The sequence below is a fragment of the Schistocerca piceifrons genome, chromosome 8 (assembly GCF_021461385.2).
Source record: "Schistocerca piceifrons isolate TAMUIC-IGC-003096 chromosome 8, iqSchPice1.1, whole genome shotgun sequence".
Lineage (NCBI taxonomy): Eukaryota > Metazoa > Arthropoda > Insecta > Orthoptera > Acrididae > Schistocerca > Schistocerca piceifrons.
Genome location: NC_060145.1, coordinates 292,437,704 through 292,726,061, shown reverse-complemented (window position 1 = coordinate 292,726,061; position 288,358 = coordinate 292,437,704). Strand labels below are relative to the sequence as shown.

Here is a 288,358-nt window from a genome sequence, read left to right as displayed (position 1 = left end):
TTGTCTGGCCACCACAGGCCTGAGTATGTGAAGCGCTGACACGGACAAATCGACGAATGATGCAGATGTAAGGCACACTGGCATACATGTTGTGCTCTAATCGTCTTGCGTTTTCAGTACGTGTGCCGTGCTGAAGTACATCACAATAGTGGAGATTCGATCGAACGAGTGATTGCACGAGTTTGCGCACCGCATCCTGTGGAATTACGTTCCAAAAGTTTTTGAGGACATAGAGGCAAGCGGAAGTCTTTCGGCATATGGCGGCAGTATTTTATACCCAGTTTAAATGCTCACCCAAAATTACACCCTAGTTCTTAACTGCCTTCTGATATGGCATTGCGATGCCGTCTAGTTGAATGGGAGACAACTGTTCAAGGAATTCTGAACTAATTAATTTCTGGTGGGATACTAAGGTTACGAGCGACTTTTTGGCATCTAGTTTTAGCCCCAGGTTTCTCGCCCGTGTTACCACTGAAGATAGACCAACATTCATCTGGACAGTTGCAGTAATTATATCTTCAGGTCTGGCACTTAGATAGAGCACGGTTGTGGTCGGTGTACAGGAAGACAGTGCCGATGAAACATCGATGCTCTTATCTTCTCCCAGTTATGCTTATTTCCCTTTCCCTATGAGTCATGTGCCCTTCTCCTCCCTTACATTCTTTAACTGTGTGTTACCAAATTCATCTTTGCCTTGCCCATTGACGCTGGCACTCGTAATGAAAACCCACCTTATTGTAATCTCTCATTTTCGTTGTACAGGGTGTTTCAAAAATGACCGGTATATTTGAAACGGCAATAAAAACTAAACGAGCAGCGATAGAAATACACCGTTTGTTGCAATGTGCTTGGGACAACAGTACATTTTCAGGCGGACAAACTTTCGAAATTACAGTAGTTACAATTTTCAACAACAGATGGCGCTGCAAGTGATGTGAAAGATATAGAAGACAAATCAGTCTGTGGGTGCGCTATTCTGTACTTCGTCTTTCTGCTGTAAGCGTGTGCTGTTCACAACGTGCAGGTGTGCTGTAGACAACATGGTTTATTCCTTAGAACAGAGGATTTTTCTGGTGTTGGAATTCCACCGCCTAGAACACAGTGTTGTTGCAACAAGACGAAGTTTTCAACAGAAGTTTAATGTAACCAAAGGACCGAAAAGCGATACAATAAAGGATCTGTTTGAAAAATTTCAACGGACTGGGAACGTGACAGATGAACGTGCTGGAAAGGTAGGGCGACTGCGTACGGCAACCACAGAGGGCAACGCGCAGCTAGTGCAGCAGGTGATCCAACAGCGGCCTCGGGTTTCCGTTCGCCGTGTTGCCGCTGCAGTCCAAATGACGCTAACGTCCACGTATCGTCTCATGCGCCAGAGTTTACACCTCTATCCATACAAAATTCAAACGCGGCAACCCCTCAGCGCCGCTACCATTGCTGCACGAGAGACATTCGCTAACGATATAGTGCACAGGATTGATGATGGCGATATGCATGTGGGCAGCATTTGGTTTACTGACGAAGCTTATTTTTACCTGGACGGCTTCGTCAATAGACAGAACTGGCGCATATGGGGAACCGAAAAGCCCCATGTTGCAGTCCCATCGTCCCTGCATCCTCAAAAAGTACTGGTCTGGGCCGCCATTTGTTCCAAAGGAATCATTGGCCCATTTTTCAGATCCGAAACGATTACTGCATCACGCTATCTGGACATTCTTCGTGAATTTGTGGCTGTACAAACTGCCTTAGACGACACTGCGAACACCTCGTGGTTTATGCAAGATGGTGCCCGGCCACATCGCACGGCCGACGTCTTTAATTTCCTGAATGAATATTTCGATGATCGTGTGATTGCTTTGGGCTATCCGAAACATACAGGAGGCGGCGTGGATTGGCCCCCCTATTCGCCAGACATGAACCCCTGTGACTTCTTTCTGTGGGGACACTTGAAAGACCAGGTGTACCGCCAGACTCCAGAAACAATTGAACAGCTGAAGCAGTACATCTCATCTGCATGTGAAGCCATTCCGCCAGACACGTTGTCAAATGTTTCGGGTAATTTCATTCCGAGACTACGCCATATTATTGCTACGCATGGTGGATATGTGGAAAATATCGTACTATAGAGTTTCCCAGACCGCAGCGCCATCTGTTGTTGAAAATTGTAACTACTGTAATTTCGAAAGTTTGTCTGCCTGAAAATGTACTGTTGTCCCAAGCATATTGCAACAAACGGTGTATTTCTATCGCTGCTCGTTTAGTTTTTATTGCCGTTTCAAATATACCGGTCATTTTTGAAACACCCTGTATATACCATGTGCAAATACAAACTGTGTGTTTTTTATTATCTGTTCTATCGTAATTTTTATTTTTCTACGTCTATTCGCATCTACATCTACGTAATTACTCCGCTATTCACAATAAGTGCCTGGCAGAGGGTTCAATGAACCACCGTCACTATCTCTCTACCTCTCCACTCTCGAACGGCAGGCGGGAAAAACGAGCACTTAAATTTTTCTGTCCGAGCCCTGATTTCTCTTTTTTTTATCGTGATGATCATTTCTCCCTTTGTAGGTGGGTGCCGACAGAATGTTTTCGCAATCGGAGGAGAAAACTGGTGATTGAAATTTCATAAGAAGATCCTTTCGCAACGAAAATCGCCTTTGTTTTAATGATTGCCACTCCAATTCACGTATCATGTCTGTGACACTATCTCCCCTATTTCGCGATAATACAAAATGAGCTGCCCTTCTTTGTACTTTTTCGATGTCATCCGTCAGTCCCACCTGATGCGGATCCCACACCGCACAGCAATAGCAATAGGGCGGACAAGCGTAGTGTAAGCAGTCCTTTTGATAGACCTGTTGCACCTTCTAAGTGTTCTGCCAATGAATCGCAGTCTTTGGTTTGCTCTACCCACAATATTATCTATGTGATCGTTCCAGTTTAGGTTATTTGTAACTGTAATCCCTAAGTATATACTTGAATTTACAGCCTTCAGGTTTGTGTGACTTATCGCGTAATCGAAATTTAGCTGATTTCTTTTAGTACTCATGTGAATAACTTCACACTTGTCCTTATTCAGGGTTAATTGCCACTTTTCGCACCATACAGATATCTTATCTAAATCATTTTGCAAGTTTTGATCATCTGATGACTCTACAAGACGGTAAATGACAGCACCATCTGCAAACAATCTACGACGGCTACTCAGATTGTCTCCCAAATCGTTAATATAGATCAGGAACAATAGAGGGCCTATAACACCTCCTTGGGGAACTCCGGCTATTACTTCTGTTTTACTCGATGACTTTCCGTCTATTACTACGAGCTGTGACCTTTCTGACAGGAAATCACGAATCCAGTCGCACAACTGAGGCGATACTCCGTAGGCACGCAGTTTGGTTAGAAGACGCTTGTGAGGAAAGGTGTCGAAAGCCTTCTGGAAATCTAAAAATATGGAGTCAATTTGATGTCCCCTGTCGATAGCACTTATTAGTTCGTGAGTATAAAGAGCTAGGTGTGTTTGAGAAGAACGATATTTTCTGAATCCGTGCTGACTAGATGTCAATAAATCGTTTTCTTCGAGGTACTTCATAATGTTCGAGTACAGTATATGTTGCAAAACCCTACTGCAAATCGACGTTAGTGATATAGGCCTGTGATTCAGTGGATTGCTCTAGGAGCAAACCTATTGCCTAAGTTATGACCGAATTCATTTTGAAGTGTTGCCTATCATCGCGTCGGCGGCGACGTCATTAAAGACGCGCCATAAACTCGATTTTTGCTATTAGCTGCGGCCTCCCGTAGTTCACATTATGATCCAGAGAACTCACGGAGTATCTAAACATGATGGCCAGGCGGGGTTTCGACCGCCTCTTCCTCAGAATGTGAGCCCCATGGACTGGGCAGCGCGTCACTTCGCTCCTCGCCTGTCCCCTAGAGCCTTCAGCGCAATCATCTCGGAGTGGAGCGTAATCTCCAGCTGCTGCCGGCCCACCATGAAGAGCGTATCACCGCAGCCGACACGCGAAATGAAAGCGCAGGTGAGCTACTGCGGCCACGTCGGGCTATTGGTGAACGGATTGGGGACGCCCCGATATCGCCGATATACGAGTTTAATTACGGGCGTAACAGCACCGCCCGCGCTACCTACGCCCTAATTGAACTTGCAAAATGCAGGCTGACTGCCCCATCAATTGCCATAACGGGCGTGGGGGGCCGGCAGGGACCGCATGGCCGTGAGTGATCCTATTGGTCCGGTGGCCGTGATAATGCGAACTCAATAGCTCCCAGAGCGAACACACGGCGAGTGAATCAGTGGCAGCACCTAACTGCAAAACGATGCAGACTTTCACTTTTCAGAACCTGTGTCGGTTAAGCGCTTTATTTACTCTGTGGGAAACAAGACTTACACGTTCATAATGTCTCTTTACAAACCGTAAGAATGAACTCTATACTGTGTCTCGCGTGTATCTATCATTTTTAGGGAAAAATTACACAGCAACTTTGTACATAGTAGCCTTCCATTTTATTTATTTATCAACAGTCTGCTTCGGTGATGATGACGTTAGTCTGTTCGTTTACTCACATTGCACCCCAATATACCTCCAACAAAAAAATACCGAAACACACACATACACAAAAGCCGACACTAGGAAAGTCACACGCTTACGAATACATGTTTTCACAGCTATATACTGTACTGATAATATTTTCTCGAGCTTCCAGTCTCATTAAGTGGTTAAACAGCCTCGAGCCTTCGGCTGAGTGCTTCATGCCCGTGTTCAAGTAGTGACTATCACCACGAGAAGCTGTCAGTCAAAAACTTGCGAGTTTGTAACCGCCTGACACAGCTGGAAGTTTGAAAAGAGGTTTATCGGAGAATCATATACTTTATATGTCTTAAAACTTACGATAAAAAAATGCAATGAAATGAATCAAAACGGTGCATCAGATAGCTGCCACTGGCTGATTGCTGGTATGAAAAGGATGAGCTAAACCCTCTCCAACACGCTAAAATCCCCAGACTGCCTCAAATCTTTCTCCTGAATGCTTAACCTAATTTTTAATTTTACAAGAGAATATTAAAGGCATTTTATTGAGAACAGGATCTGCAACTTAATAATGATTAACAGTTAGTTCAGTTACATATGCTAGTCAAAATATTTAATATGCTTACTTTCGCTTTCTATTTAACTTTTTCAATGAGAAATATTCGCACAGTTCCTTGGTATATTATGTCGTCTCAACAGCAGTGACTGGTGCCAATCTTTCCCGCATCCACTATTGTTCAGTGGCAGACAAAGACTAAGTTAAATCAACTGGCTGCCACCTCGTGAGCACAAAGACATCTGCTACAGAACAGGGCCAACAATGATTATTGCAAAACATGAACGACAGAATAAAAGTTAGCTATAAAGTTTATTTCAGTCAAATGTTCACAGGAATTTGTTAATGGCTTGGACAGTTTTCAGCGACCAGTCGTTATCAGTAGCCCTAATAAGTAAGAAATGCTACACATGCAGTCTTATAACAACATTGCGTTAATAAATGAAACAGACGCCTAACTACACCACATAAAATTTAAAACTGACACCATAAATATTTCAAGTCAGCAATGGCGTGAGAGCGTGGAAATGGTGATTCCTAGCATGCATCCATAGGTCAAGAAGTGTTTAATCTTACGTAGTATAGCTAGGTATGTATTTCATTCTTTTATTAGCTTAATGTTGCTGTGTCTTTTCGCGCATTGTTTCTTATTTTTATGACTATTAAATAAAACTTGGGAGTTGAAACCGGTTTAGCTATTAAAAATTATGTACGAGCATTGATAGAAATAAATTTTGTGGTTAAAAGTATGGTGTTGTCTATTGCTCTTTTCCAGTAATATGGTAAATACGAGCAAGAATAAAAGGCATCTTGCATCATAAATACTAAATTAACACGCAAATTGGGAATAATGTCGTGGCTGTAACATGGAAGGACTGCCACCTATGAGGGGACTGGAATACTGTTACATCACATCCTGCTCGGCTGTAATGGTCAAACTGTTTTTTGTTCTGCAGAGGCAGATCAATTTTCCAAAATAGTAATGTGTCATCATGATGAGAGAGTTAAAGGAGTTAAGCGATTACAGCAGAAACGGATAGTGGTGGGAGCCGAAAGTGCTACGGATGATCAGAAAAAAAACGAAATTTTATGAATAAACGTCTCTTGTGCCTTTGTTACATCATAAGCAGCTTTTAAAGACTGAGCGACAACACAGGGGTATTACAGAGTGATGCTGCTCATCGGTGAAGCAACTGCATTCGTTGCCTAGAGGGCTGGTACTCAAATTCCACCCGACTACCATGATATAGGTTTTCTGTAATTCCCATGGGATGGTTTCCACAAGAAAGTCACGTGCAGGATTCTCCCCATTCTTGACCTCCCTGCTCTGCGTGTAGTGACAAAAACTTTTTTAAAAAATATTAAAATACCCAGATAGTACAATTGTTCTACTAGTATTTATTTCTTACAACTGGAGCGTAGTATACAATAGTAACGCACCCAAAATTTTTGCAACTGTGAAAAAGGAACATGATGTTCCTTGGAGCCAATATCAGGCAGTAAATTTCAGGATGAGCCCAGAAAGCTGTGTGCTGTACTGAAAAACTTACAAATATTGTATAAATCCGCCTCTAAGTAGCAAACTCTACTAATGTATCCTTAAACTAGTTTTCATGGCCTGTAACCGTTAAGCAAACAGAAACATTATGGCCATCCATTCTCCTATAGCACACTATTCTTGAGTGTGGAGATCCTGAAGGTTGCTCAAATTCTCTTTCTGAAAGAGCAATGTGCATGAAAGTTATTTGTACTTCATGCAGTGTAACATAATGCTGACTCCACACACAAGTCATTAAACTGTGGGCAAGCTTTCGCAGGCTTTGTTGAATTTACGGTGCTTCCCCCATTTGACACGTATTTACTTCTGGATAAACCATTGCAATTTCGTTTTTGTATCCATTTTTAAGTGGTTCGTTATTCTTCTTTCTAAATTTATTGTACTGCATGCCTTTGTTCTAGTAAAGAACATCGTGTTTATTATTTGATCGTATACGGATTGTCGTGTTGCACCTTGTATAAAAGGGTCTGCAGCTTACATCATATTTCCACTTCGTATTACTAATTTCGAAAGGACATTGATAAAACAATTGTCAATGCCTACAAAGCCGAAATAGCACGGGCATATTCACAAGAATGTGAAATAACATTTGAATGGCGAAGGCAGTATCGTTTATAGTTCTATTTGTCTGTGACTCTTGCTAATAAGGAAAAGTAGATGTTTTTTATGTCAAAAAACGCACCATAACGCTCTGGAAAGCGTAAAGTTGTCAAATGTGATGGAGATATTCGTGATCGTTGTTTATTAGCAAACATCAGGTGTTGTTTAACTCTAAGCCTTCTTGTTTCCTGTTTATACTGTAAAAAAGATAAGGAGTGTTATTGTTAATGGATCTTTGGCTATTTACGAGAAAAGTGAACTCAGTAGACTAAGGTGTTCTGCAGAATACTCACGCGGATTGAAATTTTCTTTTGTTTGTTCGTGAAACATTATTCATTAGAAAGTTTATTATCTGCGATCAGCAAGTCAAAACCACGTGATTTTTCGCTACGTGCCGGTGATAAACAGGGGAACCTCATAACGAAACAGATCATACGCGAATTTACTAATTTTTAATCGTTTCCCATAATCTGGTATAGTTACCCTCCTCAGAGAATTCTCCAAATCCATATAATATGTGATGCTCTCCCAGGATCATCTGGTAGGAATCTGTTTAAGGAGTTAGGCATTTTGACTGCTGTTCCACGGTATATTTATTCCCTCATAAAGTTTATTTGTAAATACCGATTAGTGTTCAGATGCAAATGTATTTCATTATGGTCCCCGAAGAAAAAATGACACTCATTAGTCCACATTAAGGATAATTTCAGCCCGAAAAGGGCTGCGTAGTGCTGCCAGCCTACCCAATGACTTAAAATGTCTGACAGGTAGGAAAATTAAATCTGAAAAAAAAAGAAAAAGTTCCCCTTGTCAAATCCTTGTATTCCGTAGAAAAATTTCTATTTATGTAATACGTAACTTGTAGTGGGTGGAATTTCCAATTTATATCTGCAAAAAACGTTTGCATGAATATAAAAGGCTCATTCCAAATCATTACGATTCAGTCCACAATTTATTCATGGGATATGAAACTAACTAACAATCTAATGAAGAGAAAAATGATGGAATTATCACATAAATTCAAGTAGCGCCTCCAGAGCCGCCAACACTTGTGTATCAGTAGTATTATCGGTCCAAAAGATCCATTCAGATATCCTTTTTGGCAGCTTTATTTACGCAACCTCAGCCGCGGCTTACACAGTTGTCCCCTGTGGTAGAGAGATTAATTGGAGCAGCCAAACATAGCGAGTGATTCACGACGAGTGTAGGAGATGTTTCAGCGAAAGACCGCGAACAGCTTTGGCGTCATCGCAGCCTTCTGTTTGCCGTTCCCTGGATAGCTTTCCAGGAAGACCAAAAGTTATTTTTAGCAGCTGGTTTGAACGCCCCAATTTCGGAAAAGCTGATTTACTTGTCCCTGAATACAGTGATGACTTATGCTTTTTGAAACCTCGATTACGGCATTTTCAAATGCCGACCTCTTTGCAACCAAAATAATCTTATAAATATTCTTATATATTTTCTTCATCATTTATGGTAGGCTTTCCTAATGATGTACAATCAGTTATCCACGAATTCCCGTTTATTATTTTTTTCTTTAACCATATGACTTTCCTGTCCGCACAAACGTAATTTATACATTTAAAAAATCTTATGTCCCATCAGCCGGTTAATCGTGTCAACTTTCTACTGTGTCTGTGCTTGTTCTAACAGTTTGTGTTGTCTTTCTGAGCCAGTAGTGAACTGTCAACACAGTATTCGTCTAGACAAATGTGGAAAACTCGCAAACGAAATGCTGCGTAAACGGAGGGAAGCAATTAGTTTCAAACATTTCAACCATACGTTTACACAGGAATGTGGGGAAGCATTAGTGCAGTGTCTTAAAAAGAATGTGTGGACCACCAGTTTAATTTTCATGCACTTTCATAACACCGATAAATGTTTTGGCCAGTAATTGAATAGGGTCAGGCTGTGGTTCTGCAAACGCAGTTCGCGTTTTTCTGCTCTCTAGCTCGTTCAACAGCATTTCAATCTCAATGAAGGCTGAATAAAGTTCGCTGAATTTAATCTTACAAAGCACCTAATGTTTGCTTAATTGGCTAATTATACATGGGCAAACGGGGATTGTTAGAAGCACGCCGACTCATATCAATACTTAAATATTTGGTTAATCGGACGCTTGCTGCCTCAAACGCACATACATTGAGAGGGAGAGAGAGATAGTGTGTGGTGAGGGGGAGGGGAGGGGGGGAAGAAAAGAGATGGAAAGAGAGAGAGAGAGAGAGAATTTATGAAGCTGGTATCTAGAATTGCGCTCTCCCTAGGTAACTACCCTCCCCTCTCCCCCCCCCCCCCCTGTCAACCACCCGCCCGCCCCTACTACGGTACGATGTTAGTCAAAAACGCTGCGTCCGAGCTTTCTCGGGTACACTGCGCTTTCTGAGCACTCTAAGTAAAAGATAAAGTCCAAACTGTCTGCAATCTGTTGGAAACAGGGTAAATGAAAGCAGTTTCACAATTTCAGAGGAGAAAGGGGTACAAGATTAGTATCATTGAACAGACTGAATATTTTACCTGTGCAGTTATATTTTTTCCTATATCAGGCTGTATTTTTACTTGAAACAAACATTTATTATATACACAATGAGCTAATTACGCCCCCTGGGTATTTTCAAACAAGATAACATTTTAAAAAATGTATCGTGTCGGGCTCCATTTCACAAACAAATGTCATGAGCCGTGGAATGGCTACGGATCCAAGCATAAGAAATACAAGTCGATGTTGGTAGTGTGTTAAGTTTTAATATCTCCTGGAATTCGATGATACGGTCAAAAAAAATTCTGTATTGATATAGCTTAAGGAAATACGATGAAATTTTGTACGCGTATGGTTGTGCTTGTAAATATTCTTTTAATGTTGAAATAACAATTCTTATTACAAAAATATACGATTCCTACTATACACAGCACAGAATTAAAATTTTCATAAAAATTTATTTGCTACATTAACGGTCTAAATTTATGATATTTCATTTAAACATAATATTTCACTTAAAAAGTTATTAAAGAACAATATTTTTGTAAGTTTTCATGAAGACGTAACTCATTTTTTCTTAGAGGTGGGTACACGAAGGAGGATCATGACTGCGCTTATAACAAAGCACTATCGTATTCGCATCATGTCTTAACAGTGAACTGGGAGAAAAGTCACGATGACATTAAAAAGAAACATATATTTTTTTGCAGATATTATCCTGCGACAGTCGTGTTTCCTCTTTTACACGTGGCTCTACTAGTTAGAACATTGCTGGCAAAAATGTTCTGTGCCAAGAGCTGTATTCAAGAAATCTCTTCAAGAATTGTATTTCACGGTACTACTGTGTTGCCACAACGTCATTTGAAATGCTATTTTCTTAAAGTTTTTGTTTCGTTCTTTCGTATTTGTTTGACAGTCATATAGCCATTTCACGTACTACACAGTCATGACTGCTCGATGATGTACCGCATCTTCAAACTGGCGTTAAAATCTGTGGGAAAACTGTCCGCAGCTGAGTGTCTTGTGGCTAGCGTCGCTGCCTCTGGATCACGAGGTCCCGGGATCGATTCCCGGCCGGGTTGGGGTTTTCTCTGCCCGGGGACTGAGTGTTTGTGTTGTCCTCACAGTTTCATCATCATCATCATCCATCACAGTGGCTAGATTGGATTGCGTAAAAAAACTGGACTATGTAAAAATTAGGTCTTTTTACGAGCGCTGATGACAGCGCAGTTGAGCGCCCCACAAACATAACTAGTCATCATCTGGGAAAACCTCATGCTTCACGCAATAAGTATTGTTTACAGCAAATATTCACGCGACCACCTTCTATCCCACGTGTACTGTATTTGATCAACAGTATATGTACACCTATAACCGCTCTTAGCCATTGCGATGGCTGGAACTACTGTGGACGCTTTGAATGAAACGTCTCAATGTCTGTAGAGGAATGGCAACCCTTTCTTCCTCAAGACTCGAAACCAAAGAAGGTAAAGATGTTGGACGTTGGTGTGTGAAACGAAGTATACGTTCTAACTCATCCCAACCGTGTTCCATTGCGTTCATATCGGGACTTCGGGCACCCCAGTCTATTTTTGGAATGCTATTGCCCGCAGACCGCTGCCTCATAGATGCTACTTTATCACAGGCTGCTCCAAACTATTGCTTTAGAACACACAGTACACAACGCCGTAAAATGTGTTCATATGCTTTCGCATTTAGCTTTTTTTTTTTTTAAGTACAATAAGGGGACCGCAGCCTAACCGCTTAAACATTCCCACCATACCGCAAAACTGTCTCCCCCGTACTTCACTGACGTCACTATATAATTATGACGGCAGGTAACATTCTCCAGGTGTTCGCCAAACACAAACCTTTCCAATCAGCGGCTGGAGGCACTGGGTTCAGCTCTATCTCTCTCTGTCCTCAGTGTTGATGTGGAAACATCTTTCTGTGTCACTACCACGCTGACGTCATCGTTCGCCTAGCAGCTAGTCTTTACTCCATGACTTCCCAGCGGCAAGTGCTTTATGTGCGGACGCTCTGCAACTTGGCTGCCTTTTCGCCAGAGCAGGAACTCGCCAGCCAATAGTGGCAAAGATTGCGCGTTCAGTCCAATGACACGCAGGTAAAAATGTAAAACACTCTCTTGGTCTTGTGGGTTTTTGTTATTTTCAGCCAGTTGTGCTCAGAGACGTGGAGAAAGGCAGAAAATCTCTCGCACTACGTGACACAATTTAAGAAAGTGGAGATTCGAGCACAGCACGAAAAAATAATAGTAAGAACCAGCCACAACGTTATTTCGAGGCGTCATAACGAAAATTCACAGCCCGCATCTCGTGGTCGTGTGGTAGCGTTCTCGCTTCCCACGCCCGGGTTGCCGGGTTCGATTCCCGGCGGGGTCAGGGATTTTCTCTGCCTCGTGATGGCTGGGTGTTGTGTGCTGTCCTTAGGTTAGTTAGGTTTAAGTAGTTCTAAGTTCTAGGGGACTGATGACCATAGATGTCAGGTCCCATAGTGCTCAGAGCCATTTGAACCATTTGAAAATTCACACAGTCCTCAGGGAAGCAACACCTAGCTAGACATCTCTCATCTTGCTAAAAGGCTTCTACAAAGAACAATATGTTTTTTTCGTCAGATGGCGACCGCCCCTTCTCCCTGGAGTGCGTGAAATGAGGGAACAGAAAGCTTGTTCGTCTATCTGAGTCTGCGACTTCGCCTCAGGTTCTGAATACTTTTATGGTGGCCACCTCCTCTTAAAATGATTGGTATCTCTCAGTAGAGCTGTAAAACTGCCGTATGCTGCCCTAAGTCAGCGGATTCTGCCGTAGTTTTCCTAGGAGCTTTGATCAGTTAATGTCGTACCCGCCGTAGCTGTACGCTGGGTGTGCTCTGTATCAGTCGGTTGTTACCTCATAACGATCTCTTTCTTTACGTGTGTGGAGAAATGGAAATATTGTTCCTAAAGGATGTATCTACGCACTGTAAAGCTTTCAAACATGTAGAATAAAAGATGGATTTTAAAAAAAGGAAGTTTGCATTTCTATTGCAGTGACCCTCGTACACCCATTTTCATAGTTTGTACGGGTTAAGTAACGTATCGTAGCACCATTTAGTTTGAAGGATATTCCAATACAACATTCAGCCGACCTTCCCCCGTCTCTTTGTTTTTGCTGTAAGTGCATTCTCCGAGAGTGCCGAGTAGACGGAAACCCAGAAACAAAGAAAGTAAAATAATCCAATCCAAACTGCGGGCCACGATCCTGTGATGTGCGCGTTAGAGGACGGTGGGATGCCAAACTCGACATTAGAGACGGCCACACGAGAGGTTGAGTCCAGCAACTGTACTGGACACCAGACGGTCACTGGAGACTGCCACCTCGGTGCCAGACACGGGGGCGGAGGCTCTGGTTGACTGGCTACCTGGCGCCGACCTGTGGCAGTTGGCAGCGGGACCAGGCTGGCGCGCCAGCAGAGTCGCTAATGACGCCCCGGTGCCGGCGGCCGTCCGCATTGCTCAGATCCATGGATGCTGAACACGTCCAGGCTGTAGCTGCCAAACCGCTGTGCGGGAAATGAAGTCAGGTGCAGCACTTCAAATTGGGGCAGTGTCAAGACGCAGATGCGACTGTAAACTGCTAAGATCTAGCCCTACCAGACGACTTGTTACGTCGCCAGGCTTTTCAGTAACTGTTCCAACATACACTACTAGCCATTAAAATTGCTACACCAAGAAGAAATGCAGATGATAAACGGGTATTCATTGGACAAATGTATTATACTAGAAATGACATGTGATTACATTTTCACGCAATTTGGGTGCATAGATCCTGAGAAATCAGTACCCAGAACAATCACCTCTGGCCGTAATAACGGCCTTGATATGCCTGGGCATTGAGTCCAACAGAGCTTGGATGGCGTGTACAGTTACAGCTGCCCAGGCAGCTTCAACACGATACCACAGTTCATCAAGAGTAGTGACTGGGGTATTGTGACAAGCCAGTTCCACGCCCACCATTGACCAGACGTTTTCAGTTGGTGAGAGGTCTGGAGAATGTGCTGGCCAGGGCAGCAGTCGAACATTTTCTGTATCCAGAAAGGCCCGTACAGGACCTGCAACATGCGGTCGTGCATTATCCTGCTGAAATGTAAGGTTTCGCAGGGATCGAATGAAGGCTAGAGCCACGGGTCGTAACACATCTGAAATGTAACGTCCACTGTTCAAAGTGCCGTCAATGGGAACAAGAGGTGACCAAGACGTGTAACCAATGGCACCCCATACCATCACGCCGGGTGATACGCCAGCATGGCGATGACGAATACACGCTTCCAATGAGCGTTCACCGCGATGTCGCCAAACACGGATGCGACCATCATGATGCTGTAAACTGAACCTGGATTCATCCGAAAAAATGACGTTTTGCCATTCGTGCACCCAGGTTCGTCGTTGAGTACACCATCGCAGGCGCTCCTGTCTGTGATGCAGCGTCAATGGTAACCATAGCCGTGATCTCCGAGCTGACAGTCCATGCTGCTGCAAACGTCGTCGAACTGTTCGTGCAGATGGTTGTTGTCTTCCAAATGTCCCCATCTGTTGACTCAGGGATCTAGACGTGGCTGCACGATCCGTTACAGCCATCGGATAAGATGCCTGTCATCTCGACTGCTAGTGATACGAGGCCGTTGGGATCCAGCACGGCGTTCCGTATTACCCTCGTGAACCCACCGATTCCATATTCTGCTAACAGTCATTGGATCTCGACCAACGCGAGCAACACTGTCGCGACACGATAAACCGCAATCGCGATAGGCTACAATCCGACCTTTATCAAAGTCGGAAACATGATGGTACGCATTTCTCCTCCTTACACGAGACATCACAACAACGTTTCACCAAGCAACGCCGGTCAACTGCTGTTTGAGTTTGAGAAATCGGTTGGAAACTTTCCTCATGTCAGCACGTTGTAGGTGTCGCCGCTGGCGCCAACCTTGTGTGAGTGCTCAGAAAAGCTAATCATTTGAACATCACAGCATCTTCTTCGTGTCGGTTAAATTTCGCGTCTGTAGCACGTCATCTTCGTGGTGTAGCAATTTTAAAGGCCAGTAGTGTAGCTCCACCTTTTGACAAAATCCCCTGCTGAGGTGGTGTTTCATACATCGGGCAGACGACTCGTACAGTACATGAAAGATGCACGGAACACCCAAGGTAAACATGGCTGTTAGAGCCCAATAAATTGGCTGTGGCAGAACACTTCACAGACACCTGTCGCTTTATGCGATATGAAAATGCCAAAATTCTAGAGCCAACTTTTGTTTTTGCACTCAGAGGTGAAATAATCAGTGGAAACTCGTTAGAGAAGAATTTAATTAATAGAGATTGAGGTTACAGTATGAACAAACAAAGGAAACCGGTGCTTTCTTTAGTAAACTCGCAAATATATCTCTACAGATGAGCGATTAATGATACACTTATATTCCATCATGGATCGACGGTATACCCAAAGATTCAGTTTGTACATGGTTCTTTGCCGCCGAACACCGTCTCTGGCGCTCGTGTATCTCTGGTCGTATGCGCTGTAAGCAGGTTTAAAAGGACGGAGCGACTGGTATAGCGTCTGTCTGTCAGCTCAGTGAGGACGTCGCCGGAGGGTACACGACCGTTATGTTACGTGAATAAATACGATTCGGCGGTTCCACGCTCGAAACGTAATGGATCAGTAAAAACTCATTCTCAGAATGCTGTTCAACTGTCGCATTCCATTGGCACATAAATTATTATAAGACAACAGCACCACAGTTTCGAACGATTCGTTTGTTGTGGTGCTGCTCGTGTACACAGCTGACGTCGCTAACTTACTTTGATCTGGAACCATTCGACATAGAAGAATTTGATTCGAATGCTGTTGAATGAAATTGAACGTGAGGGGGGAAGGGGGAGGAAAGAGGAGAACTGGAATTGAAATTGCCAGGAATTAATTGATTTGCCAGGGATATCGCACATCCGGTTTTACCTCCGAAGTCTATAGGTTCACAAATCATTATATTAGTTTAAGGTGTTCTCTGTTGAAAACTATAGTACATCTATTTTTTTATAGAGAATGAGTATGCAAGATTAATAATTAAGTTGCTGAATAATGAGCGAAGATTAAGAATATAGCACCAGAAATGAAAAACAGTATTTTGTCCCAAGAAATATCTCATTGTGTTACAAAAGGCTTATTTTCTGAATGTCATATCTCCAACTTCGATGTTTTTTCGGGACACTTTCATCTTGGGTTATTTGGAAGCCATTAACAATACCGAAAGAACAAAATTAATTAAAACACTCTTGGTGATACAATGAAGTGCAGCGTACAAAAAAAACTAAAAAGATAGCGGTGGCTTTCCGTTCTTTCCATGCAGTAAAACATTTTAGTGACATATAAGCTGCGATACTTGCAGCAAACAAGTGAAATTGCCTTACATTTACCTCATAACAGCTTTAAACCAACCTCGTTTCAGATACAGAATGGAGATGACTGAAGTTGCTACTAAACGCGGGTACAAAATACGAGGTACATCTTTGTCGATGTAATGAAGTTCAAAATCTGCCAGGCGCTTGGGCAAAACCTTGCGCCACAGCAGTCTCGTGAATTTCCGAATCGATGTATGTTGACTGTAAAAACCCTGTTTGGCGCATCTGAACGATCACGCCTTTAGATATTTCTACATCTACATCTACATTTATACTCCGTAAGCCACCCAACGGTGTGTGGCGGAGGGCACTTTACGTGCCACGGTCGTTACCTCCCTTTTCTGTTCCCGTCGCGTATGGTTCGCGGGAAGAACGACTGCTGGAAAGCCTCCGTGCGCGCTCGAATCTCTCTAATTTTACATTCGTCATCTCCTCGGGAGGTATAAGTAGGGGGAAGCAATATATTCGATACCTCATCCAGAAACACACTCTCTCGAAACCTGGACAGCAAGCTACACCGCGATGCAGAGCGCCTCTATTGCAGAGTCTGCCACTTGAGTTTGCTAAACATCTCCGTAACGCTATCACGCTTACCAAATAACCCTGTGACGAAACGCGTCGCTCTTCTTTGGATCTTCTCTATCTCCTCTGTCAACCCGACCTGGTACGGATCCCACACTGATAAGCAATACACAAGTATAGGTCGAACGAGTGTTTTGTAAGCCACCTCCTTTGTTGATGGACTACATTTTCTAAGGACTCTCCTAATGAATCTCAACCTGGTACCCGCCTTACCAACTAATTTTATATGATCATTCCACTTCAAATCGTTCCGCACCCACACTCCCAGATATTTTACAGAAGTAACTGCTACCGGTGTTTGTTGCGCTATCATATACTCATACAATAAAGGATCCTTCTTTCTATGTATTCGCAATACATTACATTTGTCTATGTTAAGGGTCAGTTGCCACTCCCTGCACCAAGTGCCTATCCGCTGCAGATCTTCCTGAATTTCGCTACAATTTTCTAATGCTGCAACTTCTCTGTATACTGCAGCATCATACGCGAAAAGCCGCATGGAACTTCCGACACTATCTACTAGGTCATTTATAATTATTGTGAAAAGCAATGGTCCCATAACACTCCCCTATAGCACGGCAGAGGTTACTTTAACGTCTGTAGACGTCTCTCCATTGAGAACAACATGCTATGTTCTGTTTGCTAAAAACTCTTCAATCCAGCCACACAGCTGGTCTAATATCCCGTTGGCTCTTACTTTGTTTATCAGGCGACAGTGCGGAACTGTATCGAAAGCCTTCCGCAAGTCAAGGAAAATAGCATCTACCTGGGAGCCTGTATCTAATATTATCTGGGTCTCATGAACAAATAAAGCAAGTTGGGTCTCACACGATCGCTGTTTCCGGAATCCATGTTGATTCCTACAGAGTAGATTCTGGGTTTCCAGAAATGACATAATACGCGAGCAAAAAACATGTTCTAAAATTCTACAACAGATCGACGTCACAGATATAGGTCTATAGTTTTGCGCATCTGCTCGACGACCCTTCTTGAACACTGGGATTACCTGTGCTCTTTTCCAATCATTTGGAACCTTCCGTTCATGTAGAGACTTGCGGTACACGGCTGTTAGAATGGGGGCAAGTTCTTTCGCGTACTCTGTGTAGAATCGAACTGGTATCCCGTCAGGTCCAGTGGACTTACCTCTGTTGAGTGATTCCAGTTGCTTTTCTATTCCTTGGACACTTATTTCGATGTCAGCCATTTTCTCTTTTGTGCGAGGATTTAGAGAAGGAACTGCAGTGCGGTCTTCCTCTGTGAAACAGCTTTGGAAAAAGGTGTTTATTATTTCAGCTTAACGCGTGTCATCCTCTGTTTCAATGCCATCATCATCCAGGAGTGTCTGGATATGCTGTTTCGAGCCACTTACTGATTTAACGTAAGACCAGAACTTCCTAGGATTTTCTGTCAAGTCGGTACATAGAATTTTACTTTCGAATTCACTGGACGCTTCACGCATAGCCCTCCTTACGCTAACTTTGACATCGTTTAGCTTCTGTTTGTCTGAGAGGTTTTGGCTGCGTTTAAACTTGCAGTGAAGCTCTCTTTGCTTGCGCAGTAGTTTCCTAACTTAGTTGTTGAACCACGGTGGGGTTTTCCCGTCCCCATATTTCTGATCTGGTGTCTTTAGTAACACTGAATGGATTAGGCTGACTTCAAATTATCAAGGAGTAAATGATTTAGACCAACATTCGTGACCAGAAATTCCAGTTGCGCATGGGAGTTGGACTATTCATTACGGCTGTCTCTGTACAAATGGAAGCGCCGGAACACTGTGTTAAAAAGCTGGCGACCCGTTGACAGCGGAAGCGGACGCTCTGGCGGCGCGCTTCGTTCTTGGATGATACCCAATACTGCACACACGCCAAAAGCTGCGGCCTCCTGCTCTTGGCAGCATCGCGCTTTCATGCCAAGGAAATTAATTTGCCGGCAAGCGTCGCTTAAATTCTGCTCATGGGCTTAAAATGGCGCTTCCGCTTAAATTCTTTACGGACTACAAAGTAAGCCTACACGCTGTTAAAAGAACAAGGAAACGGCATCAAAACCTTTGGTAACTCCCATGTAGTCTCCGCAGTACGTAAAGGAATACTGTAAATGAAAAGCAGTAATCATATGAAATGTAGCATTATATAAATTTAGCTTAGCGTCCACTACTTCGCTCGCGTAGATTATATGACCTACACAGATTTTTTGTCTACGGCGTCTTGTAACGGTCCGTGCGGCTGCCCCGGTCGGAGGCTCGAATCCTCCCTCGGGCATGGGTGTGTGTGTTGTCCATAGCGTAAGTTAGTTTAAGTTAGTAGTGTGTAGGCTTAGGGACCAATGACCTCAGGAGTTCGGTCCCATAAGACCTTACCACAAAATCTTAATTCACAATTTACAATACCTTCTGAACTTTTCATGCTAATTAAGGCCATAGACGCATGGTCTTCTTCGAATGTGTTCGTGACCAAAAAGCAATTTCAGTAACTGGAGTCCAAAATTTTTGTTCATCATGCCTTTTTCTTTCATGTGGAGATACTTCCGTAGAAGCTTTCATCCCCTGACAAATATTTCTGTGTATCTAACCGAGAAGTGAAATACTAATTTTCGTAAATTAAACTTTAAAATTTTTTGTATAAATAAATATTTCCATGAAAATTTTCATCTCCTATTTCATTCCCTTAGGGGCTGAGTTTTCAAAAGCAGATAAACTCATAATTTTTTAAAACATTTCTGGCAGAGAAGCCAAATACAGATTTTCACAGATTTAGCTTTGAAATTTTTTTTTTAAATTTCTAACAGAAAACAAACACCATCTGTTATAGCTGTAGCTTTAAAAATGTTTCTTTAATAATGATTTATTTTCAAAAAATCTTTCATCTCCTACTTTACCCCTTTAGTGGCTGAATTTCCAAAAATGCTGAAACATAGCTTTTTTTTATTTCTGACTGAGAAGCCAAATACCAGATTTATTAGTTCTGGCTTCAAAATTGCCTTAATAGCAACATGTTTTCAAAAAGCCTTTCATTTCCTATTTCACCTAGTCTGGAGTGGAATTTAGAACAATCCCTTCTTAAACGATGTCTACAGTATAATATCAACACCCTCTCCAAATTTCAAGTTTTTATCCTTCCAGTTTCGGCTGCGCGACGATGGGACAGTGAGTCAGTCAATCTAAAATGGTTCAAATGGCTCTAAGCACTATGGCACTGAACATCTGAATTCATCAGTCCCCTAGAGGTAGAACTACTTAAACCTAACTAACCTAAGACCATCACACACATCCATGCCCGAGGCAGGATTCGAACCTGCGCCCGTATCGGCTGCGTGGTTCCGGACTAGTCAATCGGGACATGGCCTTTTATATTCACTGATAAGCTAAAACATTATGGCTGGTGCCCAACGCGACGATGGATACCGCCTGATGCCGTTGCGGACAAGTGAGGCGGCAACAAAAATATTTAAGTGGAGCAGTATCGGCTCCAATTGGTGAAATCCATTGAGACAAGCGACTTTGACTAAGGGCAGATTATTATTACGCATAGCCTGTGAACGAGTATCTCGAAAACGGCGAAGCTGGTCGAATGTTCACGTACTGCTGGCCTGTGCATCTACGGACAGAGGTAGAATGACAGTGCTACTACCAGTAGAACGTGGAGTATGGAGGCTTGTCTGCTCCGTAAAGTAGAATAGATGGTGATCTGTTGCATCTCTGCCGAAAGAACACAATGCTGGTGCTCGCACAAGTGCTTCAGAGCACATCGTACATTGTTGAACGTGCTCCGCAGCAGACCATCCGTACGTGTTCATATGTTGGCCCAACGACACAGCCAATTACGATTTCAGTGGGCACGGGACCATCGGGATACGATCGTCGATCAATGGAATCGTGTCGACTCTTCGGGTAAATCACACTTTTGCTATACTAGGTCAATGGTCGTCTCCACAAACGCCGCCGTCGAGGTGAACGGCGGCTCGAAACTTTCAGCGCGCCACGGTCTCAGGCTGGTAAGAGCAGTACTATGCTGCGGGACACTTTCTCGTGCACTTGCATGGGACCTGCGGTACCAATTGAAGACACGCTGACAGCTGCGAACCACCTGCATCACTTCATGCTTGATGCCTTCCCCGGAGGCGACGTCATCTTATGGCAGTGTAATTGTCCTTGTCTCGGAGACAGAACCGTGCAACAGTAGTTTGAGGAGCATTATAGCGAACTCTCATTGATGTTTTGGCGTGTTTGTGTGTCTCAAAGAATCCATGATTACACAAACTCCCAAAAAGGGCTTGAAATGCTATATGTCTGTGGGGCTACTTGTTTTGGTATAGCCGTGCTGCCTCTCGACAGTTTGCATCTGCCTTGCCGAACACAAACACCATCTCGGCTTGTTCTCGACATAGATACGGGTACTGCTTATAGTACTCTGGGTCAATCACACAGCCTGCGACACACAAAGAACATTCGGCACGTGATTAGATGAACATTCATTCGTCAGCGCCGTCTACCGTGGCTACGACGCGTTTCCAGAGATATTTTCCTATGACCTTTGCCGACCGGAATGGCCGTGCGGTTCTAGGCGCTTCAGTCTGGAACCGCGTGACCGCTACGGTCGCAGGTTCGAATCCTGCCTCGGGCATGGATGTGTGTGATGTCCTTAGGTTAGGTTTAAGTAGTTCTAAGTTCTAGGGGACTGATGACCATAGATGTTAAGTCCCATAGTGCTCAGAGCCATTTGAACCATTTGAACCTATGACCTTTTTTCCTCAATTTTCAGTCAGGAATTCTTCTCTCCAGTTTATTGGTTTTATCAATGTTCATCATGTATACTCATAACGTTACAGACTTTCAAGGGAAGCGGAGCTGACCGAGCGATCAAGGCTACTCGCTGGACGGTCGGAAAAGCTGTTTTCGATTTCGACAAGCATTTTGTGTGGGTTTTTTTTTTCGTATATAGTCCAGCACACACGCAACCAAATAGTTGATATCGCTGCCATCCGCACGAAGGACCCGGCTTCGATTCAAGGTATCTCTTCATACTTTTTCTGAGAGATGAATGTCTGGAGCGAGGCCACTCGAGAAGACAGACGAGGAGCTGCTTGGATAAAGAATCAGCACCACCATCAAGATTCATCTACAGAGGATATCGGCTGCCTCTGACATGCTGATCAGATGACCCACACACGTGCTCATACAAAATTGTTTTTCGGGCGGGAGGGGGCCCAAACCGGAAACCTGATTTTACCTAGTGTGACTCTTTACATTACAGTATAAATACAGATTCGATTAGACAGACAGACAAGAATTGATTTCCTGTTCTCATGGGCCTTAAATGATCCATTAACATGTTAATACGTCAGATTTCCGCAAAACTACTAAATAAATATTCATTTTATTTACAGCAATGTAACTGAAGTATCAGTCTCACATAATACGCAGTAGAAAAGCAAACACCTCGAAAATTTCAAAGAAATGAACAGAAGGTTACAAAGTGAAGTCTTTTCTACGTGAAGAGAACCTATTTACGTTACATAACTTTTAGAACAAAAATACTAACCGTGAATCTATTCTGTTCTGATCCAAACAGTCCAGACGCATCCATGCTGCACCCAAATTTTTACTTGTATGGCTAAGTACTGAGACTGCACATAAAAGAAGCTAATTAGCTGAAACCTGTTGTTGAATGATCTATTTTCAAGCCCTTCGAAATCCTTACGCAAATACAGTTTTAGCAACGTTGTGTAACTGTTCACCGTCTGCTTTACAAGACCTGACGCCTAATTTAGTTTCGTGAATCTCTCTCTACTGCTTTTCATCAACTTCTTTACACCTGAAACTCCTTTCACTTCACATTCAGCCATAATCAAGAGTGAATAACATTATGAAAGCGTTTCGGTACGAGGTAAGTTCATTTCTATCTAGCATAAGCCCGAATATGTTTGATTATGTGTGCGTGCAGAAAATGGTGAGTGTCATTAGCTTTTGGAATACATAAGTTAGGAACACCTGAAGTTGTCAACATACCTGTAGAAAAAATACTAGACCTGTTTTTGACGAAGGAGTGTAGACTCCGTGAAGATAATTTTTTCTTTAATTTAGGCAGGCCTATTGCGGTTTTTGAAGAATCTAATATACACTAATGAGCCAAAACATTATGACCACCCACTTAATACTTTGTTCGTCTGTCTTTAGAACGAAATACATCACGGATTCTGCGTATTAGGGATCTGAGAGTCTGCTGGACGCAGGTGCTATTACATGTCTTCCTACAGGTTATCACGTTTGGAGGACTGCGATCTGCCTCTCGACCGTTTCCATCTGCTAGGCCGTACACAAACACAATCTCGGCATGTCCCCGACATGAATACGGGACCATTCTGCTGCTTACAGTACGCTACGTGTCTGAGGCTTTCCCCCTGTGAATGTTGCGGGCTAACCCGTCTCAGCTCCCCACCACCAACTCCCGTCTCCACGGCGACACCGCACGCGTACAACGAAAGGCAATCAGTCAAGCGTAGCGCAGGCCATATCACGATTCCGGCAGTGCCGCTGGCATCAGATGGCTTGCGGGTGGTCTACGCCGTCCCGCGTTCCGTGCTGCACACTCGCGCCTGTACAGTGTAAACCTGGCGACGAGATGTGGCGACTCGCCGGGTTCGCCAGCAGCGGAACCCGGGCCCGCTGCCAAGATTCCTGCCTGCTGACGCCGGTTTGGCAGGCGCTGTTGTTTGTGCGGCCATTCACACAGCCTTCCGAGCGTTACCGTATGAATGAAACGTCCCTCTGATCTCATTCCCAAAACCCGCGCTGGGAAAGTGTTACAGATTCACACAGTGTTTTTCTTCAACCCTTTCCCTTTTTGTTCATCAGTAGCTTGACTTACATTCAGCACGATGTGATGACAGGCTCTTCATATCTACAATACTGGCCATTAAAATTGCTACACCAAAAAGAAATGCAGATGATAAACGGGTATTCATTGGACAAATATATTATACTAGAACTGACATGTAATTAAATTTTCACGTAATTTGGATTCATAGATCCTGAGAAATCAGTACCCAGAACAACCATCTCTGGCCGTAATAACGGCCTTGATACGCCTGGGCATTGAGTCAAACAGAGCGTGGACGGAATGTACAAGTACAGCTGCCCGTGCAGCTTCAACACGATACCACAGTTCATCAAGAGTAGTGACTGGCGTATTGTGACGAGTCAGTTGCTCGGCCACCATTGACCAGACATTTTCAATTGGTCAGAGATCTGGAGAATGTGCTGCCCAGGGCAGCAGTCGTACATTTTCTGTAACCAGAAAGGCTCGTACAGGACCTGCAACATGCGGTCGTCCATTATCCTGCTGAAATGTAGGGTTTCGCAGCGATTTAATGAAGGGTAGAGCCACGGGTCGTAACACATCTTAAATGTAACGTCCACTGTTCAAAGTGCCGTCACTGCGAACAAGAGGTGACCGATACGTGTAACCAATGGCACCCCATACCATCACGCCGGGTGATACACCAGTATGGCGATGACGAATACATGCTTCCAACGTGCGTTCACCGCGATGTCGCCAAACACGGATGCGACCATCATGATGCTGTAAACAGAACCTGGATTCGTCCGAGAAAAAGTTTTGCCGTTCGTGCAGCCAGGTTCGTCGCTGAGTACACCATCGCAGGCGCTCCTGTCTGTGATGCAGCGTCAAGGGTAACCGCAGCCGTGGTCTACGAGCTGACAGTCCATGTTGCTGCAAACGTTGTCTTACTGTTCGTGCAGATGGTTGTTGTCTTGCGAACCTCCCCATCTGTTGACTCAGGGATCGAGACGCGGGTGCACGATCCGCTACAGCCATGCGCATAAGATGCCTGTCATCTCGACTGCTAGTGATACGAGGCCGTTGGGATCCAGCAAGGCGTTCCGTATTACCCTCCTGAACCCACCGATTCCATCTTCTGCTAACAGTCATTGGATCTCGACCAACGCGAGCAGCAATGTCGCGACACGATAAACCGCAATCGCGATAGGCTACAATCCGACCTTTATCAAAGTCGGAAACGTGATGGTACGCATTTCTCCTCCTTACACGAGGCATCACAACAACGTTTCACCAGGCAACGTCGGTCAACTGCTGTTTGTGTACGAAAAATCGGTTGGAAACTTTCCTCATGTCAGCACGTTGTAATTGTCGCCACCGGCGCCAACCTTGTGCGAATGCTCTGAAAAGGTAATCATTTGCATATCACAGCATCTTCTTCCTCTCGAGTAAAATTTCGCGCCTGTAGCACGTCATCTTCGTGGTGTAGCAATTTTAATGGCCAGTAGTGTACTTTGTTAGTACGGAGACGACGACGCAGTAGTTGTCCAGATGTGTGGTTTATTTGATTTAGAAACGCTGCATGTATCGGGAAGACACGATCCCATTATCATGTTCTATAGAACAATAAAAACACTAATCTTTATTTCGTATTATTATAGATACTAACTTACAGGTAATGGGAACGTGTGTATATTGTCCATGCATTATTACGTATTTTAAAAACATCATGCTGTGCTGGGCTTCAATTGTTCAGTTTCAGAAACTTCATCTTCAAATGACAATCGACGTTTCATACCACTAGACACCTTTCAGGGAGAAATGCCCTCTTTGCCAGTGTAAGTCTATTTTTTTTTTGTCATGCCTTTCTTCCTTCATTCGTCATCTGTTGAATAACAAGATAACGGAATTCCGATACTTGGTATCATGATAGTCAATTTTCATGTCCAGTTTACCGACAATTTCATTTCTTTTCCTCTGCATTACCTTCATCTTTTTCGTTTTATTTTCAGTCCAAATTATGCTCTCTGTAGACTGTTAATTCCATTCAGTACGTCCTGCAGTTCTTCCTCACTTTCAACGAGGATACCAGTGTCATCAGCGAATCTTCTCACTAGTATATTTTCACCCTGACGCTTAGTTGGTATGAGATGAGAAATAACTTTAAACAGTCTAATGTTCGTTGAGTGAAAATGTTGGGTGCCTCGTGGCGTATAAAGCAATGTCGCCAATTACTGTGCTGCTTAATTTTTTCTTCGTTTCGACCAAATAGGGGCCAAGTAAATTCAACAGCGTGTTTTCCAGAGCTTTAGCTGTCGCCTCTTAAACACCCTCGCCAAGGTACAGGAAAGGCTCCTGTGTGACCGCTTACAATCGCACAGACGCCTCCTCTGCCTAACGCCCCATCAATTCGGCATCAGGGAAGGTAGGTCAATAGAAAACGCCGTCAATCAAGCACTGACAGTTACAAATATCATCAGCGACAAATACGTGGCCGCCATACTAATCTACATAGCCGGGGCTTTTGACGATCTGTGGTGGGCGTCCCTCTTCGCCAGGATAAGGGAAATGGCGCTATCAGCTTCCTCTACAACAGTCTCCTCGACTACTGCAGAGGCAAAGTGGTGGACTGGAGGTCTGGTACACGCAAGGTTGTCAAGAGAGTAACAAAGGGAAGTCCACAGGTCTCGATCTGCGGATCAGTATTCTGGAATATCGCAATCGAGCCCTTGCTGAACACCCTGGACGGTGACGATAGGGTAAGAGGTGTGGTGGCGTACGCAGATGACCTGCTCGTACTGGTGTCAGCCAACCCGAGAGCAACACCAGAGACAAAAGACACGCAACTTCTTCAGAAAATCAACAACTGGTGCAAAGAAAATAAATTAAAAATAGCTCCAACAAAACTGTATAATTGCTGCTCAGGGGGACACTACAGAGGAATCCAATTCTAAAATTAGACAATACAAGCATACACAAGAAGCAAACCGCACGGTATCTAGGGCTGCATCCTGACGAAAAACAGACTTTTCAACTATCACATCAAATTGTCAATTGACTAAGCGTCCACAATTGTGCACAAATTAGCAAGACTCAACACAACTCAGTACAAATTACCTATTAAGACGATAAGGACCTACCATATTTCGATATTTGCATCCATCATATGCGTCGCCGCAAGTGCTTGGGCTCAGAGGCTGAACATACAGACTAACGAGACAATTCCAAGGCGAGGTCATCGTAGTGTACTCCTCAGAATGAGCGGAGCCTGCATCGCATCACTAGAGGCACTTTGCGTTGTGATGGGGACCTGCCCTATAGACATAACAATAAGTTATAGAGCTGCACTTTACTGGGTTAAGAGGGAGAGACTAGATAAAGTCACCGAAATTACAGGAACCAACATTATGAACAAAACACAAATGAAACAATGGCGGATTCAAACATGGCAGAAAGTATGGGAAGCATCCGACAAGGGTCGCCGAGCACACTCTTTCTTCCCTGATGTACGCGAAAGATTACAACTCAAACATGTCGACCCACGCCGGGGGTATGGTCCATTTCCAGAGAGGCCACGCGCCGTATCCGGTACACTTAAACCGCAAGGGACTAACTAACAATGAAATATGCGTTTGCGGAGAAACTGGGACACCAGAAAATATCACACTGCTATGTGAGACCTATACAGAACGTCAGTGACATAGCCAGAATAATACGTAATCCCGATGCTTGCAACACAGTAAATAGCATGGCCGATATTTTATCGAACACACTGCATGACGAATACAAGCGCAAAAAACCCATATGGAAGGAGGCCTAGACAAGCGCAAACAGCACAACAAACCACATGGGAAGACACAAGCACGACCACAGAGGAAGGAACCAACACACTAAGTGAACATGGCATGCCACAACACAGTACAAGCAACACGACAGGCAGTAACAACCATAAAAGAAACTAACACCGACACCACATACTGAGACTCTAGTAATAAGGTAAAGTCGCTTGGGAGGAGAAGGCTCGAAAAACTTTTATTCCGAGGCTCCTATTCCCCAAAGACATATTGCAAAGTGTTCAAAGTATACTGTACACGAACAATAATGTATTGTTCCTCTTATTATGTGTAGACAGAAGTATATTCTCTTCTCTATTTAAAGCTACAATCAATGAATTTTATATATCAAATGTATTTTCTTTATAAAGTGTGTATAAAACTTGAAATGCAATTATTAAGTTATTTAAGGAATAATGCATTCAATTAGCAATGAACTACATTCTATTTCTACTAACAGATTTACAAACATAAATGTATATCTCATTTAAAGCTAAACTTCATGTATCCCATGTACCAAATGCTCAATCAGTATTTACTCTGTATCATATCAGGTGTATGTATCAAAGGTTTCACATAGAATATACCACAACTATCAACAATAGGACAAACAAACAGCTGCTGAATATCATGCAGTGTCCTGACTTGTAACACTCCCAGTAATACACCAATACATACTAGCACAGTGAACATACATAAGCACAAACCATTTCAGATGAAAATAGCTCGAGCCTCTACCGAGACCTTCTCACCTGAAATAGGTAGAAATAGGCCATTGTCAACCAACGTGCCACTTAGACTATATTACACATCCAAATACAGTATACCACTTCCCTCTACACATTGCAATAATTTCACCACACTCATTGAATTACATTTTCTTTTATTTATTTTTTTTTTACATTTGCATTATATAAATTATATACTCATCAACTTATCAGAAACAAATTATATAGAAACATTTTAACAATTGTTAAGTATTCTGTTCGCTGTAACCTTAGAGAAATTTTTACATATTATGTGCATTATATTATTTAAAAAAAGCATTAACAACTGTATACCAATAAGATTGTAATGGGAAGTCTTTGCTGCTAGATTTAGAAGCATCCGACCCATCCTACATTACAAGGCAGTGGGCTACTCTGTACTGTTAGTGACATAAATAAATAAATAAATAAATAAATAAATAAATGTCGCCCAATATTCCCGCATTCGTTTCCGGCGTTTCTCCTTTCTTGACTCTACGTCTCGAGTGTTTTCGGCTTTGGCTTTTCCTGGAAACAATTATGTGCTCGTAGTTCTTTAGGAGAAATTTCCAGTTCTCATATTTTTTCTGTAAACTACACTTCTCTGGCTTTCTTATCTTGAAAGTGGGTTAATGATCTTTTAGATATCCTTCATGGGCATAATCATGTCACGTGGCCATAAAAGGCAGTCCTTCCTTTCAGAACCGTTTCACTAATCTTCTCCATTTGCTTACACAGTGTATTTCAGAGTCTTTATATCAAATGTCAAGAGGTGATACATCATATCAGGTGGAACAACTCAGGTTAGAGACAAAATGTTTTCTGATACCTCCTGGGCACGCTGGTTATCCTGTTGGTTATGCCCCTGAGGTGCGGCAGCGCGTAGGCAATCTATAGCTCATACGCGTTGTATGTTGCCTATAATACAGTTATCTACGCCCTGTGAAAGGGGGGTAAGCCAGCCAAAACATAAATTCGCGATTTGCTTCTAAAGTACCTTTCTCCACTTAGAGACACTCATTCTTAAGGTTTTCTTGTTGCAGGTCACTCCATCAGTTTACTGTGCTATGTAATATCCAGCATGTATGGTTGGTAGACTCTGCTAGTTCGGTGGAATATCCCAGGCCACGGCCGGTGGATACTAAAGGACGCTTAACGCCACCGAAAAGCGTCAGCAAACATTTCCCCTCTAACCAAAGTTGTTCCCCATGACGGAGTCTATCACACGTTGACGTTTAATGCAAAGATATCGCAACGCCCTATATACACTCCTGGAAATGGAAAAAAGAACACATTGACACCGGTGTGTCAGACCCACCATACTTGCTCCGGACACTGCGAGAGGGCTGTACAAGCAATGATCACACGCACGGCACAGCGGACACACCAGGAACCGCGGTGTTGGCCGTCGAATGGCGCTAGCTGCGCAGCATTTGTGCACCGCCGCCGTCAGTGTCAGCCAGTTTGCCGTGGCATACGGAGCTCCATCGCAGTCTTTAACACTGGTAGCATGCCGCGACAGCGTGGACGTGAACCGTATGTGCAGTTGACGGACTTTGAGCGAGGGCGTAGAGTGGGCATACGGGAGGCCGGGTGGACGTACCGCCGAATTGCTCAACACGTGGGGCGTGAGGTCTCCACAGTACATCGATGTTGTCGCCAGTGGTCGGCGGAAGGTGCACGTGCCCGTCGACCTGGGACCGGACCGCAGCGACGCACGGATGCACACCAAGACCGTAGGATCCTACGCAGTGCCGTAGGGGACCGCACCGCCACTTCCCAGCAAATTAGGGACACTGTTGCTCCTAGGGTATCGGCGAGGACCATTCGCAACCGTCTCCATGAAGCTGGGCTACGGTCCCGCACACCGTTAGGCCGTCTTCCGCTCACGCCCCAACATCGTGCAGCCCGCCTCCAGTGGTGTCGCGACAGGCGTGAATGGAAGGACGAATGGAGACGTGTCGTCTTCAGCGATGAGAGTCGCTTCTGCCTTGGTGCCAATGATGGTCGTATGCGTGTTTGGCGCCGTGCAGGTGAGCGCCACAATCAGGACTGCATACGACCGAGGCACACAGGGCCAACACCCGGCATCATGGTGTGGGGAGCGATCTCCTACACTGGCCGTACACCACTGGTGATCGTCGAGGGGACACTGAATAGTGCACGGTACATCCAAACCGTCATCGAACCCATCGTTCTACCATTCCTAGACCGGCAAGGGAACTTGCTGTTCCAACAGGACAATGCACGTCCGCATGTATCCCGTGCCACCCAACGTGCTCTAGAAGGTGTAAGTCAACTACCCTGGCCAGCAAGATCTCCGGATCTGTCCCCCATTGAGCATGTTTGGGACTGGATGAAGCGTCGTCTCACGCGGTCTGCACGTCCAGCACGAACGCTGGTCCAACTGAGGCGCCTGGTGGAAATGGCATGGCAAGCCGTTCCACAGGACTACATCCAGCATCTCTACGATCGTCTCCATGGGAGAATAGCAGCCTGCATTGCTGCGAAAGGTGGATATACACTGTACTAGTGCCGACATTGTGCATGCTCTGTTGCCTGTGTCTATGTGCCTGTGGTTCTGTCAGTTTGATCATGTGATGTATCTGACCCCAGGAATGTGTCAATAAAGTTTCCCCTTCCTGGTACAATGAATTCACTGTGTTCTTATTTCAATTTCCAGGAGTGTAGTTCATGGTTGTGGAGCCATAGATACTCGTTTTTTCGTTTGATGTGACCCAGATTTTTTGTCAAAACCTTACTTTATTTGGAGACAAGTTTCTCCATTAGACCTTTCTCGCTCGTTGTAAGAGTCTCTGATTCATATACAACCTCTGGTCGAATAACGGTCCAGAAGTGTCTACTTTTGGCGTTTAAAGTTATCGATCTCCTACTGTACAGGGTGAGCATAAAGTCCCATACCCCCTGTCGCTTGTCCACATATTCCTAGACGGTCGCAATGTATTAATGTGCGATTATGACAGAGGACAACTTTGAGATGGTGCGACTGTTCTTCATTATTTATTCCAGAATGTCTGTGTGCACACCATCGTTCCCATCAGAGAGTGATTCTCTTTCGTGTACGATATGAAACTCTCCTCAACACTACTGACGTGATGGCAGTAAATGCACGTCTAGCAGCATCCTTAAGTTCATCAATTGTCTCGTAATGTGTGGCAGCCACCTTCTGTTTAATGCGTCCGCATAACGCATTTTCGCAAGATGACAGATTATGACTTCGGGGTGTCTACTCCAAAAGTGCAGGTAGATGGACAGAATCACGTACAACCGATTTACCAGGAGGTGCCCCAATGACACATTCTCTAACTGCAATAACATAATGGGCCGGCGCTTCTGCCTACTGAAACCATAAACGACCGAGCAGACTCAGATGTTGCAAATGTGGCATAAACCAATCACTATATATGGTGAAATGTGATTCACAGCACCGTGAAAGAAATATGGACCTACTAACTGGGTTCCAGATGTTGCAGACCGAATCATGGCATATGGTGCGTTCAGGTCCTTCATAAGAATACGGATTATCTTTACTTCAGAAATAAATGTTTCTCTCTTTTACACTGCGATATATTGTACACTTGTCCGAGAAAAGCACTTTACCCCCTTGAAGGATGAGCCGCAAAGGCCTCGAGCATTCGCCCACAAGTCTGGTGATGTTTTTGAATGTCGTTATCACTCAATTTATTTACAGACGAAGTTTCAAATGCCTTCATATGTTTTACAATGTCAAGCATGGTGGTGGTGGTGGTGGTAAGTTCCTACGGGACCAAACTGCTGAGGTCATCGGCCCCTAGGCCTACACACTACTTAAAAAAATTCTTTACTCAATTATTGTATTTATACATGTTAACCCACTACCTAAATACACTAGTGGGTCCTAATTTCATACTTTACATTTTTGCCGCTGTTATTTCTACACTACAGGTAAGTACTTACAATTTTTCTACACTACAGGGTTATTACAAAAGATTGAAGCGATTTCACAGCTCTACAATAACTTTATTATTTGAGATATTTTCACAATGCTTTGCACACACATACAAAAACTCAAAAAGTTTTTTAGGCATTCACAAATGTTCGATATGTGCCCCTTTAGTGATTCGGCAAACATCAAGCCGATAATCAAGTTCCTCCCACACTCGGCGCAGCATGTCCCCATCAATGAGTTCGAAAGCATCGTTGATGCGAGCTCGCAGTTCTGGCACGTTTCTTGGTAGAGGAGGTTTAAACACTGAATCTTTCACGTAACCCCACAGAAAGAAATCGCGTGGGGTTAAGTCGGGAGAGCGTGGAGCCCATGGCATGAATTGCTGATCATGATCTCCACCACGACCGATCCATCGGTTTTCCAATCTCCTGTTTAAGAAATGCCGAACATCATGATGGAAGAGCGGTGGAGCACCATCCTGTTGAAAGATGAAGTCGGCGCTGTTGGTCTCCAGTTGTGGCATAAGCCAATTTTCCAGCATGTCCAGATACACGTGTCGTGTAACGTTTTTTTCGCAGAAGAAAAACGAGCCGAAAACTTTAAACCGTGATATTGCACAAAACACGTTAACTTTTGGTGAATTGAGAATTTGCTGCACGAATGCGTGAGGATTCTCTACCGCCCAGATTCGCACATTGTGTCTGTTCACTTCACCATTAAGAAAAAATGTTGCTTCATCACTGAAAACAAGTTTCGCACTGAACGCATCCTCTTCCATGAGCTGTTGCAACCGCGCCGAAAATTCAAAGCGTTTGACTTTGTCATCGGGTGTCACGGCTTGTAGCAATTGTAAACGGTAAGGCTTCTGCTTCAGCCTTTTTCGTAAGATTTTCCAAACCGTCGGCTGCGGTACGTTTAGCTCCCTGCTTGCTTTATTCGTCGACTTCCGCGGGCTACGCGTGAAACTTGCCCGCACGCGTTCAACCGTTTCTTCGCTCACTGCAGGCCGACCCGTTGATTTCCCCTTACAGAGGCATCCAGAAGCTTTGAACTGCGCATACCATCGCCGAATGGAGTTAGCAGTAGGCGTCCTAGACCGCGCGGCGTCAAGTATGGAACTCCCAGTTCCTGCGACTGCTTACGCATGAATTCATCAGGCGTGATTTAAATGTACATCAGCACGTGCAACAGTGAGACGCAACAGTTCATTATCATCTTTGTAACAATATATAGGGGGTAATGGGACTTGGTGATCACTCTTTGACGAACGTTCGACGGGCGCCGCAGCCTCCGCATACGTTTCCAGTCGTGTTGATGATTATGATGTTTGGTTTGTGGGGCGCTCAACTGCGCTGTCACCAGCGCCCGTTCCCTCTTTCTTAGACAGTCCAACCTTTTTCACAGTCCAATCTAGCCACTATTACGAATGATGATGATGATGATGATGAAATCGGAAATCGAACCTGGAACCCCGTGATTCATCCAGTCGTGTTGGTGGAGGTGCTGCGCAGAACTTATCATTCATCAACCAGTTGCAACGAGCTTTCTCTTTCACCGTAAAGTTGTTGGTTTTGATGAACTCTCCACCATCCGCGCACTGCTTCCAGCGGAATGCTTCCTTCATTGTGCTATGGTGCTGAGATCCGGGCTGTAGAGTGAATGAGGAAGAACGGTCCAATGAAGTTTTGTGAACTCCTTTCGCGTGTGCAGATAGGAATATACCGAAGTCGTTCCTTCAATATCCTGAAGATCGGCGAATACACTTCAGAGTTCGTCGTAGGGCCGTGAGAGGGGCCATCAAACAGAATAGCCACATCGGAGACCCAAAGACCTTCGTCGTGATTTTACCGGTTGATGATGCGGCTTTGAACTTCTTGTTCGGAGGAGAGATGGTGTGGCACCACTCCATGGATTGCCATTTTGTTTCCGGTTCGAAGTGGCGAAACCATGCTTCACCGCATGTGACGATGCTCGACAAAAAATAGCCACGTAACGCGCATGCAATTTTGCACATATGGTCCTTCGTTGCTCTTCATGGTTTTGTCTGTTAGGCGGTGAGGAAGTCAGTGAGCACACGCCTTTGACTATCCCAAATAGCGGGCGAGAATGTCAGTACTACCAACAGAGACGTCCTGTTTGGCAGTGAGATATTTTATTGTTACCCGTCGATGGTCTCTAGTGAGAGTGTCCGCACGTGCCAAGCTTGCAGGAGTCGCAGCCATGTGCAAGAGATCGGACTTCATGAAACTACAGGGGCTGAAGTGGAAATATTCCACGATATCCCACTACAAATTCTGCATTTTTTTCATATGAAAGAGGCCAAATAAAAAAAATGTGTTGCATTAATTGTTGAACGCCCATCGTACATAGAGGATATGGAGGCTCCGTTATTACTCTGTACATGCCTTTAGTTACACTACTGGCTATTAAAATTGCTACACCACGAAGATGACGCGCTACAGACGGGAAATTTAACCGACAGGAAGAAGATGCTGTGATATGCAAATGATTACCTTTTCAGAGCATTCACACAAGGTTGGCGCCGGTGGCGACACCTACAACGTGTTGACATGAGGAAGGTTTCCAACCGATTTCTCATACACAAACAACAGTTGACCCGCATTGCCTGGTGAAAAGTTGTTGTGATGCCTCGTGTAAGGAGGAGAAATGCGTACCATCACGTTTTCGAGTTTGATAAAGGTCAGATTGTAACCTATCGCGATTGCGGTTTATCGTATCGCCACATTGCTGCTCGCGTTGGTCCAGATCCAATGACTGTTAGCAGAATATGGAATCGGTGGGCTCAGGAGGGTAATACGGAACGCCGTGCTGGACACCAACGGCTTCGTATCACTAGCAGTCGAGATGACAGGCATCTTATCCGCATGGCTGTAACGCATCGTGCAGCCACGTCTCGATCCCTGAATCAACAGATGGGGACGTTCGAAAGACAACAACCATCTGCACGAACAGTTCGACGACGTTTTCAGCAGCATGGACTATCAGCTCGGAGACCATAGCTGCGGTTACCCTTGACGCTGCATCACAGACAGGAGCGCCTGCGATGGTGTACTCAACGACGAACCTGGGTGCACGAATGGCAAAACGTCATTTTTTCGGACGAATCGATGTTCTGTTTGCAGCATCATGATGGTCGTATCCGTGTTTGGCGACATCGCGGTGAACGCTCATTGGAAGCGGGTATCCGTCATCGCCATACTGGCATACCACCGGGCGTGATGGTATGGGCTGCCATTGGTTACACGTCTCGGTCACCTATTTTTCGCATTGACGGCACTTTGAACAGTGGACGTTACATTTCAGATGTGTTGTGACTCGTGGCTCTACCCTTCATTCGATCCCTGCGAAACACTACATTTCAGTAGCATAATGCACGATCACATGTTGCAGGTCCTGTACGGGCCTTTCTGGTTACAGAAAATGTTCGACTGCTGCCCTGGGTAGCACATTCTTCAGATCTCTCACCAACTGAAAACGTCTGGTCAATGGTGGCCGAGCAACTGGCTCGTCACAATATGCCAGTCACTACTCTTGATGAACTGTGGTATCGTGTTGAAGCTGCATGGGCAGCTGTACCTTTACACGTCATCCAAGCTCTGTTTGACTCAATGCCGAAGCGTATCAAGGCCGTTATTACGGCCAGAGGTGGTTGTTGTGGGTACTGATTTCTCAGGATCTATGCACCCAAACTGCGTGAAAATGTAATCACATGTCAGTTCTAGTATAACATATTTGTCCAATGAATACCCGTTTATCATCTGCATTTATTGGTGTAGCAATTTTAATGGGCAGTAGCGAAGTTATTAGATTTTTTCCATTGTTAATGCGTGACGCTCAGGCTCAGGTATTCAAGTAGATATTTAAACTTTTCCACCTGCTTAATGTCTCCTTGTCCGAACTCCCGTTCCCTTGATACTGATCCGCTTTTTCACAAGCTGCGACTATTCCCATGAAATTTAACTGCAAAATGTCCCTGCAAATAGAAAAATGTTTTAAAAAGTCTGATGTCAGGTGTGGCTTTCAGGTCAATAATGCTGTAAAACAACGAATAAAACATAAATTGAAAGGGAACTATGATATATTCGATGGCTCTGGAGTGTATAGGATCGACTGCAGTAACTGTGACAAATATTATATAGGTCCAACAGTCCACTCTTTTAAATTAAGGTTTAAAGAACACTCACAGCTACGAAACAAAACGGCTATGTGACAGCATTTGTCTGATACTGGTCATTGATAGGGAACATTGAGAACTGTATGCGTATTCTTCACAGGGTGGAAAAGGGCCGTGCTCTTAATTTGCCGGAGGAGCTTGAAATTTATAAAGCAAAAAATAGAGAGCCAAATAAACTGCTTAACTGGCAAAACCATTTTGTGCCCAATGCTTATTGTGCTTTATTTGACAACGTTGTACCCTAATCGCTCCACGCCTCTGTTGTATATAGTGTGTTCGCAAGTTCACCTAGTATTGAGTGCATCACATATTTACTTCGTTTTCATACGTTTTACGCATGACTCTAGTAGGTTCTTGTCCCTTCGTTATTCATTTCATAGACTGCATTAATCAGATAATGTGTGTCATCTACTGTTACGGAATTTTATCATTCTTTGCTTGCAACGGAGTGCCGCAGGGTACGAGTGGCCCTTTGCCTGTCAATTTCCTCCAACCACTTCCCGCCTGTGCGGAATTCTCGCGTTAGCGCTAACAGAGCGCGCTGATTATGTGCAGCACTATGTTTTCTTTCATTTGTGGCTCCTTTAGCGATTTGTTTTATGTTGTTTGTATTACCCGGTGCAATATTAACGGTGTTTAATATTTATGTCATTGCCTAGAATATTGGCACTAGGGCATATGTCAACCACTGTTTCTTAACTCTTTGTCTTTTTAACAATATTACTTTTGTCGTGTTCTTCTTTTTATTGCTTTTTATTACTGTAACACTTTTTATGCTTTATAAGCTTATTATAGACTTTAACTATTGTATCCCCCTTTTATTTTCGCTGTTTAGTTAATTATTGAAAACTATTGTATGCTGACATTGGCGACATCTGGTCAACTTCCTACACAAACATCTTGTGGCTACTGTACGGCAGCTTGTTTTAAACAGTAGTTTTACTGACAACATGACTCTTGCATGTGATGTGATTTATATGTATTTGACGATGCTGGTGCTGATTCCGCATTTAACAGTTTAGTATGCCACTATGGCTGCAGTGCATTAGGACTTTGTTTTTATGAGACAGGTATGCCTCTTCACATTTAAAGCACACAAATATAAATTTTGTCAGTACTACTTTTCAATACGCTCGATGTATTGTTCTTAAGATGTATACAGTTTGAGAGTGTATTTATATTTTTCCATTTTTGCTGCAGATCTGATGATGGTCATTATAGACCGAAACCTGTAATCTGTTAAACAGAAAAGATTGTGACCACAGACGTAAATTAAAGGAAACTTATCTGCTTTTCACGTGCCGCGTTACCCGAAAGGAGACTAGAAGCTGTGCTACTGTTTTTTTTTATGAATTGTGTTTTAATATTAAGTTTTATGTAGTGAAAGCTGGTAGCACAGAGGAAAGATGGAAACTTGCAGAGCTGCTCTCCACAGTGTGCCAGCGAGGCCGTTGTCGGCACGCGCGAGGCAGCCCCCCGCCCACGCCCACCACGTCCTCGGCAGCCGTCCGCCGTGAAATCGGCTCCTCCGCGTGTCCCGTGCGAGGGCCCTCGTGGCCTGGAGAGGCCCTCCAGGCGGCTCGGTGTGTAGGCTCGCCCGCTGCCTGCCCAGGCTGGCGCTGCATTCCGGCCGCCCCTCTCTCTCTCTCTCTCTCTCTCTCTCTCTCTCTCACGCACACACGCCGGGCCTCTTGTGCTGTGAGAACGGCGGTGGCGGCTTCTCTTCTTCACGGGGGGCGCGGCGCCGCTTTGTTACGTCACGGCTCAAAGGAACCGCAGCTGGCGCGCGTCTCTTCCGCTCACTTTACTCTGCCAGAGACACCTCGCAGCCCTCCACTTTCCCTGCTCTCTTTGTACCAATCTCAGATCAGCTAGCCAAGGTTCCCCTGCTTCAAGAACACGCGACTGGTCCTCTTCTGCAGATACACTCCTCTGTGCAGAGGTGGACGATCTGTCTCTCACTGACTGTCCCACTTTGGTAGTGCACCAGTCTGTTGTTGTCGTTGTTGCTGTGGTCTTCCGTCCGAAGATTGGTTTGCTGCAACGTTCCATGCCACTCTATTCTGTGCAAACACCTTCATCTCTGCTTTACTGCCGCAACATTCATCCATTTGGACCAACAACCTGTATTCAAGCGTTGCTCTCCCTCTAATTTCTTATTCCTTCCATGACCAAATTGACAAGTGCTTGAAACTCCCTGGTAGATTAAAACTGTGTGCCGGACCGAGACTCGAACTCGGGACCTTTGCCTTTCGTGGGCAAGTGCTCTTCCACCTGCCCGCGAAAGGCAAAGTTCCCGAGTTCGAGTCTCGGTCCGGCATACAGTTTTAATCTGCCAGGAAGTTTCATATCAGCGCACACACTCCGCTGCAGAGTGAAAATCTCATTGACAATTGCTTGATGCCTACTATCAACTGATCCTTTTCTCCGGAGAAGTTGTGTCATAAATTTTTATAGGCAGTTTTCAATCTGGAGTGAACTCTGCGCTGATTTGAAACTTCATTCAGATTGAAATTGGGTTCTGGACCGGAACTCGAACCTGGCACCTTTGCCTTTAGAGAGCAAGTTGTCTACCGACTATCTGTCTAAGAAACCCTCACGATCCGCTTTCACAGCTTTACTTTCTCCTCTACGTCATCTCCTACTTTCCAAATTTCACAGTAGTTCTTCTGCAAATCTTGGAGGACTAGCACTTCTGGAAGAAAAGATACTGCGGAGTCATAACTTACGCACAATCTGGGGGATAGTTTGCAGAATGAATTTTAATTCTGCAGCGGAGTCTAACATGATTTGAAACTACCTGCCAGACTAAAATTGATGCCGGACCAGGTCACAATCATGGAACCTTTTTAATCCAGTTCGACTGAGTACCTCCTCATTTGTTGTTCCACCTACCGATAAAACTTCAGCATTCGTCGTTAGCACCGAACTGAAAAAGCGTCTAGCTTCTTGTCGTCTTTATTGTCTATCGTCCGCGTTCACTTCCATATAAGACTACCCTCCTCACGATTATCTTCAAAAAATACTTCCTAACATTACCAGACGTTAATAAAATCCTATTTTTCGGAAATGATTTTCTTCTTATTGTCAGTCTGGAAATTTTGGAAATTTGTGGTGAGTTCCTGTGGGACCAAACTGCTGAGGTTATTGGTCCCTAGTGTTACACACAATCTCACTTAAACCAACATACGCTAAGGACAACATACACCCATGCCCGAGGGAGGACTTGAACATCCGTTGGGGATAGCCGCGCGAACCGTGGCAAGGCGCCCAAGACCGCGCGGTTACCCGGCGCGGCCTGTCAGTCTGCATTTTATGTTATCTGTAATTATGGTATCATAACTTATTTTGTGGCGCAGATAACAAAAGTCATCCATTACTTTAGTGTCTCATTTCCTGATTTCTTCGGCATCTCATGGTTTAACTCCAGTATCTCCCATTTCCCTTGTTTTACTTTTATTGATATTCATCTTATAATATCTACACACTATTTATTCCGTTCAACAGTTCTTCCAAGACCTTTGCTGTCTCTAACAAAATTATGTCATCAGCAGACCTCAAAGATTTCACTTCTTCGTCCTGAACTTTAATTCCTACTCCTTATTTTTCTTTGGCTTTCTTTACTGCTTGCTAAGTGTACAGACTGAATGACATCGGGGGTAGGCTACAACCCTCTCTCACTCCCTTCTCAAGTATGGCTACCTTTTCATAACCTTCGACTCTTGTAACTGCAATCTGGTTTTTATACGAATTGTAAATAACTTTTCAGTTCCTGCATTATACGGTTTGCTGCCTTCAAAAATTGAAAGTGTGTAATACAGTTCGCAAACACCTTGCCGCAGTGGTAACAACGGTTCCTGTCAGATCACCCAAGTTAAGCGCTGTCGGGTTTGGCTAAGACTTGTATGGATGGCCGTCCGGGTCTACCGAGAGCTGTTGACAAGCGGGCTGCACTCTGCCCTTGTGAGGCCAATTTAGGAGCTACTTGACTGAAATGCAGCGTCTACGGTCACGAAAACTGACAATGGCCGAGAGAGCAGTGTGCTGACCACATGCCCCTTCATATCCGCATCTAGTGACGCTTATAGTCTGAGGGAAGACACGGCTGTCGGTCGATATCGTTGGGTCTTTCGACACTTGTTCGGATGGAGTTTAGTTACCTTTTTAGTAGTACAGTTCACACCGCTCAAAGCTTTCTGTAAACGCTATAAACGTAGATTTGCCCTTCTTCAACGTATCTTCTAAGATAAGTCGTAGGATCATTATTTCCCGAAGTGTTTCTACTCTTCTTCGGAATCCAAACTGATGCTACCAGAGATCGGTCTCACTCTTCTGTAAATAACTCACGTCAATATTTTGTAATCCTGATTTATTAGAATGATGATTCGGTACTATGCACATCTCACAGCACCTGCCTCCTTGGAATTCGAATTATTATTTTCTGTCTGAAGTCTGAGAGTATCTCGCCTGTCCCATGCAGCTTGCAAATAGTATTATCATAGCTGGAGCTTGGTAGAATCTCAGTAATCCAGTGTCAATGTCGTCTACTTCAAGGATCTTGTTTCCATTTAGGTCTTTCAGTGCTCCGTAAAATTTTCCTCGCTGTAGCTTAATAAGGAATGAGGACCTGTGGCACACGGTACAAGCTAAACTTGTCGGCAAGCTGAGTATCTGCTTATCAATTGCAGACCTACAGTGTCGAGGGAGAGTGAGTAAGAGAGAGAGGGAGGGAGGGAGAGAGAGAGAGAGAGAGAGAGAGAGAGAGACTAGACAACGAGCAGTATAAACTTATGACGGCCTTTCGGTAGAAGTGAGGAGGGGAGCTTAACAAATGACCAGGACGTTCTCTTGAGACACTGAGGGCCATCTCCCAGTCTCTACGCATTGTTTTGTGTCGATTGTAAATACTGAGCTGGGTCTCAGCTAGCGCTGTTGGATATGGAATGTATTCTTCACCGAGTAGCGAATATCTTATGAGACTCGAAATACAGTTTCATTATTACCTAAAGCGTTTCTTTACTCTCGTGATTGGTTGGTTGGTTAGTTGGTTCGTTTCATGTTCCATGAATAATTTTGCACCATAAGTCGTAATGATGTGGAACAAGTCATTTTACATCCACATCGCAAATTAATTTGTAAATATGGCTACATGCTGAACATTTATAAGAATTTTTTTTAATATACAGATGTTAGCTAAATTCATAATCACTACGTTTTACACATCACAATAATATAAATTCTTCTGCGGAATAGAAGGAGTTCTCAAGGGGAAACTTCTTCAATTTGTTTTCAAAATTTACTTTGCTGTATGGCAGTTTATAGCAGTTGGTAAGTTACCAAAAATTTTAGTTCCAACATTGTGCGCCCTGTTTAGTGCTTAATATGGAGTAATGGATGTTATTTTTTCCTTTTTAATTAAGTACATCATTGTTCCTTTTGAACTGTAGTGTATCATCTACAATAAACTTCGTGAGATAATAAATATACTGTGAAGCAGTAGTCAGAATGCCCAACTCTTTGAACAGCTGTCTACAATATGGTCGTGGTTGAGCACCACATGTTATTCTTACAGAACGTTTTTGCGCAATGAAGGCTTTCTCTCAAAGACTAATTGCTCCAGGACATTACTCCATATGACATTACTGAATGAAAATATGCAAAATATATCAACTTACTGATAAGTCTCTTCCCAAGATTTGCAATGGTTTCTAAGTACAAATGTGGCTGCATAAAGTTGTTTTAGGAGTTCCGAAGTGTATCTTTCCATTCAGTATAGACACCGAAGAATTTTGAAGTTTCTACCTTACTTATTATTTCCTCACTATGTGTTACAGTCCGCCGCTCGTGGTCTAATAGCTACCGTTGCTGGTTCTGGATCACGGGGTGCCGGGCTCGATTCCCGGCCGGGTTGGTGATTTTCTCTCCCCGGGGACTGGATGTTTGTGTTGTCCTCATCATTTCATCATCATCATCATCATCCTCATTCGTGACAGTGGCTCAATTGGATTGTGCAAACATTGGACTGTGTAAAATTTGGAGCTTTGTCCGGGCGATGGTAACCGCGCAGTTGAGCGCCCCACAAAACAAACATCATAATCACCATGTGTTACACTTCTTATTGATGTAGTACACCTAGATGTACAGAATTGAATACGTTGTCCCATTTTAAGGTTGAGGTTGAGGCTATTTGCAGAAAACCAATCGATGGTACTTCTAAGATCATTGTTTACCATGTCTTTTTTCTTCGCCGCGCATAGTTCGTGTCGACTCGGGCCGAACAGGTAGTTTTCGTATGCCCCCGTTTCGTTACCCTTATTTGACTTGGAGTGACAGAAATAACTCGTGTTGTATCGGTAGTTTTCGAATTCCTCCAATTTGTTATCCTCAGAGGACTAAGTCGGTAGTGACACGGAGTGCCGAATGCGTTTAGTATCGCACCATGTAAAGAATGAACTTGGATTGCACAAGGCTAGTCTCTACCGTATTCCGTGCACTTGCAGGAGGACATACATTGGCCAGACCATCAGGGTAGTTGAGGACCGATGTGTGTAGCATTAGCATCTCACACGCACCAAAAAACCGAGCCGACGTGCGATTGCTGAGCATTTTCTGGGTATCGCTCATCCGATGAAATATAAAATCACAGACCTTCTAGCGTGCACTTTCAGCCAACGGTACAGTGTTAATAAGGAAGCTGTTGACATTCAAAACAGACACAGAATTTTTGCTTAAAGCCTTCCAGCAATCCTGCTCTCGCACTCGCCAAACAACAGAGGGACAGATTTAACATTACTTGTTCGCTTATTGTTCATTGAAATTGCCTACCGATAATGTATGACGTTTGTTACTTTTCGTTGGGTGATGGTGCTTGTTTTTTGTGGTGTAAATTGTCTTTCTGCATACATGTCTTTTGGTCCTTGGTTGATGCATCCCAGCCCATCGGGTGTTTATGTTGCCATGCACAGCGCTCTCTCACCTTACTTGTGTTTTTAAAATGACATGGGGTAACGTGTTCGAATATTTTTACTATTTTAAACAGCATAATGCTAGAACACGTTAAAATATTTCAAATTACATGATTACTTATTACGTACTATACTAGTGTACCAAACTTCATGTGCAGCATCTGAATAACAGTCAACAAGAAAACAGCAAATAAGCTTACACACTATTTAATATAACTAAAACTAACTCACGCTAAGGACGACACACACACCCGAGCCCGAGGGAGGACTCGAACCTCCGATGGAGGGGACCCGCGCGGACCGTGACAAGACGTCCGAGACCGCGCGGCTACCCCGCCCGGGTGATAAGGAAATGTTTGTTTGCACCAACGCATATTAGTCTCTCATTCACCGGCATGGTAATCGCCAAGTTGCCATAGATCATAGATCTGTCTGATCAAGACCTCACACTCACTCCACACCATTGGCGAAATGTAAATTATTAAAGTGTGATTAGGACCGCTTGCAAGGATAGCGAAAACACTGGAAGAAAAGAGTTGGTAAGATGAGATATACGGTTCTACTTAACGTAACTTCCCAGTGAATCGGCTTCAAAAAACCATTTTTTGTTTTTAATCTTAAATCGATATTTACAGTTTTTTGAACAAAATGATGGTTAAAATAACTGAATTGGACATCAGGAACTTGTTTTGAAAGTGTCTCGGTGTGCCTTCACACCCATGTTTCCGCCGCTTTCACACGTCAGTGTTGTCAGTAGCCTCCTGTTCGAGAAATATATGCAATACAATAGTTTTTCAAGTTGACAGCCCTGTTAAAAAAGAAATTTTTTTCCGAATCTTAGAGTCAAACACCACAGCCTGATAAAACTGTTATTCTGATACTTCAAAGTAAAGCACAACACCGCGCATATTTTAAAAAGTTTGCAGGGAAGAAGGTAATCGCTGGCTAGTTTACGTTTGGTGTGCTTTGGGTCATACATCAAATGGTTCAAATGGCTCTAAGCACTATGGGACTTAACATCTGAGGTCATCGGTCCCCTCTGCCGGCCGGGGTGGCCGAGCGGATCTAGGCGCTACAGTCTGGAACCACGCGACCGCTACGGTCGCAGGTTCGAATCCTGCCTCGGGCATGGATGTGTGTGATGTCCTTAGGTTGGTTAGGTTTAAGTAGTTCTAAGTTCTAGGGGACTGATGACATCAGATGTTAAGTACCATGGTGCTCAGAGCCATTTTTGTACTAGACACAGAAGGAAATCTGCGATAAATCCTTTGTACACACAGCACACGTTCAGGACTCGGAGAAAAACACGCCTACAGGGATGAAAAATTATCAGCACGGGGCGGACAGAAACAGAACAGTGTTTGTCTGGCATTAGTCCCCATTTGCGTCGACAGTTGGCGCCACCTGTGCCTCTGTCTTCATACTACATCTACATCTACTACATCTACATTGATACTCCGCAAGCCACCCAACGGTGTGTGGCGGAGGGCACTTTACGTGCCACTGTCATTACCTCCCTTTCCTGTTCCAGTCGCGTATGGTTCGCGGGAAGAACGACTGTCTGAAAGCCTCCGTGCGCGCTCTAATCTCTCTAATTTTACATTCGTGATCTCCTCGGGAAGTATAAGTAGGGGGAAGCAATATATTCGATACCTCATCCAGAAACGCACCCTCTCGAAACCTGGCGAGCAAGCTACAGCGCGATGCAGAGCGCCTCTCTTGCAGAGTCTGCCACTTGAGTTTATTAAACATCTCCGTAACGCTATCACGGTTACCAAATAACCCAGTGACGAAACGCGCCGCTCTTCTTTGGATCTTCTCTATCTCCTCCGTCAACCCGACCTGGTACGGATCCCACACTGATGAGCAATACTCAAGTATAGGTCGAACGAGTGTTTTGTAAGCCACCTCCTTTGTTGATGGACTACATTTTCTAAGCACTCTCCCAATGAATCTCAACCTGGTACCCGCCTTACCAACAATTAGTTTTATATGATCATTCCACTTCAAATCGTTCGGTACGCATACTCCCAGATATTTTACAGAAGTAACTGCTACCAGTGTTTGTTCCGCTATCATATAATCATACAATAAAGGATCCTTCTTTCTATGTATTCGCAATACATTACATTTGTCTATGTTAAGGGTCAGTTGCCACTCCCTGCACCAAGTGCCTATCCGCTGCAGATCTTCCTGTATTTCGCTACAATTTTCTAATGCAGCAACTTCTCTGTATACTACAGCATCATCCGCGAAAAGCCGCATGGAACTTCCGACACTATCTACTAAGTCATTTATATATATTGTGAAAAGCAATGGTCCCATAACACTCCCCTGTGGCACGCCAGAGGTTACTTTAACGTCGGTAGACGTCTCTCCATTGATAACAACATGCTGTGTTCTGTTTGCTAAAAACTCTTCAATCCAGCCACACAGCTGGTCTGATACGGTAGTTCGCTGCTGGTGAGTAACACTCGCACCAGCTAAGGCGAACACTTGTTGCCCCTGAGATAAGAGCGGATTACGGCGAGAAAAAAAGAGGTCCGCCATAAATCACTGCCGGGAAAAAGGTCAACGAGGTCCCGAGGGGCCCGCCTCCACACCAAGGGAAAAAGTCCGGCCTCGAGGCTCCGGCAGTTAATAATTTTCCATTCGGGTACAGACCGGGTAGAGGCGCGGCGGATCACAGCTAGGGCGGCCCGTGGCTTCTTACGACGCCACCTGCTCTTATCGTGGACAGGCGCGTACTAAACGACAGATTAATAGACTCGCACGCTTACAGGGTAGGTTTCAAATACGGGGATAACCTGCTAGAGGCAAAAGGAAGGATGGAAGTTTAGGATTTAGCGCTCCCTCAATGAGGAGACCATTAGAAGCGCAGAGCGTAGAAGTAAATAGAGCGGCCTAACTGTGGCTCGAAGTGTGTCAGGCTCCCCCATCCCTCTCGGTACCCACAGCCACAGAGGTGCCGGTCGCTCCACTCAACTCGAATCGTACGATACGCGGGGAGTGAAATTTCAAATCATCTGGTTTGACTAAATGAAATGTTGTATGTTTACGAAACAAAGCTCCATCTGTCTCTGTAGTTAGTCATTAAAACTTTTGCTGAGGAAAAAAATTAAAAACCAGTGTTTTGGGATTTGCGCGTGTTCTCCGTTTCGTAGTCTTACTCGTTAGACTTTGAGGAAACTTCCTTCTTAAAAAAGAAATATTTTTCCGAATCTTAGAGCCACACACCACAGCCCAGTAAAGCTTACCTGGAATGAGATGTTCACTCTGCAGCGGAGTGTGCGCTGATATGAAACTTCCTGGCAGATTAAAACTGTGTGCCGGACCGAGACTCGAACTCGGGACCTTTGCCTTTCGCGGGCAACTGCTCTACCAACTGAGCTATCCAAGCACGACTCACGACCCGTCCTCACAGCTTTAATTTCGCCAGTACCTCGCCTCCTACCTTCTAAACTGCACAGAAGCTCTTCTGCATACCTTGCAGAAGTAGCACTCCTGGAAGAAAGGATATTGCGGAGACATAGCTTAGCCACAGTCTGGAGGATGTTTCCAGAATAATATTTTCGCTCTGCAGCTGTGGCTAAGCCATGTATCCGCAATATCCTCTCTTCCAGGAGTGCTAGTTCTGCAAGGTATGCAGAAGAGCTTCTGTGAAGTTTGAAGTTAGGAGGCGAGGTACTGGCGGAATTAAAGCTGTGAGGAGGGGTCGTGAGTCGTGCTTGGGTAGCTCAGTTGGTACAGCACTTGCCCGCGAAGGGCAAAGGTCCCGAGTTCGAGTTTCGGTCCGGCACACAGTTTTAATCTGCCAGGAAGTTTCAAAACTTACCTTGTTTTCATTATCGCCCATTGTTATTCTGCGCAGATTTTAAAAAGTTTGCAGTGAGAAAGGTAATCGCTGGCCAGTTTACGTTTGGTGCTCTTTGGGCCATACATGGCTCTAAGCACTATGGGACTTAACATCTGAGATCATCGGTCCCCTAGACTTAGAACTACTTAAAGCTAACTAACCTAAGGACATCACACACATCCATGCCCGAGGCAGGATTCGAACCTGCGACCGTAGCAGCAGCGCGATTCCAGACTGAAGCGCCTAGAACCGCTCGGCCACAGCGGCCGGCGTGCCATACATCACTACGTGCGAAATATAGCTTCGTTTTTAACATATGAAGCACATTCATACCCCTTTCCATTCTCGAGAAAATGTGAGTTATATTGGAGATTGCCTGCAGTGAGGTTGGCAGCTATGTTCCACACGCGCCGCTATTGCCACCTGCTATAAGGAGTGCGGAACTGCCACGTGTTTCTCTTGTTCGTATGCAGACCATATAAATCGAAACTGAAAATGAAACAAAAACTTAATAAAATGAAAAGACGCAGGAAGTCATCAGCTCATGACGCTGACTGTATGTCTTGTGCGTTCCCTACCTCAATTGGTAAAGATGGAACCCTTATAGGATCACTTTGTCGTCCGTCCCTCTGTCCGTCTGTCTGTTCGACTGTTAAGAACCCTATTTGTCACAAATGGGTAGATGTATCTAGCTGACATTTATATCACATACTAGGGTCTACAGTTCCTCGTTAAACTTGTAAGTCAGTGCAGTCAGAACATAAGGTCATTTATATCATATGTTTTTATATTCCCAAACTCACTCATCAAAACCTATAGGGAACTTCCCGCTGGCCTAGAATCATAAAATCTGACAAAAAGCAAGGTTGTACAGTATGCATAAAGGAAAACATTCGAAAACTGTTAATTCATAATTATATCACATGAAAAAACATACATTTTTCGTCACGTTATTCGGATGTCTGTCCAGACCCCATTCGCTCATCAAAGGGAAGATGTATTAAGTTGTAATTTATGTCGCATACTAATGTATACGCTCCGTTGGCAGTGTAATGGAAATGAGCGTTTGGCGTCATTGGCCGGGAGGCCCCCCTGCGTGGCAGGTCCGGCCGCCTTGGTGCAGGTCTTGTTACATTCGACGCCACATTGGGCGACCTGCGCGCCGGATGGGGATGAAATGATGATGAAGACAGCACAACACCTAGTCCCTGAGTGGAGAATATCGCCGACCCATCCGGGAATCGAACCCGGGCATATAGGACGGCAATCCGTCACGCTGACCACTCAGCTACCTGGGCGGACGGCAGTGTAATAAACGTAAGCTACGACAGCAATGCAATCAAAATGTACGGCCATTTCTGTCACATGTTTTGATACCTTGCCCGTATGGATGTCAATAAAAGGACAAAAATTGTTGAAATTATCGATTTCCGGGAGGGACGAATTATCTATACACATAATTAAGTTCGTACGGAACCTTCGGTGAGTAACTTCTACTCGCACTTACCCGGATTGATTTCCAGTTTATGCTACTTGGTACCAGGAAACAAATGTTACATATATTATTTTGTTCACAATGTTACCTATATTACTGAAACAATTCACTCATTTTTGTAATTAACTTGAAAACTAACAAATTTAAAGCAAATCCGACAGAAAGGCGAGATGAGGTAGCTAGTAAACAAGCAGACAGAGAAAAAGCAGCAGCGAGAGTGGTTCAAATTGTTCAAATGGCTCTGAGCACTATGGGATTTAACATCTGAGGTCATCAGTCCCATAGAGCTTAGAACTTCTTAAACCTAACTAACCTAAGGACATCACACACATCCATGCCCGAGGCAGGATTCGTGGAACACACGCCCTCTGTTCCTTCGCTACGAGAAATTGTGTAACTCGATCAAGCCTCAGGTATCTTTAACAGTGCATTTATGACTAAATGTCGGTCGACTGTCTGTCTTCGATTTTCAGTTTTTACTCCCGATATGTATTTCGGAATGAGAGCTCCATCATCAGGGTTTTCAACTACTGTATGACGCTTTATATCTTGAATTGGTGAGGCAGCCACACATAAGATATATTGTCATATAAATGAAAACAAATCTGGGTTCTAGTAAAAACGTATTACAACACTATGGAATATCTGTATGTTGTTAGAAACTGCTTCAATGGTAAGCCATACGGAAACCCCGCCAAATTACTTCATTTTATTGTACAAATATCGTCATAGACTTACGAAGGAAACATGGAAAATAAATGCCTTATGCAAGATATTCATTTACATAAGTTCTATTTTGCAGATATGAGACATTTGAGAGACAAATTTACACTGAGACTCAAACGAAGTCAGACTATAAACTTGTTATAAACTTCCTCTCTCAAGGTTGGCATCAGAGATTACAGACGTTGCTTTCATACATACAAAAAGCCAACCAACATACACGCTACCGTACGTAACATATTATTTCGCCCCCTTTCACACAAACTTCCTAGTCTCAGTTCCATGCTACACAGAGTATTCAAATTACGTTTACCTTCATCAGTTTTTAAAAGAAAGATGTAAACACTGTCAAACTAATAACTAAAAATAACGGATTCATTTCACTCACAATGGACATCTGTTTATCAAAAAAAGTGTAGAAGACATGACACTGTAGCTACATCACACACCACTGCCTGCATGAAGAAGATATACTGTACACTACAATTTGTTAGCAGCCTGTCATATGAAATATAAAATATTTTCAAGCAATTTAATATTATTTTTTGTACTAAAATAAATTATAATGTCAGACACAAATCAAACTAAATAAAACAGACCACCTGGTACATTCTGGAATGTATAAGGTGGTCAAAACTGCGACCATTTCTACATAGCGCAAACTAACAGGACTTTTAGATTGTCGTATCATGAACATCTAGCAGCCTTCCGCCTACAACAACCATTGAGGTGATGGCAGGTGCTCACTTACGTGAAACTGGACACGCTGTTGACAATACTGAAAAATGACCTGGGGTTCCTACATACACAAAACAGGAGACGAAAACTGGACATCGCAAAATACTGTATATAGCAATTTTCAGGCATAAAATTACGCTACCAAATCAAAAAATCACGAAAAAACAGACAATGGAATTCTAAATACCTTCAAGAGTCTTTGGCTTAAAATATCCCACCTATTGAAATTCGGCTTTCATTTTCTCATAGTAGTAAAATTCTCGACATCTCTCTTTAAATGCGTACAGAGAAAAATATAAATGTTATTGAAATAATGTCTACATGTTAAGTTCCACACAGTGAATAAATTTAGACAACTTTTGGAAGGTCTCTATCTTTGATAAATTATCATGGCACATGGACACATAATTCCTTCACAATAAAGAACATCATTGCAAGCGCCAGTAATCAAAACTCAATGCATCTTTAGATGGCTTCCGTTACAAATTTAGGGCTTGTTATTGGTCGTTGTTATACCTATACATATTGTTAGTGAAAGTCTCCCACATTGAAAGAAGCTTTGCTGTGTATTAACGTCATTTTCTTTTTAAATTTTGTGCGCCTCGTTGAGTCGTCAACCAAAAGTAAAGTGTTCTCAAAAGCTAATGATTCTTTAGTTTCAGAAATACACCACCGTCAGTGGCTTCGATACTACATGCGAATACCTGACATGAAACTACACTCATGCTCATAAATTCAAGATAATTGCAGAATGTGGTGCTACACACCGTGGCACTACACAAAACTGGCGCTAATAGCATAGACACATAGGGAACACATACGACACAGATCTGTAAATCCACGGCATTGGTGATAAGTTGAGAAAACCTTTCCGAAACACATGTGCTACAAAACGCCGCTGTTTCCTGCGCATGTACCCCGACATCAATATGGGATATGATCACCATGCACACGTACACAGGCCGCACAACGGGTTGGCATACTCTGAATCAGGTGATCGAGCAGCTGCTGGGGTATAGCCTCCCATTCTTGCACCAGTGCCTATCGGAGCTCCTGAAGTGTAGTAGGGGTTTGAAGACGTGCAGCGATACGTCGACCGAGAGAATCCCAGGCGTGCTCGATGGGATTTAGGTCTGGAGAACAGGCAGGCCAATCCATTCGCCTAATATCTTCTATTTCAATGTACTATTCCACGATGGCAGCTCGATGGGGCCATGCGTTATCACCCATCAGGAGGAAGGTGGGACCCACTGCACCCCTGAAAAGGCGGACATACTGGTGCAAAATGACGTCCCGATACACCTGACCTGTTACGGTTCCTCTGTCAGACCAAAGACGTGCACCAATCATAATCCCACCCCACGCCATCAAACCACGACCTCGTAACAGGTCCCTTTCAAGGACATTAAGGGGTTGGTATCTGGTTCCTGGTTCACGCCAGATGAAAATTCGGTGAGAATCACTGTTCAGACTATACCTGGACTCGTCCGTAAACATAACCTGGGACCACTGTTCCAATGACCGTGTACTGTGTTCTTGACACCAGGCTTTACGGATTCTCCTGTGACCAGGAGTCAGTGGAATGCACCCTGCAGGTCTCCGGGGGAATAAACCATGTCTGTTCTGTCGTAGACTGTGTGTCTGAAGACAACTGTTCCAGTGGCTGCGGTAAGGTCCCGAGCAAGGCTGCCTGCTGTATTCCGTAGCCGTCTGCAGGCACTGAGGTGAGATATCGGTCTTCTTGTGGTGTTGTACACTGTGGAAGTCCCATACCGTAGCGCCTGGACACTTTTCCTGTCTGCTGGAATCGTTGCCATAATCTTGATAACACACTTTGTGGCACACGGAGGGCCTGTGTTACGACCTACTGTGTTTGACCAGCCTCTAGTCGCCCTAATATTCTATCCCTCATAACGTCATCAATACGTGTTCTTTGAGCCATTTTCAATACACAGTCACCATTAGTACGTCTGATAACGTCTGCACACTTAGTCGCTGCACCGTACTCTGACATGCACCAACACACCTCTGCGTATGTGGACTGCTGCTAGCGCCACCGTGCGACGACCGCAGGTCAAATGCACCACATGGTCATACCCCGATGAGATTTAAATCCGCAAATCCCCCACCAGGGCGTTGTTTCACTTTAATTTAAGAGCATGAGTGTAGATAAGCGATAGCAGTTGAATAACCGATGCATTTTTGCTTTATAGCGATGCAAGAAGATGAAGACAAAGAAACCGGACGCTTTTGAAGTAAACGTTGTTGTACTTCATTAAAAGTGGTCTGAGACGACGCTGTCAAAAGTCTGCTCCTGTACGGTCCACTACATTTACGGGTTGTTCCAAGAGGTTTCTGCCTCTCGTGCTCTGTTGGAACGGACGCGCGTTCGTGTGCGCTGCAGTACGCTGAAGAGCCGTACCGTGGAACAGCTGTGCGGCGGAAGTGCACTTCCTCTCAGGTTACCAGATGCACGTATGCGATACGAGCTGTTATTCAACAGCTGGCGCGCGCGAGCAACGGCCGTACAAAAGTCGTTCTCGCTTCACCGCAGACGAAAGCCTAGCGCACCGGTCGTGTGGAACCGTCTAGCAAACATACCGCTGTCCGTTGGCGGAACATGTTATTTATTCTATCTGCATCTACATCTACATCTGCATACCTACTCCGCAATCCACCATACAGTGCGTGGTGGAGGGTACCTCGTACCACAACTAGCATCTTCTCTCCCTGTTCGTCTCCCAAACAGAACGAGGGAAAAATGACTGCCTATACGCCTCTGTACGAGCCCTAATCTCTCTTATTTTTGTGGTCTTTCCGCGAAATGTAAGTTGGCGGCAGTAAAATTGTACTGCTGTCAGCCTCAAATGCTGGTTCTCTAAAATTTTTCAGTAGCGATTCACGAAAAGAACGCCTCCTTTCCTCTAGAGACTCCCACCCGAGTCCCTGAAGCATTTCCGTAACACTCGCGTGATGATCAAACCTACCAGTGACAAATCTAGCAGCCCGCCTCTGAATTGCTTCTGTGCCCTCCCTCAATCCGACCTGACAGGGATCCCAAACGCTCGAGCAGTACTCAAGAATAGGTCGTATTAGTGTTTTATAAGCGGTCTCCTTTACAGATGAACCACATCTTCCCAAAATTCTACCAATGAACCGAAGACGACTATCCGCCTTCCTCACAACTGCCATTACATGCTTGTCCCACTTCATATCGCTCTGCAATGTTACACCCAAATGTTTAATCGAAGTGACTGTGTCAAGCGCTACACTACTAATGAAGTATTCAAACATTACAGGATTCTTTTTCCTATTCATCTGCATTAATTTACATTTATCTATAGTTAGAGTTGGTCATTCTTTAACCAATCACAAATCCTGTCCAAGTCATCTTGTATCCTCCTAAAGTCACTCAACGATGACACCTTCCCGTACACCACAGCATCATCAGCAAACAGCCGCATATTGCTATCCACCCTATCCAAAAGGTCATTTAAGTAGATAGAAAACAACAGCGGACCTACCATACCTCCCTGGGACACTCCAGATGATAGCCTCACCTCCGATGAACACTCACCATCGATGACAACGTACTTGGTTCTATTACTTAAGAAGTCTTCGAGCCACTCACATACTTGGGAACCAATTCCATATGCTCGTACCTTAGTTAGGAGTCTGGATATCGTAGCTCCTCATTTCCGTGCTTCCGCCCTTTGCAAGAAACTATCGATTCAATTTTTCTCTTGTACTTTATTGACCTACTTCAATTTTTTTGTCATTGTATAAAAAATGACAAACTGTAAAAATAATGTAGCTCAAAATTTTCTTCTTACTCCCAGAATTAGTATTCTGGTTTCAGTTTTCATAACAAACTTCACTAAAGAGTAGAAAAATACGAGAAAAAAATCAGTAAGTAAAGACACTTTTTGTGCTCCACAGGCTGACAGTACTGGTTGAGCAATGACAGGATTTAACCTCACTGATATTCTTGTGCTTCAGGTGTGCTGGTTCCACTCACTTACTAAAAACTACCTGACCGCTCATTGGCGCTGGCGTAGCGTTCCCGTACTGAAGACGCCATTAGCAGGGAAACGCTGCGTTTGCACGTAGTAAATGATGTCAAATACCCGATAAAACGTTACATACACAATGACTCAAGAGATGGAAGTTATATTTATACAGATTCTGTATTTCTGTTAGAAAAAAGTGTCAATGTGGAATGTCTAATTCGACTTACATTGGCGGTTACAGCTATTCATGTCCAAGCTAGTTGAAAAGAAACAGACCCAGATTATGTGTTACGAAATATTTACTAAGAAGCAAAAGTGAAAAACTTAGTGAATGATAAAATAATCTCGATATCTGCTATTTCCTGAGTTTAGAGCAGCTACCTTCAACTGGTAACTTGCTGCATTTTCGCTCGTACTTGTAAGAAACGGACCGTACATCTTTGAATAGATATCAATAACTTTTGACTTTTGATGTAGAGCTAATACAAATGTTCAAATGTGTGTGAATTTCTAAGCGACCAAACTGCTGAGGTCATCGGTCCCTAGACTTACACATTACTTAAACTAACTTATGCTAAGAACAACACACACACCCATGCCCCAGGGAGGACTCGAACTTCCGGCGGGAGGGGCCGCGCACATTCAGTGACATGGCGCCTCTAACTAGGAAACTACTTGATTACTCAGTAGGAGTGGTGAAGCAAATATCCTTTTACTTCGTTCTTCTGTTTCCTTTCGTTGTCTCTCATATCTTCCAAACTACTATGCCAGTATCTATATTCGGCCCTGAAATGGCGGCTTCGGTTCAGGAATAGATTACTAACTTCTCTCCTGCGGTGTGGTAGGGTCTCCGTTGGTTCAGTGAATAGCTTTGATCGTAGTTATTTCAAAGCGTTTTACTATGTGCGCTCTGTCGTTTCTATGCACCAAGGAAGAAATGAGAAGAGTGTTATGTTTCTTGTTTTCTGATGAGACAACAGCTGTGGAAATAATTCGCAGAATGCAACTGCAGAGCTATGATAATTTTCTTACTGAATGAAAAATTTGGAAGAGGATAAATCGCTCTAAAATGGATGTGTATCTGTCTGCATCGAAGAGCATCAGGGTGGATTATCAATTTCGAAACCACACAGGAACTTTTAGACACATGAACGAATGATTCTTGATTAACGTTGTGCCAGATTTGAATACTGATAGCTCCTGTGGGCTTCTACGAATTTTAAGGCAAAAATCAAAACGAAGAGAAGAGGGAATTATTCAGAAGGTGTGACTTCTTTTTCAAGAAAATGCCAGCCCACGCATAGTTGGGTAAACAATTCAGTGTATTCAAATTTTCGATGTTGAATTGCTCGAGCGCTCATTCACAGTGCCGACCATTACCGAGGTTTTTAAATATTTCCTACGCCCCATTTACAGCCTGGGTCAGTGACATTAACCCAATTTTCAAATAAAAAGACACTCTCTATTGCAGGTATTTTTTTTAATTGACGCGTTTCGCGCTAGCAGGGCGTATTCAGAATTCCTGTAAATTAACAACAGCGTATGTATTACGTAAAGCTGTGAGCACGAGCCCATCCAACGCCTGCCAAGTTAACTATCGACATAAGTAACTTACAAGAAGAACTTTCCGTCTAAAACAGATAACTACTAGCATGGAATTCCCGTGTCTATGGGCACGAAGAACCCAACAGGGGTTTATTAAACAGTAACATTCACCAAATCATGGAGAAAGCGGTGAACAGACGGCAGCATGTTGGCTGTGACAGCGAGCCGCGTACTGATCCAAAATTATTGAGCAGCTTATTGTAAGTTCCAGCGTCATTTAAATATTGAAGGATAGTTAAAACAATATAGTGCCAGAACAGCGTAGTTTAAATACATTAAGAGTTATTAAATAAAGTCTTAAAATAGTTAAAACAAATATGAAGTTGAAAATTAAAGAAGTAAACCCGAGTTCATAGTTGTGGGTGGCAAACGGGAATCCTGCTGGTAGCTACCTAGCTATAGAGTAACAGTTGAATGGAATTTTTTTAAAGCAACCATCGTAGCATTATTTTAAAAAATTTGTTCTTAGTGACAAGTTACTCACTTGGACAAATATTCCGAATGATTCTAAAAATTTTGTTATTTCAAATCGCTTTAGTAGTGTTAACGTATTATTCTTAGCTGCCGCCGGCCGGAGTGGCCGAGCGGTTCTAGGCGCAACAGTATGGAACCGCGCGATCGCTACGGTTGCAGGTTCGAATCCTGCCTCGGATATCCTTAGGTTAGTTAGGTTTAAGTGGTTCTAAGTTCTAGGGGACTGATGGCCTCAGAAGTTAAGTTGGTTCAAATGGTTCAAATGGCTCTGAGCACTATGGGACTCAACTGCTGAGGTCATTAGTCCCCTAGAACTTAGAACTAGTTAAACCTAACTAACCTAAGGACATCACAAACATCCATGCCCGAGGCAGGATTCGAACCTGCGACCGTAGCGGTCTTGCGGTTCCAGACTGCAGCGCCTTTAACCGCACGGCCACTTCGGCCGGCCAGAAGTTAAGTCCCATAGTGCTCAGAGCCATTTGAACCATTTTTCTTAGCTGCCACTCGAAGGATTTGTAAAGAATCTATTGTTGGTTCGGTGAGCCCGCTAACCTTTAGATGCTCCGCAAACCAAAAATTATCTTTGACAGCCCCCATTCTAGTAAGTAAGTGCTCACAAAAACTAGTTCTAACCCCATGTCCGGTCTTTCCGATGTATGCACGAGGCCACTGGTCGCATGTCAATTAGTACACCCCCGAATTAAGAAAGCGACCTCTAGTAGGTAGTTCATTATTGATTCAGTATCAGTTTGTGCTTAATGAACTACCTAGTAAAGATATATTTGCTAATTCTGGGGTCGTCAACTCACAACAAGCTTGGACGTTCCAAACCAAGCTAAACCTCGTCTGAAGATGGGACAAGCCTGAAACTACTAACGGCAAAATAAATCCTCATCAAAAAATAACTGGTCGCAGTTTTTCACCCTTTCCACATATGTCAAAACTAATTCATAATAATACATGTACTAGACTACAGCACGCTGCACTATACTGATAGACAGGAAACAAATTCCTGGTGTACATGCTCGTCTCTTGCTCCGCAGAAATGTCTCACCATAGAAGTGCCCACTATTTTTACAACCCTGTCCTCTGCTGCTCATCCACCGCCTGAAGTGGCCGTTGGACCTTTTAAGGCCAGGAATAAGGTCTCACTCGAATCAATGGCCGAATACGGAGCTTCCTCTTTCACCATCTCCACCGTACCGCAGTCTATTCTCTCCATTGCAGATGTCGATGAAGCCTGAGCGTGGATTCCGCGTTATACCCTGCAGGACTGAGTGTCAGGCCGCACCCCACCACTGCAGCCTGCTGGTGCGAGGGTTGCACAGCCCAGCGACGCGACACATGCAGTTGGAATTACTCTGGTAGAGAAATGAAGAAGATGCCCATATATCCACTGAGCTTGGTTAATGGTTATCTGTGATACCACAACCAAGGGTCTTATTTAGATCTTTGAACCCCCAAGGACTTCTCCGCCAACTATCATTTGGCATTATTTACGTAGAAAAAGTAACAAAACCTTCAATGATTGCTGAAGAAGGTCACGACCGACTCGCTACCCCGAAACACCCACTGCACAGGCATTTAGTGCGCAACTGGCCTGGTATTTTGTTCCCAATGGCCTCATAATTACAACATATTAGTCTACGAAAACCCTTTTAACTGCGGGTGCAGTGTATTATTTGTTTCCTACTTTCAACACAGGTTGCAAATCTCGAGAGAAATTAGTGTCTTTTATGTACGCTAATGTTTTAAAAATTATGGACATTTTATTTTAGAGAAATGCGGAAGACTGGTAATTTGGAATCGTAAAAAGATAGATTTGTGCATCTCTCAGGCCCGCTGTCCAGGAAGGATTTTACGATGTCGTTACAAGAGACAGTAAAGGGAAAAAAAGCTGCACTTGCCGGACACACAGCTGGAAGAGTTCCGGTGTTTTAGGGAGTCGTAGGTCTGGAACCATCCGGCTACGTTACAGCCCGCGGGACGAGAGAGAAATAGCTAGCCGCGCTCCGCTGTTGGTACCTGGGACGCTGGACCGGCTGTAAAAAGGTAAGCCCGGCGCCTCAGCGCGGCCTGATTACAGAGCCGGCCCGCCTGATGAGAGTCCCCGTGGCGGTTACTGCCGCCAAGTTGGCCGGCCTGCTCTACCTGCAGAGGCAGAGTCGCAGGCCGCTGTGCCGTGCCGTGCCGTGCCGACACAGGCGCGCCCCGGCAAGTTTTAATGCGGTCGGCCGCGAGATTGGTGTGCCTACCTGCCGTCTAATTACCACGGCGCTCCCCCTTTGGCTAGCCTCCACGTCAGAGTAGCTAATTCCGCGAGTAATATGCGGAGGACGAGGGGGAAGTCACCGCGCAGTGCTGCCAACAGCGCCTCGTCTCGGCCAAGAAACACGCCCCCCACATTCGATGTCCAACCGACTGCTTGTGGCCGCACGGTATAACAAATAGCAAACGTAAAATTAAAAAAAATTAAAAAATGAGGCCCTAATTAATGGCCATTTATATCCCACACATACACTACGAGAAAAAAACGCAACATCTTCATGGCTGACTTCAATGGCACCAGAGTATAACACGCGCACAGTGAGAGTTTGTAGTGTTAGTAATCATTTGTCACGCTCGTCGGAGATCAGACGGCGGTCGGGAGGCTTGCAGGCAGGCGTATTTTAACATTTCAACATGCACTTGAGAATGGCTACAAAACCGAAATCATAGTTGTGTACAATAAATGGACAATTAACGGTCAAATGGCGGAAATTTCTTTTAAAAATTCTACGTGACTGGTCTCCCACGAAGGAAAAATCATTAAGTAACTGCGCTGAGTTTAGAAGTGAACAGTGTTAGCAACATTCGCTCTGGGACACAGTCGTGCACCTCTGTCGAGTACATGCTCCTGTTGAACAGCTTCAGCCATTTGAACGGAATCGCACTGTGCCTCTGCGGAAACCTGGATGAGCGTTTCGATGGATTCCTGCACTAGCTGGGCACACTGCTTTCAACAACGGCTCGTGGAACGTTCCCACATCAATATACCAGGTTCATCTACATCTTGATCCACCTGATTATTCTGCTATTCACAATAAAGTGCCTGGCAGAGGGTTCAATGAACCACCTCTCTACCGTTCCACTCTCGAAAAGCGCGCGGGAAAAACGAGCACTTAAATTTTTCTGTGCGAGCCCTGATTTCATTGTGATGATCGTTTCTCCCCACGTAGGTGGATTCCAACAGAATGTTTTCGCAATCGGAGGAGAAAACTGGTGATTGGAATTTTGTGAAAAGATCCCGGCGCAACGAAAAACGCCTCTGTCTTAATTATTGCCACCCCAATTCACGTATCATTTCTGTGGCACTATTTCCCCTATTTCACGATAATACAAAACAAGCTGCCCCTCTTTGAACTTTTTCGATGTCATCCGTCAGTCCCACCTGATGCGGATCCCGCACCGCACAGCAATACTCCAGGATAGGGCGGATAAGCGTGGTGTAAACAGTCTCTTTAGCGGACCTGTTGCACCTTTTAAGTGGTTTGCCACTGAATCGCAGTCTTTGGTTTGCTCTACCCACAACACTATCTATGTGATCGTACCACTTTAGGTTATTTGTAATCGTAATCCCTAAGTATCTAGTTGAATATGCAGCCTTCAGGTTTGTGTGGCTTATCGGGTAATAGAAATTTAGCGTATTTCTTTTAGTACTCATGTGAACAACTTCACATTGTTCTTTATTCAGGGTCACTTGCCAATTTTCGCTCTATACAGATATCGTATATGAATCATTTTGCATTTCGTTTTGGTCATCTGATGACTTTACAAGACTTTACAGTACGCATGTGAATAACTTCACACTTTTCTTTATTCGGGGTCAATTACCACTTTTCGCACCATACAGATATCTTATCTAAATCATTTTACAATTCGTTCTGGTCGTCTGATGACTTTATAAGACGGTAAATGACAGAATCATCTGCAAACAACATGCCTAATACGGTACAGGAAAACTTTTGGCATTCAAAAATAACTTCCCGTTTTCTCTGAATGGAGAAGTGCCAGTACTATATGGTTTTCAAGGGGACCTTATACCCTTATTTCTGCAAAATAGTGATAAGTTCAGGTACCGATAATGAAGGTCGACAGCGATAACGCACTCTTTTCTCAAAACTGGATCGCAAAATCTCAATAACATCGAGATCCGGGGACCGTATGATCACAAAACCAGTCCTGGGCGATCGACGATGCGAGATGTGTGAACAGGTCACCCGTAGTTTTTGAAGAGAGTATCACCATTTCGGATCAAACGTTGTACCATGGGGTAGACCTGACCAGCCAAAATGATCATCTAACCCTTGACAGTAATGCGACTTTGCAGCGTCACCATGAGGCCCATGAAATATCACGAAATGACTCCCCAAAGCATCACCGAACTCCCGCTATGTTTCAGCCTTGGAAGAAAGAGTGTGAAACAAGGGTCATCCGACCAAATTACTTTCATCCAATGTTTCACAATCCAGCTTGTGCGGCTCCGGCACCGCGGTTTCCTGTTACGGGCACTTGCGCCACTGATCAGTAGTTTTGGCACTGCAGCTCGCCATACAGTTCTCAGCTTATGCAGCCTCCTTTGTGTTGTTTTGTTGCTGACAGGGTTCGTGAGTTCACGACGTTCACTTCTGCAGTGAACATTGCATCTGACGTCCTGTTATTTTTCATCACAATACTCTTAAACAACAGTCCCTCATTATCACTCAACACGCACTGTCGTCTGCGTTGTGACTTAGCGGATGATGTTTTCCCCCTTTCCCTGTGTGTTGTACAAATCTTCGGTACGGAGCTCTGGAAAAACCAAACACTTCGGCTGCCTTGGTTACAGAAGCACCCGTCTTACGAGCACCAAGAATTTTCCCACGTTCGAATTCATTCAGCTCGGACTACACGAAACATTGTTCAGAGCACGACTGACATTTCCACCTTATCTGAGGACATTGCACAGGGGCCACTCGTGGTCAGATACAAAAATAGCGCGACCTGCAAGCTTGATTGGCATCTGCATTTACTTCCAGCAAAAAAAGTGAAGCATGTAATAGGTTCTCGTAGCTTGAAATGCGATAGATGCCTTATACTGTATTTTTCGATAATACAGAATATTACGCAAAGGAAAACTACACTACATGTTCTCTTTGAACCATTGTTGTTGTTGTTGTGGTCTTCAGTCCTGAGACTGGTTTGATGCAGCTCTCCATGCTACTCTATCCTGTGCAAGCTTCTTCATCTCCCAGTACCTAATGCAACCTACATCCTTCTGAATCTGTTTAGTGTATTCATGTCTTGGCCTCCCTCTACGATTTTTACCCTCCACGCTGCCCTCCAATACTAAATTGGTGATCCCTTGATGCCTCAGAATATGCCCCAGCAACCGATCCCTTCTACTAGTCAACCATTATGAAATGAAAAAGGAACATTATTAGAAAAAAATAAAAATGTTGCATTGTCCCACAACATCAAAAAAATAAATAAAATGGTATGTTAAGTGCACTGTTTAATAACGTGTACGTGCTCAGGCGCTCTTGAATGCAGCGGGACATGCTCAGTACCAACTTATTGCAAGCCTTTTGAGACTTATTGTCCCACTCCTCTGCGGCAGTATTCCTGGGAGCTTCCGTCGTTAATGGAGGATGCTGACAACCAGAAACCGGTCTTTGAGCTAGCTCAATACAATTCATATCCGCTGAGCATGCTGACCAATCCGTTCTTCGTATCCCACATCCTGTCAGATACCGACACACACCGCGAGCACGATGAGGTCGGGCGTTATCATACTGTTGAGTGAACCCTTCGCCTACAGTCTCAACAAAACCACTGACTACGGGTAGGAGAATGTTTTCATACACTGCAGCAGTCATGTTGCCTTGAATTGGAGCGAGTGCTGTACGGCTGCCATACACGATACCTGCCCAGAATACGACGAGTTATCGGATTGTTGGCGACGTTCCACAGTCATCGAGGGATGATTGCTTTCCCCTGTTCGCCTCCATACGCGGAAAGAGTTGTCATCATGGTCCAAGCTTATTCGCACTTTGTCTGTGAACAGCATTTTGGTCCATAGGTCTCGTATCCAACGTTCATGTGCTCTAGCCCGTCGTACCCGAACACCCTTGCGATGTGAACTGAGTAGTGGAATCTTGAGAGGTCTGCAGCCGTACGACACCCCCCGCCCCCCCCCCCCCCCCCAAAAAAAATCATGAAGTCTGAGGCGCACAGTTTGGGCACTTACGGTAACCCCTGTGGCTTCTCAAAGCTCGTGGCGCAGAGTACTTTGTGTCTTTGTACGGTGCCTCCGAGCCGATATCGTTAAATGTCGGTCCCGAGCTGCTGTGGTTTTGCGGGGAAGGCCTTCGCGAAGTCGATCCGCTGTTGAGTGCGTTTCCTGGAACTTTTTCCACAGTCTGGTGACAACACTTCGATTAACGCGAACAATATTCGCAAGGTCTACTTGCGTCATGTTTTGTCCCAATAGTGTGATGATGTTGATACAATCTGCCATGGGGAGCCAGTTCCGAGGCATTGTGCTGCACTACGAAGCACACGGACAACTGTGCTTTAACAAGAACTAAGCTGTGGTGTACTGCGTTTGTTTACAAGCCGTGATTGCACGGCCCCTGCTGAGGTAGAGTGGCAACGACGAACGAGTTCGCATTAAGTCCTCAACCACCTTTCTACACAAACACAAAAGGAGTCTCCGGTGCCGCGCGTTGCGGAATTTGAATCCCCGCCAGACGTCATGGATGTGAAGACCCCTTGAGGTCTCTGCACCATCGCGCCGTAAGCTGTGGAAGCGCCCGCCTCCTGGCCCGCATTTAGAGTGAGGGCGCCACAGTGAAACACGTGGTTGCAGCGGCCAATAGCGCCGTCCCCGATAGCGTATTTAAGCGCCTGCCTCTCGCTCAACCTGAGATCCCGCCGCCTCCCCTGCTGCCCCTTGCTCTCCCCTCCTTTTCCATCCTCTCCGTCCTCTCCCTCGGCAGGTCCCACCTGGCAGTTTTATACTTCACCATGTGTGCTCCAAGTGGGTTTTAAGTGTGTTGTTCTGCAGTGTTTTTAATACTGTGGCCGACTTTTAACCTGTGCATGTGCATTCAGTGTCTTCTTTGTGTTTTAAGAATCGCCAACTGTGTTTTTTAACTTTATGGTGACTTTTTTAATTGTTTCCCAACGAACGTCTCCCTGTCAGTGTATTTTTATCTCCACTATCTCCCCTTACTCTGTTATCGCCTTATATATGTATCATTTTATTCTTGTTTTAGTTGTCATGTCACTCGGCTGAAGAGCGGCGGATTGTGCCGCTGACAGCCCTCCCCTGCCCATTTGGGGCAGGGGAATGAAATTACGATAAAAAAAAGCTCAGCCTGCCAGTCTGACCTTGCGTACGTTTCAGGACATATCGCCTCGCCTTAGACAGCGTATTTACTTTCGTGTTTTGTTTACGAATGGACGTGGTTGTCTAGTTAGGTTTCTTGACTGTTGTTTCGTTCTTGTTGTTGTCGTAAGGTCCTTCGTTGGTCGTGTCCGTCCTCTCCCGTTGTGTTGTTGTTCGCGGGCCGCTCCGTGGGTCCCGCCGCGTTTTCCGTCACTTCAACCCTGCGACTGTTCCGGTCACCGTTACAACACAGTCCATCGTGATTATTGCTTGATAATTTGGAAATATGCTTTACGTTTTTTGATGACTGTGTATTCAAGCACGGCTTTCTGGCGGTGTTTCGGTGTTCTTGTCAGATTTCCGCAGCTGCTTGACTGGAAAGCGTGGCAGATCGCCGCTGCTCTTTTCCGCTGCCGCTACTCAGCGCTGCAGACTCGGCGCCTGCAGACAGCTGGCCGCAACGCCGTGCAGGCTACAGTGGAGCGTGCCGCGCCGCGCTAGGCTACGCTACACTCGGGCACGTCACGTCCTCGACGCCGCTTCCGCAGACGCTACGTGACTCGCCTGGCAAGTCCCGCAGACAGACTCGGCCGTCAGATTTCCATTTAGACACAGATCCTCCGCAATTTCGGAGGCACAAAGCCGCGTTCAGCTTCGCGGGACGTGCGTCTCGCTTCCATTTATGAAGCCGCCGCACCGCCGTCGTACATGGCGGAGAACTAATCCTTTGTGCTCAAATTGTTTCCGTCGCTGAAGGGTCGCCACTCGAAGAAGAGGCTGAGGACGCGGCGTTCGGGCCGGTACTCCGGGAAGCGGAGGTGTGTAACGGCAGACTGAAGGGCCGGAGAAATACAACGAAACAGCGGTGGCAGAGCTTATTAAAAGGCACAGGTCATTCAGTGAAAACAGAGGGCAACCTGGACATTCTACGCAAAAATCGAAAAAAGTAAAAATGTAGCTGTCAAGGAGGAAAATGGAAATATTCATTCATAATACGGTAAATGAATAAACTATATTTAACATTTCTCCGTATGGGATGGAATCTGTTGAGGTCTGCAATTGTACTCGTATTACGAAATCTGTAAATATCACTTGCTCAACTTCAGTGAAGTGGTGAATTACTATTCATGCGTCAGTTATGTACCGCATGAGCCCCACATTTTTCATTTTAAGTTCTATAAATATTTTCATAGCTATTAAAAATTCATAAGCACATATTTTCAGGACTATCTTTACGGGGCTGGGAGACATTGTTTTATACTTTTAAGTCCATTTTAACAATGTGTTGTATTAGAAAATTTTGTATCTAAATAATAATTTCCTGTGTTTTAGTCTTCTGTATATCAGATTTTTCAATCAACTTCATTTTGGTATAATTACAATAGAGACGTGTGGTAGATATAATGATTATTTCAGTTTCTCTTCGCCTGAGTCAACCAATATATTGCTTCCTCCTACGATTATCTCACGAAAAGACCTCGAAGGTAAAAATAAGACAGACTCGAGCACGGGGCTTACCAGCAACCGATCTTACCATGAAACATTTGCAAGTGCAACAGGAAAACAGTGCAGTGGTAGCCGAGCGGTCTAAGGCTCTGCAGTCATGGACTGTGCGGCTGGTCTCGGCGGAGGTTCGAGTCCTCCCTTGGGCATGGGTGTGTGTGTTTGTCCTTACGATAATTTACGTTAAGAGTTTGTAACCTTAGGGACTGATGACCTTAGCAGTTAAGTCCCATAAGATTCCACACACAATTTTTTTCTTTAGGGCAGTGGTACACAAATTACGCTGGACCTTGAATCTAATTTAGGTAATTAGAAATTCTGTCACGTTTCATGTTAGATACTGTAAATGTAGTGGTAGCGACATCATAATCCAGCAGCTTCGGTCCACCCTGATCTCATTTAAATAATTAAATAAGTAGCGTTTCCGTTCTGCAATAATTTTAACAAGTACGAGTAGTTTTCACGGGAGCTGTCTGTATTCTGCAGGTCCAGGTGTAGCGGAGAATTTTTCCGAATTGTGGTTCAGAGCTCAGTCGTTATCTTGGGTGCTAAAGAACGATAGACAGGTTCAGCATAATTTCTTTTTTCAGAAATGTCATCGCTACACATCAGTAGATTGGGAGATACTGGATGGTACACTGGCAGTGAGACGAAAGCAGTTTTTTCTCTCTCTCTCTCTTTTCGCCTTCCATTCGAAAGACATATACAGTAAAATATCCGACTACATTAAACTTCAAATTAACAGCATCATGGTCCAAGTAATACGATAACTATGATAACCATTCAACTCAACCATTTCACGAAATCGAAAAGCGTTACACTCTTTGAATTCAACATTACTGAGTGCCAGCTTAAGTCAGTCACGTTCTACAAATGTTTTATAGTAACAATGTATACAGAGGTAGCAATTGGGAGGACAACACAGACTCAGTTGTAAACAAAGTAAATAGCATTCAAGATTCATTTGTAGGATACTCGGAAAATGCAATTTGTCTATAAGGGAGATTTCGTGCAAAATATTTGTGCGGTCTGCATTTGAATATTGCTCACGTGTGTTTTATCCAAATCAGGTCAGATTATCAAGGGACATCGGGCGAATACGAAGAAGTGTGGTGTGAATGGTGGACATTCGAAGAAATACAACTCGCGAGAATCGTCTTAAAAGTCTTTATGAAACTACGAATATTCAACCGTGCACTATGCGTCTCTCACGAAGAGGTAGTAGAGATAAAATTCGGCAAATATCAACTGGCACGGTCAGATGACGGGAAAAAGGGGGGGGGGGGGAAGGAGAGGAAACGTTATAACATCGTACTATAGAAATACGCATTTCATTGTGGCTTGCAGAGTGTAGATTAAGATGTAGATGTCGACAACTTACAATGTTGCTGGAGCGCCCTAATGGATAGTCGTTTAAGCGAAACTGTAGTCTCTTCGTGGTTCCTCGGGAGTTCTCTGCGAATTAGTCCAGTTCGTTTGAGGCACAATTAGCTAAATTGGCATTAGTGTTTGCTGTCCTTAATTGGCTGTTGGCTCGCGGAACTGACAGCGCATTCCCGTGGAGGCACGAAACCAAGCACTCAACAACACACGCATCGCTGAGTCCCTAGCGAACACGTTAATAGCGTGACCCCCCACCCCCCAACCATCCCCTCTCCCATAGAGGGAGGACGCAGCCTATGTTCTCAGAAGAGAATGGTTTTAATTCAATACATCCGATGTTCCACAATGTTAAGAGTTCTTTAGAATGCTATACGTAACATCTTCAGATGCTTGAGAGGAAGTCTATAGGAAAACAGTGCCGAAAGTAAACGGAAAGAAAAGCAGCGTACCCTGGATCTAAGACAGCGGTGGATAGAGGAATGGGATTAGAGGGGGAGGCGTGGGAAGAGAGACGATATTAATTTCATGAAAGTGAGAGGGCTGCAGGAAATGAAACACAATTCCCTACAAAATAAAATTTATGGCTTTTCACGAATATAGCTTAATCTTCAAATATGTTAATGTTACCACTTTATATTCGGATCCTACTGCCTACAATGTACAGTAGACCTACCTAACTCTGAGAGTATACATTGTCTAAATTTCGTACACGTTATATTGTTGTAAGGCAGATAATAGAGACACACACTAAAACTCTCTTCACATTCGTTTACGCGATTTTACTTACTGGTTATTGAAGGTGGTGCTTACGGGCGCTCAACGCTGAGGTTATCGGCGGCTAATTCTTGGTATTGACTGGTAACGTAAGAAAAATCGCGAATTAAAGGTGCAACGCTACTGGATGCTTTTAGAACCCAGAGCCATGTGGCATTTTATCTTTCGAGAAAAATAGTACTAAACAACTAACTAGTGTGTGTGTGTGTGTGTGTGTGTGTGTGTGTGTGTGTGTGTGTGTAGATTTACGGCGCTCAACAGCGAGTTAAAAATAATGCATGACGAATGTGGTTAAAACAGTTAAACCTAAAAATGAATGAAATATAATTTACTCTAAAATTAAAATCACCTTACCCATTTTCACTCACGTTAATCTATCATGTCACACAGCATGGAGAATGTTAAATCCTGTTAATGTTTGAATGCGCTATTAAAATCTTAATGGAATTATAGAATAAAAGTTAAAAAATAACTCAGAAAGTTGCGGTTCATGACTTTAAAAAAGCGAAGAGAATGAACAATCCATCCTAGTAATATACTAAAACCTCGCTAATAGTTTAGGGAGCAAGTCAGACATCTTAAAAAATCTTAAAGATCAAACCACATTCGTATCATTGTCAACTAAAGCAAAGGACAGGTCAGTATCTAATTAACGTCTGTCACCTCTTCTGAATATGAAACAAATTCATTTAAAACGTGGCGTGCTAAAATCTGTACTCCACAAGCCCCACATATTGGAGGGTCGTCCTGCCAAAGCAAGAAGCCGTGCCCATTGGTCTGTGAACTCTCCGAAGGCGAGTGAGAAGATCTCTCCTCAGTGGCAGCGAAGTGCACCACAGCCAAATAGTTGGTCACGTTGGAGCATTATAGATGATTTAGAACTGGTATCAGTTCAGTCATGTGATCGTCGACCGCTGTCATCAATAAACGCCCTCAAATTTTGGGTCTCTAACCATCCTTCCGAATGACATCTCAGAGAGTCAAAGCAAGTAACCTTACAAATAGCTTGAAAACGTATAGGGGCAGGAGACTATGGAAACACCGTGAGAAATGTATGTTTGAACATAAATGCAGGTGCTTGCCAGGCATGCAGGTTGCGCTGCTGTGGTTGAACACAAACAGCACCTGTCAAATGTCCTCGATACATTGCAAGTTTCAGGAGTGGTCACAACAGTGCTCTGTGTAGTTGTGAGTCCATCATGTCAGAGATAAGTAAATTCGAACGCGTGCAAATTGTTGGTTGTCGAATGGTGGGTGCTTCCGTAACCCCATAACCGAGGTGGCCGAAGTTTTTCGTGTTTCAAGAGCCACCACATCGAAGATCTACACCGCACGGGGACGGAAGTGTGTGTTGAGTGATAATGACGTACGGTCGCTGAAGAGGACTGTGACGAAAAATGAGAGGACAACAGTTCAAAAAGTCACTGCAGAACTGAACGTCTCCCTCGCGAACCCTGTCAGCACTGAAATGCGGTAGGGAACTGGGGTTGAGTGGAAACGTACGGAGCCATAATGAATCTATTAACGTTTCTAAAAACACAAATGAATTTATTTTTAAAAGCAAACATCCAAGAATAAGATTAACTGAAAGGTCAAAACTTCGATAAGCAACTGATAGCGAACACCTCAAAAGGGCAACAGTATAAAATCACTTTATTTTTGTGCAGCATATTAAATGAAGTAAAAAAATACATTTACATTACAAACAGCAAAACATATTAACAAATGATTGTCACAAATGTGATACAGGCGGTGGCAGAGGCGATGCCAGTAGCAATAATTGCTCATTCTCTACTAACATAGGCCATCGGTTCAAAAATGGTTCAAATGGCTCTGAGCATTATGCGACTTAACTTCTGAAGTCATCAGTCGCCTAGAACTTAGAACTACTTAAACCTAAGAAACCTAAGGACACCACACACATCCATGCCCGAGGCAGGATTCGAACCTGCGACCGTAGCGGCGCTCGGTTCCAGACTGCAGCGCCTAGAACCGCTCGGTCATTCCGGCCGGCTAGGCCACCGGTTGCCTCTACCACAGTACTAAAAATCCTCATTAAAAATTTCAAACATGGTACTGTGGCACCTTTAACAAGGGCACAGTTAACAGGAGATACAATCACCTATCCTGTAACACAGAGACAACTTGTTAATTATTTAGTAAAAGTTAAACATACTACAAATGCAGAAATTCTTCTTTAGCTTTTTTTTGTTTTTTGCAAACAATTTAGTGGACAGGTGGAGCTCGTAGCAGGTAACTGAAGACATGCCTCAGAAATAAGATAGCTAGATTCAACAATTTTCGCTGACCATAAAGTACAATTCGTAAATCAGAAGAATTACATCTGCGTTCTATAGCCTTAGTTCTAGAATCAGTTTGGAATAGTGACAGCCACAAGTGCACACACATTGACAGAACTGGACTCAAGTAGTGCCAGGCAAAAGCTTCATAAAAAACACAGTTATATACATAACAACGGACAACCGGGATATGGAGTCAAAACAGCCACCATGCGACATCCAGTGACATGCAAGCTGATCGGATGCTCACCTTGATTTCTCGTAAAATCCAGCGCCCAGTGACAAACGTTTTCTTAAATAGTGCCGAGAGAAGGCTGTAACGAAGATCACTCGTAGTAGGAAACCCACGGTATCATCCAGCAGACGCCACCGCGTCCAATACTTGCAAAGGTCACACGGCCTCCAACCCGGCACCACAATAGGCACAAACTAATTGCAACTTCAGTAGCAAATACTGTCGTCCCGCCCAAGTAGCTTTTAACGAGCCATGTTCACGGCTGTGACCAACCCTCGGTCCCGCCAAAGCCGCAACGAGCAAAGGCACCGCTCTGGCCAACGAGCCACTGCAGACGCTTCGCCACAACACGCCGCCTCACTTGCGCTCTTCGCCGTCCGTGTCACACTCTCCATCTCCACCAGGTCACCGCAGCCCTTAACTGCCTTCTCCTCCGACCTGTCCTCTGGCGGCGACAGTAACGCTCCATAAGCTCTTGCGGCCAAAGGGATTCTAAATCCGTCGAAATTACGAGAAAATAAACGCGGGCGCACGGCACAAGCAGAGCACGAAAACAACACGGAGCTCCCATAAGCAGGGCATTGCACGGCGAGGTGGAATTTCAAAACCGCTAATCGGCGATGCAAATATCCGTAACAGGGAAGTCATAAAACCTGGAATACGGGGCAATGGAAGAAAGTCATTTGGTCGGATCAAACTTATTTTACGTTCTTTCCAATTTTTGGGCCGACTTTAGGTCCCAAGCGTGAAACATGGCGGGTTCGCGGTCATGATTTAGGCAGTTATATCGTGGTATTTCTTGTTTCCCATGGTTACTCTGCAAGGTTACAATACTGCTAAAGATTATGTGACCATTTTCGCTGGTTTGGTCCATCCCTTGGTATAATATTTGTTCCGCAATAATGCGTTCCAGGACGACGGCGTCCCTGTTCACACAGCTCGTTTCGTCCAGTACCGGTTTTGTGAGCACGAGGAGGAATTATCGTATATGTCATGGCCACCATACTCACCAAATCTCTATAGTATACAGCCTTTGTGATCGTACTACAGAGATAAAGATGCCTGATCGCTACCCACCTCTATCATCGTTACCTCAACTAAACTAACTAAACTAAACTCCATCCGAACAGGCCTTGGAAGGCCCAACGGGACCAACCGTCCGCCGTGTCATCCTCAGCCCACAGGCGTTATTGGATGCGGATATGGAGGGGTATGTGATCAACACACCGCTCTCTCGGCCGTATGTCGGTTTACGAGACCAGAGCCGCTACTTCTCAATCAAGTAGCTCCTCAGTTTGCCTTACAAGAGCTGAGTGCACCCCGCTTGCCAACAGCGCTCGGGAGACCAAATGGTCACCCATCCAAGTGCAAGCCCAGCCCGACAGCGCTTAATTTCGGTGATCTGAGGAGGAAGATTCGAATAAGATTCCCCTGAAAACCATACAGGATCTGTGTTTATCCATTCCAGACGACTGGAATCTGATATGAATCAGAACGTTTTTCTACACCTTATCAAGATGGTAATGTGTTGCGTTTGGGATGTTCCCATGTTTTTGCCCAACCCCTATAATCGCGAGTGGGGAATGCTGCTTATAAATCAGTTTAATTTACGGATGTCTACCCCGGAGAGCTCTTCACCTCGCGTTCCGAAGCAATTTCATTAAATCCGAGTGTAAAAGACAACGAGAAAAAGGCACAATTTTAACTTCACTAACCTTCTTCCTTGTTTTCTGGCAAAGGTGCGTTCCTCTTGTGGACAGGAGCAGTTTGAGATTGTCTATGATAAAAATGCGTCGAGCCTGATGTAGTTCTGCCATGCGTGAAAGGCACTCGTTACAAAACAGCCACCTTTCAAACATTTCCAAAATTTGATTACGTCATCCAGTCAGCAATGAGTGGCTTTAGCTAGATACGGCATACCTGACGGAACTTGTGGGTTCCCCACCTCGTCGAATTGAGACTGTTGTCATGGCTAGGAGAGATACCGCACGGTATTAGCGCGAATTCTCCTGTAGACGACTGACTTCTTGTTCGGTGTGCTTAGATTCATGACGAGAAAAATACCCGAGACGCTCTCTTCGCAGGATTTCTGCAGAGGATCGATGTGTGCTAGTACAGTCCCGAGGCCCGCGAGAAAGACAGACCGCAGCGCGTGGCACTGCACGTTTTACGAGTGCCAGCAGCGGTCTCCGGCGCGAAGCGAGCAACTGTTTCAGACGAAGTTAATGATTCTTGACTGCGTGTTTAAATGCACGCAAGTTCACGATAGCACACGATAAAATTAAAACTTTTAGTGCGTACCATTTCAATTAAATATTGAATTCCCGTGAACCCTGCACGGAGCCGAGTGTCCGTGGAGTGTGGCGGACAGGCCGACTAGTGTGACGTCACAAGTTTGTATATCTCGTTGGCCCCGGTAGAGTCCCATGTGGCGTCAATGAGTACACGCGGCGTGCCCCCCGCCCTCACCACTGACGTCACACGACGCACGGCGGCTCTCTGCCAGCCGCCCGCTTCTGTTTGTGAGCCGTGGTGTCGCCGCGCCAGGTGAGGGCAACAAATCCCCTCCCCCACTACCCCCGCCCACCCAGTGACAGCAGCTTGGCCAGCGCTCACATAAACACAACAGGTGCTCCTCCGCCTCAGGCGCCGACTTCCCGAAGTGCAACGCGCAGAGCGGCGCACCAGCAAGCGGTTTATATTTAAAGCCACTCTCAAAATGTCACCATGTAGTGCGCGACAGAGGGTGCATTTTATCGTGATACTGAAACTCTCCTTTCGCGGACTCGCGCAAAGTCACATTCTCGATCGTGGCCTGAATCCACGTACTCTTGACGGCAAGGCGCTGGAGATAAACTGCACGACATACTGACCGGAAACGTTTATTGGCGAGCCCGGATTAACTTGTTACACTGCTACACGTGGAAAATTGTTTAAATAAGGGTCGTCAGCCTCACTTTGACCCGCGAAACTGCGTTAAACTTCCCAAAACTACAAAGTTTATCATTAAAAATCCCTGCAGCCACCTAACTACATTCAGGTAAAATTCTGAAATATGATCACTGGAGTGGAATATGTTCACCGCTAACGTTGCAGTGCAACGTATCCAACCGGTCACTAACGACTCCAACCGATGTTCACCACAACATAACCGGGATAGAAAACAGCACACTCAAATTTGCACACAAACAATTTAAGTTTACTGGTACCACTTAATCCAAGCCAAATTCGTCACTTTTATGTAGTGCCACCTGCAGCTAGCTAACGTGTACACTCTGTCGTGAGGTACATTTGTTGCCAGACAAGTTCACCCGCACCAGTCCACTACAGTCACTGAGAAAATTAGGAAAGTGCCAAAACAGTGTTCTACGTCCATGCGCGAAGTCGCACTTTCGAATACTTTGTCGGCTTTCCGTACCGGAAAAGTAACCTCACTGATCAAGGAGGATCACTCACTCCAAAATTGCGGAAAGATAACCACAAACTCCGGCCCAGAGGGCCCACGATTTGCCACCTCAAACCTACGGGGCCTGATGGTCTACTTCTCAGTTTCGTGAGCTCCTTACCGCTCTACGAAATGATTCAACATTTAGGTCTTTCAGCCAATCGGGAGCGGAAATGTAGGCATTCTCACTGACCATTCCCTGCTCCTGCTAACAAAGCTTTTGTACGCTGCTACTTCCTGGCAGGACATTAATAACTTTTACTGCAACGGAAAACACCAACAGTCACAGGGAAAATGAGCTCTTGTGAGCCCACCATGCAGACTACGGCTACAACCCATTTAGGAGAATTAGGGAGGGCCGACCAGCTCTAGGTTGAAGAAATATCTCGTTCCTCCTATAGTTAGCTACCAGCACAGCTGACTACAATACCGAATGATACTAGCACACATGAGCAGCAAGAAAATGATATGTTATATGCTACGATTCCTTCCTGCTCCAGTCACGAATTGAGCCTGGCAAGTGTAAATATTTACAAGTCCCTACATGACCTGTGCTTAGGCTAATGTTATCTCTGTGTCCGTTCAGCAGTGGTATACAGGGTGTATCAGCTGCCCGTGCATATGGGTTTTATGCTACCTGCATTGCCTTCAAAAATCACGCGAGAGTTTTTCGTATTGTCTCGCTTTCTCATTAATGAACAGGACCTTTTTAAGTTAGTTAAATTTTGGATCGGGGTACATTTTCACTGGAGGCTAAGGTTTTCGAGTTATTCAAGGAAAACTCGTTTCAAGGTCACTTTTGTACGTTTTTCTTGAATAAATCGAAAACTACGCATTTAGCGAAAACGTATCCCAGTACAAAATTTAACTACATTTAAATTCCTACAAAGAGGTCATGTTCATTTTTTCTGTAGGACCAACAGTTCGAGCATAGCGAGCAAGGAAATATGAAAATCTTTTGTGTAGTATTTGAAGCCGTTGCGGGTTGCATAAAACCCATAGATAGGCATAGATAAATCACCCTGCAGATCAAAAATCTCCGTCCGAACAGGCCTTGAAGGATCAGCGTTTGTAACCGACCGCCAAGTCATCCTCAGCCCATAGACGTCATTGGATGGTCATGTGCTCAGCACACCGCTCTCTCGGCCGTTGTCAGCTTTTGCGACTGTAACCGCTGCATCTTAGTCAAGCAGCTCCTCAGTTTGCCTCACAAGGGCTTACTGTACCCCGCTTGCAGTCAGCGTTTTTCAGAACGGATGGTCACCCATCCAGGTGCTAGACAAGCCCGACAGCGCTTAACTTCGGTGATCTGACGGAATCGGTATTACCACTGCAGCAAGGCCGTTGTCATCCTGTATAATCTCGTGTAGCGAAAATTATCCCGGGTGAAAGTATACGACGGATTAATAGAAGCAAAAACGTTTCAGTAAACAAGCCGTTTGCGATATAATTTCCAATGTACGATTACGAGCCGCCACTGACTTCAGTGTGAAATATTATCGAAATATTATCATAGTTACTACAAATGTATTATAAATTTAAAGTTTTCGGTTAATCCCTTATGTAACTAGGATCAAACTTCATGGCCCACCTTAGCAAAAAAATACAATGTTAATTCAGCACATCCCATGTTGCAATTTACTGTACCCTCGTTCCTCGCGCAGAAGGTGTTTAACGTGTCGACATCGAATCTGGATGCAATACTACACTCATCCCTGCTTTGATTTACGAATTCTCTCGAACACCTCTAGATCGTCTCGTAAATCTTGAAAAAAATGTACAGTCCCCTGCTCCAGCTCTTCATTCGCATCAGTGGGGCTGCTGTACACTTCACTTTTGCGATGACTCGAAGCGGAAAAATCCAAGGGATTAAAGTGAGGTGATTTTGGAGGCCAAGATATAGGCCCTGCAAGACCTGTCCATCTTGGACCATATACCGCTTTAGATATCTTACGTCAGCAGCAAAACGTGCCGCTGTCCCATCATGCATCTGTCACATCCCCCATGGTCATTAGGTGAAATTTGAGCCCTAGGAGACGGAAAATCAATCGATAACTTACATTTCAAGTATAGGGACAATCAGAAAATTTCCGTTCGAAGGCCACATAATACCTTCCCTACAAGTCGGTGTTCATAAACCAGCATGGAAATCGCTCTGGATTGTACTTATGTATACGTTGTAGCAATGCTCTCAAACGGAAAGTTTTTGATCCTCCCTTATATAATTGTGCTAACAATACTTGATTGATTGGTCCCGCCGGCCGAAGTGGCCGTGCGGTTAAAGGCGCTGCAGTCTGGAACCGCAAGACCGCTCCGGTCGCAGGTTCGAATCCTGCCTCGGGCATGGATATTTGTGATGTCCTTAGGTTAGTTAGGTTTAACTAGTTCTAAGTTCTAGGGGACTAATGACCTCAGCAGTTGAGTCCCATAGTGCTCAGAGCCATTTGAACCATTTTTTTGATTGGTCCCGTCGAATACAGATCCTACACGGTCTTGCACTGCTCCAGTAGTACATGCAAAGTCTTGTGTCTTATGCATAAAAACGGTTACCCCGCACTCTTCCGATGAATCCAAGTGCCTAACTCTTGATTGAATACACTTTGTCGTTCTACTTCACATCCTCACGTGTTCTTGCTCCCAGCCATTTGTATTAATGATTGAAGCCAGCGTTTAGTCATCTATCTCGTAATCAAAAGATTATACTAATTCTACATTCACATTTCTTTTTGTTTAGCACAACCTCCCAATCCAACCACCAGGCTGATATTTAGTCAAACTCTGGTCGCTTACCGCAACATTTAGAAGCGTATATCAGTCAGGCACACTCACAGCAAACGACGCCACTCACAAAACATATGATACAGCAACCAACATCTTAAATGAATCCTACTGGGAAAAAAAGTAAGCGAAAAATATATTAAACACGGCATGTGAGTCGAGACCTCCGGCATAGCCCAATTTATAGAGTAGACGTTGGATGACGGGAAGTAATCTGCTCACATTTTCGATCTTTTTTGTGATAGTTTCATCACAACTTTTATCAAACATCATTACACTGTCGTCCTTACAGGAGGTTATTAATGACGTTAAAAGGTCTATGTTTCCAATTTTAGAAAACGCTCTCGTTTCAGTATCCCGCCGATTTAAAAAAATGGTTGTGATCATTAACGGCACAAAAAGCATACTCATAATCCGCATCGTATTATTTATTTATTTATTTATTGCTTTATTTAACCTGGCAAGATTAGGGCCATCAGACCCTCTCTTACATCTAACCAGGCATTCTACATATTTTACATTCATATGTTTTAGTAAAATGGCTCTGAGCACTATGGGACTCAACTGCTGTGGTCATAAGTCCCCGAGAACTTAGAACTACTTAAACCTAACTAACCTAAGGACAGCACACAACACCCAGCCATCACGAGGCAGAGAAAATCCCTGACCCCGCCGGGAATCGAACCCGGGAATCCGGGCGTGGGAAGCGAGAACGCTACCGCACGACCACGAGATGCGGGCTATGTTTTAGTAGGCATGTTAAACAACATCTAGTACAAAAAGTGAAATAAACGATTACAAAGGCACACCTGGAAAAATACATACATATAGAGTTTATATTCGTAGATCATAAGTACTGTTATAATTAGACATTATGAAGAGACAGAGTTTAGATAGGAGTGCTAGCAGCACGGAGTATGAGGGAGACTGTTGGTGAAGGGAGGAGAAGAACAGAGACATGATGAAAGATAATTAAGGAAATATAAAGGAAAAGAAGATTGCGGGGCTAATAGAGATAGATGAAGAGGAAGGCATCTCAGGAGCAAGATAGGAGACGCTATTTGACAGATGAGAGGATTGGCCTTGTACATTAATTTTGTGAAGAACGTCATGAGGATGATAGTAGAAAATGCTTCAACTTCTTCTTAAAAGCAGCAGGGGATTGAATTTTGCGCAAGGTAAGGGGCAGTTTGTTCCAGAGGCGGACAGCGGCAACTGAGAAGGAATTTGCAAAAGTTTTTGTTTTGTGAGTGGGCACATTTAGGATACCAAATAAGAGTCACCTCGTGTTTCGATTATGATGGCATGACAGGTTTTTAATCTCTGAAGCAAGGTACTGGGGTGCTTGCGCGACGAGGAGTCGGTGAAGAAGACATAGAGTGTGGTAGTCACGCAATTTGTCCGGCCGCAGCCACCCTAGCTCGGAGTATGAAGCACCAACATGATCATATCGGCGAATGTTGCAGGTGTAACGCACACAGGCATTCATGGTTAGTTCTAGCCGTCTTTTGTTTTCACTACTCATGCCTTGTTGAATTACATCACAATAGTGGAGGTTCGGTAAAACGAGTGCTTGCACGAGCTGACGTTTCAAGTGCTGTGGAAATATGTTCCGAAACTTTTTGAGAGCATAGAGACAAGCAGACGTCTTCCGGCACACTGCGACTGTACTCTCCGCCCAGTTGAGATGCTCATCCGAAGTTACACCCAAGTTCTTAACTGTTTTCTGATATGGTATTGGAGTACCGTCGAGCAGAATAGGAGGTAGCCGTTCGCGGAAATCTGAACTTATTAATTTCTGTTGGGCTATTAAGATTTCTTGCGTCTTTTTTGCATTTAGTTTAAGCCCCAGGTTTTTCGCCCATGTCACTACTGAAGACAGATCATCATTCATCTGAGCGACTGCAGTGTTTACATCTTCAGGTCTGACGCTTAGGTAGAGCTGGAGGTAGTCGGCATAGAAATGATATTTACAGGAGGACAGAACCGACGAAATATCGATGACATATAAAGAAAACAAAAGTGGTACTAAAACTGATCCTTGTGGCACTCCCGGAGAAACATGTTTCCAGGAATATTTTCGTTTACGCAGACAACACATTGCTGTCTGTCTTTTAAGTAGCTTTCAAACCATCTCATTGCACTATCTGAGAAATTAAGCTGTTGCATTTTTCTGAACAATATGTCAAAGTTAACCGTGTCAAAAGCTTTGCTGAAGTCCAGTAGCGTCAATATTGTTGGCTTTCGGTTGTCGATGGCATATTTCAGGTCATCAGTTACTTTAATTAGTTGTACATTTGAACCCCATAAGCTGACACGTCTACTGCTCGATATGTACGTGTTTCCCACACTTCTCGAAGGTAAGCTTTCGAAAACCGACTTTCGATGTCTCTAAAGGGTCAGGAAATATGCGAGGTTAGAGCGCGTTGTATACTGAAAACAAGAGTGGTTATACCACAGAGCCTTGGAGAACTACACATGTTACCAATATTTCTGATGAACACGCCTGGTGCATAAAAATGTCTTACTCTGGGTTTTGCGAGTCCCAGTTTAGCAAAATCAGGGAAAGGATAGCTCGTGTATAAGCACGTCAGTGTTACGAGCGGCGCGCCTTTCATCAGGAGGACTTTTCCCGCAGCGGCTATCATGAGCAGAGGTAGCAACAACAGTGGGCCCCGCTTCTGAGCTGCCTCGTGGTCGAAAGCTACGCCACACAGAAGACGACGGCCGGCTGGCTCGGAGTAACAGACTGTGCTTACAAGAGGCGACCAGCGGGGAGCCTGCTTCCAATCTCCTCCGCCTCCGCAGCCTCGCCTGCCGGCTGCTCCGAATCTGCATCCGCGGCTGATGACGTCTCGAGGCGCCCCCGGCGGCAGAACAAACAATTACCCGCCACGGCCGGCTGGCTGCGTCACTCCCAGCCCACCGGAGCTCGCGGCTCGTCCAGTCTGACGTTTCTGGGACAGCCTCTGCCGCAACACAGGCAACGGCTCAGGTCTCCACTTCTGGAGCTGAGGATTCCCAGAGAAGAAACTCTTCACAGTGAATGCGGTGTATTACAATGCACCGTCCGCTGGGAGGTGCACTGGTGCTCTAACACGCAGTATTATGCACCCCACAACATGTATTTATAGTTGCCCTCCAAATGAAAATCCACATGCCATGGGTACTGCTAAAAATCACTCGAGGCAAGGATGCAAATTACCACAAGTTATAGTTATGCACTGCCCTGCAACATTAATGCGACCACCTGTCGAAAGCCTGAATAACCAACTTTTTAATCGGTAACCGCTGCGAGACGTACAGGAAGGGTGTTGTATGCTGTATGTCGTATGTTAACCGGGGACCTAGAAACGACAGAGAGGCTCCGTCCCGCCGCAGCCGCAGTGGTCCACAACCCCACAACGACTGCTGCAGTCCATTTCACCATTCCTCCGCCCCACACCGAACCCAGGGTTATTGTGCGGTTCAGCCCCCGGTCGAACCCCCTCCCCCCCGCAGGGAACGTCTCTCACCAGACGAGTGTTACCCCTATGTTTGCGTGGTAGAGTAATGGTGGTGTACGCGTACGCAGAAAACTTGTTTGCGCAGCAATCGACGGCGTAGTGTAGCTGAAGCGGAATAAGGGGAACCAGCCCGCATTCGCCGAGGCAGATGGAAAACTGCCTAAAAACCATCCACAGACTGGCCGGCTCCCCGGACCTCGACACAAGTCCGCCGGGCGGATTCGTGCCGGGGTCCAGGCGCTCCTTCCCACTCCGGAAAGCCATAGGAAGAGTGTTAGTGAGCTTTAGGTAGGTACCGCCGAGGTTGTGGAGCCATGTCCACTCCAGTGCCATGAAAAGCTGCGCTGAGTTTCTCGGTTGAGGAGTTCGGAGCGCGTGGTCTCGAGGGTCGCGTTCTGGCTTCCCGAGCACGGGGTCCTGGGTTGGATTCCCGGCGGGGTCAGGGATTTTCATCTGCCTCGAGATGACTGGGTGTCTGTGTTTCCTCATCATTTCATCGTCATTCATGAAAATGGCGAGTTTGGACTGAGCAAAGGTTGGGAATTTGTACGGGCGCTGATAAACGCACAGTTGAGCGCCCCACAAACCAAACATCATCATCATCATCGGTTGAGGATCCATGGCGCGAACTGCCCGATCGAGACGGACTCACAGATCCTCAATTGGGTTTAAAACCGAGGAGTTTTGCGGCCAAGACAGAACGATAAACTCATCCTAGTACTCTTCGAACCATTTGCATAGATTGCGACCTGTGTGACAAGTTGCATTGTCCTGCTGGTAGATACTATCGTACCAAGGGAAACCAAAGTGCATGCATTGTGTCTTCCAGACTGACGAGATCACCCAGGGTGAAATCCAGGTAACAGGTTCAGGATAGAAAAGAATCAAACATCAACACTTGGAGGGGTGAGCCATCAGATAGTTGGTCATTTTCATCAAATTAACATTTATTTAAGAAAAACATACTGATCAATTAAATTCCAGATTAATAACAACATGAAAATCATTAGAATTATAGTGATGAGCTAGTTAAATTTACCAATATAAGGAAAAGGAAACAATATTCAATAAAGAAAAATATCTGAATTCGTAAACAGTAAGAATGAGATTTGATCGTTCAGTGAAGGGAAACTACATTTACCAAATACAGAGCACATCCGATTTTATGAAGAACAGTGACCAGAGAGTTTGGACACTCTTTTATGAACAGTAAGAGGATAATTTACAAAAGTTCATGAGTAAATTCCGCTAAACTCCACTGCGTACAACCCTGGCGCAGTCACTCAACTCAGGGATAGCTCCAAGTAACAACTTGCTAGGTATGACAGACGACGCGGCAAAGCGCTCCAGCGGCAATAACTTGGTCAGGATGCAGGATCCCGCCAAGGCACAGGCCCTGAAGTCACAGCTGCAAACACCAAGGTGGAAATGCGTGTTTCGCAATCAACTGTCAAAATAAATCACACGCAAGGCAGCACCCTCAAACAATAAATATACACTAACAAAAGGTTCAAGTGGCTTTGAGCACTATGGGGCTTAACATCTGAGGTCATCAGTCCCCTAGACTTAGAACTACTTAAACTTAACTAACCTAAGGACATCACAATCATCCATGCCCGAGGCAGGATACGAACCTGCGACCGTAGCAGCAACGGGGTTCCGGACTCAAGCACCTGGAGCCGCTCGGCCACAGCGGCATACACTAACAAATGATGAGACTCGCTTCCTTAGCAGGATAAATACAACTCGTAACGTTAGATAAAACAAATAGTTAAATCCTAACTTAAATAAATAAACTTATATATATACGCTTTCACAAGGCTTTTAATCAGATCAGGGGAAACTCACACAGATTGACGGAGATACTTAGAATGGATTTTCTCGTACACAATAAATACATACCCCTCTATCTAAGTAAGTTCATAAGCGAGTACATGTAACAGACAAAACAGAGTCGTTGCAGTTAAACCCCCTGAGGCATTAGTAAGTATTGCTACAAAGCCTTAAAAAACACCACTTAAGGTGAGCTTAAAGATTGCAGAAAATTTCACTCAGTAGCAGCCCTACGTAGTTCGGTTATGACTAAAACACATCAACGTATGTTAGAGCAAATACACTTACTAAATCACAGTTAGGTTTCAAATTCACATCCAGCATATGATACAATACCATGACATTGCCACTGGGTAAAAAGCCACTCACCGGTGTTACCACTTCAGTTCATAACATCGCACCCCAAGGGGGTGCACACAAGCGGTTTACCAATTAACAGAATCACGTGGCTTCAAAGAAGACACACTAACAACCATTGGCCACTCTCAAGCCAAGGCACACTGCAGAACAAACAAATACATATTATTCACTGAACAAGACACTATAACATTGCACCAATTTTCCTTTACAAAAAATGGTTCAAATGGCTCTGAGCACTATGGGACTTAACATCTGAGGTCATCAGTCTCCTAGAACTTAGAACTACTGGAACCTAACTAACCTAAGGACATCACTCACAACCATGCCCGAGGCAGTATTCGAACCTGCGACCGTAGCGGTGGCGCGGTTCCAGACTGAAGCGCCTAGAACCGCTCGGCCACTCCGGCCGGCTTTCCTTTACACAATGAAACCACAGGGCCAGAATGTCAATAGGCAGTATGTTACGGTGCACCCTCCCCACAGTCAATTATCCTTTTTAACTCTTTTTTTCAAATAAGAGAAGGAGGCCCCGCGTCAGCAGAGCTCCAGAGCTTCCCAACATTCGACAAGTCGCTCGGCGATCCGGTTGGGGGTACACGCGCTGTCCAACTCAGATCTGCCCAACCAAACCCCACCGCCAGGCAGTGCTGTTCCAGCCCTCCTCCTTCCATCACGTGTCGTTCACAACTCACTGCCGCCATGCCGAACCTCCACACCTCAACCAGGAAAACCAAAGATGAGTCACTTGCCGTCTGTGAGTTGTTATTGCAAGCTGAAGTCGAACATGGGAGGTGGTCACTTTAATGTGAATGGACCCGCCTTCGAAGTACAGTACATCTCACAACCAATTAATGCCATCACCATTGCTATCGAGTTTCAGGAAGTGGATACTGCAGCTAGAAGACTAATGTAAAAATATGTACGTGTACTAGGCACATTGAAACTAATCTATCTTAGTAACGAACTGATCTCCCAAACAAAGACCTTCGAGCGCTACCCACACGTTACCACGAATCTATGCAGATTTCCATTAGCAACGGTGACAGCATCACGTTGAAAGAACACTTTAGGTCATCCCTGATTATATATGCCAATCAAGGATCGCCCAATTTCGGTAGGGATTTTGCGAAGTATGGTTCATAAATGGAAGTCGATATCATAATTCGAGACATTTATTTAAATACAAAACCAACATCGAATACTATTGCGTTTGAAAAACCAAAAAGAGAAAACTAACGTGAAATACAGAAGTTAATAACGTGGGTCTTTGACATCGTGCGGAAGACAGAAATAAGAACAAAATCATGTGTCCATCTCGTATTTTTAAATTAACGAGAAAAATAATACAATGAACGCGGCACCGAATATGTATAAACAATAAGATAAATGCAAGCTGCTCAGAGTATGAACTCTGAAATATAAAGCTAACATTTCATGCTACATCAGAAAGCGAATTTACACCTTCGAACTGCGTCGTCAGCAGAGAACAACTGCCAGACAGTGAATGATAGCACTGGACAACTCCCAGGAACGAAAGATCCCAACAATTCAAACTTCTCTGCTCTCAGTCAAAATTCTGCTGGAAGGGAGACAATATGCGCGTAGTCAATAAGACGAGTGATGTTGTCTCGAAGCATGAAAATGGAGGGGTACGGTGCCAAAAATTTCCGTGATATGGAGCACAAATGCGCATAAACAATTTCTAAAGTTCGTACTAAGTTTGAACAGTCTTTAAGTGTTTGTTGACGAGGCGTATATAGAGTCTAGAACTGTGGCAATACACAGTGCTGGTCGGACAGAAATACTGTTAAGATGGTGCGAAATTTCTCACGTTTCATGGGAGGGAAAGGTAGGATTCCTGATGACTTCCATATTAATGGCTACACCTCATGTGGACATTTGGGGGCTAAGCCACCGTTGCGATTTCGCTTCAGGTAACTTTAAGAGTGGCAATTATTTATTTACAAATTATAAATAGGTAAATGTGTCAAAGTTTTACTGTCCTTCAAAGTAGTCGGCAGCATTGTGTATAACCCGCCGAGCGCGGTGTTGAGGTAGTAGGATACCCTTAGCAGCGCCAGTTTTGTTGATAGTTCCAGTGAAGCGGTCTGTTGCCCGAGAAATCTCTGTGACAGTTCTGAAGCGGACGCCATAATGTGCTTCTTGAATCTTAAGAATTAAGTTGAAATCACAAGGGAGAGTGTGGTGTGTCGTACAGCGCTTCTCAGCCCCAACGAATGAACAAATCAGTCACAATTTGCGCCATATGCGCTCGAGCATTGTCCTGCAAAATGATGGGTGGGTCCTGCAGAAAGTGTCGCCGCTTTTTTCCCTAACCTGATCGCAGGATGTGTGAACAGATTATAATAAGAAGCGGCGACAGTTTTGTAGGATTCGCTTATCACTTTCCAGTACAATGCTCGGGTGTATATGGCGTTACATGTGATTGACATGTTCGATCGATGGGCCTAGGAAGAGATGTATCACCTACCACACTCCCTTGACTTACGTCCTTATCTTCAGCTTGGCTTCTAAGGCGAAGGATTCATTTCATGGCATTCGCTTCAGAACTGTAACAGAAATTAGTCAGGCAATAGGTCGCTCCACTCGAACTGTCTACATAACTAGCAGTGCGAAGGGTATCCTACGACTTCCACATCGCTGGCAACGGATTATACACATTGCTGGTGACTACTCTGAATGTTAATAAGACTTTGAAACACGTATCTATTTTGCATAATTTGTAAATAAAGACTGGCCACTATTAAATTCCCAACCCTCGAACATTATTACTATTTTTAACAGTCAAATGTTTGACTTCCGACACGATATAAGCTTAGAACACAAATCTTTGCAATAATATACTTCTACAGCTGTGTGTTTATCACATCTGTAGAAGTATTCCATTACGATACCATCTTGTTCTTTGGTACAGCCAGTCAAAACACAAGCCGATGCAAAGTACTGATGTGACGTCAGATGCAAACACATGTGTCCATCTCGTCATTACTCTAGCACTAGCTAGTGTATAGGATGTAACGTATCAGTGATGCACACACCTATGCTCAAAGTTAGAAAACAAAGCCTTTTCTCATTTAAGTATAATGTAGAAGCTTTCGTAAACAAGGAAATCGTGAGCAGTCTGTCATAAACCATGTTTACAAATTAGTTATACTGTACAAAAATAATCTTTCACTGTGAACAGGGTAAATAACTATAAATGTTTGATACAGCACTGAATCCAGTATGTCTTCCAGTTTTTATTGCCGCTTAACACTGTTCGACGTTCCAGCAAGATGGCATGCGCAAATTAGTTATTCCAACAGTCATCATGGAAGTCAAATAACGGTGCAGAGCTTGCGCAGTGTTGTTTATGGTTTCACGGATAAAAATCCGTACTAAAATTCAGAGACAATTCAGGACTAAATGTCGCAAGACACCACCTCAAAAACAAACTGCTGTTAACTGGTACAATAATTTCGCCGAAACTGGTTGTGTATCACATAGAACACCGGGTCAGGGTCGGCGAACAGTCTCTGACGCAGTGATCAAACAAGTTCCGTAGCTTTACATTGACATCCCCGGTAAATCAACGAGACGTACGCAAATTTATTTCCCAGAAAGACACCGCACCACCACATTATCATCGTGAAATTGTTGTGTGTCATCGTAAGAATGAGTCGAGTTGGACTCGACGCGGTGGAACAATATCCTGGCCAACACAATCGCCTGATTTAACCGCAATGTACATCATTGTATGGCGTTACAATAAGTAGGACGTTTGTTCCTTCTGCTCGATCACTTCCAGGAAACGTGGACGAGCTGCGACGACACGAGCAGTTGCCGCCATACATCATGATTTGTTTCATACGATTTTGCAAGAAATTGATTACAGATGGGACATTTGTCGTGTTATAAAACGCAGCCACATTGAATATATGTGTAAAATTTAAAGATATACTGCGTTCAGTGCTGAACCAACATTTCTGTAAGTTATTTAGCTTCTTCACAAGTAAATGTTATTTTTGTATAACTAATTTATAAACACGCCGTATGAAAGGACAAAGCGTGAAATTTGCTTCCTTCTGACGATACTACTGTCAAATGAATCACTGATTCAAAAAGTACGGCTGGCTGAACTTTGGCTTTAGTGAAATTTACGAAAACAGCCGCTATCTTCTCAAACCATAGCAATTAAACTACACTCAAGAGCCAAAGAAATTGATACACCGGCTTAATACCGTGTATGGCCCCCGCGAGCACGCAGAGGTGCCGCAACACTACGTGACATAGATTCGACTAATCTTTGAAATAGTGCCGGAGGGAACTGACATCATTAATGCTGCACGGCTGTCCATAAATCCGTAAGAGTTCAAGGGGCTGGAGATCTCTTCTGAACATCACGTTGCAAGGCATCCCAAATATACTCAATAATATTCATGCCTGGGGAGTTAGGTGGCCAGTGGAAGTGTTTAAACTCATAAGAGTGTTTCTGGAGCCACTCTGTAGCATTCTGGATGTGTGGGGTGTCGCATTGTCCTGGTGGAATTGCCAAAGTCCGTCGAAATGCACAATGGACATGAATGGATGCAGGTGATCAGGCAGGATGCTTACGAACGTGTCACCTGTCAGAGTCGTATCTAGACGTATCAGAGGTCCCATATAACTCCAACTACACACGCCCCACACAATTACGGAGCCTCCACCAGCCAGAACAGTCCCGTGCCGACATGCAAGGCCCACTGTTCCATGAGGTTGCCTCCGTACCCGTACACGTCCACTCGCTCGATACAATTTCAGACGAGATTCGTCCTACCAGGCAACATGTTCCAATCATCAACAGTCCAGTGTCGGTGTCAACGGGCCCAGGCGAAGCGTAAAGCTTTCTGTTGTGCAGTCATCAAGAGTGCACGAGGGGGCCGGCTCCGAAAGCCCATGTCGATTACGTTGCGTTGAATGGTTCGCACGCGCACACTTGTTGACTGCAGCAATTCGGGGAAGGGTTGCAATTCTGTCACGCTGAATGATTCTCTTCAGTCGTCTCCCGTCCCGTTCTTGCAAGATATTTTTGCGGCCGCAGTGATGTTGGAGATTTGATGTTTTTAAACTTCCTGGCAGATTAAAACTGTGTGCCGGACCGAGACTGAAACTTGGGACCTTTGCCTTTCGCGGACAAGTGCTCTACCAACTGAGCTACACAAGCACGACTCACACCCCGTCCTCACAACTTTACTTCCGCCAGTATCTCGTCTCCTACCTTCCAATCTTTACAGAAGCTCTCCTGCGAACCCTGCAGAACTAGCACTCCTGAAAGAAAGGATATTACGGAGACATGGCTTAGCCACAGCCTGGGGGATGTTTCCAGAATGAGATTTTCACCCTGCAGCGGAGTGTGCTCTGATATGAAACTTCCTGGCAGATTAAAACTGTGTGCCGGACCGAGACTCGAACTCGGGACCTTTGCCTTTCGCGGGCAAGTGCTCTACCAACTGAGCTACCCAAGCACGACTCACGCCCCGTCCTCACAGCTTTTAATCTGCCAGGGAGTTTCATAACAGCGCACACTCCACTGGAGAGTGAAAATCTCCTTCTGGATTTGATGTTTTATCGGATTCCTAATATTCACGGTACACTCGTGAGATGGTAGTACGGGAAAATCCCCACTTCATCGCTACCTCGGAGGTGCTGTGTCCCATCGCTCCTGCGCCGACCATAATACCACGTGCAAACTCACTTAAATCTTGATAACCTGCCAGTGTAGCAGCAGTCAGTGACCGATCTAACAACTGCACCAGACACTTGTTGTTTTATATAGGCGTTGCCGACCGCAACTCCGTATTCTGCCTGCTCACATATATCTACATTTGAATACACATGCCTAGACCAGTTTATATGGCGCTTCAGTTTAATTATAAAGTCCAGTTTCCTAACTGGTGCTCTTCCAGGGTGAATCGGTATCCTTTCTCGCTGGTACCTTCGCAGATAGAAAGCTGAATTGTTTATGGACTCAGCTTTAGGTCGTACAGGTCGGTGAAAATTTCCACGTCGATAGCATGAGCTGCCATGTCACTTACGTATAGATCGGCCCCCAGCACAGTTCCCTGAGGTAGGCGTTACGTTGTGTTTCGAAGACGGTTGTCGGTGCTCTCGGCAAGGCGGTGCCTACTGAACGTCCGCGTGCCGAAGCTCACAATGGAGGCGCAACCTTCCGTGAAGCCGGCAGGCGGCGCGGCCACGCGCTGGTTGCGGGAGGGTGGGGGAGAGGTCCGCGGCCATCAGATCGGCTGTCAGGCGGTAAGCGAGCCTCTCAATTACCAGCGGCTGCAGCCGCCGAGCCGCACGGACTGGACTGGACTGGACTGGGGCGGCCGGGCGCCAGCCGTGCCTCCCTCCGGGCGCCGAGCCGGCCTCACAGAGGACACGCCCCACCCCGCCTAGCCGCCGGATAAGCATCGCGGCTGCCGCACCGCCCACCACCAGCTCCGAGGCCCGCTCCTCTGTGCCGTCGTCACTCGCGCAGAGGACTTCGGGTAAACAGAGGACTGCAAACTGCAAGCGCCATTATCTCTGCTGTTTACTTCGAGACTTAGGAAGGAGAAGAGAAAACGAAATTCACAAAGGAAAACAGTGCAATAAGTTCTATTTTGCGTAACCAATAATCGCAGTATGGCTCAATTGCGTAGCTTGTAACTCACCACGGCTAGTCGTGCAGTGGCCTCGTCACCCTGTCTGTTGGGGACATCAGAGCCAGTTTTTGGCTACTGGTACCAGGAGGCTCCCCCAGCCTACAGCTGACAGGTCAGTCTCTCTATAACTTGTCTGCAGCGATTTGTAATCAGTACCTACTACATTGCATTTGAGGACTAACGACTTTCCCATGAAGGTGGTGCCCAGCACCTGTTCGAAACACACCCCTGTGTCTATCTCCTCTTCCTTCCTCTCTCTGAACTTGAGGCATGATTATTGTTACCGTATATTCAGATTCCGTAGTAGTATTCCAAGCATAAGCCGATGAACCATAAGTTCAACTTCCCTATTTCCTAATAACATTTATTAGAATATTATGGAAAAAGTTAAAGTAAATTGGTCAAGAAGTTTTCGAAACTTTTTGTAATACCTTTTCCCCTTCACATAGTACGTGTGTATTTTAATGCAAATCTGTCAAAATTTCGAAGCAGTTGGTGCAGAACTTCCAGTGATTTAAGATTTATTCACACGAACATTTAAGTTTCTATTTACATAGATGTAATGTTCGTTTGTACAAACTGGTAAATCTCCGGAGGTTCTTCACCGATTGCTTTGACATTTTGACACAACGTCGCATTCGAATATCAACGTGTTTTTATAGATCTACTGGAGTGCCATGTAGTGTATATATATATATATATATATATATATATATATATATATATATATATATATGCGACGTTGTGTCAAAATTTCACAGCAATCGGTGAAGCACTTTCGGACATTTGCGATTTTGTACTAATGAAAGTTAATATTTTTTATATACACACATCAAATGGTTCAAATGGCTCTGAGCACTATGGGACTTAACTTCTAAGGTCATCAGTCCCCTAGAACTTAGAACTACTTAAACCTAACTAACCTAAGGACATCACACACATCCATGCCCGAGGCAGGATTCGAACCTGCGACCGTAGCGGGCGCGCGGTTCCAGACTGTAGCGCCTTTAACCGCTTGGCCACCACGGCCGGCTTATACACACATAAAAAAAAATTTTGCATCACCTCGGTTCCGAGAGTTCCGGAACCTGTACAGAAAATTGGAATAGAGATTAACATAGACATCATTTCCGCCCTTTTTTTTCTTTTTTTTGCTCATGAAAACCACACATTGCATGTTGTACCACCATACAGCGAGACCTTCAGAGGTGGTGGCCCATATTGCTGTGCACACCGCTACATCTAATACCCAGTAGCACGTCCTCTTGCATTGATGCATGCCTGTATTCCTCGTGGCTTACCGTCCACAAGTTCATCAAGGCACTCTTGGTCCAGATTGTCTCACTTCTCAAAGGTGATTTGGTGTAGATCCCTTAGAGTGGTTGGTGGTCACGTCGTCCATAAATAATACTTTTCAATCTATCCCAGGCATGTTCGATAGGTTTCATGTCTGGAGAACATTCTGGCCACTCTAATCGAGAGTTGTCGTTATCCTGAAGGAAGTCATTCACAATATATGCAAGATGGGGGTGCGAATTGTCGTCCATGAAGACGAATGCCTCGCCAATATGTTGATGGTATACTCAGTGATAAAGCAGTAGGCTTTTACCAGAAATATTGACCCTTAGACAATGTGTCTAATAGTGTATTTTAAATACGACAGTATGCCATCATAGGCACTGTACAACATTAAAACACTTGATAATGGCACTTTAAAGCCGTAATCATGATCTTGTAAGTGTAACACTGCAAATAAAAAACAGACTAATGGCGGTACTAACTTTAAAGAAACGACATCATGTTGCTGCACGAAATGCATTATTCAGCATGGTGGCGTTGCTGTCATGGTTCCTCCGAGCCATAATCCGTAGGTAGCAGTCATCCACTGCAGTAGTAGCCCTTGGCCGGCCTGAGCGAGGCATGTCATTGACAGTTCCTGTCTTCTTGTATCTCCTCCATGTCCGAAGAACATCGCTTTGGTTCACTCTGAGACGCCTGGACACTTCCGTTGTTGAGAGCCCTTCCTGGCACAAAGTAACAATGCGGACGCGATCGAACCGCCTTACTAAAGGAATCGGCTTACTAAGGGATAAAAATAGCTTGTAACCACAAAAGGGAACTGTATCTAACAACAAGAAAGAGTAATGACCCAGAAACAGCCAAATACACTCCTGGAAATGGAAAAAAGAACACATTGACACCGGTGTGTCAGACCCACCATACTTGCTCCGGACACTGCGAGAGGGCTGTACAAGCAATGATCACACGCACGGCACAGCGGACACACCAGGAACCGCGGTGGTGGCCGTCGAATGGCGCTAGCTGCGCAGCATTTGTGCACCGCCGCCGTCAGTGTCAGCCAGTTTGCCGTGGCATACGGAGCTCCATCGCAGTCTTTAACACTGGTAGCATGCCGCGACAGCGTGGACGTGAACCGTATGTGCAGTTGACGGACTTTGAGCGAGGGCGTATAGTGGGCATGCGGGAGGCCGGGTGGACGTACCGCCGAATTGCTCAACACGTGGGGCGTGAGGTCTCCACAGTACATCGATGTTGTCGCCAGTGGTCGGCGGAAGGTGCACGTGCCCGTCGACCTGGGACCGGACCGCAGTGACGCACGGATGCACGCCAAGACCGTAGGATCCTACGCAGTGCCATAGGGGACCGCACCGCCACTTCCCAGCAAATTAGGGACACTGTTGCTCCTGGGGTATCGGCGAGGACCATTCGCAACCGTCTCCATGAAGCTGGGCTACGGTCCCGCACACCGTTAGGCCGTCTTCCGCTCACGCCCCAACATCGTGCAGCCCGCCTCCAGTGGTGTCGCGACAGGCGTGAATGGAGGGACGAATGGAGACGTGTCGTCGTCAGCGATGAGAGTCGCTTCTGCCTTGGTGCCAATGATGGTCGTATGCGTGTTTGGCGCCGTGCAGGTGAGCGCCACAATCAGGACTGCATACGACCGAGGCACACAGGGCCAACACCCGGCATCATGGTGTGGGGAGCGATCTCCTACACTGGCCGTACACCACTGGTGATCGTCGAGGGGACATTGAATAGTGCACGGTACATCCAAACCGTCATCGAACCCATCGTTCTACCATTCCTAGACCGGCAAGGGAGCTTGCTGTTCCAACAGGACAATGCACGTCCGCATGTATCCCGTGCCACCCAACGTGCTCTAGAAGGTGTAAGTCAACTACCCTGGCCAGCAAGATCTCCTGATCTGTCCCCCATTGAGCATGTTTGGGACTGGATGAAGCGTCGTCTCACGCGGTCTGCACGTCCAGCACGAACGCTGGTCCAACTGAGGCGCCAGGTGGAAATGGCATGGCAATCCGTTCCACAGGACTACATCCAGCATCTCTACGATCGTCTCCATGGGAGAATAGCAGCCTGCATTGCTGCGAAAGGTGGATATACACTGTACTAGTGCCGACATTGTGCATGCTCTGTTGCCTGTGTCTATGTGCCTGTGGTTCTGTCAGTGTGATCATGTGATGTATCTGACCCCAGGAATGTGTCAATAAAGTTTCCCCTTCCTGGGACAATGAATTCACGGTGTTCTTATTTCAATTTCCAGGAGTGTATTATAAAAACTACTGTGCTACATTAAGAAAGGTTATTAAAAAGTCCAGAAACATGTGCATCATGTCTGAGATTAATACCTCTGATAACAAAATCAAAACAATTTGGAATATTATTACAAGGGAGAGAGGGCAACCAAGAGTACAGGATGACGGCATCACCATCAAAGCGAATGGAAACTTGATAAACAACAAGCCGGAAGTCGAAAACATTTTAAATAATCATTTTTTAAATGTTGTAGAGAAAATAGGATCTAAACTTTCGTTAGAAGAAGCAAGGCAGTTAATGGAAGAGACGTTATCCACACCATTTGATACAATTGAAATTCCACCCAGCTCTCCTTCTGAAATTAGGAAGATAATAAACTCTCTCAAGAATAAAAGCTCACATGGAATTGATGGCATTTCCAGCAGGATAATAAAAGCTTGTTCCCAAGAACTAAGTGGGAATCTTAGCCACATACGTAATAGCTCTCTGAAGAAGGGTATTTTCCCAGATAGACTGAAGTATGCCATTGTTAAACCACTGCATAAATAAGGGGATACGTCTGATGTCAACAACTGCAGCCCAATCTCTCTTCTGACTGCCTTATCCAAAATTCTTGAAAAAGTAATGTATTGTAGAGTAACTTCACACCTTTGTAAAAATAAAATTTTAACAAAATGTCAGTTTGGTTTCCAGAAGGGTTTTTCAACGTTAAATGCTATATATACTTTCACTAATGAAATATTAAATGCTCTGAGTAACCGGAAGTCACCCGTTGGTGGTATGGATGGGACAGTGCTCAAATGGTTTAAATCATACCTAACTGGAAGAGTGCAGAAAGTTGAAATAAGCAATTCACATAATATGACAAAAACTGGTGGTTTCTCAAACTGGGGAACAATCAAGAATGGGGTGCCGCAAGGTTCGGTATTGGGTCCTCTGCTGTTCATAATATATATTAATGACTTGCCGTTCTATATTCATGAAGATGCAAAGCTGGTACTTTTTGCCGATGACACAAGTATAGGTATCACACCCAACAGACAAGAATTGACTGGTGAAATTGTAAACGATGTTTTTCAGAAAATCATTAAGTGGTTCTCTGCTAACCGGCTGTCATTAAACTTTGAGAAAACACAGTGTATACAGTTCCACACAGTAAATGGAATGACACCATTAATAAATATAGACTTCGATCAGAAATCGGTAGCTAAGGCAGAACATTCAGAATTTCTAGGTGTATGCATTGATGAGGGGTCGAACTGGAAAAAACACACTGAAGATCTGCTGAAACCTTTGAGTTCAGCTACTTACGCTGTTAGGGTCATTGCAAATTTTGACGTTATACATCTGAGTAAATTAGCTTACCACGCCTATTTTCATTCTCTGCTTTCGTATGGCATCATATTCTGGGGTAACTCATCAGTGAGTAAAAGAGTGTTCATTGCACAAAAGCGTGTAATCAGCATAGTTGCTGGAGCTCATCCAAGATCATCCTGCAGACACTTATTTAAAGAGCTAGAGATCTTCACTGTAGCCTCACAATATATATATTCACTTATGAAATTTGTTATTAACAATCCGAATGAATTCAAAAGTAATAGCAGTGTACATGGCTACAACACTAGGAGAAAGGATGATCTTCACTACCCAAGGTTAAAGCCAACTTTGCCTCAGAAGAGGGTAAATTATGCTGCCACAAAAGTCTTTGGTCACTTACCTAATAGCATCAAAAGTCTGACAGAGAGCCATATAGCATTTAAAAGGAAATTAAAAGAATTTCTTAATGGCAACTCCTTCCACTCATTAGATGAATTTTTGGATATAGTAGGTGGGTAATTTCCCCAATGCCCACAAAAAATTGTGTCATGTAATATTTTGTGTAATGTAATATCTTGTATAGACACCTTTTATTAACCTGACACGTTCTGCATCATTACGAAGTGTCGTATTCATGATCTATGGAACAAGTACTAACCTAATCTAAATCTAATCTAATCTATCAGCCGTCTAGGCATGGTTGAACTGCATACAACACGAGCCGTGTACCTCCTTCCCGGTGGAATAACAGGAAGTGATCGGCTGTCGGACCCCCTCCGTCCAATAGGTGTTGTTCATGCATGGTTGTTTACACCTTTGGGCGGGTTTAGTGACATCCCTGAACAGCAAAAGGGACTGTGTTTTGTGATAGAACATCCACAGTCAACTTCTATCTTCATGAGTTCTGGGAACCAGGGTGATGCAAACCTTTTTTATAGCAAATTATTGTCTATTTTAGACACTAGGCAATGGCTGCCACCGCAGCAGTAATAAGTATATAAAGACTTGGTGCACCTGTATCCAGCTGAGCTACTAGTCACACTCCATTTGCTTCGATGTCGAAGAGAAAACTGTTCCGTCCTTCCTCTTGTAGCGTTGAGTGAAGAAAATTCTGATCCTCCATTACGAAAGTCCTTCCTGTATTGTATGGCCACAGAAGGCAGTTGCTTTATAGGTGCCCGGACAGCGCATTCCGCTGCGCTACAATGTCGCACTGAGAAGCCCTCCAGAGTTAAACTCTTTTCCAAGAGGACCCCGTCATTTTACAAGGACCTGCTTCCATAAATTTCCTGCATCATGCTCTCGCCACAATGCTCAAGGCATTCGACGCTAGAAGGGGCAGGAGTCTTCGTTTCCCCATTCAGACCAGGTCACGCACGCCCGATTTTCGACCGGTGGGGGGACATTTTAGAGTCGCGCCTTCGGAACGGCCAATTACACAGGCGCGCCACAAATCAACCGCTGCAGTTACGGCGTCCGGAATAGACGCGCAGTCCTCCGGGACAGCCTGTCGACAATGTGGCAGCGGCGGCGGCGCAGTGCTGGCGCGACGTAGCGCGGTGGGCAGACGCTTCTACGAACTGGTGCGCCCATAAACGTAATGGCGCTCATTTCGTGTTATTCGAGCGGCGCGGCATGGAGCTGCTATATTTCCCGAACGCATTACGGCCGGCAGGCGTTCCTCGACCGTGCCGGTGGCGCGCAGGCCGTTACACCAATCGATCTGTCGCCCGCTCGTAATTCGAGATATCGTGCGGGCGCGCCGACGTTAAGTAAATATACTCGCGCCCGTTTCGAGAGCGTTCTCCAGTCTCAGACTCCCCATGTCACTTTTACTAGGCGCAGTAATGACAGCTGGGCGTAATAACCAGAGGCTTTTCACGGCAGGCGAATAAACGAACGAGACGTACTGGTACGTAGGTGTCGGAAGTGAAACGAACTCGTGGAATCGGTTGCACAGAGAGTGTATCGATTTATGAGGAGAACGCTGGGAAGGAGTAAGCAGTTACTGCTCAGTTGTTAGAGCGTCATTAACTGGTTTTGTACTTTTTTATCTTCTTATTGATCACCTTGGATTTCCGAATTTTCCAGTACTTTTTCATCTTCTCCCGATGTTTTCTTTTCCTTTCTTCCACCCATGTTGTTGCTAATGCCATGTTTCTTCTGCCTTGAAGGAGTTCTTAATTTAGTATTTTATTCTCAAAAATGTTTCTTCTTGTTATTTCCGATTCTTTGATGTTTCTTTCTAGTTCCTTTCTTATTTCTGTAATCCATAACACTGTTGATTTATTTTCCTATAAATACGAGTACAAGAAATTTGTTTCGTTAGCTTCTTATCATGAATTCGGTAAAGGTGCGAAAGAAGATCGTTTTTCCATTATTTTTGATATTGTCTGTATAAGTTAGTAGATGTTCTCATCTCATTTTCCAGCCACCTGTAGCTTCTAATGCACCTGTTATTTTTCTGAAAATTTACTTACCATTGTGGTTTATTTTTTTTTAGTTTTGTATTTGTGTTGCCGGTTTTTTTAATTCTATTTAGTTGACATTTGTTGCTCAGAGCCTGCAACCAATACCATTAGTGGTGTACCGCACTCTGTCTTGTGGTAAGCTTGCGAAGGACACGACCAGTCAACGTTTATCAGATACGCACCTGGTATCTGATAAAGAGTGACACAGTGTGTGCTAGAAAGCACAGCTCACGTATCACACAAAGGTACGAAAAGCAGATTCGACAAAAAATGGCATACAGGAGCAAAATCTCGGCTGGAGTGCAAACGTCAGACAGCCATATAAATATCAGCATATCATACTAAGAAAATAATTGAACCCATTGATGATCGTGAAACACATTGAAACATTTTTGTGCGTTAAACAAGGGGCAAAAATGTTTACTCGAGGCAGAACCACGTTACCAACGTTACATACTTGTAAATAATAAATAAATGTCGTGTGACTAGGGCCTCCCGTCGGGTAGACCGTTCGCCGGGTGCAAGTCATTCGATTTGACGCCACTTCGGAGACTTGCGCGTCGATGGGGATGAAATGATGATGATGATTAGGACAACACAACACCCAGTCCATGAGCGGAGAAAATCTCCGACCCAGCCGGAAATCGAACCCGGGCCCTTAGGATTGACATTCTCTCACGCTGACCTTTTTTTTTCTAAAAAAATGGTTCAAATGGCTCTGAGCACTATGGGACTCAACTGCTGAGGTCATTAGTCCCCTAGAACTTAGAACTAGTTAAACCTAACTAACCTAAGGACATCACAAACATCCATGCCCGAGGAAGGGTTCGAACCTGCGACCGTAGCGGTCTTGCGGTTCCAGACTGCAGCGCCTTTAACCGCACGGCCACTTCGGCCGGCTTTTTTTCTCATTTTGTTCGGTATTGTTCGTTGCGTTTGGTCTGGGCGGACGTCACAAGTCATCCGTTCAAGTTGATAGTTGATTCCTTTATTTAGTTTTTTATTACAGAGAGTGAGCAGCCCTCTGACCGAACACGCTGAGCTACCGTGCCGGCATCACTCAGCTACCGGGGCGGAGATACTTGTAAATAGTGTTACGCGAAATGCCATCTATGCGCCAGGGTTCCCCATTTCACTTCACGGAGAATTTCCGTAGCACTCGGATGTAGCTCGAACGTATCACCTAAAAAATCTAGCAGCACGTCTCTGAATTGCTTCGATGTCTCCCTTGAATCCGACCTGGTGGGGAAACCAAACACCGAGCAGCACTCAAAAATGCATCCCACTTTCTTCTATACACGGTCTCATTTATGGAGTTTACTAAAATTGTCCCTATAAACCGAGGTCGACCATTCGCCCTCTCCGCTACCATCCTCCCGTGATCGTTCCATTTCATATCGGTTTTTAGCATTACGCCTACATATTTAATCGCGGTGACTGTATCAAACAGCACACCATAAATACCGTAACCTAACGACAAAAGACCGTTTCACCTACTAATCTTCATCAATTTGCATTTGGCCACATTTATAGAAAACCTTCATTCGTCACATCAAATAGCAGCAGGGAAGAGGAGATTAGTGTTTAATGCCCGTTGACGACGAGGTTATTAGAGATGGAGCACAAGCTCGGACACGAAAATTAGTCTGCTTTGCTTATTTTCAGTCGCTTATGTCGTATGGTATTATATTTTGGGGTAACTCTTCCCATTCTACAAGGATATTTTTGGCTCAGAAACGGGCTGTTCGGGCAATAAGTGGTGTGAGTTCAGGAACCTCTTGTCGACCTCTGTTCACGAGTTTGTGTATTTTGACATGGGCCTCTCAATATGTGTATTCCTTATTGTCGTTTCTTGTTGCCAATATTAGTTCATTCCCAAGAATAAGCAGCTTTCACTCGGTTAGTACTCGGCAGAAATCAAACCTGCATTTGGATTGGACTTCCTTAACTCTTGTGCAAAAGGGCGTGCAGTATACTGCTGCATCCATTTTCAATAAGCTGCCACTCGAATTCAAAAATCTTAGCAGTAATTCACGCACTTTCAAATCGAAACTGAAGAGTTTCCTCATGGGTCACTCCTTCTATTCTGTCGAGGAGTTCCTTGAAAAATTAATCTGATTCTTATTGTAGTGCGGATAGCGTTTACTTAACTTATGGACTGACTTTTTTCAAGTTCATGAGCATTTATTTTTATCTGTAATTACTTTTATGTAGCAATTCCCTGTACTGACACGTTCCATGACCGTGGAGATTTCCTCCTCAATTTGGTCCTACGGAACTTGACGTGTAAATAAAAATAAAAGTGTATATAAATTAGGGAAGGTTGGAGAAGAAAAGCGGCCGTGCCCATTCGAAGGAACCATCTCGGCATTTGCCTTAAGCGATTTAGGGAAATCACGGAAAATCTAAATCTGGATGGCCGGACGCGAGTTTGAACCGTCGTCCTCCCGAATGCGAGTCCACTGCGCTTACCACTGCGCCACCTTGCTCTGTCGCATCAAATAGAAATTGTGTCCAAGTGATCCTGTATCAGTGTAGTCACTCAAAGACTCACTTTCCCATGCACTACAGCGTCATCAGCAAACAGTCGCAGGCTGTTGTTGGCTCTGTCCGGCATATCATTTATGTATACAGATAACAAGAGCTAGCCTACAACGGTTCCCTGCTGCATTAGTGATGCCGCGTTTATCACCTATGGACACTCGCCATCCAGAGATACGCACTGGGTTCTATTACTTAAAAAACTCTTCGAACCCAAAAATTGGCTCAAATGGCTCTGAGTACTACGGGACTTAACATCTGAGGTCATAAGTCCCCTAGAACTTAGAACTACTTAAACCTAACTAACCTAAGGACATCACACACATCCATTCCCGAGGCAGGATTCGAACCTGCGGCCGTAGCATTCTCTTAGAACCATTGATATATCTAAGAATCTATTCCGTATGATCGAACCTCGAACCTTTGTTGACAGTCTCCATCGTGGCATTTTCTCAAACGCTTTCTGGAGATCTAGGTCTACTGAATCCGGCTACTACCCCTCATGCATGGTCCACAGGATAACGTGCCAGAAAATGGCCAACGGAGTTTCGCACGACCGACGCTTTCTAAATTCGTGCTGATTTATGGTCAGAAGCTTTTCTCTCTCAATTTATCATGTACGTTCATTGGATTTAAAAAAATCCTTTACTGGTCAGTATCGCAATTTATTGTTTTTATTAACTGATAGTGTAAGGTTGCTACTTTGATTTCCTATGACAGGGGTACAGATATTCAATAATAGCGGGTTAAAAGCTGTGAGCTGTCTGGGGAAGTTAATCTTGCATTACTAAGCAACTGTTTCACCAGGTATCTAGTCTAGGTTTACCAAATTCTCAAACAGACTAACATTAATTAGAATCTTTTAATAGTCATACAACAACCGGTAATATATATATAAAAGAAAATTTTAAAAAAAAAGAAAGAAATCAGTTTATATTTGGAAATTTATTTTAAGATTGATCATTGAAATTTCAGCATATTAAACGTGAGTTATAACTGAGCTGGGGCCTTGTTTAGGACTGTGAAAATGTGAGTTTGTAATCTTACGGAACACATGAAATATAGAGCCAAGATTGGGAGTCTGCATACAACACTGCATTTATAAAACAACACACAAAGAACATTGAAACATATGCAACAGAAAATTAACCACTACCAACAGATTCAAATTTTCACCCAAAGAAATTACGTTCGTAGCACAATCCTGTCCGTCATGTAATTACCACACACTGGTATACTAAATTCATATTAACTCTTTGTGAAATCTTCGCGAAAAGAATAGCTGAGGGGTACTTTGATGATTACACCACATGCTTCACGTGGTCAACTTGGTTTACACAAAGAGTGTAACTCCACAATAATTTTGATAGTTAAAATAAATTAGATCGAAAAGCAATTTACAAAAGAAAAACCTCGAACTGGTTACTAACGTCTTACTGTTAACCTGACGGGTCAAACAGTTATATAAGCACGTGGTACTGGTCTCGCAAAGTACACCCCACGTGAGTTGAACATAAAGAAAAGTTGCTATGTTGAAAAGTATTGTCAAGACGAGACGTTATAATCACACAAGCATTCGCATTTAAGATTGATCTTAGTTAGAGTTACTGATCAACACGTGGTTCCACTTTACTCATAAAGTAGTGACAAAGCAACTACCGGAAAATAATCTGAACTTCACACGAGAATTACACTGCGCTGCAATTTAAGATAACATTAGATATTTTAGAGCTAAACCTGAAATAAAGATGATTAAATTTTCAGTTAGGCTGAACTTAAGAAATCCATTGTCCTACGGACTTAGCAGACACGCGCTTAGCCGGAGATCTTACCACTTCAGACGCTCGCCACGGATCGACTCCCTGCGCTCCTACCGAGCGTGCTTCCCAAATACAAAACGGAAGTGGCCAGAGGGGCAGCTTCCTATACCAACATGACAACGGACGGACAGAACCATACTAAGGATAGAAACCTCTTTGCTTTTAGAAAGCGTAGCTACCTGCTCCGACGTTGGTCCTACTGTTCTCTAGCAGACAGCCTTGTCTGCTACCCTCAAGCATGCAACTAGAAATACATTTGCTCATTCATCCTCTCACACAGAAGGGAAGGGGGATGGTAGTATCTTATCATATACAGTATATAAAAGAAAGCGGATGTAGGTTCCGTATGAGACTGTGTGACATGAATTACATATAAACTGTGTTTTAAAGTGTAGTAGTGTGACAGATCGTTCTTGTTTATGTGTAAAAGTAACACGTTCCACTACTCAGTCTCCTCCCAGATAGTCAGAAACGCCACAGTAAATTTAGAAGAGGAATTTCTTCCATAAATAACAACAGATTTAAGAAATCAAACATGAAAGGAATCCAACAGAGACCTTTCAATAGTTTCGGCTAAAGTTGTTAGCCAGTCTTAGATCTGTAACTGGGCTTAAAATTGAATATAAAAGAATTGTGTGGAACAAACTGCCAAAACAATAGTTCCACGACATAAATGCATACTGGACAACAAAACTTTTTTTCTAAGTACGATCACCAACAGGTAGGACACATCGTCATAAGTTTTGTGCGTGCTCTGTAGCTCAATCATATTATATAGGTCGATGAAACATTAATATAAAATCACCTAAAATATATATACATCATTAACAAGTATGGTGACATAGTGTGTCATCATATCAAAAGAAAGTATGAGACTACATTATTCTTACCCAAGACTAAAAGAGCGTCGCATCACTACTTTATAGTATTACACTAAATAAACTCCACGTGTGCAGAGTGAAAGCACAATAAAACACATTACGATCTTGTAGTCTTGGGTAAAAATTATGTTCGTTCTCGACTTTTCTTTCGATATGATGGAGCCCTGAATCATAATACTTGTTCATAAGGTAAATATATATTTTTAAGTGATTTCACATCAATACTTCATCGACCTATTTCACACTGAGCTATGCAGACGGCATAACATTTTTAACGATGTGTCCTACCGTTTGGTGGTTATACGCAGAAAATAATTTGTCTAGTAGTATGTATTTACGCCAGGGAACTATCGTTTTGGCAGTTTCTTCCAAACCATTTTCTCTTGTATGCAGTTTTTGTGTAAATCCAGACCTGAAGGTGGCTAAAAGCTTTAGCCGAAACTAGTAATCAACAAAATAATAAATTGCGATCTTGGCCAATAAAGGACTTCTCCTGAATCCAATGAATGTAAGCAATTACAGGTCGCGCATCTCCAGTTTGAACATTTTATTATATCCGAACGTAAAAGATGTAATGTAATGTTACCCGTAGGTAGCAGACATACACTGAGGTGGCAAAAGTCACGGGAAAGCGATAACCACACAGACAGATGGCGGTAGTATCGCGTGCACAAGGTATAAAAGGGCCCAGTGCATTGTCGGAACTGCCTTTGACACCGTGTGGCACCAGGAACTGCTGTACAGCATGTGTAAATATGGCAACCCGACAGCATACATCCAGCTGCTACAGAGTTATCTCACAGGGAGGACATTCAAGTTCGGACTGGGTAGTGCCTTGTCTACGGAACGACCTGTTGAAGGAGGAGTACCGCAGGGTTCTCCAATGGGGCCCACCCATTACAGTGTCTACACAGCAGATATTCCAGAAACGCCACGCATACGCCGAGCGATCTATGCTGATGATACGGCACTCATCACGCAGAGTCGAAGACCAGACAGCCTCCCCAGAAGACTGCAAGAGGCCTGTTTCGACCTCGAACGCTGGGCAGCGAAAAAGAGGATTGGTTTCAACGCAACCAAAAGCCAAGCTCTGGCGCTCACTAAAAAGCGCAGTTTGGCGATACCGAATGTACAGCTCTTCGGAACCAACATACAGTGGACTACCTCTGCGATGTGCCTAGGAGTCACCTTCGACAGAGGGCTCGCCTGGAAGAGACATGTTGACGAAGCCTGGCGGAAATCGTCTCAACGACTGGGTCAACTGTACCCACTCATTAACGAGAAATCGTCGCTCCCTATAACAGACTGACTACATCTCTACAGAGCGTGCGTGCGTCCGGTAATGGACTACGCATGCACCGTCTTGGGAAATGGAGCTAAATAACATATGGACCAACTGCAGAAGCTGCAAAATAAAGCGCTCCAACGGATTTACCATGTACCACGAGATTTCCCTGCCAAGTAGCTCCACGAAGCAGCAGAGGAACCACTCGTGATCGACAGATTTCGCAAAACTGCAGCGAAATGCTATAACAAGACTTGGATATCTGATAACCCACTTGGAGAAACCAAAGAAGACCGGGAGAGCCACAAAAGGCTGGTGGCACTCTTCCTCCTCTAAAGGGGAGGAGACCAAGAGACCACATGAAGAGGACACTGTCTCTGCAATCGCCAACCGTGAAGACACATAAAAAAGAGAAGCACTTGAAGAATACGACCGAGAATCAGTAGGCGAAACCAACAACTGGTTAATACTACACTCACCACGGGACAACGACACCCACAGAAGAGGCTTGCGCCCGGAGCTGCCATTGAACTGTGAAAAGGTTTCCGACGTGATTGTTGTAGCACGACGGGAATTAACAGACTTTCAACACGGAATGATAGTCGGAGCTAGACGCGTGGGACATTCTACTTTGGAAGTTGTTAGGTAATTCAACATTCCGAGAGCCACAGTGTCAAAATTCTGCCGAGAATACCAAATTTCTCCTCACCACAGACAACACATTGCTGACGGCCTCCGCTAATGACCGACAGTAGCGGCGTTTGCCGGAGCTGTAAGTGCTAACTGGCAAGCGACACCGTCAAAATAACCAAGAAAATGAACGTGGGACGTATCCGTCAGGACAGTGCGGTGAAACCTGGGGTTAATGGGTTACGGCAGCAGACGACCTACCAAAGTTCATTTGCTAACAGCACGACATCGCCTGAGCGCGTCTCCTTGGGCTCTTGACCACATCAAATGGATCCTAGAGGACTGGAAAACCGTGTCCTGGTCAGATGAGTCTCGATTTCAGTTGGTAAGATCTGATGGTAGGGTTCTAGTGTGGTGCAGGACCAACGCAGCCATGAACGCAAGTTGTCAACAAGGCACTGCGCAAGCTGGTAACAGCTCCATAATTGTGTCGACTGTGTTTACACGGAATAGAATAAGTCTTCTGGTCCAACTGAACCGATCATTGACTGAAAATGGTTGTCTTCGGCTTCTTGGATACTATTTGCAACCATTCCTGGAGTTCATATTCCCGAAAAACGATGCAAATTTTTGGATGGCAGTGCGCCACACGCGTCCTGGACAATTCGAGCGAATCATTTCGCCACCCAGGCGGGCCGAGATGAATGCCATCAAACATTTATGGGACATAATAGAGGGGTCACTTCTTCCACAAAATCCTGCACCGGCAATACTTTAGCAGTTATGGACAGCTCAGTATTTCTGCAGGGACTCCTTCCCACGTCGAGTAGCTGCACTACGCTGGGTACATATGTTAATCTGTACCTGAATACCATTGATTTAACTGTTTCAACGAACGATAAAAAGCACCTGTGAAAGGCTACATTGTTTCAAATGAAAAACCAATATTTTTTTAAAAAAACTATTAACATAACGGGACTGCTGTTTCTGAATAGTGCCGAGAAATTTTCTGCCTGGGCTAATGTGTGGCACTCGATCGCAAGTGAACAGGTACCTCCTCTGCTCCGAAGATTGAAAGACGACCCACGCCGCCTGACAGGAATGCGAGCGCCTGGTCTTGAGCTCGCGTTCTCGGGCAGACCGAAAACGCACGGGCGAAAGTCGGCTGCGCAGCTGGGCGCATCCCCTTTAAGAAGAGGAATCCAGGGCACGGGGAGGCGGCTGGCAGGCATAATCCACGTCACGAGAGCGCCTCCGCCTCCGTCTCCCTCTCCGCCTCTCTCTGGTCCCCTGGGGGCGCTCAGCCGGCCGCGGACAGCGCATTCAATTAAAGCCGCCCAGCGTGGTCACCTTCCGGGGCTACCGGCCGCGCCGATGCCAGCGCTCAAGGCGGCCGCCCCCGGAACTCACGAAAAAAGGAACGGGACACGGTTTTAATCTCAGAGACCGTAGCCACTCACGCCCAGGGCTAACATCCACGCGTTACTCTCCGATTCGACCTCTCATGCACATACTCACTCGCTCACTCACTCTTTCTGTCCCTCTTTATCTCTGCCTCTCTCTTTTCCCTCTGTCGCACACACACACACACACACACACACACACACACACACTTTCCAAAATTTTTCTGTCCATTTATATCTCTCTCCCTCCGCCCCCTCTCTCTCTCTCACTCTCTCTCTCTCTCTCTCTCTCTCTCTCTCTCACACACACACACACACACACACACTAACAGACTGATCTCTCACTTCTGAAATCTTCGCTCTACCTCCACTCATTGACGCTGTACTGTAAACAGCACCGATTAGAAATTCGGGCGCCCAGTGAAATTTGCGACCAGAAAAAGTCGAGTTAAGGTCCAGTAGCCCCCCAGTCCGAAATCATCAGCTCGCCCGGCAGGAAGAACAAAAAAATGGTTCAGATGGCTCTGAGCACTATGGGACTTAACATCTGAGGTCATCAGTCCCCTAGAACTTAGAACTACTTAAAACTAACTAAGGACATCACACACATCCATGCCCGAGGCAGGATTCGAACCTGCGACCGTAGCGGTCGCGCGGTGCCAGACCGTAGCGCCTAGAGCCGCTCGGCGCAGGCAGAACAGGCGAAGGCTATCACGAGGTTGTCTGCTTTATAAAAAACACTGATGACGAAGACTGGAGGTGTCTGAACAACAACTGTAATGCCAAAATTTTTACAATCAGAACTGATCGAAATTTACAATTGAAAGAAAAACAGCCCTCGGTCACTATTTTTAACAAAGTAACCTGGTTTCAACACTGCTACGGGTGTCTTCTTCAGAATTTAAAACAAAGAATGGTCTATATTCTATAACATGGTCACAGAATAATGACTAAAAACGTATGATAGGGTATAAGTACGGAATTATCTTAAAAGACTGGCAGTATTGATATGTCATTTATAAAATGATAAATATGCCAAAAGGGCATTAGTCGCAAAGATATTTAAGATAAAGGAAACTGTGATGGCGAGCCACTCTAAGGGCTGCTCGTTACTTGCGTGGTGCAGGTTGCAAAACGAGTTTTCCTTATCTTAAATATCTTTGTGACTATTGCCCTTTTGGCATATTTATTATTTTATAAATGACATATTAGTACTGTCAGTCTTTTACGATAATTCCGTAGTTATACCCTAAAATACGTTTTTAATCATTATTCTTTGACCATGTTATAGAATATAGCCCATTCTTTGTTTTAAATTCTGAACAAGACACTCGTAGCAGTGTTGAAACCAGGTTAATTTGTTAAAAATAGTGACCGAGGGCTGTTTTTCTTACAATTGTAACTATTCACGGTGTCTGAACGTGCAGCCATGTACAAAATTTTTGATCGAAATTTGTTTTATACTCTGTCAGACACAGTCACAAAAATTTTAATTACTACCAGATCTTCAGAAACAACATTGGAAACTTACTGAAGATACTTTAATTCCGTCTTTGCATCTACAAAAACAAATGGGCGTTTTTGTCACCAAACACGTTTCGTTACACTGAAATGAAGCATCATCAGGCGTGTGTAATTTGTTGTGGTTTCAGTCCGAAGACTGGTTGGTACAGCTCTCCATGCCACTCTATCCTCTTCGTTCCTGAACTGCAACCTACATCTTTCTGAATCTGCTTACTGTATTCATCTCTTGGTCTCCCCACACTTCTTTCCAGTACTAAACTGGTCATAGCTTGACGTCTCAGAATCCCATCAAACGAACCTTTCTTTTTGTCGGGTTGATCCAGGAATTTCTCGTCTCCCCAATTCTATTCAGTACTTTCCCATTAGTTACGTGATCGACCAACTTAATCAGCATTCTTCCGTAGCACCGCATTTCGAAAGTTTCTGTTCGCTTTTCATCTAAACTGTTTATCGTCCATGTTTCATTTCAATACATGGCTACACTCCAGAAAAATACCTTCAAAAAGACTTCTAACGCCTGAATTTATATTCCATGTTAACAAATTTCTCTTTTTCAGAAAGTCTTTTCTTGCGATTGCCAGTCTACTTCTGCCATCATTACTTATTTATCTGAACAAATAGCAAAACTCAACTACCATTTTAAGTGTCTCATTTCCTGATCTAATTCCCTTAGCATCACTTGATTTAATTCGACTACATTCCATTATCCGTGTTTTCCTTTTGTTGATGTTCACATTATACCATCCTTTCAATATACTGTCCATTCTGGCCAACTGATCTTCCAAGTCCTTTGCTGTCTGTGACAGGATTGCAATGTCATGGGCGTTCCTCAAAGTTTTTATTTCTTCTCTCTCAACTTTAGTTCCTACTCCAAATTTTGTCTTTGGTTTCCTTTTCTGCTTGCGCAATGTACAGGCTGAAGAACACTGGGCATAGGCTACAGTCCTGTCTCATTCCCCTTCAACCACTGCCTCCCTTTCATGCCCGTCGACTTCTATAACTGCCGTTTGGTTTCTGTAGCAGTTATAAATAACCTATTCCTCCCTGTGTTTTACCCCTGCTACCTTCAGAATTTCAAAGAGAGATTTCTAGTGAACATTTTCAAAAGCTGCTCGAGTAGTTACGTTTCTCTATGGTATTTTTCACTCTCATGAAACTTTGAACTTCGACTTCTCGAAAGCAATACATTGTTATGTCCCTTCTAAAAATGGTTCAAATGGATCTGAGCACCATGAGACTTAACTGCTCAGGTCATCAGTCCCCTAGAACTTTGAGCTACTTGAACCTAACTAACCTAAGGACATCACACACATCCATGCCCGAGGCAGGATTCGAACCTGCGACCGTAGCTGTCGCGTGGTTCCAGACTGTAGCGCCTAGAACCGCTAGGCCACTCCGGCCGGCCTTCTAAAAATATTACGGAGTTGCTCTCGAAGGAAAATTATGGAGCTGTCATCAGTCACATCGGATTTGCTGATAATTATCTCTTTCTTGCAACCAGGATGGAACATGTGCAAGAAATACTGAACTCTGTTACTGAAGACATCAACAGTTTAAGCGCCAAGACGACAAAATGGAAACCGAGTTGAAATTCAGGAAACTCTAAGATTCAACAGATTTCTTCACCTAAACATTTGGTGTGTCAGACTGGCGATACCTGGGACTTTTCTCAAGAAATTCTCTTCAGAATTATCATGCCACAAAGTCTTTCCAGAGAATGAAGAGACTTATGACTAGGCGTGACATAGGTATCAAACTTAGCAGTCTACTACTTCGATGCTGTGTGTTCAGTATCCTACTATATGATCGTGCAACAGTGCGCAGCGGCTAGCACAGTGGACTCGTATTCTGGAGGACGACGGTTCAAATCCGCCTTCGGCTTCTTGATCTAAATCTTCCGTGATTTCCCTAATTAGCTCCAGCCAAATGCCTGGATGGTCCTTTTGAAAGGGCACGACCGATTTCCTTCCCCATCCTTGAAACATTTGGAGCTTGTGCTCCACCTCTAATGGCGTCTATATCGACAAGACGTTAAATCCTGACCTTGCTTCCTTCCTTTCTTTTTGTTACTCTGTGTAGCTGAGTCATGGACTCCTCAGTATTAGGTAAGAAGTGAAGGCGTTTGTAATGTGGGTGCACTGAAGGATATTAAGGATACTATGGACAGATGAAGTCACAAATGTGGCAGCACTATGGAATATGAATATAGATTCAGAAATTCTCAGTACCGTCAAGAAAAGGAAACCTGGATACTTTGCCCATGTAATGCGTAACAATAAGAACAACCAGCTGTAACTAATGGCAACGGCCTTGTCGCAGTGGATACACCGGTTCCTGTCAGATCACCGAAGTTAAGCGCTGTCTGGCTGGGCTAGCACTTGGATAGGTGACCATCCTAGTTGCCATGCGCTGTTGCCGTTTTTCGGGATTCACTCTGCCTCGTAATCCCAATTGAGGAGCTACTCGCTTATATAGTAGCAGCTCCGCTTACAGAAACACATCATAACGACCGGGAGAGAGGTGTGCTGACCACACGCCCCTCCTATCCGCATCCTTAGTTGAAGATGACACGATGGTCGGATGGTCCCGATGGGCCACTTACGGCCTGAAGGCGGAGTGTTTTGCTGTAATTAATATTTCAAAGAAAGATTGGTAGCAGACGCGGTACAAGACGTAAATTATTAAACTACTTGCTGAACTTATGCCGGAGGTTTGGATTGGGCAGAAAATTGCTGTCCATAAAAGCCATGGACAAACGCAGATCACGTTACTACTGATCGCCAATACCCTTGAGGGAAAACGCACTTGAAATAGAAGATATAGCCTACTAGCGGGTGGTTATAATTAAAGCGCAGCTACTGACATAGGACGATACTAGGTTGTAATCATCGCATGGCAGCGAAACTTGATTAATACGCTGATGTGAACCGGTTTACCCCGGAAAAAAAGTTAGTTCCAATTTTGCGTACTAGGTGCTAATGTGTCACTGTGCAGCATCTCTTCAACGATTCCGGTGGTCATATCGAACAAGCTGTGTAAACGACAGTTTCCGCCCAGGTTTCCATTACAAATGGAAACGTTTCTATATGTCTTCCTTGCATTCAGAGCACCAGATTTGCACCTGGTGGCCAGAATTGGAACTAATTTATTTTTTCCCCCCAGAGTAAATCGGTTAGAATATATACTATGTTCGCTTGAATGCGAGAACTACACTACTGGCCATTAAAAGTGCTACACCACGAAGATGACGTGCTACAGACGCGAAATTTAACCGACAGGAAGAAGATGCTGTGATATGCAAGTGATTAGCTTTTCAGAGCATTCACACTAGGTTTGCGCCGGTGGCGACACTTACAACGTGCTGACATGAGGAAAGTTTCCAACCGATTTCTCACACACAAACAGCAATTGACCGGCGTTGCCTGGTGAAACGTTGTTGTGATGCCTCGTGTAAGGAGGAGAAATGCGTACCATCACTTTTCCGACTTTGATAAAGGTCGGATTGTAGCCTATCGCGATTGCGGTTTATCGTATCGAGACACTGCTGCTCGCGTTGGTTGAGATCCAATGACTGTTAGCAGAATATGGAATCGATGGATTCAGGAGGGTAATACGGAGCGCCGTGCTGGATCCCAATGGCCTCGTATCACTAGCAGTCGAGATGACAGGCATCTTATCCGCATGGCTGTAACGGATCGTGCAGCCACGTCTCGATCCCTGAGTCAACAGAGGGGGACGTTTGCAAGACAACAACCATCTGCACGAACAGTTCGACGACGTTCGTAGCAGCATGGACTATCAGCTCGAAGACCACGGCTGCGGTTACCCTTGACGCTTCATCACAGACAGGAGCGTCTGCGATGGTGTACTCAACGACGAACCTGGGTGCACGAATGGCGAAACGTCATTTTTTCGAATGAATCCAGGTTCTGTTTACAGCATCATGATGGTCGCATCCGTGTTTGGCGATATCGCGGGGAACGCACATTGGAAGCGTGTATTCGTCATCGCCATATTGGCGTATCATGATGGTATGGGGTGCCATTGGTTACACGTCTCGGTCACCTCTTGTTCGCATTGACGGCACTTTGAACAGTGGACGTTACATTTAAGATGTGTTACGGCCCGTGGCTCTACCCTTCATTCGATCCCTGCGAAACGCTACATTTCAGCAGGATAATGCACGACCGCATGTTGCAGGTCCTGTGTGGGCCTTTCTGGATACAGAAAAGTTCGACTGCTGCCCTGGCCTGCACATTCTCCAAATTTCTAACCAATTGAAAACGTCTGGTCAATGGTGGCCGAGCAACTGGCTCGTGACAATACGCCAGTCACTACTCGTGATGAACTGTGGTATCGTGTTGAAGCTGCATGGGCAGCTGTACCTGTACACGCCATCCAAGCTTTGTTTGACTCAATGCCCAGGCGTATCAAGGCCGTTATTACGGCCAGAGGTGGTTATTCTGTGTACTGATTTCTCAGGATCCATGCATCCAAATTGCGTGAAAATGTAATCACATGTCAGTTTGTAATGTTGTTGCATTAATTTGAGGTGTAAGCGGTGCTGATATTCAAGACCATAAAAGTGGGTTAAAAGCTGTGAGCTGTCTGGGGAAGTTAACCTTGCATTACTGAGCAACTGTTTCACCAGGTATCCAGTCTAGCTTACCAAATTCCCAACCAGACTAACATTAATTATAATCTTTTAATAGTCATACGACAACCAGTGATATATATATATATATATATATATATATATATATATATATATATATATATATATAAAATAGAATTTAAATAAAAAGAAATAAATCAGTTTATATTTGGAAATTTATTTTAACATTGGTCATTGAAATGTCAGCATATTAAACTTGATTCATAACTAAACTGGTGCCTTATTTAGGATTGTGAAAATGTGAGTTTGTAATTTTACGGAACACATCAAATATTGAGCCAAGATTTGGAGACTGCATACAACAGTGCATTCATAAGATAACACACGAAGAACGTTGAAAGATATGCAAGGGGGAATTAACCACAACCAAACGATTCAATTTTCACCCAAAGAAGTTACGTTCGTAGCGCAATCCTGCCCGTCACGTAATTACCACACACTGGTATACTAAATTCATACTAACTCTCCGTGAAATCTTCCCGAAAAGAATAGCTGAGGGCTACTTTGATGATTACACCACATGCTTCACGTGGTCAATTTGGTTTACACAAAGAGTGTAACTCCACAATAATTTTGATAATTAAAATAAATTAGATCGAAAAGCAATTTACAAAAGAAAAACCTCGAACTGGTTACTATCGTCTTATTATTAACCTGATGGGTCAAACAATTGTACAAGCACGTGGTACTGGTCTCACAAAGTACACCCTACGTGGGTTGAACATAAAGAAAAGTTGCTATATTGAAAAATATTGTGAAAACGAAACGTTATAATCTCACGCACATTCGCATTTAAGATTGATGATCTTAGCTAGAGTTACTGATCAACATGTGGTTCCACTTTATTCACAAAGTAGTGACAAAGCAAGTACAGGAAGATATTCTGAACTTCACACTCGAATTACACTGCGTTGCAATTTAAGATAACATTAGATATTTTAGAGTTAAACCTGAAATAAAGGTGATTAAATTTTCAGTTAGGCTGAACTTAAGAAATCCATTGTCCTACGGACTTAGCATACACGCGCTTAGCCGGAGATCTTACCACTTCAGACGCTCGCCGTGGACAGACTGCCCTGGCTCCTACCGAGCGCGCTTAACAGATACAAACGGAAGTGACCAGAGAGGCAGCTTCCTATATCAACATGACAAGGGATGGACAGGACCATACTAAGAATAGAAACCTCTCTGCTTTTAGAAAGCGTAGCTACCTGTTCCAAAGTTGGTCCTACCGTTCTCTAGCAGACAGGCTTGTCTGCTACCATCAAGCATGCAACTAGAAATACATTTGCTCATTCATCTTATCGTATACAGCATATAAAAGAAAGCGGATGTAGGTTCTGTATGAGACTGTGTGGCATGAATTACATATAGATTGTGTTTTAAAGTGTAGTAGTGTGACAGATCGTTCTTGTTTATGTGTAAAAGTAACACGTTTCACTGCTCAGTCTCCTCCCAGATAGTCAGAAACACCACAGTAAATTTAGAAGAGGAATTTATGCCGTAAATGACAACACATTTAAGAAATTAACATGAAAGGAATGCAACAGAGACCTTTCAAGTTGTAGTATAATATATTTGTCCAATGAATATCCGTTTATCATCTGCATTTCTTCTTGGTGTAGCAACTTGAATGGCTGGTAGTGTACAACCCACAATGGACCTCAGTGAGCAACTGCACTTTTAATTGTAACCACCCGGTGCAATCCCGCGAAAGGTTAAGTATACACCTGTTGGCTGAGGGTTTCGTAGCTGGTTCCTTTTGTCTGCGCAACAGATGTTCAAGCGTTCACGCCATCTTCTATGAGTCTGTACGTCCCGTGACCCACAGAGAGCTCTTCCTTTACCAGGCACTCCCCAGATCGTCCCTGCCTTCGCGTGCGGATCCATCCCTGTGGACTCATTCGGCTCCACCGCGACCTACGGCTCCGGTCGCTCCCAGCGAACCACTGCTCGGCGTTATTTACCGTCCGCCTGTCGTCGCGTTCTCTTGCCCCGGCTCGTTAAACACCGCCGCACAAAGCCGTTCGCTAAGAGAGAGAGAAAGGTAGAGAGACGGACGGACCGGTTAACTGAAACGAGTGACATAAATATCGCTATGTTTGCTTTTTTGCTTACTCCCTCGGCATCTTGTCGGCTCTCTTAATTTGTTATTCAAATCCGTCCGGCCAGACGTCGCGGCTGGCGCATGTGTGCCGCTATGAGCTATTGGGCATGCGCACACGCTTCCAGAGAAGGTCGCCGCCGCAGTGACTGTCCCAGCGTACGCGGTGGCGCCGTTAATAATGAAATACTCTCCCGTGCTGACCAGCAGTTAGTAACTGGCGTCATTATTTCCATATCGGTGGGCCAAGCAAATACACGGCCACAAACAGTTAGGCGGCCCTTCTCGTATTACTCACCGCACGAAGGGTGCGCTGCTTAGGCTCGTCCGACAGACACCGGCTCTCATTTCGTGTACAAAAAAAATGTGTTCCATATTCTATTCACTCAATCACCTTCTCCACGAGAACTGGAACGTACAAATTATTCACCTCCATACACCTACCGAACAATAGTTTACTGTTTCAACGAGGAAAAATCTGCAGGCGGTTATGGCCGAAACATCTGGTTTTTGAAATAACCGATTTTCGGTTCTTTTATTCCTATTATTTCATGCAATAAACGTAGAAATCGAACAAAGACTGAAAAATTTTAACTCTCTCAATTTCAAGAGACGTAGAATCAAAATATTAAATCATGTAGCCCAATAAAAGAAAACTTATTCCGTAAAGCATTCATAGCTTTTCTCGAAAAATGATAAGTGGTTGACTTTTACAAAATATCACGAGTGTTCTCCTACTGATTCTCACATTTTGAAACTGTTCTCAAAAATCTTGTTCTCATCGAGGATCATACCACTGTTTGGCATTATGACTAGTCAGCGCTATAGGGTCTACATCTACATTCATATTCCGCAAGCCACCCAACGGTGTGTGGCGGAGGGCACTTTACACGCCACTGTCATTACCTCCCTTTCCGGTTCCAGTCGCGTATGGTTCGCGGGAAGAACGACTGCCGGAAAGCCTCCGTGCGCGCTCGAATCTCTCTAATTTTACATTCGTGATCTCCTCGGGAGGTATAAGTAGGGAGGAGCAATATATTCGATACCTCATCCAGAAACGCACTCTCTCGAAACCTGGACAGCAAGCTACACCACGATGCAGAGCGCCTCTATTGCAGAGTCTGCCACTTGAGTTTGATTAACATCTCCGTAACGCTATCACGCTTACCACATAACTCTGTAACGAAACGCGGCGCTCTTCTTTGGATCTTCTCTATCTCCTCTGTCAACCCGACCTGGTACGGATTCCACACTGATGAGCAATACTCAAGTATAGGTCGAATGAGTGTTTTGTAAGCCACCTCCCTTGTCGATGGACTACATTTTCTAAGGATTCTCCCAATGAATCTCCACCTGGCACCCGCCTTACCAACGATTAATTTTATATGATGGCTCTGAGCACTATGCGATTTAACTTCTGAGGTCATCAGTCGCCTAGAACTTAGAACTAATTAAACCTAACTAACCTAAGGTCATCACACACATCCATGCCCGAGGCAGGATTCGAACCTGCAACCGTAGCGGTCGCTCGGCTCCAGACTTTAGCGCCTAGAACCGCACGGCCTCTCCGGCCGGCAATTTTATATGATCATTCCATTTCAAATCGTTAAAACTATCAATCAAATCGTGAAAACTAAGGCTGAAGAACTCCGTTTTTCGTAATCATTTGTTCGTTTTCAAGGGCTAAAAGCAGATAAAGGCTTGTATAAAGCTACACTGTATTGCCGTGTGTAAACTACGAATGAACTTCTTGAGGGTATTTTTGTTCTGCCGATGCAGCTACAAAATACGTTATTTTTTTCACCAGACACGTTACGCTTTACGGAGGTAAATCGTCATCAGTGTTCTGTAATTAAGTTATTTACATTTTGATTTGCTTTTAGATCGAAAAACAGTTCGATAAGAATAAGTTGATTTGTACTTACGGTAATTTTCGGTTGATTTTTCGCTTACATCGGGAAATGGCGTCTGCTAGCACATCGTTGTGTCTATGCGTTTGAGACTGATAATTTTGGTCTAATTTTTAGTGACGAATGAACTGTTCAGTTTTAAGTTTTCTACTTACATTACATCGAAAATTTGTTGTATCTCCTCTCCTTTTTAATCTTTTAAAGGAAATGAAGCACTGTACTTCTCTGATAGCGCACTTTGTACAATACATTCAGAAGAGCAATGGTGCCATTCTGCAATACAACTCATGTCCGACGACGACAATGAGAAACTACCATGTAGATCAGACTGGACAAGTCTTGCACAACGCATGTACCCGCGTACCATCTGATAGGCCACACCACATTGTAACAGGTTCATTATAGTCTCAGCAATGAATTATCAATTCTTATGCTATGTATTTGTTGCTCGTTTCTATCGGCATTCTCATTAAAATAGCACTGGTCGCTTTTCCCCATTTTCTATAATAACACAAAATTCAAAGTAGTGAAAACTTTGCGAATAAAATTACTCGATCTTTAAAAAAGTTTATTTGAAAACAAATATTTTAGCACTGCTGCTATTTTTTTTTTTTGCCCGGTTATTAGTAAAGAAACAAAAAGACTTGTTATAACCAAGAAAAAACAAACACCGAAAACTATCGGTTATTCAGAATTAAAATACTGATATCGATTTTAACCGGTAGTTTCTTGCCGTCCCTAATGCTGGTACCATTGTGTACCTCAAAATTAAAGGAGTATCAGTCCAATTTCCACAATTTCGACCTGAGAAGTTTTTGTAATATCCACACACTGCCCCGTTTCTGAAGTGTAGTCACAGCTTATCACTTGCAGGCATTTTTAACTGTCACTATTAGATAATGTCTGCAACTCGTTGTTTCGTGGCTAGCGTTGCTGCCTCTGGATCACAGGGTCCAGGGTTTGATTTCCAGCCGGTTTGGGGATTTTCTGTGCCCGGGGACTCGACCGATCAAGGTGGAGCAGAGGCGAACACCCTGGACTGGCATTCGAGAGGACAAAGGTTCACATCACAGACCGGCCACCAGGACTTAGATTGTCTGCAGTTTTCTTAAACTGCTGACAGCAAATACCAGTATGGCTCCTTTAGAAGGACGAGGCCGATACCTTTCGCTATCCTTCCCCAATTCCGAACTTGTACTGCTCCTCTAAAGATCTTGTCGTCCACGGGACTTTAAAACCTAATCATCAACTTATTCTATTCGCTGACAACCGACGGGAAGAACTAGGTCCCTGTAACCATATGTATACGCCTAACTTCCTCTATTTCTACCGAAACTGTCATAAGGCGAATTTCATGATGAGGCACGAAACATAAAAATTTATAAACAGTACAAAATTTTGTAACAATAGTTTGCAGAAGAAAGGCAGTTCTACTGTATTTTAAATCGTACGATATATTTTTAAGTACTCGTAATTTTTTTCTTACTCATTTTTAACATCAGTATTTGAGCATTGACGGTGTGGCGTGGCGATTAAGATTAATCGAAGGGTGCATGGTTCAAATCCGTCCCTGGTCGTTCTGATTTACGTTTTCTGTACTTTGTGTTAAATGCTTAACGCAAAAGACTCAATTGTTCGTTTTGGAAAGAGGTGGCGTATTTCCTTTCGTGTCTTAGTCATACTATCCATTGCGCTCCATCTCTAATTATCTTCTCAACGAAGGGTTATTAAAGTCTAATTTTACTTTTCGGTCGCTGGTAGCTCAGTCTTCGGCCTTTAAACATAAATCCATGAGGCACGAAGGAACTGTCGGACTGCAGCAAAGATTCCTGGCATTTGGTTAACAATTTTCAAAAACAGCTGAAATGTCGGCCACGAGATCTTTCACTGTTTCTACAGCAAATTACTCACATAGCTACGTGGTAAGTCGTCTACGGATGTCTCAAAATCTTGATAGGTAGTCAACCACTCTTCTTCTTCTGACCCACCTTTGACCACAAACTGCTCACAGGTCGAATCGAACGATATTATTTCAATAGCCTGAAGAACACTCGTGCGGAACCAACAAGTCTGCACAGATGTGAAGAGGGACAACTATCAACTGTGAAAGTGCAGCATAACCAAACTATATTTGATATTTTGGCATGTATGAGATTATGTAAGATTCCGTGTAGAAATGCGTATTTGGGAAGAAAGTACATGTTCAACAATATCGTTACATCAGTTAATATCAAACACAGCAGCTATTTGGTTAACAGCGTAGAAATATTTTCATTTACTGATTCTTTACTCGTAAATTAATATAATTTATTCCTATTCGTATATTCACCGAACATGTATCTCTTCACACTAACGTTAGGGGAAGAAACTCGTGACATTCAGTGGCTCGGAATGATATACTGAAACAAACTGCTAAGCAATGTATTACTCACTTTTTTCATTCTGTTTACAGGAATCAGAATCCGAAGAACTTACGCAACAGTAGTAGATTCTTAATCATATCCTTCGCGTTGCTTGTAATAGCCTCCGCAAACTAATTAGAGATACAAATAGCAATCAATAATAATGTGTGTCACGGCTCGATAATGTTAAGTACCACATGTCACGGAAAAAAAATTCCTTATTTGCCTTCATTCAGCTTGTGAAGCAGCACAAAATGATTAATCAAACAACTGTAGTCAAGCGATATCCTGTGGAACGATTTATGAGCCACCGACGTGTAAATATGCCTATACCTATTAACTTCCACGAACTACGACGCCAGGGAAAAAACTAAGTGTCTCCGTCTCACATTTTCTTATCTAGAGAAGTTTGTGATACTGTACTCTATATGTCGCAGTTTGTAAAAGTAGTATCCTTCGAGGCAACAGGTAAAGTTTTATTCAAGAACGTGGGAAGGGCAGCGCTTTAAAGAGTCCGACGCATTTACTCCCACATGGGTGGGGCGAATATGACTCAGTAAAGCTACAGGTGGCTACATATAAGCTGGCAGTGGAGTGAGGTGGCTACTGGGACGCGAGAGAGAACCTGAGACCAGACTCCCGCTATCTGCTGGGGAGAGGATAACGACGTCAGTACCAAGTCGCCAATGCTCACTGATAATTACTAAGCTAAAGCCAATAACTGTAAAACACACAGGTACCAGGGAAACTGTTCATTAACAGTGCTAAAGTCACACCGGTATGCAAATGTTACGATTCGAGTATTAAGAAGTCGGCGCTTGTTATCAGAAACGATCATTTCCGAACGAGCACGAAGATGAGCGAATTGTCATTCAAAGTTTGTAGCAACACGGCGCTAGGACACGGAAGACAGTCATTACCCTGGGATGATCTTGTCAGCACGGTCGAGTAGGGACAAACTTTGTACGACAGCAATGTGTAAGGCCATTAGCAACGCTAATTGCGTAGACTTGTATTGAGTTGTACGTGAAAGTTGGGCCTCGTAGTATGCTTTTACTGCCATTAGCATTGCTTTGATTTTGTGTGTCTAATGCTGCCATTAGTGTTTGATGCACGCATAGCATACAGTATTGAGTGAACGCAACGTTCTAAAACCACTCCACGTTATTTGGACTTCAGTTTACCCGCGTGCTTAGTAAAAGACTTTTTGTTTGTTTTTATGAGTGGGCACGCTGCCAAAAGCAGCTCAGCGGAAGCCAACCGGTAAGACAAGCACAAAAACGCAGAACCAAATCATATAAACTGAACGAAAAGACGGACGGCGAACACTCGAGTTCTAAATACTTTCAAGAAACTTTGGCTTATGGCATCCCGCTCATTGTATCTCTTGTTTCATGTTATCTTTTCCTGTACATTCAAACAAAAACTTGATAAAATTTTGGAACTATATTCATTTTAATTTACATAATTTCTCGTAATAATAAGAAAATTATGTTGACGGCTGTTCTGTTTTTCCAGTGTCTCATATCTATAAAATAGGACTGTAAACTATGTCTTTTGTCGCGCAGAGGGCTATTTTTGATATGTCCTTCTTACGCTTGTGACGATATGTGTAAAACAAAAGCACGCATTCTCGAGGACTTTCGCCAGGGCACACCAGTGAAAGTGTTTCTTACAACAGGCAAATATTGCAAAACTCTCAAGTTGTCTTTCATTAACGCCCTCTTTTTCTTTTCTTTTTTTTTTAACATTTGTATCACTACATAACATCTCCCAGGTGCAAATGCTCCACCAGCTCCAGACGGCAAGCCTCATTTGAATGTTTAAAATCCTGACAAAGAAGCTTCTGTTCCTCGGTACGCATTGCAAATAAAAATCTGAAATACAGTTGACGGGCGTTTGTTCATAAATTATTGCGAATGATTAGGATTCTCTCTATGCTAATGGCACACCCGACCTAAGTAGTAAAGTTTACTGAATGCAGAAAAGTTGCTGTGCTGGTAGCAGGAATTTATTCAGGAGAGCGGGTGCATCCAGAGAAATTAGGTCTGTGTACTGCTGTGGACATTACCCAGTGACCAAATTGTCGTTGAGACTCACTTTTATTGACTGGCCGACGGTTGGAACACCCAAGCAAACAAGTCAAGACATAAGAACCATGCGTCCTAACATATGATCACCCAAAACTAAAGACGCTTATCTTCAAAATCAATCAAACGAAATCATTCTCACAAACATTAAGTGGTAGCGGTTTGGTTGCGGTAGAATTCAAAACCCAACTACACTCACAGGCTGTCAGTAACCTGATCCAAAAAGGGTTAGCGATGTAAAACCAGCCCCTCCGCTCGTGTGGTCGTGGCTCACTCCTACAAGCGTTCGAGTAGTTCGCCGTGTGACTGCTAGAGGGCAGCAATTTCCAGGAGTGTGTCTTGGGAGCGGTGGTGGGGGGATACGGGCTACCTGCTGGTTGCCCGGACTCGGCAGCTGGCGGGGGAGCACGCAACCGACAGCCTCAGGTATAGTTAGTCGTCTCGTGGCCGAGTGCGCGAACGGACGTTCAGATCCGCTGCCGGGAGGTGCGCCGGTGAAGTTGCTGGACCACGCGCGTGAACTGTGCAAGTGTGAACTAACAGGAGTGAGTGAGTGCTTCGGAGTACATCAGCTTCCTGTTACAATGACCGTCTCCATGCAGAGAAACGTATGTGAATATTTTTCTGTAGAATAATATTTCCTTCCGCGCCGACACTGTCAATCAACAAATTATACCGAGTATGTTATGTGACGCAGGGTTCTTTTTAATGTATCATTGACCAAAGTTTCTTCCAGTCGCATTCCCTTAAGAAGCGGAAAGAATGATGATTTTTGTTTGTCTCTGTACAAGTTATCAGTACTGTAACTTTATCTTTCCGGGTACTAATAGATGGAAGAAATTTCTAGCTTTAGTGCTGAAAGCCGATCCTTCACATTTTCAACAAAGACATTCGTGAGACAGGCAGCGTCGTTCTTAGATGTTGGCCAGTTATCATCTACGAGCGTTTCTGTTACAATCCCTGTCAAACGAACAAGCGCCGCTCTTCTTTTGCATACTTTCTGTTTTCTCTTATTACTATTCTGTAAACGATCTCTTTTAGCAGGTAAACTTCATTTTTCCCGAGCGGTTCTAGGCGCTTCACTCCGGAACCGTGCGACTGCTACGGTCACAGATTCGAATCCTGCCTCGGGTATGGATGTATGTGATGCCCTTAGGTTAGTTAGGTTTAAGTAGTTCTAAGATGTAGGGGGACTGATGACCTCAGATGTTAAGTCCCATAGTGCTCAGAGCCATTTTTTTTTTCATTTTTCCCCACAACCAAACCTTAGATCATAGCTTTCCAGTTGCTTTACCTACAAGTGGAATTACGTGCGCATTCCACTTCATACTTCTGCACATTGTCACGAAGTAATGTGGGGTATCGATAGGAGATCTGAAGTTGGTTACTCATTTCTCGATAACCAGAACACTTTTGGCACCGTTCCTCACAAGCGGTTTCTAATCGAACAGCGTGCCTATGGGAAAACTGTCTCAGCTATGTGATTTCCTGTCAGAAAGGTCACAGTCCGTATAACTGGGGGAAGTCATCGAGTGAAACCGCAATGATATCTAGGGCTCCTAAGGACGTATTGTAGGCTCTTTGTTACTCTTAATCTATATAAACGATTTAACAGACAATTTAAATAGTTCTCAGATCGTTTGCAGATGATGATGCTGTCGTTTGCCGTCTTGTAAGGCCATCATAAGATAAACTCGAATTGCATGGTGCGAGATGAGGCGGTGGACACCACACAATAAAACGTGTACTGTCCTTTAAAAAAATAAAAATAAAAAATAATCGGTTACACGTACAGTTGTAATGGTTGTCGATTCAACTAAATACCTAGGGACTGCAATTACTAACAACTTAAATTGGAACCATCACGTAGAAAATGTGGGGAAGGCGAAACAGAGGCTGCGTCTTATTCGTACAACAGCTAGACGATTTACCAAATCTAGTATAGAGACTCCCTCGACTACTCTTGTCCGTCCTCTACTGGAGTACTGCTGCGCGATGTTGGATTCTACCTGATAGGATTGACGGAGAATATCGAAAAATTTCAAAGAAGAGCAGCGCGTTCTGCATTGACGCGAAATAGGGGATCGAGTGTGATGAGTAAGATAAGCGAACTGCGGTGGCAAATATCAGGGCAAAGACATTTTTCGTTGCAGCTAGATCGTTTCACGAAATTTCAATAACCATCTTTATCTTCTGAATATCAAAATATTTGTTTGGCTCTCACCTATATGTGAAGAAATGGCCATTGTAATAAAATAAGAGAAATTAATGCTACAGTTGTAAGCATGGCTGTTTCTCAGCGACCGTATACAATTTTGAAACATAGGAATTATACAGCCAAGTGATTGCAAATAGCTGTTTGGTACTTTCGACACGTACTAAGGGTGTCTTCATCAGAATGAAATTTTGAGAAACCGTAAAATTACGTTGCGAGAAAGTAATGGTCAGATTTCACAGCAGCTATGCTCAAGCCATTTTGATGATGGCACCCTTGGTAGGTGTCGAAACCTAGGTCAATTGTACCAAACAGGTATTTACAACCAATTGGCTGTATAATTCCTATGTTTGAGAAATTAAGGTCACACGAAGAAATTTAGGTTTTATGTTTTCCCTCTCACTACTCCAGAGTGTAACAGTTGAGAAAGAGTCTGAAAACGCTTCTATGAAAATTTCGCCACACTTAAGTGTGAACTACAGAGTAATCATGTAGTGTAGATCTTTACGTCAAGCTATGTGCGTGAGACGACGGACTCCGGATCGAGTGTAGCACGCAAACTGATCTGTAGCGTAGTCTGAGGTCTAGGCCACAGTAGAAGGTGACAGTTCGGTCATTCGACGCGTGTGGCAGCCAGAGATCTACCGCATATTTAACACACTTTTCGTTATAAATACCTGACACTAAAAAAAAAAAAGTTCGGACGAGATGCATTGCATGTGACAGAAGAATTTTCGGGGAGCATTCTGGCGCATATTATGTAGTACGTATATCGTACACCAACCATGAAAAATACAAAGGAGGGTCACTAAATAACTGTTTCCCTGATAAAGTTATAGTTCTGATTTCTTAATAATTTGGCCGAAGACTACTACTTTTTTCCATTTCTTCTACATTAATAGGTAGTTACCAGTGTTTGCATTCGTATGCTGCTTTGTCAGCATCTAACTGAATTTTACTACAATTTTTCTTGAGTAAAACACTCCCGTAGATGGCCATACCATCATCTAAAAGTCTGATATTGCAACTAATACGGTCGATTAACTCATCATTGTATAGTGTCAATAATAATTCATTAGTCGTCTGCAACGTACATTACATCCAGGATAATTTACTGCATTTTGTATGTCAATATATTTTCGATATAATCGCAAACTTGGTTCTCTAAGCCGCACGAACGAATTTAATCAATAGACGTAGCTGTGAGTACGAATAAAAACGTTTCTGTATCCATCTGGATAGCTGTTTTCAGGGCAGAATTAATACCGTTTGAAGAGCGCGAGTTGCGACTCGAACGATCACTGTTTTCAAGAGTCCATGCATGTTTCTATAGGGCAAGTAGTTTCGACACGAACAGATCACAATTCTTCCGGATCATAATGCCTTACTCGTCTTCGCAATTGCCTTTTTTTATTTAGAGTATTTTTGTTGTAATTTAAAAGTTTAAAATACGCCCTTTCTGCCGTGCCAGGCACATTAGTACAGATTATTTTGTACTCAAGGCACCAGCAGCTTAGATTACACATTGCTACGGTAAAGAAATTTCTAAAAATTCTCCAAAATCTAAAAAAATCTTTTTAATTTTTTTGAACACGAAAATTCTTCAAGGCCTCATTAGCTGTAGACATGTTCTTTTATTAGGCAACACAGTCAACTTCACAACATTACAGGCGCATCTTCAGCTGGTACTCTATAGTGAATACAAAAAGTGTTTTTTATAAAATACTCGGGCCGCATTCAATTCCTAGTAGTACCTCTCGACCTCCTCTACTGTGCGACTGTCACAACAGCCCACGATAATGGACACAGTACAAGAGGGACTCTCAGTAGCCTAGTGCAAGATGACCACTTTTAAACTTTCATACTTCCTTCACCACTGTCTTAGCACTTTTATTGGAAAATTTCCAAAAAGATTTTTCTTCTCAATTCTTCCTGGTTTATAAGTTTTTCGCTGGCTGACCCTTTTTTTTCCTGTTTATGCTCAGCTACTGTCGGATAAAAGAATTCTGTCGGTTCATGTTCGTCTGTAGGTGATCGACATGAACTTTGTTTTATCCACTCGACAGAGATTTTGTATGTACTAACTGCACTCCTTTTTTGTGTGGGCTGCTTTAATGAGCCAAATTTTAAATCTTGCATCTGTTATAACACAACTTCGGTGAGTGATATCTTCCACTACGCGGAGCTCATTTTCAGTGTTACTGCTCGATATATTTTAATTAACACTGATTTGTTGTCGTTCCCTAGGTATTTTATTGGAGGGTTTCGACCCTTTCGACGTCCACAATACGGTGTATAAATTTCAGGTTTAGCCATTCGATTATCAGCCTTTTAAGATGAGGAATACCACCTTTGGAATTTTGATTTACCCTGCAATGTTTCAGCACTTTTTGTGCTATCTTCAGTGGGTTACTTTATTTCCTTTCTTTCATGAAGACGTCGAATTTTTATGTTAGTAGCTGAGGATTTGCTACACAATGTACAGCTTTCCATAGCTTTGATGTTGTGGTGTTTGTCTCCATTGTTTGTGCTGTGGTAACACGCTGATTTCTACCACTTTTGTCTGATTCCTCATCCAGTTTTCTTTGCAGGCACGGAAATAAGAAGAACTGCAACACCTCAAGCTGTTTTTATTGGCCTTTTAAGAGTTTATGCAATTAATTGGTTTACAATAGTTACACTGGGATACTGTACATTCTCTCTAGGCTTATGAAGTGAAAACTTGTACGTAAAAACTTATTTCTTCTTCTCGCTGTTGTACGCTATGTATTAACAGCATTTTATAAAAACATATTTTGTGTACGATACAGATTATTATCTGAAGATGCAACTACAGCTAATGCGGCCCTGAAGAATTTTCATTAATTTTCAACAATATTTTAGAGGATTTTTAAGATTATTACGGAGTCTTATGGAAAAGTTCATTACAGTAACAATTTTGTTTATTTGCTAAACGTGTGTCGCCTGATAATTGTTTTAGGCACGGTAGCGTAACTAAGATAGAAATCGTTATATTTTACCAGTATTACCTTAAATAGAGGTGTGTGTGTGTGTGCGTGTGTGTGTGTGTGTGTGTGTGTGTGTTCACACGGTCATGTGGGTACAGCTAAGTCATTTTGAAAAATCGGCGATTAGCGAATGTTTGCTTAATGGTAAGTACATTACCGACTACATGAAATGAAACTGACAATACTCTCTACTTACCACGGTGGACACAACTCAGATATGCTGAAGCACATACAGGTAGATCTTCAGAAAATCCGTATTTATGGTTAAAAGAAAATGAAGATTTTTGGTAGTCACAGATAATTTAACAATAATGGAGACTTTTGGAAACTGGCTTAAATTTGAATGATCTTCTGTTTTATAAAATAACATTTGTTACTGCCAGCCATGTTTTTCCTCTATTTATTTTCTGCACAACGCGTTTCGGGAAGTAATTCCCATTATGAAGTGCGTTTTTCGAGCGTTAAACATTTTAGAAGTCATGTTTGCAATCTGTGGATTGCTGCATTGCTCTGGTGCCTTTGGCGTAATATAGAGTCGTGCAGGATTCGAACCTGTGATCGTAGCAGTCGAGCGGTTCCGGACTGAAGCGCCTAGAACCGCTCGGCCACAACGGCCTGCAATATAAGTTTAATACTGAAATGCAATACGACTGCAAAGTAATAGTTTTGTAACGTATCGGTATTCAAAGTCTTAGTATGTTTAAGCTAGATGCTCTCATTCTCAGATATAGCCTGAATATAGTCTGGGTAATTTGCGCGCCATGAATTACGATACATACACATGATTTTCAACGTTAACAGTTGTCTGTTAAACCTTTTAGATTATACGCCAGATCTGTTCAAAAAATTGCAGAACTTTGTCCACAAAATTTTTCTTCGCTTACCTTTTACTTATTGTGCTTGGTCTCCTTCGAAATACTCTCCTCCACGATTGATACACCACTCCCAACTCCGTTTTCACTTCCGGAAGTAGTCCTGCGACGCCTCTTGCTAGGTCTCGAGGAGTACCGTCTGCGAATTTTCTTTCACTTCGCCTGTCGTTGTAAATCTTGGGCCTTTCAACGGGGCTTTCAACTTCGAAAATAAAAATAAAAATTTAAAAAAATAAGGCCACAGTGGTCATGTCTGGGGAGTTTGAAGGACGAGGCAGCACAGTTATTTAGTTTTTTGTGCAGTAGTCACGCACCAAAAAGGATGAATATGCAGGTGAGTTATCATGATGCAACCGCCATGAATTCTCTTGCCACATTTCTCACATTTGCCTGCAGACGTCGCAACACGTCCTGATAGCACCATCGATTAACAGGTTGCCCTTGCGGTACGAATTCAGGATAAACTACTATCAGCATTGCTTTGACATTTGAACTGACCTAACGAGCCATATTTTTTGTCTTGTAGAACCTTTCACGATCCAGTGTGAAGACTGAACCTTGGTCTCAACATTATAACCGTGGCCCCATGTTTCATCACCAGTTATGATTCGCTTAAGGAACATCTCTTTCTCATTTGCGCGATCCAAAAACTCCTCACAGATTGAAAGAAAAATGTCTTTATGGTGTTGACGCATCAGCCGTGGGACGAACTTGGCGGCAATACGATGCATTCCTGGATGCTGTCTCAGGATTTCATGACATGATCTAGCTGAAATTTTATATTATTCTGCAATCTTTCGGACAGTCAGTCTTCGATTTGCACGCACAGTTTCGTTGCCGTTCCTGACACGAGCGTCGTCGGATGACGTCGAAGGGCGTCCTGAACGAGGGTCATCTTTAAGTTCCGTCCAGCCATTTTTAAACTGTGTGAACCATTTGTAATACCGAGTAGGGCTTAAGCACTCACCACTGAAGGCTTCCTGCATCATTTGGTATATCTCTGTAAAGGTTTTGTCGAGTTTCACGCAAAATTTAATACAGACGCGTTGCTCCTCTAACTCTGGCATCGCAGACTCTGCGACGCAACGTTCTACTCAATACAGCAGTGAACAATAACTAACAGACATACAACAATGAAACTTGCGGCAGTTGCACCTTAGATACAGGTGTGTGCAGGGATGCACACTGCGTTTCACTTCAACACACCATTGGCGCGAAATTATGAACGTTCTGAAATTTTTTGAGCAGACCCCGCATCTCAATGCGAGAGATTGGGTTACTCTGACGCGAGCGTCTCAGTGCGAGTGACGGTCACGGCAAAAGCATTAAACGAGCGCTTCTCACGAAGCGGTTGTGGTCTGCATCCGATAGCAGTAAGTGAGATAAATGAGTTTCTTATTCCCTTCCTGTAAAAATTACTGTGTGTAAATCAACTAAAGCTACATCAACTCCTGAGGCTACTTTTTCGGTAGAAGTTCTCCTTTACTTTTTCTTTTTTTTAAAAAAAAAAACGCTTCTTTCAGATTTGCGCATTGTCTTTGCTGTATTATTATACTTCCCATTCGATTTCAAGCAATACAAAATCAATTTATTCTTGTATTACGGTTTCACACCGCCCTTTGATGATGAAGTGGCTAGTTTCTCGGTATTGGTCGCAGTTATTGCCATACTCGTTAGTTTAACGAGACATCGTGTAAAATTTGAAGAACATGCAGTGAAACAGGTGGTCGCTGGCTACTTTACGTTTCGTTCACCTTAGGTGATATGTTGTCGCATGCAAAGTGTTGTTAACATATCGACGTTGTTTTTGACGCTGAATCGAAAGCCATATGTTACTGCAGTATGAGGAAAAGAGAAGTTGAACCGACTGCGTGCAAGTAACCTGCAGCCCAGTGTCGTTCTTAGGTTCAATCGTGAATAGTTCGCGGGAGTAGACGCATGTTTCGCAAAATGAATGATTACGATTTATTATTGTAGTTAGTGTTGTAAGCAAATTAGAAAGAACATACTCTGCCCAAACAGTTGCACGATGAGAAAGCTGAAGCATCCCTTCTGTAGGAAAAGACGGAGAGTTCTTTCAGATACATACCAATAGTCTGTAGAACGACGACCAAACGTTCCTTGAGTTCTTCAGGGTAAATATTGCCCAGTTTAACTATATCCTAGATCTGGCTAAAGAAGATCTCAGGGAGGGTTCGTCGAATAGATATTTGTATATTTTCTGACGAAAAATTAACCACAACACTAAGGTAAGGTTATTCAAAATGCTCTGTGCAGTACAGTGGTGTATCAACGCTTTTTTGTTGCGGAACTATGAAAACCATTTATAACGAACTGAAGTTTGTTAGCCCATCAGGTGGTGCATAAGCAGTTATCTTCAGTTGTATGGTTTTTAGCAAATTTCACATATGGTAGTTGATGGCTCTGAGCACTATGGGACTCAACTGCTGAGGTCATAAGTCCCCTAGAACTTAGAACTGCTTAAACCTAACTAACCTAAGGACAACACACACATCCATGCCTGAGGCAGGATTCGAACCTGCGACCGTAGCGGTCGCGCGGTTCCAGACTGTAGCGCCAGAACCGCTCGGCCACCAGCGGCCGGCACATATGGTAGTGTTAATAGCTGGAGATGCTAAACATGCTGATTTTGCTTCGCCCGTTCTTCATGATTTTTGCTTGTGTTTTGCGAGGCAAGCTACTCAGTCCTTAATGTATGCGAGTTCGACATCGTGGAGCGCCGACATGTTTGCTATGAAGGCTGAGCTCAAACTGACGCTCTCGGATGTAGATATTGCGCAATATTATTGTGTTACCCTCGCACTTCCGCGCCCTGCACAAGGCATTTATAAATTAGTTATAGAAAAGTAACCTTTAATTGTGAAAAAGGTAAATAATTTACAGAAATGTTTGATACGGCACTCGCGGCAGTGTATCGTAAGATTTTATGAAGTAATGTTCAATGTGGCTACCTTTTGTAAATACGAAAAATGTCACATATCTAATCAATTTCCAGCCAAAATCTTAAGAAGCAAATCTTGATGTATGGTGGCAGCTACTTGTGTTATCCGTTGTCACAGCTCGTCGATGCTTCCTGGAAGTGGAGGAACAACACTGTGTCTTTAATGTGACCCCATATACAGAGGTCCATTGGGTTTAAATCAGGCGATCATTGTTTCCGGGATATTGTTCCGTCACATCCAGTCCATGTCGCCACATTCCTACGGAGATACGCGACAACATCAAGATGATAAAGTGGTGGAGCGCCATTTGGCTAGAAAATAAATTCTGTACCCTTATCCTGTTGTGACTGAAGCATCAGATGAAGTTCAAGCTCGTCCAGCTACGATATGCCTGTCACAGTAGACTCGGAAAAAAGGAAAGGACCATAAATCTTGTTACAGGTTACAGTTCAAAAAACATTTACCTTAGGCGAGCCCCGTATATGTTAGATTACGCGACGTGGTTCCTGCTCACCCCCCAACATCACGTCCATTTACTTTACCGCAGGTGGCTTCGTCAAGGAACATAATTTCATATAGAAAATCATATTTAGTCTGCATTTTGTTAAAAATTTCTACACTAAACTCAATTCGTTTTCCCTTGTCACTTTCTCTTAAAGCTTGCGGCAGTTCCAGTTTGTAGGCTCTGAATAACAAGCGTTTCCGTCATACCTTCCCACACCGTAACACTAGACATATTCAATTCTTAGCTGGCACGTTTCGTTGATTTACCGGGACTACGTATGTAAGGCTGCCAAACTTGTACAGTTTCTGCGTCAGAGACTGCTAGCCGACCCGGCGTCCTATGTGGTAGTCAGTTTCGATGCAACATCAGTACGAATTAATAACAGTTTATATTTGAGGTCATGGCTTGCGATATTTATTCCTGAATCGTTTCTGAACTTTACTAGCGCATTTGCATGAAAGCATAAACAACACTCCACATGCACTGCACCGTTATGCGACCCCATGATAACAGTTGAAATAACTCATTCGCGCATGCCATCTAGAGGGAACGTCGGGAACTAACTGTATTAGGCGGGAATAGAATCATTTCTGTATCCTTCTCACAATTAAAAGCTACTTTTGTATATTATTTTGTATGTTAACCGGGGACCTAGAAACGACGGAGAGGCTCCGTCCCCGCCGCAGCCGCAGTGGTCCACAACCCCACGACGACTACAGCAGCCCACTTCACCCCTCCGCCGCCCCACACCGAACACCGAACCCAGGGTTATTGTGTGGTTCGGCCCCCGGTGGACCCCTCCCCCCCCCCCCCCCTAGAAAACGTCTCACACCACACGAGTGTAACCCCTATGTTTGCGTGGTAGAGTAATGGTGGTGTACGTGTACGTGATCTTATTTGCGCAGCAATCACCGACATGGTGTAACTGAAGCGGAATAAGGGGAACCAGCCCGCATTCGCCGAGGCAGATGGAAAACCGCCTAAAAAACATCCACAGACTGGCCGGTTCACCGGACCTCGATACAAATCCGCCGGGCGGATTCGTGCCGGGGACAAGGCGCTCCTTCCCGCCCGGAAAGCCGTGCGTTGGACCGCGGGCTACTTTTGTATAAGTAATTTTGTCCGAGAAAAGGGATGCTAAGTGAACTTCCTTTGCCGGCCGGGGTGGCCGAGAGGTTCTAGGCGCTACAGTCGGGAACCGCGCGGCCGCTACGGTCGCAGGTTCGGATCCTGCCTCGGGCATGGATTTACGTGATGTCATTAGGTTTAAGTAGTTCTAAGTTCTAGGGGACTGATGACCTCAGAAGTTAAGTCCCATAGTGCTCACACCCATTTGAACCATTTTTGAACTTTCGTTATATCAGAAATGTCTTTTTTCCTTGTAGACTGTAACGCACAAAATTTCGTAATATTTACCATTGTAATCGTCAAAACAGTGTATGTCTGTTACTATAGACATACAGACACTGTATAAACAGTGACATCGTAATAATCAATTAATTAATAATTACATTCAACTTCCCTTACACATGAAAGTTTCACTGCTCAGAATTTACCGCTCTTCGTGAATGACCCTATGAACACCTGTCAGTAGCAACGCTGAAGTGACACTCTTCTTGCCGTAGTGCATCATTAAGTGGCCTACAACAACGCTGACATCTTCCCTGCGGTGGACAAACTGCGAGGTAGAGACGTGACGTTTTTCTTGCACGTTGAGCACTTCACGTTTATTTATCGGTGACGAAACTAAAAGTTGCCGTCTTGACACGCGGGGGTGCGATGTCCCAATGGTAGTGAAGGAGTTAATCCACGGTTCTCAAAACGTCTCGTAAGAGAAGCGTAAATCGACAGGTCGTCCAAGGCCTCGTTACTCTGGCGGAAGGGTAATGCGTGCAGAAACCGTCCTGCCTAACTTTACCTGGCGCTGTTCGTAACTGGCGCCTGTCATCTCCAAAACACTACATTTTACCTCGCCGACAGCGAGGACGGGATGCGAGAATAACAAGTAATTTTCGAACGGTTAGGCAATTTCCGCGGCGGCAGACAAGTTTGCAACACGTAATTACTTTACACGTCCCGGAGTCGCACGGCTCGCAAAGACACGCCGCCGCGCGCGCGGACGACCGCTTTCAGGAGGAAACCTAATTAGGTCTTTCATAACACTGCCGATCGATGCTCTTTGGCGTCTCGTTAATGCACTTAGCGGGAACCGGACGGACGTCCGAGGAGGGCCTCCTCTGGAGATGAATATCCAGCCGCAGAGCAAAGGCGGTCGGCCGGCCTAGACAGAAGACACGCGCGCGACCCGGCTGCCGATGCAGGCGACGCGCAGGAAGTTTATCGGTCTGTCATTCATATCTCCATGCCAGCCGGCGCTCGCCTGGGCCTCCTGTTATTCCAAGGCGGCACATCAGCAAAGTTTATCCAGCTTATTCTCGGCTTGGAGAACACAATGCGGGGCGTTTATGTGGTCTTGCCCAACTTCTGAATACACACACGACCGTAGTTCGTGTTTGACATCATCCACTGGCAATCACTTTGCATCAGATAGGCTTCCGTGTCGTCCCTATTCGTCCCATCAACAAAAAACCTAAGATAATTTTAGGTGTTTACTCAGTTCTTCCAACTACATGCTTGATGTAGAGAGACGAGGCAGACGTTCGATCAAATACGGAGACTAAATGAGCCCCCTCCCTTCCCACACCCTCCCACCCTGAACCACGTGCCTTGCGTGGCGTGGCGTGGCTTGCGCCCCTCAGTGAGGCAGATAGCTGTACTGTACGAGCTACCACAACAAACGGGTATTTGTAGTGAAGCCAGACTAACCCATCGTTTCTGAAGAAGGGCAGCATCATTTTCAGTAGATGCAAGAGCAGTAGTGTGGATAATTGAACGATCTGGCCTTGAAACAATAAGCCAACATGGTCTTGCTATGCTGGCCCTGTGAGTGACTGAAAGCAGGGCGAAACTAAAGCCGTTATTTTTCTCGAGGGCGTACGGGCTCTAGTCCGTGTTTTAGTTGATGATGGAATCCTCTTGTGTAAAATTTTCTGGAGCCAAGATTGTTCCTCTCCCTACCCCCCCCCCCTACCCCCCGCCCACACACACACAATTTTAGATCACTGGGTGGGTACAAAACTGAATGATGTTTTATCAGGAAGAACAAAACTGACGTTCTCCCAGTCGGAATGTTAGCTCCACTAATTAGTTTGATAGTTCAGGGAATTTAAAAAAGGAAACAATTAGATTGAAATTAGACGTAGTCGGAATTAGACATTTTCCTGCAGCTTTGCCTGCGTATGCATTTGACAAATGTGACACACACATATATTGAACACATGTCCTTCTCCCCCTCTTGTGTCCATCTCTTCCTCCCTTCGTCTGACTGCCTCTATGTCTCTGTCTCATCATCTCCTCCTTCCCTGTCTTTGTCTATTCCCTCCACTCCCCCTCTCTGACCTATCTGCCTCCCTTTCCCCTCTGTCCATATGCTCCTCCCCCTATCTATTTCCATCTCTGTCTGTCCTTCTTACTTTTCCACCCACCCACCACTCCTCCATATCTTCCACCTGCCTCCAACAGCCCCCTCCTCCCTTCTCTCTCTTCACTTCCTCCTCCCGTTGTCCATCTCTCCTCAATCTATCTCATCCACTCCCTAGTCATGTTCGCCAGTACTTCTAGCCCCTGAATACAGTTCAATAAATCAAGCTAACACCGCACCCACAACAAGCCTGTCATGCAGGGCTGTCTACACATCACAGTGCAGTCATGGACTGTGCGGCTGATCCCAGCGGAGGTTCGAGTCCTCCCTCGGGCATAGGTGTGTGTGTTTGTCCTTAGGATAATTTAGGTTAAGTAGTGTGTAAGCTTAGGGACTGATGACGTTAGCAGTTAAGTTACGTAAGATTTCACACACATTTGAACATTTTTTTGAACACATCAGCGGCTTGAAAATCATTTATGTGATCCTGGTGTACAGGGCACCATGAAAAGCAGGACTCCAACACAACATGCCTGTCATGCAGTGCAGCTTGTATGCTGGGGCCCATAAAACGTTTCTTGCCCTTGACATGTAATGTAGGCTGCCCTGCAAAGGAAGTTGATTTGGCAGCCTGATGATATTGTTCCCACACAACATGTTTGTTGTACAGGGCAACCTAAACGCCAGGGGCTGCTCCTACTGATGATGATACTCTTGAGGCCCAGTGTTCCTGTTGGTTGAAATCGGTCCAAAAGTTTGGCGGTAATCCCATACATACACATGTACACTCTGCAGTATATAACAGAGGACAGATTAGTGACAGTATCAGGGAGAACAGAACTTTTTGGTCAAGTGAGTATGGATTTATAAATACAAGATCGATTCAGAGTAATGCAGAGGTAGCTCAAATAATAAGGAAATAAAAATGTCAGTGGAGAGCTTCACTGAATTTATCTTCAGACTGAAGACCACAACAATGAGGGAGCTTTAGAGAGGTTAAATTGTATAGTCTCGTACAGTTTATTAGTGACTGAAGGCTACCCCAGCTGGACAGGATTAAGGATGGCAATTTGGTTTTTTCTGTCTGAAGCAACTATCCAAACATTCTCTCGGGTGATTCACTGCAATTGCGATTGACACCTAAATATGGACTTGTGAACGGAAACAGCATAGCATTAAACATTCGTGTCTCTCGGAGCCTCAAAAGCGAAATGACCGTTCTTTCACATACGGAGGGATGTTCTCCTTAAATAGACCTCGTTGCATGCCTTTTCCTTGTACCTCAAAACTTACGCTTCTGCGTCTATGAAGTTCACTAGACGTTAAATCAGGGCTTTATAAAGTTGACTTAAAACTGGGAGGTGTGACTTTCAAATTTTCTTCCAATGGTCGTGATGTATGTTTTCGGAAATTCCCTTCATTACCATTAGGTAAATTTCGGGATACTACCTACATCAATACTATAGCCGGACGTCTACCCGTATTTCTCAAATGGAGCTACTAAAAGGAAATTCGTACGTTATTGTTGGTTGGAATATTCTGGCCGGCCGGTGTGGCCGTGCGGTTCTAGGCGCTTCAGTCTGGAACCGCGTGACCGCTACGGTCGCAGGTTCGAATCCTGCCTCGGGCATTGATGTGTGTGATGTCCTTAGCTTAGTTAGGTTTAAGTAGTTCTAAATTCTAGGGGACTGATGACCACAGATGTTAAGTCCCACAGTGCTCAGGGCCATTTGAACCATTTGAACCATTGAAGATCCTGAGAGGCAGGATTTGTCGCTTAATTGGAAAGGTTTTATTTCCTCGCGAACTATTGTACCTTTCCTTCGCAAAATGTGAGAGAGACTTGTTGTAAAGATCCTTTGTTTGTGAAATAAGACATAATCGTCGTTTTAGAGGATTCAGTGATTGATACAATAATTCTGTTTTCTCGCATTTGGGTGATAATACATATGCCACACTGTTAAGAGGTTTACTCGGCTACAGTACTGGATCTAAAGGTAATTCTAAATTAAAGTTATACAAGTGAGTGTACGAGTGAAACCTGTGATTGTCATATGGTTTAATGGAAGAATTAAGTGTACAGACTGAGTTAGGTGACAGTGGTGAGCGTGAGTGGAGGTTTAATGTCTCATTTATGTTGTTGATAACGTGAGCGTTGTCCGCATCTGTCGAGCGGATCATCATGAACCCCGTCACATGCTTTCACACCGAGAGATACTGTGAAGAAGTTTAGTATATCACTATAGACAGCGGCTCAAAGTCTGGGGATCAGAACAAACCACAGATTCCTCTCCTCTTGGTAGACAAATACTGGCGATAAAATTTGTTCCACTCCAGGGTTCGAACCAGTGGCCTAATATAGCTACTGTAAAAGGTACTGCACTATTACTTAGTTTGTAATCAACTCTGTATCGACGAGACTTTAGTGGCAGGTAGAGAATGAAAATTACAGGGTATAAAAGTCAAGCAAGGAAATACATTTGCGTGATTTCGTGCAACTATTTCTAGAACTATTGGTCTGAGTTACTGTTCTCGTGCTACAACTAATGTCCTAAAAGTAGAGTTAAACAAAAAAATCCTCGTCATGTGTATGACTGACTAGAAACAGATACGTCATCGCAATGTGTTCTGTGCATGTTTTCAAACTACCCATAAAGAGAAAAGCTATCTTAACGATTCCGATAATATTCTTTGTAACTGAGTTATTTATATCTTTCGTAACGGTTTCGCAGTAACAGATTTTTGCGATTCACAGAGAAAAGCAAGATTTGTCAGGTCTAGTTAATGCTTTCAAGTTAATACTTTCTTCTGTTATGTGAAAAATATCGCATAACTTCCGTTTAAATTGTACGCCATCTAATTTCTTGCATTTTCCCCATTCACTTTCGTTATTCACTATGTCATAATTTTCATTCGTGCTGTCTCTCAGTATTTCGGACCTTTTTCAGTACTATGAAGCTAACACAAGTTTTGTTTCGAAACGTTGTGGTGACATATTGGCTCAGTTCTGCAATACCGAAGCTAGTATCAACAGCAAATAGAATTTATATTTATAAAAGACAGAGCTACATTGGAAAATATCACGCTCCCATCAAGAGAAGTCGATCGCTGTATGGCCATAATCCATGAAACTTTTATGTTACTCACGTTTAGTCCAGAGCTGCGGTGGACATCTTCAGACGCGGTACTGGATCCACTGAGTCACTCGGAAGATTAGGAGCACCTCCGAAGATGTTTGGGCTATACACCAGCAACAACGGAGTCTCGTGGACTACGACAATACAACCCAGAAGATTCATTAGCAACTGAGACAGCTGCTCCTGGAAAGCTTCATTGTACGAAAAGCACTAGAGTTGCGCTCGGGAAGAGCAGGGTTCGAATCCACGTCTGACCATCCAAATTTATGTGCTCCGTGGTTTCTTTAAATTGTTCAAGATAACTGCTGGGACAGACATGTTGAAAAGGACTCGGTCGAATTCTTTCTAATGCTTTTCCAATCTTGTGTTGTATTGTATCTCTAATGATCTCGTTGCTGACGGGATGTTAATCGATGATCTTCATTCCTTCTTCAGTGCATTCTCATTAGTTCCGTTCCGAAAATATGAGACTTATACAGAGAATAAATGATAGTCCATGAAATATTAAATGTAGAACTAAGTAAAGAAAGTAAAAAAGTTCTGCATTCTTTCCCCAGAGAGACCGACCGCCGTGTCATCCTCTTGTCAGTGACGACATCGGATTCGATACGGAGGGCCATAAGGTCATCACACTGCTTTCTCTCAAAAATTTTCAGGCACCTAAGCATAAACATTCACTTAGTGATTGTTGCTGTTGAGTGACAAAATGGGCAGTAATTTTTGTTTTACACTATAAAACGAAGTAAGACACTCAAAATTTACAGTTTGGATGCCAAACGTCTCAGAATGGTCAACACTGGAGATTTCATGTGGAACGCTTGAGCAGAGAATGTTTTTCAAACACAGCTATAAGCCTGCAGAGAGAGCACACCAAAGAAGAGACGAAGATTCGGACTACGTGGACGTGAATCGAAACACGTTAAGAATGTGTTCTGGAAAAACAGATACAAATCATATCAGATTACACGAAGAGTTGCATTTCCTGGTAAATGTAGGCGCGAACCCATCCAACGAACGAAAAAAGACAAACACACAGCATTCCTTCGATTCTGCAGAGCGACGTCGGGCAAAATTTGACACAAATTCCGTGGATATGTTATTAGAGCAGTATTCCGCCATCCACAGAAAATTAAGGGTTCGCTGCGTCCAGTGAAAGACAGCCTGGAGTTGGGAGAACCTGGTGTCTACAATGTGTCACGTGAATGTGGAGAAAATTACTCATGGCGGGCAATATCGACGCAGTAGTCCAGCGTTGCACTGATCACAGACGGCACATCAAGTACAGAAATCTTGAGAAATAAGCGGCAGTGAAACAGCCTTACGGGAAAACACAAAATTAACTTTTAGAAAGCGAAGGTTCTCTGCCAAACATTGACATTCTTGGAGTGCGTAACAAATGATGCGACTGAAATTCGTATGTGCAATAACAGTTTAAACAAACTATAATCGATATAATCCTGTTGAGAGATCCAGCAACTGTTCAGTTAATTAAGATAATTCTCGTTCATTGTTCCACCTCAGTTGCACATTTCTAATTAAACTACATGTTTCGATAACTCTGGATCATCTGCAGGTCTAAGTAGTTGCGCCAGTAACCCGTCTTGTCTACTCAGAATCACGTATCACAGCACTCTGACAAGTGATTATGAGTAGACAAGACAGATTGCTCATGGAGCTACTTAGACCTGCAGATGATCCAGAGTGATCGAAACATGTAGTTTAATCAAAAATGTGCAACTGAGGTGGAACAATGAACGAGAATTATCTTAATTTCATCAGAGACAGAGGGTATAATCCGAACGGGGACTGGAGAGGAGTACTCGAGCGTCTTCGGGGAAAAGCTGCCGAAAATGGTAATTCTTATGGAACAAATGATGCTGTGGGGGGGGGGGGGGGATCAGATCCTGCTCGCCAATAGAATTGCAAGCGTCGTCACCCGTCCAGTAACAACCATGACCGCCGCTATAAGGTGAGCAGACTTAGCTCCAGGCAGACTGTTATCCCCTGACGAAGAGGACAGTTACATTCTCTGAAAGCTCGAGTTTTAATTCCTATATAGCGCAGTCTGAATGCCGAGAAGATTTTATACAAGGATGCCGCTGTGGAAAACGTTGATGTCAAGATAATACACTACTGGTCATTAAAATTGCTACACCGCGAAGAAGACGTGCTACAGACGCGAAATTTAACCGACAAAAGCATGCTGTGATATGCAAATGATTAGCTTTTCAGAGCATTCACACAAGGTTGGCGCCAGTGGTGACACATACAACGTGCTGACATGAGGAAAGTTTCCAACCGATTTCTCATACACTAACAGCAGTTGACCGCCGTTGCCTGGTGAAACATTGTTGTGATGCGTCGTGTAAGGAGGAGAAATGTGTACCATCACGTTTCCGACTTTGATAAAGGTCAGATTGCAACCTATTGCGATTGCGGTTTATCGTATCGCGACATTGCTGCTCGCGTTGGTCGAGATCCAATGACTGTTACCAGAATATGGAATCGGCGGAGGGAAATACGGAACGCCGTGCTGGATCCCAACGGCCTCGTATCACTAGCAGTCGAGATGACAGGCATCTTATCCGCATGGCTGTAACGGATCGTGCAGCCACGTCCCAATCCCTGAGTCAACAGATGGGGACGTCTGCAATACAAGAACCATCTGCACGCACAGTTCGACGACGTTTGCAGCAGCATGGACTATCAGCTCGGAGACCATGGCTTCTGTTACCCTTGACGCTGCATCACAGACAGGAGCGCCTGCGATAGTGTACTCAACGACGAACCAGGGGGCACGAATGGAAAAACGTCATTTTTTCGGATGAATGCAGATTCTGTTTACAGCATCATCATAGTCGCATCCGTGTTTGGTGACATCGCGGTGAACGCACATTGGAAGCGTGTATTCGTCATCGCCATACTGGCGTATCACCCGGCGTGATGGCATGGGCTGCCATTGGTTACACGTCTCGGTTACCTCTTGTTCGCATTGACGGCTCTTTGAACAGTGGACGTTACATTTCAGATGTGTTACGACCCGTGGTTCTACCCTTCATACGATCCCTGCGAAACCCTACATTTCAGCAGGATATTGCACGAACGCATGTTGCAGGTCCTGTACAGGCCTTTCCGGATACAGAAAATGTTTGACTGCTGCCCTGGCCAGCACATTCTCCAGACTGGAAACGTCTGTTCAATGATGGCCGAGCAACTGGCTCGTCACAATACGGCATTCACTACTCTTGATGAACTGTGGTATCGTGTTGAAGCTGCATGGGCAGCTGTACCTGTACACGCCATCCAAGCTCTGTTTGACTCAATGCCCAGGCGTATCAAGGCCGTTATTACGACCAGAGGTGGTCGTTCTGGGTACTGATTTCTCAGGATCTATGCACCCAAATTACGCGAAACTGTAATCACATGTCAGTTCATGTATAATATATTTGTCCAATGAATACCCGTTTATCGTCTGCATTTCTTCTCGGTGTAGCAATTTTAATGGCCAGTAGTGTATTTGAAGATCGCCACAGGTCGGAGGGCTTAATGCGTGGAGATGCCTGTACGACGCCTTACAGACTGAATGAGGAAGACGGAACAGGTGCTACCTTGTCGTAGACCTGTTCCAGCAATACTGGAGAGAGACGTGACGGGCCTCAAGACACCAGCGCTATCGAGTCTCGCGGCAAATCCCACAGATGCTGTTACAGCAACTACCCAGTGGACTCCAGTTTAAAGAGGAAACTAAAGGCAGAAATAACTGCACCACAATTCCCGCGGAGGAGAAATAAAAGTGAATGACGCGGCGGTCAGCTCCGCGGACCGCACCGGAGCGGGGAGATGAATTGCCGGGCTGCGCAATTGAGGATGGGCCCGATCGTAAGTAATCCCCGCGGACTCGGCGCGCGCCTCGCGAGCCGCCGCGCTGGCGCATTTATTTTTTCCTCTTCCTCCCGCGAAACAAAAGACCGTAAATCTGAAGTCGAAGTGGACAACGACGCGAGGACTGCGCGCCGGGAGATCGATAGCTCTCCTTCCTGCCGAGTCCATTGTTCTTCCTCCCCCCTCCCCCCCCCCGAACCTCGCCTCCTTTATCCCCCCCCCCCCCTCCGTTCCTAAGCGTTGCGTGGTTGGCCACGCGGAGTGTTTTTAGGACGCTGCAATCCGGCCAGGCACGCGCTGCCTCGCCTCCAAATTGCTGCTGGTGTAATCCTTTCTCCAGACCATAACGAGCTGACGCGCAATTTTTTGCTGCTGCACCTCATCGTCTCAGGTTTTTCCTTTCTTTCATTTTTTTTTCCTCGATAAAGAGACTGCCCGCCAGTGAGGGAGGGCAACTCGTGTGTGTGTGTGTGTGTGTGTGTGTGTGTGTCAATAGACAATTTTTCTACGCCAGTTATAGGAGACTAATTGGTTAGCAAACCATACCTCAACGAAATATGCTGTCAATTAAGTGCTCTTGCTCTTTGTGTATATCATTCACCCTCTAGTATTTGGCAGTAAAGATCGTAATCGAGAAATTCAGATTTTGTAATTAAATTTTTCCGTAGAACGAAAAATGGAAAATTGCCAAAACAGTAGATTTTGCTGCTGGGTATCCACAGACTGCATCGATCTTTATTCTTTTAGTCATCAGTCTTTACGGTTACTTCGTTTCGACCTTGTCTTAAACTACTACACCGGCCGTCCAAAAACTGCCGAGATAATTTTATTTCTGACATACAAGTGACATCAGTGCAGTAACAACGGTTCCAGTTTTATTCAACAAGTGTAAACAGCAGATGTGCATTTTAGCAGTCAATTGTGAGCATGGAGTATTAATTAGTAGATGTGCGGGATAGCGTTTCAACGCTGTTGTGTCACAGACCGCAGTGGAGCACCATCTCTGAATCGAGTGTTCAAGACGTTCCCCAGAATGTTCTAGTAGTAGAAAAAATTGTACTCGAAGTTTGGCCCGCACACCTTGACTACCGGACAAAAGCAACGCTGCGTGGACGCCTGCGGCGACTTTACTGCAGTGCAAAACGCTGACGTTTTTATATGGAAAAAATAATCACTGGTGACGAGGCTTTAAGTTGTCAATACGAACGTGGTACAAAACGACATACTTAAAAAATTCGCATGACATAACCGACATTTAAGGAGATGTGACACGCGAATTGAACAACACCGCAAAGAAGTGTGACAGAAGTTTCTTCCACAAATTAAGGCATATGTTTGATACTAGTAGACTTCCCTTGGCCAGGAATGCCTTCTTTGCTGTCGCTACTCTGCTTTTTATGTCCTCCTTGTTTGTCCATCCGAGTTATTTTGCTGCCTAGAGAGCAGAATTCCTTAACTTGGTCTACTTCATGATCCTCAGTTTTGATGTCAAGTTTCTTTCGGCTCCAATTACTGCTGCCTCTCATTACTTGCGTCTTTCTTCGATTTACTCTCAATACATATTTTCTACTCATTATACTACTCATTTTATTCAATAGATACTGTAATTCTTCTTCACTTTCGTTGAGGATAGTAATGTCATCAGCGAATCTTGTCAGTGATGTCCTTTCACCTTGATCTTAATCCCACACTTGAACCATTCTTTTATTTCTGTCACTGCTTTTTAGGTGTATAGAATGAACATTAGAGCGGAAGACTACATGTCTGTGTGGTACTTTTTTCAATCTAAGCACTTCCTTCTTGCTCTTCCAGTCTGTTCCCTCTTAATTCTTCTACATGTTGTATATTGCCTGTTACTCTGATAATAAAGGTTAATTTCGAGAAAAAAGTTTAAAATTATAATTTTTTGGGTATTGACGAGACTCGAAGGGTCAATACTTCATAATTATCTGATATGCGAAGCACAGGTGATTTTTGTTGTGTACCCCAGTCTCCCCATAGAATTATGTCAGATGGTGGGTCCGGGTGGCAATGGGGAAGGTAGTCTGGCAACGTTAACTATCCTTCAGCCTCCACACACAGATATGTCTATTGTGATGGTGTGTACAAAACAGGGACTCATCTCAAGAAACTGCCGTGTCGACTGTTGCAGTTGTGTGCACCACACCACTTCCAGTGCACCTCCCCAGCTGCCGCCTCAGGTGATGCTGCAACAGTGCTGTCTCTGCTGACACTCCGTGGTGCTCGTGACGTGTCGATATCTGTCTTGTTGCAAACTAGCCCTTATCTTGATTCTAAAGTACGTGACATGGGAGTGCGAAGCTGCACGGCCTGTCCTCTCAGGTGTTAGTCACGTGGGAGATGCCGCATGGCGGGCAGTATGACCCTCCTGCACCCATCAGTTCCCCTGACAGTCATGGGATTCCGACAAACGCGAGAAGGAATGTCGCGGAATAATAAATGCAGTCACGGTAGGCCACAATCCTGTCGCTGTCGAATTCTGACGCGTGTTGGTAGGCGTTTCTCCCTGTTGCTTATAGCACAACACAGCTTTCTCGCAAATAACCTGCGATTTCTGAATGAGAAACCCGCTGTGCAATCTTCCTTATACAGGTTCATTTTGCTAAATGGTGACAAACATATGACCGGAAATGCATTCCAAGGGATGTACGCCCGCTAATAATAATAACGATAATAATAATTTTGCGTCTGTATCAATGTTTTAGCTTCACACTTAAGAGTGAGGTGGAGCACCATTGAGGTAGTAACCATGTTACATTTCGTACCATCAGAGGCACTTCTTCCAGCAGGGAGGGAAGGGCCACTTGTACCAAGTGCAGATCTACCACGCCTGTGAGGCGCGACTGACTGGTCCCACGCGGTGGTCGCCAATGATACACATCCACAAGCTGAGGTTTAACCGGTGCTGATAGTTCGGTGCCTCAGTAGCATGGGGAGTCTACGCCACAAGTGGGTGTTGTAAACGTTGACCATACCATCATTTGTGAACAGGATGGTGAGACAAATCGCAACACCGTGGAGGTCTGTGCGAAGAAAGATCTGCAAGCGTTGTAAGTTATACGGACAGGGGAAGTTGTCGTGGAGAAGGTTCCACAGGGTCGTCTGAGTTAAGACACTTTTACACGATCGACCTTCTTGTCTCAGTTGACTACTCAAGACAAGTGGGTCTCTTGCAGCGCCTCCGGCGTTTTATTCCTGTATTGCGTTTCGCGTGGATTGGGTTGTCATTTTCGTTTACACGTCAACGCAACAATTGCGTGTGATGTGTGACCTGTCGGCTGTGCAGTTTGGCATCTGAACTTGAAAGTGAGGTTATGAGAGACTATCCTTTTTACGAAAAAACCGAAATATAATGCATAATGTAGGAACAAGCAAGGGGAATTCATAGTGGACATTCTTGTCGAAGATGGCATGGTAAATTCTTTACGCTTCTGAGAACTGAGAAAACACGAAAAGTAAAACTTACTGGCAGATTAAAACTGTCTGCTGGACACAGCCTAGAACTCGGGACGTTTGCCTTTCGTGGGCAAGTGCTCTACCAGCTGAGCTATCCAAGCACGACTCACGACCAGTCCTTACAGCTTTAATTCTGCCAGTACCTCGTCTCCTGCCTTCCAAACTCGACAGAAGCTCTTCTGCGAAACTTGCATAACTAGCACTTCTGAGAAAGGATATTGCAGAGACATTGACTCCCCAGGCCGTGGCTAAGCTTGTAGCCTGTTTCAGTCTGTAATTTAAGACATAAAGTCTGAAAATGAGTCCGTTATCATGTTTTTGGCACTTTATTTTACAGATCCGTCTTGATCACACGAACTTTTACTCTTCAGTATTCCCGGTTTTGGCTACTGCCTTCTTCAAATCATGAGATTTTCTGGTGTAGTATCAACGTCAAACTAAACATATAGGTACATAGTAAGTGCTCAATTTGGCCCAAAAATTTTGAGACACCCTGTATGTGTAAATGGCAATATCTTCGATTTCACTGACCTAGAAAGTTAAATTTTTCACGCCGCCAAGAGACCGTAGACCATAGTAGAAGATATAAATTTAAATTCTGAATCTGCTTAGTGTATTCATCTCTTGGTCTCCCTCTACGATTTTTACTCTCCACGCTGCCCTCCAGTACTACGAGGCCTGTCCAGAAAGTAAGTTCCGATTGACTGCGAAATGGAAACCACAGTGAATATCAGAAATGTTTTATTTGTAACAGTTAGCTACAACTTCCAGCTACTTCTCTACGTAGTCGCCGTTCTGACTTAGACATTTGTCGTAGCGTTGTACCAACTTTTCAATACCCTCATCATAGAAGGCAGCCGCCAGTGCTTTCCGCCGGTTCTCCACGCTGGCCTACAGCTCGTTGTCTGTGCCAAAATGTTGTCTTCACAGACAGCGGTTCATGTGACCAGAGATGAAACTCAGAGGGAGACAATTACAGGCTGTATTGTGAGTAATCAAACATTTCCAAATGAAAACGATGCAGGAGCGTCTTCATTGCCCCTGCAGAATGCGGCTGAGAATTGTCTTGAAGAAGAAACAGCACGACAATTATGTAATGTTGGCTGCATAGCTTTAGGCGAAATTCCTCACCAGGCCCTCGTACTTGGCGGGAGACACTACTTTCTAGACGTCTTTACGCGATCACTGTGTGCTCAGAAATGAGAAGAGCGACGTGATGCTATCTGTGGTCATACTAGAGACACTGCCCAACACCTCTGTGCAAAGCTTTATCGGATTTTCATAGTCGTTTCCATTTCGCGACCGATACGAACATACTTTCTGGACACCCCTCGTAAATTGGTGATCCCTTGATGCCTCAGAACATGTCCTACCAACCGATCCCTTCTTCTAGTCAAATTGTGCCACAAACTCCTCTTCTCCCCAATTCTATTTAGTATCTCCTCATTAGTTACATGATCTCCACATCTAATGTTCAGCATTTCTCTGTAGCACCACATTTCGAAAGCTTCTATTCTCTTCTTGTCCGAACTATTTATCGTCCTTGTTTCACTTCCATATATGGCTACACTCCATACAAATACTTTCAGAGACGACTTCCTTACACTTAAATCTATACTCGATGTTAACAACTTCTCTTCATCAGTAACGCTTTCTTTGCCATTGCCAGTCTACATTTTATACCATCTCTACTTCGACCATCATCAGTTATTTTGCTCCCCAAATAGCAAAACTCATGTACTACTTTTAAGTGTCTCATTTCCTAATCTAATTCCCTCAGCAGCACGCGACTTAATTCTACTACATTCCACTATCCTCCTTTTGCTTTTGTTGATCTTCATCTTATATCCTCCTTTCAAGACGCTGTCCGTTCAGTTAAACTTGATACTCTACCTTAATAGTCGGACAGACAGACGACACAGTGACTCTATAAGGATTCCATTTTTACCAACAGAAGTATGGAACCATAAAAAAATTTGGAATTTGATTTTGTTTATGATCTGAAAAGTAACCGTGAAAAAAGTAATAGCTTCGTCCGTGTATTTACACTACTGGCCATTAAAAGTACTAACCATGAAGATGACGTGCTGCAGACGCGAAATTTAAACGACAGGAAGAAGATGCTGTGATATGCAAGTGATTAGCTTGTCAGAGCATTCACGCAAGGTTCGCGCCGGTGGCGACACCTACAACGTGCTGACAAGAGGAAAGTTTCCAAGCGATTTCTCATACACAAACAGCAGTTTACCGGCGTTGCCTGGTGAAACATTGTTGTGATGCCACGTGTAAGCAGGAGAAATGTGTACCATCACGTTTCAGACTTTGATAAAGGTCGGATTGTAGCCTATCGCGGTTGCGGTTTATCGTATCGCGACATTGATGCTCGCGCTGGTCGAGATCCAATGACTGGTAGCAGAATATGGAATCCGTGGGTTCAGGAGGGTAATACGGAACGCCGTGCTGGATCCCAACGGCCTCGTATCACTAGCAGTCGAGATGTCAGGCATCTTATCCGCATAGCAGTAACGGATCGTGCAGCCACGTCTCGATCCCTGAGACAATAGATGGGTACGTTTGCAAGACAACAACCATATGCACGAACAGTTAGACGACGTTTGCAGCAGCATGGACTATCAGCTCGGAGACCATGGCTGCGGTTACCCTTGACGCTGCATCACAGACAGGAGCGTCCGCGATGGTGTGCTCAATGACGAACCTGGCTGCACGAATGGCAAAACGTCATTTTTTCGGATGAATCCAGGTTCTCTTTACAGCATCATAGTGGTCGCATCCGTGTTTGGCGAGTTCGTGGTGAACGCACATTGGAAGCGGCTATTCGTCATCGCCATACTGGCGTATAACCCGGCGTGATAGTATGGGGTGTCATTGCTTACACGTCTCGGTCGTCTCTTGTTCGCATTGACGGCACTTTGAACAGTGGACGCTACATTTCAGATGTGTTAAGACCCGTGGCTCTACTCTTCATTAAATACCTGCGAAACCCTACATTTCAGCAGGATAATGCACGAACGCATGTTGCAGGTCCTGTACGGGCCTTTCTGGATACAGAAAATGTTCGACTGCTGCCCTGGCCGGCACATTCTCCAAATCTCTCACCAATTGAAAATGTCTGGTCAATGGTGGCCGAGCAACTGGCTCGTGACAATACGCCAGTCACTACTCTTGATGAACTGTGGTATCGTGTTGAAGCTGCATGGGCATCTGTACCTGTACACGCCATCCAAGCTCTGTTTGACTCAATGCCCAGGCGTATCAAGGTCGTTATTACGGCCAGAGGAGGTTGTTCTGGGTACTGATTTCTCAGGATCTATGCACCCAAATTGCGTGAAAATGTAATCACATGTCAGTTCTAGTATAATATATTTGTCCAATGAATACCCGTTTATCATCTGCATTTCTTCTTGGTGTAGCAATTTTAATGGCCAGTAGTGTATATGAAGCAGGAAACCAAAACAAAACTACCACGTACAGTCTCGTGATTGCATGAAGTACGAAAAAGTTTATCGCCGCTGCGACGAGGACGGCCGTCGCCTCAGTGTGCGTGTCGGCGAAAGTCAGCTGCTGTAATGCAGTGCTGACGGGTGTGGGCGCGGGCGTGGGAACTACTTTGCTGATGAGGAGCGCGCCCGCGATCGCAAGGCGCCAGCTTGCCGCGCAGCTGTCCGGCGTCGTTCTCCGCAGAAAGGAATTAGCGTCGCGTGCCGGCCCGGCGTTGGGAACATTATCGCGGCCGGCTGACGTGCTACTTACACAGATGGCAGCGACCGGCAAATTGCAGGCCGGCGCCTACTATTGCGCCCGGGCACGACACTCGGGCAGTTCCCAGCGGCGCCCTGGCGGCAGCGCAGGGCGGGCCCGCGGCTCGGGCAAATGCGATGAAATAACACTGTCGGCGAAATGATACCGGCCTGCCGTGCCGTGACTTCGGGGAATATAACTCACTAAGCGGTCTATTGTGAGCGGCGGCCGCGTCGTTCACGCCAGTACTCGCTGTAAATACGGCTTTACTCGTTCCGACTACCAACCGCTGAGCGGCACAAAACGCCAGGCTAATTAATGGTGTGATATCTTAACGATCTAAGGAAAGATATTCTCAATATAGAGCGGAGTAAGATATATTTGGAATTCAGAGCAGCACAGGATGTAGTCGCAGCACACATTCCACAATTATTTGTTGATTTTAATATGCTTATGGAACCTACAAAAATCCCTCGGTGGAAGAAGAGTTCGAAACGATAATACATATGAGGGATGTTCAGTCAATAATGCAACACTTTTTTTTCTCGCTCAGTTTCGGCAGTAAAAATGCGGAATTTGTTGCGGTACGTCGCAGAATATTCCCGCTTCAGCTCTTGTACACTAAAGTGCCAAAGAAAAAAAACGACTCTGAGCACTATGGGACTTAACATCTGATGTCATCAGTCCCCTAGAACTTAGAACTACTTAAACCTAACTAACCTAAGGACGAAACTTCCTGGTAGATTAAAACTGTGTGCCGGACTGAGACTCGAAATCGGGACCTTTACCTTTCGCGGGCAAGTGCTCTACCATCTGAGCTACCCAAGCACGACTCACGCCCCGTCTTCACAGCTTTACTTCAGCCAGTATCTCGTCTCCTACTTTCCAAACATCACAGAAGTTCTCCTGCAAACCTAGCAAAACTAGCGCTCCTGGAAGAAAGGATATTGCGGAGACATGGCTTAGCCACAGCCTGGGGGATGTTTCCAGAATGAGATTTTCACTCTGCAGCGGAGTGTGCGCTGATATGAAACTTCCTGGCGGATTAAAATGCGTAGCTCAGATGTCAGAGCTCTTGCCCGCAAAACGCAAAGTTCCCGAGTTCGACACTCGGCCCGGCACACAGTTTTAATCTGCCAGGAAGTTTCGTATCAGCACACACTCCGCTTCAGACTGAAAATCTCATTCTGGTAACCTAAGGACATCACACACATCCATGCCCGTAGCAGTGACGCGTTTCCGGACTGACGCGCCTAGAACCGCTCGGCCACGGCGGCCGGCTGCCAAAGAAACGTGTAGGCATGCGTATTCAGATACAGATATATGTGAACAGGCAGAATACGGCACTGCGGTCGGCAACTGGCGCAATTGTTGCATCGGTTACTGCTGCTACAATGGCAGGTTATCAAGATTTAAGTGAGTTCGAACGTGGTATTATAGTCGGCGCACGAGCGATAGCACACAGCATCTCAGAGGTAGCGGTGAAATGGAGATTTTCCCGTTCGACCACTACACTACCGTACCGTGAATAAAAGGAATCCCGTAAAACATCATCTCTCCGACATCGCTGCCGCCAGAAAAAGACGCTGCAAGAACGGGACCAACGTCGACTTAAGAGAATCGTTCAGCGAGACATAAGTGCAAGCTTTCCACAAATTGCTGCATATTTCAATACTGAGCCATCAGCAAGTGTCAGCGTGCGAACCATTCAACGAAACGTCATCGATGTCGGCTTTCGCAGCCGAAGGCTCACTCGTGCACCCTTGATGACTGCACGACACAAACTTTTACGACTCGCCTGAGCCCAATAAATCCGACACTGGACTGTTGATGATTGGAAACTTGTTTCCTGGTCGAACGAGTCTCTTTTCAAACTGTATCGAGCCGATGGACGGGTACGCGTATAGAGACAACTTCATAAATCCATGGACCCTGTATATCAGCAGGGGACTGTTCAAGCTCTTGGAGGCTCTTTATGGTATGGGCCTGTGCAGTAGGAGCGATGTGGGACGCCTGATATGTCTAGATAAAACTTTGACAGGTGACACGCATATAAGCATTCTGTCTGATCACCTGCATCCATTAATGTTCCTTGGACAATTTCAGCAGAACAGTGCGACACCCCACACGTCCATAATTGCTACAGATTGGCTCCAGGAACACTCTTTTGAGTTTCAACATTTTCGCTGGCCACAGACTCCCCAGACATGAACATTATTGAGCATATCTGGGATGCCTTGCAACGTGCTGTTCAGAAGAGATCTCCACACCCTTGTACTCTTAAGGATTCATCGACTGCCCTGCAGGATTCATGGTGTCGATTCCCTCCAGCACTACTTCAGACATTAGTTGAGTCCATCCCATGTCGTGTTGCGGCACATCTACGTGCTCGCGGGGGCCCTACAGGATTATTGGCAGGAGTACCAGTTTCTTTGGCTCTTCACTGCAGTTTCATGAAATTCCCATTGGTAGTGGCGCTATACGTGGCCTTCAAAATGGCGTCTGTAATGGAGGTGCGTTACAAGCAGAGAGAAGCTATTGACATTTTTTCCTGTTTTCCGTCTTTCCCTGAGTTGCTTTAAATTCGTGGAGGTATGTACCGTCCAGTTTCTTAATTGGCATACGCGTTTGGCTTGGGAAGCTTCATCAGCGGTCTGTAATATATATTTCCTTTTATACATGCAATAAACGCATTATTTAGTAGACATTATATGCTGATATATTATATGTTGTCCTGTCTTTCCCTTGTTTTTTAGGTTAAAAGCAACATTTGTAGCAGCCGGCCGGGCTGGCCTAGCGGATCTAGGCGCTACAGTCTGGAACCGCGCGACTGCTACGGTCGCAGGATCGAATCCTGCCTCGGGCATGGATGTGTGTGATGTCCTTAGGTTAATTAGGTTTAAGTAGTTCTAAGTTATAGGGGACTGATGACCACAGCAATTAAGTCCCATAGTGCTCAGAGCCATTTGAACATTTGTAGCACAAAGTTCGTAATGTGAACTTACCGTTCAGTGTTACTTACGATTTGAGCTGTTATTGAGGTCCTTTTGGTGGAAAACCAAAGCATCGCTCGCAGAATGTGAACGAAGACATGGCAGTGAACAAGCACATGGTCATCATCGCAGCAATCTCGCGCAAACCACTCCGAGCTCCCGCGCGCCATCTGGCCGCGCACAGCTGTGACTTCTGCAGTGTTGGAACGTGCAACCAGTCTTATTCGATGTGATTGACGGATCACAATCAAACGCCTCGCTACACAACATGTGACAGATCACAATCAAACACCTCACCACACGACTCGACGCCTCAGTTGGTAGTGCTTCCAAACTCGTCCCCAAGCTGAGGTACTCAAAGGTGTTTGCCCGCTGCGTTCCTCGCTGCGTCACGGAAGACCGTAAGGAGAAACGAAGAACCATCTGTGCAAATTTGTTTGCCCGTTACGAGGCTGATTGTGAAAATTTTTTGTTGAACATCGTCATAGGCGATGAAACTTGAGTTCATCACTTTGCACCGGAAACAAAACGGCAATCCATGGAGTGGCGCTACGATCAACTCGGAAGGGTATTGTGCTACCTTCAGGAAATTGAAGAAATGACTTCGTCGCCATAAAAAAGCGTTCGAACTTCTCCTCCTCCATGACAGCGCGAGGCATAGTGGCACTTGGTTGCATGTTGCCACTTCCTATCACGGCTCTGCATCGACTGACCTTTACATAACACTCACCTCTCCTGTCACGCAAAAGAGGGCACTGTTGGGCCTACATGCACACCATCTCTCTGCCATTTAAATCACTTACCATGGCTCCACAGTTCTACACGTCGTCTTATGGTAGCTTGTTGCATGCCGTTGCACCTTACACAAACAGTTGTGTACGCATACCAAAAACTTCTTCAATAGAATATTGTGACTGACAGAATCAAATCGCAACTGGTGATATTTTATCATTTAAAATTTTTAATGTAGGCCCAGTAAATATATATATCGCTGTCTCGGTAACGCTGAGCTTTTGCAGTCCAAGTGGAGCTACGTTATAACACTAGTGTAAACGAGAGCCAGTCAGCTGAGGATTTTCACTGGAGCGGTAACAGATGGGTGAGGCAAGGTGCAGGTGGTGCTGACCACTGTGCAGTGGGAGCGAGTTGGCAGAGGTGTGCGGCCGCCAGCCACGCCCCCCGTCCGTCATTGTCGAAGCTCAGCGGTCGGCGGTCCCATTAAGGAGCGCGGTAGAGGCATCAGTCGCCGCCGCTGACAAACGGCGCCCGCCGGGACGGCCGACTTTTCGTAATTACCGCAGCCGATGGGCCCGGGCGAGGGCGTCTTACCGCCCCTCCCGCTGCGCCAGAAATGAGACTGGTCGGCCGGCAAGTGGGCGTCGAGGCGACGGCGGAGTCCAAAGGCGGGGCAGGGCGAAGGTGGACACTCCGAGGCGCGGTTCCCGCTTGATGCTTGATACTTCATCCCGTGCAAGCGTCATCATCTCCTAATAACTACTGTAACCGATATCCTTCCCAATATGCTTACTGTATTCATTTCTTGGTTTCCTTCTACGATTTTTAACCCCCGCCCGTCCCCTACACACTTCCCTGCAATACTAAACTGATGACACTTTGACGTCTCGGAATGTGTCCTATCAACCGATCCCTTCTTTTAGTCAGTTTGTGCCACAAATCCCCAATTCTGTTCAATCCTTATTAGTTACGTGATCCAGTCATCTAATTTCTGTTTGAGTTTTTGAATTAAAAACAGTCTTGGTTGCAACTTATTCTTTTATTAACAACGCGTTTCGCCTTCGTGGGACATCTTCAGTTTATCTTAAAATTTTCCTTTTACAACACATTAAAAACCATAAAACGGTTCTGTGCTAGATTGAACACACGTTAATCAAATGGATCCGAACAGATCTTTTCCTTTTCCAACATTTTAAAAACTCTAAATTTTCATTTGATTTCCTTTACTGCTTGATAAATGTACAGATCTGAGTAACATCTGGATAGGCGACAATCCTTACTTTTACCGCCTGGTTACTGTACAAGCTACAAATAGAATTTCTCTCCTTGTATTTTACTCCTGGTACCTTCAGAATTTTAAAGAGATCCAGTCACCATTTTCAAAAGATGACTCGTACAGATGCCATAAATGAAGGTTAGCCTTTTCGTAACCTATCTCGTAATATTATCGTCTCACGTGTTCCTACATTTCTCCGAAATCCAAATGTTCGTACCCTCCGGCCGAAGTGGCCGAGCAATTCTAGGTGCTTCAGTCTGGAACCGCGCGACCGCTAAGGTCGCAGGTTCGAATCCTGCCTCGGGCATGGATGTGTGTGATGTCCTTAGTTAGGTTTAAGTAGTTCTAAGTTCTAAGGGACTGATGACCTCAGATGTTGAGTCCCATAGTGCTCAGAACCATTTGAACCTTTTTTTTCCCCCGAGCTTGGCTTGTACAAGTTTTTCTACTCTTCTGGAGGTAATTCGAGTCAGTATTTTGCAACCATGACTTATTAAACTGATAGTCCGGTGATTTTCTGGAATTGGAATTATTATATTTCACCTGTATGACACATCTTGCACACTAGATGGAAGAGTTTGAACATGGCTCTCTCTCCCCCCAAAGCTATCAGTAGTTCTGTTTGAATGCCGTATACTCCTGGGGCCTTGTTTCGATTTAGATCTTTCTGTGCTCTGTCAAATTCTTCTCGCAGTATTATATCTCCCATCTCATCTTCATCTACGTCTTCTTCCATTTCTATAACATTACCTTCGAGTTCATCTCCCTTGCATAGGCTGTCCATATACTCCCCCACTTCTCAGTTTCCCTTCTTTGCTTATGAGTGGTTTTCCATCTCACCTTCTGATATTCGTACAGTGTCGTACAATACAAATTTCGAGTCATGAGATGAGCCACGAAAAAAAATGTTTTTATGTAAATGAATCAAAGATACATCCGTCTCGCTGCTCAGTTTCTGCGTAAATCTTTTACTTTTTGCGTAAAAAATTAAAAATTACGGGTTTCAGATTTGCATATGTTCTCTCCTACGTAGCGTGTCTCGCTAGATTCTAAGGAAATTACTCGGTAAAAATGATTTTTTCGTATCTTGTAGTTCCACATTACAGGGTGGTAACGAACTGGTTATCTTTTCGCTATTGTCCATAGTTATTGCGATTATATGCAAATAAGTAACTCAGCGGGCATATTTTGAAAATTTTCCAGTGAAGAACGAGGTCATCAGCCAGTTTACGTTTGGTGGGTTTTACAAGGGCATACTGAAAAGTAATGTTTCCGTATTTTTTATGTAAAAACCCTCAAAAATTCAAATAAAATGAACGTTACTAATGTACTTCATTTTTATTCTCCATGTCCACATTTTTATTTCGCAACTTAGTCACCTTGGCTACGAACACATTGCTCCCAACGAGAGGTCAGTTTGTTGACACCGTCACTGTAGAATTTTTGATTTTGTTGACGGAGCCGCACACAACCTCACCTCTGCTTGCACCTCTTCATCACTATCAAAGTGAAGTCCTCGGCTATGTCAAGTTCTGGAAACAGATGAAAATCGGATGATGCTATGTGGGGATTATGTGGAGGAAGATCGATGACAGTGAAATGTTCAAATGTATGTGAATTCCTATTGGACCAAACTGCTGCGGTCATCGGTCCATAGACTTACACACTATTTAAACTAACTTATGCTAAGAACAACACACACAAACACCTCGTGATGTAAAAACAAATCTCCCGCTCATAGACGAGCATCTCAAGAACTTAGATCCACCAGAAGAGCATGAGAACACAGACAAGCCCGTCGCAGAATATGCAGATAGTTGTCAAGAAAATGCCAAACTGTCATAATCTTGGGAAAGAGACCGCAGCGATGGTTATGTTCCGACACTGACAAGGTTGAGTGTCTATGGAAAAAGTTCAAGGCAATCGTAAAATGCGTTTTAGACAGGTACGTGCCGAGTAAAACTGTGAGGGACGGGAAAAACCCACCGTGGTACAACAACAAAGTTAGGAAACTACTGCGAAAGCAAAGAGAGCTCCACTCCAAGTTTAAACGCAGCCAAAACCTCTCAGACAAACAGAAGCTAAACGATGTCAAAGTCAGCGTAAGGAGGGCTATGCGTGAAGCGTTCATTGAATTCGAAAGTGAAATTCTATGTACCGACTTGACAGAAAATCCTAGGAAGTTCTGCTCTTACGTTAAATCAGTAAGTGGCTCGAAACAGCATATCCAGACACTACGGGATGATGATGGCATTGAAACAGAGGATGACACGCGTAAAACTGAAATACTAAACACCTTTTTCCAAAGCTGTTTCACAGAGGAAGACCGCACTGCAGTTCCTTCTCTAAATCCTCGCGCAAACGAAAAAATGGCTGACATAGAAATAAGTGTCCAAGGAATAAAAAAGCAACTGGAATCACTCAATAGAGGAAAGTCCACTGGACCTGACGGGATACCAATTCGATTCTACACAGAGTACGCGAAAGAACTTGCCCCCCTTCTAACAGCCGTGTACCGCAAGTCTCTAGAGGAACGGAGGGTTCCAAATGATTGGAAAAGAGCACAGATAGTCCCAGTCTTCAAGAAGGGTCGTCGAGCAGATGCACAAAACTATAGACCTATATCTCTTACGTCGATCTCTTGTAGAATTTTAGAACATGTTTTTTGCTCGCGTATCATGTCATTTCTGGATACCCAGAATCTACTATGTAGGAATCAACATGGATTCCGGAAACAGCGATCGTGTGAGACCCAACTCGCCTTATTTGTTCATGAGACCCAGAAAATATTAGATACAGGCTCCCAGGTAGATGCTATTTTTCTTGACTTCCGGAAGGCCTTCGATACAGTTCCGCACTGTCGCCTGATAAACAAAGTAAGAGCCTACGGAATATCAGACCAGCTGTGTGGCTGGATTGGAGAGTTTTTAGCAAACAGAACACAGCATGTTGTTATCAATGGAGAGACGTCTACAGACGTTAAAGTAACCTCTGGCGTGCCACAGGGGAGTGTTATGGGACCATTGCTTTTCACAATATATATAAATGACTTAGTAGATAGTGTCGGAAGTTCCATGCGGCATTTCGCGGATGATGCTGTAGTATACAGAGAAGTTGCAGCATTAGAAAATTGTAGCGAAATGCAGGAAGATCTGCAGCGGATAGGCACTTGGTGCAGGGAGTGGCAACTGACCCTTAATATAGACAAATGTAATGTATTGCGAATACATAGAAAGAAGGATCCTTTATTGTATGATTATATGATAGCGGAACAAACACTGGTAGCAGTTACTTCTGTAAAATATCTGGGAGTATGCGTGCGGAACGATTTGAAGTGGAATGATCATATAAAATTAATTGTTGGTAAGGCGGGTACCAGGTTGAGATTCATTGGGAGAGTGCTTAGAAAATGTAGTCCATCAACAAAGGAGGTGGCTTACAAAACACTCGTTCGACCTATACTTGAGTATTCCTCATCAGTGTGGGATCCGTACCAGATCGGTCTGACGGAGGAGATAGAGAAGATCCAAAGAAGAGGGGCGCGTTTCGTCACAGGGTTATTTGGTAATCGTGATAGCGTTACGGAGATGTTTAACAAACTCAAGTGGCAGACTCTGCAAGAGAGGCGCTCTGCTCGCCAGGTTTCGAGAGGGTGCGTTTCTGGATGAGGTATCGAATATATTGCTTCCCCCTACTTATACCTCCCGAGGAGATCACGAATGTAAAATTAGAGAGATTAGAGCGCGCACGGAGGCTTTCAGACAGTCGTTCTTCCCGCGAACCATACGCGACTGGAACAGGAAAGGGAGGTAATGACAGTGGCACGTAAAGTGCCCTCCGCCACACACCGTTGGGTGGCTTGCGGAGTATCAATGTAGATGTAGATTTAGATGTATTTGGTTAAAATTGACCAGCCGCGATTTCTAAGAAAACTCAATTTTTGATAAAAGGTTATAGGCCTGACGGAACCACGCTCTTAAACTTAGAGTAAATAATTACGGCGTATCTGACCGGTAATGCAGTGTTTGCATGCATAAATTCAGGAATATAAGGCACGACTGAATGAGAATACTCAGACATGTAGTTGATGATTCTGTTTTGCATGATTCTCATTACTTTCTAAAAGAGGGGGCAGTAATGAGTTGTGCTGTGGTCTTCCTTCGAAATAAGGGTTTGATGTAGCTCCCAGCTAATCTATCCTGCAAACGCCTCCTCATCTCTGAATAACCGCTGCAGTCTGCATCTGTTCGAAACGGATTACTGTACTCGTCTCCTGGTATCCAACCCCCCCCCCTCCCCCCCCCCACACACACACACACGCACGCACGCACACACACACATTCACATTCACTTCACTCTAGTATTAAACTGTCCATTCTTGAGTATCCCAGAATGTGTCCTATAAACTGAGCCCTTCTTTTAGTCAGGTTATGCCGCAAATTTCTCCCCCTCCCCCACTTCTCTCCAGTACCTTCTCATCAATTACATGGTATACCCGTACAATCTTCAGCATTCTTCTGTAGCAGCACATTTCAAACGCTTGAATTCTCTTCTTGTCTGAAATGCTTATCGTCCACGTTTCAGTTCCGTACAAGGCTATTCATTGTTAACAAATAGCTTTTTTGGTAAATGTGCTTCTTGCTACTGCTCTTCTTGCTATTGCCAGTGTGTATTTTATATCCTATCTACTTCAGCTATTTCGCTCCAAAATAGCAAAACTCATCTACTACTCTCATTTCGTATTATTTTTAATTCCTTCTGCACAACCTGAGTCAACTCGACTACATTCTATTACTCTCGTTTTACTCTTGCTGATGTTCATCCTGCAGTCTTTTTTCAAGATACTGTCCATTTCGTTCAACTGCTCTTTCATTCCTTAATTATAGTGTCATCGGCAAACCTCAAAGTTTTTTTCTTCTCCCTGTACTTTAATTCCCTTTCAAAAATTCTCCTTGGTTTCCGTTACTGTTTGCTGAGTTTGATCACTGTTTCCCTTTCTTTCGACTCTTGTAAGTGTAGTCTTGTTTCTCTAGAAGTTGTAAATAATTTCCTGTTGAAACAACCTCGTCAAACGCCGTGCGCAGTGAGATTTCCTATTTTTGTCTTCTTGCGGACACTCACTTCCCGAGTAGGATTCAGGATCTCACAAACTGTAATCTGCGTCTGAACGTGTGGATTCGTCCCGTGCAGTTAACGGATTCAAGATGGTACGGCGGCCGAGTGGCACATTCCTTCCCTACGCACACACCGACCTGTGGACCACGCCTTTTCCACCCCATTTCTCGCGCATGCTTAAGCGACTCCTGTCCTCACACCGGTCGGCACCTCCTTTGTTGACTGAGAAACTGGAGTAGAAGGCAAACGTCGGGTAATATGAACCAACGGCTGGCTGTCCCACGATTGCCCTCCACTTAATACCTGGAGAGGAGCTAGAGGTTTGGTAGCTCACAAAGTAGGTGACCATTAACAACCAGCTATTCCTGTGAAGCGAGCTTAGGCTGATCCCAGACTCCACTAAAGGAAAAACTTTTTAGAGAGTGATTTCTGACTACAGGTACTGGAATGGACGTAAAGCGAAAATTTAATGTGACGGACGTGTAAGGCTGTCAGTATCTGTAGTTTCAAGCGATCCATGAATAAAGTTCCGCGTAGATTTCCGACTCCTTGTCCGACAGTGAATGACTCAATATAAAATAAAAAAGCCAGATAATTATAAAAACATAACAGCATCAAGGGAAGCCAACAACATTGTCAGATAGAGACGGTCAATATCTTTGACGGTTTGTGAATCAGATACCCGTCTTTACGCACGGCTTTCCGGATTGGGAAGGAGCGCCTGGTCCCCGGCACGAATCCGCCCGCCGGACTTGTGTCGAGGTCCGTTGAGCCGGCCAGTCTGTAGATGGTTTTTAGGCGGATTTCCATCTGCCTCGGCATATGCGGGCTGCTTCCCCTTATTCCACCTCAGCTACACTATGTCGGCGATTGCTGTGCAAACAAGTTGTCAACGTACGCGTACGCCACCATTACTCTACCACGCAAACATAGGGGTTACACTCGTCTGGTGTGAGACTTTCAAATGGCTCTAAGCACTATGAGACTTAACATCTGAGGCCATCAGTTCCCTAAACTTAGAACTACTTAAACCTAACTAACCTAAGAACATCACACACATCCATGCCCGAGGCAGGATTCGAACCTGTGACCGTAGCGGTCGCGCGGCTCCAGACTGTAGCGCCTAGAACTGTTTGGCCACCCAGGCCGGCTCTGTGTATGGGTATGGAGACAACCTCATGAATCCATGAACCCTGTCCAAGCGGGTGGAGGCTCTGTAATGGTATGGGGCGTGTGCAGTTGGAGTGATATGGGAACCCTGATACGTCTAGATACAACTCTGACAAGTGACACGTAGATAAGCATCCATGCATGTCCATTGTGCAATCCGACGTACTTGGGAAACTCCAGCAGGACAGTGCAACACCCCACACGTCCAGAATTGCTACAGAGTGGCTCCAGGAACACTCTTCCGAGTTTAAACACTTCCGCTGGTCACCAAACTCCCCAGACCTGAACATTATTGAGCATATTGGGATGCCTTGCAGCATGCGGATCACAAGAGATCTCCACCCTTTCATAGGCTTGCGGATTTATGGACATCCCTGCAGGATTCATGGAGTCAATTCCCTCCAGCACTGCTTCAGACATTAGTCGAGTCCATGCCACGTCGTGTTGCGGCACTTCTGCGTGTTCGGAGGGACGCTACACGATATTCGGCTCTTCAGTGTATTAAAATAGCAGCCCATGGCGTTTGAATACGACCTCTGCCCCACGACGACAAACAGTAAAAGCAGCGGCATCATATGAAGGAAAGCATCAGTAAACGCTCCGCCCTATAGCGAGAAACGCAATTTCTGCGCCAGTGTAAACGTGTTATAAAATATTCTTTTACTTTTTCAAAAAAAAAAAAAAATGGTTCAGATGGCTCTGAGCACTATGGGACTTAACTTCTGAGGTCATCAGTCCCCTAGAACTTAGACCTACTTAAACCTAACTAACCTAAGTACGTCACACACATCCATGCCAAAGGCAGGATTCGAACCTGTGACCGCAACGGTCTCGCGGTTCCAGACTGTAGCACCTAGAACCGCTCGCCAACCCCGGCCGGCCTTTACTTTTTCATTTTTTACCTTTCGTACCTTGTTGTTGTATAACAAACGCATGTCTCTCTTTGTGTTCCTGTAATCTTATCTGCAGATATTTTATGATGCCAGTAGCCCAGACAGCGTGACAAATAAGGAAAATTTCGGTAGTAAATTAGGCCTATTCGCGAAACTGTACCAGACGCTGTCTGCCACTGGAATTAAGACGTTCACTATTGGAATTTTGAGAACTTAAGTTCCAGGAAGAGTCGGACAACATACAACTACAGGTGCGACGGAGACGTACGACTGTGACTCGCCGTCAGAGAACTGCGCCTGGCGGAGGAACGGGTCTCCGTGGCTCGGAGGCCGCTGTCCTCTCGTAAATCGACGAAGGGTCGCCGCGGGTCGGAAATAGAGACGGAGGAGGGCGGGTCCGTTACAAGCGGACCAACACGTGTCCGCGGCCCAGCGACACACGCCTGGCAGAGCAGGAGCAGTATCTTACCGCGGGCGTCCCCAGCCAAGTACGAATGCAGGGCACTGAGGTCGTCAGCGGCTGTCTAGCACAATTACACTACACCCTAATTCCAATCCTGAGACCCGCCTCTAAGCAGCAAAGTGGCCGCTATTTCTTACTCTTCGGTTTTTATTCCAGAGCTGTGTTCTGAGAAGATTTTTTTTTTCTTCTGAAGACGGTATGCGTTTCGCACACAGTTCTTTGCTTGCTTCTTCCCGTCCGCATGTAAAAGTTTCTCATCCCAAAATTGGACTACACCCAATGCTTCCTTGTTTGCCTGCCGTAATTCGTCGAGGCTTCATTTACTGGGACAGGTGGGACAGGTCAGAAAAGATTCCTTATCCCGATATTCTTCGTAATCACATTTGTCGCCATATTCATCTATAAAGCCCCCTTTGATCACGTTTGTGAAACAGCACGCTGGAACTTATCCACCTGCTATTGTTCCACTTCTACTAATAACTATTTTTTCTCTGATCTTTCATTTTTATTCTAGTTAACTATATCGTATATATGTAGTGTTGCCCAAATCTTTCAAAATCTTATTCAGACCGCATTACATGCAGATCCATTATTCAATTAATAATTTTCAGTATACTTATGGCAGTAACGCATTTAGCTTTACTGGAAATCGTATTGATTAAAAGAAATGAATAATTGAAACTATCGTATTGCCGCGTAATAGTAGATTTTGACTGAGATAATCAATAGTTTTGGAATTATTGAAACGTTCCATTAGAAAGAACTTGAAACGTCCCCTTAGAAAAATTAATGAATTACTGTGCTGGTAAACCCGTTACGTTATTTGATTTTCAAAGAGCTGAGCAGAACTGAACGTACTCAGACATTTCGCTCTTTATTTATTCTGATCATCAATAAACTGACACACAATATTTTTAGCGCAACGCAATCTGACTTTCAATAATCTCTACAAAAGAATGGCTCTGACTAACAATAACCTATACCTCTCATGAATCATTTACCTCACAAAAATCTTCGTTATTCGAACTACTGCAATACAGCGAGCGCCAATACTGCCAGCTAAATAAAAGATTCTAACTACTGAAGGCACTAACTACTGATAGGCATACTAAGCAAATGAAAGATTTTGATAGACCACAAACAATGTATTTACCTTATTAGTGTTCAAAAGTCATAATATACACTGCTGGCCACCGTAAATGCAGCACCCTGAAGGAAGCATCCGAATCAAGTGAAATTTACACCATGGGTTTGCAGCGATGAGATATGCAACTGATTAGAATTTCAGCGCAGACGCACATCACGCGCGCCTGTGGCGCCACCTCATAGCGCCATTTAAGGCTTGGCGATTTCGACGAGTGTACGTTCGGCACGTGTGTTTACCTTGTGGTTGTTTCACAAGACAATCAGTTATGCCTCGTAGACAACAGCGAACATCTTTTGATCAAGTATCCGAGTTCGACAGAGGAAGGATAGTGGCTTACCGAGATTGTGGATTATCATACAGAGAAATCGCTAGTCGTGTTGGACGAAACCAAACAACTGTAATGCGGATATGTGACCGTTGGATGCAGGAGGGTACGACGGACCGACGTGGTCGATCGCATTCACCTCGGTGCACCACTGCACGTGCTGATAGGCAAATTGTGCACATGGCAGTGACGGATCGCTCAGTGACATCCCGAACCATAGCACAGCACGTTGCGTCTGTAACACATCATCCAGTGTCTGCGCGTACCATTCGACGTCGTTTACAGCAGGGTGGTATGTCCGCAAGACGTCCATTGCTCCGTCTACCATTGACGCAGAACCACAGACTTCTCCGCCGCCAATGGTGTGATGACAGACGGATATGGACGGCAGAATGGAATGACGTTGTCTTTACTGACGAGGCACGCTTCTGTCTGCAGCACCACGATGGTCGGATTCGAGTGTGGAGACACCGTGGAGAGAGGATGCTGGACAGCTGCATTATGCACCGCCACACTGGTCTTGCACCAGGTATTATGGTATGGGGCGGTATTGGATATTACTCTCGCACGCCTCTAGTACGCATTGCCGGTACTTTAAATAGCCGGCGCTACATATCCGAGGTGCTGGAGCCAGTTGTCCTTCCTTACCTTCAGGGCTCGGCCGCAGCCATATTTCAACAGGATAATGCGCGACCACACGTGGCACGCATTGTCCAAAGGTTCTTCGTCAATAACCAGATTGAATTGCTTCCCTGGCCGGCTCGCTCTCCGGATCTTTCGCCGATAGAAAACATGTGGTTCATGGTTGCCCAACGAGTGACCCAGATTACATCCCCAGCTGCCACACCAGATGATCTTTGGCAACGTGTGGAAGCTGCTTGGGCTGCTGTGCCCCAGGAACACATCCACCGTCTCTTTGACTCAATGCCGAGACGTGTGGCAGCGGTGATCTCCAAAAATGGCGGCTACTCTGGCTACTGATTCTGGCAGGAACCACATGTCACAGACGTCTGTAAACGTAATCATTTGATACTTGGTCAACATGTTATCTACAAAATAAATCTTGTTGTGCTACCTCTTGTCTTTCTTGGTGTTGCATTTACGGTGGCCAGTAGTGTATATATCAGTTCATGACATCCAGTCTTACTAATTTACTGTCTCTGATGGACACACGTTCAGATCATCCGCTCTCAAAACTCCGCCATTTCTCTCCCCACATCCACCACTGCTGGCGGCTCACCTCCAACTGCCCAACACTACAATAGCGAATATTCCAACAATGCCAACCAGCCACAGACTGCACACAGCACAGCCAGTGATTTTCATACAGAGCGCTACGTGACGTTACCAACATAAAAACCTAAGCAGCCTACTTGCAAACTGTCTCCAAATTTTACAGTAACATGTTCTAATTTTCAGGAACCTATTTCACTTAAAAGATGATTAGTACTGCAGTTCAGACACATTCGAAATTACTGTTGCCTTATCTGCCTTTATACTTGTTTATTTCTCAAGTTTATCATCATACATTGGTTGCCCTAATTTTTGTGGACCTAATAACATCCACCATTAATCAGTTAAGCCACTAATTATGAACTCTCATAAATTATCTTAATTTAAAATACGGTAACTGTTCTTGTAAATACATAATTCCCGACGTAGACATACAAAACAGTTTCGTAATCTTTTTTACTTTACTATTGACTTATTATGTAAATTACGTCATTCTTGGAACATCTAACTCCATTAAATTTCATGTATTCCGTTTTGTAGTCGAATATGTACTTTCCAGAATCGTAAAATATCCTTAAGCCATTTTTCAAATAAACCTTAATCTACATCTACATGGATACTCTGCAAATCACACTTGAGTGCTTGGCAGAGGGTTTATCGAACCGCCTTCACAGTAATTGTCTGTTATTGTACTCTAGAACAGTGCGCGGAAAAAACGAACACCTATATCTTTCCGTGCGAGCTCTGATTTAACTTATTTTATTATGATGATCGTTTTTCCCTATGTAGGTCGGCGTCACCAAAATAATCCCGCATTCTGAGGAGAAAGTTAATGATTGAAATTTCTTGAGAAGATTACCCCGCAACGAAAAACGTGTTCTTTCTAATGGTGTCCATCACAAATCCTGTATCATGTCCGTGATACTCTCTCCCCTATTTCGCGATGGCACAAAACGTGCCCGTCTACTTTGAACTTTCTCGATGTACTCCGTAAAGCCTATCTGGTAAGGATACCAGACCGCGCAGCAGTACTACAAAAGAGGACGGACAAGCGTAGTGTAAGCAGTCTCTTTAGTAGATCTAGTGCTCTGGCCTTCCCCATAACATTTTTTTGTGTTCTTTCCTATTTAAACTGCTAGTAATTGTAATTGCTAGGTATTTAGTTGAATTTGCAGCCTTCAGATTAAATCAATTTATCTTGTATCAGAAGTTCACATTCCTGTTAGTATTCGTGTGGATGACCTCAGACTTTTCTTATTTAGGGTCAATAGCCAATTTTCGCGCAATTCTTTTCTAAATCGCTATGTAATTTGTTTTTATCTTCTGCACAATAACGATATTTTCTAAATCCGTTTGTCAACAGACCGTTCTCTATGAGGTAATTCTTACTGTTTAGCTGGGTGGCAACGTGCTTGCCTCCCGTACAAGCGGGCCCGGGTTCAATTCTCGGGCGGGTTGGAGATTTCTCAGCTCGTGGACTGAGTGTTGTGTTGTTGTCATCATGATTTCATCCTTATCACCGGTGCGCAAGTCTCCCAATGTGGCGTCGACCACTTGGCGGCTGAACTTCCGCGACTGGGGCCTCCCGGCCAAAGATGCCATACGCTCTTATCATTTTCCAAAATGGTCAAACACAACATATGTTCCAGAATGCTTCTGCATATCGACGTTAGTGATATGGGCTTGTAATTTATTTGATTGCTCCTTCTACCTTTTTTTGAATATTAGTGTGACCAGTGCAACTTTCCAGTTTTGGTTGCGTATCTTTCCTCGAGTGAGCGGTTGTAGTGGTTGTTAAGTATTGAGCCACTCCATCAGCATATGCTGAAAGGAACGTGACTGGTATACAGTCTGGACCTGAAGACTTGCTTATATTAAGTGATTTAATTTTCTTCACTATTGGTTCAAATGGCTCTGAGCGCTATGGGACTTAACTTCTGAGATCATCAGTCCCCTAGAACTTAGAACTACTTAAACCTAACTAACCTAAGGACATCACACACACCCATGCCCGAGGCAGGATTCGAACCTGCGACCGTTGCGGTCGCGCAGTTCCAGACTGTAGCGCCTAGAATCGCTCGGCCACTTCCGCCGGCCCTTCACTATTCCGAGGATTTCTACTTCTAAGTTACTTATGTTCTTGATTCTATTAAGGCTCATAAGGCGCTTGTTCGCCCGATTCTCGAGTATGGTTCATCTGTCTGGTACCCCTATCAGATAGAACCGATAGAGAAGATCCAATGAAGAACGGCGCATTTCGTCACGGGATCGTTTGGATGGCGAGAGAGTGTTACGGAGACTCCACTGGCAGACATTACAAGAGAGGCGTGAGATCACGGAAAGATGTGCTATTGAATTTTCGGGACAGCACCTTTTCAGGAGTCGGACAACGTATTACTTCCCCCACCTACATCTCTCGTATTGACCATGGGGAGAAAATTCGAGAAATTAGAGCCAATACAGATCCTTACCGTCAATCATCCTTCCCGAGCACCATTCGCGAGTGGAACAGAGTTGGAGGATCAGATAGTGGTACCGAAAGTACCCTCCGCCACACACCATGTAGATGTAGGTGTAATTCTTAAATATTCACTTCGTCTTATTCGGCGAAGGAAGGCTGTTTTTAGTACCTCTGCTTTTTCAGTACTGTCATCGACAGAAATTCCATCGCTGCCGCGTAGAGAAGGCACTGGGGTAACAGGCCCGTTAGGGTATACAAGGGGCGTGAACAAGATCACTGTGAAGGGTACGGAGGTGCCGCATTCTCTTTTCAGGTTGTGTTATCAGCGCCTGACATAATTTGAAGGGAGCGTAACGGTGCGTCTCCATTTGGCCGGCTGGACGAATCTTGAATATCGATGTTTGTGGGGCATTCAGATGTTACAGTGGCGCGATTTTGGACTGCATAGAAACGATAGGGCAGGCACACCTGTAGACGTTACGGTCGTGCACGTCTGACCATGACAAGGGAGATCGCCATATTTTGCAACAGCCACATTGTAGTCCCTTCACATTTCCGGCTGCCTTCCGAGAACAGACTGTGTTCGAAATTCGGTGTCATGCTGCACAATTGGTCGGAAAGTAGCAGCGGCCGGACTTCGGCATTACCGTTCCACGCGCAGACACTCGTTAACACAGCAACACAAATGGCTGCGTTTGGAGTGGTGCCGTGACGGAGAGGAATGAACTGTTGGTGAATGGCGTTCTGCGATGAATCGCAGCTTTGCACAACGCCGAGTGATCATTGTCGGCGAGCGTGGTGCCGACCCTCGGAGAGCTCCCATTCTCCCAGTGTCTTGGAGACGCACAGTGGTGTTGCTCCCATCATGGCGTGAGAAACTCTCGAGTACCACTTTCCGTTACGGCCGATAGTGACTGAGGAAACCTTGTCGACAGAACGGTACATCAAGGACATCCTTCGCTCTCAAGTGGTACCTCTGTTGCGTCAGCAACGTAGCGTAATTTTTTCAGCAGGGCGTTTCTCGTCTACACGTCTCTATGAATTGCCTGGGCGACGCTGAGGTTCTCCTGTGACGAGCAATATCCCCAGATCTGTCCCCGGTAGAACATGTGTGGGACCAATTGGGACTTCAGCTGCGTCCCAACGTCTATATACAGGATATGAACGAGCAGTCGCAGGATACAGGATATAAAGATTGTAGGACACACACGTCCCAACCGAACCAGTGAGTGCATCCAGACCAAACGTCAGACTGATAAGTGGGCTCATACTGCCAAGTTCTTTGACAATTTGACTCGTTTTTGTAAACACTGCAATAACATCAAATATCCTCTGAATCCTACATATTATATTTTTTGCTGTTATGATATAATTTTATGACCTAAACCAGCTGACAAACCTGCCATTGCCCAGGTATTCAAAAATGGCTCTAAGCACTATGGGATTTAACATCTGACGTTATTAGTCCCCTAGACTTAGAACTACACTCCCGGGCATTAAATTTGCTACACCACGAAGATGACGCGCTACAGACGCGAAATTTAACCGACAGGAAGAAGATGCTGTGATATGCAAGTGATTAGCTTTTCAGAGCATTCACACAAGGTTCGCGCCGGTGGCGACACCTACAACGTGCTGACACGAGGAAAGTTTCCAACCGATTTCTCATACACAAACAGCAGTTTACCGGCGTTGCCTGGTGAAACATCGTTGTGATGCCACGTGTAAGCAGGAGAAATGTGTACTATCACGTTTCCGACTTTGATAAAGGTCGGATTGTAGCCTATCGCGGTTGCGGTTTATCGTATCGCGACATTGCTACTCGCGTTGGTCGAGATCCAATACCTGTTACCATAATATGGAATCGGTGGGTTCAGGAGGGTAATACGGAACGCCGTGCTGGATCCCAACGGCTTCGTATCACTAGCAGTCGAGATGACAGGCATCTTATCCGCATTGGTGCAACGGATCGTGCAGCCACGTCTCGATCCCTGAGTCAACAGATGGGGACGTTTGCAAGACAAAAACCATCTGCACGAACAGTTAGACGACGTTTGCAGCAGCATGGACTATCAGCTCGGAGACCATGGCTGCGGTTACCCTTGGCGCTGCATCACAGACAGGAGCGCCTGCGGTGGTGTACTCAACGACGAACCTGGGTACGCGAATGGCAAAACGTCATTTTTTCGGATGAATCCAGGTTCTGTTTAGAGCATGATCATGGTCACATCCGTGTTTGGCGACATCGCGGTGAACGCACATTGGAAGCGTGTATTTGTCATCGCCATACTGGCGTAACACCCGGCGTGATGGTATGAGGTGCCATTGGTTACACGTCTCGGTCACCTCTTGTTCGCATTGACAGCACTTTGAACAGTGGATATTACATTTCAGATGTGTTACGACCCGTGGTTCTACCCTTCATACGATCCTTGCGAAACCCTACATTTCAGCAGGATGATGCACGACTGCATGTTGCAGGTCCTATATGGGCCTTTCTGGATACAGAAAATGTTCGACAGCTGTCCTGGCCAGCACATTTTCCAGATCTCTCACCAATTGGAAACGTCTGGTCAATGGTGGCCGAGCAACTGGCTCGTCACAATACACCAGTCACTACTCTTGATAACTGTGGTATCGTGATGAAGCTGCATGGGCAGCTGTACCTGCACACGCCATCCAAGCTCTGTTTGACTCAATGCCCAGGCGTATCAAGGCCGTTATTACGGCCAGAGGTGGTTGTTCAGGGTTATGATTTCTCAGGATCTACGCGTGAAAATGTAATCACATGTCAGTTCTAGTATAATATATTTGTCCAATGAATACCTGTTTATCATCTGCATTTCTTCTTGGTGTAGCAATTTTAATGGCCAGTAGTGTAAAAATTGTACAGTACTACCGCATTGATAATGCGTAAAAGTTTTATGAAATTTATAGAGGCAAAAAATATCGGTAGGAAAATTTAGCCAAACTGCTAACAGGTTCGCAGCCTTCCCCAGTGTGCAAATGAAGAGACACGAATAGGTTTATACATACACCTACAGTGGAAAAGAGCGTACGCCAGCGCGTTCTTTTGAAGGAAGGGAAGGAGATTAGTTTTCAACGTCCCGGCGACAACGAGGTCATTAGAGACGGAGCAAGAGCTCGGATTAAGGAAGGATGGGGAAGGAAATTGGCAGTGCACTTTCAAAGGAACCAAACCCGAATTTGTCTGAATTGATTTAGGGAAGTCACGGAAATCGCTCGACGCGGGTTTGAACCGTCACCCTCCCGAATGCGAGTCCGGTGTGCTAACCTCGCTCGGCAGGATCTTTTTAAGACCGGCGTCGCGCCGCGCCGCGCTGCCAGTGCAGCCGCCCTGCCGGGGGCGTTAATTACGACAGCTGCTTCCTCTGGCCACGCCACGTGTCCGGCCGGCGCGCACTGCGCGGGCAGAGCGGGCGGCTCGTCAGTTCCGGCAGCGCCCCTGGGTCCGCGGCCCGCTGCTGCCGGCTGCGCGCTCCCAGCTCCCGCCGACCGTGTCTCCGGCGACGCCCTGCCCTGGCCGGCCCCGCCGCCAGCGCTATTGTCTTACCTGATTACGGCCCACAAATAATGTAGCGGCCGCTCATTCAGGCCAGCGCCCGCGGCCGTTCCAGCGCGGCCCGCGTCCATTGTCGCCCCTGATTACCCTTGTTACTGTTAACCATCCAGCCCTCGCCGCTATTTCACCAGGCCTGAATTTTTTACACGTGGTCCGCCGCACCCAACTTCTTTGGATATGCCATACTAGTTAATCTCTCCCATCTTACGCAGAACAAGATAAACGTTATGATGTGTAACGTGTATACAGGGTGGTCCATTGATAGTCACCGGGCCAAATATCTCAAGAAATAAGCATCAAACGAAAAAACTACAAAGAACGAAACTCGTCTAGCTTGAAGGGGGGAACCAGATGGCGCTATAGTTCGTCCGCTAGATGGCGCTGCCACAGGTCAAACTGATGTCAACTGCGTTTTTTTTAAATAGGATCCCCCATTTTTTATTACATATTCGTGTAGTACGTAAAGAAATATGAATGTTTTAGTTGGACCACTTTTTTCGCTTTGTGATAGAGGGCGCTGTAATAGTCACAAACGTATAAGTACGTGGTATCACGTAACATTCCACCAGTGCGGACGGTATTTGCTTCGTGATACATTACCCGTGTTAAAATGGACCGTTTACAAATTTCGGAAACGGTCGATATCGTGTTGATGTATGGCTATTGTTATAAAATTGCCCAACGGGCGTGTGCTATGTATGCTGCTCGGTATCCTGGACGACATCATCCAAGTGTCCGGACCGTTCGCCGGATAGTTACGTTATTTAAGGAAACAGGAAGTGTTCAGTCACATGTGAAACGTCAACCGCGACCTGCAACAAAAGATGATTCCCAAGTAGGTGTTTTAGCTGCAGTCGCGGCTAATCCGCACATCAGTACCAGACAAATTGCGCGGGAATCGGGAATCTCATAAACGTCGGTGTTGAGAATGCTACGTCAACATCGACTGCACGCGTACCATATTTCTATGCACAAGGAATTGCATGGCGACGACTCTGAACTTCGGGTACAGTCCTGCCACTGTACGCGTTCTGTTTAGCGACTAAGTGTCATTCACCAACAGAGGTAACGTAAACCGGCATAATATGCACTATTGGGCAACGGAAAATCCACGATGGCTGCGACAAGTGGAACATCAGCGACCTTGGCGGATTAATGTATGGTGCGGCATTATGGGAGGAAGTATAATTGGCCCCCATTTTATCGATGGCAATCTAAATGGTGTAATGTATGCTGATTTTCTACATAATGTTCTACCGATGTTACTACAAGATGTTTCACTGCATGACTAAATGGCGATGTACAACAGCATATTTCATGACAGGTGGATTGGTCGTCGAAGCACCATACCATGACGTCCCCGGATTTCTTTCTGTGAGGAAAGTTAAAGCATATTTGCTAACGTGATCGACCGACAACGCCTGACAACATGCGTCAGCGCGTTGTCAATGCATGTGCGAATATTACGGAAGGCGAACTACTCGCTGTTGAGAGGAATCTCGCTACACGTGTTGCCAAATGCATTGAGGTTGACGGACATCATTTTGAGCATTTATTGCATTAGTGTGGTATTTACAGGTAATCATGCTGTAACAGCATGCGTTCTCAGAAATGATAAGTTCACAAAGGTACATGTATCACATTGGAACAACCGAAATAAAATGTTCAAACGTACCTACGTTCCGTATTTTAATTTAAAAAACCTACCTGTTGCCATATGTTCGTCTAAAATTGTGAGCCATATGTTTGTGACTATTACAGCGCCGTCTATCACAAGGCGAAAAAAGTGGTCCAACTAAAACATTCATATTTCTTTCCTCACTACACGAATATGTCATAAAAATGAGGGTTCCTATTTAAAAAACGCAGTTGATATCCGTTTGTCCTATGGCAGCGCCATCTAGCAGGCCAACCATAGCTCCATCTGGTTTCCCCCTTCAAGCTAAACAAGTTTCGTTCTTTGTAGTTTTTTCGTTTGACCCTTATTTCGTGAAATTTGTCTCGGTCACGATCAATGGACGAACCTGTATTGTGTCGACAGTCACAGAAGGCTGTGTTACACGCCAATAAATGCCAGTTTCCTCCCAAATGTAGCGAAATACTACGAAAGTGGATGATAATTGTTGAACACCTAACACCACCAGATGACGTACCTCGGCGCACGTGCAACAGTGGAGTCTGTCGCTCTGTCACATCTGGGGGTGGCCGAGCGGTTCTGGGCGCCACAGTCTGGAACCGCGCGACCGCTACGGTCGCAGATTCGAATCCTGCCTCGGGCTTGGGTGTGTGTGATGTCCTTAGGTTAGTTAGGTTTAAGTAGTTCTAAGTTCTAGGGGACTGATGACCTCAGAAGTTACGTCCCATAGTGCTCAGAGCCATTTGAACCATTTTTGTCACATCTGATCATCCAAATCAAAGTCAAGTATTCACATCAGTGTATTTCCGGGCCAACGGGCGTGACTTTGGTGCGTGAGACTCAGGGTTCGAGTCTTGCGTATGGTATGTACAGTCTTTTGCACTGCGGTAGACAGTTGTGTGTTTACAATACATTGTGGGTGTGAACAGTGATCAATGTGTTACAAACATTTATTATCAAAAACAGTCTTGATCACAATTTATTTATTACGGTAGTTATTCTCCAGCAGAAGGAGGTCCTTACGCATTGGTTTGAAGATGATCACAGTAGTGGTCTAAACCGGTCACCGTAATAAATAAATTATGGTGAAGACTGTTTTTGATAGTAAAAAATATAAGTATAAGCTTCCAAAATGCATCGATACCGGTAAATGACCTACGTGTTTTTTACTATAAAAAGTTTTCAACAAGAAAGACACAAGGGACAGAGGAAAGAAATGCAAAATAACTACAGCTTTTGCTTGGTTACTGAGAGGATAACAATTTTGTAACTTCAAATGTGTGTGAAATCTTATGGGACTTAACTGCTAAGGTCATCAGTCCCTAAGCTTACACACTACTTAATCTAAATTATCCTAAGGACAAACACACACACCCATGCCCGAGGGAGGACTCGAACCTCCGCCGGTACCAACCGCACAGTCCATATGACTGCAGCGCCCTAGACCGCTCGGCTAAACCCGCGCGGCTCTACTTTACAACTGCCCCTGTCGGCGTAGGTACAATCGACGAGGTACCGCACGTCATCTGATGACATTACGTGTTCAACATTTCTCATCCATTTTTGGGGTATTACCCGACATTTGCTACCCCATGTGTCTTATATTACGAGTAAATTACTTGTGTCAGCGTCATCTATGTCGATTCGGAGAGTTTTAAAACTTTAGTAAGAATCGCCCTGAACACAGTTCAAGTCAAATGAGGAGACTCTGGAAAAATACGCAAATTCGCTAAATATTACTTACAATCACAGCCCGAACTGGAATATTTATACGTTCCACATTCAGAGTGCAGTCCAAGCTATCCAGCTTGCTGGGCGTAGTCCAGTGCGTAAATATTCGCAAACCACCATCGAGTTATGGAACGCCGCTTCAAGATTACTAGATCTCCTCTGCTTGGCAACTCGTAAATAACCGCTTGTAGAAACCATAGCCGGCCGGTATGTCCGAGAGGTTCTAGGCGCTTCAGTCTGAAACTGCGCAACGGCTACGGTCGCACGTTCGAATCCTGCTTCGGGCATGGATGTGTGTGATGTCCTTAGATTGGTTAAGCTTAAGTAGTTCTATGTTATAGGGGACTGATGACAACAGATGTTAAATCCCATAGTGCTCAGAGCCATTAGAAATCAGAGGTAACTGCTGATCACTTTACTTCACTGGAGTCACAAAATCAGTGGTTCATCCATCAGAGCAACTGGCTTGGAGCCGTATTGCCTTCTAAATAGCAGCCGAACCGACAAATACTTGGCCCATTCTATTTCCATAGAAGTAACCGACGTAAGATGGCAGTTCTGTAATCCCGCTTCACCGAATTGGCATCTTCTACGAGCCTGACTGTAAACATGTTGTTATTGCCGTCTGACACATAGGCAACTCTGCGGACCTGGCTGTACCACTGGAGGGCATAATATCATCTAAAATGGTTCAAATGGCTCTGAGCACTATGGGACTTAGCATCTTAGGTCATCAGTCCCCTAGAACTTAGAACTACTTAAACCTAACTAACCTAAGGACATCACACAACACCCAGCCATCACGAGGCAGAGAAAATCCCTTCCCCCGCCGGGAATCGAACCCGGGAACCCGGGCGTGGGAAGCGAGAACGCTACCGCACGACCACGAGATGCGGGCAAGATCATCTAATAGTAGGCAGATGGTGGCTGAAGTGATCACTGGATCAGGCAGAAATCTACAGATACCAGTCTTTCACTGCTAGCCCCTTTTTTGACCGGAACCGTGATTGGAATCTTCCTAGACGTCAGTCAGGGAGCCTGAAGGTAGCGTTGTAAATAACTGGTAGCCAAATAAAATAACAGTTTGGAAATTAGGCGGCTAAAAGGCGTCTGATTTGACATTTTGTACTGAAGAGCCGAGTCCAAACCCGCCAGGGTAGCCAAGAGCGCTAACGCGGTGCTTCCTGGACACGGGTAGGCGCCCCGGCCCCGGATCGACTCCGCCGGCGGATTAACGACGACAGCCGGTGTGCCAGCCAGCCTGGATGTGGTTTTTAGGCGGTTTCCCACATCCTAATAGGTGAATACCGGGCTGATCCCCACGTCCCGCCTCAGTTACACGACTCGCAGACATTTGAAACACGTTCACGCTATTTCACGATTTACACTAGACACAGACAGCTGGGGTACACTAATTCCGTCCCGGGGGGTATGGGGTGGCGGCAGGAAGGGCATCTGGCCACCCCTTAACATTAACAAGACAAATTCGGTTAACCATGGCCGACCCTGCGTCACCGCGGGACAAGGCGCAAGCGATAGGTAGACTGAACAGCCGAGTCCCGCGACCAACTCTGAAAAGATGGACATACAGGGACCTAATGCACTCTGGTGCACAATACTAAGGAGAGATGAGATACAGAGTGTTCCAGCAACAGTCACCGTAGGGTAGCTGGACAGGAGCAGAAATGATCAGCAAACTAGTTAACACAACAAACAGAAGATTTACTTACCTTGTATTTCTCCAAACAAACGAGGACCCATTACAAATAACGTAGCTTATACAATAGCAGCTAGAATGAGGCTGGCTGTACTAAGCAAGAACGACAGTGTTCTAGCGATGAGGCTACAGATGCAAGTGGGATGAGTAGTGGCTGCCACTGGCCATCCCATATCTCAGTGGCAGAAGGCGCTCGTGGTACGTAGCCACTGGATGCGTGGCTCCACTATCGGGTCCGCCAGATTCTGCGCAACCACTATTGGCACCTAACAGAAACTTGCATTTCGTTTCTGGTAGGGTAGTACCGATACAAGATACCAACATGCACAAATTTACGTTGATATCCAATCATATCTTTTGTGTGTTCCACTTTTTTTTTTCTTTTTGACAGACAGTGTATACATAGTGACTTTCACAATTCCAGTTACAGATCTCTAGGGACTGTAGACGGGACTTTCGAAATTAATTCTCTCACTACGAATTCCTAGAATCAGCTGCATTATGAATAGATCTACTAGCCAATAGCGACATACGGAAAGTTGTGCTAGACTCGGACTCGAACCCGGATTCCCCGCTATCGCGAGCGGTCGTCGTAACATCTTCGACTATCCAGGCACGTTCTCTGGACCAACCCAAACTTCCATAATTCACACTGTTCGCATCCTTATATCGTAGTCATCATCAATTAATGCTTGCAACCTTACTTTGGTTCCCACAATAAGAATGAGACAACGAGGACTCCCGACCAATGTAGTCAGTGTGACGACTGGAAGTTTGCGTCGGTTTGGGGAGCGTACACTGATAGCCAGAGTGGTTCCGGCGACTGCTCGCGATAAGCGGTGAATCTGGGTTCTAGTCTCGGCCCGCCACAAATTTTCACATGTCACTATTGAGCTGAAGATCTGCGAATTCAGTCAGCAAATTAATTACGAAACACTTCGTACAGCTGTGGATCGTCAACAGCACTTGTCCTTTCGCACATGCATGTAAGTATTACGATCAATGTGTGGTTCTGAAACAGACGTGATGGGTTTGCTGAAGCAACTACATAGATCTGAAGATGATCCTGGGAGATCGAAGCTAGTCATGTATTAAAAAATTTGCAACTGCGGGTGAATAATAATATATTAGAACTGTTTTAAATCTGTGAGTACTGCTCTTTAGGTACTGTGCTATTTTAAACGCTCTTACTGTGCGCATTTTCGATGCCCCGCTTACACCATGAGGTTCTGCGCTAGCGCACTGCAGATTTTGTTTCACTCTGTACACAAGGTAAATTGTGCTCACATATGTTGGATGTAAAAAGCTTTGAGAGATACTGCTGGAGAGAAATTCCACCTTACGCGAGGCACCGCTTCTTAATTTTTGCTTTAGCCATATATGTTCCAGGATTTTCTGTGCTATTTTGTATATTTTTTTCTTTATTATTGTACGTGAAAATTATTATGACAAGAACTTTTTGAGGTTTGCGCTTTTTAGGCACAATAACAAACAAAAACTTAATGAAGGTAGTACAGCACGTGCTGAAACATGCGCAGGCGAAGCAGTAAAGTCCGCAGCTCGTGGTCGTGCGGTAGCGTTCTCGCTTCCCGCGCCCGGGTTCCCGGGTTCGATTCCCGGCGGGGTCAGGGGTTCTCTCTGCCTCGTGATGACTGGGTGTTGTGTGATGTCCTTAGGTTAGTCAGGTTTAAGTAGTTCTAGGTGACTGATGACCATAGATGTTATGTCCCATAGTGCTCAGAGCCATTTTTTTTTGAAGCAGTAAATAAATAAACAACCTGTATCTTGTGTAAGAAGGTATCTCTCTCCAATCTGCGTTGCAAACACGGTGTGTAAGAGGAGCTACAAAATCCGAAAGACTATTATTGCTTATGTATTTTTTGGATGCGACGAGCAGGTAAATTTTTTTTTTTTTTTGATAATGTATAAATGATCCGTGAATTGGGGCTCCTTCCATGATCAGTGTACCACCTCTACGTGACTAAAATTTTAAAAATATGGACGTGTTGATATAGACTGCCAAGGTAAAGGCTCTGATCGTTCTGTTTCAGATGCCGACCACGATGGCGTCCTGAGATGACGGCCGCACAGTTGGCACTCCTGCTCGCGCTGTTGCTGCCGCTCAGCCGATTGCAAGGTGAGTCTCTTCTATTAAACTTCATGGTCTGCGAAAAGATCACGATCGTTTTCAAGGTACAACGATACCCCCAGCCCCACTCCATTTTGATCAAATATCGGAGCTGTAATGGACGACATTCTTTTTAAACTAGGAATATGATTCTGGGATTTACATCGTACCGTCAGCCATAACTCGCTGCACCAAGACTACGACGCGAGTCGCAACAGCCAGATGCCACCTGTCTTCTGCCTGATTCGTCTAAAGACGTGTGTTTCATAATTTGACAATAGGTTCGGAATACTAGATGATTCTGAGTGGTTTTCACAAAATCCTAGAACATGCAGAAGGCGCTGAGTCGAAGACTCCATGAAAGGAGTCCGGCAACACCATCTACTGAAGTTACAGCCTGAGTGCAACGAACAGGCACGGACGAGATTGAATTATCACCACACGATGCGGTTTACAACCTGAAATTTTAATGCAAACCTATAATCCGTCATATATTTCTCATTCGAGGAGATTACTTTACGCTACAGAGGAACTGAGAGGTGGGACTAAATATTGTAAACACTGTTTGGCGACGTTACTTTAAACACAACCCAGCTTCAAGGCGATTACTTGCTTCATTTTTACGCTATTGTGACATGTGCCGCCTTAGACTTTGATCTAATGTCGAAAACACTACTTTTAGATCAAATGATACAGAAAAACTAGCATTCAGGAGGGGAACGTAGTAAGTGAGAGACGCATCACTACACAGAAATCTGCATTTAATTTTTAAAATTTAAGCATCTTCCGTCTCCATGTTGTTTACAAGGCAGTTGTTGCTCGTTATACAATTATCATTTTCTAAAATACTTTCCAAAGTGCGACTGTTTTTGAAGCGATTTTTTCATCTATTTACCACAAGCACATGTCTCAGAAAAGCGAGTACAATCATCATTTCCAGAAGATGTTTAAATACTTGTGTATGATCTGCGTGGCGCAGAAACTAACTTTCAAAGTCGTAAGACACAATTGAAACAATGCATGTTCACAGATAAATATTCGGTAATATTATTATACCACTTGCAGTGAACTCATCGTATTTTACCTTTGAATATTTGCGGGATGCAATATTGTCTTCAACAATGAAGGTGCCAGCTTGATTAATTTACCCTCTTGTAAAATATAAAGGATTTTTAAATCTTTCAAACGAGCAGTTAAAACTTTAGATATGTCTGTATAAACCAAGAACTATAACTATTTGTTCCCATCAAATTGATCTAACAAATTATTACGCAGATTTGGCTCTGAGCACTATGGGACTTAACATCTGTGGTCATCAGTCCCCTAGAACTTAGAGCTACTTAAACCTAACTAACCTAAGGACATCACACATATCCATGCCCGAGGCAGGATTCGAACCTGCGACCGTAGCAGTCGCGCGGTTCCGGACTGAAGCGCCTAGAACCGATCGGCCACACCGGCCGGCATTACGCAGATTTCTTTATGAATTATAGTGTCATAAGCAAAAATATGTTTCCCTGCCAGATTAAATGGACTAGATATGATTTACTTTATAGAGTCACCAGAAAAGATGAAATAATTACGAGTGACTCTTTTATTATCATGTGTTACGACAAAATGGTGTACCATATATCACTCACTACTAGAGTGACCTGAAGAGCAGGCTCTCAGAACTTGTCTGCTTAAATTATATTTCCAGAAAAAAGCTCAATAACATTTTCTTTAACTTTTGTTAGCAACTTCGTTACTGTACGAGGTTCGTTCTAGGGACCGACCCGTGTAGATAACCTTTGTCAAAATATGTATAACTCAGAGGATATACATAATTTTCTGATTTGTTTCCAGCCGATTACATTTTTCTTTTACATACGCTACCTAACCCGTTTACAATCCAAATTCACTGTTCTTGTCAAATCAAAGTTTAGTTGGATACGAAGGGTAGGGTAATGACAACACACCGCAATTTCCACCAGAAAATGGAAAAACACTAAAGAATTCCACGGGAATTCCTAAACTTCCAGCGGGATTTCACGTAGGAGGAGCCCTGGAGAGGCATCGGCTTCGTGACGTCACACACGTTTCATGTCAGTTGTCGCAGGCGCTCTGTCTCGTAGGCGACGGCTGAGCAAATAAGAATTCTGGCAGGAACGCACACTGTACGAAAAGGAATAAAAAATAATGTGTAACATTTTCGTTTATCTACTAGACGAAACAACGATATTAGTTAATTACGGTAGTTGTTACATTTATAAGCGGCTAAATAATGTGGCAACAATTCCTAGTGCTACGGTACATGGAAGGTTTGTATTGAAGCTCTTCTTCTACTGATGGTCCGCTTCCCTAGCATTTGTCATTATTTCGACGTTAGTTCTTCACAACAACAGTAATTACCAGTCACAGTGAATTATTATTGCCCTACTGCTTAACGTATGTGGGTCAGCGGAACACTATTTATTCATATTTTGTTCCTGTAACACGGAAATTGTTTTCCAGGTATGGGATCCCAATGAGTTCATTATTTATCATCTTTTGGGTTTAATGGGAATTCAAACACGTCCTGCAGGCAACAGTCAGCCCCCACGTCCTGAAAACACACTGCAAGTTAACCTGCGACGTCGGCAGGTCATTAGTACGCGCACATTACGATACCACGTATCTGACATCCGTTTGCAAGCCCCGCCGTCGACAACACGTTACACGGGTCAAACCGCTCGCTGCTTCTTCCCGGAACACAGCGCATGGTGCGCGTCCTTTTTTTTTGACAGCGCGGGTACCGCTACTCATACAAGTCTGAGCAGGACGCTCTGGTATAAACGAAAACCCTGCTTGGAATTACAGATTATTTATCGGCCCTTTCGCCGATCACCGATTCCTCCTCAGAGGAATTCAATAAGGCCGACATTATCTCAGCTTTTCGACGTCGGGTGCCTCCACTGAGAGAAACTTTTTTTCGCTTTATAAGTAGAGGATAATTCTGTGGCTTTCTTGGGATATTACCGCTACCAGCAACAACAGAGTGAGATAGGATAATCAGTTCTGCATTGTAACCAGAGCACTCGAAAGTTACTGGCCGTTGTTATAGGTAATGATTTCTGCAAGGAGACTGATTTCGTGTTGTGTTGTAACCGAGGAGAATACTTTCGTTACAGTGTCGAAACAGCTTGCTGTGCATGTTGACATTTTTAATGAGAAACTTAAACAGTTTCAGCCAGTCTGTAGAAGATCCGATAGGGCAAAATGGCACAAAACAGTGTTGAAAGTCGTTTTGTTCGCAACTTTGTGAAGCTGCAACACATTAAAAAAGTTTTTAAGTCTGCAGGATTATGTGACCGTTGTCAATGAAGTAAAATCTTTTGGGCGGTTACGCTGCGTCATATTGTAAAATATTTTTTTTTAATTTGCAGTAAAACAGTCTTGATCGCAAGAGATGTTTAATTTGGTTGGCTACCGTTTTCGGTCTATAACTTAGACCATCTTCAGGCCGTACATACTATGATGGTGGCCGGTGGAAGTGGACGAAGCAAGATCTGTAACAACAGGGATTTCAGTTGCAGTTTTGGTGGTGTTTTTCGTACGATGACTTAGGCCTCTCAGTGAGATTGCCGTGAATATGAGCCAGGACGTTTAATTCAACATTCTAGGTGACCAAGCGTTGCCCTTCCTTCTGCACCTACATGATGAATGTGCCGAGAAATTTCCGTCTTCGAAGATGACAAGAAGTAATGACACTCACGGACAGGAAAACATTGTCTGTTGGACCTAAACTCGGACTTGGGACCTTTGGCTTCGCGGGTAAATGCCCTACCGACTGAGCTACCCAAGAACTATTCATGGCCCACCCTCTCAGTTTCGCATCCACAGTACCTCTTCTCATGTTTTCTGCAGTTTCTTTCTATCAGCAATACTGACCCCACAAGGTAAGCAAGAGAACTGTTGATCACGTAGAATGTTGAAATCAACATCGCGGTTCATGTTCACAGCAACCCGAATGAGGGGGCTAAGTCATCGTACGAAAAACACCACCAAGGCGTCAGAGAATCGCCTCCGGCTTGAATTACACCCACCAAACATCCAATGCATGCAATTCCCTTCGCGTTACTCATTCAGAAATAGATTGAAATGTACCTGTAATCATTGTCAGCATCTGTTTCTACCTGGTCTGACATTCATCCGTGAAGTTTGGGTCGTAGGAGACGAAAGGAGAAACTGCGAGGGAGGGTTGTGGGTTGTGCTTGGAAACCGCAGTCGGTACTGCCTCTTGCCCGCTATATGCAAGGATCCCAGATTCGAGTCCTGATCCAGCACACAGTTCACATCTGCTAGCAAGTTTATCAGCGTACACTTCGCTCCAGAGTGAAAATTTACTCTGGATAACAGTCATGTTCACAGGGCTGCACGCAGACGTTTCTGGTTCGACGAACGACGCTATCTCATCAAGACGGTCCCACTAGATCATCCGAATTTAATCCCAAAAGTCAACAACTCGTGGTCTAGTGGCTAGTTTTGCTGCCTCTGAATCACGGGGCCCCGGGTTCGATTCCCGGCCGGGTTGGGGAGTTTCTCCGCCCGGGGACTGGGTGTTCCTGTTGTCCTCATCATTTCATCATCATTCATGAAAGTAGCAAGACTGGACAGAGTAAAGATCGAGAATTTGTACGGGTGCTGATACCGCACGGTTGAGTACCCCACAAACCAAACATCATCATCATCATCAGTTAAATCCTGTAGAAAATAAAAAGCAAAGAGTATTCCTGGCGCAGGGAACTCTACCAGTATCGAACATAGGCTTAATTTGAAGAAGAAATTTCTGCGAATGTACGTTTGGAACATAGCATTGTCTGGTAGTGAATATCGGACAGTGGGAAAATCTGAACACTAGTCAGAATGCTGAAAATTAGGTGGACTAAAGAGATAAAAAGGAGAGTGGGGTAGCGCAGTGGTTAGCACACTGGACTCGCAACCGGGAAGACGACGGTATAAATCCGGTCATCCTTATTTAGGTTTTCCGTGATTTCCCTAAATCACTTAAGGCTAATGGCGTGATAGTTGCTTCGAAAGGGCACTGCCACTTGCCTTGTGCATCCTTCCCTTATCCGAGTTTGCGCCCCGTCCATAACGACGTTGTTATCGATGGGACGTTAAATATTAATCTCATCATCCAATAAGATAAAGAATGGAGAGGTTCTTTTTAGAATCGGTGCATATGGAAGACACTGACAAGAAGCAGGGACAGGATAATTTTATTAGTTACGATATCATATAATAACCTCCACTGCAATAGAGAGAGCTGTAGAGGGTAAAAACTATAGCGGAACATAGAGTTAGAATATATGTAGCAAATAATTGAGGAAGTATTGTGAAAGTGCAACCCTCAGAATAAGTGGTTGGCGCAGGAGAAGAATTCGTGACAGGCCGCATCACACCAGTCAGAAGACTGACGGAAGAAAGAGTCCGTGAGTATTTGGAACAGCGGCTGAACTGTACCACTCAACATCCTCGCAGTTTAGAAGTTCCGCAAAATCTATTCATCAGTGAGTGGCTATGCCACATCTTCAGAAACTTGTCATTGTTAAATAAAGAAACGAAATAATATCGGCAACACTTATTGATGTCGTTTATCCACGTATAGCGTCTTTAATAGACAGGTCAAATATGAAGTCCTATATCAATAGGTACAATCAAACATGGAGCGCTCGAACTCACCCTGCAGAACATAGCTTACTCCCAACGAGGCAGCACAGGTAGAACTGGAAAAAGTGAGACAACGAGATGAAATATTGAGAAGGAGGCAGGTATTTTTCGTAACGGTTTCGCAAGATTTGATAAGTGAGGGTGACCTCAGATACAAACGCGCCACAAGGACCGCGAGACAGTTTGAAGCCAAGGACTGTATTAAGAGTGTCCGGGCTCGTCGCTCGCACGCCCGTGGGCGTCAGGTGGGGCAGTTTGGCGCGCAGCATCCGTCACAGGGGGAGCGGCAATCTGTTTGGGGCGCGACGGCAAGTGTTTCACCTGTCGGCGGTGCGCGCCCTGTCGCGGACAGTGAGGCATCGGCGAGTCCTTCATCAGCGACGGCGACACGGGAAGGGCGGGAACCGGCAGAGCGGACGAGGGCGGCCACTGCTCTCTGCGGAAACTTCTCCCCCCAAAAACTGCCAGCGCCTCAGCAGGGGGCTCTGTAAGTGGCCAAGGCTGCGCCTGCCATCCACTTTTCCCACGTGTATGTGTGTGTGTGTGTGAGAGAGAGAGAGAGAGAGGGAGAGAGACGAGCTGTATAAAGATTTCGGGACTTAGAACTTCCAGCTGCCCCTGTCACGTTGCGTCGTGTGATACCGCTGGATCTTCACGATAGTACGACGAATCATATGCTAGACAGTTTCAAGTGATTTTTATGACCACTGAGATTGTGGCATAAGGCACAAACGCACTGCAAAAAAAAAAAAGAAATAAAAAAAAAGACTGAAGTGAATCCTGACAGCTCACAACTCACGGTGAAAACAGTCTCCCCCACCTTTCTCTCTCTCTCTCTCTCTCTCTCTCTCTTTCTCTCTCTCTCTCTCTCCCGCTCTCTCTTATTTCTTGTTTATACAATCCCCTCTCACCCATACACGCACTCACACCCACACATACACACACACACACACACACAAAATGTGTGTGAAATATTATGGGACTTAACTGCTAACGTCATCAGTCTCTAAGCTTACACACTACTTAACCTAAATTGTCCTAAGGACAAACACACACACACCCATGCCCGAGGGAGGACTCGAACCTCCGCACAGTCCATGACTGCAGCGCCTTAGACTGCTCGGACACAACACACACACAATTGACTCTTTTCCGTTTGGATTTTTCTATCTGGTACACAAAGTTGTCTTATTCCCGCTTCCTTCACATCTTATAGTGCGCTGATCCACTTTACCGTTTCATTTTTAGCTTCACTGCAACTTTCGAACAGTTGCACATGTCTGGTTGATCTGATTGTTTCCAGTCTTTTGATATGTCCAATCAATTTTTGCATGCAGTTTTTTTTTCTTTCATATCCACATGAATGTTGGTAGAATTTTCAATTTCTTTATTTGCTGTAAAACCATATGTTGTTTTCTCAGTACAATTTGAATCTACAATTTTTCTGATCGCGTTTTGTTTTCTCTTTCGAATTTTTTCGATGTCCCCTTTTCTGTTTAATGTGTTTCGGCGCCATAAAGACAGACTGGGTTAATGACTATCTTTCACTATCTCAATTTGGTGAATTTAGATGGTTCAAATGGTTCTAAGCACTGTGGGACTTAACATCTGAGTTCATCAGTCCCCCTAGACTTAGAACTACTTAAACCTAACTAACCTAGGACATCACACACATCCATGCCCGAGGCAGGATTCGATCCTGCGACCGTAGCAGTAGCGCGTTTCCGGACTGAAGCGCCTGGAATCGCTCGGCCACAGCGGCCGGCGGTGAATTTAGAGGTAAATTGTTTGTTATAGATGTCTTCTGAAAGCCTGAAAGTCGTTTTCATTTTGTGACAATTTCGTAATCAGTCCTTTGCAGGCGAGTTTCCTGAATGGTTCCACCTAAGTATTTGAATAGATAGTCTCTCTTTATGTTACTGCATTTAGTTTTCAGAACGTTTGCAGCCAGGTAGTTGATACATACGTATATCGTATCGACAAATGATATTTGGAACCGTACTTCTCCTGTTTCTTTCATAATTTCTACTTATTTATATATCCTGACATAAAATTGTCAGTGTATTCTAATATAGTAATAATAATCAAACATGTTACATAAATTTTATACTGTTGTCAACATTATTGTTTTACTTTCTTAGCACTTATTAGCTTCTAATATACCGTCTTTGTGTACTTGTAAGTATAAATAGTGTATGTGCTGTTGTATATAATGTAAACACTACAGAAAGGATTCTGTGACCACTGTGAGTACTGTTACTGTTTATCTTTGCAACCATCTACTAGAATAATGTTCTGTTTCTTGTCTTTTGCTACCAGACTGTGCTAGAGGTTACCCAAAAATTGTACATACGAAACATACATGTCTCATTATTTAACTTAAATCCACCTCATGACGAAAGTTTAGCCGTCAGAAACAATAAAATATATTCGCAGTTGCGAATAACGACAACCATCAGCTATTCGAACCCGGATTTCCCGCTTACCGCGAGGATAGGCGGTTTCGAGCCCCGGTCCGCCACAGATTTTCAGTGTCGTCATTCCATTCTACAGCTGAGGGTTGTCGCAGTGCCTGTTCCTTTGGACGTCATGCATGTCCAATGGAACTTTGCATCGTAATCAAAATAACATCGGCACTCCAAAAGCGCACCCAAAAACGTTTGTGACTGATCAGAATAACTTGTAGTATCAATCAAGTGTTGTTATTGAGTGTTGATGGAATACGTCAGGAGGGTTTTAATTGTCGTGGTGAATGTATGTATTTGGAAATCAACATTCTTAATTTCCGGAGCAATGATAGCAACGCACTTTTTTGGAAGGAGGAGAAAATAGTTCAGATGTTCTACCAAGTCATTTGCTGTGTCTGACAGAGTTATAGTGTTCTTGGCAAACCTTAAAGCTTTTATTTCTTCCCACTGATCGGTAATTTCCCCTTGCTTTTTCCTTATTTCTCACACCATGTATAGATTGAATAACGTAGGAGCTAGTTGCAGCCATGTTACTATCATCGCAATAACAGTCCTCCTTTTATGTCTTCAACTGCTGTCTGGATTCTCTACAAGCAGCAGATGGCATTTCGCTGGCATTATTTTCTCTCCGATGACTCAGAATTTCAAATAGTGCATTCCTGCAAGAATTGCTTAAAGATTTGCGTTATATGTTATGGCTGCGTTTGGGAGACACATGAAGTCTTGTTGTGGCTAGCAGAACCTTAATTCACGGTGGTGTCGGAAGGAGCCCTTAGCTGGCAGGAAGCCACAGGTTCTGCGCGGTTTTTTGGCTCGGCGAGTGGGAGTCGGCTTACGTCAACGCGAGACGGTATGTATAGGATGTCACGTAAACTGCGTCCAGAAAAGGTCGGTGAAAGATCCACTAGACCCCACCGTCCCTCCCCCCCCCCCCCCCCCCCCGTTCGAACTCCCGCAGGTAAAAATGCTTTATTATTACATTATGAAATAAAAATGTTTCACTTTAATAAATGAAAATGATCGAAGAAAACTTTATTGTGAAAATTTCTACAATAACAAGTGTCCATAACTGGTTCTTTTTTTTAAATTTTCTTTCTGACGCAGCGTCAAAATTTTTACGTATGACCGGATCTTCAGAAACAGCGGCGAAAAACATAAAAACCAAATTCGAAACACGAAATTTAAAAATCGTATCTGTTCTCTTTGACAAAGCATACTTTAAAATAAATATAAAATTAAATATGATCCATACAAGTGGATGATCACCTGATAAATGTAACATGTATAAGATGAATTGTCATACTAATTAAAATGAAGTATGCACTTGTTATAAGCTAATACCATTGTTCTTCTCCCACGCCTAGCACTACAAGTGCACGTCCTCTAAATGTGTTTTCAAACCATGGTAACAGTTTTTTTTACTGTTATAATTCTTCATATCATAGTCAGTACTGCCAAGTGCAAGATGTATGGGCATCATAAAACTGTATATTAAGTAAAGTATACTCTAAAATGACACAGTATGGATCATTAAAATAACTTACGTAATAACAATTTTTTTAAGATGACATTCCATAACATGATTTTTCATATTAGGACAGCGTAATCATCCTGAAAAGATGGTAAAGTGGAATTTGAAGCTTAAAACAACTAGAACCAGTACAACATGCGTATGTAAAAGGACATGTCGTAGACCGGAATGACGACCGCTTGTTTTGCGTCAGCAGGTTGATATACCGTACGTTGCTGATCATTTGCGTGGTGGTGTCGACACGGCTTGGACAGGGTGGCACAGCACTTCACTTGGGATCCAAGTGAATAATCGTGTTAATGGTGATTCTTCAAGTGGTAATTCACTGGTGTGAACGAGGACTTCGGAAGTGCAGATAGGCCGTGACGTATTGAGTAGGTAGTTTCCGGGAATACCGGGCTCCAATTTTACAAGCTTTTGTTTGGGCGCAAATTTCACTGGGCGCAGTTTTCACATGTCCGGTGCACAGTGGTTCGAGGTGAAATGAAGTATATGTCAATAGGGACGGGGGATCGACCTGCGTTTGTAAGTGCCAGCAAAACTTTGAACCTCGTCTTTTCAAAAACTTTTAAAATGGTATCGTACTAGAGTAGCATTTGTCACACTTAAGTATGTACTTTAAAAGTGCGAAAGATGAGCAACCTGGGTGACCCGTTGGATGTAAGCTTGTTTTGCAAGACGTATCTGAGATGGTTATTACACTGCCCGTTGATTACCTTCAGGGGCTTAATACTACGTCCGAGGAACAACATTGCGTCTTCCTGCTTTGTGCCAGCTCACGGCTTAGGCAGCAGAGGGGGAGGGCACGTTAAAACCGGTCAGGCGGGACAGGGGATACCTGCTCTCTGGGGCGGGGAAACAAAAGAATACACTTTGTTCCGGGTCCTCAGACGCGGACAACGTAGGTAGGAGGTGAGGTATCAGTAGAAGGGGCCAGCGACGAGTTTCAATCACACGTTTCCCCTTTCAGATCATCCCAAGTTTACTCTTATATCTGTACGGGACAAATAGCCGGGTGAATGGATGGTAGATGGACCAAGAAATCTCCCCGATGGAGAAATAAGAAGAAACCGAAACGTCAGCCCAATGCTGATATTAGAAAATATGGAGCAAGATGGATGTGTAAAGCTAAAGACTATTGAAAAGTGTGGAGGGAACCATTACCTAGCGGTGGATTACAACTGGCCGATGATGATGTGATTTACGTCATGTTTCATTACTATATGTTAGCTCGCCGTACGTGAGCAGCTTGCTTGAGACAAATAAGTAGGAAACGTGTGTATGGCATAGGGTCTAAAGTTATTAACTGAAGTTACAATGACACGAGAGGATCACAATGATAACATTTAATTAGAAAACTTAAAAAAGAAGATAAATAGAAATAACACCCCTCTTAGCACCAGACACAGAAAAATATAAACGTTTTTGTATTCCAGTCTTGTAGAACTCTCCCATAAGATCTCCAGCCAGTTCAAAATGTGTGGGACTAAAATGAGCTACCAGACAAACAACAAAACAGATCATGCCTTTGTTCGTAGTTGCAAAGTTTACAAATAGAGACTACCAGTTATTTACGAGATCGTTTATCAAGACAGTTGTGTTTAGATACGTATGTGAGGGAAGTCAGTGGACATAGCAACCAATGAACACCTTTCAGCTCTACATTTACACTCTGCAAACCACTGAAGTGTATGACAGATGGTTCAGCTCTACATTTACACTCTGCAAACCACTGAAGTGTATGACAGATGGTATTCCCCGGTGTACAATTTATTACGAGTTCTTGTCGTTCCATTCACGTACAGCACGGGAAGAGTGTCTGCCTGAACGTCTCTGTGCGTGTTGTAATTGATGTAATTTTGTCTTCACGATCCCTATAGGAGCGATACGTATGGGGACGTATATTTCTAGACTTCTTAACTAAAGCTGCTTCTTACAAGTTTGTAACTGAGCTTTCTCTAGACAGTTTCCGTCTACAAGAACCACGCAGTTCAGTTTTTTCACCATCTTCGTGACGCTCTACCTCGGTTCTAGCAAACCTATGACCATTAGTACTGCCCTTCTTTGTAAGCATTCAACATCATCTGCTAATCCGATTTTATGCGGGTGAAAAAAAAATTAATTAAACCTCCATCACTATTCCGTCATTTCTCTTACATCGTATATAAATATGCAGTATCACAATTAAATAGAATAACGCATATATAATGAACTACAGAGAAAGAAAAAAATGTAGATAAAAAGACTCGTGACACTGTTGGCAACACTACAAAACACGATAAACAATCAGAAGGCTACAAATAAACAATGAACAGTGGTGTACAAAATTGTGCTGTGTTTAACGTACAACATGCATAGTTCAACAAAGCAGTGTAAAGTTAGATCACAATTATCAGTGCCCAACGGCAAAAGAAACCAAAGACGTGCTAGCAGACGGCATTTTCTGACGTAGGTGAAAAACCAAGCGGAAATTACCGTAATTAGAAAATGGCTCAAATGGCTCTGAGCACTATGGGACTTAACATCGGAGGTCATCAGTCCCCTAGAACCTACAACTACCTAAACCTAACTAACCTAAGGACATCACACACATCCATGCCCGAGCCGGGATTCGAAGCTGCGACCGCAGCAGTCGCGCGGTTCCGGACTGAAGCGCCTAGAACCGCTCGGCTACCGCGGCCGGCGCTACCGTAAGTAGAGACCAACATTTTTTGTTAACAAACTGTTTTTCGATCTAGAAAATAAATCCAATCGTAAATACCTTCAATTAGAGACCACCGCTGCCGCTTTACTTCAATAACGCGAAACGCGTCTAGCGACAAAAACACGCATGTCTTGTAGTCGTAACGACCGAACAAAAGAACCCTCAACAAAAGAAACAAGTTTTCAGTTACTCGAACAGATGACGTGAGTTGTCGCTTCACGCAAACGCGTTCATTGATCGGAAGCAACAAAATCCGACAGACATTGTAAATTAATAATGACGCTGTACTTTAACTTTTAAAGAAAAGTAAATATTATTCTTGATATCCGATTGATGCAAGCGTTTGCCGGCCGGTGTGGACGTGCGGTTCTAGGCGCTTCAGTCTGGATCCGCCCTGCTGCTACAGTCGCAGGTTAGAATCCTGCTTTGGGCGTGGCTGTGTGTGATGTCCTTAGGTTAGTTAGGTTTAAGTAGTCCTAAGTTCTAGGGGACTGATGACCACAGGTGTTAAGTTCTATAGTGCTCAGAGCCATTTTTTTGACGCAAGCGTTTATCCGCAAAGAAGTTATTACTTCGGGTACCCACGGATATAGACATCCGCGGAACCTTCCGAGTATATTGTCGTATAAGTCGATGAGGCGGAGGACTGCGTCTGCAGCAGTTCGTGAGCTTCCGGAAGTTGTCGGCATGCCCAGCCTTCTTATCTCATCTTGTAAAAAGTTGTGCAGTTGGAACATGTGTAATTATAGCGGCTCTGGATGCGGGCAGCGACGGTATTTCACTGAAGGGAGGCCGTACCGTAATCGAACCAACATGCTTCACTAGCAGCCCTCTACTGCAGCAGTCAACATCCGCCGTCTCGGGTTACACGTTTCGAGCACTTTGCCCCTCCCTGGTGCTCTCTCGCTTTGACACACACACACACACACACACACACACACACACACACTCACACACACACACGCAGAGCGTGCTCGCACTGGTCCATGGGAACGCACGTGGAGAGCAAGTAGTGGGACCGGACCCCCAGCGGGGCAAACAAGGCCCATTCCCTTTCCTCTGCCCCTCGCTTTGGCCGCGGCAGCCCCTTGGAGCTGCGGCTCCAGAAGGCGGGATCTCAGACGTATGGCCTCCGCCACTCCCCAACGGCCGTCCTCCGAAGCACGCCCTCATACAATACCCTCCACTGATACGATACCTCACGCCCTAGGCGGAAATTTTACCTCGCATGCCCCACGTTGTATAATCGTAGAAGACGTGAAGGTTTCTCCACCAGCTTCAGGTTAACACTCGGTATTGTGTTCGTATTTCCTTTCTAAAAAAAGATTGTTTTAAAAAGAATTCTGCCTTGATCAGACCTGACTGTCCTCTTTTTTCGCCTATGATGAAACGGCTTCCTCGGTAAAGAGTAACGTAAACAGGTGCACTCAATCAGTCTTCGGACTGGACCGCAACAACGACAACAAAAACAACAAGATGTGTAAGTAGGCTGTTTAGGTTTTTATGTTGGTAACGCCACGTAGCGCTCTGTATGAAAATCACTGACTGTGCTGTGTGCAGTCTGTGGCTGGTTGGCATTGTTGGAATATTTCCTGTTGTAGTGTTGGGCAGTTGGATCTGAACAGCGCGTAGCGTTGTGCAGTTGGAGGTGAGCCGCCAGCAGTGGTGGACGTGGGGAGAGAGATGGCAGAATTTTGAGAGCGGAAATTTGTAAGACTGGATTTCATGAACTGATATATATTATGAGTTTTGAACACTATTATGGTAAATACATTGTTTGTTCTCTACCAAAATCTTTCATTTGCTAACTATGCCTATCAGTAGTTAGTGCCTTCAGTAGTTAGAATCTTTTATTTAGCTGGCAGTATTGGGGATCGCTGTATTGCAGTAGTTATTTTTGTGTTAGCAGAAGAGCCAACACCGTGTTACTAATGGAGGCCGAAATGCACGCGCTTTAGCTCACGCAGGCTGGCGTGAGGGGGGTAGAACTATACTGACGTGAGGTCTGGAACATGACAAGGAATGAGTAATTAGTTTGATACGGTACATGATGCACAATATTATCTGTTCAGAATACATTCTTGAAGTAATTATAGTAACTGAATATGGCGCCTTGCTAGGTCGTAGCAAATGACGTAGCTGAAGGCTATGCTAAACTGTCGTCTCTGCAAATAAGAGCGTATGTAGACAGTGAACCATCGCTAGCAAAGTCGGTTGTACAACTGGGTCGAGTGCTAGGGAGTCTCTCTAGACTAGATCTGCCGTGTGGCGGCGCTCGGTCTGCAATCACTGATAGTGGCGACACGCGGGTCCGACGTATACTAACGAACCGCGGCCGATTTAAAGGCTACCACCTAGCAAGTGTGGTGTCTGGCGGTGACACCACAGTTACAGTAACGAAGATTTTTGTAAGTGATTCATGACAGGTATAGGTTATTGTTAGTCAGGGCCATCTTTTTTAGGGATTATTGAAAGTCAGATTGCGTTACACTAAAAATATTGTGTGTCAGTTTAGTGATGATCAGAATAAGTAAAGAGAGAAATGTCTGAATACGTTCTGTTTTGCTCATCTATTTGAAAATCAAATAACGTAAGGGGTTTATCAGCACAGTCATTTATAATTTTTTTAAGGGGGCGTTTCAGATGTTTCAGTGAACTTTCATTATAATCAGGGGTTTCCTTTCATTCTTTCTCGGACAACTCATAAAATGTTGGAAGAAACTACATACGGTTTTGGAATTGTGGTCATTTTATTTATAAAATTTGGACAAAATGTACATCGTCCTTTCAAAAGGTTCCTAGACTGATTTCTTTCGTGGTGTTTATGCGATGTCAGCATAGTAACTACGGTGGCCACTTTAACAACTGAAAACAAGAGACTAGTCAATTACTAGCAAGCGGTATTAAGCAGTGGACGTACTATGTCAGTGATGAGTCACAAGTCGCAGTGGAGCAGCATCTCTAAATGTTCAAGACATTCTCCAAACTACTTTAAAGAAGAGATAAGTGTGTACCAAGTTTGTAACGCATACTTTGACTCCTGAACAAAAACGCGGACGCACGGACAGCTACCACAGCTTGATTGAAATACAAAACGCAGACAGCTCTTGCCTGGAAAAAGTCATCACGGATGACTGGACTTGGTGTTATCAGCATGAAACTACTACAAAACGGCGAAGTGCATAAATTCACTTGAAGGGTCAACGCTTACACGATATAGCAGGCATGCAGGCCATTGTGTCGCGGAAGTTGAATAACATCCGAAAGAATACCTTTTCTGACAGTTTCACATGTTTGAATGAACGTTCTGTGCATTTTACTCAAGTGGTTGTGTTGGTGGTGGTGGTGGTGGTGTTGGTGTTGTTGGTGGTAGTGGTGAGTGTCTTGACGGGAAGGGATGTGAGCGCATGTATACAGTACTCCCGAATAATTAAAACCACCACTATAACTTCTCTCTCTCTCTCTCTCTCTTTTGTTAATCCAGTCTCGAAACCTCTGGAGCTTAATAGCACATGCTTTTGTTCATCTCTCAAGTGCAGAACAGCTGATATTCCGGTACAGATTGTCATCTGCAATTAGTAAGGAATTCTCAGAAGGGGGGACTGAAATGTGAACGAGACAGACGGAGAAAAAGTAAGTAAACTGTTTATTTTTTTAAAGGAATAGCAGTAACTGTTGATAGATTTATCCCTTTGTGAAACAAGACGGTCAGTGCATTCATGGAAAAATCTTTGCGGTTGTCTACAGAACCATGGTTGTACTCAGACTTGCGGCCCTTCGGCCATGAACGCCTTTCTTCAGGACACCAGTAATATGGAAATCGCATGGGAGAGATCGGGACTGTATGGGATGTGTGTAAGGGGTTCCCAGCGAAACTTCCTTGGCAATACGTGGGCAGGCATTATCCTACAACAAACTTATGCTATCTGTCAGCTTCACTGGGTGTGAAGGTGTGCTTCGATTTTTGAAAACTGTCCAAGTAACGGCGTGCGTTAATTGGGGCGATTTCTGTCCATCCGATTTTCAGAATTTTGGAGCCCTGTAAAAGGATATTCGTGGCCGTCTTTTTGCTACGGACCAAGATGTTGAAAGCTATCTGTTTCGATTAATTTTTGTGAGTGAAAGTCAATCTGAATCTGTTGGTAGCTTATGCTAACTGTTGGAGACAAAATATAGTTAAAGATTGCGTGGATAAATTTATGTGCGAGAATATTAAGAAAATCATACCGTGTCTGAAACTTAGTGCAATTACAAAATCCGGCTGTTAACTTTGAAAAAAGAAAACTAATTACTTTGAAAGTATAGTTGGTCCATGTGAAACATAATTAGGTAAAAAATGGAAATGAGCGTTTGGCGTCTTTGACCGGGAGGCCCCTTACGGGGCAGGTCCGGCCGCCTTGGTGCAGGTCTCATTACATTCGACGCCATATTGGGCGACCTGTGCGCTGGATGGGGATGAAATGATGAAGACAACACAGCACACAGTCCCTGAGCGGAGAAAATCCCCGACCCAGCCGGGAATTGAACCCGGTCCCGTAGGACGGCAATCCGTCACACTGACCACTCAGCTGTCCGGGCGGACGTAAATACGTAAAGAACCTATTCTTTAAACAATTTGTCTGACCTGAGAGTAAACTGCTCTCATAGGTACGGCGCGCCTCGATAAAAGATATACAAAAGCTAACTTCAGAGATAAGTAGTGATGCAACGCGTACGGTAAAAAAATGGTTATCATGCTTAGTTCATATTTTTTTGATAATGATTTTTAAATAATCGAAAATCAATTGACTTTTGTGATACGGACAATGACTCTGGTTTAAAAGAACTCTAATTTCATTTCTTTAGACTTAACATTTAATGAAACTTCAAAAGAACGTAAGCATTTTCTGAACTCATGTGACAATAATCCAAGAATTACGAAAACTGAACTCAAAAAAATTGAACTTCGCAAATACAATCTCTCAAACAAAATAACAAAATCTATTTCTTAAATCAGTATCCCCCTCAATGGTCGATAAAGCCCAGCAAAAAAATGAAAAACAAAGAAGATTTCTGATCTGGATGTCTGACGAAACAAGAATGCTGCATTATCAAACCGCTGCCGCAAATGAAACAAACTTAAGCATTATTTGTAATCCATTCTTCACAAATACTATCGTACCAATATAAAAGTATATTCTATTTATCTTCGGAGTAAGTCTTCTACTGATTCATAATATAATCCCAAAAAATCGCCATTGTTTGTTGCTTGCTGCTACTAAACGAAAACTCATTTCCATCCGGTGGGCAGGTCGTCCAATGTGGTGTCGAATGTAATAAGACCTGCACCAAGGCGGCTGGACCTGCCCCGCAAGGGGCCTCCCAACCAATGACGCCTAACCCTCAGTTCATTTCCATTTCCTTCGTGCATCAGATACATTTCCTTAAAATTCTTTCTATTTATCTGAGACTGGCATCTGCTTTCCTAATATCTGTTTTATGTGGTCATTCCACTTATGGTCGCCTCATAGATATTCTGCGGTCGGTACCGTTTCCAGTAGTTTGTCATCCGTAGTATAGTTGTACAGCAGTGGGTTTCTTCTCCTATGTATGCGCAATATGTTAGTCAGTCACGTTCAGGGTCAAGTGTCAGAGCCTGCACCATTAGTCAGTCTCCTGCAGGACATTCTGCAAATCCATACTGTCTCCTGGCGTTCCAATTTTCTTACAGACAACCACATCATCTGCGAACAGTTTTAAAGAGCTTGTGACGCTTTCTACTAGATCATTTATATACACTGTGAACAATAGGATCCTATCAAGACTTCCTTGGGATACACTGGAAATTACCTTTATACCTATCGATTTTGTCCCATTAAGAGCGATGCTTCCCTCGCCACCCGTTGATCATCGCTATCCAGGATTCCCTTTCCCTCCTTGATCAACGTGGATGCTCTGTGGTTTTCATTTTGACCCCTACTGGCTAAGTTAGCTACTCCCAGGCCATCTGTTGCTCTCGGCATTCCGGAAATAGACCTTCGCTCGGCAGGTTTTGGGCCATTGGGCAGCAGAATGGCACACTCTTTCTTCACCGAACAAGCTCAGGACGATTAAGGATTCTACAACTCTGTGGTGATCCTCCTCCTGGGCCTCTCGTAAGCTATCTGTTTTGATTAATTTTTGTGAGTGAAGGTCAATCTGAATCTGTCGTCCTATGCCGGCTCCGCATCAGCCATACTTGGTTGACTCACGGTTATCTCTTCCGTCGAGAGGACCCCCATCTCTGACGTTGTGGATCGATGTTGACTGTGGCTCACATCTTATTGGACTGCCCCAACGTAGCCACCCTGCGACGAACTTTTCCAGACTCGCTACCCCTGGTGTTGGCTGACAATGCCTCAACGGCGGATCTAGTTTTACGTTTTGTTCGTGATGGGGTTTTTTATCGCTTATTTAAGGGAGGGACCTTCCACCTTATCGGTGGTGGAGGGAATGGCAGGCGCTCTTGCTCCCACCTTCTCCCCGACTGGATTGGCTTCAACTGCGCTTGGTGGTTCACCCCGGCCCTCTGCCTTCCCACTCTTTTCCTTATGGGGTCTTGAGCGTCTCTCTTGCCTCCTGTGCTTCTTCCTACACGCCCCTGTCATTAGTCACTTTCTTTCCTTCCCCTCACCTCTTCTTCCGTCCTTTTCCTTCCTTCCCTGTCAATAGTTTATCATTTTATGGATATTGTAGTTCCCTCTTTTAATGTGGGATTTTATCGGTTGTAGTTAATCTAAGGTCGGAGGGACTGAGGACCGCGTAGTTTGGTCCCTTCTCCACCCACCCAACCAATCAAATGTTAAGGGCGAGTTGTTGAATACTGTCTGTAAAGGAGTCCTGAATCCAGTCCCAAATCTGGTCCGATACGGGTAAGATCGTATACTCGTATTTTTCACTGCCGGCAGTGCAAGTCGGTGCAAATGCCTTCCAAAATTTAAAGAACACTGCTTCGACCTGAGTGCTGTTGTCTACATCACTGCTGCCGAGCGGTTCGGGGCGCTACAGTCTGGAACCGCGCGCCACGCCGGATTAGCCGAGCGGTCTAAGGCGCTCCAGTCACGGACTGTGCGGCTGGTCCTGGCGGAGGTTAGAATCCTCCCTCGGGCATGGGTGTGTGTGTTTGTCCTTAGGATAATTTAGATTAAGTAGTGTGTAAGCTTAGGAACTGATGACCTTAGCAGTTAAGTCCCATAAGATTTCGCCCACATTTGAACATTTGGAACCGCGCGACCGCTACGGTTGCAGGCTCGAATCCTGCCTCGGGCATGGATGTGTGTGATGTCCTTAGGTTAGTTAGATTTAAGTAGTTCTAAGTTCTAGGGGACTGATGACCTCTTAAGTCCCATAGTGCTTAGAGCCATTTGAACCATTTGTCTTCATCACTAGGATCTCATAGAGCAAGAGAGGGAGATTAGTTTCCCAAGGTCTCTGTTTGCGGAATCCCTGTTGATTTACAAAGCAAATTTTTCGTTCTGCAAAGACGTCAAACTTCTTGAGCTTGATGTCTTTCCCGACAGCGATGGCGTCTTCCAGTAGGATAATTTCCGGTCTCAATATGATGCTACAGTGGTTTCAGGAGCACGATCGTGAATTCACGTTGATGTCTTGACTACCAAATTTACCTGATATGAACCCGTTGGACCACATCTGAGACGCAATCGGGCAGCATTTCCACGACCACAAACCACCGGCGTGTAATTTACGTTAATTACGCGACCCCGCGCGTAGGCAGTTGGCGGCACATAGCTCCGGAAACCTGCCGAGGGCGCGAAGAAAGAGAGAATTAAATAACAGACGCCAGAGAGCAGAGGCGGCAGGCGGTCGAGATCCGCGCCCAGGTGCGACCGCGCCGCGCCGCGCCGCCCGCTTTGCATATTTCCGTGGCGCTGCCCCGTCGGCATTTCGCGTCAGCACGCCGGTTCGCCCCGAGGCCATTCCGCCCCAAGTAATCCTATGAGCGCACACCGACTGTCAGAGATACTGGGCGTTTCTGCCGCTACGCGGGCGGAATTCTTGATTCACGCCGCTCCACCCGCCAGCGCCGGTGAAGGCTTAAATGCGCCGCGCAGCGGACGGCGAGGAAAATTTGCTGTCATAATTCCGTCTCATGTGGGGACAACAATTTAATTCAAACTAAGATTTAACGTAAAGAAATATGAAAGCAGAAACGATAAAAAAAGCCCAGTTAGCCCGAAGGATATGTTTCTCGTCTCAGGTGAACTAATTCGTCCAGCTACTTTCTGTATTTCAATCGATGTCATATATACTATCACTCAGAATACAATATCTGATCGAAAGAAGCCATCAATAAGTAATGTGTCCATCCTTAATCTTTACGACAGCTTGAACTGTGCTGAAGACGCTTTCAGTGACGTGTCTGCCTGTCCCTGGAGGAATGAAAGACCGTTCATCCTCTAGAGACGAAACCAGAGAAGAGAGGTTGGACGTAGGGGTCTGGAGCGAACTCGACGTTCCAACACTTCCCAGAGGTGTTCCATTAGGTTCACTTAGGAACTTCGGCAGGTCAGTCCATTTCAGTAATGTTATTGTCCGCACACCACGCCCTCTAAGATGATGCTTTATGATAGTGTGCACTGCCATGCTGATACAAACAGCCATCTCCATTCTTAACCGTTGTCACTAAATATGATGGCAGGTGACACCCTTCAGGCATCCGCGAAACTCAGACCCATCCATCGGTTTGTCACAGGGTATAGCTTGATTCATCATTCCAAATCACGTGTTTTCAGTCGTCCACTATCCAGTGACGCCGCTTTTCACACCACCACAAACGCCGCTTAGCACTCACTACAAACATGTGTACCTTACGAGGAGCTACACTGCCGTTGTAGCCATTCTTTTTAACAACCTGCGAACAGTTACAGTGCTGTCTGGGGTGCTCTTCGTATTTTGGAACTCACAAGTGGTATATTAAAACCGAGACTCGAACTCGGGACCTTTGCCTTTCGTGGCCAAGCGCTGTACCAACTCAGCTACCCAAGCACGACCTGTCCTCACAGCTTCAATTCTGCCAGTACCTCGTCTCCTACCTTCCATACCTCACAGAAGCTCCTCTGTGAACCTTGCAGAACTAGCACTCCTCGAAGAAACGATATGGCGTAGCCATAGCCTGGGGGATGCAGCGGAGTGTGCGCTGATGTGAAACTTTCCTGGCAGATTAAAGGTTTTAATCTGCCAGGAAAGTTTCATATCAGCGCACACTTCACTGCAGAGTCAAAATCTCATTTTTGTCACAAGACTAATAAAGACTAATAAAGTCATCAGATCAAAACAAACTGCAAAAAGATTTAGAAAAGATATCTGAATGAGTGCTAAAAGGAATTCGTTAAACTTCGGTTACGCGATAAATCAGTCTAATCTAAAAGTCGTAAATTCAACTAAATACCTAGCTGTTACAATTACGAACAACTTAAATTGGAAGGAACACATAGAAAATGTTATGGGGAAGGCTAACCAAACACTGCGTTTTATTGACAGGACACTTAGAAAATGTAACAGATCTACTAAAGAGACTGCCTACACTACGCTTGTCCGTCCTCTTTTAGATTAATGCTGCGCGTTATGGGATCCTTACCAGATAGGACTGACGGAGTACATCGGACGAGTTAAAAGAAGGGCAGCACGTTTTGTATTATCGCGAAATATGGGAGAGTGTGTCACAGAAATGATACAGGATTTGGGCTAGACATCATTAAAAGAAAGGCGTTTTTCGTTACGGAATCTTCTCACCAAATTGCAATCGCCAACTTTCTCCTCAGAATGAGAAAATATTTTGTTGGCATCGACCTACATAGGGAGAAACGATCACCAAGATAAAATAAGGGAAATCAGAGCTCGTACAGAAAGATATAGGTGTTCGTTCTTTTCGCGAGCTATACGAGATTGGAATTATAGAGAATTGTGAAGGTGGTTCAATTAACCTTCTGGTAGCCACTTAAATGTGATTTGCAGAGTATCAATGTACATGTAGATTCATCCTTTCATTTCTCGCAGTTTTTTACAACTATCCTCCACAATACTCGACGGTTCCTGTCCGTTAGCAAGTGAGGTCTGCCGTGTCTTGTATAAACTGTGGCCGTTTCTTCACGTCTCCAAAATCACATCCCCAACTTTGCACTTGGGCAGTCTTAGAAAGGCTGAAATTGGTCTGATGGACTTGTTACTCACGTTACATCGAACAGGCAATCCACGTTCGAAGCGTCTGAACTCTCGTGACTGGCCCATTCTGCTGTTACTGCATCTGTACTGAAACACAACGCTGTCCATCTCGTCCTCCTTTTATACTGGTGAGTCGAACTCACGTCCCCATTACATAGCGTGCCCGGATACTTTTTGATCAGATAGTGTACATTATTAGGTATGTAACTGACTTGAAGGATGTTCACTCGACAGAGCATTGTACTGGACAGAGAATGTTCTGTGAAGGCAATAGCGTCGTTCGATGTGCCCCAAGAATGCGGATAGGTCCACTTATATACATAATATGTATAAACAAATTCTCTTTAGGAGGCATCAACACTCGTAGACTGCTCTCTGACGAAGCTGCTGCCTTGTGTTGAGGTCTTGCGGGACCAAACTGCTGAGGTCATCGGTCCCAAAGCATAAGCACTACTTAATCTAACAAACTTACGCTAAGGACAACACACACACCCATGCCAGAGGGAGGACTGGAACCTCCGTCGGGGAGAATTAGAATTATATATTAATACCTTCAGCTGCTGACGGGCGTTGATATATATCAACGGGGACAGGTGAAAATGTGTACACCGACCGGGACTCGAGCCCGGGATCTCCTGCTTACATGGCAGACGCTCTATCCATCTGAGCCACCGAGGGCACAGAGGATAGTGCGACTGCAAGGACTATCTGGAGCACGTCTCCGGCGAGACCCACTTTATATGGCCACACACTACATTCGTAGTGTCCCTACCCAATACACTCACTACTTGTGGAAGACATTCTTACCAAGTCCCGTAAGAGTTCGGCTGATACGTGTGCATCCGTACGGAAGAGGAAGGTCATGGCCGGTACTGCCAGAACTATATACTTACATGGATATGGTGTATGTTCTTTCGGACATGTACGAAAGATCAGACACGATATCCATATAGGCTAAGTATATATCCGACGGGGGGAGCCGCGCGGCAGTCTTGGACTGTGCGGCTGGTCCCGACGGAGGTTCGAGTCCTCCCTCGGGCATGGGTGTGTTTGTTTGTCCTTAGGATAATTTAGGTTAAGCAGTGTGTAAACTTAGGGACTGATAACCTTAGCAGTTAAGTCCCATAAGATTTCACACACATCTCAACATTTTTGGAGCCGCGCGGACCGTGACAAGGCGCCGCAAACCGCGCGGCTACTACGAGCGGCAAAATTAACGTCGCTGCATTGTTATAGGAAAATGTAGATCGACTTGGATAGTATTTTCACTGGGTGTAGTGAATAATTTGATCCTTTACTGTAATGCAGCGGCAACAAAACAAGAGAAAGAAATCAACAATCTCAGTCGCTCTGGTGCATAGAGGTAAGAATATGAACTGATATTAAATGGAATGAATACGTGAAATGAGTGGTAGGGCGAGCACATGGAAGATGTACTGTAGATTTGATTTCTGGCTAACTGTAGCTTCTGCGTACCTGCGAGCTTCAACAAATACACATTACCCATCGATGTCACCATGAAGACAGTTCTATTTCAACCTGGTTTGGTCCGGATATCAATACCAGTTTATCTGTCAATTACTGCATAACTGGTCCCTCCTACCGTGGCCTTCCTCTACAATTTTACCGCCGCGTTGAGTGGCAGCTCGGTTTGAGGCGCCATGTCACGTATTGCGCGGCCCCTCCCGCCAGAGTCTCGAATCCTCCCTCGGCCATGGATGTATGTGTTGTTCTTAGCATAAGTTAGTTTAAGTAGCGTGTAAGTCTAGGGACCGGTGACCTCATCAGTTTGGTCCCTTAGGAATTCACACACATTTGAACATATGAACAATTTAACATCCCCCACTGCCTTCTCTCAGGACGAGCCCTGACAATAATCTATCCCTGCTTCTACCCAAGTTGTGCCATAAAGCTCTTATCTCCCCATTTCGACTCACTGCCACTTCATTAAATATTGTATCCATCTACTCTTCTGCATATTCTTGTAACACCGCATTTCAGAATCTTCTGTTATCTGTTATATACTGTTTATTATTCATGGTTCACTTTGAAATAAATCTACCTTCCAGAAAAATATAGTCAGAAAAGACTTACTAAATCATAATTTATTTTTTGTGCTCTGGGCAACCGCAGCTGTTGAAAGGCATGATATTAAGGAGAATTCCGCGGACAGCTGGTAAAATTCTGGTTTTCTTGATACACAACCAGTTTCGTGGCTACAGCCGCAGCGTCAGGTGCAACGCTGTTCAGTGGTCATATGTGTATCCATCACTTCTAGTTAACATATACACTGAAACGCCAACGAAACTGGCATAGCCATGCGTACTCAAATACAGAGCTATGCAAACAGGCAATATACGGTGCTGCGGTCGGCAAGCCTATATAAGAAAACAAGTGCTGGCGCAGTTGTTAGATCGGTTACTGCTGCTACAGTGGCAAGTTATCAAGATTTAAGTGGGTTTTAACGTGGTGTTGTCGTCGGCGCACGAGCTATGGGACGCAGAATCTCCGAGGCAGCGATGAAATGGAGATTTTCTCGTACGACCATTTCACGAGTGTAACGTGAACATCGGGAATCCGGTAAAACACCACATCTCCGACATCGCTGCGGCCGGAACAAGATCCTGCAAGGACGGGACCAACGACGACTGAAGAGAAACATTCAACGTGACAAAAGTGCAACCCTTCCGCAGATTGCTGCAGATTTCAAGGCTGGGCCATCACTAAGTGTCACGTGCGAACCATTCAACGAAACATCATCGATACGGGTTTCGGAGTCGAAGGCTCACTCGTGTATCCTTGATGACTGTACGACGCAGAGCATTACGCCTCGCCTTTGCCCGTCAACACCGACATTGAACTGTTGACGACTCGAGACATGTTGCGTGGTTGGACGAGTCTCAATTGTATTGAGCGGATGGACGTGTATGGGGTATGGAGACATCCTCATGAATGCGGGGACTCTGCTTGTCAGCAGGGAGCTGTTGAAGCTGATGGAGGCTCTGTGATGGTACGGGGCATGTGCAGTTGGAGTGATATGGGACCCCTGATACGTCTAGATACGACTCTTCGGACAGGTGACACGTACGTAATTGCCCTTTCTGATCACCTGCATCCATTCATATCCATTGTGCATTCGGACGAACTTGAGCAAAAAAAAAAAAAAAAAAAAAAAAAAAAAAAAAAAAAAAAAAAAAAAAAAAAAAAAAAAAAAGAAAGAAAGGTTCAAATGGCTCTGAGCACTATGGGACTTAACATCTGAGGTCATCAGTCCCCTAAAACTTAGAACTAGTTAAACCTAACTAACTAACCTAAGGACATCACCCACATTCATGCCCGAGGCAGGATTCGAACCTGCGACCGTTGCGTCCAGAATTGCTACTGAGTGGCAACACTTCCGCTGGCCACCAAAACTCCCCAGACAAAAACATTATTGAGCATATCTGGGATGCCTTGCAAGGTAATGTTCGGTAGAGATCTCCACCCCCTCTTGCCCTCCAGGATTCATGGTGTCGATTCTCTCCAGCACTACTTCAGACATTAGTCGAGTCCATGACACGTCGTCTTGCGGCACGTTTGCGAGCTCGCGGGAGCTCTACACGATATTAGGCAGGTGTACCAGTTTCTGTGCCTCTTCGGTGTAGGTTTTAACACCGAACCACTAAGCTTCCTTCCTTCCGTCTCAGCGGACTCGGATTCGGAACCATTACAAAGAAATCACTTTCGCTTTTACTTTCCCTGTAAAATTGGGATGAAATCGACATTGTTATTCGTTGACCTGCGTGAGCTGTGGGTCTTGTCCTAAAAAGCGTGTAACGCCGCGGTTGCTAGACACTGGCGCGACGCCGTACCTGGTAGGAGCGGCCGCACAGCGGGTCGCTTGATAGATTACCGGCGGTGCTGCAAGGGAGACGCCGAATAAACGAGCGGCGCGCGGGCGGGCGGTCGCCGGACAATGGGGACTCCCGGCGCGCGGCCCGCTCGGACAATGAGCACCGCGGGCCACTGGTAGCCCGGCAGCGGAGAGCGCCGACCTGTCTGCCGGCTGCGGGTCACCCAGGTGGCTGCTGCGGCGCTCCTTAGCCAGAGGGAATGGTGAATGGCAGTACACAGTGCACACCCACGCTACTAACCGCCTCGGCAGCAGGCGTCGCTTAAGACGGCCACACACGTATATCTGCATCTACACTATCAGGGGAGAAAATCCTAGCGCCAAGGAGTTGTGCGACATAAACTTAAGTGTACAGGCAAGTTATACATCTACATCTACATGACTACTCTGCAATTCACATTTAAGTGCTTGGCAGAGGGTTCGTCGAACCACAATCATACTATCTCTCTACCATTCAACTCCCGAACAGGGCGCGGAAAAAACGAACACCTAAACCTTTCTGTTCCAGCTCTGATTTCTCTTATTTTATTTTGATGATCATTCCTACCTATGTAGGTTGGGCTCATAAAAAAAATTTTCACATTCGGAAGAGAAAGTTGGTGACTGAAATTTTGTAAATAGATCTCGCCGCGACGAAAAACGTCTTTGCTTTAATGACTTCCATCCCAACTCGCGTGTCATATCTGCCACACTCTCTCCCCTATTACGTGATAATACAAAACGAGCTGCCCTTTTTTGCACCCTTTCGACGTCCTCCGTCAATCCCACCTGGTAAGGATCCCACACCGCGCAGCAATATTCTAACAGAGGACGAACGAGTGTAGTGTAAGCTGTCTCTTTAGTGGACTTGTTGCATCTTCTAAGTGTCCTGCCAATGAAACGCCACCTTTGGCTCGCCTTCCCCACAATATTATCTATGTGGTCTTTCCAACTGAAGTTGTTCGTAATTTTAACACCCAGGTACTTAGTTGAATTGGCAGCCTTGAGAATTGTACTATTTATCGAGTAATCGAATTCCGACGGATTTCTTTTGGAACTCATGTGGATCACCTCACACTTTTCGTTATTTAGCGTCAACTGCCACCTGCCACGCCATACAGCAATCTTTTCTAAATCGCTTTGCAACTGATACTGGTCTTCGGATGACCTTACTAGACGGTAAATTACAGCATCATCTGCGAACAACCTAAGAGAACTGCTCAGATTGTCACCCAGGTCATTTATATAGATCAGGAACAGCAGAGGTCCCAGGGCGCTTCCCTGGGGAACACCTGATATCACTTCAGTTTTACTCGATGATTTGCCATCTATTACTACGAACTGCGACCTTCCTGACAGGAAATCACGAATCCAGTCGCACAACTGAGACGATACCCCATAGGCCCGCAGCTTGATTAGAAGTCGCTTGTGAGGAACGGTGTCAAAAGCTTTCCGGAAATCTAGAAATGTGATGCCAGTTCAAATTTCGAGCCAGCCGCATGAGAGTGACGCTAGTAGTGCCACTTGAGGATGCAAATCAGGTTTTCTTTAAATACACGCCGCAACCGTCGTGAGCGTTAGTTGCCTTTGAGTTGGTGAGCTGATATTAGTCAAGAACGCCTTTAAGGCGACAAAGACGTCATTATCAACAGCTCACTGAGTTCGAACGAGATCGTGTAATAGGGCTACGAGAAGCTGGATGTTCCGTCTGCGATATTGCGGAAAGGCTTGGCAGGAAATTAGCGGCTCTACATGATTGTTGGCAGCTTGGTCGCGACAGTGTACGGTCGGAAGAAGACCAGGCTCTAGACGGCCACGTGGCTCTGTCCAGAGGGAAGTCTATCGTGTTCGGCGTATGACTCTGGCGCTGTGTACTGCATTTGCACCAGCAATTTGAGCAGCAGTTCGCATCGTAGTGATACAAGGAAATCGGTGACTTGAAGGACAGGTCCGAGCCAGATGCCCTGTAGCGAGCGTTCCACTGAATCTAAACCACAGCCATTTGCGACATCAGTGTTTCCAGTCTAGAACCGCGCGACCGCTACGGTCTCAGGTTCGAATCCTGCCTCGGGCATGGATGTGTGTGATGTCCTTCGGTTAGTTAGGTTTAAGTAGTTCTAAGTTCAAGGGGACTGATGACCTCAGATGTAAGTCCCATAGTGCTCGGAGCCATTTGAACATTTGAACTTCAGTGTTGTCAAACGAGAGCTCTTTGGAGGGCAGGATGAAGCTCTGTTGTGTTTTCTGATGAAAGGTGGCTCTGCCTCGGTGCCACTGAAGGCCGTGTGTTGGTTAGAATGAGGCCAGATGAGGACTTGCTGCCAACCTGTCTGAGTGTTAGACGCAATGGACCTACATCTGGAGTTATCGTCTGGGTGCGATTTTGTATAAGATATGGAGCACTCTCGAGGGTATCCCACGCACACTGACTGCAAAACTGTACTTCAATCTGGTGGTTCGACTGGTTGTGCTACTACCATTCATGAACAGTATTCAGAAGGTTGTTTACCAACAGGATAACGCTCGCCCACATAACGCTGTTGTAACCCAACATGCTCTACATACTGTCGTCATGTTGCCTTGGCCAGCTTGGTCACCAGATCTGGTTCCAAAGGACCACACATGGAAATTCCAGCATCATCCAGAAATGAAATGAAATGTCGTGTGGCTAAGGCCTCCCGTCGGGTAGACCGTTCGCCTGGTGCAGGTTTTTCGATTTGACGCCACTTGGGCGACCTGCGCGTCGATGGCAATGTAGGCACGTTACCGTGCTTGCATTCAAAATTCATAATTTTCCGATCATTAATGTACCAGCATTTCATATTTTTAATGGCTTATCACGCGTTTACACAAACCTGTTCAAAACTGGTTCAAATGGCTCTAAGCACTAGAGGATTTAACATCTGAGGTCATCAGTACCCTAGACTTAGAAATACTTCAACCTAACTAAGCTAAGGACATCACACAGATCCATGCCCGAGGCAGGATTCGAACCTGCGACCATAGCAACAGCGCGGTTCCGGACTGAAGCGCCTAGAACCGCTCGGCCACAACGGCCGGCTGACAAACCTGTCATCTTGCAACGTTAATCACTTAAACATATTACCTAGGCAAACGTATTCCAGAAAGTTCATTATTCTACATTAACTGTTTCTTGGTGTTGCGATATTTTTTCCGTCAGAGTACATTCTGCAAGCCTCTTCACCGTGTCTGGTGGAGGATACTTCTGATAACATCATTATTTACCCATTTCCTGTTTCACAGAGATGCTGTCTTTCTCCCCTACTTTTTATCTATGCATGGAACAAGCAGTGTCCAGAGATACGCGGACGCGGATACTTAAAGGACACTGGAGATTTGCGGATCAACCTGCCCTCACCCGCCCCTCAACCACTGGATGGGTACTCTGTCCCTTCCCCTCGGTCGCTGTGCTTTGTTCCACCTTCTCTCTCCCTCTCTCTCTCTCTCTCTCTCTCTCTCTGTCTCTCTCTCTCTCTCTATCCTCTCTCCCCATCTCCCCCTTTCCCCTGCTGCCCCACAAGCGTCAAGCGCTGTGTGAAATTCGTGCAGGTCGAAATTCAATTCCCTACACTTATCTTGCTACCGAAGTTCCTACGGACATTATCAGTGTCGAAGGCTAGGCCACGTGCTCTACTCATCTGGATTTGATGGGGTTTCCAAAAGAGTACTGAAGACTTGTTCCCGTATAACAAGCATTGTCTTTTCTTAAATGTGTAATGCATTACTAACTCGTGGCATTTTTCCAGAAAAGTTGAAATATGCTGATGGTAAGCACCTCTACAGGAAAGATGATAAGTGGGATGTCAGTAACTATCGACTCGTTTCACTACTGACATAATTTTCAAGGTTTTTGAGAAAGCCATGTATTGTAGACTAGTAGCTCATCCGAGCAACAATAAAATCCTCAGTAAATCAGTCTGAACGCCATTTACACGTTCACCAAATTTCATCAAGCACAAGATAATAAAACAGCACGAGTTAGTATTTTTTGTGACGTATGTAAAGCCTTTAACTGTGTGATAACATCATTCTCCTAGATAAACTGATTATTTATGGAACTGAAGGTATACCAAAACAATGAATAATGTCATATCTAAGTAAAAGAATGCAGGAAGTTATACTTAATAATTCAACGAATGTAAGCAGAGGAGATTCTTCTGACTGGGGAGAAATCTCTTATGGGGCTCCACAAGGCTCAGTCTTAGGCCCTCTATCGTTTTTTATGCATGTAGACGATCTTCCGTCTAACATACAACAAGCAGAATTTGTTGTTCTTGCGAATGAGACCAGTGTCGGAATCAATCCAAAAATATCTACAGCAACAGAAGGAATGGTAAATAATGTTCTTGACAGTATTATTGAAGACAAAGAAGTGCAGCTCGTTGTGTATTATCGTGAAATAGGACAGAGAGTGTCATGAATGTGATAAGCGAGATGGGGTGGCAATAATTAAAACAAATACTTTTTGTAGCAGCTACATCTTTTCACGATATTTCAATAACCAACTTTATGCTCTGCATACCAAAATATTTTGCTGGCTCTGCCTACATGTGTAGAAATGAGCATTTTTATAATATAAAAGAAATCAAAAGTTTGCGCAAAAATATTTAGGTGTTCGATTCTCTCACATACTACTCGAAAGTAGAAAAGTCGAGAAAGAGTCTGAAAATGTTTCGTTCGGCCACATAAATGCCCCTCCCCTCTCAAAATTTTGTTTGTGGTTAGCGGCTGATATGTAGCGTAGACTCTCACTATGGAAGGCGACAGTCTGATCGTGCGTTGGCAAAGCCAACGAAATGTGGATAAGAAATAAAGTTTGCGGTAACAAATTAATGTGTGTGGCAGGCCGAAATCTAAGTCCATCCCATATTTACGCACTTTTCGTTGTAAATGACTGAAAGTACAAGAGAAATTCAGATAATCTGTTTTGCATAACAGAAATATCTTCGGAGAGCATTCTGGCGCATATTACGAACGTATATCGAACATCGAACATGAAAAATGCGAAGGGGAGCCACTACATATCTGATACGCTGACTATAGGTCAGATTTACTAATCTGTGGTCAAAAGCTACTACTTTTTCCCATTTCGTGACGCGTACAACTTCGGATTTGTCTACATTAAGAGCTAGTTGTCGGTCACTGCAGTAGCCCAATATATTGTCACTATCTAATTGAATATAACAAAAACCTTTATTGGGTAATACTCTCCCATATACAGCCATAGCATCATCAAAAGTTCCGAGGCTGCAACTAAAACTATCTATTAACTCAGCATTGTATAATATCGATAGCAATTTATTACTTGTCTGTAGCTTACTCAACAGCCATTATAACGTGCTGCTTCCTGTCTGTCAATACATTTTCACTGTAACGCAGAGTAGCTTGTATAGCCCATACGAACATATTTGCTGTGGGTAAGAACCAAAAACTTTCTGAAGACAGCGTATACACCTGGTTAGCACTCCCTATCACGGCACGCGTAATACCGTGTTTAAAGATCACGAGTTGCCTCTCTTCTCTCTTATCAGTATTTTCGAAGTCCATGCTTGTTTTGATACATATACGTCATCATTTGCTCAAGTTACTGTTTCATAATGAAGTCATACTACTCTTTAAAACTTATTGGGTGAGGGTAATTAATGTATAGAAGTGCCTAACCTGGTCGCCATGTGTCCCCTTACAAGGGGATCATCAGAGATCTCAAACAGGTGCTTTCATGAGTCTTAGGTATGTTGTTGAGGGATCCATCCTGAGTTCCTACCATGCAGCTTTTCATGTGACGGCCCATAGTTGCTAAGAAAATCGATGTTAAGTTTCATGCGTATATTTTATACTCACAATGTTAGCCAGGGTTCAACCAAGCGAAGATAGCACAGCACCTAAGGCTTATGGCTATCACGCCAACAGTAGATGTTCAGATCCCACCCGTCTACTTTTTTTCAATTTCATCATACAGAATATCATTAAATACTATGTCATGCAAAATATTCAAAAGTATTCATTTTCACAGCAGTAATTTCATTAATACATTAATCATTGCGGCGGACGTCCTTGAAATGTGTATTCCGTTTGTGGTTCGTAGTTAAATCTCCAAATATTTGGGTAATGTTGGATTGATTCCTGGGTAAGGCAGACTGATCAGAACTTTACGACCAAATCTTTGAGGATGAAAGAAAAGCATGCACCTACACCATAAAATTTATCCCTTACCCAAATGTACTCCATTTTGCCAATCCTGTAATGTTTATTTTTACAAGCAGGTTAAAATTTTCGCGAATAAAATGCTCTCAGCTTGCTAAAGATGAACAGAGAAATCACTTCGAGTTAAGATTCTATAAAAATATATTCTTTAGTTCTACATCGGTAGAGTACATCGGATTCAACAGCAACGATCAAATACGCGAGGTTTGCCTCGAATTTGTTCTAAGAAACAACTTTTTTTTTAGTTTAAACGAACTGTGTTTTCCTGCAAACGCTTCCGAAAAATCCGTATGGCAACAAGGCAGTAGCTTTCATTAAACATACGTGGCGCTCTAAAACGTTGTGTTGCAGCTGCTTCTAGAACAAATACCATCCAGAACCTTATTTGAGCACAGCAATCGATGCAAACGATAGCGGGTAGAACGATACTGTAATCTAATCTGTGACAAACGGAATACAGATCTGAAGAAAGTTTGGTGTAGTAGTGAATTTAGTAATGTAACTACTACGGAGAAAATGACTATTTTTGAATAATATTGAGTGTCATGCTCTATTTAATAGTGTTCTGTACGATGAAATTGAAAAAAGGCAGACATACTGGATTTGAAGCTGTACCGTAAGCGTCATAACCGCGAACGTTAGTAACTCCACGGCTTTTGCCTGGTCGTTACTCGTCTAGTGTTACAGGTGTAATGGGTACGCATAAAACTTCAACAGCGATTTTGTCGGCGACTACCGGCCGTCGTAAAGAAAACCGCTCGCCAGATTACAGGAGAGATCGCTCTGCAACGTATCCAAGACTCACCAAAATCCGTGATTAACAGGTCTGATGGTCCCCTTGGGGAATTGGTCATGTAACCACAGAAGCAGTTGGGTAGAGCATACGCTTTACCGGCCCACGACGCTGCATCGTTTGACAGCTCAAAAGGAGCACCGGGTTAAATTGAAAACTTGTTTGTTTGTCCGGCGCCGGCTGCTTTCAGAAAAAGGAAAAGCCTAGCTATTTCTGTCAGCGGGATGTGCCGACAGGCGGCGTGCGTCTCAAATCCCCCCTCCTGTTATCGCTAACGTGACACGTCCGTCGTTACGTGTTTTGTGTACCAGTGACAGGAATGAATTGGATGTCATAACCTCCCGGCCCATTATTAGATTCCGAAACGAAGTTCTGTGGCTACTAACTATAGTCGTAAAACATTCGGTCGTAATGAGTTACGACACAATATTTGAAAAGACTTGTGTCATTGTAAGCGGACGAACGCTTATCCACTCCGTAATTAATAGCCGTTTCAACAACTTCATAGTCTTCATTAGAGTCCGCAACCAAAGCGGAGCATAAATCTGGAAATTCTAACTAGAGAAAAAGTTTAAGTCTATTTGAGTTTCAAGTGTTGAGAAATCAGTTAGCAGCGCATACTTTTGGAGGTGTGGTTATATTTTTTTTATTATTATCGCCGTCCGACAAAGTCGCTATTACTTTTGCACATGACCAGTTGCTACACACGAGGACTACGCGTTGCCACAAACTCTCGGCGCGTTTTGGTAATACAAGTAACTGTCGTACTACGAAGGCGAAGAAGCTGGTCGTTTAGGGGTGCAAGTGAGTTTAGTGACAGTAAGATCACTTTAATCTCTGCTCAACTTTTTCCTTTCTTAGACACTCTCTCACGAAGCAGAGGATTTCATTACTTGTTTAGCACCACCCTAGACGCTGACACGTTGACTGGCCTTTGTGGCTACAGTCTCTACTTTGCGCTTGGCCGTGCGTCACAAAATGAAGATAGATTACGCTAAAATCTGCACTGATGCCGGCTGCAGCACTCGGAACCGTGACCTACTGGTCATGAACAACTTGTTATAACAGGTACGTGTAATCCGTTCGCCTTCGACCTACACTGTTCTGTAACGCTCAGCCCGCAAAGAAGTTTGTTTTTCAATCCATTGATTTAGTGGTTTGTTCGTGGGATAGATGAATCGATTACATTGCGTCAATTTATTTTGTCCTTACGCGGTAATATAATACTGTCTGTTGCTTATCAGTTTCTGCACGAGACAGTTTCAACGATCTAAACAGTTAGACTCCCAGTTGTTAAGACACTGGGATTGTACACATGAAGACTAGCGTCCAAATCTCTCACCATCAACATAATTAAGATTCTCCGTGATTTTCTGACCAATTTCAGGAGGGTCATTTCGATAATGCAACGTTCCTAAGGGGCAAGTGTCATGCGCGGATCGAGGGTTAGTTTCTGGGGAGGGGGGTTGTCATGGTTTTTATTTCCTCCTTCCCTCCTGAAATATACCTCCCCTTTTAACTTGCCACAGAGACCTAGGATTTTAACTATAATAACAAAAGCAACACAACACAAAGGTGTGCAAAATGTATCAAATGGGTCTAAGCACAGTGGGACTTAACATCAGAGGTCATCAGTCCCCTAGACTTAGAACTACTTAAACCTAACTAACCTAAGGACATCACATCGCAAAACGTCATTTTTTCAAATGAAGCCAGGTTCTGTTTACAGCGTCATGATGGTCGCATCCGTGTTTGGCGACATTGCGGTGAACGTACATTGGAAGCGTGTATTTGTCATCGCCATATTGGCGTATCACCCGGCGCAATGGTATTGGGGTGCCATTGGTTACACGTCTCGGTCACCTCTTGTTCGCATTGACAGCACTTTGAACAGTGGACGTTACATTTCAGATGTGTTGCGACCCGTGGCTCTACCCTTCATTCGATCCCTGCGAAACCCTACATTTCAGCTGGATAATGCACGACCGCATGTTGCAGGTGCTGTACGGGCCTTTTTGGATACAGAAAATGTTCGACTGCTCCCGTGGCCAGCACATTCTCCAGACCTCTCACCAACTGAAAACGTCTGGTCAATGGTGGCCGAGCAACTGGCTCGTCACAATACGCCAGTCACTACTCGAACTGTGGTATCCTGTTGAAGCTGCATGGGCAGCTGTACCTGTACACGCCATCCAAGCTCTGTTTGACTCAATGCCCAGGCGTACGAAGGTCGTTATTACGGCCAGAGGTGGTTGTTCTGGGTACTGATTTCTCAGGATCTATGCACCCAATGTAATCACATGTCAGTTCTAGTATAATACATTTGTGCAATGAATACCCGTTTATCATCTGCATTTCTTCTTGATGTAGCAATTTTAATGGTCAGTAGTGTAATACCAGCGCAAACCTGCGCTGTAATGAAATGAATGTGCGGTGACAATCGAGAATTTGTGCCAAACCTGTTTTTCAACTGCTACTAATACTCATTTACAAGGAACGTCGTTCTTTCCCATCGAAAAAATCTCTTGAGTAGAAAGTGTGTTCTTATAGATAAAGCCGGATTATTTACGACGACAGACAGGATAAGAGTTAGCCAATAGAATGGACGACTGAGGCACACTGTTGGAAGTGCCTTCTACCTCAAGGTCGCCCATACACGGGGGCAGCCCCCCCCCCTCTCCGCCCCCTCAACCACTCCCCACCCCTGGCTCCCAGTAAAAGAAAAACTATACTGTAGCCAAATTTTTTAACTGGGTCGGAACTGAAACTTTTCTCATGGCTACCTACAAGTCGCTATTCGTTTTCCAGAATATTTAAAATACTTCATATGCCCCCCCCCCCCCTCCCCCGGCAAGCTATCGTGTGGGCGCTCTTGCCGTTCCGTAGAACCGCGGACACGCGCAGATAACGCGCAGGTACGCGGAGCCAGCCAGCAGCTCTCGTGGGCGCCCTAAGCTCCGCAGCACAGTGGAACTCGGAGAGCAACAGGTGGCGGCGGCGCCTGCCCACCAAAGCGACCCGACAAAGCGACGGGCGGCCACCGCGCCTCTCTGCCCGCTCCGGTTCCCTGCTCTCTTTTTTTCTCTCTTTTTCCTGCTTTTAATGATGCAGCGTGCCGCTGGCACAAATAATTAGCGCGCCTGCTGAGCAAATGGAAATATCGTAGCAGCGAGGAATTTCAATGGAGACGGCTCTTTCACAGACCGACTCTCCGTGGCCAGATAACCATGTCCAGCGGTGCATAAGCTCGACGTCATGGTGTACTATAATTAAAAATTACATAATTCCGCTGCGGAAATTACAACTACAGTTTCCTCCGAAAAAACAACATCGTTTATTGCTCCGCATGGATGGCTGTAGTTCGTAATTTCTGATTGGGTCTCGTATTTTAGAGGCGGGATCCCCCTCCCCCAGGTGGATCCAGTTGGAAAGGTAGGTCATCAGCGCTCCCCCGCCTACATACACTACTGGCCATTAAAATTGCTACTCCAAGAAGAAATGCAGATGATAAACGGGTGTTCATTCGACAATTATATTATACTAGAACTGGCATGTGATTACATTTTCACGCAATTTGGGTGCATAGATCCTGAGAAATCAGTACCCAGAACAGCCACCTTTGGCCGTAATAGCTGCCTTGATACGCCTGCGTATTGAGTCAAACAGAGCTTGGATGGAGTGTACAGGTACAGCTGCCCATTCAACTTCAACACGATACCACAGTTCATCAAGAGTAGTGACTGGCGTACTGTGACGAGCCAGTTGCTCGACCACCATTGACCAGACGTTTTCAATTGATCTGGAGAATGTGCTGGCCAGGGCAGCAGACGAACATTTTCTGTATCCAGAAAGGCCCGTACAGGACCTGCAACATGCGGTCGTGCATTATCCAGCTGAAATGTAGGGTTTCGCAGGGATCAAGCTGCTGCAAACGTCGTCGAACTGTTCGTGCAGATGTTTGTTGTCTTGCAAACGTCCCCATCAGTTGACTCAGGGGTCGAGGTGTAGCTGCACGATCCGTTATAGCCATGCGGATAAGATGCCTGCCATCTCGACTGCTAGTGATACGAGGACGTTGGGATGCAGCACGGCGTTCCCTATTACCCTCCTGAACCGACCAATTCCATTTTCTGCTAACAGTCATTGGATCTCGACGAACTCGAGCAGCAATGTCGCGATACGATAAACCGCAATCGCGATAGGCTACAATCCGACCTTTATCAAAGTCGGAAACGTGATGGTATGCATTTCTCCTCCTTACACGAGGCATCACAACAACGTTTCACCAGGCAACGGCGGTCAACTGCTGTTTGTGTATGAGAAATCGGTTGGAAACTTTCCTCAATTCAGCACGTTGTAGGTGTCGCCAACGGCGCCAACCTTGTGTGAATGCTCTGAAAAGTTAATCATTTGCATATCACAGCATCTTCTTCCTGTCGGTTAAATTTCGTGTCTGTAGCACGTCATCTTCGTGGTGTAGCAATTTTAATGGCCAGTAGTGTAAAACATTTAACAAAATCTGTTGTCCAAACCGCTAAGGTCGTACGTTCGAATTCTGCCACGGGCATGGTTCCAATGGCTCTGAGGACTATGGAACTTAACATCTTAGGTCATCAGTCCCCTAGAACTTATAACTACTTAAACCTAACTGACCTAAGGACATCACACACATCCATGCCCGAGGCAGGATTCGAACCTGCGACCGTAGCGGTCGCGCGGTTCCAGACTGAAGCGCCTAGAACGCCACGGGCATGGATGTGTGTGATGTCCTTAGGTTAGTTAGGTTTAAGGAGTTTTATGGTCTAGGGGACTGATGACCTCAGATGTTAAGTCCCATAGTGCTCGGAGCCACTTGAACCTTTTTTTTTTTTTTTTTTTTGTTGCCCAAACGTTGTGATCACTGGTACCTTAATATGTACCCAGTTCGGCTTGTTTTTGTTTTCTCTTTGAGTCTAACAGTCTGACAGCTGGCACGTCTTGGTCGTAACTGCAGTACTAACAATGGGAGGTCACGACGTTGGGATCACGGATTTACTACAAACTTTGCACACCTTTAGCAGGCCATTAAAACAACATAATTTGCAAGTAGTAATGTGCACTACTCTGGCAATTCCGAGAAAGTAGCAACAGAAGTTTTACGCGTCTATCACGTAACTGATGCACCTATGCGAAGATTTTAGCAGGAAGAAGTCATTGTGGTCAAGTGGCAGCCGGCACGGTAGCTCAGCTTTTTCTGTCAGAGTGTTAACTGCCCTCTGTTATAATTAAAAAAAAACTGAGTGAATGGATCAGAGATGAACGGGTGTGCCATTGGATGCCCGCCCCAAGCAAATGCAACGAACAATAAAGAACAAAATGAGATAAAAGAAAAGGGATTAGCGTTCTCGAGTTGCAGGAGGGTCGTGGATGCAGCGATGGTTCGAATTCCGCTAACACTTATTTTTTAATCTATTTTTTTCATCACTGATCACATTATTTAATTTACATTTCATTTAAGAGGTAATATAATGAACAAAACCTACGCCTATTTTCATGAAGGTGCAGTGAATTTCATATGTTATCTCACTGTTTATTATTTGCAATTAAAATTTCAAGAATGAAGGACAGGCTTAGAAAGCCCAAGTCACACTTCGATAGATAATGATTGCGAATATAGTAAGTCACAATGTGCCAGACCTCAAAAGTAATGAACAATTAGTCGTCGGATGTGCTCTCAACGTCACACGTCACACGTTGCAGGATGGTATTTGTCATACAGACATGGAAAACAGAAACTGCATGCAAATACACCCGGCTTTTTTCATTATATTCCCTCTCAAATGCCATGTAAATTAAACAATATGACCAGTGATGAAAAAAATAGGTTAATAACTAAGTATGAGCTGGACTCGAACCGTCGCATCATACACATTCGTCTTACGAACCTGGAACACTAATCACTTTTTTATTGTTCCTTTCATTTTTCGGGGCGAATATCCCCTGTCACCCATTCAAGTTCATCATTGATCCGTTCATTCTGTTCTTTTTTCTTTTATTACAGAGGGCAGATAACCCTCTGACCGAACACGCTGAGCTACTGTGGCAGTCATCACTCGATCCCCCATTAACTCTGACGGCCAGCACCTAAGCACAGATACACAAGCCACATAGCTGATGAGTAAAACTTCTCTTGCTATTTTCTCGGTAATTGCCAGTGTGACGGCGTAAAGTCAAGCGCTGGCACGCCAGTCCGAAACGACAGAGCAGAGAGGGCTGTGAAGAAGACATCAGCCAACTGCATGCTGACCGACCCCTCTCCAGGACGACAATGCGATGGTAGCGCCTTCTATGTAAAGAGGTTGTAAGCGCCGCTCCGACTCGTCGTGGCCAACTTCTACAGCAACATCAGGATTAGGGCACTTCAAGACCAGCGACTTAGGAACTGTATATACCAAAGAACATTGTTTATTTTGGCTGTCGTGCTTTGCTTGCGACACATCTGTTTAATGCAAGGTTAAGTGTTGTAATCATTTTCTTTTGTAATAAAAGTCATTAGTACGATTTGCTTGAGTTGTCGTCTAGCGATCCGAGAAAGCAGGTTTCCTAGGCACTCCATATCTGATGAGTAGGCAGGATTTAACAGCCACCAGAGTGCTAGACTTTACTACTTGCTTATTATGTTGTTTTAATGACCTACTAAAGGGGTAAAAAGTTTCAACGTCGTGGCCTTACTTTGTAAGTGTACTACGACTGTCAGTATAGACTAACAATTTTGCGTCCACACATCCACACTTCAGACCTGCTGTCCAAGGGGAAATAAGCATGAAGGTGGGACTGCACTGAGCGGAACTGCACTGCAGCAAAACGGAGCGGTACGACACCACCAAATATTGTTTATAATGAAATCCTATGAGACAGAAAACAGTACACGGCAGTGGAACTGCACGGCGCAGCACTGCGAGACAACGTTCACCAACTGCCCAACTATGACGCGCCGGTGGGTTGTCAAATGGTTCAAATGGCTCTGAGCACTATGGGGCTTAACATAGGAGGTCACAGTCCCCTAGACTTAGAAGTACTTAAACTTAACTAACCTAAGGACACCACACACATCCATGCCCGCACACCTATGACCGTAGCAGCAGCGCAGTTCCGGACGGTGGGTTGTCGTAAGTGTGTTATTGCAATTGGCGCTACACTACACGTCATTCAAATCGTAGCTCTTTGATGTGGCAAACGAAATATTTTCCTCCAAAACGGCGTTAGACGAGGAAGAGTTAACTGTATGCGTAAGATAAGGTCCAGATTTATATGACCGTCAAAATGAACAGTGGGTAGTACCAGAAAAACCAACATCTGGAAAGAAATTTCCAAGGAAGTGGAATCAATATAACGTAACAGTACATACAGATTACACTTTTTTAAATTTTTCAAGCAGGCGATTAGGCGTTCATGTTTTATGACTAAGTTACATAGTTATTACAAATTTTTTTACTGCTTATTTTCTCTTCGACGATATCCCATGTTTGCCATGTCGTTTTGCAGGCCAAACAACTTTGCGGGGAATTGAAATAATGTTTGAATCTATGGCGAATCTGAAAGGAATTGATGACGAAATCGATTCCTGTATGAGGGAGGTCTCGTAATTGTATTTCTTTATAAACGCGTAGACTTCCGCGGCCAGAGTCAGTCGACATAAAAGGTTTCTGGGTGTGGTACCGCGTCATAATGCATAAAACTACTGCTGCTGGAGGAAAAGCCAACGTTTCGGCCACGATTGCAGCGGCCTTCTTCTGGGTCTAATGATGCGTTCTAGCTATGCAGAGTCCTTTATATTTTGTTGTTACTGTTCACTGCGCATGATATTACGTCATAATTTTAAAAAGGTCGTTAGTTTCTTTAGTGTTCAACATTATATCGTACCTGTGAAAGATGTGCAAAACTCGTGGCAACAATCATGTTCTCTGCATGTTCCAGACTGAGACAAATCTTCCAATAGAAAATTCTAATTTTTTGCACAATATTCGAAAAGCGTTTTCTGAAACGCTTCCTGCTTTCTGATATCTGTAACCATATACTTTCTTCTATTGGTCATTTAATTGTGTACCAGGATAACGGTCACCAAATAGGTTTTTAATGGTAAACTTCGTCTCCAATAGTCGATCTCTCGTGCCTGGTAATTCTTTTGGGCTCGGTTTATTCAACGTGTTTGTTCCCAGTTTTGTCAGTAAACCTGGCCGATCTGCCAGATGAAAAAAGAATCCCTCCTCGCTATTCTTTCCGAGGTAACCCACGTTCACATATATAAAATTATAGTGTTCTTCCTCATAAGGAAATTACACCTATTCTCACATCCATGTCCCTTTCTTCCATTTTCCTCGGAGATTACCGAAAGACCTACATATCAAATGAAGGGCTTATTTCAATAGTGCTAAAAGTCCATATTTGTTCATTTTGAAATACAGAGTCCTAAATTAGTTAGGTTTAAGTAGTTCTAACTTCTAGGGGACTGATGACCACAGCAGTTGAGTCCCATAGTGCTCAGAGCCTTTTGAACCACAGAGTCCTAAAGTTAGAGAGCTGAAAAATCTACAATTGAGATACCAGAAATATTCAAGCATATGGCTTCTTGCTAGAGATGAACCTTTCTTTCTGTTCGTTTGAATCATTAATTTCAGAAGCATTGTAGGCAGAAAAGTGGAAGTAATGGACTTGTACCGCTATTGAAATAAGTCCTTCAGACGTGCTGCGAGTTGTCCCGCCGCTGCGTCTCAAATGCGGTGTACTACGTAGAGCCGTGTCGTGCCGCGCCGCTCTGCTGCAGTGCAGTTCCGCTCAGTGCGGTCGTACCTTCAACGGCTTCCTCTTGCCACTTGCATCTGGAGATACTAGCCAACTTAAAAAACATATTAGCTATAAGTATTCGTCTGAAAATGAAGTAAATACTGATTAAGTCCTCAGTCACCTATAAAAATATCTGCACATATACCCCTAACACAATGTATTTCGACATAAATCGATTTCCAAACTTATCACCTTCCTGTTGGAGAATAAAGGTGAGAAGTAAATGTCATCTTTGAAAACTGTGACCCGAGCTTACGAAAGAATGATTTTCATTTTCTTGCCCGTATGACTGAGCCCGCGGCCTGATCTACTTCAGAAAAGAACTGCATTCAGGCAAAGGCGCCGACAGACAGCATGATCGTATTTGCTTCCAATAACAAATCCGACACAGTTCGTGCGCCCACAGGTACAGCCGATTAACCATGGAAAATCCGAATCAAACAAGACAGAATGGGAGGAGATCTGCAAATACATAGAAAAATTCCTTAATGAGTTGTGTTGTTTTGAGGGAGAAGACAAGGCAGCGAGGTCATCGGTCTCACCGAATTAGGGAGCGATAGGGAAGGAAGTCGGTCTTGCCCTTTGAAAGGAACCATCTCAGTATTTGCTTGCAGAGATTTAGGGAAATCACGGAAAACCTAAATCAGGACGGCCGCACGTGGGATCGAACCGTCGTCCTCCCGAATGCGAGGTCAGTGTGCTAACCACTGCCCCACCTCGCTCGGTTTTCTTAGTGACTAACATTTACAATCGTAGGCGGAACAACTAAAAGGGGCAGCATTGTGGTTATTGCAAGCTGACTTAGTTAGTGGTCATATTACTGTGACTGGACCGTGTATGAACGACTGCAATAGAAGACAAGTCGAATACTAAACAAGACAAGAGTACGGAACAAAAACAAAGTTTACTTTTCCCTCCTAAAACCTCTATCTTCCATTCTCTTGACCACGAAAACTAAGCTAAAACTCTACAGCACAATCAACAGAACAGTACTGCTACATGGAGCGTGACCAAAAGAGAAGAATACCAACACTCGGTAATGAACATCGCTAAAGCGAGACGTTTGTAATGGAATTAATGGAATGGACAGGCCATATTATCAGAATAGATCCTTGCAGAATGGTTAATGAAATATCTAACAGGAAGATGGAAGGCTCAAGACCCCCTGGGCGGCCAAGAAGCAGATGGAAAGATGAGTGCTGCGTGCCACTGAAAGGAAGGAAACGGCGCAACTGAAGGCCAATAGAGAGAACGGCCCACTATCGTCACATCCCAAAGAATCGAATGGATTGAGTGAGAGTAAATTATGACACTGTGGGCATTGTGACAGTTTGTTGCTGTTATAGTTCGTAATCAGTTAAACGACACTTGTACTTCTCAAATTTTTGGACATACCCTTTCGAGATGATATATTCTCCGAACTGCAAGTTCTTGGAAGATATTGTAAAACGGAGCACTAATCACTGACTGACTTACGTTCTTTGTTTCCAATCGATGGGCGAAGCATCGCCACCAGACTCTGTGTTGTACCATATCCTTCACCTCTCTTCCAAAACCTCAGGTTTTAGGCATTTGGTGTCTTTATACTCACCTGTTCCGTAGCGTACTTCACAAACAGAATGGAAGAAGTCGTGCCCCACTACCATTATTTGTACAAATGAATGACCTTCCAAGATTCGACAAGCAGAATTGATACTTTCTGCAGACAATACTAGAGTTATAATAAATCCAATTAGAGTTTTGTAGTAAAATGAGTAGAACTAAAAAAATATGTGTTCATTAGTGTTAACACTAATCATGTATACATATCCTGTGAAGTGACTCCTTCCGCATCATTTCGATAAAAAAATAGTTCAAATTACCTTTGGAACATGTAACTAACTAACTAACTCTCCTTTGCCGTCTAATTTTTGCACAGCATATGCCCAACCCATTCGATGTCCTTGCTTTTGTCTTTCCATCCATGGGCATCTCATTCGTACGGTGCTACAGCTCTTCGTTGGATGTAATGCCAAATTACGAGTACGCTCAGGAGCAAGCAGCGTTTTGTAAATGTCTGTATTTTCTTGGTGATCCACTTTGTCACCTTCCGGGTTTCACACCCGTACAGTAACTGTGATTTTACTTTGCTTCTAGGCGCGCAGTCCGGAACCGCGCGACTGCTACGGTCGCAGGTTCGAATCCTGCCTCGGGCATGGATGTGTGTGATGTCCTTAGATTAGTTAGGTTTAAGTAGTTCTAAGTTCTAGGGGACTGATGACCACAGATGTTAAGTCCCATAGTGCTCAGAGCCATTGGAACCATTTTTTACTTTGCTGTTGAATATTCGAAGTTTTGGTCGCAGAGGAATGTGCCGGCTTCTCCAGATGGAATGCAGTTGGATGAACGTTGCATTTGCATTCTTAGTTCTGCTGCAGACGTACCCCTCAGCACATCCAGCTTTACTTGAACAATGGCAACAAAACCAGCGGCTGTATTTGAATCTCACGTCGTTTATTCTTTATAACACATGTTACCAGTTTCGACACCACATGGTGTCATCTTCAGCCCCGAACGTAACGTGCCATCCACAACAGTTTTTATGTGCAATGAACAGAATCGAAAGCAGCGGGCCAAAATTAACTGGATTTAGTACCTCCCGTGGCAATAACAAGACCAGCACGGTCAGAAGACAAAACACTAGTGGTCTTGGCCCCTGTTGCCCGCAGCAAAATTGTGATTCTAGTGAACACAACCAGTGTCCTTCAAGAGTAGCAGAAGCCCCTTTATTAACTCTCTGTTAGCCGCAGTTTCTTCAGGTAGTAGTGACCCAAATATTTTGTCTCTCTTGATCTCCAGTGATTCGCACTGAAATACTGCGTGTGTTGCGGTTTCATCCCCCTACCACATAGTCTGCACTTAGGGTCTTCTTTATCTATTTGCATTGGATACAGGTGCTTCTTGAACTTTTCATGACCAGTCATTAAAACTACCATGAATTTTATCTGCGCTCTGTTAAAGCCCAGGATTACATAGTTTCTCTTTAAACATGGGTTCGGCATCATTAGATTTCCATGTTTTTGTTTTTGTGTTTTTACTCCTGATTTCTACGTACTGCGTCCTGATTCAGCCAAGTAGTTTAGATTTTACAATAGCATTGATAATAGAACAGGTTCCGGTCCAACAAGCAGAGTCGTTTCCCCTGCCCTGGATAACCTATCGGCTTGTTCGTTACAACTAATACCTGATTCACCAGGGACCCAAAGCATTTTTACCCTGTTACTAACCCCTAGCATGCCTTAGAAGGTACTCAATTACTCATCCGTAAGTCAAATGTCATGAACATAAATTTTCTTACAAGACTTTAAAGTCACACTGGATATGATTATAAACGTATCTTGTCTGACACCTCGATCCTTCTTTTTGCAATTCTAATACCCCTAAATGTTGTCCTATTTTTATCAGGGATATAGTTTTGCTCTCGAGCAAGGAAGCTCAAACGCATACCATTAACGCAAACTGTAGTACGTGGTATGCGTGATTACAGAGAACGTGAATTTCCATCACACAGACAGAAGCTGCACTGTTACACACACACACACACAGGTCGCTCCAGAGAATGCTATCGCCTTGATAAGCTCTGCAAGTTGCTCGCAGTCACGAAAGTCGTAAGCCACTTCGGACAACAAGCGGCGGTCGATACCCCCAGCAGGAGATCGTATCGGGGCTGTTACACCGTGTCCAACATCCAGGCGTATCACTTGTAGCCGCCTTCTGTGAAGAAAGCTCGCATCTAAATTGATAACGGAAAAAAGGGCGCATTTAGCTACCTAATAAATAGAGGTCTGCAAGCATGCGCATATCCGCAGTAATGACTTTGCTTCTAAAACACTGCGCCACTGCGAATATCTGCGGCTAAATATACGATTATCCGCAGTAACAATTTCTTTGTAGTGAAAGATAGTATAAACACTACAATTTTCGTCTATTTCCACTATCATAATTATTATTGTTCAAGTCATTATCATTACACACGAGGAGCGAAGTACTAGTACAGTGTGAACCAGAACTCAAACGAAAAACTTTCAGAGGTGGCAGCATTGACCAAAAACAAAAAAAATGTAAACATGGTCTCTAAAATGCATACCTTAAGAGCTATGAGCACTTGTTCAACTTCGCTACTGTTAAACACATCTCTTCTACTGAACAAGTGCCCATAGTTCTTAAGGCGTGAACTCTAGCGCCCATGTTTACAAGATATAATTTTCTTGTTTTGCTCCATACCATCACCTCTCAAAGTGTTTCACCCTGTATATTGGTACGAATACGCAATGCCCTGGGGACGGTAGATGCGTTGTTGACATGTCCATCTTCCTGCTTTTCGGCACATTTATACGTACATCAGCCTTCCGACGTAGTAACAGGTGCCTTACATGTGAACCATTCCTGTATCTTTTGCAATAACAGAGGTTACGTAAGTAAAGATTCCCAAAGAGAAGTCAGGGCGGTTCTAAATAACTTCATTCATTCAAATCTTCGATTCACGATTTGATTTCTGTCTGTGTGCCACATACGACGTAAACAATATTTGGTATAACATCACTAAATCTTAAGTACACTTAGAAGTGCACACTACAGTGCTTATTACATTGAGAGGTGTAGCAGAGTAACATAATTTAACTTAATGGTGGATTAACTTACATTTGAGAACTATATGATTAACAGTTTGGAAGAGGTGACGGCAACTTCTAACAATACATCGTTTGACATCCAAGTGTTCCACAGTAAATTTCACACCATCCATCCCATTTGATTACGATAAGAAGTTGTAACTTTCGTAAAGTATTAAAAATATGCTAAGGTCTGTTGGAATAAAATGTGACAATGTCCGACCTACCTGTTCTTAGTGAATGGTGTGCTCGCTGTGTTCCTTTATGAGATCCATAGTGGCGCTGAGAAAGGCGCTCAGGCTGATGTCGTGTTGTTGTTGTCAGCAGGACCAGCCATACCTCTGAAGATGTCCAACGTAGTATTGGACGAAACGTTAGGAATAGAATAATTCCATGGACCACGGCCATATAACCCGGAAGAATTATCAACAAAAGTACCATCCGATCGTGAAAGCCTTCATTGTGTGATGTATTGCTCGATTCCCGGGGGAATACGATATAGTCACACACTGTCGTTTCTTTTTCTTTGCCTTTGTCCCACATCTGCGCAGGGTGCGCATAGTCACTTTGCTTAAGACACAGTTAATTTAAAGAGTGGCCGGATGCCATTGTGACGGCTAATTTACTGGGACTATAGTCTGGAGTTAAGGTTAATCTCGATGATGGTCATGTTTCAATCGAACGGAGCGGGTGGGAAGGCTTCTGCTTCGACTGTGAGGAGAGTGGCTGGCTGCGGAGCGGTTTCCGGCCATGGGGAGGGTGAGTGGCTGCTCGCTCGGTGACGAGAGCCTTGAGAACGCTGGACACAGAGAATTTACCCCGTTCTCGGAAATGTTTGTCACGACGCCTTCCGCACCTGGAATCGCTGTGTACCCATGGGGGCTCTTGGAACTCCTAGGCTGCTTTGCAAACTCACAATGAAGGAGTGTCGATGGCTACCAAGTATTGCTTTCCAATGGACAGTAATATCTATGGTTCCTAGGCCACCTTTGTACAGATAAATTCATCCGAAAGGAGCAAGAGAGGCAGTAGGAGTAGCAGGAAGCAGAGTGATCAATGACAGCTCGTTGTGAGGTTTTTATGAGACAGCCAATCATAAGAGTGATAAGGGCCAGAGTATTGAGTACAGGAGTGAAAAGAATAGTGAATGCAGTGAGTGTCGGTGTAGAGTCGGAGCCGGGAGTGAAATTCTGAATTGGTGACAGCGGTGGGACGATTTACAAGCACCCCGGACGAGAAGGCAGTTCAGCAAGGACCGGTGGAGAACTGAGAGGCGAAGAGCTCACTGTCAAAGGTAAACCTCCGAAGTAAACTTTCTGCAGTTTCATTTATGGATGGGAGCAAATAATTCTGGTTGGTCGTGAACAGGAGGACTGGTAATTTCTGAGTTCTGCTGTCAGGAAGGACCGAAAGTGTCTACGTGTGCAGCAGGCTAGTTCAAATATTCTTTGTCATGGCTTAAGGAAGGAGCATTTATTAGACCGTATAAATACAGAGACTAGAGGAGACCTTACTTTTCAAAGCGTAAAGGGATTGAATGGATATCAAGGAATGTGAATAGAAACCCTTCTCACTTTTCATTTATATTGCCATATCCCTTTAACAGTTAGTCGCTCCCCGTGTAAGTGCTAAATGTCGTGTGTGCTGTCACTCCTTTTTCAGTGGCCGTTGTAATCTCTTTGCGATTATAGGCTAGGCTTGTGTGTAGCTTCTGTATTTCTGCATTGGTTTCCGTACATTTCGACGATCCATACGAACGGATGCTGGGTCTCCACTACCGTCAGATGGGACACAGATTTCTGTTTAGAATAATTTCCCTTGTTGCTCAGGCTGAACTTTTCATAACGAGGCTAGTGACCCAGAATAGTGAGCTATCAGTGCACCCTTCCTGCTGCCAACCCATTACTCCATTCCCCCTCTCCTCCCGGGAAGGAATTTATGTACCCCAAGCGTGGTTCTGAGCACTATGGAACTTAACATCTATGGTCATCAGTCCCCTAGAACTTAGAACTACTTAAACCTAACTAACCTAAGGACATCACACGACACCCAGTCATCACGAGGCAGAGAAAATCCCTGACCCCACCGGGAATCGAACCCGGGAACCCGGGCGTGGACCCCAAGCGTCTGCGCACAATGTTGTCTATGTGAAAGAATGCGAACATATTCTCAGTGTTTGCGAATCATGTAACCTAGGAATCTTGTAACCTAGTGGTATGCGGGAAACTGCTTAAAAGCCACAGAAAGGCATTAATTAGTCGGATGGACCTCTCAGTCCCGGGAGAGGTGCCTTAACAGGACAGCCACCCGGGAGGGTCAGTTGTACAGTCGTTTGGTGAACAGAATACAAACGTAACGAGTATCGGACCAGATTTGTATTTGTAGTCAGCATTTCATTGCAGAAAGAACGCAACACGTCGTTCTTAACGGTACAAAATCGACAAATGCAAAGATAATTTCGGGAGTACCCTGAGATGCTTTCACAGGGCCGTTATTGTTTACAATTTGTACTAATGATATAGTAGATAGCGTTGAAAGCTCCGCGAGGCTGTTGCTGTCTACAGGATGGTTACAGTACAAGAAGTCTGGCGAACTACAAGAAGACATGCAGACGATCTACGACTGGTGCGGGAACATGCTCTTGACTTTGCATGTAAACAGGCGAAGAAATCCACCACTATTCGCGTACACGAAGGGTGTACGACGGATGTTTTACGTGCTTGCTTGCGATGCCCCAATTGTGACGGATTATAGGTTGCTGCTGCAATGCAATTTCTTTTATAATTTTTGTTCACTTACCTCTTTACAGCGGTAGATCTTCACACGTAAACTCCTGACTGCAGCTACTTACGAGATCACAGAAAAGCAGTGTTGAGAAAACTGTAACCTCATAGCTACACGCCGGAGGCCGCTATAAGTAAAATTTGCTGAAAATTTTCTATGTAGTTTAAAGAAATGATTCGGAAAGGGGATGTCACTCGTACTTTAAACATGAAGTTCAAATTTACACCTTCAATAGATCTTTATTGCCGTTAAACAAGATCATCAGCCCACATTTACGAAAATTACTAAAGTTTCTGCTCACAGTTATCACCATACCTAAAACAGCCAGAACTTTTGCCTTCCCAAATTCCGAAACCAATTACTTGTAACACAGTCAATGATCGGCCAATTACTTCTGCACACGATATTCAGTGGTTGTCTTTAGTAAAAGTTTATGCCCGCCATAAAATACTCACTAAGAATATACTCAGTACCGCCACGCTATATAATTCAAAGTTCACTCGCGATTTTCGTCGGAACGAATTATCACAACACTCTAAAGTTTTCATAAACAGTTTCTGGTCACTACCAGATACCATTAACTCTGGACCATAACGCGGAAGTCATCCCAAGACTTCATCTTACACATAATGCTAAAAGTCACATCCAGCATAACCGCCTCCAATCAAAGCTAGCTCGCAACTCCCCTCACTCTCCCACTATATCTCCTCGCTAGGGGGCCAACTGTCTCGCTTCTCATTGGCTGTCAGCACTTACGACCAATGAGAACTCACTTCTAGGGCGCGGCTCGCGCCAAAATCTAGCAAGCACCAACCACTTCTCTAGGCTCATTGACGTCATCAAATTAAGTAACACAAAACTCTAATTAAATAAACAGAACAAAATAAACTACAAGCTTTACTCTATATCAGGAAATTTATTACGTAGTCGCGAATGTTCTGGCTGTCTTATACATACGCATACATACTTGGACATCCGACACTCACTAGTAGGGGAACCACTAGTGGATTCGTTCCCACGTTACAGAGTTGGAACAATTGCCAGTACCTGTAGAGAATTACATGAATGATTTTTGATAATGCCGAACGTCCTACATACTATCACGCACGCATTCTCATTCACACGCACCCTAACACACAATACACATATTTACTTAGAATTCTTGAAATTATTATTATAGGAAAGTCACAGAGGTTTTCTGAAACTAAAAACTTTCCAAATTTATATATGAACACCGAAAATGTTATCAGATCGTCGTACATAGTCACTGAAGGTGAACTATTACATCACTGTATTTATTTAAATTCTTGACTGTCGGAAAATTACGTTTTTTTTTTTTTTTTTGAATTTTACTAACTTCCAAAATACAACTATTTTTGATCTCAGACTTTACATATTGTTTGTTTTCACAACAGAAGGTTGTACATCAAATATGACGTTCCTCAGGTTATTCCCTTATTAGTTATTAATATTTTTAGTTTCGTATAATGTAAGTGGCCTGCCAACGCTACTCCACTGCTTTCACACACGCAGCTGCAATAGATGGTCGTGACGTCAGTCTGCAGGACACAACTCGTCCGTTACTGACCGTATAATATTCTACCGGCTTACACTGCAGCCCACATACATTCCGAAGTAAAGCTTTTAATAGACAAATGGGCGATCACGCACTAGTTGCGACGCCACAGGTGACAGGTCATTCGAAGTAGTAACCACCATGAAACATGTAGGAGTGACCATCCGAAGCCACCTAAAGTGGAACGAACACACAAAGCAAACAGAGGGAACATGCAGGCTCAGATTCGTAGGAAGTATCTTAACCAATTGTAATTGATCCACGAAAGAAGAGGCTTAGAAAACAACTCGTACAACCTATTCTTGAGTATTGTTCATCAGAATGGGACCCTTCCCAAGTAGGACAAACAGAGAAGATCCGACAAAGAGCGGCGAATTTCGTCACAGAATCGCTTACTCGGCGGGACAGCTTTACAGAGATACTCAAACGCCTAGAAGAGGGCGTTGTGCATCACGGAAATTTCGAGAGCTTACGCACCAAAAAGAGTCGGACGACATATTACTTCTTCCCCCACACATGTCGCGAAATCATCGCGACAAGAAAATTAGAGAAATCAGATGTCTTGTGGAATTAATTTGAGGGATTGGGGAGGGGAGAGCAAAATTGAGGTACCAGAAATACCTTCCGCCATACACCGTATGGTTGATTGCGGAGTATAGATCTAGATGTAGATTAAAAATTAGAAAGTCTAACTTCAGCAAAAGAAGGTCATGCCAGGGGCTATCATGCTAGCAGAGCCCTAGCGTACCGAAAGGCTTAAAGTGGTTTACAATTTAATATCCGCGAATGCAGATAAAAGATTTGTGGATGCGTACAAGGAACTTAGGGATGAATTTCAAATGCAGCTAGTATCTCTCTTATCCGCACAGAATATTTTGTGTCCACTCGTTTTTTTACAGGTCTCACATGAGGTCGGTATAACCTAAACGAAAGCACAACGCACATATTCGCAGAACCTGGTACGGGGTCATCTCAAGAAAGTAGGCGTTGCTCCTGATTCTTAAGTGCTGAGAGTAGCCATACAGTGCAATAATAGCACTGCCTCCATCGTAAACCGTGCATGAGAGAGATAATGGTGCATACAAAAGCGTGTAAACTTTCTTCCGTCTATAAATTTTAATGCGCCTGTCAGTGGCTAATGTCGCCAAGAAGAATCCTTTTCCACTTACTGCACAGACAGTTCAGTAATTCAACCACATCTGTCAAATTTCGCATAAGGCTCTGAGCACTATGGGACTTAACTTCTGAGGTCATCAGTCCCCTAGAAATTAGAACTACTTAAACCTAACTAACCTAAGGACATCACACACATCCATGCCCGAAGCAGGATTCGAACCTGCGACCGTAGCGGTCACGCGGTTCCAGACTGAAGCGCCTTTAACCGCACGGCCACACCGGCCGGTTTTCGCATAAGGTTGATTAGAATAACAGAGGTATGCCAACACTTTTCCCTTATTCCAGGTAGCCGTATGTGCGTAACTGTAAGTCATGCCACAATCGCTTCGTGCAAAACTACAGCGACAGATTCTAATCCCATTTGTTTTTGTAAGTGATTTAGATGAAGATTAAAAATATCAAATGTCATCTTTGAGGGATAGTTAACTAATTATGGACAACCACCTACCTTCGGTTTAGGGAATATTTTATATTTTAATTGTATGGCCTAACGTCTTTCCTGTAGCCACGGACGTCCATTAGTCTAAGAAAGAAAATACGATACATCAGTGCCTACTCCTACTTCGTTCCGGCAGGAATTTTCATTCTCGTCATTTTAATATACAGTCAGAACTGCTTCATGTTCGCAACTGTGAATACATTTTCTATAAGATAGGAAACTCACGCGTAGCAACTGTATTTTAAGCTTTTATTAGTGTTTCTAAATTCATGTTACACTTCTATACTTGGGATCGTGCACATTTCACTTCGAATACGAACCAAAATCGGTAAACCCGTCGTTTCTACATTACGGGAACAAACATTTTAAACAATGCACTCCTTTTTCCCAGGGCTACTTACGACTACTGAGCGAAAGAGCGACAGTGTTTCAACGACTTAAGCAATCACTACATTCGTAAGCAATTAACTAATACCTATAACAATGCCCAAAATGAAACAGCAGATGATGTCGTACGTATGATACAAAAACACGAATACTGTACAGCTCGTTTGACTCCTACCATTCTACAATGTTACCACATAAATTAAGAGGGCTTTTTTCCCACCCTCCGATCAGACGGGAAAATTACACCCACAGTGAAAATACAACGAAATTTTGCGCAGATGTGTTCCACAGCGTCTCTCCTATGCCCGTCTATCCATCACGGCGCATTCTTCAGTCCTCAGAGAACAGTCAGTACGTAAAGATGCCTAGAAAATAGTTCAGATGGTTCAAATGGCTCTAAGCACTATGAGACTTAACATCTGAGGTCATCAGTCCCCTAGACTTAGAACTACTTAAACCTAACTAACCTAAGGACATCACGCGCATCCATGCCCGAGGCAGGATTCGAACCTGCGACCGTAGCAGCGGCGCGGTTCCGGACTGAAAGCCTAGAACCGCTCGGCCACAGCGGCCGGCTTAGAAAATAGTGTCTCCCGTCAAGTGTAAAGTACTGTTGTAGGGTTTCCCCTGATTTCATGCAGTCACTTTACACATACACAAAATTCCAATTTTTGGCTGGTACAATGTCCTCATCGATGCGCAATGTCCCAGAAATAAATTAATGTGGTTCCAATCTTCCAGTTCCGACCAAGGCTGCCGGGAGGTTTCCCTTCGCGGTAAGCTGAAATACTGAAACGGTAAGCCCCTCTCATTTGTTCCCAATCGGAAACCCGAACTGCCCCATTATCAGATTCTGTGAGACACGGCTGAATAGAACCGCGACTCATCAATGGGCCAGATATCGAACAACCCGCTCCGCTCCTTGTAGTCGAGAATGAAACGATTTAAAAAATCTGATTATAAAAATGTTATTGTCGCTGCTCATGACACTTAAGTGCGTCTTCCATTTAAAAATAATAAAATGTACAACCAAAACGTATGATACGCTACCTGTACAATAACTCAAAGTTCATTTTTGATATCCCGCCTGGTGCTGCAATTTAAATGATCAGACGTGCATCTGTTTCCTTCTGTGGCACGAATTCGAGTCTATTGAACTGAAACCTATTCTGAACCCATTACAAACTCCCAAAGAGTAATGGGATCCTAGCCATGTCGTCTAGGTGCTTAAGTAAAATGGCAGCGAAAGTTTCGCATCGCTAATAGTAACAAGACGCTATCAACCGTGAAGGATCGCTCAGCTTACTCAGGTGGTTGCGTAACACGATTAGGGTTTTCCTAACGCTGCTACCAGGGCAGCGTAACGACCGGACAGGCGGCTGGATTCCTTAAGCCGCTACCTCAGATCTCGGTCCAGTGGCGGAACTAACCACCGTATAGCGCCGTCCGTTGCTCGGTTACCAGATCTTATCTGGCGGCAGGGACGGTAGCCACCTGCGTGGCGGGCAGCCTACGGCACAGGGGCTAACGGGTCCGCTCTTCCGTATTCAGAGGAGGCAACGAAACATCTCTGTGCTGAAGGCCAGAGATTATGAACGAGTGTTCGTTAGTGAAAACTTTATTACCAAAAACTCTAATTTAGTTTCTCACCCTATTCTATAATATGGTCGCCATTAACAGATATCTAGATCTACATCTGCATGTAGTGCTCGGCGGAGGGTATTTATCATTGTACATCCGTTTCAGTGGCATATGGAACGTGGGAAGACTAATTGCTAAATGGCTCTGTGTGCACTGTAGTATTAGCCTGATCTTGGGTTCGCGGTCCCTATGGGAGTGATAGGAGGAACCTGAAGAGTTTCTCTAGATTCTTCACTTAACACTGGGTCTGAAAACTTTGTAAGTAGGATTTTGCCGAATAATGAAAGACTAAATGAAAGTCTATCGTGTTCACGTTTCCAGGGTCCCCGTGACGCTGTCCCGTGAGGCGAACAAACCTGTGACCAATCGTGGCGTCCCTCTTTGCACGCGCTCAGTATCCGCTGTTGGTATTTGTTGTGTGTCCCCCACGCTTGAACGGTATTCTGAGATGGACACTCAGACGATTTGAAAGTAGCCTCCTTTGTACATTGAAAGCTTTTTCCCAATTTCCCAACGTACGACTAATCCTATGTTATTACTTCACATCCCTACAAACTGTTCCACGCCGGTATTTGTATGACTTGATAGATTCCACTTATGAAACATTAATATTGTAGTCTTAGGATATTGCTTGTTCGTTTTTAGTGAAATTTAGCATTTCCATACGTTTAAAACAAGTCACCAATCATTTTACTTGGAAATCTTATCATTATCTGCCTGAACACCTGTGCAGCTTTTTTCAGATTGTACTTCGTTGCAGATAATTGCGTCATCTGCAATAATCCAGGGTGGAGTCACATCCAAAACTCAATTTTTTTTCTTACGCATTCAAAATCGTTTTTAAAATACAAAAGTGGTCTAAAGCATATTTTAATGTCATCAATGTTAACTACCAACGTCAACCATGCACATATTTCAATGTGTTTTTCCTTCCACATCAGTTGTTGTTTTCCGATCTCTTTCGAATGAAAAGCGTCAGTTGTACCTTTGCGCTGCCTTTACGGACGAAGGAATGAGGTAATAAACAATGAAAAAAATTAAATAAAAAGTCGTGCTTAATCTCATTTCTAGGTGGACACCTTAGCTGTTTCTAGGGATGGATAGGCTGATACAGAGTGGGAAGACCTGGTACGGCTTCAAATAGCGTCGAGTGGCCGAATCAACAGCTTTAGGTTAATTAACAGCGGCAATGATGAGTGAAGCAATGAAATGTCACATATAACGTCTTACTACGTTCTGGGAGCCAAAGATAATTTATTTATGTATCTTCATCTCTCGATTATAGATACTAAGTATTTTTCGCGGTCAGACGCCATTTTTAACAGTTTTCATACCTCCATTACTTCACTGCCTTTTGCACTGTCAGTTGATGTACTTAGTGGTGTTATTGGTATACACTGGGAACATAATTTTCTGAGACGTGGGTAGTTTTTTATCTAAGTGTGGACCTACTCCACCAGCTTGCTATTTTACAGCCGGCTGAAGTGGCCGAGCGGTTCTAGGCGCTACAGTCTGGAACCGCGCGATCGCTAAGATCGCAGGTCGAATCCTGCCTCAGGCATGGATGTGTGTGATGTCCTTAGGTTAGTTAGGTTTAAGTAGTTCTAAGTTCTAGGGGACTGATGACCTCAGCAGTTAAGTCCCATAGTGCTCAGAGCCATTTGAACCTTTTTTTTTTTTTTTTGCTATTTTACATCTAAATTCATAGCATTCAAATGTGTGTAATCATTTACGAAAGATTATATCGTGCGTAGTTATGTCAGGCATGAAAACTGCGCCACTGAGTTCTTATGTGAAATGGACATACACTGGTAGGTGTTGCTCTGAGTTGCTCCCGCTAAGGCGTCAGCGTATCTATACAGAATCAATGGCGACCAGGTCGCTGGTGTACAAACTAAATAAAAATGTGGCAAAAATCTAGTCCTGCGAGAGATGATAAGTGTGGCTTCCCCTAGCGCTTCTAAATTGGTAGTGGCTGGAGAGCGCTATGCTAAGTAAGGGCGACTTCCCCTTTATGGCAGCAACTGTAAGAAACAAATTGCTCAAAGTCTCGCCAGGAAGCAGCATTCTGCAGAGGAATGCTATTAGCCAGAGCAGGAGACGACCGATGAAATTTCCTACATTCTGCTCAGGAGGCAGATTGGCTAAAAGCCCTGAGTGTTGAAACACTTATCTGGAGCTGTTTGAATCTCGCCAAATCGAGTACTAGCCTGGTAAGCCCGAGGCTGCAGGAGGCGCGTTGTGAGCCGTGTGAGGCGGAAGTGACGTTGAAACATTTCTTTCGTCCTCGCCTCGGAGCTTCCATAGCGTGGCGCGAATTCTCACTTTCTGCCAGAGTCCACGCACTCTTGGCGATGTGGCGACGCGTGTGATAAATTACGCGAGGTACAGCTCAGCAGATTATTTGCAAATGTTTATTGGTGGACCCAGATGAATTCTCTGCACAGCTACACTACAAAACATCCTAAATAACGGCCGCCAACCTCATTTGACCAGCGAGACAGGGCTAAAGTTGTCATAACTTCAAAGCCAGTAATTACAAATCCTGTAACTATCTTCACTACTTTAACAAATCTTCCGGACTTCGACCATTGGACCGAAATATGTTCACTGCTAACACCTCAGTGCACCACTTTCGGCTGGCTACTAACATCCTCCGCCGACAATCACCACAACAACAAACCAGGAATACAGTTACTAGTCAACAGGGGAAGAGTCACACAAAAACACCACAATCAAATCAGTACGAGTGCCGAGCGGTTCTAGGCGCTACAGTCCGGAACCGCGCGACCGCTACGGTCGCAGGTTCGAATCCTGCCTCGGGCATGGATGTGTGTGATGTCCTTAGGTTAGTTAGGTTTAAGTAGTTCTAAGTTCTAGGGGACTGATGGCCTTAGAAGTTAAGTCCCATAGTGCTCAGAGCCATTTTTAATAGCCAAATCAGTACGGAATAGATTAATTTTATTGGTCTCGGTTAACTCTGGACAAGTAAACCTTGGCAGAAAAATGTGAACACCGTATTTGAAACTCAGAACATTTTACACAGCGAGTGAAGAATTTGCGTCTCGAACCAGCTGACGTATTAGTTTACATCAGTACCTCTGGTTAATCCACCACAACCCATAGGAGCTGAGCTGGAGGAGGACATTTTACACCTTCTCAAACATGTGCTTATATCATCTTACTTTTTATTTAACTAATAATATTTTGAGTAAACTGACAGTGTTCCTAGTGGTAGCCATTTGTCTCCCATAGTAGCTAACTTTCTGAAAGATTTCCAGGAAAAAGCACTTTAGTTGGTGATTTTGAAACCTAAATGTTTCTGGAGAAACCTTTGAAGTATGGCCAAATGAGACAGCAACGCTTCCTATATTTCTGGAACGTCTTAGCTCCCTCCATCCGAGTATTTATTTGACCTTGAAAGTGGAGAAAAACGGAGACCTCCTGTTTTTAGTAGTCTGCAGACAAGGCGGCGGCTCCTTGGGTATGTCTTCTTCTTCTTTCCGCTCATCGCTCTTTTCAAATTTGTGTCTGTGTGGTGGTGTAACGTCCGCCTGCAACAGTGAGGTGTAAGGTAGGGACCTATAATGACAGTTGATTCTGCACAACTACTCTATAAACTACTATATAAAGGAAGTGGCTTTCGAATGGAAACCGCAAACGTTTGATGACAAGGCGACAAGTCAACAGACCCCTCCATCGTGAAATACGTCTGGTGTGTCATACACGGCATTAGTGACAGTACGTGTGTCATATGATAGGAATCTCTTATCGACGCATCTAGTTTGTACGCTTGCTGAGTGAGCGAGACGTGCCTCTTTGCCCGATGTAGGTGTTCGTGTGAATGCGAAAGTTATCACTCCAAAGGAAATGACGAAAACATAATAGTTTGTCGCATAAGCTGCAACAAATGAACGCAAATTGCACAATCAAGCAGTTTCTTTGTGCTCTGTCAAAATATCTGTTTTTAACGTTTTTGAAGCTGTTTTCCGTTTTGGGAGTTTTGACTCTTGAATTGCTTTGTAACATAGTTCACACCAGTTTATTTGTTGTTTTCATTTCTGTGAGATGTCCATGTAGTATCTCGACTGCTCTCACTATTCATTCACATTTATTTGCGACGGTAGCCTATTCTTACCATATGACTCATATTCTATAACCAATAAATGGTATGAAGCTGCCAAGACTACAAAAAAGACCAAACGTTTCAGGAACTGGACGGACAGTTCATAATGTTGTGAAAAAAATAAAAGAAAGTAAAATTAAATGGCACGAGGGAACTTCGAACATGGGATGTCCGGCTGATTGTCCAACGCCGTGACAACTTACCCACGACGCCACGGCTATTCTGCTTCTCTCGATAATGCACTTGTTAATCTTGGAGCGTTCACTGTTCCTATTTTGCTTTTTTTTTCACAGTTCAGTACACCTGCTTCCTGTTTTCGTGCTTGATCTGTGTTCAGTCTTTGACGGGCTGTCTACTGGGCTCTCTTACCACTAAATCTGAGGAGGGGGGGGGGGGGGGCGGCGATGGGCTGACGGAGAGTTTCCCTTGTTAGAAATTAGTCTAATTGTTGCAAATATAGTGTCCCGGAAATGTTGCGACAAACTTCGAGGAGTTGTAGAGGGCGTCTTGAATAACAAAGGATAGGAGCCCGCTTCCGGACACATCATTTAACGACGGTACAGATTGTCGAAGCTATAGGCGTCTACTCCTGCCACTGGGCCACCCCTTCGGCAACAAACTCGACTTTGTACGCTGACGGGCCGTAAGTGGAACGTCTCGCCATGTTGTTTGTAATTCAGCGATCGCCACTGATGGTCACGACCGCCAGTGAAGAAGGTGGAACTAGCTGGTGTGGCGACATGCCTTCTCTCCTATGAATGAGATGCTCTGTTTCCTTGATGTATGATGGTTTCGGACTTGGGTTTCCACCTGCAGTTCATTTTTGTCCTGAATACCTAAAACATTGGAGATTTTAGATGATTGCAGGAGAGGACGACTTAAGAGCGCGTGGATGCTGTCTGCGGCAGGATAACTCGGAGGACGAAATGGGACGCCCGTTTCAGGCGATTACCAGAAACCTCTTGTCACTGACTGTTTACTCGGCTTATCTTAGAAAACCGGTTGTGAGTAGCCAGTTACCTCACGCAGCCCAACCGCTCCACGAAATACCAGTGGCACTCGTTTATCTCCCAAACGCGACATCCGTCCTCTTTCGTTAGAAATCGATGCGCCACCCGTCAAAGCGGGTGACGGGGCTCCCGGCGCTGCCCCTTGTAATCCCGCGACATCACAGCCAGCGGAAGTTCGACTGTCTCGTTCCATCGCGGCTATTCCCGACGCCTTTGAGGAGCCGCGTCTCCTGTTACGACGACGACTGTCTCCCCCTATAACAAAAGAAGCTGGCCCGTCCTTCCCTCTGATCTAATTCCGTTAATGACGTCTCTGTGCCCCCTCCGCCTGTGCTTTCCTCTTCTTCAGCAGTGCTCTGAACTTTGTTCTCTGCCCTTGCAGATGGATTTTATTATGCAATGAAACGTTCTTACCTCTTTATAAAGTCATCAAAAATTGGTTTATAGCTGTCAGATGAGTCAAAAAATCAAGCTTCCAGTTTCTTCAGGTAACTCTTTGCGTGTGCTATCATAGAAACTTTCGAGATGAATGTCAAAAATGATACCTTAAAATGTTGGGAACCTCGAGAACTGGGTGCGGAGACAGCAGGAGTGAAATGCAACGATTACACAGGTAGGTAAAGCTAACGGCAGGCTTCCGTTCGGTGATAGGTTACCTCAAACCATTGAGACAGCATACAAAACACATATAGGGCCTCTTACCTAAAAATGAGGGGGTGGTTGTAATTAAACTTTCGCTATTTCAGAGAGCCCCCGGAATATGTAACTCGGAATGTATTCTCCCAGAACATCTGTTGATGCAACGTTCCGCCTGACTCGCTGACAACACGTCCGACGCCGGCAGTCGACTTAGCGAGATCTACTGCGCATCTTGTCTATGGTGTTCACATCTGTTTGCATCAACTGTACGCGCGCAGTCCGCTGCTCATGGTCGTGCGGTAGCGTTCTCGCTTCCCACGCCCGGGTTCCCGGGTTCGATTCCCGGCGGGGACAGGGATTTTCTCTGCCTCGTAATGACTGGGTGTTGTGTGCTGTCCTTAGGTTAGTTAGGTTTAAGTAGTTCTAAGTTCTAGGGGACTGATGACCATAGATGTTAAGTCCCATAGTGCTCAGAGCCATTTGAACCATTTTGTACGCGCGCAAGTATTCTGTTTCCGCTCAGACTTGTGACCTCAGCGCTGTAGGTGAACGAAATAGGAAACAATAGTGAGGGCGAGAGGGAAGCCTACACAAACAAGATATACATACGAGGGGTATTCTGAAAGTAAGTTCCGATCATATATATACAGAAGAACCAAACAAACTGGTACATCAGCCTAATATAGTGTAGGGCCCCCGCGATCATACAGAAGTGCCGCAGCACGACGTACCATGGACTCAACTAATGTCTGAAGTAGTGCTGGAAGGAATTGACACCATGAATCCTGCAGGGCTGTCCATAAATCGGTAAGAGTACGAGAGGGTGGAAATCTCTTCTGAACAGTACGTTGCAAGCATACCAGATATGCTCAATAATGCTCATGTCTGGGGAGCCTGGTGGCCAGCAGAAGCGTTTAAACTCAGAAGAGTGTTCCTGGAGCCACTCTGTAGAAATTCTGGAAGTGTGGGGTGTCGCATTGTCCTGCTGGAATTGCCAAGTCCGTCGGACTGCATAATGGACATGAATGGATGCAGGTGATCAGATAGCATGCTTACGTACGTGTCACCTGACAGAGTCGTATCCAGACGTATCAGGGGTCCCATATCATTACAGAGCCTCCACCAGAATGAACAGTCCCCTGCTGATATGCAGGGTCCATGGATTCACGAGGTTGTCTCCATATCCGTTCATGTACATCCGTTCAATATAATTTGAAACGAGGCTCGTCCGACCAAATAATATGTTCCAGACATCAACACTCTAATGTCAGTGCTGACGGGCCCAGGCGAGGCGTAAAGCTTTGTGTCGTGCATTCGTCAAGGATAGACGAGTGGGCCTTCGGCTCCGGAAGCCTATATCGATTATGTTTCTTGGGATGGTTAGCAAGCTGACACTTGTTGATAGCCCAGCACTAAAATCTAGGGCGATTTGCGGAAGGGTTGTACTTCTGTCACGTTGAACGATTCTCTTCAATTGTCGTTGGTCCCGTTCTTGCAGGATCTTTTTCCGGCCGCAGGGATGTCTGCGATTTGATGTTTTACCCCATTCCTGATATTCACCGTACACTCGTGAAATAGTCGTACGGTAAAATCCGCACTTCATTGCTACCTCAGAGATGCTGTGTCCCATTGCTCGAGCGCCAACTATAACACCATGTTCAAACTCACTTAAATCTTGATAAACTGCCATTGTAGGAGCAGTAACCGATCTAACACAACTGTGCCAGACACTGGTTGTCTCATATAGGTGCTGCCGACCGCAGCGCCGTATTCTGTCTGTTTACATATCTCTGTACTTGAATACGCATGCCTATATCAGTTTCTTTGGCGCTTCAATATACCTGTCACGAAGAACTGCAACTCGAACCATTTATATACCTGCCGATGATGTACAGTTACATTGACATCTTCTGGGAGACTCACTTGTTTTCTTCAGACGGTACACAAATTACATCAAACAGTATCCCCTCCCACCCACTTCGCATTTATTCGTACACTACGGATTCACCTATGACGATAATTAAGATCCTAAAAACTTGCTTCCCATCACTTAAGAACTGCTCAATACCTGTGCAATACATCCATAGTTACATGTAGACGAGAAATTGCACTTAAATACGCTTTTGAGCGAAAACATCATTATCACGCCCCACCAGGAGATCTGTTGCTAGCCCATCCCCCGTTTAGGAATATACAGTACAACCGTAGCAAGACCTAATGTGGTATCATTCTAGTGACGACACAGGGCTCAACTAGCCTTTCATGGACCTGTGGTAATAATCGAAGGGAGCATGGCATCCCTGGATTACGTGAACGTTATCGCGGACCACCGCATCCTTCCCTGGGAGATGTCTTCCACGTTGGCAGTTTCATCTTCCAGCAATATAAGTGTCACAAGGCCAGAATCGCGCTATGGAGCTTTGAGGAGGGTGATAATGAAGTCATGTTGAGGTCACCAAATTCGCCTGCTCTGAATCCCGCGTCCAGCCATCCTGATTTAGGTTTTCCGTGATTTCCCTAAATCGCTCCAGGCAAATGCCGGGATGGTTCCTCTCAAAGGGCACGGCCGACTTCCTTCCCCGTCCTTCCCTAATCCGATGAGACCGATGACCTCGCTGTCTGGTCTCCTTCCCCAAAACAACCCAACCCTGCTCTGAACTCTATGGAACGTATCAGGGGCGCTGTCTTGCACCAGCTCCCCGCTCACAAACCACCGGTCCATGATTTACGGAAATTAAGTGACCTGTGCAAAGACAACTGGAAATGTACCAAGGTCTTGACTAATCAACGTCATTTAGAAATTGCTACTGTATTGCGTTGCAAAGATGGATCAGCGCGCTTTTAAGGAGGTGGTTATAACGTTGTGGTTCATCAGACCATTTTTGCTTTGTATTCCCTTCCACGATTTTTATTGTACTTACCTTTTCGTTACATCCAGAAATAACGCAGACGATTGACTTTCTTCGCACCAACTTACTCAACTTTCTGATCGAATGATTCTTTGTCATTGTTCTGCTATACGTCGTCGTACCTACGGAAAGTCTGACTTTTATGTCGTCTTATTCCATCCTTCGTGAATTTATTCGCTTCCGAATACTGACTTCACACTACAAAATCCGTTCTACATTTCTTAATGGTTCTTGCATAATCAAACTTGCTTTGTGCTTTGCACAAATCTCGGATAAACCTTATACAAATTATTTTTGCCATCTATTACTGTTAATATCTCGTTATGTCTTATTGATATTAATATTTCTTTTGTAAAGCATCGCATTGTAAATGACACTGATTTCTTCTTTTCACCGATTCTCTTTGTACACGTTTAAACACTTTAGAGTAATTTCTTCCTAACTTACATTTTTTTAAAAAGTGGAACTCACTCCCAGTCTGTCACTCTTATTTATTATGTTATGGATCGCTTTCCTTTCCTTTCGAGTCTGCTCCACCAATCCTCCTTGCTTCTAACCTCCTTTGTGGTCTTCATTAATATTCCGCTTTATCGATCACAGTTCCGAGTAAGACTCTTTCTCGTTCTTGCTAAGTTACTTTATATGCAATGTCAGTTTAATAATAAAGAACCTGTCCTTTTTCGTGTCATGGACTTTCAGAGTCATGTTTATTTCCGGCAATGCTATCTTCACATCAATATATCAGCAGTTCTATGAAGCTTGTCTGTCCGCTTTGTAATCTTAGACCACTAGGTGAATTGTTTGACGCGGATTGAAAGGAGGACAGAGAGCGAAGTACCCGTGTAACCGAGGAGTTCCCGGCCCACCGTGCTGCAGTGGTATTCCATTCAAATCACGTCGGCCCACAGATTTGCAGGACGTGTCCAATCGCGGAGGGCGTCGAACAAGTGAGTTACCGAAGGCCGAGCCGCCGCTCCGCGCAGTTTGTCTTCCCGCAACTTCGCTGAGTTCCTGAGGGAGGCCGCTCTAGTCCACCGAGCCAGATTTTCAGAGATTTTTATTCTTTTGCTCTGGGCAGTTTGAGGTTTTCGACTATTTCCACCATAAGTTGCAGTAGCATTCCTCAGGTGCATCACAGAATTATTTACCCACATGCTTCTGATTAAAATAGAAACTCGACATCTTCTTTATCTCACCAATACTGGTTCAATCTCTTTGAGCTATAACGTTCGTTCTGAAAAATTCTCTACTTTGGAGGTCTTACATTATTGCGATTTCCTACCTTGCAGGAAATAATTTATTCTTATTTGATCTCAGTTTTTAGAGTGTAAATACGAAGAAATTCACCATACCCCAAAGAACTCACCAATTCATTTACGACTTCTGTTCTGATTTTTTCGCAGAGAATAAAAAGACCTATATGGTACTATATGAAAACTGCCTGTTTGGTGAAAGACCATACCATCCTTAGGTATTAATATACAATGAAAAATACGATAATTACGCACAGTTATCACAAAGCAAAAAAAAAAATCCTCATATGACCATTAAACATTCGTCACACAGACTACAGTTACAAAAAAAAAGATGTTAATTACAGGATATGCCTCAAAACGCGATCATTTGCACGTAGGTCAATGTCATACCTTGTAATTATTACATGTTGTTTTGTGATTATACGCCTAATTAACTCCTTTTTCTTGCATACAAAAATACCTGAGCATGATCTGCTGTTTGACCGTAAGAGATAGTTATAATAAAGTACGATAGCACAAAGCTATTGTGCCAAACCACGATTTTTCAAAAATCGTTACGCTGTGAATCACCGTCGACTCAAAATAATATAGTCATTAGAGGCTTTCTTTTGTAATACTTGACTGCATTCATTTTTTATACATATGTACAAGATGACTGACTGCTAAAAGTACAAACGAAAGGCGCGAGTATAGAACAATGAAGCAAGTAAAAAATCCTTATGAATATATGTTAGGAAACCGTTGGTTTCCGCAATACGCCGTATTACGACTGAGTACGTAAACATCTTATAACAGAGTCCACCAGGCTCCAGACTACAGACACACAGTAGAGGATAAACACATGACAAGTGATCCGCATGGCTAGTGTTCTTGTGAAGGCAGGCCCCAGCACGTTTCTTCTTCGATGCCCGTAAACGTTCAAAAATGCCAGGCGTTTTCCGAACGCATTGACGGCCATCCACAGTGCGTCCCTGGAGGTCATCGACGCTGTGGTAGGAGTAGAATACATCACAGATATTAAATATCCCCACACGAAGAGATTTAACGAGGACGAATCGAGGGGCCCGGGAGGGCATGGTATTTGCGAACCAAGACCGATACACCTGTTGCTGAAGAGTCGTGCTACGTATTATCGGACAGCAACATCAGTGTGTGCCGGTGCGCCACCATGCATGAACCACATGTGCATCCTTTCACCATAAGGAACATCATGCACCGTAGCCTCCGAGATTAACAATGTTGTAACATTGGCACGGCTGTACTTGTGTGTACATCGGTTATTATTTGCTTGTCTCATTGTCCACTAATAAATCCTTTCGTTTATGCGCGTAACAGTCAAACAGCTTGTATATAAATTCGAATTTTTTAAACTTTGCAGAAACCCAAATTTAATACGCAAACATAGAAAAAGACAACAGTGGGAGCTTCCAAACCGAGCAAGACGATACCTTGGGTATGCTGCACGCCACGACATCTAATTTGGACTGTTTTCATGTTAATCTTTTCTTTACAGGTTACAAATAATTTATGGCTCACATGTTCGTTACTATGATACCTTGTTACTTCTTCTTAAAATTTTTCTCTCCCAATTATAGCATAAGAGTGGGAGAAGAAGGCTGGATGCCGTGCCGTTTAGTACGTTTCTGTGGAAATGAGACAATGAGCTATTTCTAATATTTATTCCGTCATTTACTATTTCCCCACTCGGTGCCAAGACGAAGAAAGAACTGCTCATATTACAAAAGGTGTAAGACAGAGACGTAGTCTTTCACCCCTTCTGTTCAGTATGTACATCTAAGAAGGATTGATGGAAATAAAAAGAAAGTTCAGGAGTGGGAATAAAATTAAGGGTGAAATGGTATCAATGATAAGATTCGCTGATGACACTGCTACCCTCTGTGAAAGTGAGGTGTGGTGTCACCGCCAGACACCACACTTGCTAGGTGGTAGCCTTTAAATCGGCCGCGGTCCGTTAGTATACGTCGGACCCGCGTGTCGTCACTGTCAGTGATTGCAGACCGAGCGCCGCCACACGGCAGGTCTAGTCTAGAGACTCCCTAGCACTCGCCCCAGTTGTACAGCCGACTTTGCTAGCGATGGTTCACTGTCTACATACGCTCTCATTTGCAGAGACGACAGTTTAGCATAGCCTTCAGCTACGTCATTTGCTACGATCTAGCAACGTGCCATATTCAGTTATTATTCTGAACAGATAATATTGTGAATCACGTACCGTCAAGAGCGACGTTCATCATTAATGGATTAAAGTTAAGTGTCAACTAATTACGTCCGCTTTCTGAATTCTAATTCCTTGTCATGTTCCAGACCTCACGTCAGTAGAGTCATTCGCTCCTCATGCCAGCCTGCGTGAGCTAAAACGCGTGCATTTCGGCCCCCACTAGTAACACGGTGTTGGCTCTTCTGCCAACACAACACGAGGAATAATTGCAGGATATGTTGAGTAGAATGAACAGTCTAATGAGCACTCACTATGGACTGAGAGTAAAAGGAAGAAAGATGGGAGTAATGAACAGTAGGAGAAATGAGATGAGGCATAAACTTGACATAAGTATTCTGGACCACGAAGTAGACAAAACGAAGGAATACTGCCGCCTTGAAAGCAAAACAACTTATGACGGATGAAGCAAGTAGGACATAAAAACCAGACTAGCACAAGCGAATACAGCACACTTGGCCAAAATAATAACAGGTTCGAGAAACGGCCTTAAACTAAATTTCTGAGAATGTGCGTTTGGACCACACCATTGTACGTAGTGACTCATGGACTGTGGGGAAACTGGAAAAGGAGAGAATCGAAGCGTTTCAGATGTGATGCTGCAGAAGGATGTTGAAAATTACGAGGGGAGTTAAGATGAGAAATGAGGAAGGTTCTGCATAGTACTGGCAAAACATTGACAAGAATAAGAGTCAGGACGATAGGACGCGTGTTAAGAGATCAAGTTGTAACTTCTACGATACTTGAGGGAACTGTAGAGGATAAAAATTGTGTAAGGAGAAGACATTAATTGGAATATACACAACAAATAACTGAGGATGTTAGGCGGAAGTGCTACTTGGAGGGCGAGAGGTTCGCACAGGAACGGAGTTCGTGGCGGGTCGCTTCAGCCAGTCAGAAGACTAATTACACGCACACACACGCACATACACACACACTCACATACACACACACACACACACACACACACACACACACACAAGATTCAGTGCAACCGGTTTCCTGTGCAGTGTCCACAATATTCCATGCCCGTATATCGGAACAATGTTAATTCATATGCCGCGCGCCGCGTACATTTAATCGGAGTAAGCTAGTCCCTTTGTCTCAGCTACAGGCTTTCAGTGTGACCCCGTACTCATTTTAGTTGTGCCCCCAAGGCGCCTGGCACCAGAGTGATGATTGCGAAATATGGCGGAAACTTGTCACCCACTTGCGCCATTAATGTTGCAAGATGAATCGGAAGAGCACCTTCGTCCCGGGAGTTAAGAGGTGTTGCAGAGCGCCGCGCGAGCGAGGCGGCGGCGGCAGGAATCATCAATTACCCACGCGGCGACACGGCCCGTGCGTTTCGCTCCCGCGTCTGCTGCGACCGCTCTCGCGCCGGGCGCCTCCGGCCCGCTAATAAATTATTCCGGATACTACGATCTGCTCGCTGCAGGTTGGTGACACCTCTGTGGCCCTGACAGGAGTCCTCGCTACGGCTGCAACTTTTCTGCGGTCGAGGCAGCCAGAAGTTCGGCTGCACTATTCCATTATACATAAACTTTCTGTGGGAATATCCTCCACGGCAGGCTATAAGGTGCGCCCACAAAATTGGATGAATCGTTTCGTGGACCAAACAATACAGATCTTTTTGTATGTCCATCCCTTTGACTGGGCGTCTTGGTGACCACGGCCGTTCACTATTGTAAGAAAATTAAACGCCTACAGCGACGCTTATGATCTTATGTATTGTGTAGCTACCAGTTTCGACTCTTCAATGCGCCATCTTCAGGCCTTAGTTCATGCTGAATGTGTTATCATGATCCATATATACGATGCATCAGTGCCCTACATAACTGGTTTACGCAGACTATCTGTAACTGTGATGTTGGAAAGGCGACATCACAGTTCTATATCTACATCTACAGTTATATTCCGCAAGCCACCCAACGGTGTGTGGCGGAGGGCACTTTATGTGCCACTGTCATTACCTCACTTTCCTGTTCCAGTCGCGAATGGTTCGCGGGAAGAACGACTGCCGGAAAGCCTCCGTGCGCGCTCGAATCTCTAATTTTATATTCGTGATCTCCTCGGGAAGTATAAGTAGGGGGGAGCAATATATTCGATACCTCATCCAGAGACGCACTCTCTCGAAACCTGGACAGCAAGCTACACCGCTATCGAGCGCGCCTCTCTTGCAGAGTCTGCCACTTGACTTTGCTAAACATCTCCGTAACGCTATCACGCTTACCAAATAACCCTGTGACGAAACGCGCCGCTCTTCTTTGGATCTTCTCTATCTCCTCTGTCAACCCGACCTGGTACGGATCCCACACTGATGAGCAATGCTCAAGTATAAGTCGAACGAGTGTTTTGTAAGCCACCTACTTTGTTGATGGACTACATTTTCTAAGGACTCTCCCAATGAATCTCAACCTGGCATCCGCCTTACCAACAATTAATTTTATATGATCATTCCACTTCAAATCGTTCCGTACGCATACTCCCAGATATTTTACAGTAGTAACTGCTACCAGTGTTTGTTCCGCTATCATATAATCATACAATAAAAGATCCTTCTTTCTATGTATTCGCAATACATTACATTTGTCTATGTTAAGGGTCAGTTGCCACTCCCTGCACCAAGTGCCTATCCGCTGCAGATCTTCTTGCATTTCGCTGCAGTTTTCTAATGCTGCAACTTCTCTGTATACTACAGCATCATCCGCGTAAAGCCGCATGGAACTTCCGACACTATCTACTAGGTCATTTACATATATTGAAAATCAATGGTCCCATAACACTCCCCTGTGGCACGCCAGAGGTTACTTTAACGTCTGTAGACGTCTCTCCATTGAGAACAACATGCTGTGTACTGTTTGCTAAAAACTCTTCAATCCAGCCACACAGCTGGTCTGATATTCCGTAGGCTCTTACTTTGTTTATCAGGCGACAGTGCGGAACTGTATCGAACGCCATCCGGATGTCAAGGAAAATGGCATCTACCTGGGAGCCAGTATCTAATATTTTCTGGGTCTCATGAACAAATAAAGCGAGTTGGCTCTCACACGATCGCTGTTTCGGGAAACCATGTTGATTCCTACAGAGTAGATTCTGGGTTTCCAGAAACGACATGATACGCGAGCAAAAAACATGTTCTAAAATTCTACAACAGATCGACGTCAGAGATATAGGTCTATAGTTTTGCGCATCTGCTCGACGACCCTTCTTGAAAACTGGAGCTACCTGTGCTCTTTTCCAATCATTTTGAACCTTCCGTTCCGGTACACAGCTGTTAGAAGGGGGCAAGTTCTTTCGCGTACTCTGTGTAGAATCGAATTCGTATCCCGTCAGGTCCAGTTACAGATAGTATGCGTAAACCAGTTATGTTGGCCTCCGATGCATCGTATATATGGATCGCTATAACTCCTTCAGCATCAACTAAGGCCTCAAGATGGCGCACGTAAGCGCCGAAATTTGCAGCTACTCAATAAATAAGATCATAAGGGCAGCTGTAGGCTTTTCATTTCTTTTACAAACAATACGGAAGATACGGCGCATGGTGGAGGGTACATCGTGCCACTGCCCTTTCCTGTTCCACTCGTTAACGGAGCCAAGGAAATACGACTCTCTGTATCAGGGCCGGCCACGTGTGCACGATGTGCTCTACGCATCCAGTCCGAGGCTCGGCCTGTGCCAGCACGTCTCGGCTTTGCTCGGTCCTTCTCGGAACTCCTTCGTGCACAGTGACATTTCATCTAGCAGCGCGATGTAAGACTGTTTCTGCCGACTTTTGGTGTTGCGTTTTGCGGTAGGCAATTTATTTTAGGTGAAAAAAGGGAAAAAAGGTGTAATATTTGGGTTTAACGTTCTGTCCACGACGAAGTCAGAGGAGCTCGTTTTGGGTAAGCACATCGCCAGGCAAGAAGTCAGTCTCCAGTACTCATGCGGGTCCTAAGTCTTAACCATGAATGGCGCTATCACCCTCGCCGCGCTGCGTAGCTACGCGGTCTCAGGCGCCTTGGCACGGTTCGCGCGGCTCCTCCTGTCGGATGTTCGAGTCCCCCCTCAGGCATAGGTGTGTCTTTCGCCCTTAGCTTAAGTTAGTTTAAGTTACATTAAGTAGTGTAAACCTAGCGACCAATGACCTCAGCAGTTTGGTCCCATGGGAACTTACCACAACTTTCTAACACTCTCACTGAAATTATCTGTGTACCACAGTTTAGATACGTCGTACTAATACGCGATTTTTTCCCGTTGAAATCAGTTACAATGTTTGGACAAAAATATGGATGTACTGCGAGAAATGTATGATTCAGTATAAATAAAGCTGCTAGTCAACTCTGAAGATTACAATGTTTTATCTGACCACGAACGGCATCTCAACAATGTCCTCAATACGTCGCAAGTGCCAGTCTTGATCAGAAAAGTGTTCTACGTAGTTGTGAGTGCGTTATGTCAGAGCTCAGTGCATTCGAACGTGCCGATATGGTAGGTGCGTCCATAAACAGAACAGTCAAAGTGCTTGTTATTTCACGGCTCCGTGTCAAAGATTTCCACACATACAGGGAAAGGAGAAAAACTTCACCCGCTAAGTTACAACACGGACGAAATTGTGTGTCGAGTGATCATGACAGGCGGTCGTTGAAGATTGTTACGATAAATAAGAGGATGACAGCTGAAAAATCACTGCAAAACTGAATGTCACACTCTCGAACCCTGCCGGCACCAAAACAATACGGAGGGAGCGCCATAAGCATCGAACTGCAAGCCGAGGTGAAATTCCAAATCCACTCATCAGTGATGCAAATGCCCTTGACAGGGAAACGTGGTGCCGAAGCCATAAAACCTGGACTATGAAGCAAGGGAAGGAAGTAATTTCGTCGGATGAGTCTTGTTTCACACTGTTTCCAAATTCTGGTCAACGCAGGGTACAATATTTGATACCCAATGGACATGCTATGTTGTAATATGACATGGCGCGGTGACTACGTTTAAAAATGATCTCGACGAAAACTGCAATGAATTATAAAATCTGGCTGCAGATACTTACTGACTTGCCTTCGTACATAGGACTGGGACCTCAACAGTTACACAAATAACCAATTTACAAAATCAGCTAGAGCAATACACACACAAAAAAAACATTGGACACCCATTAATAAACATAGAAGAATATTGTAAGATACTCCACCACTTCCAGAAGTCTCATAAAATGGAACTAATGAAGGAGCTAGAAATTTTTGTACACCACAAAAAAACAATGAGAAAGATTCTTAATGACATATTGGATTGTGAATCGATTAATTCCTTCAAATTTTTCTGCTGTGTATTACACCTATAGCAAATCCATAAATATGTCCATTCCTTCACATATTCTACTCAATATTTGAAACGAAAATGGTATAAATAGAATATAAAGTATAATCGATAATTTAAGTAGTTGTGTTACGATAGAAGTTATAAGCGACAACTTCGTGTAATAATGCAATCCTCAGAAAGTGGAACAGCTCTGACAGTATCCAAACACTTAAAGAAGACATACTGTCGTGATATCTTCGTACCATATGCTGATTTCATATAAACAAACAGTGTGAGTGACCTTATGTGGTTTTCTGTGCGATGAAAGAAACACGCTTCCTGTAAGGAGATGGACAAAAAAATACTATTCTCTTACTTTAATACATAAAAAAACAGAAGATTTTTATTTCTCGCGTGCAAACATCACCTGTTTTGAATGTAAACATTTGCACTCGATAATGAAAAAAAATTTCTAGACGTGTTGTGCTGTTCCTAAGAAATCGTAAATGATGCAGCGTTTTATTATTTAAATCATCAAGTTTTCAAACCAACTTTCTGTTCGATGATAGCATTGCCTGTTTTAGGTTACGGAAAAATCTTCCGCCAATCTGTTCATTATTGTTAACTGTCAGTAAAATGCAAACGTTATTTAACACTGGCCTTCAGCATTAACTGTGAAATTTCTTGAAACCATTTAACTGAAGCAGTAAGTGATCAGTGAACGTCTGAATACTATTAGGTAGGAATATTAAAAGTTCTGTTCCTTTCGTAGCGATACGGAATTAAAATTCCCAGTTGTACTGCACGTGTGCATACCAAAACACTTACACAACTCAGTGAAATTACGCAACGAAGAAATTTCCTGAAGCGCAGTCACATACATATATTTGCATAAAAAATTTCTTGTATACACCGTAAATTTTGTATAAAAATGCCCGGCACACGGCTTTTAAACCAAGCGCTCATTCCGGACAACCTTCAGTGTAGTTCTGATGATGGGCTCATACAGCGGAGTAGACTAATAAAAACGGCAGAGGCCCCGGCGTCACCGTCACAGGTAACAATTAAGTGTCCGCCGTAAGTAATGAGGCAAATAATAGCAACAAATGAGAGTGCGTGCCGTGGCCACGTAAAACCCTTTACCACGCATTATGTTACGCGCCCCGGTTTATTAACAAATTAAATTAAAATTAACTCATTAACTTCCGTGGTAAAATTAAAATTGCTAATAGCCTCCATTAATTTCTCGTGAACCGAGGAAATTTAGCTCACATAATATCGTCCCAAAAATTAAAATTCCGTTCGCCACATAACCTGTGAGCGGGGCCCGGCTTTTCCACGGTAAAATAACTCCCACTGATTCCTGCGCACAGAGGGAGGAAATCACGTGGCGGCTGCTTCTGGTCCCCGTAAATCTTCTTTACGGGTGACTGTCGTGAAATTTCTTGTCACAGAAAAATTGAGCAAAGACTTAAAGGCATTACAGATTTATTAATATCGCCTATGCAATACGCTCGTATTTACAAACATTTTTGCCGCGTAAAGCATGAGAAAATGCTGTTGTAAATCATGATATTGTAATCTGAAAACGCCCTCTAAAGCAGATGCTAAGAATAACACTGATCTGCTTGAGCACTCTTATTAATCTACATCTACAGCTACATCTACGTGATTACTCTGCTGTTCACAATAAAGTGCCTGGCAGAGGGTTCAATGAACCACCTCCAAGCTGTCTACCGTTCCACTCTCGAAGGGCGCGCGAGAAAAACTAGCACTTAAATTTTTCTGTATGAGCCATGATTTCTCTTGTTTTATCGTGGTGATCATTTCACCCTAAGTAGGTGGGTGTCAACAGAATGTTTTCGCAATCTGAGGATAAAACTGGTGATTGAAATTTCATGAGAAGATCCCGTCGCAACGAAAAACGCTTTTGATTTAATGATTGCCACTCCACATATCATGTCTGTGGCACTATTTCTCCTATTTCGCGATAATAAGAAACGAGCCGCCCTTCTTTGAACTTTTTCGATGTCACCCGTCAGTCCCATTTGATGCGAATCCCACACCGCACAGAAATACTCCAGAATATGGCGGACAATCGTGGTGTAAGCACTCTCTTTGGTAGACGTGTTGCACCTTCTGTGTTCTGCCAATGAATCGCAGTCTTTGGGTTACTCTACCGACAACATTATCTATGTGAACGTTCCAATTTAGGGTATTTGTAATTGTAATCCCTAGGTATTTAGTTGAATTTACAGCCTTAAGATTTGTGTGACTTATCGCGTAATCGAAATTTAGCGGGTTTCTTTTCGAACTCATGTGAATAACTTCATACTTTTCTTTATTCAGGGTCACTTTTCCCACCATGCAGATATCTTATATAAATAATTTTGCAATTTGTTTCAGTCATCTGATGACTTTGCAAGACCGCAAATGACAGCATCATCTGCAAACACATCCCATGAGTGTGATTTTGTCGGAAAAAGGTAATAAGCCTCACAGACAGTGAGATGGAATTGGGTGACCTAAATCGAGACCTTGATTCCTCAAAGGAGAAGGCAGAACTTCTAGAGTCAAAATGACAGCAATGGATACAATTTTAAAGTGATGCCAAGGAATTACGGTAGAGACGTTGCGACAGGTTCAAATGGCTATGAGCACTATGGGACTTAACTTCTGAGGTCATCAGTGTCCTAGAACTTAGAACTAGTTAAACCTAACTAACAAATTGATCAAATGTGTGTGAAATCTTATGGGACTTAACTGCAATGGGTCATCAGTCCCTAAGCCTACACACTACTTAACCTAAATTATCCTAAGGACAACCACACACACCCATGCCCGAGGGAGGACTCGAACCTCCGCCGGGACCAGCCGCACAGTCCATGGCTGCAGCGCCTCAGACCACTCGGCTAATCCCGCACGGCAAACCTAACTAACCTAAGGACATCACACTCATCCATGCCAGAGGCAGGATTCGAACCTGCGACCGTAGCGGTCGCGCGGTTCCAGACTGAAGCGCCTAGAACCGCAAGGAAGTCAAAAGATACGGCCGTTTGTCACAAATATTGATACTGTCAAACACAATCGCCAAAACCGATATGGTACTTGCCGTTGACCTAGAATCATGGTATTTCACAAGAAGCAAAGTTTCACAGAATAGGCAAAAGGAAAAATCCGGACGTTATTAATCTGTAATTATATCACATTAAAAAAATACTTTTTTGTCATCTGTCATCTGACTCTCTACCTTTCTGTCAAGACCTCTTTTCCTCAGAAATGGGAAGACGTATACCTAGCTTGTATCGATATCGACAACGGGAAAAATCGTCGATATTCTCGATTCCTGGGATGGATGAACTATCCGTATACATAATTAAGGTTGTACGAATCCCTCGTTGCGCAAGTCCTACTCACTCATATCTTGATTTATATCAAACCAAAATTTGACGCGTAAACCGAACCACATTGAAATTATTATTTTCTTTATGCAGTAGAGCCTATCACTGGACACACACAACCCACTGGTATTGAAATGTATGAAGACAGTAACTGTTCTCGAAAGAACAGAATACTGTTGATGAGCGTGCAGCTTTTCCCTGGAATAAATGACGACTAACTGAAAACCTCAGCTGCCGACAGGTGTTGTTGACATACCTCGATGTGGACAGCTGAAAATGTGTGCGCCGACCGGGACTCGAACCCGGGATCTCGTGCTTATATGGCAGACGCTCTATCCATCTGAGCCACCGAGGACACAGATGAATAACGCGACTGCAGCGACTTATCCCTTGCACGCTTCCCGTGAGACTCACGTTCCCAACTGCCCACAATTCTACATACATAATGTACCTTATAGACATTTGCCCATCCACTCATTACTCGCGCACGCTTTGGCGATTCCCGTAAGAGTTTGGGCAACCTGTGCGCATTCGCACAGACGAAGGTCAATGGCTGGGCAGCCTTTAACTATATATATGAAGACAGTAACTGTTCTCGAACGAACAGAAAAAGCTGCACGGTCATCAACAGTATTCTGTTCGTCCGAGAACAGTTACTATCTTCATATATATACAGTTAAAGGCTACCCAGCCATTGACCTTCGCTGTGCGAAAGCGCACAGGTTGCCAAAATTCTTACGGGAATCGCCAAAACGTGCGCGAGTAATGAGTGGATGGGCAAATGTCTATAAGGTACATTATATATGTAGAATTGTGGACAGTTGGGAATGTGAGTCTCACGGGAAGAGTGCAAAGGGATAAGTCCCTGCAGTCGCGTTATTCATTTGTGTCCTAGGTGGCTCAGATGGATAGAGCGTCTGCCATGTAAGCAGTAGATCCCGGGTTCGAGTCCCGGTCGGGGCACACATTTTCAGCTGTCCACATCGAGGTATGTCAACAGCACCTGTCGGCAGCTGAGGTTTTCAGTTAGTCATCAGATATTGAAATGGTTGAACAGTACAAATATTCAGGTGAAAAAGACAACGTCCTATTGTAGCATATCGGAAGTAATTGTATCGCAGGTAGAATGATGTGGTCATACACATCGGGAGTCCGGCGTAGGAGTGATATTTAGATGGTGTTCTCGTCGCCACGCTCCATTACGTGTGAGCAGACAGTGGCTGTGTGTGCGCTGACGCGGCCGGCGACTGGCAGCGCTGTTTGAGATGCGGCCGCAGATAGCGGCGAGCGTACGGCGGATGCTTTGCGGGCACCGCGCCGGTCAGCCAGCCAGCCAGCTACCAGCTCTGTCCGGGCCGGCCGGCTTCTGCGCGAGGCCCACATGTAAATACGCGGCGTGGCGTCACGGCCGCACTGTCCGTGGCTGTTACTCCTGCTGCTGCTGCTGCTGCTAAATATTTATGAACGCGTCATCTGGCGCCGTGTCGCGGAATTACAGCGACCACTTGCGGCCGGCCCAACAGCCCGCGGCGCTGGGAATGCGCGGCTGCACACACACACACACACACACACACACACACACACACACACACATCCCGGCTTGTTCCGCGCCTCCTCTGAGAGCTCCGGCTGCTAGCGCAAATACTCGACGGTACACACGCGGAGAGGAACGACACAGAGAAAGGCAGGAGTTCAGCGGCCTGTTGATGTTTAGCCCAGCTATGACAGATCACGAGCTCGACTTGGAAAAGCCAGAATTTAAAAAACAAAAAAAGACATTAAAATAAACGGTCAAATTTTTTGTCAAATGTAAAAAATAGAATAGATCAGAGAAACGTTTGATGCTCGAAATCATTTACAGCAGCAGAGAAGCCTATAGGTTGGTTGTTTGATCTGGTGGAAGAGACCAAACGGCGAGGTCATCGGTCTCATCGGATTAGGGAATGAAGTCGGCTGTGGCCTTTCAAAGGAACCATCCTGGCATTTGCTTCAAGCGATATAGGAAAACCTGAAACAGGATGGCCAGACACTGAAACGTCCCCTTTGAACAATTATACAAGACTGTGCTTAACCTGACACACAATATTTTTTAGCGCAACGCAATCTGACTTTCAAAATTCCCTACAAAAGAATGGCCCTGACTAACATTAAACTATACTTTTCACAAATCACTTACCTCACAAAAATCTTCGCTGCTCAAGCTACTGCAATACAGCGAGTGCCACTACTGCCAGCTAAATAAAAGATTCAAACTATGGAAGGCACTAACTACTGATAGGGATAGTTAGCAAATGAAAGATATAAATAGAGAACAAACAATGTATTTACCTTGATATCATCATATATAAATATAGCAGTTCATGACAAATTACAAACCTCCGCCATCTCTCTCCCCACATCCACCACTGCTGGCGGCTCACCTCCAACTGCCGCTGCCCCTCTACAATGGCAGACAACAATGCAAACTAGCCACAGACTGCTCACAGCACAGCCAGTGATTTCATTTTCATACAGAGAGCGCTACGTGGCGGCGGCGTTACCAATATAAGAACCTAAACAGCCTACTTACATAAAGAAAACATAAACAGCCTACTTACATAGCCCCCATGCTCCCCACAAAAAATTTTTACAAATGGTGTTGGGCACTGGCCAATACAGATTTGACAAAAATTTTTCACAATTACAATAACAAAGAAATCAAATGCACACACTTATAGATACAATGTTGGTCAAAAGCTAAAAATTTCCCACAGTCCATAAAGACAGTCCTCATCATTCGTCACAGTAAAATTGCAGTGTTTTTCTCAAAGTCTGAGCTGTAAAAGAAAATGCACACGGAAGTAGTGGACATCCATGCAGTCTTGAAGAAGTAGTGTTGTCCTTCCAACGGAAAGACAGTGCTGACTCTTGACATGCTGACAGATAATGGGCCACAACAGAGCAAACCCACAGCAGAGTCAGTCGTAGTTTGGAAGAATATTGGTAGGTAGGTCATCACAGAGCAGACCCACTGTAGTCCTGGTAGAGAGTATGGTATTGGTGGGCCACCAGAGGTGCAGACCCACTGCAGACCTTGTAGAAATAATGGCGTTGGTGGGTCATCAAAGATGCAGACCCACTGTAGTCCTTGTAGAAATAATGGTACTGGTGGGTCATCAAAGATGCAGACCCACTGTAGTCCTTGTAGAGATAGCCAGCAGCCATCTGTAGTGACTGTGCAGGTGCACAATCACCATTGAAGAGCCTTGTGGATAATATAGCAAGTCCATAAACCACCACTTGTGCACTCACAAAGTTTTTGAATTGTCCTTAGAACCAACAATGCTGTTATCCAGTCCCTTGCTGAATTATTAACACACGTGCAAACACTAACAGTCCCTTCTTCTCACATATTGTCCATATACTATGACCAACAGAAACGTGTGCAGTGAAATGTAACTTAATTTGAAGAACTAGTGTCTATACAATTATAAATTTACAATATGAAAATACAATTACAAAGGTACAAAATACATCATTTAAGAACATAATAGTACAGATAACATTTGTAGTAATAGGGGCTTTACAAAAGAATAGAAATAAGCATATACATCAGTGTTACAGGAATTATGACATAAGTGAATATATAAAATAATGAGAATAGTTTTCGAAACATTAATTTCACACATGAGCATTAAATCAGAACAGAATAAATAATGTCTAAACATCTTTACAAAGTAAATAACATATTATTAATGCCAATTATATTCGAGGATAACAGTATTCCTCATCATAGTGAATGTAGCTTAATATTAAAAGAAGAAAAAAATTCTATGAAACTACACAGAGACAGGAAGAAAACAAATACACAAGGGTACACAAACACATAGTGGGATAACACAAAAGGAAAGGACAGGGTTCGTTTTCAGTGTAACATTTGGTACTGCAGTCCATCCCAAAACTTCATTCCATAGATCTTTCGTCTTACTTCAACCTTTGCTTCCACCAAAAAAATCTTATCCAAGCATGCTTTCTGTATTTATTTCACATATGTCTTACCTCATTATTTATTTCCAAAAAGTCCTATCTAAGCCTGCTTTCTGTATTCTGTTCATATTTCTTTCAAAATAATTATTTCTGATTGTACAATACTCATTTGGGCCCAAATCCTTTTTATATAACTTCGCAATGCATTCTTTACCTATTCTCCATAGTCAGTTTCTCATATAGTCTACCCCCTCTTAAGCTAACTTAAATCTACTGAGCTCAGATGCTAAACTAAGGGACGAGGCAATGCAGCAGCACGTAAAACAATTATTATAAACAGCAATGAAAAAAATGGAAAATTGCAAAGCAAGCTACAGTAAATCTAAATTAACAGAAAAAATGCAAAATTACAACTAATATGAGCCAATGTGCAGCAACATGAAAAATAAATGAGTAGTAAAATTGGCTTAGCAGAGTAATACAAAGTGAAATTTAGTAGCACTATGCCTGGCAAATAGCAGCTTATATCTAGCAGAAAAAATAGTACACTAAAGATAACAATGCAGATAAGGGAAATGTATAATCACATCTTAATGTCTAAGTAATTAAAGTGGTGCACCACAACAACTTATTGTAAAAAAAATATTACCATGTACTTGAAAAGAAAATTATGTGTTACTGTTACTAGTTCCTTCTTATTGTTCTTTCCTTTCCAAGTGCTCCTTTTTTAAAGAATGTGGATCATAAAATAATTATTTAATAGATCTGTTGACAGAAAGTGTTCACATTAGCAAAGGCATTTCATTTTATAAAAGCAATGCTGCAACACAGCTGGAAAACAGATGTCAAATGAAATAAGCAATTACGCAAACCAAAGCATAAAAATATCATTCAATAGTCATGTGGCATTTCGTAAGTCAGTAGCTCTCAACTCTCATAGAAAGACACTTGTCATAATCAGGTGTGCAGATGTACGAATATTTCCCATCAATTCATGAGCATTTCAGTAATTAGCACAAAGTACGAGTAATCATATGTTTTCAGGTAATGAGTGTGTAATATTTGCGATGCTTTCTACAAAGGAATGTCAATAGCAAGGTTAATGGAAGTAATGAGGGTGTCGCATTTGCAATATTTTCTCTAAAGGAATGTTAATGGTGAGGATAAAGGCCTGCCTTTTTTCTTTTTTTTTTTTTTCTACCTGTGCTTCCGGAAAGGCACACCCTAATGGCTTGTTCTCCAGGTGTTAGACACAGCTGCGTGCCCACAACGCATTACGTGCAGGTGGTCACTTAACTTTCTTATGGAAATATTTACGACAACAGTTTCCGCTACAGTGACAGTCTCACATAAAAATATTTCACAGGTCAAGAATTAGCGTTGCAAATCTGTAGAAACAAAATCCTATGAATATAACAGTGTCCAAAAAAAAATTTTCAGTGGCATTGTGACACATTCACACATGATTCACACATGTACACACATTTCATAATTCTAAAGTATGATTCTTGGTTTCCAACATCCTTTTCCATAAGTCAGAGTCCCTAATCACTATTCATTACTCCTTACCTTATTACACATATATATATTCGTCGACACGTCAATCTTGCGATGGCACTTCAATATTTCATCATAATAAATACATATAATAACCAAATTCCTCATATAGCATCAGCTTATTGATCATAAACATACCTCAACAGCATAATACACATCGTCGTCGTAAAAATAACATCATAACACCTCAGTCAAATCTCAAAATCGTCGTAGCTTCCTCCAATAATTAAAAAAAAATTCTCTGCTCATGTCAAAAGTGTCATCAGCCTCAAACGTACTTTAAAAATCATGAATCCATACCAAATACATCATTCAAAGCTCTCATAGTATCACAATGGTTCCGAAAATATATGAACAGTTCACAAAGTACAAACAACATACAATTTTGTAAGTGTGAAGTTATCCAACGGTGTAATTACGTAAACGTCTGTCACTGATGTAGTAAAATAAATGCTTGTCTCTCTCAGGTAAATAATCAGACAGCTGTGTAATTTGTGTGTTAGAGAAATATGGTACCGATGTGTAAAGTTGTATAAGCAAATACCATATTAGCTAGGGTTCCTTGTGGTTGCCACACACATGGTACACAACGTAGGTGTATACCCCCCTGAGGATTAATGTAATTATACCGTCAGGTGTTACAGATTACACCAATGGAATGAAATATATCACGAAAAACTTTCTTTGTAATTCAAAAATCTTTAAAAATAAATGTTTTAAGTATAAAATTAATCACTCAAATACGTGTACTGTAGCGCTAAACTGTGCGTCTTGTAACATAATCTCTGTGGAAGTGTCGTAGTTATCGTCCTCCGAAAGCTAAGTTCTGCAGAAGTCAATGTACTTACCTCATGATAAACAAAAGTGAAATGCTTTGCGTATAGATATCATAGTTATTATGCTTATTGGCGTGATGAAGAAAGTACTGTACAGTAACGTATTGTTGTGCCACGAAAAAGGCTGTCTCATTGTTGCTATACCACAAAAGTTACTATTAAAACATGTTTTACTTTCCAGAATAATACAGAAAAACTGTGCAGATATAAAACAGATACTCCGCAAAAGCAACAATGTAAATTGTCACACATTAGTAACGTCGTGATATAAATCGTGTAGCTGTCCCATAAACTAATCACTCTGTCGTCTGGTATCTCACAGAAAGTACTTTAAACCCAGAATGTATTTTCAAGTAAACCAAAATGTTGCATTAAAATCTCATTAGCAGTACCAGATATAATGTTATTTTTCTCGGAGCCAGCCGGCGCACGTGTATGCCTGCGGTGCGAGTCATTGTCTGTTTCTTAGTTGGCGCGCGTCGTTATTGGGGTTTGGAGACCTAACTTCTACAAATTCACCGTGACGAGAAGGCCCTGCTCTGTTTGAATCCCGCCAGTTCTGATGCAATTCAGGTCTGTCGTTACGATCATATCGTCTGTCGTCATGTCGGTAGATTCCATAGTTTCTTGTCTGTCGGTCATGTGGTGGCGAATTTCTCCCGGAATCGTAACTGCGCGCTGAACTGTAGCGTCTGAAGTTATTCTGTCTCCCTTGATCATAATTGCTTTTGTTCCCATATTGTCTGTTTCTAAGGTAATCTCTGTCATATTCTTTACTACGGAAATGCGATCTTTCTCTGTAACTATTATTGCTCTGCCAGTGGTTGTCATATGGGTGGTGTCTGTTTTGGTCACGATATGTGTTGTGAGAATAGCCTTGTCGTGTCCAGTTATTATTTCTTTCATCGCGGAATTGCGTCGGATGTGATCTGTAATTGTTGTGCTCCTGCGTTCCGCGATTGTCCGTGTCAATTTCCAGTTCTTGTAACAGTCCCTGAAATGCTTCAATGTCGTCTTTGCAACGTCCTGCTAAAATAATATGTCGTAAATGTTCAGGCAATTTGAGTAAGCAAATGCGGATGAGTTCTGAGGGGCTGTATGGGTTTGAAAGATACTGATTCTTATGCAACATGTCTTCAAAATATTTCACAAGACTGGAAAATTCAGATTGTTCGAAACGTTTCATCATTATGATGCTATGTTTTACTCGATCTTGTGTGGCTTGAGACCAATATGCTGAGAGGAAGGCATGGTAAAACTCTCCTTCACTGTGGCAGTCGTGAATTACCGATCGCATTCTTACAGCTGGTTCATTCTCCAAGTAGCCACACATAAATTCTAATCTGTGTTCTAACGACCAGTTGGGAGGAAAACAATGCGAGAATTGATGAAGCCATGCTTGTGGATGAATGTCGTTGCCAGAATTCTTAAATGTTTTGAATTTACGTGTAGTAATGAACAGCTTATAGTCAAAATCATCATGTCGGCGAGTCGCATATCGGTCACTGTTAGGTCGTGTCGGCCGTTCCATCTCAAAATTCCGTGCAGATTCCCAATTTCTTTCATAACTTCCGAAATGCCCTGTGTTATTATTTTGTGGCTGTTCCGTATTTCTGTGTCCCTCTTCCCGTATTGGGGCGCGAGTATCCTCTGAAATACGTAATTCTTGTATTACCTGTGTCAGCTGATCTTGTACTTCTCGGATTTCTCTTTTGTACTGTGTATTGATTTGATTTTGATTCTGTTTGAATTTTCTAATTTGTTCATACTCTTCTGTGTCAGTGAAGGCTACAGGTCTTGTGTCATTCAGATCATCATCTACCTTTGTAGATAAGTTAGTGACCTTATCCGAAAGTTCGGCTACTTTCTCCGATAGTGAACACATTTCCTCAGAGTGTTTTTCTGAACCAAGTTTCAGAGTGTCCATTTGTGTTGAAATCGTATCTACTGTGTCCTTTAAGTTTTCTTGAGTTTTTGCAAGTTGCGTAACCGAATCGGTAGATGCAACTGAGTCAATTTTAGCTTGCAAGGTGTTGTGATTTTCATGAACAATGGTTTGCAGTTCTTTTATGGCTGCTTCGTGATTCTGTAATACATTTTCATGCCGCGAAAAAATGGGTTGAAAATGCTCACAAATTTGTGTTTTTATGTCATTACAGACTTTTTGACATTTCGATTCAATGTTATGTAACTCACTAGTTAAATCTTCACGTGTTTGTTCAAGTGTGGTGTCTAACTTTTGAAGATTTTGTCCCATTGCGTCTAACTGTTGCTGTGTTTGTCTCTGGTGTTGTTCCATTGTGTCTAACTTTTGAAGATTTTGTTCCACTGTGTCTAACTTTTGCTGTGTTTGTCTCTGATTTTGTTCCATTGTGTCTAACTTTTCAAGCTTTTGTCCCATTTGTTGCATTAATTGTAATAACAATGCACTGGTGTCTGAAACATGTTCCTCAGTGCTTTTCGGCAGTGAATTTGCACCGGCAACATTCACATTTTGACAAGCGGAAAATGTGTCTTGACTCATTTGAGAAAACGGTGAGAACCCAAAACCTGAGTCTGCAGTATTTGCAATATTGTGTTCTGTCATTCCCGATTCCTGAGGCGAGCTGTTGCCGACCAATCGATCGATAACGCTTCCCAGTTCACTACCTGTTTCACTGTCTACACCATTGTTTGCCGCCCGCTCCATTTCCCTATGCGCAATTACCAAATTACTACTTTGAACATTAGTTAATTCATTACCCAGTGGTGCTGGCAAGCTACGCTCGTCGTCACTATCATTTCTCAATTTACTTTGGAGCCTAGTGTTACGTTTTTCACACGCCATAATTGTCACAATATTTCACACGATAACACAGAAAAGCACAATTTGAAGTGCAAAAATAGGAGAACACATTAACATAGCACTGAAAATAATATCTAGTTAATTGCAAGCGTAGCTGCGAAAAACTTGGTGCAAATCTATATGCATGCCACAACTGTTTTACTGTACAACAACGAAAGGCTACAACTACAAAGGGGATTCTCTCTACAATTACGCGCTAGCAATAAACAAAAGCTACACTAAATACACAAACTACAAGAAAAAATCAGAAGATTCCAGTGAGGTATCCTAGGCTAAGGGTCGACATATGAAACGTCCCCTTAGAACAATTATACATGACTGTGCTTAACCTGACACACAATATTTTTTAGCGCAACGCAATCTGACTTTCAAAATTCCCTACAAAAGAATGGCCCTGACTAACATTAAACTATACTTTTCACAAATCACTTACCTCACAAAAATCATCGCTGCTCAAGCTACTGCAATACAGCGAGTGCCACTACTGCCAGCTAAATAAAAGATTCAAACTATGGAAGGCACTAACTACTGATAGGGATAGTTAGCAAATGAAAGATATTAATAGAGAACAAACAATGTATTTACCTTGATATCATCATATATAAATATAGCAGTTCATGACAAATTACAAACCTCCGCCATCTCTCTCCCCACATCCACCACTGCTGGCGGCTCACCTCCAACTGCCGCAACGCTACGCGCTGTTCGCATCCAGCTGCCCCTCTACAATGGCAGACAACAATGCAAACTAGCCACAGACTGCTCACAGCACAGTCAGTGATTTCATTTTCATACAGAGAGCGCTACGTGGCGGCGGCGTTACCAGTATAAGAACCTAAACAGCCTACTTACATAAAGAAAACATAAACAGCCTACTTACAACACGGGATTGAACCGACGTCCTCCCGAATGCGAGTCCAGTGCGCTAAACATTGAGTGAAATTCCACCAGACAAATATCATCTAGTACTCTCCAAAATTCCAATTAAACACTGAAAAAGTGGTTCAAATGGCTCTGAGCACTAGGGGACTTAATTTCTAAGGTCATCAGTCCCCTAGAACTTAGAACTACTTAAATCTAACTAAGGACATCACACACATCAATGCCCGAGGCAGGATTCGAACCTGCGACCGCAGCGGTCGCCCGGTTCCAGACTGGAGCGCCTAGAACCGCTCGGCCACCCCGGCCGGCTAAACACTAAACATTAGATTCTAAATCGCAACCTAATTTTCCTTAAGCGATTTCGAACATCGTTCAGAGACGCTTCAAACATTTCTGTAACTTATTTTCTTACTTTTAGACATTTCACGAAACGCCTGACCTTTTCTTTTTCAATGTCTTGCTTTCAACTTTTGCTTGGAAAGCATGAAATACACTATATTTTAATATAAATCAGTAATCTATTATTAACCAGAGAAAGCAGAGAAGTTTCAATTCATGCCGTGATTTGATATTTTTGACGCTTCAATTACATAGTTAGCAGAAGATGTTCGTAATATATTTCAGTTTCCCCAAAAATCACTAATCAGAATTTCCCTAACTCCTCAATCACGTTCAAGAAATTAAACAACTTTTTGCAAAACTACACCTCACGCTGTTCAGTTTCATACCCCATGTGTCCATTCCCCATTCGCTCGTCGTTTGACTATAAAAATTCGGAGAAAAATCCATTGCCTCATTTCTAGAGAGTTTTTGTTTTTGCTCCGTTAAAACGTTTCACCGAAAATAGAACCAACCAAATCGTCGCTTCTATATGTGACGGATCCATTTGTAGATTCAAAAAACAGGTTTAAAAAAGCCTGATCTATATGAAAGTTCAAGTGCTCTAAGCACTGTGGGACTTAACATCTGAGGTCATCAGTCCCCTACACTTAGAACTACTTAAACCTAACTAACCTAAGGACATCACACACATCCATGCCCGAGGCAGGATTCGAACCTGCGACCGTAGCAGCAGCGCGGTTCCGGACTGAAGCGCCTAGAACCGCTCGGCCACAGCGTCCGGCTATATTGAACTATGGAGTACCTGCATCTAATTTGTAAGCCAAAGAAATAATTAACGTTAATTATCTGAGATATTCTGTCTGAAGATTATATTTGTCATGAATCATTTCTTTCACTTTTGACAACGCTTTATTAATGTGGAAAATGTCGGATTGCATCGTGGTTCAGAGCCACATGAACTGTACATCTCTGTAGGAATAGCTGGTCAAAGTCAGATCACAGGTTTGAGGAATGCAACGACGTACCACTTTCAGGAGGATCAAACCTAAAAAGCACGATGGTATGCAAGAACTATCGGTTTGAGCACAGAACCCTGAGGTTCCGGGATTCATATCGGTAAACTGTACAATGTCAATTTAGTTTCTGTATATTACAGTGCAGTGCGACATATTGCCGCAGCTGCTTATTATATATTTTGTTTTATCACCTTCCTTTATTTTTTTTTAGAAGTGGTGCCCCTGCGCTTTCATGGTAACCGCCCCCCTTCCCAAAAAAGGTTCTATTGTTACCTCTGCGGAAGGATTAGCATTTATATCAGGAAATCACAGGATGCGGGTGTACAATGTTTTCTATACATGTAAGTGCGCTCACCCATTAATGTAGACCATCTGGGATACAGTAGGCAAAACTCCTTGAAGGTTAACGGTCTAGGCCAGAGGGAAATGAACGCCATGGCAAGCTCTTGGAAAAAAAAGCTCTACGACGGTCTGGATGGGAGACAGGGCTGCTGGCGGGACTAACATGCTAACAGCGGCAGTTCATGCGAGGGTGTAGGGACGTATTAGTGATAGGGAAGATAGCGTTGTTGCTGCCCACCAACGATGTCTCATGAGCCAACCGCAGCGGTCCCAATCCTGTAGACCGAGCGAGGTGGCGCAGTGGTTAGCACACTGGACTCGCATTCGGGAGGACGACGGTTCAATCCCGTCTCCGGCCATCCTGATTTAGGTTTTCCGTGATTTCCCTAAATCGTTTCAGGCAAATGCCGGGATGGTTCCCTTGAAAGGGCACGGCCGATTTCCTTCCCAAACCTTCCCTAACCCGAGCTTGCGCTCCGTCTCTAATGACCCCGTTGTCGACGGGACGTTAAACACTAACCACCACCACCACCCAATCCTGTAACATGCCAAGGTCATCATCAGAGAGGACAGTTTTATTACAAAATCAGGCGTTCAGTGTAAGTATTTTGTGGGGTTTCCGCTCCAACACCACGAAAATCACACTTTCAGGAAACAAGAACAGATACTTCGGCGCTCAAAAAAAAAAAAAAAAAAAAAAAAAGAAAAGAGCTGCGTACAGCGACAAACCGAGTGCATTCTATTCATGACACCTAACCCAGTGCCCTCGCTTCATTGGTTCGCCCAACAACCAGCGTATAGCGTGTGTATTGTGCTCGAGGCACTACACCGTGCACCTAGCGTTTACACCAAAGAGAATTCTCGTTCGCTGTTAGGCGTTTGCTGTAGAGAGCCGTGGCGGACACTTCGAACACCATGTCTAGTGGTGATTTCGTCGCAGCATGTCGTGCACGGGATTGTACTGTATACCTATGATAAATCAATAAATACGATATGCATTTGCGACCATAGGTTCGCACACCTCTTCTACATCTACATCCATCCTCCTCAAGCCACCTGACGGTGTGTGACGGAGGGTACTTAGAGTACCTCTATCGGTTCTCCCTTCTATTCCAGTCTCGTATTATTCGTGGAAAGAAGGATTGTCGGTATGCCTCTGTGTCGGGTCTAATCTCTCTGACTTTATCCTCATGGTCTCTTCGCGAGATATACGTAGGAGGGAGCAATATACTGCTTGACTCTTCGGTGAAGGTACGTTATCGACACTTCAACAAAAGCCCGTACCGAGCTACTGAGTGTCTCCCCTGCAGAGCCTTCCACTGGAGTTTATCTATAATCTTCGTAAAGCTTTCGCGATTACTAAATGATCCTGTAACGAAGCGCGCTGCTCTCCGTTGGATCTTCTCTATATCTTCTATCAACCCCATCTGGTACGGATCCGACACTGGTGAGCAATATTCAAGCAGTGGGCGAACAAGCGTACTGTAACCTACTTCCTTTGTTTTCGGATTGCATTTCCTTAGGATTCTTCCAATGAATCTCAGCCTGGCATCTGCTTTACCGACGATTAATTTTGTATGGTCATTCCATTTTAAATCACTCCTAATCCCTACTCCATGATAATTTATGGAATTAACTGCTTCCAGTTGCTGACCCGCTATATTGTAGCTAAATGATAAAGGATCCTTCTTTCTATGTATTCGCAGCACGTTACACTTGTCTACATTGAGATTCAGTTGCCATTCCCTGCACCATGCGTCAATTCGTTGCAGATACTCCTGCATTTCAGTACAATTTTCCATTGTTACAACCTCTCGATATACCACAGCATCATCCGCAAAAAGCCTCAGTGAACTTCCGATGTTATCCACAAGGTCATTTATGTATGTTGTGAATAGCAACGGTCCTACGACAGTCCCCTGCGGCACACCTGAAATCACTCTTACTTCGGAAGACTTCTCTCCATTGAGAATGACATGCTGCGTTCTGTTATCTAGGAACTCTTCAATCCAATCACACAGCTGTTCTGATAGTCCATATGCTCTTACTTTGTTCACTAAACGACTGTGAGGAACTGTATCGAACGCCTTGCGGAAGTCAAGAAACACGGCATCTACCCGGGAACCCGTGTCTATGGCCCTCTGAGTCTCGTGGACGAATAACGTGAGCTGGGTTTCACACGATCGTCTTTTTCGAAACCCATGCTGATTCCTACAGAGTAGATTTCTAGTCTCCAGAAAAGTCATTATACTCGAACATAATACGTGTTCCAAAATTCTACAATTGATCGACGTTAGAGGTATGGGTCTATAGTTCTGCACATCTGTTCGACGTCCCTTCTTGAAAACGGGGAAGACCTGTGCCCTTTTCCAATCCTTTGGAACGCTACGCTCTTCTAGAGACCTACGGTACACCGCTGCAAGAAAGGGGGGGGGGGGCAAGTTCCTTCGCGTACTCTGTGTAAAATCGAACTGGTATCCCATCAAGTCCAGCGGCTTTTAATCTTTTGAGCGATTTTAATTGTTTTTCTATCTTTCTGTCATTTATTCGATATCTACCATTTTGTCATCTGTGCGACAATCTAGAGAAGGAACTACAATGCAATCTTCCTCTTTGAAACAGCTTTGGAAAAAGGCATTTAGTATTTCGGCCTTTAGCCTGTCATCCTCTGTTTCAGTACCCTTTTGGTCACAGAGTGTCTGGACATTTTGTTATGATCCACCTACCGCGTTGACATAAGACCAAAATTTCTTAGGATTTTCTGCCAAGTCAGTACATAGAACTACTTTCGAATTCATTCGCGTCTTCTGCTCCTTACCCTATCTAAGAGCCGGTTCCTTGCAGTTTGTCCACCATTAGCACCCTGCAGATTGTGAACAGTAGGGTTGGAAGGCTACATTCTTGTCTTACAAATGTTCTAATCCGAGCGCTTCGAAGGAATCTTACGGAGCCGTGTTACGTGTGTCCGCAGAACCGGAGGGCGCGGCAGCTGCGGCGGCGGCGGTGGGCGGTGCCGTCGCGGCGAGTCCCCCAGCCGTGGAGGCGGCGGCCACGGCCGGGGTGCTGGCGGCAGCGGCGGCGGCCGGCGCGGCGGGGGCCTCCTCCGCCTCCGGACCCGACGAGCACCACATCGACGAGGACGACGACGATGACGAAGATGACCTGGACGACGGTCTGGAAGACGACGAGCGCGACGGCGGCGGGCTGCTGCTGCTGCCGGCGCCGGGTGTCGGGCTGGCGGGCGGCGGCTCCGCCCCCGGGGGCGGCGGTGACGGCGCCGACGCAGGCACTCCCTACTTCCTGTCCGAGCCCGCCCCCGCCTTCGTCGTCAAGCAGCGCGCCGCCACACTCAGCTGCAAGGCTGCCAACGCTCTCACTCTGCACTTCCGCTGCACCGACGGCGCACGGAGGTAGGCCCACGTCCTTACAAGTCTCCTACATCTGCATCTACATACATACTCCGCAATCCACCATACGGTGCGTGGCGGAGGGTACCTCGTACCACAACTAGCATCTTCTCTCCCTGTTACACTCCCAAACAGAACGAGGGAAAAATGACTGCCTATATGCCTCTGTACGAGCCCTAATCTCTCTTATCTTTATGGTCTTTCCGCGAAATATAAGTTGGCGGCAGTAAAACTGTACTGCAGTCAGCCTCAAATGCTGGTTCTCTAAATTTCCTCAGTAGCGATTCACGAAAAGAACGCCTCCTTTCCTCTAGAGACTCCCACCCGAGTTCCTCAAGCATTTCCGTAACATTCGCGTGATGATCAAACCTACCAGTAACAAATCTAGCAGCTCGCCTCTGAAATGCTTCTATGTCCTCCCTCAATCCAACCTGATAGGGATCCCAAACGCTCGAGCAGTACTCAAGAATATGTCGTATTAGTGTTTTATAAGCGGTCTCCTTTACAGATGAACCACATCTTCCCAAAATTCTACCAATGAACCGAAGACGACTATCCGCCTTCCCCACAACTGCCATTACATGTTTGTCCCACTTCATATCGCTCTGCAATGTTACGCCCAGATATTTAATCGACGTGACTGTGTGAAGTGCTACACTACTAATGGAGTATTCAAACGTTACGGGGTTCTTCTTCCTATTCATCTGCATTAATTTACATTTATCTATATTTAGAGTTAGCTGCCATTCTTTACACCAGTTACAAATCCTGTCCAAGTCATCTGGTATCCTCCTACAGTCAGTCAAGAACTCCTTCCCGTACACCAGAGCATCATCAGCAAACAGCCGCACATTGCTATCCACCCTATCCAAAAGATCATTTATGTAGATAGAAAACAACTGCGGACCTACCACACTTCCCTGGGGCACTCCACATGATATCCTCACCTCCGATGAACACTCACTATCGAGGACAACGTACTGGGTTCTATTACTTAAGAAGTCTTCGAGCCACTCACATATTTGGGAACCAATCCCATAAGCTCGTACCTTAGTTAGGAGTCTGCAGTGGCGCACCGAGTCAAACTCTTTCCGCAAGTCAAGGAATATGGCATCCGTCTGATACCCTTCATCCATGGTTCACAAGATATCATGTGAAAAAAGGCCCAGCCTTGATCGATTTCAACCAAATTTGGTGCAGAAACATCAGGCCCAACGAGGCTAGCTGCAACAGGAGCAGAGACACGGGCAAAAACATGTCTTTTACAGGTTGTAGCGTATAGGCTGCTCTGCACGACAGGCATGTTGTGCTGGAACCGTATTGGCCTGCCTGTTTTGCAGGGCCCAGACATGTAGGCTGTCTTGGATGATAAGTGTGGTGTGTTGGAGTACTATTGGTCTGCTTTATCTACCTGCTCTCCGTGGTACTATGTGTGAGAGGGGCAAGTAAATGATATTCATGCCCCTGATGCGGTGTCTGCCCTGCATGACAAGCGTGTTGTGGGTGTTTATTGAACTGTACTGCACATGCCCATGAGTGTAGCTGGTGAGGGTTGAGATGGACAGAGGATGGGATGGAAAGAGAGAGGGGGAAGAGGAAATGGACAGAGAGATGAGAGGAGTGGGAGGTGCACTAGGTAGGTGGAAGGTGCAGTGGAAAGAGGGATAGGTGGGAATGGAAGAGGGGAGATGGAGATAGAAAGAGAGACGTGGAGGAGAATATGGTCACAGGAAGGAGGAAGGAAGATTTGGTCAGAGGTGGAGGAAACTGATAAATATGTGTGGGGGAAGAAGGTGTGTTCAGTGTATGTGTTGACACATACACAGACCAAATTAAGACGAGACAGACAGTAACTGTTAACATATTTATCCTACTGCAGGACAAGACAGTCAGTGCCTTCGTGAATAAATGTTTGCGGCTGCTTCTGGAACTATGATTATATCCAGGCTGGGTTTAAACCCAGGGAGTTTGGTGCTCAAGAGAGTATGGTAAAATCATCCTAGTGCCCTTCGAACCTCTCAGATACAATGCAAGCTGTGTGACATCTTGCATTGCCCTGCTGGTAGAGCATCCCCTGGGTGATCGCGGCATTCTGGAATGGATCAAGAAAAGCGTGTATCCATCCTTGGGGACCAGGTCCTCCCCTAAATATAGAGTACTTGATCCCCAAGGATGGATACATGCTTTTCTTGATCCATTGTGCCTTCCAGAATGGCACGATCACCCAGGGGATGCCACGGAAACGCACCCCAGACGTTAACGCTCCCGACATGGATCCCTCCGAGGATTGCTGCAAGGCCATACACGCCAACGACCATGTCCGACGGAGCATAAAATGTGAGGCATGTGACTGGCCACCTGTCACCACTCAGTGGACGACCACTTGCGGTACTGGCGTGCAAATGCCAGCCTTCGTCGCCGACGAACAGTAACGGGAATGGGTGCATGACCCAGGCGTATGCTGTGGAGGCTGAAACGCAGTCACATTCGCTGAATGTTCGTTGAGGAGACACTGTTGGTAGCCCGTTGATTAATCGGGCAGTTAGTTGCCTCTATATGGCTGTACACAATTCCGCACCCGTAGTACACCGCTGTCAAATACGGCCCGTGATGCACTACAGTTGCCTCGGCGTCGGTTTTGGACAGCATCATTTTGGCAAGCAAGGTATACTTTAACCACGGCGGCATGCGAATAGTTCACAAACTTTTTCGTTTCCAAAATATTTTCAACCTTGATCCCAAAGCCAATGGTCATACCCTTATAAATCTCTCCGTTTCCGCATTACGACGACAACTACACTGTTTCGCACGTCCCCCCCCCCCCCCCCCCCCCCCCGCTCTACATGCTTTATATACCTGCACTGCTAATGCTGCCACCTGCCGTCTGTGAGTTGTTACAAGCTGACGTCGAACATAGGCAGTGGTTGTTACATTAATGCGACTGGACCGTCTAAATAATAAACGAAAAGCTCGAATAAGAGAGAACCATTGTTGTAGCTGATTAAACGCATTGCGGAGAGACCGAAATATTATTTTTGTGGTTTTTAGTCCGAAGACTGCCTCTCTCCATGCTAGTCTGAGCAAGCATATTCATCTCTACATAACTACAGGAACCTACATCCATTTCAATCTGCTGCGTGTACTCAAGCCTTGTTCCCCACAATTTTAAAGTCCCACATTTTCTTCCGTTGCCATATTGTCTAGTCCATAAAGTCTCATGATATATCCTATCTAACTTCATCTAGTCAATTTGTACCATACAATTATTTTTTAGCAAGTTCGATACAGAATTACTTATTCGATCACCCCATGTAACATTCTGTACTGTTGTGTAGAACCACATTTCAATAGAATTTGAAGCCATTTTGACTATTTTTCGACCGTGACTGTCTCAAGAAATGTGTAAAGGTTTTTTTAAAAAAATTACCGCTACCAGTCACAAACTTTGTCAACTATTGTATTACTTATTTATTTAGCGACATGTTTCGAGGGTTAAACCTCATCTTCAGGCTAAGTGACATTACAAAAAACAACCTTATTGTAAAGTTGTTTTTGTAATGCCATTTAGCCTGAAGATAAAGATTAACCCTTGAAACACGTCGCTAAATAAACGAGTAATACAATAGTTGACAAAGTTTGTGACTGGTAGCGGTAATTTAAAAAAAAAAAATCTTTACACGTTTCAATAGCTTTTTCTCTTCTGGCCTGAGATGCTTATCGTCCATGTTAAACTTTCATTGAAGTCTGCACTCCATACTGATTCTTGCGAAAAGACTTCATAATAATTAAATTTATACACTATCTAGTAAAAAGTATTCGATCACTTATTAATGGACATTAATTTAAGATGTGACTACCCTTCCCCTTCATGACAGCTGGAACGCTACTGTGGACATTTTAATGAGGTCTCTGGGAAGGAATGGCAGCCCATTCTTGCTCAAGAGCTGACACCAGAGAACGCAGCTATGTTGGACGCTGAAAATCTGCAGCGAACCGACCGTCTGACTCATCCCAAGGGCGGATTGTTCGGTTCATGTCGGGACTCTGGGCAAGCCAGCCCATTTCAGGATTGTTATTGTCCATAAGCCATTGTCTCAGAATGACAGGACGCACTGCACAACAGTACCCAATGTTGTAAAATTTGTTCGTAATGTTCCGCAACTAGCGTTTCCTTGAGTGCAATTAGGGGACCACACCTTAAGCAAGGCCGAGTGCTTCTAGGCGCTTCAGTCCGGAACCGCGCTGGTGCTACAGTCGCACGTTCGAACCCTGCCTCGGGCATGGATGTGTGTGATGTCCTTAGTTTAGTTAGATTTAAGCAGTTTTAGGTCTACGGGACTGATGACCTCAGATGTTAAGTCCCATAGTGCTTAGAGCCATTTTGAATCCTAAAAACGAAAAACAAAACCGAACCGGAACACCACCTCCTCCGTATTTCACTGTTGCCACTATACGTGACAGTAGGTAACATTCGCCAGGCATTTGTAAATCCAAATTCTTTCATCGGATTATCGCAGGATGTAGCGTGATTCATCACTCCAAATCATTCCTTTCCAGTCATTCACTAATCAGAGGCGTCGTTCGTTGCACCTCCTTAAATGTCGCTTAGCACCGACTACAGAAATGTGTGGAGTTTGGAGCTGCTCGACCATTCTACAACATTCTCTAGCCACAGTCATTGTGCAAGCTGGACTGCTGATAGCATTTTGGAAATCAAGAGTGACTTCTTCCGCTGATTTCATACTACTTTTTACAACAACCCTTTCAAGTGCTCGGCGGTCCTTGTCTACCAGTAGATGAGACCTGGCTGGTCTTTATGTGTGGTCCTTCCTTTGCGATTCCAGTTCAGTCACATCATCGTAAGTCGAGCTGGGCAGCTCTCCAAAGGTTGAAATGTCGCTGATGGATTAGTTACTCAGGTGACATCCAAAGCTGGTTCACGTACGAAGTTACTGACCTCCCCTACCCATTCGCTCTACTGACAACACCATACAATCCCCTTCCTTTTATACTACTGGTTCGCCTCTCGTGACACCTAGTGGTCAGTTCCGCATTACGTATTACACGTTTTTCTTGGACAGTATACCAATTTAAACCAAGCTTGTGGCCTGACAGAACCAGCGCCGCCCGCTGTGGCAGAGCGGTTCTAGGCGCTTCAGTCCGGAACCGCGCTGCTGCTACGGTCGCAGGTTCGAATCCTGCCTCGTGTATAGATGTGTGTGATGTCCTTAGTTTAGTTAGGTTTAATTACTTTTAAGTCTAGGGGACTGATGACCTCAGATGTTAAGTCCCATAGCGCTTAGAGCCATTTTGAATCCTAAGCACGAAAAACAAAACCGAACCAGAACACCACCTCCTCCGTATTTCACTGTTGCCACTATACATGCTAACAGGTAACATCCGCCGGGCAGTTGTAAACCCAAATACTTTCAACGGATTATCGCAGAATATAGCGTGATTCATCACTCCAAATCACTCCATTAATTAGAGGCGTCGTTCGTCACACCTCCTCAAGCATCACTTATCATTGACTACAGGAATGCATGGCGTATAAGGAGCTGCTCGACCATTCTACAACATTATCTAGCCACAGTCATTGTGCAAGCTGGACTGCTGATAGCATTTTGGAAATCAAGAGTGACTTCTTCCGCTGATTTCATGCTATTTTTTACAACAACCCTTTCAAGTGCTCGACGGTCCTTGTCCACCAGTAGATAAGAACTGCCTGGTGTTTATGTGTGGTTCTTCCCTTGCTATTCCAATTCAGTCACATCATCATGAGCTAGGCACCTCTACAAAGGTTGAAGTGTCTCTGATGGATTAGTTACTCAGGTGACATCCAACGCTGGTTCATGTACGAAGTCAATGAGTTCTCCTGACCCACCCTCTCTACTGACAACATCAAACTATCCTGTCCCTTTTATAATACTTGTTCGCCTCTCGTGACATCTAGTGGTGAGTTCCGCATTACATAGGACTGTCCAGATACTTTTGACCAGATAGTGTATTACACGTTTTTCTTGGACAGTGTACCAATTTAAACAAAGCTTGTGGCCTGACAGTACCATCGCCGGCCGCTGTGGCCGAACGGTTCTAGGCGCTTCAGTCCTGAACCGCGCTGCTGCTACTGTCGAATCCTGCCTCGGGCATGAATGTGTGTGATGTCCTTAGGTTAGTTCTACATCTACATCTACATTTATACTCCGCAAGCCACCCAACGGTGTGTGGCGGTGGGCACTTTACGTGCCACTGTCATTACCTCCCTTTTCCGTTCCAGTCGCGCATGGTTCGTGGGAAGAACGACTGCCGGAAAGCCTCCGTGCGCGCTCGAATCTCTCTAATTTTACATTCATGATCTCCTCGGGAGGTATAAGTAGGGAGAAGCAATATATTCGATACCTCATCCAGAAACGCACCCTCTCGAAACCTGGACAGCAAGCTACACCGCGATGCAGAGCGCCTCTCTTGAAGAGTCTGCGAGTTTGCTAAACATCTCCGTAACGATATCAGCTTACCAAATAACCCTGTGACGAAACGCGCCGCTCTTCTTTGGATCTTCTCTATCTCCTCCGTCAACCCGATCTGGTACGGATCCCACACTGATGAGCAATACTCAAGTATAGGTCGAACGAGTGTTTTGTAGGCCACCTCCTTTGTCGATGGACTACATTTTCTAAGGACTCTCCCAATGAATCTCAACCTGGTACCCGCCTTACCAACAATTAATTTTACATGATCATTCCACTTCAAATCTTTCCGCACGCATACTCCCAGATATTTTACAGAAGTAACTGCTACCAGTGTTTGTTCCGCTATCATATAATCATACAATAAAGGATCCTTATTTCTATGTATTTGCAATTCATTACATTTGTCTATGTTAAGGGTCAGTTGCCACTCCCTGCACCAAGTGCCTATCCGCTGCAGATTTTCCTGCATTTCGCTACAATTTTCTAATGCTGCAACGTCTCTGTGTACTACATCATCCGCGAAAAGCCGCATGGAACTTCCGACACTATCTACTAGGTCATTTATATAGATTGTGAAAAGCAATGGTCCCATAACACTCCCCGGTGGCACGCCAGAGGTTACTTTAACGTCTGTAGACGTCTCTCCATTGATAACAACATGCTGTGTTCTGTTTGCTAAAAACTCTTCAATCCAGCCACACAGCTGGTCTGATATTCCGTAGGCTCTTACATTGTTTATCAGGCGACAGTGCGGAACTGTATCGAACGCCTTCCGGAAGTCAAGGAAAATAGCACCTACCTGGGAGACTGTATCTAATATTTACTGGGTTAAGTAGTTCTAAGTCTAGGGAACTGATGCTCTCAGATGTTAAGTCCCATAGGGCTTAGAGCCATTTGACAGTACCAGCCTGTCGAAGTGACGAGCAAGTGTGTTCTGCCCGCAGGAACCCGACGCGGCAGTCGGAGCACGTGGACCCGCAGTCCGGGGTGCGCGTGGTGGAGGCGTCGCTGGACGTGTCGCGGGAGGACGTGGAGGAGTTCTTCGGCCGCGACAAGCTCAAGTGCGAGTGCGTCGCCTGGAGCTCCCGCGGCCAGGCCAAGTCGCAGCCCGCCGCCGTCGACGTCGCCTGTGAGTAACGCTCCGTCCTTACACCTACATCGGGGATGTCCAGCCTTTTAGCTCATCTGCGGGCAATACGCGCACAATAGACATACACTACACTTAGATTACACAGATACAGACATAGATATATACACAGCAATAAGAGACGAAGAACAATGGGCACAAATAAACGCACTGACAAACAGTATTTCAAAAGTAACACATGAAGAGTATATGCGAACACGACAATACAGACATGCCTATGTGCAGCGTAACAGCAATCTCCAGAGGATGGACAGCGATACCCACAGTGACAGCGAAAATAGTGACAATGAGGAGGAACAGGAGGAGGAAGCTGAGATGTGACAGTAAATAAGCAAAAGTGCTGGCAATCTAGCCAAGAAAACACCAAATGCTGTACATGGATGGGCACCTAAAGTAGTTAATACATAGGACTAATAATAAATAGGATAAGCAGCATTATTTCTCTACTAATAACCATTTGTATGTGTGTGACTGGCGGTCAATGGCTCGAAGAAACCATTCCGAAGTATTCACCGTCAGTCACATTCGGTGATGGTACTACCAAATCTCTCATCTGTCCTATCTTCTTTTTATATTCTTCTTAAAAAACAACAAAATTTTATTTATATTTGAACCTTAAATTATTGTTATTTTGAAAAGTATCATTCTTTGTAAATGTTGTAGATAAAACAAAAGGAAAGAAAACTGTAAAAAGATGAAAAACGAAAATTGTAAGATGTACGACCTGTTTTAAACATCAGGTAACAGGTCTATAATTTGGCAATAAATAAATAAATAAAATTATCTGGGCCACACTGCAAGAAGAAGAGCATTTTTGGGACGCATATAAAATACAGCATGTTCTATTTATTTGGTGACCGCCTGTCCAGGCTATTGCAGGCCGGTTGCGGAAGGAGCCCCTGCTGGTGGAATGAGTCCCGTGAGACTGCATTTTATTTTGTGGTTTTTTAGCCTGTAGGCCGTGCAGACATCCGCCTCGTCGGCCAGTGTCATTCGAGGAGTAGTACAGGCATCTCAAGTTTGCGAACGCAACAATCGCAAGAGCGAGTTATTCAATTCCACAACGAGTGTTTATTTACGATTCGTATGTGCGTGCAGAGTCCGCTCGCACTGTTCGGAGATTGTTTGAACAGATGTTTCGAGGTGTTCGAGTTCCAAGTCGTGATGCAGTTCAAAAACGGGAAGTCTTCAAGACAAGAAGCGTAAACGACGACGTGCAGTGCTCACAGAAGCTCGTCTCCATACAGTCTGGAAAATTCCCCTATTAAGTCTGTTAGACATCTTTTGTAGCAAACACCAATATTCTAGACCTCTGTAAAATGAGGTGCTAAGCTGCTTGGGCTAAGGCCCTATAAAGTATTATCAGGAAAAGAATTCCGACCTGGTGATCCTGCGCATAGGGTTAAGTTTTGCGAATGGGTTTTAAAACAAGTTGCATGACGGTGAAATGGATCCTTTCCTCATTCTGTTTTCAGACGAGGTTTGGTTCCATTTACATTGGGTATGTTTACTCCCAAAACTCTCGACCTTTGAGCGCTGATAGACCTCTTGTGCTCCCTACATAATCAGAAAATAGGGGTGTGGTGCGCAGTTAGTGGTGACAGAATAATAGGCCCATTTTTTAATGACTCAGTTATAAGTGAAAGATACGTGCAAAACATTTTGCGTCCTTTTTTCGATGAGCTGAGTGAAAGAGAACGAAGCTTCACATATTTTCAACAGGATTTGCCAAGGAGTCATACGGCCAATGTTTCTTTGAACGCAATTCACGATGTAAGTCTGCAAGCTTTCATGGACGTTGTCACTGAAGTTAAAATCTTCAGGGTTATTAGGCTGCGTCATGTTTCTTCTAAATTGATCGACGTTTCGACCCCTCTGCTGGGATCTTCCTTAGGATCTTCTGGTGTCCACTACTGTTAGAACACTGTCAGAGACGAGTGTCGCGTCCTCTTATAAAGGGGAAGTTTTCACGAGTTCGCGCTGGAGAAATCATAGTATTGGTTAAAATTCATATGGCTACCATTGGTGGGCCATAGTCACAGGCTAATATTCCCACTCTGATGTAGAAGAAGGGGCGTTGTTAGCTAATCTCCTGTGGATACCATTGGCGGCCCATCGTCATTGGGTAGAAAGGCACTATTCCACACTTACGCTGGAGAAGGGTTATTGGTTGAAATTCCTGCTACCGCTATTGTTTGGTTTTCACCACTGGGTAGATTCGATATGGACAGAGCAAGAGAGGGGAAATGTTTACCCAAAATATTATTGTCCGCCGAGGTGACTTGCAGCGCGTTGTTTATGCTGCTCACACACCGCGGCCGCGTATTTACTTCCTTGATGGCGGGGAGCCACGATGCCAGAAGCCTATAGTCGTCCTCTCTATTGAAGTTAGATGCATTCTTAGAAATTTTGCCGCTTCTCGGGAATATTAGCCTATGACTATGGCCAACCAATGGTAGCCATATGAATTTTAACCAAGACTATGACTTCTCCATCACGAACGCGACACTCGTCTCTGACAGTGTTCTAGCAGTAGTGGGCACCAGTAGATCCTGAGGAAGATCCCAGCAGAGGGGTCGAAACGTCGATCATTTTAGAAGAAACGTGACGTGGCCTAATAACCCAGAAGATTTTAACTTCAATTCACGACGTGTTCGATGAAAGAGTGATACGTAACATCTGGCCCGCTAAAAGACCTGATCTAACTCTGCGATTTTTATTTGTGTGGTGCACTGAAGGACAAATTGCACACAACAAATCCTCAGACGATAGAGGAGCTCAAGGATAATATCCGTGAATCAAGTAATTCAGTGTCTCAGAGAGAATTACATAGTGTGATTAATAATTTCTTGAGTAGATGTCAGAAATGCTTGGTAGTTGTCATCCCCTGCAGTAGTAGCCCTTGGTAGTTGTCACCCACTGCAGTAGTGGCCCTTGGGCGGCCTGAGCGAAGCATGTCATCGACAGTTCCTGTCTCTGTGTATCTCCTCCATGTCCGAACAACATTGCTTTGGTCACTCCGGGACGCCTGGACACTTTCCGTGTTGAAACCCCTTCCTGGCACAAAGTAGCAATGCGGACGAGATCGAACAGCGGTAATTACAGTCTAGGCATGATTGAACTACAGACAACAGGAGCCGTGTACCTCCTTCCTGGTGGAATGACTGGAAGCGATCGGCTGTCGGACTCCCTCCGTGTAATTGGCGCTGCCCATGCATGGTTGTTTACATCTTTGGACGGATTTAGTGACATCTCTGAACTGTCAAAGGGACTGTGTCTGTGATAAAAGATCCACAGTCAACGTGTATTTTCAAGAGTTCTGGGAACTGGGGTAATGCAAAATTTTTATATTGAGAAGTAGAGATGTAACGGTCCTATAACGCTCCCTTGGGGCATGCCCGGAGTTACTTTTTCCTCTGAAGACGTCTCTGCGTTGCGAACGACATGCTGTTTTCTGTTTGTTAGAAACTCTTCAACCCAATGATACAGTTGGTCCGATATTCTGCACGCTCGTATTTTGTTCATTAGGTGGCAGTATGGCAACTGTATTGAACGCTTGACGGAAGTAAGGAACGCAGCATCTATCTGGCCGCTGTACTGCTTTCTATGTCTCGTAGAACATTCGACGACCAGTATACGTACTGAGTTCTATTAGACAAATATTCCTGGAGCCAGTCACACATCTACGAAAATTCTGGCTATGGTCGCCTACGATATGGTTCAGTGTCGAACGTATTTCAGAAATCTTACAAGAACAATCTACCTGTTTACCTGCACATACAGGGTGAAGCAAAATTCGTGCACCCGGACTTCGCAACGCGATCTCTCATATACTAACAATACAAAAATGACTGTCACAAAATTTTGTGTTACGCGTATTTCCGGCAGTAAATGGACGTCGAAGAGTAGCAGTCTGGCAAAACTGTAACACATGTACGGCAACTACCTCTGTCAGCATATTGGTGTAGAATTGTGCGGTTGGTGCAGTGCATAGCGTTTTGGGTTAGTATGTGAGAGGTCGACAGCTTTATTCTGGATCGAGGCGAATTTATTTTTATTTCCTAAATGTAGCCTGCGTGGTACGTTACCTGGCGTCTTACAACGCTTACAGTCGTTCTTTTACAAAGATTTGCACTTACTTACAACGAACACAGAAATGGAAGTACAATCATTTTCATTAGTCGGCTTTTAAAGAAGCCTTTTGCTCGTCGTGGACGCGAATTGTTTCGCATCACTGCATTTACTACATTCCAGACCTGTTTTCTGTGTACCCTCCCCCAATTGTCCATCGATTAGTGCCATTGTTCTGCCAAGTTCAGATCCATTAGATTTCGCTAGGAATGTACTATGTAAATGTCAGATACGTATGACCTAAGAAAAACGTATTCTACAGCATTATATAGCAGAATGAAACCGGCAAATAAAAACAAATACGCCTCGACTCAGAATTGAGTTCTCGACCTCCTGCATGCTAACCCAAAACACTATCCACTGCACTACCTGCACAACACTAGTCGTGTGTGCTGTCAGCGGTAGTTAACGTACATGTGATTGCAGTGTTGCCAGATTGCCGGTATGTAAAGGCTGTTTACTGCCGGAGATATTGCGCAGGACAAAGTTTTGTGAGAGACATTTTTGTATTCTAGAATGTGAGGAATTACGCTGCAAAGTCCAAGTGCGCGTATTTTTCTTCACCCTGTATAGTTTGCAAGATTTCCAGTGCGAGATCACAATATTACGAACAAAATTTAACGGAAAGATAGTTAGGTCGAACAATGCGTCGTACGCACTAAAGTGACAGAGTAGTCATGTGATGTGCTACCGTTAGTGCTGGTTCACAAATTACAGTGTTCTTGGTCGCTTGGCAGGAGTATGGTACATTCAAGGTGGAAAATATATGCGAAGATATAGCGTAGACTAAAGAATAAAACTGAAGATAGACTGACAGTTTCAAACATCTGTGCACGAATATATAAAAAATTCTGTTGTAAAAAAAGTACTCTTTCTCTGTTCTTCAGGGCGTTATTATTATTCTTGATAAATCAATTAAATATTTCCATAGTCGCAAAAGCAAGGTCTGTCTCGCCAATTACACATACCTCCTAAAAAGTATCACGCCTTTTCTCCTGTTCTATTTGTAAGTAATGCACTAATACTGATACGTAGAAGAATAACAACAACATTAAACAAACGGGTTGTAAAAAGTAGGCGCTGCCTACCCGCAGATAAACACGTCTCGGTCCACAACCGGCGGCAAACGCGCGCTACTTCCCGTTCGTTTCAGAGAGTCTATATATTCGCCGTGTTTGCCTGGTATCATATGGAAATGAACTGTTGGGCTACCTCTGTTTTGCGAAGCCTATTTGCGTTTGACGAGAAACGCAAACAGCTGACGCTCAAATAACAATGTCGCTGCGACAGCATACAGCAATGTTTTAAAATATGGTCAGCGCCGACCGATACAACAACTAACCGAAAATACGAGCCACTAACTGTTATCGAAAGTTTGATTTGCACTTCCCTGATTGGTTGCAACATTTTTCCTCCTTTCAAGTGCACAAATGTTTAAACTGCGTGTCTCAACGTTGTTACAAGAGGGGAAACTTTGGCTCTGCACAGTGTATTTACTTTTTAAAAAATTATTTTCTTGATGCCATGTGGAAGCTAAGCGCCCATTAAAAGTGTAGAGGCACCTTCAGAACTGTATTTTACTAATTGCAGTTTCTTTTGTACTGCACGATTTTACTTAACAAGTTTGAGACGCCCGCTAAACCCGCTGGGCAGAACACGTGACTAGGATTGTGGAAAGGGCCAAATAAGGTTGGCGTCAGTTTCACCTTCTAATTGTAATTTATTGTAATTTAATAACACATTTACAACCAAAATGGCACATAGCCTAACCTTTACCAAATGCAACTTTTTCACGGCTGAAGGCCTCCAAGCAAGAAATCAACAAGATAAAAAATCCAATTAAAATAGCAATAAAATAACAAAAAATCTATCACAGCTAGGTGGAAAGCCTTAAAGTAAAGTAGATAGAACAATAATATGCAAGGTGCAATACAAATGGCTGAAGGCCACGTTTCAAAATTTTAAAATATATTACCATTATCTTTTAAAAGCAGAAGGCCGCAATGTTTTAGCTTTAAATGTAGTTTTAAGAATAATGTTACAAGACCGAAAGCAACAATTAATTTTGCAAAATTTTTAAGAAAAAATTACCATAAATCTTAAATTTTAAGTAGCTGAAAACAGATAATTAAACACGGTGGGAAAGACAATAAAGACAACGACACTCAGAAGCCTCCAGGGTCGTCGGTGTGCCCTCGTTCACTTAGGTAAGACAGGTGGTGAGCCCAACTACACTTGATGCGTCGGAAACCAACAAGGGGACAGCCACGGACCGACCGACAAACGACTTGCTTGCCACCGATCGGTACACGAGAATTCAAACACAAAATGTTACAGCCACAAGGCAGAAAGTTCCGCTGGTGCACTCGAATAGTAGTCAACCAATATAGTTAATCCCACACATGGCGGCTAAATTTCAGCCATAGAAACGCTCTGTGTTGCTCACAGGAAAACCTCGTCAACAGCGAACCACCGAAACGAACCACACGACATGAATGGACGTGGCTTGGGTACTTTAAACCACTACTCAACTTTGGCGTCCTGGGTCGGTGAACCACGAAGCTCGTAGCGATCGGACAGCTCCACACACACTCCGACACTGCGCAGGGACTGCCAACGGACCCAGCCGACTGCACCTGCACGGAGATCTGATCCGCACCAACTGACCGACCCCTGCTGATCCGTCCACGACTGCTGCTCCGTCGCGACTGCACTGCTGGTGTGTCTCCGACTCACTTCCAAGACACACGACGGCGGAAATACTGGCTCAGACCCAACCATGCAGAGGAAACATGCCTACTGGCTAAACGACATCCCTGCTCCAGGAAAGGACCGACCCAAGTTCCACAAGATGGTAATTGAAGGGGGCCAGAAGCGCTCAGAGAACCAGTTACACGTCGCCCGATGAGACGGATCGTTGCCCTCAGAATGCCGGCAGCATCTAAAATAGTCGTCATTGGAAATAACGCCAACTACACACACAACCTGACAAACACTTGCACGAAGACCTGAACCATACCCATCAGTCACTAAGTACGCACGAAGACAAATCGGGAGTCGATACACACACACACACACACACACACACACAGCCCAATCACGAACGATCGGTGAGCCAAAACGCGTCGTCCGGTAGGGCGACCGACCGACGACCCACCAAGACCGTGGCCCGACTCAAGTGATGCGTGGCGGCAATGGTCGGACGACCCATGTCGACGCAGACCTCACTGCTGCTCCAACCCGACTGCACTAGTGCCGCATTGCAACTTCCCGACTGGTAGGTCCGGACTGCGCTCCAGACGCGTTCCAACTGGCTGACAACCCAAACTCGCAACCCGATCTCTTCTACGACAGACAGCGACCGGGAAGTAATAGCGGTCAAAGATATTACGAGAGGGGAGATATCTATACGTGCTGCTAGCGCCGGTCACGGTCAGGCAAAGCAGCAACTCAGTGACAGTAGTGATTTAAATTAACGTAGTGAGGTGGAAGTACGTTAAAAACAGGGTGAAAAATACATGATGGCGGGAACACGAGCCACGCACGGCTCAAAGTTCAAAACGTTAAGTCCCCTCCTATGGAGGGCACTTCTGTCGAACTAAAAGTCTCCTGTATAGATCCCGGGTGGCTGCAGTTACACAAAGGGTGAAGACACTGAAGTTCTAGTGTAAGACCCAGTTTCGTCGTCATGCTATGAGTTATCCAGCCAGAGATAACCAGCAATCACAGTACGAGTTAGCAGCGCAGGTCGTCAACAGAATGGTAGCGAGTGCTTATCTGGGAAACATGCAGGGATGAAAGACGGGGCTGAGTTGTTGTCGCTGCGTGGGCAGCTTCATTCCTCCTCGGAGACCGCGACATTACGTCATGTGACGTGACATGGCGAAGGCGGCGTGCTGCGAGTACGTGGCGCTGTCTGTTGTAGGATCCAGACGTTGTCTATAGCAGTATACGCTAGGAAATACGAATGCCTCTGCTATTAAATCATTCCATCTTCTAGCAGGGGAAAAAGAACTGAAACACTAGATTTGCGAATCGGACAGCTTTCTTCCGTACGTTTTCCAGCAAAAACCGTGCCACACTCGTAACCAGGTAATACAGTCAATTTAGAGATACTACTTTGCTGTCGTGAGGCAGCGCTTCTATAAGTATTTCGCCACTGTCATCCTAATAGAACTGCCAACGTGCATAATTTAAACGTAGATATCCTCGGTGTAGCGAGACAGCTTAAATGACTTAATAAAGGCTAGGTCTCCAGTCCAGACTGTATACCAGTGAGGCTGTTTCAGAGTACGTTGATACAGTAGATACATATTTAGCAATCATGTACAACCGCTAGCTAGTCGAAAGATCCGTAGGTAAAGAATGGAAAGTTCTACAGGTCAGACGAGTATTTAGAAAAGGAAATAGAAGTAATCCGCTGAATTACAGACCTTTATCATTGACATCGATTTGCATCAGGATTTTGGAACATATACTGTGTCCGAACATTATGAATTACCTTGAAGAAAACGTTTTATTGAAGAATAACCAACATGGATTCACAAAATGTCGTTCTTGTGAGACACAACTAGCTCTTTACTCTCACGAAGTAATGAGTGCTATCAACAGGGTATCTCCAATTAATTCTCTATAAGTAGACTTCCACAAGGCTTTCGACACCGTTCCTTACAGGCGATTTCTAATTAAACTGCGTGCCTTCGGAGCTTCGTCTCTGTTGTGCAATTGGATTCGTGATCGCCTGGGGGGAAGGTCACAGTTCGTAGTAATTGAAAGAAAGCCATCGAGTGAAGCAGAAGGAATATCTGTAGGTCCCCAAGGATATGTTACAGGCCTTCTGTTGTTCCTAATCTATATATACGATTTAGGTCTATCTGAGCAGTCCTCTTAGACTGTTTGCAGATGATGCTGTCATTTGCCGTCTTGTAAAGTTGTCAGATGATCGAAACCAATTGAAAAATTCCTTAGACAACATACCTGTACGGTCAGAAAACTGGCAATTGACACTAAATAATGGAAAGTGTGAAGTCATCCACAAATTTAAAGGCCGTAAATTCAACTAAATACTTAAGAATAACTTAAATTGAAACTATCACGTAGCAAATGTTGCGGGTAAAGCGAACCAAAGGCTGCGATTTATTGGCAGAACACTTAGAAAATACAACAGGTCTACTATAAACAGACTGCCTACACTACACTTGTACTTCCTCTTCTGGAGTGTGGTGCACTGGTGCACAGTTTGGGATCCACGTAAAGTAGGACTGACGTAGGAAATCGAAAAAATTCTAAGAAGGGCAGTTTTTTTTTTTTTTTTTGTATGATCACAAGTGCCCACGAACTGGGGTAGCAATCATTGAAACGAAGGTGGTTTCCGTTGCGGCAGGACCTTCTCATAAAAATCACCAAGATTCACCTACGAATGCGAAAATATTTTGTTGGCACCTATCTACATAGGGAGAAATGATAATCATAATAAAATAAGAGAAGTCAGAGCTCGCATAGAGATATTTAAGTGTTCGTTTCTCCCGCACGCTTTTCGAAAGTCGAACGATAAAGAAACCGCTTCAAGGTGGTTCAGTGGAACATCTATCAGGCAGTTAACTGTGAACTGCAGACTAATCACGAAATATAGAATTATAAGACATGTTCTAAAGATATTACGTGTATGTCTGTGTCCTGTAGACATCTGGGATGAGCACTTGGCCAGTACAGTATTACGAGTTTGTTTACATTATTGTGAACGGACAAGAAATGAAAGTTTGAGGAGGAAACCACTTGTTGGTATCTTTCCTTCTCGATTAAGATCAAAGGAGCCGCCACGATTAATGCCCGACAGGTCGGCCGGTGTGGCCGTGCGGTTCTAGGCGCGTCAGTCTGGAGCCGCGTGACCGCTACGGTCGCAGGTTCGAATCCTGCCTCGGGCATGGATGTGTGTGATGTCCTTAGGTTAGTTAGGTTTAAGTAGTTCTAAGTTCTAGGGGACTGATGACCACAGATGTTGAGTCCCAAAGTGCTCGGAGCCATTTGAACCATTTTTAATGCCCGACAGACCAAAAGGAGTCAAGAACGTCACGTTCTGTCGTTCAGAGAGAAAGGATCAAAAGTACGCGATTAAAATTTCTTACTCGCTGTGATTCAACCCTCGCAACAGCTAAGCCGAGCGCTACTGTTCAAATGGCTCTGAGCACTATGGGACTCAACTGCTGAGGTCATTAGTCCCCTAGAACTTAGAACTAGTTAAACCTAACTAACCTAAGGACATCACAAACATCCATGCCCGAGGCAGGATTCGAACCTGCGACCGTAGCGGTCCTGCGGTTCCAGACTGCAGCGCCTTTAACCGCACGGCCACTTCGGCCGGCGAGCGCTACTGTATTAGAGTATCAGTGACCACGGCTACTGAGGTTGGTTGGTTTTGTATGTGTCTCCGACAGAATTCTGAAACCACAGCGGAATTGTGTTTACTGGAGTAGAAAACAAAACAAAACCAGTATTCATACTAACAGGGCTATTGGTCACCATTCATTAACGCAGCGCAGCATGGATTGGACACGATCTCGCTCACCGCACGAGCAATTTTCTGTCGCAGCACATTTTATTTTTTTTCCGAATTTCCCGTTATACTCGTCTCAGATACACACAGGATTTCGCTCCTAAGCACAGACGCAAAATTTGTTCCTTAATTTCTGGTCAGCCTATAATACCAGCAGATTTCGTTTGGTTTGCGGTAGTTTTCAGATCTGTTTCTTGCACGATAGGTTGACACTTTGTATTCTGTTCAGCAGAGAGATATCTAGTTTTCGTACCACACCAGGTCAGACTTATAGTTCAGCTATTATTCCCCTTCATAACTTTCCTCATTGCTTTTGACCTCCTTTGAACTATCTACAACTTGAGTTGCGACTGCATGTACTAGTTCATTCGATTTAAAAGTTGTAAATATCCCTTGACTGCTGTACTTTTACTTCCCTCCTTCACCAGCCAGTGTCTTAATTCATCACTTCTTTTACATTTAAATCCGGACATTTTAGGTTAGGATTTTCTATGACTGTTACGAATATTAACTGAAGCCACAAGTTTACTGTTACAAGTCACAACGGATTTTTATTTCTACGGCGCATTTCGAAGGATTACGCGTCCATCATCAAGTTTATTTATGCCAATCAGTAAAACGAACGTGTATTGCATGCCCGACTTTTGGATAATCTGAGACACTGATAGTATGTTGCCCAACCGTCGAACACACAATACGTACGCGTACTGGGAAGATTAATAAACTGTGAATGGTTGCAGTAATCTTTAGTTTCCATCACAAGTTAGACGATGAAATATCCTGGCAGATAAAAACTGTGTGCCGGAGAAGGACTCTAACCTGGGACCTCAGCCATTCGCGGGCGAGTGCCCTACCGACTAAATTATTGAAGCACGACTGGCGGCTTTACTTTCACCAGTACCTCATCTCCCAACTTCCGAACTTCGCTGAAGTTTTCCCCCATACCTTATGGCAAAGAAAAAAGTCCTACTTTCGAGTCCCCGTATGGCACACAGTTTTAATCTGCCAGGAAGTTTCAGGTCAGCTCACACTCCACTGCAGAGTAAACATTCATTCTGAAAGTTTGGCAGTAATTATAAATTGAGCAGTAATTGTTTCCTCGAGGTTTTTCTGTTTTCACGCATTGTATACCCTCAAAATAACGGTCGTTAAATGCGTCGTGTGAGTTATACACTCCTGGAAATTGAAATAAGAACACCGTGAATTCATTGTCCCAGGAAGGGGAAACTTTATCGACACATTCCTGGGGTCAGATACATCACATGATCACACTGACAGAACCACAGGCACATAGACACAGGCAACAGAGCATGCACAATGTCGGCACTAGTACAGTGTATATCCACCTTTCGCAGCAATGCAGGCTGCTATTCTCCCATGGAGACGATCGTAGAGATGCTGGATGTAGTCCTGTGGAACGGCTTGCCATGCCATTTCCACCTGGCGCCTCAGTTGGACCAGCGTTCGTGCTGGACGTGCAGACCGCGTGAGACGACGCTTCATCCAGTCCCAAACATGCTCAATGGGGGACAGATCCGGAGATCTTGCTGGCCTGGGTAGTTGACTTACACCTTCTAGAGCACGTTGGGTGGCACGGGATACATGCGGACGTGCATTGTCCTGTTGGAACAGCAAGTTCCCTTGCCGGTCTAGGAATGGTAGAACGATGGGTTCGATGACGGTTTGGATGTACCGTGCACTATTCAGTGTCCCCTCGACGATCACCAGTGGTGTACGGTCAGTGTAGGAACTCGCTCCCCACACCATGATGCCGGGTGTTGGCCCTGTGTGCCTCGGTCGTATGCAGTCCTGATTGTGGCGCTCACCTGCACGGCGCCAAACACGCATACGACCATCATTGGCACCAAGGCAGAAGCGACTCTCATCGCTGAAGACGACACGTCTCCATTCGTCCCTCCATTCACGCCTGTCGCGACACCACTGGAGGCGGGCTGCACGATGTTGGGGCGTGAGCGGAAGACGGCCTAACGGTGTGCGGGACCGTAGCCCAGCTTCATGGAGACGGTTGCGAATGGTCCTCGCCGATACCCCAGGAGCAACAGTGTCCCTAATTTGCTGGGAAGTGGCGGTGCGGTCCCCTACGGCACTGCGTAGGATCCTACGGTCTTGGTGTGCATCCGTGCGTCGCTGCGGTCCGGTCCCAGGTCGACGGGCACGTGCACCTTCCGCCGACCACTGGCGACAACATTGATGTACTGTGGAGACCTCACGCCCCACGTGTTGAGCAATTCGGCGGTACGTCCACCCGGCCTCCCGCATGCCCACTATACGCCCTCGCTCAAAGTCCGTCAACTGCACATACGGTTCACGTCCACGCTGTCGCGGCATGCTACTAGTGTTAAAGACTGCGATGGAGCTCCGTATGCCACGGCAAACTGGCTGGCACTGACGGCGGCGGTGCACAAATGCTGCGCAGCTAGCGCCATTCGACGGCCAACACCGCGGTTCCTGGTGTGTCCGCTGTGCCGTGCGTGTGATCATTGCTTGTACAGCCCTCTCGCAGTGTCCGGAGCAAGTATGGTGGGTCTGACACACCGGTGTCAATGTGTTCTTTTTTCCATTTCCAGGAGTGTATATATGAATTGGGAGCTCAGGAAACGGATCCTGCCATTACTGAGACATAATACGTGGAACTTCTGCATTATCTGTGTTTAACTAACGAGTTCCCAGATGATGTCCTGTAGCTGGCACCATCTGTGGCCACTCACCGATTTTGGCCTCTGTCGACGTCTCGTCGGCGGTCGCTCGGAAGCGTCCTTGCAGACCCTCCGCTGGCGCTATCCCGGCGCCTCCAGGGGCTGCGCCTTTATCTCTGAAGGAACGCCCCTACAAACAGAGGGTTGGCTGCCAACACATTCTTCCTATCTGTCCGAGCTCACCGTCCGCTTACTGACCTCTCTATTCCGAGAACTTTATCAACCGGTCTCTCATGAGACGGAAACAAACTTTCAAGATAACATTTGTTTGCATAGCGGCAACGAACGAATTTTATTGACGGTAAACATATTTCCGCCACCTACTGCTTCGACATAAAACGAGACCACAAAATGCTAAGTAGCTTTTCTTTGAGTAGCATTTACATGCGACTGTTTTTCCACCGTGAAGAGAAGTGCGTCCTTGAATTGTTGCAGTTTGTTCAAACCACACGGCCGCAGTAGCCGAATCGTAGTCTTTCGTACCGACGGAAAACACACTGCTGGTCATCAGACTGGCCGTACCAGGAGGATAACAAATAACGAAAACTTATTTATTGGGCACTTATATTATACTAGACGGAATGCATGATTAAATTTGTAGGTGATTTGGGAATATTCAGGGAACGAAATAAGGCACATCGAACTGCCGTCTCGACCACCGACAACGACTCTACGCCGACTGCACATCGAGTCGCACTGAGCTTGGATGACAGATACGGTACGTCCCAAGAGTGAAAAACGGTGGCAATATTGTGATATTCCGTAGGTTCCATAGTTACTCTGCAGGCTCGCATTATTGCCAAGAACTATGTGACTGTTTTGGCTGATTATGTCCATCCCATGACAGATTGTTATGTTTTCTTTTCCCCACGCTGCTTTCCAGGACGATAGAGCCCCTTTTCAGCAAAGGTCGCTTCGTCCAGGACTCGTTTTGTGGACACGAGGATGAAATGTCGCGTCTCCTCTGTCCATCACAGTCGCCAGATCTCATTACTATTGAGCCGTTGTAGTCTACTATGCAGAGAGCGTGGTCGCCATCCATCACCATTATCTAAACTTGTCACTATTTTGCAGGAATAATACTTAAAAAAAGATTCCCTTTAGAACCATACAGCACCTGTATTTATCCATTCCGAAACGGCTGCGTTTTGAATGCCAATGGATTTCGTACACCGTCTTAATCGTGGTAAAATGTTGTGTTTTTGGTGTTTGGTATTCCCACATTTTTGTCCAACTCCTGTAAGTCAGAACAGAATATGGAATAAAGAGTTTTGCGTGTTAGTGGAAGGTAACGTCACGGAGGACTCGGAGCCACTAGCTTCAACACGTCCAACGTTTGTGCAGACCATAGGTTACCGTATTTTGTACCGAATGCCACTCACGCCCACATGATGCCAACAAACCCAGCCTGGCATC

At 44.4% G+C, this 288,358-nt stretch overlaps 1 long non-coding RNA gene and 1 other non-coding gene across 2 annotated transcripts; one reads left to right on the top strand and one right to left on the bottom strand.

The window, feature by feature from the left end:
* Nucleotides 1–46,587: 46,587 nt before the first annotated feature.
* Nucleotides 46,588–46,662, bottom strand: Trnas-cga. The gene has a single exon. It is a non-coding gene; the product is annotated as a tRNA-Ser (tRNA).
* A 72,754-nt stretch (nt 46,663–119,416) lies between these two features.
* Nucleotides 119,417–265,556, top strand: LOC124712046. Its single transcript, XR_007005571.1, has 3 exons — nt 119,417–119,616; nt 174,837–174,922; nt 265,489–265,556. It is a non-coding gene; the product is annotated as an uncharacterized LOC124712046 (long non-coding RNA).
* The last annotated feature ends 22,802 nt before the right edge of the window (nt 265,557–288,358 follow it).